This window comes from Copadichromis virginalis, linkage group LG1 (genome assembly GCF_057382275.1).
Source record: "Copadichromis virginalis isolate Kocher_CV1m ecotype Utaka linkage group LG1, C_Virginalis_male_GT1.1, whole genome shotgun sequence".
NCBI classification, from domain to species: Eukaryota; Metazoa; Chordata; class Actinopteri; order Cichliformes; family Cichlidae; genus Copadichromis; species Copadichromis virginalis.
The window spans coordinates 29,410,691-29,647,716 of record NC_140618.1 but is presented as its reverse complement, the minus strand read 5'-3'; the positions used below and the strand labels follow the sequence as shown (position 1 = coordinate 29,647,716).

The following is a 237,026-nucleotide window of genomic DNA, read 5'->3' as shown; positions in this document are numbered from 1 at the left end:
CGGAGGCAAAACACACACAGCTTGTTGAGGGTACGACGCAACACTGACTCAGAGAAACACAGGGACTAAATACACTGGGAAGTAACGAGGAGAATGAGACACAGAAGGAGAGCACAGCTGGGGGAAATTAGAACTGACGAGACAAGCAAAGCAGGACACATTCACATAAGACACGGACCTACAAAGTAAAACAGGAAGGATCACACAGAGACGCGAACTTGACACAGTGGAGACAGCAACTAAGAAAAACAGAGACATAAACCATAAGGCAGAGGACTCTAAGAACCGAGAGACACAGAGGGGAACTCAAACATGCAGACACAGACTTACACAGAACAGAGGGGACATAGAGAAACATGAAGGGCAAGGGATCGAAACTAGAAACTCACACCAAGTACAATAATACAAAAATCACAATGAACTAAAACGCTGGGTCAGGAGACCCAGGACCCTGACAATGGCCTGTATTTGTATAGCGCTTTACTAGTCCCTAAGGACCCCAAAGCGCTTTACACATCCAGTCACCCACCCATTCACACACTGGTGATGGCAGCTATATTGTAGCCATAGCTGCCCTGGGGCGCACTGACAGAGGCGAGGCTACCGGACACTGGTGCCACCGGGCCCTCTGACCACCATCAGTAGGCAACGGGTGAAGTGTCTTGCCCAAGGACACAACGACCGAGACTGTCCAAGCCGGGGCTCAAACCGGCAACCTTCCGATTACAAGGCGAACTCCCAACTCTTGAGCCACAATCGAAAATGTATCTCAACTCCTAAACGAGATACATGGATACAGACAGAACAAAGTTTTCCACCCACCCCTGTATCCATTATTTACTATTCCGATGTCCTGGCTAAACTGGGAGCCCTGATGCGAGTACAACGCATGTGAAATTAGAAAATGTGAAGTAGGACATACATTTTGGACTTTTAAGTCTTACAGCTTGTCCTACTGATAAAGACCTCCCCCATGGCCATCCACAATACACCAAAGTAATTAAATTACACATTTCTGTAATTTTATACATTTACTTCATACAGTTTAAAAAAAGAAATTTACTACAGCAGCATTTCTTTATCATGTAGAGAAACTAAGACAAACAGTGGATGTTGCTCTTCTTTGTCTTTGTCCAGCTGACATAAGATCAAAGTGTGCTGCGATAGATTATCAGATCGTGTTGTTAACCTTTTTGATTAAACTGCTGTTAAAATAGTTACCATTCAATATTACACCAACAAAACTGATACTGACTCACAGTTCAGAGCAACTGACCGCTGAGCTCTAACAAGCTGCAAGTATTGAATAACTCACAGCGATATCAGAGATATTAGAAGAAAGAAACATGACACTTGAGCAAGATAGCAAGATCGCGGCAGTCCCAACCCTGGTGCCAAAAGAAAAAAATAACACCTTTACAATAATCGAGCTAGGAAGCCTGTGAGCCCAGTCATGCTGCTGCACTGGCACTGCACAGGTTAGTAGTTTTGATGATGAGCATTACTGCACTGGAGAGGTAGGTGAGAGTAGGTATCATTTTTCTTGGATTAATTGCATCCACTGTGTCATTAAGTGAATTTAGCACGGCATTTGTTTGGTGCTCTAGTGAAGTAAGCAAGAGCACTGATCATGTTGGCAACATGAATGGAGTAGCACTCTGCACACGAGCAAACTATAATAGACTGGAAAAAACAAATGCTTTTAGAGGTCCAGCATGAGGGCAGCATGGTGGCATGGGCGTTAGCACTGTTGCCCCACAGCAGGAAAGCCCTGGGTTTAAATCTGCCTATCTGTCTGGAGTTTATATGTTCTACCCATGTTTGTGTGGGTTTTTTCTATAGGTAATCTGGCTTCCACCCACTTAGGGACTTAGATCAATTGGTGGGAGTTTGAGCCTGAGTAGCTGTCTATTGCTCTGTGATAGGCTGGTACTGCGTGTCCCGCCTCTTGCCCAATGGATAAGCAGAAGAGGATAACTGGCTGGGTTTTGGAACAAAGTCAACAAATGTTTGAGCATCTTTTTAATCAGATTTCTCTGATGATTCTGCACCTGCATATTTTATGTCCTGATGACCGTGGATCTCGCTTTAGGGCTTTAAAATAAATGCCCAAATAAGTGCCTGAAGATGTTACCAACATAGCTGAAGAGTGGTGAGGCGAGCTTCTACTTCTGTTTAAAACATGTTTTTTTGTGACCCTTAATAAATGAAACATTACCTACATGAGACTCAAAGCTAAAAGGTAGACGGTGTTTGCAGTTAAGGAGCTCAAACTTATATGCATCCATTTGTCACTTATCTTGTTTGTAGCAAAAACAGAGAACGCCTTCCATTAATTACACATCCCTGATGTATTCATTAACATAATTATAACATGACAGTTCGTACAGGGATAATTATACAGTGAAGGGGTGGAGCTCAAGAGCCAGGGGCAGAATTAGCCCGTTTTCCTTCAGTTCACAGTGAGGTCAGCAGCCACCGCAGCCCCGAAGTCAAGGGCCAAAAGAAAAAAGAAAATACCATCCTCCGCTGCTCGCTGTGCATAGGATCCTTTCATTGTCTTCATGACTCTGAATCGGGACAAAGGAAAACAATTAGAACAGGAGGCTGTGCCTGGCTGTTTTCAGATGGGAAAACCAAAAAAGAGGTGGAAGAGAAACATGGTAGGTTTCTGGACTAGTCCTGCCAGCAGCAACTCTCCCACCCCAACCCCTGCACTGAATCCTTCCATTGTATCCAAACCACAAATCCCACACTTTGCCTGGAAAAGCAGAGAGGAGCCTTGACTGAAATATACATTGGAATTTTTTTTAGGAGGGGTGTATGGGAATGCCCAAAACTTTTACAAAGCCTTTATTCAGTTAAACAAATAAAAGTTTAAAACTAAGATACTGTTACTGTGTTTTTGTGCTAAGATATCTATTTCAAACTTCCAACACTGGAGAAGTTTTTAAGTGGTGCGGTGCTTCTTCTTCTTCTTTTTCCTCAGGAGTGTTGCAACTTTGTAATAAACCCCTCTTTACTTTTCAGGCTAAAGTTAATTACAGGTTTCAGCAAGCAGCCTGAAGAGGTTCAGGGTCAAAACAAAAATGCCTGACTGCCTGAGCCGAGCGATGTCCCGCTGCTGCTTCTGCTTCTTCGACCGAAACTCGGGAAAGGTTATCGTTTTTTAACACCCTTCTGACGTATACGTTACTTTTTCATCTCACTTCTCCAGCTCTTTGACCTTTTCTCAGATATGAGTTTCCATAAATAATTGTGTTGTTGGAAGTCTCAAACAGGATGCCGTTACGCTATAAACACAAAACTTTCGCCTACCAGAGTCGGTTGGGGCCTGAGTGCCCTGCTGTGGTTTGTTGTGTAATCTCTCAGTTATGCACTTTATTTTCTTACCACTGGCACTGTGACGCCTTTCACTGTTTTCCATTGCTGCTGGTGCTTTCAAAGCGAGAAGATAGCTGAAACTTGGATATGATTTACACAGTCTGAACGCATTTTTAAAGAACATGTTGCGTATGTGTAATGGGACTGTATGTACGCATGGAGACGCACGATCTGATATCCTCGTGTCGGTGTTGGAGACATAACAAAACAAGCATTTCAGTATGGTTACAATGAGCCGAGGTACATTGATCCACCAGCTTTTTAGATCATTTACCATCTCTTTAGCAAATGGAGTTGGTTCACATGTCTCTGTATGATCTACAGCAACTAGAGCCTAGAGTTACTTGAATAAAGGTTTGGTGGATTTTCCATACTACCAAAAAGCAACTGTATTTACATTGCTCTGCCAAAGTCTTGAGCCACTGCTCATTTCTTTACATTTTTAAAGGAAAATGGGCAATTTATTAAAACATTTGCCAACATAACTGGAAATACAGTGTATAAGTAACATTTATTCAGGAACAGTTCTCGTGTTTCTTGAAGGACATTCAAAGCTCTTCTTTGGATGTTTCTGCCTTTTGTTCTGTTCTCTGTCAAGATGATCCCACACTGCTTCAATAATCTTGAGGTCCAGCTCTGGGGAGGCCTGTCCATGACTCATAGTGTTCCTCTGTGTGTTTTTCTATCCAGGTTCACTTTTACTGCATTGGCGGTGCGTTTGGGGTCCCTTCATGATTCCATCAACTTTCAAATGAAATGACAGAGCCTCCACAGTGTTTTTCAGATGGCTGTAGACGCTCACTGTTGTACCTCTCTCCTGACCTCCTTTGTACATATTGGTGATGAAATGAACCAGTCATTTTAGATTTGTATTCATTTCTATGAGGTCCTGTGTCAAGTTTTTGCTGGATTTTTCCCTGGTTGGACACAACAGTTACTGTTCATCTGCTGTTTTTAGGCCACTTCTTCTTTTGTCCTACACTTGTCCAGTTTCTGTAAGTTTTTAAGGACACACTGCACACCATGCTAAGATAAGTCAAGTTTTCAAGACATTTATAATCTGGACAAAATATAATATCTGCTGACAAATGAATGGAGTTTTAAACCACGGCAGCTAAAAGATCAGACATACAGTACAAATCACCAATCATTGGAGTGGGTACGTATCTGTCTTGATGCATGCTCAATCATCCAGGTAAGGAAATCCCAAAAGTTGATCTGGATGTAACGCTTTCAGGGGGAGAAACGTTTCGTCACTCATCCAAGTGACTTCTTCAGTCTCAGCTGACTGCAGGTTTCCCCAATCCTATAAACAGTACATTTACAGAATGACTGAAACTAGCCCACTGGCGAACAACGTGCTGTGAGATCAGTTTCTTGATCATTAATATGCAAATTTTCATGACCATTGATCAGCAACACTGATCAAAGAATCAACTTTTTGGGAGTGTGAACTATCTGTTCTGCTCTGGTTAAAAACAAACAAAAAAACAGACGAAATATCTGCCACTGTAAAATCTAATTAGTTCCCAGAACTTAAAAAAAAAACTATGCAAAATCGTTGCCTCCAAAAAACGAAAACTTATATAAGGTTTATCTGGTATGCTTATACATTTATTAATAGTCCCCTTTTTCTTCTCAGCGGACTTCTCTATTGTGTTTGTGCATACTTACATTATTAGTATGATTACATTGTATGTGTTCAGCTTCCTCCATGAAAACAAGAAACTACAAACCTGGAATGTTTCTCCATTGTTAGCTTGCTGAGTTTTTAGCATCACTTGAAATGTATGCAGGAAGCAGACCTGTGGTTTTGAGGGCAAGACCTTTTGATGAGTTACTTACCATCGCGTGAAGACAGAAGCTGATGTGGAAGTCTCTTAAATGTCAATTGTTTCTAATATTCAACAGGGGGTGGAGGACTACCATGGCTCCGCAGAGAAGTCTGATGGTATTGAAGTCTATGGGATAATGACCTCATGCCAAAGCAGGGTGTGCATTAGGTTGGGCTACCTTGTAGTTAACAGTTCACATCGTATGAGTGTGGCGTGTCTTCAGTATGAAGGTCAGGTCCACAGCTCCTTCATCAGACCTCAATTCAAAACACCAAGATGGAAATGACAATGACTAACAAGCTCAGAGGCTTCAAGACAGAATTTTACTTACCAGTCGATGGTGTTTCAGTGGCTCTGTGCATCTTTTATGTAAAGTCGATTGCACTGAAGGAAGAGGCGTGCTTGTTTGGTTGTTGAGTTCAAACATTAACAACCTTTCTCAGGAATGAGTTACTCACCTTTAATGGATCCTATTAATGACAATGTTATAAACCTGCATGTGCATACAAGTCAAGCAAGCCAGCCAAAGCTCAGGTACAAGCACTCAAGAACATGACGGAAACATTCACTTCATACAAAGACTTTATTGACAATGTGTGTGTGGCATACTTTTCAATGGAATTGCTAAATCATGAGAGTTTCATATTTATGTTTGCGAAACGACGCTGAGAATCTGTAATGTATATATAGAGGCAAAAGTGCATATTCTTGTTCCTTTTTATTTTGTTCATGTACACATTACACTATACATAAATAATTGCATTGTAAAAATGACTCAAATATTTACAAGTATAATATATTTTATATAATATATAAATTTTATATTAAATCTAGGTAGATTACAATTAGGATACTGGACCAGGACGCTTCCTGTGAGTCTATGAGCGTGTGTGTGCGTGCTATCTGTGGTTATTGAGCAGCACCTCCAGCCAGCAGGGGCAGGAAGTGATGAACTGTCTGGAGTAGCAGGGCCCCCATCCTTTTGCAAAACTGATGCGAACACTGTGGGGGTCCCAGGGCCCCTCCTGGCTCTCGGGCTTTACGCTGTGCTCTGCCATCCAGCTGGAGCACTCATAATCGAACACCTTGAGAGAAAAGCCCGGCATCACCCTCTTCACGTTTAGCCTTCGAGCACTGGGCGGGTCCAGAGTGGGCGAGTGAACAAACACCGGGTGCTGGCTGCGATTGTACACCCAAACTCCGTCCGGCTCGCGACTCAGAACGATGCCGAAACCAATTTTACTGCGTATCTGCTGCACACTGCTGCTGCTGCTCCCTCCGTGCCTGTGATGTCCGTGATGACCTAACAAGCTGTGGCTCCCTGGGTCGTCACGCCGGCTATGGTAGGCGTTGGCTTGGAGTTGGCTAAGACAGAGGCCAGTGCCCTGAGGTAGGTCATAGAAGATGCTGAGTGAGGGCTCGTAGGCTGGATAAAGGCGACCCACGCGTGTGCGCTGCTCCCAGTAAGCAACACTACACCAGTGAGAGCGATGTCCGCCAGAGGTCACCGAGCCGATGGAGGTACCAGTGTCTGAAGAGGAAAGGAAAGGAAGTGAATGAGGTAATGGTCGTAGCAGTAAAGTGTATTTAATTTTTCTATCAGTGTGAGATGATATAAAAGACATTTTAGCTGCTGAGCACAAGTAAACAACATCAGAACATCATAAATGGATCTTTATATTGCTATCCCTGAAATCTGTTCTGACTCATCAATAAAAGGAATAATGGGAAGTAGCTATCAGTCGATCTACTTCACTTTTTAAGTTGATGGTCGTCAATTTGTGTGAACCTTGTGTGTTAAAATCTTGTTTAAGTACAACCTCTTCACTCAAAATATATCAGACTAACACAACTACAGCAGGTTTCACGCGGCCACAGAAAACATGCCTGTTTTGAAAGCAGGAAATCACTTTCTAGGAAGTGGAGAAAGGCTTTATTTTAGCACAGTTTGATGTGTGAAAATGCACCCACAGTTCATTAGACTGGACTTCTTCTGGAAATCTACATTGTAACTCACGATGCAACTTCCCGAGAAATGTTACCACACTTCGGGTCAATGCAGCCCGCAATTGCTGAATGGCGTGAATGGTTACAGCATACGGTTAAAAGCGGCTTACCTAAGTTACCACATCTCAGTACTATAGAACATTTATTTGCTTTGACTGAGCTCTAGAGGAAGGACCGTGATGATAGAGGGGACCATCTCAAATTCCTTGTGCTTCCTTGAATGCTGTTATTTTGTTTCTAGTTTGTCTTTCATGTAAAATTAGCATTCTCTGGATGTCCTAAATGCATCTCTTGGATTGTTTCCTCTTTTGTAACAATTAAAAAAAAGAACACATGGACATGAGTGTTGACCACGGTCTCCCTCCCCTGATAAATGATAAACAAAATGTCCCAATACTCGATGCTGTAAATGATTCACATCATTTTTATACCCATTCAGCTGCATGGATGCATGCTCTTCCCTTTAGTTAGTCGCCTGTTGCGGTATTTTGAAAAGGGGGTTAAAACTGTTAACTCCACTGACATCTCCTCACTGTCACCCTCTGCAAGCCTCTTTCAGGCCCGGAGTTAAAGAGGAGGTTTTAGAGCGGGGTGTCTGGGGTGGAAAGCATTCAGCTCTCTGTCAACCTAGCGCAAGCCCATGAACCCTTGACCCCCCAGCCCTCATGCTATCAGCTCACATTAACTCCCACACAGAGTGATGCCATTATTTTGCTCCAGAGACTCTATTGACACAGAAGATTTAAAGACCCATGTGCCTGTGGCCCCATTCCTTTCATATTCCAGCGAAAAAACCCTCGACTTCATTTACCAGGGGCCAAAATGGCGGCAGCCTTTCTCCCAATGGCGGGTTGCTTTAAAAGAAGAAAGTGAAACGAGGGCCGAGATCTTTTTTGTGTTTATGCCCCGGCCATTTTCATTTCAGGGGTTTCAGAGAAGAAGGGTTGGTAAATGTAGAAGAGATGTGAGTGGTTGCACACGAGCACAAACACACACAGAAAATGATGAGACAGGGCCTCACACATGCCCACGTACGCACACAAATTGAGCCCTCTGATCCAAACAGTATGACTGTAACACACACACACAAAATTGCACTTCTCATCTGAGGCCCACGTGTGTCATTAGTGAATTCCAGGCTGGCAACTCCTGCGGACTGCAGTTTTTACAGCTCTCCAATAAGAGAGCGGGCTGCACGGCTAGCTAGGATCTCTCTCTTTCTCCCACTCTATCTCTTCGTGGCTCGCTCACGCACACACAAACACACACTTTTACAAGCCATGCTCTTCCCTGTAATAAGGCAACGCAAACATGTCTGGGGAAACACAGGGAGACTTTATGAGCTCACGATCAACTTAATTCCCAAAGAAGACTTAAAACAAACTGGAACTTTTAAGGTTTTCTTTCAAAAGGCACGGCACACTTTAATTTCAATCATATGATGAATGATGGGGCAAATAATATGGTTTTAAAGGCTGGCTTTTTTACGTTTCAGACACCCTCAGTATTCATAGCTGGATAGTATATTGGAAATAGAAACATAAGAGGCAGCAGCTAGAAGACATGAGCACTCATAAGAATTTAGATCTCCTCCTGCTCTCTTTATTTATGGTCTCATGCACGCCTGAAGTGTGCTTGTGCAGACTTTATTAAATTTAAGAATGACTGACCTGCTGTAAAGTTCAAAACACTAGATCAAAATTTCCACCAGCATTTTGACAGCGAGGCATGTTTAATGTTTCTGGCAGAGTCCTCGGTGTCATCACGCTCGGCCTGGCTATCATCCAAGTAAAGGTGTAACCAGCTTGTGTGAGAACGATGAAGGAGGGAGGGAGGAGGAGGAGGGCAACTGACTTCTTCAATGGAATTTTTAAAGAGGGGTTGAAGCTGGAGGTTATCAGCATGTTTATATTCAACTGGAGGAAGTCAAAAAGCTGTGTGTGTGTGTGTCTGTGGGACTTTGTTGGTGTGCATGCATGCCCGCATCTGTACGTGGGCTGGCAGCAATTACAAAGTCCTGCAAGCATTTAAGCCAACCTCTATTTAACAGCCCTGTTTACCAATTAGATAAGTAGCTTTTGTTATTTCATTTCAAAATCGCTGTCTCTTAGTGCCAATCTCACCGAGACGCCCACTGAACTTTAGGGGTTGAACAAAGGTGGGAATATACACGACAACAAGCTGCAACTTTACTGCACAAACAAAGTAAAAGGCAGTGGCAATCAAAGTTCAGAGGTCAGACAGTCAGTTTCCTGCCGGATGCTCACAGATTGTTAAACCTGGACTTCAAACGAGGACGCCAGCACTCATCTTTTATCTCACATTTCCGCATCTCTCTGTTTTCCCTCCTGTAACAATGTTGGGAATATGATGTGACGCTCCCTCAGCAGACAAAATGATGCATAAAAGCTTAATTGGTTATGAACATATTTTGGGTCTTGCATATGTGAAGCAAACACGCTAATAAGCTGGCTGTTTACATGTCTATAGCTGTAAAGCTACTTTAACTTCCTCCAAACTTCCTGCTTTGTTTTCTCTTACTCCAGTCTGAACAGTGGAGGCTTCCTCCTCCAAACTGTAACCTGGAGAGAAGAGAGGAATAAAGCTGTGCAGGAAAAGACGGGAAGCAGAGGAGTAAAAAAGAGAGAGACAGAGGAAAAGGGAGACTGGGTAGACTGAAAGAGGGAGCGGGGGAACGAGAGGGAGCGAGAACCTGCCAAGCATAACCAGCATCCAAGGAAAAAATGAAGAGAGAGAAAGAGACTGTGAGAAAGAGAGGGAGGGAGGGAGACCCTCGTCTTTCATCCAGTGCCAAGGATTAGATTCCCCTCCAGTTATTAGACTCTTCCACTGTGCTGAAAGAAGTGGGTGGGTTGGGAAGGGGGCGGGCAGGGATGAGGAGGGAGTGTGAGGGGGACAGAGGGACGAGAAGGGAGGATAGAATTTATCTACTGACCATCGTCGGTTGCCTTTAAAATGCTTTGTTTTGATTCAACTTAATGCCAAAGATCCTAAAAGAGTAGAAATAAAATCAAATAAGGTGGGGGAAAAACAGAGAAAAAGTGAGAGGGAGAAAGAGAGAGAGACACCCCTCCCTGCCTACAAATGGTAGATTCTATGTTGTTTGAGACAACTATCATTACAGGGAAAAAACTTCAATCCAGCAAGCCACATTTAAGCTGGCGTCTCGACTATCTCTACCATCAGCGGGCTGCCTTATCGCCAGACGTGGCCTTTACAGTCGAACACAGTGGGGCTCTTGCTCACATACGCGCACAAACACGCATTCCTGCACACACACACTCATTCCTTCTCCCTCTTTTTTTTTCCATTGTGAAGTGGATCTGTGTGATGGAGCGGTGTGTGACTGGAGATGTCTCGTGTTTAACGGCACAAGAGACACAAACCTGGCCTCGCCAGCTGGAGACGTCCTTTGGACCGACCCGACTGAGCTGAAGTAAAGTTACAGTGTGTCCCTGTAAAATGCCTAGGGAGAAGTGCTCGGAGGCGGTTTAGAAAGGAAGAGCGAAAGTAACGAGCTTCCTGCATTTCTGCTGCTACTTCAAAGTGCCAAACAACTCGAGCCAAGGAATGTCTCAGGTTTTGCATACAACTCGCATCCTGGACAACTCCACTGTCGCGTTTATGCCATCACCTTGGCCATAAAAAAAAAAATTGTGAAAGTAAATGGCTTACACACAGTTGGCTTTGCAAGATGATCTCATCTGTGGTCAGTTTTTACCTTTTTATTCAACTGTGCGTGCACCTACAGAGCCACCAGAGATACATACGCAGGTGTCATCACCACTAAAGACTTAGAGTCTTAAATCTGGCTTGCTTAAGACAATGCATAGTTTAAAGTGCACAAATGACTCAAAGAAAGATGATTAACGTCTGAACGGAGGCACGAAAAGCAGACGCAGGGCTGCTTCAGAGCTCGGTAGTTGACAACTCTCCCCTCCCAACACATTCCTGGACAGGCCCTCTTCCTCAACACTTCCTCCCCCCCACCCACCCTCCCCTCAGCCAGTCACAGGGGTCAAGTTGACAAGTCTCTCATTGAGCCTCACGTGGTCCGACTATATGGCCTTCACTCCTCACAACATAATTACACGCGTTTATTGGTGGAATAGATCCATTTGTTCCACTATGAAGAATTAGTTATGGAATTCCACTAAAATGTAATTTGGGAGAATTATCAGAATGTGAAACTCCAGCTCAGACGTGCACGCGGGAGTGTGGACCGAAAGCGAGGTGACACGAGGGCCTGCAGTCGTTTAGCGGAGGGCGACGTGTGCAAGAGCACATTTACTATTTCTCGTCATTCGGTCATCAAAATCAAATGATGACAAATGCTGTCAAAAGTGATTTCCAAAGCGGGGTGAACAGGCGGCTACAAGTCCTGAAAATACCTACAAATATTAATTAACGTGCGTCTTAGCTCAGGGTTGCCTTTGGAGCTCACGGTGCTGCCGACAGTTTCTTACATTTCATAGAGTCAGAGTCTGTCGACATCTGCAAAGAATCTTTAGGTTCAGCAGCATGGCAGGATTCCATTAAAAGCCAAATTGCGAGTTGGCAAAAACTCTGAGGGAACAACGGAAAGCCACAGCCAGTCCTGTAATTTAAACCTTATTTTAAATTGTGATTGCCTGACAACATGGGCTGAAAGAGAGGAGAGCAAGACTACGAGAGCAAAAAGCAAGCAGAAGAACTGTGGAGAAGCAACAGCAGAGATGGATCTTCAGTAAGGGCAGGAAGGGAGCAAGAGCAGAAGAGATAATGAAAGCGAGGAGAAAAGGTTTTTGTGAACAATGAAACAACAACCTTTGCTTAATCACCAGGATGGCTACAAATATGTAACGTCTTCTTAGTGTATGAACTTGGAAGCCTGCTGATTCACTTTGCTTCATTTAGAAATGTCTGCGAGATGCATCTGCACACGGCGTTTAAACATATGCACACTACTGCCGCATCTATCATAATGAAAAAGAAAATCAAGAAAACACAACCCGCTCAAGCAATCTATTCTAGGCGCAGGGACCTCAGATGCTCACATACGCTATAATTCATGTTGGCTGCTTTTGGGGGGCATCTTCGCCCCAACAGGCGATGTGACGCACGTGACGTGTCAAAACTAGAGCTTCGGACACTCAGTGAGTACAGATTTTACAGCTTTTTGATTACATTTGAGACAGAGCCAGAAGAAATGAAATCTTTTTTAAAAGTTGGAAAGTATTAAACCCCTCTATTTTTTTTCTATAGGGAAATAAAATAAGGGAACCTGGAGGGTTTGGTAAGTGTGGCTGACATGTTCTGGGTCTGCTATCAGAAAGTCCATCTATACAAAGCATTAACCCTTTATAGCCCTTCATATATATATATATATATATATATATATATATATATATATATATATATATATATATATATATATATATATATATATATATATATATATACATACAAGAATTTCACTCGCATGTGCTGTACCAATGTACCTGCACATGTGATGTGACAATAAAAAGTGATTTGATTTGATTTGATTTGATTTGATATATATATTTTTTTTTTTCTGTTGCTTTTTAAGATTTGTTTGCTATCCTGAAAAATCTGAAATCTAACTTTACTCTTATTTGTTACTTTTCTTTCAGATGTTAACCTGGTCTGTGCTTTGGTTTAAGCCACAAAAGGGCAAAGTTATGGGAAGAGCACTGCAGAATTAAACTGCAAAATAAAAACCATGAAAAGTTTAATAATGGTGCTCTCCAACTGAGAGAAATGCCACATCCAGAACTTGTCAGCTCTTCCAGATATTCCCTTCACTGCTGTATTTTCTCTGGGAGCAGGGCTGTAATAACATGGCATTCAGTCCAAAATGTGTTAAAAAAAAAGGGAAAAAAAAGGTCACAAACACAATAAACTGAGCGAGTTGTGTGCTGCGTCCTCACCCATGCGGCTGCTTGTAGTGAAAAAGAGGCGCAGTGGAAAATATTTGAGGAAATGGCAAATGGTTAATGGGCCGGCACTTGATGTTGAATTCCATAGTCTAATGTGTCTCAGTCAGGCATAGGAGCAAGTGCTGTACGCGTGCCAGCAAACAGACTGGAGATTCAGGTCACCGGGAGGACCCATTCAGGCGGCGGCAGAGGGATTCTCACCGGACACGGCAGAATGCGGGTGTTTATTTTGTGTCTTTGAACAATTCATCAAGCATCTGAAAGTGATAACATTTTTTGTTTTGTTTAATCTAGGTATCTAATTTAATATTCTACTTCTGAGAGTAAAGCCTTTACTTGAGAGCAGCATCGCTTTGGTGGGCGAATTCCCCAAAACCTTCTGAGCTAAACGTAGCATGGGAGCACTGTCAAAACTCTTAAAACTGCCTGCTTCCAAACTTCCAAGAATGTCAGTTCCACTCCACGTTTCTTAAGTATTAACGGCGATATGTTCAAACATGTATCACATGTCACTCCCAAGAGTCAGACCCCCTCCTCCCCTTATCCCCCACCTACTCCTTTTACTCGGAGACCCCGCTCCCCCTCACCTTCCCAATTTCCCAACATTCCTAGGCCGTGCCACATCAGTCAAAGGGCCAATTCATGGGGTTAATGCTGCTGTGAGTGCAGACAGGGCTTTGAGACAGGATGTTTGGCTGATACCTCGCTCTGCTTAACCAAACAAGCCCCCAAAATATGATTACTGAGGGCAAAAAGGGACCAGTCCTCTTGTCTTACCTCATTTCATCCAGGCCATACTAATGTCCTCTAAGTATCATTGCCTTACTTGTTTCCACATGTTCAAAAGCCAAGGGGCTAATGACAAGAAGACGAGCAAATGTTTGACATGCACAAGAATGTCATATGGTGAAAGATGGCAAAGAAATCACAAACTCTTGGCACTGTTTAGCTACACTCTCAGTTGCGTCAAATGTACATGAATCTGCATATGGCACACTTGACAATGTGGTGAGTAACATACACAGTGCTCACTGAAATGCTAGTAAAACGAGCTTGTTATACTCATTACACACCAGGAGGACAAGAAAGCAGCTGAAACACAACATCTATGCCAAAAATATAACATTTATCCCAAGGCTGAATGTAAGTATTTACATTTTATGATACATTTTATGTTACGTGCTGAAAATGTGAGTAAGATGCATCTGCACGCAGTGTTTAAACATGCGCGTGAAGCAGCACGAAATAAACTAAAGAAAGAGTCGACAACAGTCAGCCTAAATAAAATTATGAGAATTGAGATAATCGCAAATTCAGTTAATTTCAATTCAATTGTATCTATATAGCACAAAATCACACCAACAGTCTCCTTAAGGTACGTCATATTGTAGGGTAAAGACTCTACAATAAGACAGAGAAAAACCCAACAATCAAACAGTCTCCTCTGACCAAGCACTTGGCGACAGTGGGGAGGAAAAATACATTTGTTTGTATTTTAACTTACTAATAAAGGTTTTCCAAATGAGCTACACCTATAAAATCCTTACTTTTTTTGGCTATGTGATGGTGTGATGACAGGGGACCGCTTATTAATAATATGAAACCTCATTCTGCAATTCTGCATGACTTTAGTGCATCAGAATTAGCTGCTAACACCAAATGCTAGAGTTTATGTGCTAGAGTCAACATGGTAACAGTTAGCATGTTGTTACGCTGCGAGTTTTAACATGATGGCCAGAAACTGTCTTGATGTCATCTGATTCGTGTTTGGATGGGAATGTCACTTAGCTCTGTTTTTATCCAGTAAATGGCACGTCCTGACTGCTGATTGACACCGGAGAAGCTACACTCAGCTCTCTATTTATTGCCTTTCTCAGTATTTAAAAAGCAGGTTTGCAAGTTGTTATTCGATGTATGGAAATCTGCAACTAGTGTTGGGATTATCATAGTTATACAATTATATTACACCATGAATTAAATTTAATCAGATGCATTTACCTTTGGCGAGAAAAATGAAACTCTTTGTACAGCGTTACTACATTAGAGTTTACAAAAGACTTACATACAGTGCAGGAGCACATTTTATTTTTGTTTTTAAACTAAAGCCAGACAACAAATGTGTTCCAACTAATTTGCAACACCATCAAGTGTAGGTCTTTGTTTCTAGATGTACTACATTAGTTTGGGAGTATACGTTTAACTGCTTCCCCCCTCAGATAGATTTATTGTTTTCCAGTTTTACAAGAAAAGGATGGATGCATTGTGAAATCAGCACTTTTAAACAAACCACAAACAGAACTCATTGCCCAGGGTTCTCACATACAACAGCGAAGATTACGACAATAATGTACAATCAGCCCTCTGTTATCGAGACCTTTCAAAAAAAATTGTTTTTTTAACTGCTACAGTAATTCAAATAAGTTATACGTTTAAATTTTGATAGCTGTTTTTGATTGGCCGCTCATCTTGCCTATGAAACCAATGAGCACTGCTCTAAGAAACCATGAATCTGTCCAGCCAACTATGCCAAAGCAGGTAACCATCAGGTACCAAGTCTATTATTGTTAGAAATCAAACAATATTTTTCCCTGAAATCAGAAAAGGCTCTAACATTTCTGTGCAGATGCTGTCAATACTAAATTCCTCCATATCAAACTTTAGAACACAGCTACAGCTTGTAGAAGCTAACCTGTACAGCTGACACAAATGTGCTAATGTAATCGGGTCATAAATTACATATTGTTATAATTACATAAAATGTGTTCGAAACCCCAAACTGTTCCTGGTATATCTGACTTTTAGGACTTCCAAGCCTGTAGTTATCTTCATTATTCTTATCCTTTTCTTCTTCTTTGGTGCAACCCTATAAATTTGGGGTACCCCTTTGGGCTTTTCCCCTTTTCTTCGATTCCCCTGTGGGAGAGGTCAGTTTCATTTCTTTTCCAACACTAATTATATTTTTATCCACCCTGATGTTTCTGATTGTGTGTTTTTGGTTCATTATTGTCATAATTACGCCTGTCTTTTTTAGATGCTGTGAATATGTGGTACGTGTGTGCGGCGTATGTGTATAGGCAATGCTAATGCTAGCATGAACAGATAAGCCTTGCTAGCTTGTTAGTTGGCGTGGGTTGAGCTAACTCTCGTCCTATTTATATTTGGTTATAGGAGCTGAAGTGGGCACGTTTTTTACTTGGAGGTCTTTCAGTGTCAGACACAATGCAGGAACAGACCGGTTACACTACCACCTTAACTTTTAATGTCAGCTCAGGCTAATAAGACCTCTTTGTTTTTTAGTTTGACCCATTGGCTATGCTAAGTGGAAGCCATTTATTAGTCTCATCCACATTAGGACCAAATTTCATTACGTTTCCAAACTGACAGCCACAACACTGTCCGTGCGTGAAAAAGCAAATTTCATTCCAAGCTACAAGAGAAAAACTTACAGTCAGAAGAATCAGAGAAAAGCCAGCACACACCTTCAAGTACAGTACTCAGCAGGCCTGTTCAGTTATACATCGATTTTAAAGGTACAAAGAGGAAAAATCCCCTCCAACAAATCGCGTGATTGGTGAAAGCGTGTGTGTGTGTTTGCCCTGATAGAACCCCTATGCAAGTATTTTGAGACGATCTTATCACCGAGTCAGACAGAAATTCCTCCCTGTCTCTCTCCCTGTCATACACACACAACACACACAAGCAGCTGAACGGCACATTTCGTTGGAGTCACAGGGGGACGATCCCAGCAGATATAAGTCTACTAAACCTCCAGCAGAAACACTCTTTTTCAAGGCAGATCTGTTTGTTGTGGTTTAAAGGGAACGTTAACTGATTGAATGATAAAAGAGGCCAGGGCAAAGGTATGTATGGACCACACCCTGCTGTTGCACTTTTTTTTAAAGCTGTGAGTACACAGCTGGTTTTTAAAGGAATGAAAAAAGATGCTAAAGTGCCAAAGCACATGTCCAATGCTTGTTTTTGTCCTAAAAAAAACACTGCAAGCTTTAGATGATATGCCAAAGGATTGCCTGCACAATAAAAGAGATTAATTTGCACTCTTGAAAGATCTTACCAACATCAAGGGGTTTTTTCGGGGGGAGGTTGTGACAGCTACGCTCATTCTGATACATGTTTAAGTAGGCTTCGCGTTCAGCTCACTTCCTGTTATTCACCCAGCTTGTAGCTCAAAACAGGAGTCCTCTAACCTGTCAGAGCTAACAACAAAAGCTACATGCAGATTTCTTGGCTGCCTCTGTTTACCCAAGTCTCACTCCTACTCATGCCTCTTGGCCTCCGCTCTGGTTCTCGGCTCCAGAGTGCTGGGGTGGGGGGCAGGGGATCAGAGACCACACACACACACACACACACACACACACACACACACAAGCTAACTTGTCTATACACTCGACACACCACATGTTGTAAGGAAGCTGATACACTTCCATTCATATAGACAGGCAAACAATAGATGGTTCCCCCTCACTCATTACTCAGAAAGTCAAAAACTTGACATTTGATGGACTTCTGACCGAGTGTGGATGATTTGGGACACAGTCTGCTAAAATAAGTACACTTTCACAAATCAGATAAATTGTTTGAACTCAGAAAGTGTGCAGTGACTGTTAGTCATTGATAAACAACTGTGGATGACTTCTCCAAAACTATCCAAAAAGCAATCTTACACATTCATGATGGTGTTCAACAGAAAACTGATTTGTAGGGTGAATGCAGGTGGACAGTTTATATTATTTGCAATTAAAGCATCTTCTTGCTCGCATTTCAGCTCAAACTCTTCTGAGAGGGGTGACGTGTGCTTTGGGAGGACTGCCGACCTCAGTATTGCTAAAAAAGCTGGCTAAGGCTCTGCCCCTGGAAAACGCGCATAACAACTCAATATACTGCTTCTGCTTCCAACATCAACTTTAACTAAAGGTCTCCAGTTAACTTCTGGGCACAACAACCCCCTCCTCCAAAAAGAAAATCCTCAGTGACTCCTCATAAAGGTCAACGATACCATGGCTACACTACGCAGACTTCATAGGTTGCCCATTCACCTTTCAACACCGTCCACAAGCGAGCTCGGGGAGGCTTGATCGAGTAGGTTTGTGGGTTTCTTCTAACACTGTGAGGACCTCTCCACCCGACCCCAGCACGTAAACAAATAAAGCTCCAGTTTCATCATCTAGAGGGGGCTGTTTCCTGTCCAAAGCAGCCCTGAGCCCCTTCTCCCCCTTTACCGCATACACACACGCGCGTCCGCACACACACACAGAGCTCTACATCGCCGCCTCATCAGAGCCGCTCGGCTCCCCCGCCCCCAAAGTGCCAGCCTCTTTCCACTGCTCAATTGCAGAGAGGAATGAAGGGATTTGAGGGAAGAAAGAGGGAAAGAGGGGGATGGGTGGTTAGAGAGGCAAAAGGGGATTGAGAGTATGCACAGGGATCTTATTGCAGCTTCGTCGCAGTGAAATATTTTGCTGTGCAGAAAGCATAGACGGGGGAAAGAGAGACAGAAAGCCTACACTGCTGTGGCATCTAGATAGCGAGACCCCAGACCCCCACCGAGCCCTCCGTGCCTCTCTGACAATAGAAGCTTTATGCAGCGGAGTTTTCTGTTGCCTTTGCGGCCTTTGAAAACAGGGGAAAAGCACAACATAACACCACCAGCAAATATAATTTGGTTTTTATGTAAACATTCAGACGGGATGCCTGTCTCAAAAACTTTTTCCCCATTTGTGCTTCCAAACTTCATTGTGAGAACTTTTCCTTTCTTCAGAATCAGCTTTCTTCACCATGCACTGCAGGAAAAGCAAAAAAGCCAGCAGTTATTATGCAAGTTACTCACCTGTGTAGTCTCTTGGCATATTGAGAGGCGGATTGGAGAAGAGGGGTGGCGCAGTTTCAGTGTAAGACAGAGATGAGTCTGGGAAATGTAAGAAAAAGCAAAGGCATACAGGAGAAGTGTGAGATCCAGGTTAATTTTTTTCCCCCAACTATGATTTTGGTAATCAAGCACTCCTTGAATCCTTTATCAAACAATAAAAATCTTCTCGTCATTAAAGCTCAAGCTTCGCTGATTGTTAGACTGTCGATAGGACACCTTGGACTTTCTTTGACAGTGCACAAAATGATTAATCAATCCGTTAATCTGAAAGCATAATTGTCAGATCAATGAAACAGGGGACTGTTTTATCATAACACAACACCATCATGTGTCTCTTTCAGCACAAGTGTCTTATATCAAATAAAGTCTGTATTTTCAGATGAAAGATATAATGAACTCCTTTCCTACTTTGTTTTGTGGTGGCCATTTTTTTCTTCCAAAACTCACCCAGTGGCTTGTGTTCATCTGAACGGGACAGAGAGTATGGAGGTGGAGGCGATTCTGTAAGAACAGCCAAAAAACATGAGGTTAAACTAAAGGTTCAATGAAGACTGCCACGCACAGTATGCACGGTTAGTTCATTACTGTTTTATTAATCATATCGTAAAGATGCATGAAGTCCACGAGGTTTTACGAGATGCACAATTATGCAAGGAGGCACACAAGAATGTAACATGTTGAACTCTGTCTGTCAGTTCAAAATTGAAGACATTTTGCTTAACACCCCCCCCCCCCCCCCCCCCTAAAAAGAAAAAAATCTAGAGCCTACACTCACATAAAAAGTATTTTCTCCTCAGGGAAGTCTTTAAACATACCTGTTGTTATATCAAATGGTAACACATGCAAGACCTGAATGCAGCACTGCAGATCAACTTTACACTGTGTTATTTTTCATGGGAAAATATGTTCACAAGGCTGTGTGTGTCTGTAATTTCACTTTGTATCGACATACCTTCTACCCTAGATCAAGGAAAAAACTTAAAGCGTGGGGAATATTTGCACAGCTCATATCTTGGAATTCCTTTGGAGCTTTTTAAATAAATATGCTTAATCAACACGAGTCACATTGCATCAGACCCCCAGTTAAGTATTTCACCCTAGACAATATATTTGCGTCTTTATCTGATGCACTTTTAAAAGCCTTTGCTTCGTTTTTACCCCCTGTTACTTCTTCATTATCTTTCCGTTCTTTCATACAAGCTCTCATTATGACTTTTGTGTTAAAGCGGCTTTGAAAGCTCCATAATTCTGCTGCTGCTGGAATAAATCCTTCACTCCAAAGTGGACACAAGTTTGTGGCTGCGGCCCCTTTAAGAGCAGAGCCAGTAATTGCCGGAGTCCTCAGTCAGTCAGATACCCAGCGAGTCAGTCTGGCGCCAGCACTATGCAAACTGTATATTATCGGCACTCCTTAACCTAAATAACAAGAGGAGGACCTCCTTGTCAGAGGAAAAAGAGCCTAAGTGCAACTTGAGTGCGACCTCCATTTGGATGATGTGAGAAGCGCCAGAGTTTTTGCGAAAATTGAAATAAGCGTGTAACGTAATTGGAATGTGCAGAAGGACCAAAGTAATGGTTGCCCAAAGTTAAAAAAAAAAAAAAAGAGTTATGAATAGACCATAAACCTGTAAGACAGACGATAAAACACTAGAAGAAAAAACAGACTCGCACTGTCAGCTGGAAGTGCAGCCAGTTAGACGCCTGCAAATGCATGATGAGTTCATCTGTAATAACTGCAGGAAAAGAAATGCTCGACACTTTAACAATACTGACTTTCTTCTTCAGCTGCAGGCCTCAGGCGAGCGATACATATTTGTTGGAATTCCCCATTATATTATGCTATTCGTTATACTGTAGTTATACAGGTCATCAATCTTTATATAGCATTAAATACACTTTTTTTTATTTGCATGAGACTAACTTTCTGCAAGGCCTATCAGCTTGGAGGGGATTCTGGGGGGAGACCAGGGGCCCTCGTGAAGGTGTGTGTGATGGTTTCAGATAACTCAATCTCGAGGTTGGAATATTGGTGGATATTTCGGTGTTTAAGGCATTTATAATGGTCTTTTCTAAGGGATGATGTCTGATTAATGAGTTTGATCGATGTTCTCTGATTCCACAACCCCTATCTTCCGGTGTCAGTGTCCTTACCTGGCCCGCATAAGCGGCTGTAGTGATGAGGATTGCAGCACACCTTTGCGCTGTCCACCGCACCGAAGCTCTGGCAGTGGCACAGCGATTTGAGTCGCGCTGAGAGCGGCAGGTCGCCCCAGCGGAACAGCTTACAAAGGAGATAGTATGGAGAGATGTGATGAGCACCGAGCCGCAGCTCAGTATTCGGCACCATAACGCACTCGCCGGGTATCCCTCCTTTGGTCTCCACAGCCTTCACCAAGGCGTCCAGAGACCTCTCCTTGAGTCTCTTCAAAAAAGCGTGAGCGGTGCTCGCAAGGTCCTCCTCCAGAACCCCACGCCTCGGTGCGCACTGACAGGGGCCAGCTCCGTCTTTTCTCGCGGCCCAGTAAGAGCTCCGAGGTCTGAAATCCCATTCCCCAAACAAACAACACGTCACCGTCCTGCTGTCGCTCTCCTGTCCTCGCCGGGAGCCTCTGTGCTCCGGGACGCACATGGCACCCCGGTCATCGTCGGGCTGTTCCTCGTCCTCTCTCTCCGCGCCCTCTGTCAGGTCTCCAGCCTCCCCCGTGAGTCCCGGAGCCGTGTCGGTGTGTGTCATCGACCGCTGCTCGTGTCTGTGGAGCTTACCCGAGTGTCTGCCCCACTCACCGTTCCGCTCTCCTTCACCTCGTCTGCTTCCATCCCGCCCGTCGCTCTCGGTGACCACACGGCTTCTCCAGAGTCGCCGTACAAGACCTGGGCGTCTCGACTTGAACATACGATAACCTAAACAGTTTCGGATGAGTCCCGTCGGTCCCGTCCGCTTCTCGGGAGATGCCACATCGATTTACACTCGACGCACAAGACCGTGAGTTTGTGCACGGTGCGCACAGCGTGCGCAGCCGGTGGTCACCGTTTCCAGGCTTCCTCGCAGCATTAGAAGGTAATGATCAATCACGCATCGCGTTAAACATCACCGAACATCTGATGAGGGAGAAGGCTACATGCAGTCACTGCTCAGTGACCTGCTGTCGCCAACTCAATTAAGCCACTTCTTTCGCCTGCCCTCTCACAAAGCCGTTAACTCCCCGACACTCTGAAGGTCCCACACACAATTCACAGAACATAGTCAGACCGCCCAAAGGGCCAGGATCAGCTTACATGAACAGAAAGACCATCACAATCAGAAACTCAGAACTTTTCCAGACTTTCCAGACTAGAGCCTCTTCGATCCCTTCGTGGTTCCTTGGCTTCGAAAAATAAATCCTTGCAACACTAAAATCTCGGTTTCTGTCGCTGTGTGGGATGCAGGAACTCCGCGTCAGTGTCCCGGGACAAAGCAGAGATGATCGGACACTCCGGTGCCAAACTCCAGGACGGAATCCGTGCTGAGAAGTTGTTTTAAAGAGAGCTGGAATTACTCCACTCTCCACTCCCCTGCAGGAACTTTTCGGACGCACACACACAAACACACGCGTTCACACGTGCACACACGCTCCCGCAAACACACATGGACACAAGCTTCAGTCAAGTCAAACGGAATAAAACCTGGATTATCCAATGGTAACTTTTCAAAATAAAACATACAGCAGTTAAAACGAGAAAGTTGGGGGGGGGGGGGGGGGGGGGGGGATCCAAAAGCGTTTATCCACACTGTAGAGTGAGAAAGGCCAAATCCACTGCCACGGATAAGGTTTAAAAAGCGTGTCGTAGGTAAACAGAATTTTCTGTAAAACTTCCTGAAAGTAACTTGGGAGTTTTTCTTTCTTTCTTGTTTTCATTAAAGAATGCCATTATACATTTAATAGTATTATTTTTGATTGTTTGCTCTTGTGTAGACACATTTCTGGACATATATGTGCACAAATATTTGTGTCCTTTTATATTTATATGTATATTTACATTTATATCTACACCTATATCTCTATACTTATCTTAATATTTATCTGTTAATATCTCTGTTTCTACACTTCCTTTTATATGAGTGTTTGACGTTTGTTGTATATATCTTCAACTCAATTTCCTACTGGGATTAAAAGTTTCTCTGATTCTGATTCTAAAAGATACAATTTTCCGGAACTTTTACGCTTTTATTTTGAAACCAAAGTCACAGCGCCTTGGTTTTCGTTTGGTGTTGACTCTCTCTCTTTCTCTCTCTCTCTCGGGGCCCCAGAGGAAAGCTCTGGAGCCATTGGTTGATTCCCGCCATCATGTGCCAGTCTAGACACTTTGGCGGCTGGGAGCCGCAATGATTGTTGCGCAAACACGGTTTCAAGTTTCTTAACTCTTAAAGACGCAACATCCTGCTCTCCTCTGCTCAGTCCTGAGCAGAGACCAAGAGAAATAGGGTTAACAAGAGTAAGTATTAGCTAATATTAATACATTATTAGTAACATATAGATGACTGTGTGTTTGTATTTATTTATTCATTTATTGTTTAGGTGTGGTACAACATAATTCTTCAGTTAATGCTGAATGTACTCTTTAATTGTTTTACAGGGGATACTGATACAGCAGGTTCTCCATTAATCACACAGTTCAGTTCCTAGCTCCTCTCCTTCACATGTTGAAATGTGAAGCCCACATTCCTTTTGATGGTCAGGATAAACACCTGGAGTGTAAGCAAGGGACTAGGGCATCCCCCAGTGGCATAGCACTAGTCCAGTGCTGGTCTCTGTGACTCCTAACTGGTATTTTAGCAACTCCTTACAATGTGGTGGGGGGAAGTCCACACCTCATAACAGAAGCATTAACCCTGTCTATTCATGGCTTGTCCAGTTATGTGTGCTAGTCCAAGATCAGTGCCTACTGTCTATATGAGAGGAAGTGAGAGTCAAGTTGCAATGGCAGCAGGAGAGAGTTGACAAAGAAGAGGATGCAGTGTCTGTGAGTGGCTACAGCGAGGTTTACTGGGCATCTGTTCAAAATGTGTCCCCCTGTGTAAGTCAATCACAAGCAAATATGCAAAAAGGGAAGAAGGAAGTGATTTGGAAGAGCTTTGTCCTGAGTTTAATGTTTTACAGGTCACTGGAGTCACAGCAGCCATGGAAAACAACAGCCATAAATTATTATTATTATTATCTAAATTTATCACAGACTCCAACAAACCAACAGAAAAATAGAAAAAAATTCAGACGAGCGTTGCTGCAGCCGCTGAGTTAAACACATGAATAAATGTAAAATGTATTCCTGCAAATGCTCAGAAGGGTTTAATAAAACATCAGAGGCAGCAGAAAAACTTTGGGGTCAGGTTTTTGGTATTTTGCATATTAGAAGACAAAAAGCTGTAATGGAAATCCCAAATGAACTCAAACAGTGCTGAACGATCCAAAGTATCGATAGCATCGATATTTGGATATATAATATAAAAAATGTGGATATATAATATATTTCTGATATTGGTTTCAGACTGACACTAGTGTAATAGGAGCAAGATTTTGTTTCTATTGTTTCTATCTTCTAAGTTCACTGTGTAGCTTACTGAATTCTTTAATAAATTATATATATATATATATATATATATATATATATATATATATATATATATATATATATATATACCTCAAACATGCCTGATTTTTAAACCTTGTTGTGTTGATGTATGTGTATATTTTATTTATAGCCTACAGCACATTTAAACAACAGAAGCTGACCCCAAAATAGTGCTCTTTTTGGAGTTATATTAATTTTGTCATGTTATCACAACAAAGCTCAATTACAATACCCGACTCAGTAAATGTGGTACTGTTGAACCTGCAAGGAAAAACAAATTAGAAGACAAAAGCTCACTGGAAGATGGCTTTTATAAGAATGATCTATTTTATTCAGTTAATGAAGATTATTAATTACATACAAATCTCTTTTTTCCTTTATTATTATGCATTTGATTTTTTTTATCAAACATTTTTCTTGTTTTATTATTATTGTTATTCTTACTGCTTTGTGCAAACTGATCCTCCAAAAGAATATGTGTCAGTAGCACCGTCATCATTTTTGGCAAAAGTGCACCGGTGTGTGTGTGTTGGCGGTGATTTGCGTTGAGAGCGTGGGAAGAGGAGGGTGGTGGTGTGTTAAGGTTGGTGGGAGAGCAGACAGGGTGTCCGGCACCAAACCACCTCCCAAAATAAACGCCGTCCCTGCGTCTCTGTGTCTGTCCAGCGGCAGACCCGCAGGCTCCCTCAGCTCCAGCGGCAGCAGAGTGGAGTCTGGGGCCAGGCGGCCTGTCACAGGAACAACATGTCATCAGCTTCATCGCTCCCCTAATGGCTCTACTCTAGACCAGAGATATGGCAGACAGTATGTTGCCCCACCAAGGCGGCAGTTTACTCTGCAAACACACACACACACACTGTGGCTGTCCACTCCCAGCCATTTACAGGCTAGCAGCGGAGAGACTAGGAGGCCCCCTTATAATAACAGTCAGGGGTGCTGGAGATAATGTCGAGCCAGACCTCTGGACTCAGGCCAGGCTGCCCTCTTAATCAGATGCCCATAGGAAACTCTGCATATGTAAACACTGCCAAGGGTTAGCAACACGGCCAGCGTTTACAGGGTTTACCTGCCAGGATCAGCGATCCTGACTTCAAGGAATATTTCAGCATTTAAAAGATGATTTGCTTTCGTGCAAAGATTTACATGAATACCACTCTGCTGCACACGCTGTTGGACATGATTTCACACCCACGTTATGTGGGAGGAAAAGCAGTGATGGGAATGAGGCCCACTTCATGTCATTTGATGACTCGAGTTGTCTGCCGTCGCTCTGCTGGCGCCGCTGTTTCTTACTCAATACCGGAGGCTAAAGTAGTCTTAATTGGCACCACCATGGATATGCAGTCAGCGCTGTTGTGTTTTTATTCCAGTCTGCTTGCAATACTGTTGTGATTTACAGTTGATTCGATGGGAAGACATAGACATCCATAAAAGCCTTGCATTTCACCATGTTAAATCTATGAAATTGATTGTGGTGCTATTGGGAACACAATTCCTTCTTTTGATCTTCTGCCTTCAAACATCTTGATTTTTGGCACCAGCAGTAAACCTATGCAGACTCAGAGTGGGGCCCTCTCAGTGGAGGATTAAGGTTTACTGTCCTGAGAACTGGCTGCCCTTATTTCCTAGACATTGTTGTCAAAAGTAGCATTACATCAAAAGTAAAAGTAGGAACCTGCACACTTTAGGCAGATTTCATTGAAATGCATACCTGTTATTTAGTTTTGCATTTTGTAATTAGGTTTTGTTTGTTTGTTTCGTTTTGACCTTTTGTTTTTACTTCAGTTTAGTTTCAGGTATTTTCCAGAGTGGGTGTGCGTGTTGACTCACAGTCTACAGTCGCCCTGTAGAGTCTCAATAAAAATACCCATCAAAGCTTCATCGAGGAAGCTGTAATAGCATTTAAAAAACTAACTAACTAACAAATACTGAAATTGAGATTTACTTTATTATTATCTTTTTGAATTTTTTGTAGTTTTCCAAGTTCATCAAATCAGCAAGTTTAACTTCTTTTTTTCAAAAGTCAAAAAACTAAAACATTTTAAAATTTTTTTTAAGTTTTACTTTTTATTTTAGTTTTAACTATAACAACCTTGGTGTTCGCCGTGTTGCAGGAAGATGTCACTTAACTGCTAGTACTTACTAGACTTATCTACACTGTACGTCCTAATAACAGCTTGCACAAAAAACTACTGATTTGACCTGTTAACTAACTTGAACAGAGGATTTTACACAAGACATCAACGGTTGTTTGCTTTTGGTTGTACATCTGTACTTTTAGTGCTCCAAGTGTTAGCACCAAAGATTTGCTAAACCTTTAACTTTTCCCGTCATAATTGTGACGAGAACCTTGCGTGAATGTTTGGAATCATCACCTCCTGATGTCGACGTACATTTTTTATCTTAAAAAATAAAAAGTACCATAAAAAGTAAAAAGTAAAATCAGCCTATTAAAAACTCACTAATGAACAATTTCATGTTTTCTGATCTGGCTAGGCTTAGCCAGATCAGAAAAAAAGGGGATTGTAGGGACCCTTTTATTTAGCAGTGTGACCATTTTTTTCTAACTGACTAACACTGAACATTTGAATATCCCAAACCCTGAAAACACAAAAATCATGTGTGTGTGTGCTTGTTATCACTATGTCAGTTAAATAAACAGAGCATTTCTCTACTCAGCTACTCAGCACACACTCATCCCCATGTGCTAGACTCCTGGCACCAGGGAGGATCATAATCAAGCCTCATCCTAAACTCACACAGTTCAGCTCAAACACTACAGCCATCCCTTTGAAACTAAACCGGGTTACCCCTTCCATGCATTTCCATGCACCTTTTTCTGCCTTTCTTTCTTCTTCCAGCAGCCACATATTTATTTTTCTTCCTCTGTCCTCGCTGGTCCGACTCTCAGGCTCCCCACTGGGGCTGGACGAGCTGCTGACTGCACTAGTTAGCTCATTAATCACTCGTCTCCACTCCCCCTCCATTCTGAGAAACAGAGTCCCTAATTAATGGAAAGCACTTTATGACAGAACACAGGAGTTTCCTGGAAATTAACCATTAATCTAGACTTCCATTATATGTCTAATAGCATGAGGTGGGCGGGGATGGATCGGTATGAAATGGTGGAAAAAGGCGATCAGCATCACAATGCTAGCCTCAAACCTCAAACAGCCAAACAAAACAAAACAAAAAACACAAAAATACTCCAGCACCAGCTGTGTGGTCAAAGAAACAATTCATAGGATTTGATCATTTTAACTTAATAAACCAGGATTACATGAAACATGAAGTCTTAAGAGTCTGAGCTCTCACCGAACATTGCAATGACACGCTAAGACCATCAGGATTTTTTAAATTTTATCTCTGGATCAATCTCAATGGAAACTGTTCAGCATAAATTACCCTTGATTTAATATCCTATTACACTTAAAGTGTACAATATCCTTCCTCATCATCCAGTTAAGTATGTATTTCCTCAGAACCCGTGTTGCATATCATGCTCTTCTTTGTTTCTTTCCTTGATGCGTATCTTTACTTTGATTTCTAATCCATGCAGAAAAAGCCAAACATTACATTGTAACCTTAAGAATGCATGAAAGCGCGTATGTTTTCCCAAACAGGGTTTGCGCTGACACAGACCTTTCCCTGCCATCTTGCTTCTTCTGAATCAGCAACCTCTCTTTAGTTGTGTAAACATATGCAAAATTAAAACCATCACAAACAAAATCGAGCATGACATTCTCCTTAACCTATGATGTAAGTACCAAAATGATGAGCCTGAATCTGGTCCTGGGGTTTAGTGAGGCCAAAGGTTGAAGAATATCACATTTGTACATTTGTTTACTTTCACAGTATTGTCGTTTGTTTAGACTTGCATTGGGGAGAATAGTATCTAAGAAAACGTGGAAGGAAACTGAATGAAAACAAAGGAAAAGGAAGGGAGCCCAGTGTGATGGAGACTGTCTCTTACTGATCCTGGTTCAGTGTGAGGCGTTCAGACAGTGGCGCCACTGCCACAGCTAATCCATGATTGCTCACAGAGGGTTGTGTATTTATTTATTTCTGAGAAACAACCAAACAAAATAATAAATGGGGCTCGGAGAACTGCTGTGTTGTTATCGCGACTTAAAATCAGCAAGTGATCCTCGCTGAGGTCATGTTGTTCAAGTACTTGAAAACATCTATTTACAAGGTCACATCACTGGATCAAAGGCTGCAGGGTGCCTTTTTATAAATTTATCAGAGAGAAGCAACAGAAAGATAAAAGAGGCAGGGAGCGATGGAGAGTAGATGCAACAGATATTAACATCCAGATTCTAATCATCATGGCTTTTGGCTGGTGCCTTAGAAAAAGTCCACCAGGCTGGCAGCAAATCAAACAAATCAAACAATTTAATAAATAATAATAAACATAGACTGTAAATTGAAGATGGGTATGAAATGTCACGCTCTAGGTTGTCTCAACGTTAACATCATGGCTGTCCCTGATCCCATAGCATTTAAAAAATCATTACCTCTGTTAAAATGACACAACATTATCTCATATTTCATGATTTTTCCTAAAATTAGCTTATTAATTAAATAGTGAATTGTGGTGTTTGTGCACGATAAAAAGGAAAAACAAATCAGAGATCGAGTCAGAGATTTGATGTTGCGAGCACAGGGGCAGAGATGGGAGGGTGTCACTGAATGCATGGAGAACTGTCTGACTGTTCTGAGCAGCAGAGGAACCGTAGCTGAACTTAGCAGGCAATCCAAAGTGTGGAGATTTCATCTGAGTAAATAAAGACTGAAATCCAAAGCAGAACAACCAAACTGGTCAGGTTTCAGGCCTGGGCAGAGCTGAGGAGGTGATGCTGCACACTGAGGCGGAGCAGTGTGAACCTGAAGCTGTGGCTGCAGGTCCGGTGATCTCAGGAAGATATGGACGAGATGAGAAACTTTGACTTACAGTGATGAATTGTAATTGTAATTACAGTAATTAATGTATTTAAAATATGTTTCCTACGTTTTTGTCACCAGTGAAGTCAATTTTAAAATATAGTTTTTATGCAGCTTTATTTTAGCTCAACTTTATTTTCACTTTCCATAAAGTTCTTTTTATGTAATAATTATGATTAATAAACAAGTAAAGGTTCAAGGTTCTTTATTAGTCACATGCATAGTTATACAAGTATAACACACAGTGAAATGTAGCCTGACACGCTCCTCGACATGTGCAAAAATTGGGGGGGGGGGGGGGGGGGGGTGTAGAGGAAGAACATTATATATATATATATATATATATATATATATATATATATATATGTATATATATATATATTAACGCCATAACCGCATTAACGCAGAAAATCTCCGTTAGCGAGTTAACACGGATTGCCCTGTGCGTGGGGCTGCATGGCGCTAATGCGTCGACGCGTTAATGTGGTTATGGTGTTAAGATCATTTTAACGAGATTGATGCTGACAGCACTAATAATAATAGCATGCCATATAATTCTTCATAATATTGTATTAAAATTCTTAAAAATGCACTGCATTAGCAATAGGTAAAACTCATACTTCCTGAGATGAAGCCTAGCGGTAAGCTAGTAGCTACAGCTACACGTCATGGCACCCACTAGCCATGCTACTAATAATGCAAACTATAGGGCTTAATATTTGAATTCTAAGAAGAAGAAGAAGAAACACTGTAGAATTTTTATAAAAGGGAAATTGTGGACAGTCTCTGTGGAGACCTGACACGAGCTCACAGTAGTTATGCCCGTCTTCTGCATACAGTCTATAGTTGCTGCTAATTTTGTTTTGTTTTGTTTGTTTTTAGCCACAGATGATTAGATGATCTGTCTGGGGACCTTTAATGCATCTAGCATTAATCTCCATCTGCCTCTTTTATCACTTTTCTGTTGTCTGCTTATATAGACATAGACAAGGCGCTTGGGCATTTTAATACAGGAGTCTCCCTTTTGGAGAGGACCTCAAGAAATTAAAATCTTTGGCACTTCTCCTTTGGCATCATTTTGTAGCCTGGGAGGTTACTGCTAGGTTGTAAATCTTTATAAACAAAGGTGTTCACAGTAAAGCAAACTGTGAATTAGCATATTTTTTCCAAAAAAGCTGAACAATGTAATGAAACTCACAAACAGACCAAGTTTGTGCTTCGAATTTCAGAGTTTTTTATGGTTACATTAATAGATTTTTACATATTACAGAACATTTTTTTTTCAAACTGCTTAAATTGCTTTTTATATTTGTGCTGTTTTATTATCAGCTTGTCAAGCCACGAGGACATTTGCTACAACACGCATCCAGGTAATACACGGTGTCACAAAACATAATTTGGCGAGCATTTTTTTTAACAGCGTGTACAAGTTTTGACAAACTCTGCGTGTAGTTTATTGTACGGTGAATTATTTATGATCAATTTAGCTCCAGAGGAGAACATTCATCACAATCTTGACGTTTCTGCTATTATGCTGATTTGTAGGCCTATCCTCTCATATCCTCCGATACATGTACGTACAAACGAAGTTTCATGGGGTTGCTAAGGCCAGCGAGTGCAAAATACAACCTGAATGCTCTAAAGCATTCATTGTGTGCAATGTGTGATAATTAAATTAGACTATAAACTGATGTTATTAAAAAGCGTGACACATTTAATTTATTAATTTTTTTTATTGTTTTTGACCTGCGTCCAAGTATCAGACCATCAAACAAAAATATTGCAAAGCAGGCTACTGTTTTATTGCACTCAATGAATTCCTTGTCAGAGTCTGGCACCTGCTTTGCCCACAGTACAGCTTAACTGCCAGTAATTTGGTTGGTTGATGGTAGCAGCAGGTGTAGCCCCGAGCTATTAGATGAGGTTCAAATTTCAGCCACGCCGTGTTTCAGAGCAATAGAAGGCTCGATAAAGAGGTTTCTTCATATCTAGTAAAAAATAAAACAAAACGAAAGCAAAATCGGGAATTTCCAGGACTTATAAAAAGAAATGTATTCGGTACGTCTGTGGGTTAGTCCAACGTCACATTTTGTGGCCTTATTTTGAAATGTGCGCTTTGAAATATGAGAAAACATCCACTGCGCGGCAGCTCCCTGGACAAAAATACCATGCTGATGTCAGAGGTGAGAGGGAAACAAGCATGAGTACTTCGAGATGATTGGAAGTTAACAGTAACTTAAATAACCACTTGTTACAACTAATGTACGCAGCAGACCATCTCTGACGCCCAACATGTCGAACCTCGAAGCAGATGGGCTACAGCAGCAGAAGACCACACCTGCTGCAACTCCCATTAGCCAAGAACAGGAAACTGAGGCTACAGTTCAGTCAGAATTTAGTGAAAGCAACATAAAAGCATAGATTCATCCTGCCTTGTATCCACAGTTCAGGCTACGTGTGTTGTAATGGTGTGGGGGATATGTTCTTAGCACACTCTGGGCCTCCTGGTACCAAATGAGCACCGTTTAAATTAGAGATGGCACGATACCACTTTTTTATGTCCGATACCGATACCGATATCATAAATTTGGATATCTGCCGATACCGATCTGAATCCGATATAGTGTTTTTTAATCAACAAAACTGTTTTTTAAAATATCTTGCTGCATTTTGCAAGTCTGCAAGTTCATACTCAAGTTTAAAACAACAACTACACTAAAGCTATTCTGTTATACCTGTATACAAAAAAAATATTTCATAGTTCAGCAATACTGATCAATCTAATAAACTTAGACCTACACCATCCTCCCTATTCTGGTATTTTAAAGAGTACTTAGCGTAAATATTAAGCAACCTAACTAATAGGGTTCCAACTCCCAGCAACAACAAAAATAAATAAATAAAAAATAGGGAACCACCCCTCACGCGCCACCTCATGATGCTTAATCGACGTAATCAACCTTAATTTGATGCAGTGTGAAAAAAAATGCACAGAAATATTAAATAGATTCAACATCTTTCTTCAACAAAATTGCAGACTGCACAGATGGTACCTTCCCAAAGGAAAAAGTACTATAGCTTACTAGGGTATATATATTAGACTTAATAGTCACTATATACAGTAATTGACTTCTATTCGTTTTACATCAAATTAAAACTTTGGGTGTCAGATAATTATTTATTAAAAGCTAGACATTTTAAATGAGAATAAGAAAGAAAAGTATGTCTTTGTGCCCCCTTTTCCCAGTTAATGCCCTATCGGCCCCCCTGGCTAAACTTTGCTAGATCCGCCCCTGCACAGTTACCAGCGTCAGCTACGTAGAAAAAGATCCTGGTGTAGAAAGTAATATTAAATAAATTCTAACAACAGCTTATCAAGCTTAAACGTGCTGCTGTTGTTCAGCCGCTGGTTTCCTCTTTCTGGTGCAAAGTGGGCCAAAAACAAACAAGAAAGACGGACTGCTACAGAAAAGCCGATCAGCTGATCATTTAAGCAGTTTCACGATTGAAGTAGCAGCCGGAGAGCGAGAGGCAGTCGCTCGTTAAGCTTAACGTGGGAATGCTTTACAAACATTCAGAGATGAACTTACACACTTGCTTTACTTCTCTCGGGGATAACTTTGTCGGAGATGAAATGCCAGGTTGCTAGCGAAGCTCCACATGCTATCCAGACCACCAGCCGCTCTATCACGTGATGCATACTGCTCCGACGTGCTAACGTTCTGAGGTGAGTTACGGCGTGTTGCAAGTTTTGTGAGGTGCTTTCGTGATATTTAATGGATCGGATTACATTTTTTATTTTTCTCCGATATCCGATCCAGTAATTTAGGTCAGTATCGGACCGATACCGATACGTAATATCGGATTGGTCCATCTCTAGTTTAAATACCACAGTCTATCTGAGCAGTGTTGTTGACCACGTCCATCCTTTTTGAGACCCATCTTCTGCTGGATAACGCTCCATGTCACAAAGCTCAGATCATCTCAAACTGGTTTCATGAACATCACAGTAAGTCAGCTGGACTCAATTGACCTCCAAGTCACCTGATCTCAATCCAACAGATGCCGTCACGTTTACATGAAATGTTTCCAGCAACTTGGGGGGTCATCTCTGATGGGACTCTAATGCTCAAGAACACAGAGTTATGTTTCTCTTTAGAAGACAAGGACACCTTTCTTAGCTGTAAATAAAACTTTTTGGCATAAACCAAAGCGAAGTCACTACCATGATACGTGTTTTTGTGTGTGTAACAGTGTCTGAGACAGATGTATGTCCCCGCAACATGAGCATTACAAGCACACAAACAAACCGACACACCCACGCAGAGTCAAATGCAGCAGGAATTCTCGACGGCCTTTTAAGGCCACGGCGGGAGACGTTAACGCTGCCTCGCCGGTGACATCTTTATGCTCGAAGATGATTCTTATTAGGAAAAGAAATCGCAGCGATCGTGGTCTAAGTGAAAAATTAGCGCCATAAACCTCGAGCCGTCCGTAGTGTGTGGCTCGGTTTAGTCAAAACAGGACTGGACTACACCCACGGCTCTGCCAAACACACTGAGAGCTCTGATTCTGTTTACACAGCGGAGGCTGAATGCTCAAGGAAACACACTCAACATCGCGTGTAATTGCTTTGTAAGTGATTCTCTCGCTTGACTTCAAAGACGAGAAGAGCCGCAGTTCAAGGGTCAGAGGCTCGACTGCTGCCCAAATGCTCCCAATTTCCTGTTTCGTCTAGTGGCGTGAGCCCAAAGGGAGCCACAATGTGATGGCCACCTTCTGCTCAAGGCGAGGAGTCAAGAAGCTCCATTTGTGTCTGCTCATCCTTCTGTTAATCTCATGATTGTTGAGCTCGTGCTTTTTTCCTTTCCTCTCCGAGTTTATGATGGGTTTAAGCCTTTTAAAGGTTATACCATACAAAGTTACACAAGAAGCCTATGGAATGCAGCTTTAACTCCCTTATTTCATCTTGTCAGGATAAACCCTGTTTTACTGCCACGGTAAACAACATCCTCGCTCTCCCACTCTTTCCCCCCCCCTTCCATCTTAAATCAGCAGCTGCGATAGGGATGTTCACATGCAGCACTGTGCTTTTTTCCATACTGTTGTACTTTACAGTAAAAAGCGAGACGACTTCATGTTATAGAGAAAAGGGGAAAGTTTGAGCCTGCAGAAAAAGACGTTTTCCTGTCTGTCTCAGGTTTCTCGCTGAACTCGCTGCACGGTTAGAACGAACATCAAATTTCGGTACATCTTATTATAGAAAGCACAACAGTCAGAAAACACAAAGTACACATGCAAGCCCCTTTGGGGGGGGTGGGGTTATGTGCGTGTGAGTGGCCCCGGCACTAAATTACACTGCAACATGCTCCCTCTCAAAGCCCACATCTGGGATTGGCCTTGACAACTGGATGCTGTGCTGCTCTAATTTTGGTTACTTTTGTTTATAACCCTATAATAGAGACAGTACAGGACCACAGGGCTGGGATGAAGGAGGACAGGACACAGGCAAAGTAAAAGCAGTTATTTTTAAAAAGCCTGTGGGGACACTGACTTTTTAGGAAAAGCATGAAGTTATATAAAATAAATAAAGCTGGTTAAATTCATTTTTGGGGGGTTTGTTTTGTTTGTAGATGCTTTTTCTCTTCTGTTTCCTTATAAAAGGATTCACACCATCACAGCAGTTCCCCGTCAAACCCGATGACTGCAGGTCGTAGCTTGTTGCGTTGGGTAAGCATGAACAGAACAACAATGCCAATCTGTAATTACACTGGAAGCAGATCAGGGCTTTGCCAGCCTACTTGCGCTCTTTGGAGTTTCAACATAATCACTAAATTCACTTTACTAGCAACGGTTAGATGGTGCAGAGCAGGCTTTTAAACCAACAGCATCTCATTTCTCAATTGCTGCTGACTCGGGTCACATTTTTTCAGTCTTCTGTCGTCCAGCTTTGGTGACAGTGTGGAAACTGTAAGCTCAGTTACCTGTTCTTAGGACAGTGTGATCTTCTGCTGCTGTAGCCTGTGTGCATCCAGGTTCAGTGTTCACTGTTCGGAGGTGCTCTTCTGCATACCTTGGTTTTAATGAGTGGCTATCTGAGTTCAGCTCAGCTCAAAGCCGTCTGGTCGTTCTCCTCTGACCTCCAACATCAAGGCATTTTCACCCAGAGAACTGCTGCTTACTGGATACTTTCTCTTTTTCCAAACATTCCCTATAAACTCCACAGATGGTTGTGTGGGAAAACTCTAGTAGATAAAATCATCCCTGTTGCCCGTTCTGATGTTTGATTTGAACTTCAGGAGGTCCTCTTGACCACATGTTGAGCTGTTGCCACGTGATTGGCTGATGAGATATATTCATTTACAAGCAGTTGAACCCAATTAACCTAATGAATTCGCTGGTGAGTGGATGTGAGTTGAGAACAAGCTTAAAAACTGTATCATAGTTAGTTTGAAATAAATGGATGTCATGTGGATAATAGTACTGTTAGTTGTTTTATATAAGAGTTTCTGTAAACCATTTTCCTCCTCTGGCATTTCACAAAATGAATTCGTGAATTTAATAATCCTTATTATAACCGACCATTACAATTACTCATGTTTCTCTTTGTCTAAACTAGGCCATGAATATTTGATTGCAAATGACCGTGTCCTATGTGGATCCTCTGGCTTCAGCTTTTGCCAAACATGACATTTTTCTTCTTCTTGGATTGATTTTAAAATCCGACATTTCTCTGAGAGTTACCTTTTAAACCCATGAAACACCTGTCAGGTTTATTTACACCAAAACCAAATTTTAGTCTCGTAAGGAAACTGATAATCATCTCTCAATCCTTTAGTCGCGTTTAAGCCAAACATTACGTCTGCAAATAAATAAAATTTTAAACTCGAGACACCGAAGGAAGATTTCTTTTGTTTATTGCAAAATTGTTTCAATTTTCTTATTAAAACTCACTGGCATTCAGTTGATTTGACGACAGCAATAACTCATAAACGTCTCTTGATTCTCCGATGAATGCTCACAGTTTTTGAAAAATAAAACAAACCGTGCACCACAATAAAAGCGGCACTGACAGATTCAAAGAAATTTGGACTCATCTTGCTGTGGAACTGAAATCTGACTCACTGTAACTCAAACCTGCATGGGACAGCGCAGCAGCATTGTGCAACAGCAAAACCCCTAATCTCTGCCTGGGGACAAATTACATTTGGGCTGTAATATTATCTAAATAAGGAATAATTTGTTTCATAACTTCGGGAGAAAACTCAATCACAGGAGAGCAGAAAGAAAGCAAACACGGAAAACGAGATTCCACAAGATCAGATCTGGATTGAGTTTAATTTAATAACTAAATTTCTTCCTGAATAACTTATGAATTCCTCGCCATCTTCTAGATTAGATTCTGCGTATAAAAAAAATACTGCTTCGCCTGCTCTGCAGCATCAGAATCGTCTCATCTGCCTGCGCTCTTGTCTTCTCTGCTTCTTCTCGTTCACCTCCTCCGGCGCCGACGGGCTTTCTGCCATAAACCAGGGGCCCAGGAAGTTTACCCACAGCAAGTAGAGGGCACGGGCCGGGGCCTGGCACACACACACAGGACAAACTTAAATTATGACGTGTGTGGAAAACAAAATGAAAAGAAGTCGGGACTACAAAAGCTCTTACCAGCAGCCAGAGATACCAGAAGTAAGAGGAGATGGTGCTGAGCACTTGCACTATGGCTGTGAGCAGGATCACGTCCTTCAGGTGTCTAAAACCAGAATTAATCATCACTGAAAAAAGAACATGTGACCACAGCAAAGGACACAGAGCTCTCATCAGGCCGCCTGGACCTTTGCACACGTGCCACGGTTCAGGTGGTTTCCAGCAAATGTTTCACCTCGGGCTCCTCGAGGCGTTACAGTAAAGCCACATTCACAGTCTCATCTTGGAGTCTCGACATGGAGTACAACCACATGAATGTCTTTTGGGGTTTTTTAAAGTACAAGCGTGTTACTGGCAACACTCCTGACCTCAGGCGCCACCTTCAGGCCTGCACACTGGACTCTTCCTATGTTTTCATCCGCAATGAGGTTCCTCCTCACAAAAAAGTCAGGTCGGGCAGACACAGAGGTTGATGATTTGTGATGGACAATTTAGAGGTCCATCACCACTAGAGATTCTCTATTGATGTCTGGAGAACACGGCGTTGTACGGGACAGCAGCCAAATCTAAATCTGGTGAAGCCTTTGCTTGAAATTGAACTACTTTTATAAAGCGCTCAAAAAGATGAAGGAGCACTTTTTAATCAGACTATAGCATCAAGTCAGTTAAAGTTGTGGGATATTGATCTGGTCAGGATGTTAATCGGTTTCAGCTGCTTTGGTCTTTATGAAATTATCAACAGGTGCACTAGAGGGGCGACGATGAGCCTCCTTTCATTTGTTGAGCAGTATATTAATTGTGTCATTTTTTTTTTTTCAAAGACAAAAAATGCTGTGAGAGCTCATGCATGTTGTTAAGTGGAAAAACACCAAAAACTCTGTTTAGTTTCCACAATGCACAAGTAGGACAGATATACCACCGCACTTCAACAAAAGCTGGAAATGCCTCACACACCTCACTGGACGGTGTGAGACATCTTGGAGGGACGACTTACTCTGCCATTCCCTGCTCCATGTTTAGGTCTATCCCTCCGTCCAGGAGACTTCCGTCGTCAGCAAACGCCGGCTTGGCCATGGCTGCCATGGAGCGGTAACTCCCGACGTACACCGCCAACGCGAACACGAGCAGCAACTGCCAGAGGAGTCGTAGAAGAGTTTTAAAGCCAGAAACATTCAATCCTATTTGCGGACATTCACAGTTTAAATTATGGTCTTTAAATAAACTCACCCATGTCCAAAATGTGGACGAACTGTAGAAAACCAAGAAATTTACAGCGGCGTATATCGCCTGCAGAGGAGCACAAGAGACCTGCGATCACTATTTCAAACAAATTATGAATTACATTTTTTAAAATAAAAAATGCACCTAAATCAATATATAAACACCCAAATCCTACAGTCAGGACTTAAACTGATATTAGATCTGAGTGTCCCAAATAGTCAAAGCCTCAGAAAATGAAGTGTGAACACACTTTGATCCCCTACGAATCAATTTCTCACCCTGGAGACCCTGTAAAGGCCTGAAAACATGACTGAAAACATCCAAAAACAACACAGGGCCTCTTACATTCGCTCCGAGGATGACTCTCGTGTAGAACTTCAGAGTGGCTTCATTCTCCTCGTAGATCTGCTTCTTTCCCTTCGTGCCAACTTTACCTTTGGGCTGATGGGCAAAACACAGAGGGCAATGACAGAGTTACCATACGTATCCAAGCATTTTAATTAAGGCAGGCGCAAAAGCTTTCAGATACTTCTTTCTTACTGTATGGTGTTTGGCTGGATCTATCAGCTTCTACCATAAATATCTGAAATAGAAGAACTCAACTCATCTAAAGCACCAATGTGTGTACGTCTTCAGAGTTATTAGATCTACAACTAGGTAGGGAACAATGTCTTAAAATGAGCAGGTAATCTTAGCGAAGATGTCACCTCTGGACTCGAGCTTCTCTCCAGTGATGATAAAGCACCACAAGACAGTAACACAGTGGTTGTTCCACTGGCCCCACTTACATTTGGACATAAAGCATGTGGACTAGGGCTGTGCGATATGACCAAAATCTCATATCCCAATATAAAACATCTATCGTCCCAATAACGAAAAAATGTAATATTTTCTGTAAATTCTGTGACTCTCGGGTAGGTGAATTGTCTCCAGCTAGGCGTCGCTTACCTGGAGTAGAGTGTTTTAACCGATGCATGAAACTACACATTTTTAGACATTTTAGACACTTTTAGACAGGTTGTAACGTTCGCCGTTTTCTTTGTATTTATTACACGGCGTGCTGCACGGAAAAGCCTGTTCTAACGTTTGAGTCTAAGGTTTATTTTTTAGCACCTGACGACTCTTTTTTTGCTTCTCATCCGTCAATACTCTGCATACTTTTTCACGTGATTCCGTTTATTTTGAAAGGTCTCAACAGGATCTTGAGCTTTATTGTGAAAGGTTTATGTGGAAATAAACAAGCGGACATGCGATGGTTTTACCGTCGTTGTTGCTAACAACAACGCATAAAAACAGGCGCTTGTCCATCCCTAGTGTTGCTATATAAAATATCAGAGAAAGAGAAAACTTTAAGAAATTAATATAGCCACTACAGTGACCATCAAAATAATGAAAAGATATTGCCGTAAACAGTTATTTTGCGACACCACGAAATAAACGATAGCGTAAAATGAAACGATAGACGTTTTTATATCGTCATCCGATATATATCGTTATATGAACAGTCCAAATTTTGGACTACACTTCATTTCCCCCAAAATTAATGTAAACACTTTAAAGCACATTTTTCACGCTTTTCCAACCAGCCAGAGGCCAGCCAAGTATTGTGAGTTTTCGAACACCTCTGGTTAAGAAATAGCATTAAAAAAAACGCCGTTTAATTATTCAAAAAGGGCGCCTTTATTCCTCGCAAAGGGGCGATAGAAAACCGTTCAGTGCCTTTGCAATCCCCAAAATGCGCTGTTATGATGTCGGGGCAGCATGGGTATGTGCAACTTGTTTTTTTGCGGATGCCATGATGCTGACCCTACCACAACTCCCCATGTCGCCCATATCTAAGACCGCTACTGGTTGTACGATTTACAAATGCATGAGCATACACTCAGAACGTTAATTCACTTCTTCAGTCCATTAAATACGACGTTACTATGATATAAAAACAAAAACAAAATTAGGTTAAAAAAGTGCGTCCTACAGAAGGAACACAGATTAAAGCTTCCACTCACATGAAACCTTTTCATTATGTTTTCAACTGATGATATCTGACATGATGCACAATAACTAAATATCAGTGTAGGGGTACAGTATCAGTAATGAATGAAGTGTGAAGGTTTTAGCAGATAAATGTAAACGTCTTTGTCAAGATCAATTTTGTCTTCAATGTAAAATATGATTTTAATGCACATTTTTATGTGATTACATTAAAAGTTTGCCTTTGCTCTGTTTATTGTTCCCTCTGCAAAAATACAGGCCCGAATCAAAAGATGTTTAAATACCTTCTTCTTCTTCATCTGCCTCCATCTCACCCTATCCCTAGCATCCCCCTTTATCACACCAACACTCTGTGCGTCCTCCTTCACTACATCCATGAACCTTCTCTGTGCTCCTGCTCTTTTCCTCCTGCCCGGCAGCTCCATCTTCAGCATCCTTTATTAAATATATCCTCTATACATGTCCGAACCATCTCAGCCTTGCTTCTCTAACTTTGTCTCCGAACTGCTCGACCTGTGCTGTAACTCTGATGTACTCATTTCTAATCTTGCCCATCCTGGTCACTCCCAATGAAACTCTTAGCATCTCCATCTCAGACACCTCTACCTCCTGCTATTCTTCAGCCACAGATCATCCCTGACACTCATCTCCACCTGCTCTACTCTCTTCTTCACCTCTCTCCGTTGTCTTGTATGACTGACTCCAGGTATTTAAACTCATCTACCTTCAGTATCTGTCTGATGCAGGGCAGTGCGTCAGCAAGAAGGTCCTGCGTTCAAACCTTTTGGCTGGCTGGTGCCTGTCTGTATGAAACGCTTCTCCCATACTGCCGATACCAATTCTTTTAACCTGTACAGGCAGCTTATGTAGGGGAGAGCGGTGTGTCATGATTTATGACATGAATCATCATCAATTTGCATATTCTGAACACATTTTAATGACCACCAAATCACTGTGATTTTTACTTAGTAAAATGAGTTAACACAACAAAACACACCTTTCAGCTTTTCATGTATTTTGGGGACCTGGAGTGTAAATGTGCCTGTCTTTAAAGCACTTTGGGCTTCAGGGACAGGGCAGCTTCTGTGGTATCAATGTGGCCATAAGGTGTAAATAAAATAAAACAGACATGGGACTCAAAACGAAAAGGTTCAGACATTTTTTCATAGTGTATATTTGAGGTATTTCTCTTTAATTTCCCCCCATAATTATGATAATAATTTAACACAGCTGAACTGAATCGGATAGAAACAAAGTATCCGCGCTAGTGTCCAATACCAGCGTCGGTATCGACACTCCCGATACATGGATCGATCCCTTCCACCAGTACTGCATAGCAGCACGCGTGAACGAAGCCGGGGTGGGAGAGATCAAACGTGAGAAAGTGACAGAAATTAGATTCTTGTGTTGAGTTTGTTTTCACGCCATCGCAGAACAAACCGCAGGCTTCTGATGCTCTCTGCAGCTGAGTCGGTGCATCAGCTGCGGTACAGCATTGAGGAAATGTGGAAGTGAACTACTCAGCTCTGCCGCATGTGTGTGTGCCTCACCGCCATTCGCTCTCCGGACCGGTGCTGCTGCTGCTCTCCTCCGCTGCCGTCTTCTTGGACATCGACCTCCGAGCCGCCGCTGCCGCTCTGCTCGTTACTGCATTAAACCCGTCCAGACTCTTGAAACACATCAGCACTCACGGCTTGTGTGGGGAATAGCAACACATCCGGCGCACGATTATGGAATCATCAGCTCCATTTCCGTCTCCCGCGTCTTTGCGTAATCGTTGTGTAGTTTTTTTCTGTTTGTGTTTTTTCAGGAGTGCGCAGCAGCTGCTCCAGTAAACTACTGCCATCTTTACCTCAGCTTAACAGTTAGTTCAGATTTTGGGCCCAGACAATGGCTGGCGACAACGAGGACACCGCCCTGAAAGAAGCCAGGAGACGCGAGCGTCAGGTAACTTTGGAGAATACTGACTCGGACATCGGGTTTTGCGGCTGGCTGCTGGTCGGCCTCTCCCTCCTCCTCGTGCTGCTCACCCTGCCCTTATCTATCTGGATGTGCATCAAGATCGTGAAGGAGTACGAGAGGGCCATTATCTTCCGCCTGGGGCGCATTTTGCGTGGTGGAGCCAAAGGACCGGGTTTGTTCTTCATCGTGCCGTGCACCGACAGCTTCATTAACGTGGACATGCGCACCATCACCTTCGACATCCCACCTCAAGAGGTTCTGACCAAAGACTCGGTGACAGTGAGCGTTGATGGCGTGGTCTACTATCGCGTCCAGAATGCCACCCTGGCTGTGGCCAACATCACTAACGCGGATGCAGCCACGCGCCTGCTGGCCCAGACCACCCTGAGGAACGTGCTGGGCACCAAGAACCTGGCCGAGATCCTGTCCGACCGCGAGGAAATCGCGCACAGCATGCAGTCGTCACTGGATGACGCCACGGATGACTGGGGAATCAAGGTGGAGAGGGTGGAGATCAAAGATGTGAAGCTGCCCCTCCAGCTCCAGAGAGCCATGGCGGCTGAGGCAGAGGCGAGTCGCGAGGCCAGAGCCAAGGTGATCGCCGCCGAGGGGGAGATGAACGCGTCGCGGGCGCTCAAGGAGGCCTCCCTGGTGATCGCAGAGTCTCCGTCCGCCCTGCAGCTGCGCTACCTGCAGACCCTCAACACCATCGCTGCCGAGAAGAACTCCACCATCATTTTCCCGCTGCCGCTGGAGATGATGCAGGGCCTCATCAAACACTGAGGAGGCTAAAATCCACACACTAACACAGCACGGATCACCTGACATATTACACAGTCCCTCCCTCTGTTAGGCATTCCTCTGTAACCATCAGGTAACCGAGTGGGCTTATTTTCAAGGTTTCCTATTAATAAGCCACGAATTAGTAATTATTGGTGTGGCACAGCTGATAGAAAGTTATTATATATAACACTGCTGGGGTGGGTTTTATTGTGAATTTCCACTTGTGGTGTTTTGCAGTGAACCATGGCAAACACACCTACAGCAGCCCGATTTACTGCTGTAGAAGCCTTGAGGCAAAGCCTAAGCCAAACCCCTGTTTTACATAGCAGGGATTGAAACCCATAATTGATTATATTAGGGCATTTTACAAGATATGTCATAGATTAAAAAATAAATAAACTGGGATGAACACAAATAGAGTCATTATATTAAAAAAAAGCAGTCATAAATGACTCCAGTCTGTCATTTACATAGCTCTGTGGCTGTGGAATTAAACCACTAGTGCTAAGATGATGCTTGGTGAGTTGCTCCCTGTGGTTTATAATACACTGCATTGAGACGGTGGCATTTTTATTTCCTTCTTTCATCTGAACCTAGCCTGCTGTGTTTAACCAGCAGCAGCACTCACACATAGATCAGGAAATAATAACTATATTTTCTTTTAGCAAAGCAAGTTTGCTCACTTCACTTTGCTGTTTAGCTGACCAGCCTCAGCTCTCCATCAGCTCTTGTCCATTCAGCATGCTCGCTCAGTCAGTCCAGAGCCGGAGGTGCCAGACGCCCAGCAAAATCTCCAGCGGCTGGCTCGGCGTGCCTGCCAATAGCTGACCGCTGACTGAATTCGGAAATTGTGTATGAGCCTTAAACCAAATCAGCGAGAGTGCAGTTTAACTCTTATCTTGTTACATTTTGGTTACAAATGTATAAATTGTGAGTTTAAGTGCCTGATAGATATGTGGTCTACAGCTGCACACACACACACACACACACACCCTGGTCTATATATTTCTCAGCACTGGTACAGCTGCCAGCATCTCAGTGCTGCAGTTATTTAAAGTGTTTTCATTATATAAGTATTCTGACTGTACTGTCTGTTACTATTGCCAAAACCTTACTGAATGTGTTTTAGACTAATTTTAAGTGTAAAACTCAGACTAACCTTAGACCTGACATCATCGTTGTTACCTTTACCTTTAGTCTCTCCCGCTCGTTGGATGTGATTGTGAGGATGAAGGACAAAAAGCTGACATGTTTGTGTGAAATGTTGAATTTGGGCTTCAAACCTTGAATGCCGTGAATATTGTTAATGTAATGTATTCCACTTCGCTCCACTGACCATGAAGAAGCAGGGAGTCGTGTTTGAATAAGCTGGTCAGAAAGCGAGGATCAGTCAGAGTTACCAAGTAATTATACAGAAACATACACACACACCTTTTCTCTAGTTGCCACTATACTACTACATTATAAGCTGAAACAAGTCGATGGTTGCTGAACTTGTGTGTTTACTCTAAACTCTCTAATGATCCACAGCATGTAACGGGTGGACAAGCGGTTCAAACACCCACAGATTCATCTGACACAGTCAGAAGATGGGCCTGAGCAGCCACACCTCAGTACATGGCTGTCAGTTGTTTCTTTTATCTTGTTCATCCCGTCAACCTGTGTGGCTTCATTGTCTGCTTAGGTGAAGCAGAGACTGTAAATCTTACAACCAAAGGCCTTAATGTACTGACATGTATTCATTTTACAGTCCAGTATCACTCTATGCACTTCTATACAAAGTTATCTAAAGAAGTTACTTTACCTATTTTATTTTTTTTAAATGATATTTTATCACTTGCGCTCAAAAGCCAAATACTAGCCTTTGTATTAATCTGTATTAATCTGTAGTATATCTGCAGTTTGCATGTGTTTCCCTCTTTTTAGCATTTCAAGAACAGAGTTTCTAAATGTAGCTCGCATTGTTTAGTCTGTCTGTGATCAAGCAGTGTTTTATATATAGAGCCCTGTGAAGTTTATTATAGTTTTGCTGTTGCCTCACGAAGGGCTCGGTTTTGTGGGACAAACGGGTTTAAGTTACCTGTCGCTGCAGGATACAAAGGCTGTGACATTATATTACAGTAACTTTTATCTCTTTTTTTGCTGTTACAGTGAAAGAGGAGTATCAGATGCTGTGGAGCTTATGTTAAGTCAAAACATGTGTGTTGAAGTTGGATTCAGGATTATTGTTGGTTTTTGCTTTGCTGACAAACGTATATGATTTTGTCTTGAGATATGTATATGACAGATAAAGGTGACAAATAAAGATCTGACTGAAAAGCAAGTCTCATCAGCTGTCTTCAAACACAGGGTACTAAACTGGATAACTTATGAACAACTGTATAAATTAGTTTTAATTTAAATGATCATCGGGACAAAAACTTTTTTTGATTGTTTTTTTTTTTTTATTAAAAAAACATCACATTCTCTCAACAGCCACTTTATTACATACATTTCAGCAGCACTGGGTTGGACCCTCTTACTTTCAGAGCCTCTTTAATTCTTCATGGCACAGATTCAACAAGGTGCTGATTTCTCTGGGATTTTGGTTCATGTTGATGTGATGGTGTCACACAGATTGGTTCATCCATTGCAGCAGAAATAGACTCCTGAGATCAGGCTCGTTTCCACTCTCCTGTTGTTCAGTTAGTGAGTCCATATGAATTACAGCCTTGGTTTCCTGTGGCACTCTGTGCGGTCTTCTGCTGCTGTAGCACATCTGCTTCAAGGTTCGACATGTTGTGTGTCCACAGATGCTCTTCTGCATACCTTGGCTATAACTAGTGGCTGCATTTTTGTCCGGAGAACTGCTGCTCATTGGATATTTTCTCTTTTTCAGGCCATTCTTTGTCAATCCCATTAGATCAGCAGTTTCTGAAATACTCTGACCAGCACCAATAGTCATGCCAGGTTCACTCTTTTTTCATCATACTGATACGCAGTTTGAATTTCAGCAAGTTGTTTTTACCGAGTTGCTGCCCTATGTTTTGGTGATTAGATATTACATTAATGAGCAGTTGAACAGATATTATACCAATAAAGTGGCAAGTGAGTGTCAAATTAACTAAAAAAAAACAAAAAAAAACAACAACCACAAAACAAAAAACACAACTAGTTGGATGAACTTTCCCCAAAATGTTTTATTTTTCTCTTTGGAAGTTATTCTTCCACCAGCCTAGCTGTTCCTGAATTCTCCAACTAATTTGGATTCTTAGAGTGCCAAACCTCCTTCCTGTAGTTGAAAGTGAGTTGCGAACCATGGACACGGGGTTCCATCTGCTGGCCATTTCTAGAAGTCGCACTAAATAAATAAATAAATGAATAAATACATTTAAAGCAGAAACGATGTTTAGAATAGTTTTGCTATTCAAGTATTGTATTTGTTTTTTATGGGGTAAGGATATAATTTCTTTTATAGGGTAATATGATTTTTTTTCCTCTAGAATTTAATGTCATGGTTTAAAATGCCACAGTGCTGTCAGGGTCTCCTGCATGGGGTGGGAGATGTTGTCCAACAGAAATGACAGCTTAGCCACCATTCTCCTGTCACTCAGCACCTCCACTCTGTCCAGAGAGCATCCTAGAACAGAGCTGGCCCTCCGGATCACCCTGTTCAGTCTCTTCCTGTCCCCAACAGAGATGCTGCTGCCTCAGCGGACCACACTGTAAAAGATGGCTGAGGCCACCACAGAGTCATAAAAGGTCTTCAGGAGTGGGCCCTTCACTCCAAAAGACCTGAGCCTCCACAGCAGGTACAGCCTGCATCTGAATTATGAGTCCGGCCAGTTTATTGTTCAACAACAAGGTACCTGTAGCTATCCACAGCCTCAATGTCCATACCTTGGATGTTCAGTGGTTGCAGTGGAGGATGTTTGTGCCTGCAGAAGTCTACCACCAGCTCCTTGGTTTTTCTAGTGTTGATCTGGAGGTAGTTCTGCTGGCACCAGTCCACAGAGTCTTGGGTCAGTTCTTTGTACTCCCTGTCATCCCCATCAGTGATGAGGCCGAATACTGCAGAGTCATCAGAGAACTTCTGAAGGAAGCACTGGGAGTTGTGGGAGAAGTCTGCAGTGTAGATGGTGAAGAGTAACGGAGCCAAAAACATTCCCTGTGGGGCCCCTGTACTGGAGACAACCCTGTGTGACACACAGCTCTGAGTTCTCATGTACTGTGGTCGGTCGGTGAGGTAGACCCAGTATCCATGACGTGAGGTGATGGTCCACTGTGTACTCCAGCTCTCCTTCAGAACTGTGGGAAGAATGGTGTTGAAGGCGCTGGAGAAATCAAAGAACATGATTCTCACAATGCTCCCAGCAGTCTCCAGCTGAGAGACGGAACGATGTGGAAGGTGAGTGACAGCATCATCCACTCCAATGCCAGGTTGGTAGGCAAACTGAAGTGGGTCCAGTGATGAGCTCACCAGAGGCCGAAGCTGAGCTAGGACCAGCCGCTCCAGGGTCTGCATCAGGTGGGATGTCAGAGCCTTCGGACGTAGAGTCTTTGGCACTGGTACAACACAGAAGGGTTTTCCAGAGCTGTGGAACTCTCCCCAGCCTCAGGTTTAGGTTGAAGATATGCTCCATCACCCCACACAGTTGGTCTGTTTCTCCCTAACGTTTAGCAGTTAGCACCACAACCACAGTTTAAAATTTTAACAAGAAATAGCTTTGATCTATTAAAAGTAATAGAAAAAAAATTCAACCACAGTGATTATACGATATTTAAAGTGGGATTTTGTATATATAGTTTTCCGCATAGGTTTTATTATTAAGCAGGACTTGGATTTATTATTATTATTATTATTATTATTATTATTATTATTATTATTATTATTATTATTATTATTATAACTACAACAACAATAATAATGTTGTTGTTGTTGTTGTTAGTGGTAGCAGTAGAGGTTGAGATTGTGGTAGCAGCATTAAAATCATTATTAGAGAAGCATTGTTACTATAAAACAGTAAAGAGTAAAAATTCGCTTTTTTCCTCATTTGTTTTTAGCCACGCCACTTTTGTCCCTTCACGGTCCTCGTAGCCTGCTCTTGTCTAAATAACAACCCTGCGGCAGCGGCGGCTCGTCTGTCAGATTCTTTAGTTGGAACTTGCTGGAGTCGTCGTCTTGCGCCGATGTTAACCTAATATTTGTACCTCAGTCCTGAACTGACACTACACGATGGAGTATCTGTTCCAGGTGAAAATCGGCGCTCTGATCGGGTTGTTGCTCCTAACTCTTCTTTTTGGATTTATCCCCGCTCGGATCAAATGGTTCAGAGAGACAAATGGGACAGGTTGGTACACACTAATATGAAAAAGGAATGGCATAAGCAGCTGCTAATAGCAGCAGTATCTGTATTTGAGAGGATAAAATATGTGACTGCTATAATCTGATTTTCAAATACCGAGATCTCACCAATCTCAGCTCAAAAGGCGGAAAGGGGGAACAAATTATTAATATTACTTGTTCTCTGTTAGTTGTGTCTCGATGTCACCAATGCCGAGCTAAACGGGAGAAGTTGCTCATTCCTGTAAGGTATTCCTGCCTCTTTTGGGATTTGCTGCCATTTACAGATAAAGGCGGAAACCTTAATTTGCAAGAAATGTAAACGAAGTTTAGTGTAGCTTCAGAAAAGCCCAGTTACAGGAGCTCAATGGTTTCACCGTTGTAGCTTCCAGTGGATCACATGATCACATATCACCTCGCTGAAATGTTTTAAGTGCTGCAGTTGATTTTTTTTATCCCGGTCCTGGAAACTGAACATGCGCAGCACAAGTGTTGAAAAACAGGGTGGGTCTCACACGTGGAGGGCAAGATAATGCTGTAGATATTTTAATGTCTACATTTTGACGGTTTATTATTTCTAATATCACAGCAGTCATTTATGTCAGTCTAAAGGGTTAATCTGTCCAATCAAGTGAACCATCCTCTGACCTCTGGCTTCAGTCACCTGATAGCTGTGAAGGTTAAAACTCTGATGTCACATTTCTAGAACACAAAAGTGAAAATATGAATTTGAAAAAAATGTGTTATAGAGGTGAGTTAAGTTCGGCTTTCTTACAAGGAAGTGAAAGCATCAATTCTGGCTTATTGCTGCTGGAGTCCTCTTTTGAGTCATCATTGCTCATGAGCGTGTCACATGATGTTCCAACAATTCAAAGGGTGGAGGGAAATCCCGTGATTTATAGTTGGACATGTACCATTAATCTTTCAGATTTAGGTTTAGGTTCTACTGAACGATCAGATGAAGCTGAAGGCTAGTAGTGATTTAACAAGAGCCCGGCCCCTCCTGTGTTCAAAAATGATGACATCATTGTCAGTGTTCTTTATTTGTAAACAGTATGTTTTAGTGACAGGTCATAGTTTATTAGATTCCCAGCAATACATTTTGCATACTAGTCAGTAGCATGGGCTTTTTATCTGTTATGTTCTAATAAAAGAAATCAACATATAAGCTAGTACAGCTAGGGGAGTAATACAGACTGCCATCTGGCCAGGCCTCTGTTGTGAAAGAAATTTGATCTCCATTGGGTTTCCTGGTTATAGAAGGCTAAATAAACCAATAAAAAAGCCATTATATAGGACAAGGTTTTACTGCTGTGTTTAAGTTTGTGCTGAAACATAAAGCATGTTTTGTCTTCCTCTTTGCAGATATTCATCGCATGGTTCTCAGTTTGATCAGCTGCTTTGCTGGTGGGGTTTTCCTGGCAGCATGTCTGCTCGACATCATTCCGGATTATCTGTCAGACATTGGCACAGTGCTGGATGCTCGGGAGGTGGAGGTATCTCGGAATAATGATTTAGACGAACTCATAAAGGAAACAATATAATATAAGATAATATATCATATATTTACAATGCATTGATCTGTATTCCCAATTAATGTTATTTTTTTGCATGAACAACCTCAGATTTTCAGATTGTCACCTGTTCAAAGTATTTGTGGTCCAAAATTCAAACATATTTGCTCCACAGTCATGTGAAACCGCAAGATTGAAAGGCTGTTTGTTATAGCTCAAAATACTATTACTCCTATTAATGCTGATATTTTCTATTTCATCTATTTTCATCTTCTACAGTAGATATCCTGTCTACTATTTCCTTCCTGTGTTAAACATCTATTCACTAATTCTTGATTTTACCACATTGACCCCGCTAACTGTTGAATCTCTGTATCTGGTCTTAAAAAGACCCCCTTTCCCCTTCCAGAGTTCATCATAGCTGCCGGCTTCTTCATGGTCCTCATACTGGAGAAGATTGTCCAGAGCTTCCGGGAGATGAGAGGGGCTCGTGAGGAGAGTGCTCCCCTTTTGCATGACCATGGGCACGGCCACGGGCTAGCCACAGCCCGTGATCTGGAGAGCAGCGGCCACCACGTTCATGTAGACTTACAGGCTCACTCCTCCTTTCGTTCCTTCATGCTCTTCCTGTCTCTCTCACTCCATTCAGTTTTTGAGGGTCTTGCTATTGGCCTGCAAAGCACTGACTCGAAGGTAAGACAGACCAAATCACCTGACGGTAACTGTGATCGCGCGCTCTTTTTTTTTTTTTTCTTCTTAATCCACACAAACTTTTAAAGGCTCGTAATCGCACCTCTCTCTTGCTACGTGTCAAACCCGTGTCAGCATTTATTTGGGAAATTAATGCTCAGGTGAAGTTGAAGTCATGTTTGCAGAGCAAGTTTCAGTTCAGAGCTTCAGAAAACTTTGGCAGCAAAATGAGTCGGATTTATTTCTACTGATCGAATGACAGCACAAGCAGCTTTAGCAGAATTTCAGTCAGCATCTTTCATTCACATGAAAATTTGATGTGTGTGTTCAGCTGTACTTTACAACTGAGAACAATATATACAATACATAAAATGTAACTGTACTGTACAAAAGTCTTGAGTAAACCCCAGTTTCCTTATATGTTGCTCTGGTCTAGAGCAATAGCTCTCCAAGCTTTCTAACACTTTTTCTGTTTCTTTGGACATTGGCTGCTTTTTCACCCATTTTCGGTCCACTCCCTGTACCTGACCATTTTCAGTACAATGTTTATTTTTTGTTAAGCCACTTAACACTGACATATGAATAGGGATGAGTATCGTTTAGGTTTTATCCGATACCGGTGCCAAATCGTTACTTTTGAAACGGTGCCGGTGCTCAAACCGGTGCTTAAAGAATGGAGAACACAAAATTGGTCCAAAAACCTCTCATGTTCAGCTGTTTTTTGTAAAAAGATAACAATGTTAGCCTTTTCTGCAGCTATGGGGCATATATGGTATCACTCTTGGCTGGAAGCAGTGCTTAAACAATGGAAAAAACACAAACTTTGTCCAAAAACCTCTCATGTTTAACTGTTTTCCACTTTTTCTTTGGTCATTTTAGCCTTTTTGGCCAGGGTGAAGGGAGTATCTGCCATCAAACAAGAAGACAGCCGCATGTAGCTATGATCATGTTTGCTAGTTCACCTTACATGCATTAATGTAATAACGTGGTTAGCCTACTCAACGTAAATTACACACGAACAACATTAAGCTACTCACGCAGAGAAGAACGGCTGCTGCTGCCATCATCATCCGTCATCATTTCTGCTACACTGGCAGAGCTAGGGGCCAGGACTCTACTCTTTGGGTTTTTGGGGGATGATGCATAACAGGCAACCCACCCGCAGTAGATGTGCTCGGTGTGAGGTCTCGCAGCAAGCTATCATACGGCGCATTTCTTGGCTTTTTAAAAAAAACGCTATGCGTCGCCAGGTGTTTCATCGGATTTGAGGTGTTACCTCCTTTGACAGTATCACAGTATCACCTTAAAGCACTTGTTGCAGGCTGCTGAGTTTGCATATTCTGCTGTGAAGTACAGCCAGACTTTTGACCGCTTCGCCTTGGACATTTTTAATCTGTAGCTCTGCTCTAAAAGAACGTACGTACCTGGACCCGCCTACTATCCTCGGAAACGTAAAATGATTGGCTAGAAGTGTATCACAGCTCAGGAAAAAAAAGCACCGAAATAAAGCACCGAAATGTGCGCTGCTTTTCGGTCTGGTTACTACCGTTTATGTCAGAACCGGTGCCAGGACACCGGTACCCATCCCTACATATGAATCATTCAAGCATAAACTTATCAAAGAACCTATTTTAATTGTATCTTTAGGCACTTTGTTACCAGCAGTCTGTTGTATAAACGTGTGATTTGTTGCCAAAGATAACACAGTTTGACATTATATTGTTTTTTTCACCACCAAGGTGATTTCCAAAGAGCATTTCTCAGCAGGCTGTCTCCTTTATGCTTAAAAAAACCAACAACAAAACACACAACCAAAAGAGTAACGTTGGTTATACCACATATTGATGTTCTAGCTCCTTACAATTATATAAATACGTTGTATTTGTATGTATGTTTGGACGTTTCAGTAAGTCCCCAGGATGGCTTAAGACTTTTGCACACTACTCTACAAATATTGCTAGGGATGGGAATTGATTAGAATATATCGATTCGGTTCCTCATTGATTCTCGCTGGGTTGTTATTGGCTCCATTTTCAGAGTCACCGCCATTGCTAAGCTGCAAAAAGCAAATTACATTCACACAAATTTATTGCATGCTGTGGGTCAAATGTTTGTGCATGTTTGTTGAGGTATTCCCCCTCTTTCCTGTGATCAGTGTTGGAGTCGTGACTCACAGTCATTATTACACATACTACACAGAACACTTTTATTAAAAGTAATGGACTGCATTACTCAATTACTCCCAGGAAAAAATAATTTGTTGTACCACTCACTAAATGAATTCCATATTAAAATAGCTGAAACACTTATCGGAGCCCATTGCAGTAGCTGTCATAAATTTGTGTTTTATAAAACGGCTTCTTCTCTGGCAGCTGGTGAATTTGTTAGAACTAAACACATAATAATTAAAACATGTCACAGAATAGATTCCTTTTAATAATGACGGAATTCCTGCTACCATTAAACTTCTATAATTTAGCCCCAGCCTTAGTACAGCTAGTCATCTACATGCTGTTGTTTGTTTCATTGTAATTACAGCTTTATAACACAAAGTAAATCTAAATATACGCAAAATGTCTTTATTTTTTCCAGGTACTGGAGATCTGCATCGCTATTCTTGTTCATAAGAGCATCATCGTGTTCAGCCTGTCTGTGAAGCTGATCCAGAGCACAGTTCACCCACTGTGGGTTGCCGCTTACATCGTAGTGTTTGCCTTGATGTCTCCTTTAGGCATCGCCATCGGCATCGGTGTGATGGAGGCTCAGCTGACAGCCGGACCTCTGATCCAGGCCGTGCTGGAGGGGCTCGCTGCAGGCACGTTTGTTTACATCACTTTCCTGGAGATTCTCCCGCATGAGCTGAATTCCCCCGGGAATCAGCTCCTTAAGGTGATGTTCATCCTGTTCGGCTTCACCATCATGGCAGGTTTGACATTTTTGGGTTGAAACTGACATTTCGTTACTTTCGGCTGACATTTCCGTCAGGATATCCCTTGCATCTGTTGTACAGCTCCCACAGATTCACTTCACTTTGGTACACAGAGACAAACTTGAAGGAAGACATAGCTTTGCTGCCACAGGGTCACACCTACTCCTGGAGTCGTTCATATCAAAGGAGCGTGACAACATTTGGCATTTTATTGATTTACGTTTTAACTTTTACAGTATTGCATATTGAAATACAGAGGACCAAGACATGAAGAATCAATGTCAACAAATGCTATAAAATACATCAAATAGTATTAAAAATAATTGTAGGCTAACTTGTTTCTAAAATGTGACACATCCTAATATTTCCGTTCTAATTTGCATCTGTATTTAACTTTGTGGTAATTCACCAATTTTTTTTATTTTAATGTACTTTTTCAAGAGTGCTTCCATATGGTTTTATATTTGTGTTTTATTTAACCCACCGCCCAACTAAATCATGTGTTGCCATTTATTTATTACATATTTTTAAGTGTTTTATGCATTTGTGCTTAAACATGGATTTTCAAGGGAGAATTGGTACTGGGGGTTGTTGTGTAAGAGGGAAAATAAAACATAACAATAAATAAATATGAATATTTAAAAAATGAATGATTAGTTTATAATAAAACGGAAATATCACTGGTAAAAATTAAATTTAAAAAAAGATTATTAATACAAAGGTAAATAAATACAGATGCAAATTAAATTAAACCAGTCAAAAGTTTGTCCAAACCTGTGACTGGATTGTGTTTCTGTCGCATTTTATAAATGATATAAATTTGTTTATATATCATTTATTTGTATATTGGTTTTTGATTTGGGCACTTTTGGCCCTCCATAAAGATGAACTACTGACTGCAGTGCTGCATTTGTTGAATTCATCGCTGATGTTATTTTGAAATGCATGCTGAACGTTGCCTCTGAACTTTCAGGATATGCACATCACCACTGCAACAAAGGGGCAGTCTATAAGTATGACCTCTTTTAATTCATTCAATCACTATGCCTGGTGCCTCCAGAGCTTTAATATTTATAAATCGCAAGGTCAGCGGAGAAGTTTGACAGTTACTTCTTTCCGAAATGCACTGATTGTTTCTTTACTTTTGTTTCACGCATGTTGTTCTTTACAGTTGGCTCAGTTGGGTATTTGGGGTTTGTAAACTGGTTTTTCACTGACCCGGTCTTGTTTACTAAATGTTGTTTTTCCAGTGATTTTAGTAAGTTCTTACATATTGTTCTTAATACTCTTATTTTACTTCTTATTACTGAAAAGATGATGCATCACTACTATTTTAAAAAGGGTTGCAGGTCTAGTATAAAGTATCATATTTCAGCCTGCTTACACTCCAAGTACTGACTGTTATATTTAAGCAGTGAAGTATCTCTTGTGTAATCTTCTGACTCCACATACGTGCCAAAAGCAGGAAGTATAAATTTGATTGGCATGAAAAGGACACTGTCATCAAAAAAAGTGTTATAATGACATGACATGTCACATGCCTCGCCTTTTTTATTTTTATTTTTTAATGTCACCTTTGGTTAGCCAAAGAAATAAAAGCCACTCCTTTTCTTTAGCACAACATCACCCAGTTTGCACTCTAACATATAAAAATCATTTGAAAACCTTGACTGTCTTTTTATAAGCAAACTACATGTATATTTTGCGCCTTATGGTCATTCTTCTCATGAGAAACACGACTGCTTTTTGTTAACCTTTTCAAAGTAAAAAGGAACTTTAAAAAATGAGTGCAAGTTCTGGTTCTTTCTTTGTTGTTGTTGTTGTTGTTGTTTACAACAGAGCTTTCTCGTTGTCTCATCATCTCATCGTCTACTTTCACTCACACATGATCTCATGCATGAACCCCAAATGTCATCATTCCCTGACTTCAAACCAAAAACTGCAAAATAAATAAGATATTTAAAGTAATGGAACTAACACACATACAGAGATTCCTTCATTTTTGAGTGGGATGTGAAAAGAGGAAGAATTTTTAAAAGAGGAAGATCACAGAGAGGGTTCATGATTGCAGGGGTGTGGTATGGCTACGGGCAAATGATGTCCTGTGGTGACCTCTAAAGGGAGCAGGTGAAAGAAAAACAAGTCCAATGTGAATATTTAACTTAACAAATTGGGTTTTTAAAATTTTGCGTGGTGTGTTTGGGGGTTTGATTACATTTGGCAGCAGATTACTGGAGCCACATGGTGGGAGTGTTGATCCTCTGTCTTATAGCCTCATCCAAAATGGACAGCATACCAAACAGACAGAAATAAGAGACTTAAATCTAAGTTTTTAGGAATACCATTTAGTGATTACGTGTAGGCACATGAAGGCGACATTTCAAGGTGGTATTTTAACATTTGCAAACACGCTGGTCATCTCACTTAATTTTCTTTTTAAGTAGTAATTTAGTGTGGAACAACCAGGGTCTAAATCGGGGTGGGGAACTCCAGGCCGTGAGGGCCGGTGTCCTGCTCGTTTCAGATCTCACCCTGAGTCAACACACCTGAATCAAATGCTTAGTTCATTACCAGGCCTCTGGAGAACTACAAAACGTGTTGTGGAGATCATTTAGCCATTTGAATCAGCTGTGTTGGATCAAGGGCACGGTCTAAATAATAAAAACAGTGATATCGAAGTTGTATGCTGGCTGACTGAAGATCTTGAATAAATAATTTTACTTTTAGCATTTAATTTGTAGTACATCATCTTCATTCCCTGAAATCTTTAATACACTGTAGATTTTGCCCTAATAATTCCCATACACTGAATACATTTTACTTCTGTTGTCCACAATGTTAAAAGCATCCCCTTAGTATAGTGTAAGTCCCCTTTGTGCCCCCAAATGTTGGCAGTGCCCATATGGAAAGAAATAGTAAAAACTTATATGTGATTTGCTCATGAAAGTGGCCACTTTCTCATTACTTTCATACATTGTTTTAGTAAGTATCCAAAACATACAAGTTTCATTATATAATTTTTCAAGGGATCTTATATCTGTTTTCACTCTTATATGCTTTTCATACAAGTTTCACACAAGACAGATACAAACTTTATAAGATTTATATATATCTTTTCCATATGGGTGCCTCTACTACTTGCAGTGTCGTGTGGTGCACTGTCAGGGAGTGGCAGCTATGTTTTGAGGGTCTACAAAGTAAAATCCACATGAATGCCAGGAGAACCCTGCACTGTAAAAGGATGCACAGTATACTTCGCACTTCAGAGGTGATCAGAGTGCACTGAAACAGTAAAACAGCTCGAAATTCTTCTTTATTAGATTTGTGGTCACAGAGTCCTGCTTGTTGGCTTGCAGGGTGACATAACTGACAGGAATTCCTTCGCATCTTTGAGCTTTACTCTAACCCAGAGACAAGAACAAAAAAAAAAAACATAGCCACATCCGATGTGATACATGGAGGAGTGGTTAACCCCTGACTGCCTCTGTAAGGCAATAAGAGCTTATTCAAAAAAAGCAGAAAGAAAATCACTAATGAGAGCCTCTGATAGACGAACAATGACACAGTAAGCCTGCCAGTTCTAGATCACAGAGGCCTCAGTGTGTGGAGGAAGGAGACCCGGCAGAGCATCAAGCTTTAGTGTGGGGTGGACGGTTTACCCATACCTCATTAACCTCCTTACAGTAATGCCATTGAATACTCCCATTTTGTCTCGCCGACATGCAGATTACATCCTAAGTACCTAAAATGCTCTCCTTTTTCATGCTGCGATGGCACAACTTGGTCTTAGGAAGCACAATGTCACAAACCACATAAAAAAACATGATTTGTTTTTTTATAATTGCACAGAAAAGGTTTTTTTGAATGCACACCACATTTCAAAGATTGTTGCCATTTAAAAAAAAGGAAAAAGATTTAGGTGACAAATGTCATATGACTCATCCAGCCATTAAAGATACAGTCGATCATTGCTTCAACCTTATGTGATTAAAAAAAATGAATGTTTTACTAAAAAATATAGATCGATTTGTGTGTATTTACGTCTTCCAACGAACTGATGCGTTCACATAAACTTGGTAATAATCCATCAAAAATGCATAAGAGCAGGCCAGTTATTGGAAACCGCTATGTTGCCGCCATCTGGACATCTTGGTTCTGACTAATTACATTTTATGTATGTGAGCAGAAACTAGCATGTTTCTGCTCACATACATAAAAAGCATGTCAAATTGATATTGTCTCAATTTTGTTATTGTCAACAGCATAGAAGAGCGACCGTCTCCACTCTGAAAAGCTGACAACAAGCCAGCTGAAAAAAACCCAACAAGCACAGGTTATAAGCTAACATTACGCCATCTATGTTTGCCTTTGATTTGTCATAAGAACCTTTGACTCTGATACTGAACGAGCAGGGAGAGCTCAGAAAGCTCACTTTTAAGGAAACTGGTCTTGATCTTCAACAAAATTCAACGGAGTTGAATTCAAGTAGTTCGCTCCTTGTCCGTACTCAGCCTCTCGTTACATTCTGTTCCGTAGATTTTATGTCATCTGTCTTAAAGACAAAACAAGGGAAGAGAAAAAGAATGGGGAATAGAAACTAATGGCCGGCAGTATTAAAAAGCTTAAACTAAAGAAAAACAAACTTAAAACAGACACACATCTACGTTAATACACATAAACACGCATACATATACGTGTAAAGTTTGCATTCTCTCCTGCTTACACTTATGATCAATTAACAAATCACCTAGTTAGACTAATTACATTTTTAACCAATTCAACATCTATTTTAATGAGTTACTGCACTGGCATTTCATAAGTACACAAAAAACTGACACGAACCTCCAGCATGTTTTGACCAGACAATGGCAGTTAGATGATAAAATATTAGGGGGTGCTCATGAACTCACAAATCATAATAAAGGGAACATAACAAATTTCATATCAAACATATGTCACAGCAACTACAAATGCTTAGTGGTATTAAGGTCACTCACGGTCAGCTAGACTGAACAACCAATAAAAGAAACTCTAAAAGAAATAAAGCAAAACATGGATTCTCACTTCCTGCAATTAGTGAGAGGAACTAAAAGAGAGGCCAGTTTGTCTGATATTGTGCAGTCATGGATAAGTAATCCATAATGTGGGACCCAAAACAAGTGATCCCCTCTGAGGAGGATTTCAAAGAATGTGCATAAAGGAATAGCTAATGGTCCTCTCGCTCATATGACATTTCCTCCTTTCATGTCACATGTGCTGGGTTAACAGCACATGTGACATGAAAGGTGGGATTTCTCCTACATCAGTGATAGTGAAATGCATATTTCATGAGAATGTGGAAATAAGTGCTAATAAGAACTGTTGTGGAAGGTTTGGTCCAGGGTACGGTGGTCCTAAGGTGCAAAACAAAAAACACACCACTTTGTTTAATTCATGTGTTTTCTCAATGAAAGGGTTTCTTTTATTCTGATTTTGAGGGCAGCACAGTGGTCACCTCACAGCAAGAAGTTCCTAAGCTTGATTCCTAAAGCCAGACCAGGCTCCAGCCCCCCCACAGTGCTGATTTAGATCAGCAGAAGAAAACGGATGGATGGCTCTTTTGTATATTTCTATGTACATCAAGAGCAAAAAAAGAAAAGAAGCCGAGTCATATACCTGTTCAATAAATCTTTTTTCATACAATTAAAATAAAAAATAAAAAATAAAATTTCACTTTTTAATTTCATTTAAAACAAATTCTATTCTTTGTCTTGCATGTTTCATTTTGGCACCATGGGACTCCATCCCAGCTCACGCTTTGCATCGCAGTTTGCATCATCTAGATTAGCCACCTGTCGTAATCCACTGTGTCATTTTAATCCTACTTTGAGTGTTTTTTCTTCCAGTAACTCCTCCCCTCGTGGTCCTCTCTGTCCCTGCTGTCTCCTCTGCCACTCGCTGTAGGTCTCTGATCCTGTCTGCTCGAGGTAAGGCTGCTCAGCTCTAAATCATTCGATAGACAGATAAACACAGACAAATAACATATGAGCACTTTGAGGATATATGTATCATATTTTGTGTAGTAACTAAAAATCACATTAAAAACAAAATATTTTTGCTTTGATGTCAATTGACAGAAACCTTGTTTTTTACTTTGATTAATACGTCTTTCATAGTTTAAATGAAGGATTTATGCATTTGTGCTAAGTTTCTTCTATTGTTTGCTGCACTGCAATCAGGTTTGAATTTTGCTCTCTAAAGAGCCTAAAACACTCACTGAAGAGAAACTTCAGCACCTGTGTCATGATTCTTGGTTAAAGAGCTTTAACTCAATTATAACAATTATTTGGCTTTATACAGAATTGAAACTATATTTAAGCAAATTGTTTATATATATATATATATATATATATATATATAAACTTTTCAATTAAAAAAATGCTTTCAGTCAAGCTGCTTAATGAGCAATACAATGTATTAAAGACCCACCTCTTCATTTTGAATGCTATTGCGTCCTCCTGGTGATGTTGTATTTGTGTAGTTCTCAGATTATGTCATACATCATTAATTGAAAGAGCGTCTGCATTGTTTCTTTTTGGTGTAATGTGGTCACCTTCTGTTTGTGCCAAATCTTCTTCCTCCACAGTTTTAGCGTCGCTGCTGTGAGACGCTGCAACCATGGCTACTGTAAGTTCAATTTCTCTGCAACAGTCCAGAGTGCTCCAGTGTCACTTTATCTCTGTTTACGGCAGTTGGGTCAGTTTCTGGCCTCAGTTCAGTGGTTCAGTGTGGGCTAAAAGCATTAGAGGGCTTTGAGGTCTAACTGTCAGCACATGATGCTGCTTAGTATTGTTATTGTGCCAGTAAATCGATCATGTGAAGCAGATTAACCAGACGTTCGCTGGCATGCATCGTATGGAGTCCGGAGGTCCTTGGACCCATTTTTTGCACAATTAATGCATACTTTTATTTTTATTTGAAAACTACTGAAGCCTGAAACGATGAGGTAAAACACAAACAATAAAGGAGGATTTTAACGTGGATTTTTTGTCATGCAGACTGGTACTTTTCGCATGGTGTCAGAGGAGGAGCAAGCAATGAGGTCAAAGCTGGAGCATTTGACAGTGAAGGATCATGGGCCTGTGTTTGGGCTGTGCCACAAACTGCCTGGACACACTGTGCAAAAGGTAAAGTAAGCATAGTTTCTAATGGCAGCAAATACACGAGTCATATATATGGTCCTTGGATGGCTCAGGGTTCGTGCTGATGTTACCCTTCCAGGCGAAGGATGAGCTGAATGAGACAGATGAGAGACGGGCATCATCACTGAAGGACCTGCGGGCCTTGATGAAAGAGAGGGCAGCCGATGGAGACGGCCTGGCCAAGCTGATCCTGGAGCGCTTTGGGGACAAACCCGACTCTTTGTTCCTGCGCTTCCTCAGAGCTCGCAAGTTTGATGTCGACAGGGCCCACGAGCTCATGAAAGGTGATTTCCAACCTACTAAATACAACTTTATGAGAAGCACTTTATTTCATTGAGTAGAGAGACAAAAAAGAGTTTTTTCCTTGCATCATTTTGGCACCCAAGCGCTTCAGTAATTGATGGTGAGGCCTCTTTTGTGCTCCTCGTATGCATGAATCCCAGGCCATCGCTGAGGCAGGGGGGCATGTGTTCATTAATTGGGAGCTTTGAGATTCTTCTGAGTGAGCTGACAAAGCTGTTCTTTGTGTGTCCAAATGGGACGGCAGGTTTGCTTCACTTGTGAGTCCGCCGCGTTCTGCTGGGAACTTCTGCTGCTCTGGGAGCGGGTTAAGATTAAAAAGAGCAATTCGACAATAGTGAGGACACCTTATGACTTGCCCTGCACACACAAAAACCTCTTAATCTTTTTTTCAATCCTCCGAATGATCAGAATGCTGTTTCCTAACCAGATTGGGTCAAAATGATGCCCATTTATTATTCCAATAATATAATAATGTAATATTCCATTAAACCTTGAGCTGATCTTAAACCTAGTAACCTTAACTCAAGCATCGGCATAATTCTGGAACCAGAATTTCTGAATCTTGGTGCTGCTGTTGTTGGAATACTCCATCCCCACAAAAACAAAAATAAACACCTGCACATTCATCAATATAGAAAAGTTGTTCCGTGTGAGACTGGAATCCATGCACATCCAGATGGACTGTCTTTCCCTCTCTGTCTCTCTCTCTCATAAACACATTTACTGTGGGTTAATTGGTGCCTTGCTTAGATGGACTGGAGCCCCACTGACACAGGACTATCATTGTGTGGGTGCATCAGAAATATGCAGTGCTGTGTACACTGTGGGGTTGTGAGTTATTAGTATCCAGTGAGAGAATTCAATTCAATTCAGTTTTATTTACATAGCACCAAATCACAACAACAGTCACCTCAAGGCACTTTATATTGTAAGGTAAAGACCCTACAAACCCAACAATCCAATAATCCCCTTTGAGCAAGCACTTGGTGACAGTGGGAAAGAAAAACTTCCTTTTAACAGGATAAAACCTCCGCCAGAACCAGGCACAGGGACGAGCAGCCATCTACCACGACCGACTGGTGGTGATGGGAGTAAAACGGGAAAGACGCGCCGTGAAAGAGAGATGGGGATTAATAATAACTAATGAGAATGCAGCTGATCTGTTGGTTGTGGTTCTCCAGGTTACGTACGCTTCAGGAAGGAGTATCCTGAGCTTTTTGAGAACCTGACCCCCGAGGCAGTCCGCAGCACAGTCGAAGCGGGATACCCAGTGGTTCTGCCCAGCAGAGACAAGTATGGCCGCGTGGTCCTGCTCTTTAACATCGACAACTGGGACCTGGAGGAGATCACCTTCGATGAGGTACCCGAAAAGCAGCCCTGCACAGCTGCAGCTCAGTCATCCAAGTGTACTCTGTGAAATATATGTCCTTTTGCGTGTAATAGGTGTTGAGGGCATACTGCGTGATCCTAGAGAAGCTGCTCGAGAATGACGAGACCCAGATCAATGGATTTGTGCTGATTGAGAACTTCAAAGGCTTCACAATGCAGCATGCCTCAGGAATCAAGCCAGCTGAGCTCAAGAAGATGGTGGACATGCTGCAGGTTAGGGCTGAGCGAAATGGCCTAAAATCCAAATCACAGTATAACATCACTGCCTCTTGGTGTTCTTTTACGTTCTTTTAATGTAGCTTTTCATTGTTACGCTGATGACCTGCAGCTTTATGTTCCTCTAACAATTGGAAATTGTGCTGAAGTCTCTAAACTAGAATCTTGTGTATCTGCAATTAGGGGCTCGTTATCGGATAATTTCTTGCTCCTAAATACTGATAAGACAGAGTTTACATGAGACTCGAAGGAGAGCACCATGTTGAACCACATGCCCAAGTTTTTTACAGCAGAGGTTCTTGTCCATGCATTTGTGTCTTCACGTATTGATTATTGTAACGGGCTTCCAAAGAAAAGTTTCAGAGGTCTACAGATGGTGCAAAATGTAGCTGCTCGTATTTTAACAAGAACTGGGAAATTTGAGCACATTACCCCTGTACTGAGAGCTCTTCACTGGCTACCTTGTCAGGTTCGAGCAGATTTTAAGATCCTGCTGCCCACCTACAAGGCTTTAAATGGATTGGCACCTTCATACCTCTCCGACCTTTTACACCTTGATGTTCGATCCCGTGCTCTACGATCTCAGGCCTTCTAAAGGTTCCTAGAGACAGAAAAAAGACAGTTGGAGAGTGTGCTTTTTCTTTTCGTGCCCCATTCTTGTGGAACAACCTCCCTCAAGATATTAGCCAGGCACGCTCTGTGGAGGTTTTTAAAACTAAGTTGAAGACACATTTGTTCACCCTATCTTACATGTCTTAATTCTATGTCTTTTAGTTTTTAAATTCTTACTATTTTTAACTTGTATTGTGTTTTTACTTATACTGCTATTTATTGCTTTTATTTATTCATCTTTTTAGTTTCAAATAGCTGTACAGCACTTTGTTTGAAAGCGCTTTATAAATAAAGTTATTATTATTATTATTAATTTGAAGCATGTGCCGTAACGATATATATCGCGATATATTCTCTTCTTCTGTATACCGTATTTTCCGCACTATAAGACACATTTAAAATCCTTTCATTTTCTCAAAAATCGACAGTGTGCCTTATAATCCGGAATAATCCCCAGAATAATCTGGGTCCAAAACACCATCTGTTTCAGGTCCCAAAGTCAAAGGAACACAGCGGCATCACTGAGTTAAAAACTGTCTAAATTCTTTCATCTTTAATAAAATGATCAGTGTTGCTGCTTTACCAGGTGTAACAATTAAGTTTAACATCCAGGCATCCATGAAAACAGAATTTATTAAATTTAACAGAGTTAGACGTTAGCAGGAAGTCAGCTCGCTAGTTTCCACCTAAACATGATATTTTGACTGAGAGATTTCTAAAAGACTTAAAACGTACAGCTCTGCTATCACTTCCAACATAAATGAAGACAGAAAACGAAACAGCAGTGACTTTTTTAGGGTTGCTGAAGTTGGACTAGCTGGTATATAATGATGTGTTATGTGATCGCTAGCAACACAGCTATGTTAGCATAAACACAGTGAAGCTGGAGGATGAATGCTATCTTTTTTCCACTCAATAAAAGTTAACGCGAGGGTTCCCGATGACTAGGGACAAATGCAATCGCATGACAGGATGCTGTAAACGGACCAAACTTCAGTCAGGAGAACAACTGAAATAATCAGATGGGAATAGAGCAGCTGCAAGAGAATTCAGCATTAATAAATCAATGGTATGGAAGTGGAGGAAGCGTAGCTTTTGGCTTATTACTGTCGCCTGGCATAATTTGCAGATGATATTGCTTGCAGCCGCTGCAATGCTTTCAACCAAAACAGGCGCAGCTTGATGACTCCGTCAACATGCGCTATCATGGTAGAGCGCCTAGTCAAAATCTCTAACATTGACCAAATTCATATAATTTCTACTGTATACCGTTTATATCGCCCACCCCAACTGCAGGCCCAAACAGACTCAGAATGAAAGCTGATGTGGAGCCTCAAACTAGTTTTTGGCTCTTTTGTGTTTTTCTGCAGGACTCGTTCCCAGCCCGTTTCAAGGCAGTTCACGTTATTCACCAGCCTTGGTACTTCACCACTACCTACAACGTGGTTAAACCCTTCATGAAGAGCAAGCTGCTGGAGAGGGTAAAGATAAGGGACACAACTGACAGCAGCTATATTTTTTTGGTTTTAAATCTAAGCTACATCTTTAAATGCTGATTCTAACTTCCCTCAGGTCTTTGTTCATGGTGATGAATTGGACAACTACCTCAAAGAATTCGATGCAGACATCCTGCCTTCAGACTTCGGTGGAAAAGCACCGGTGGCCGACTACCAGCCCATCGCCACAAAGCTTTTTGGCTCTGAAGACACCGCTCTCTGAAGAAACAATCCTCCCATTTCAAACCCAAGAGTAGAGCCTTTTACCTGAAGTGCTTTTTGTGTGATCAGATCAGATATGTGGTCTGTATTAAGGCTAGATTTTTACTTTTTTTAAAAAAAAAAAAAAATTCAGGCAGTACATAGACGTATGTAGGGTTAGAAGCAGGGGATGTTTTGTGTTATATAAATGGAAAAGGTAAAGGATGTTGTTTAGATATATGAAGGAGAGAATAACTGATAGTAATCACTTGTTACTTTACATTGACATGTACTGACATTCCTCTCATGTATGACATGTATGAGTGGAGGAAGAATGACAGAGCTGGTCAAGACCAGACTGATTTGTGTTTGGTGTGCTTTGCCTCATAGATCAATCTGCTGTACACAGAACAACCTTTTGCTTACGACCCCGTGATACAGATTTCAACATAGCAAAGTCTCGAGGGGTGAATTTGAGATTGATATCCAGAGGGAAAACTAATAAGGCATGTTTTAGAATAAAGGGCCTCCTGATGCAGTGCCTTAAATAGGAACAGTTGCTTGCCTCAGTGGCCTTGTTTCAACATATCATGTGAGGCGTGATGTACCAAGAAGATGCATTCTGGAGGTTGCACTGGATTGAAAAATGTCAAATAAAATCTTTTTTGTGCATCTTTTTTTTTTAAATTAATGACCATTTTTATCATTTGTTCTATATTTTAACCAGCTAAACCCACTCTAGGGTTAAATGGTTATACCAGGGTTAATTAATGAGTATATTTAAAATAATGGAGTTTTAAATTAGAGACTGAATGATGTGCGATTTTTTTTAAGGCCGATATCCAGTCCTTATATTTGGTGATTTTAAAATCTGTTATTCTGATGTAGTGGCTGATATATTTTTTTCTTTCAGACACATGAACCATAAACAGATTTCCCACACGTTTGTTGTATTGTTTTTTGTTTGTTTAATGCTCTGCCCAGGGCTGGACTGGGACAAAAAATCGGCCCGGGCCCCGACTAGAGACCGGCCCACCAGGAATTATAGGAAAAGCCATAAAGCCTTTGAATGAAAACAAATGCTGTTGTGATGGTGACGTACACTGTTATGTTGGTATATATGTATGATTACATTTTACATCAGATGACCACTTTGGTTGTAAGATTCAGATAATTATTTATCAAAAGCTAGACATTTTAAATGAGAATAAGAAAGAAAAGTATTTCTTTGTTTGTGCCCCCTTTCCCTGTTAATGCCCTACCTGGCCCCCTGGCAAAACTTTGCTAGACCCGCCCCTGCACAGATGTCAGCTATGTAAAAAATTATCCTGGTGTTATTTGTCTCTCAGAAACAGTTCATAACTTCTCTTTAACTCATTCATGTCACCTAAAAGGTAAATCTGTTTCTCCATCACCTGTTCAGCTCTGATGTTTCAGTAAGGACATCTCCTGGTTACATCTTCATGTTTCCCTCTCACCAGACATCCAAACCGATATCATTATGAGCAGCTTGTATATCTGTGGCTCCAGCAAACATCACCTGATACTAGAAAGTGATATTAAATAAATTCTAACAACAGCTTAAACATGCAGTTTTCCTCTTTCTGGTGCAAAGTGGGCGATAAACAAACAAGAGAGACGGGACTTGCGACAGAAAAGTCATTGATCAGTTTCGTGATTGAAGTAGCAGCAAGAGAGGGAGGGGGAGAGAGTGAGAGAAGAAGAGGCAGCTGTGCAGCGTAGCTGGATGGCCAGTCCAGCTATCAAGTCAAGTCAAGTTTATTTATATAGCGCATTTAAAAGACATCAAGTGTCGGCCAAAGTGCTGAACAGAGAGATAATAAAATCAAATAAAAAAGAATTAAAATAGATAAGAAACATTGTAAAAACACTGTCAGACATCCGTATATATAGACACACAAAGCAGACTCTTATATACACCTGTTTGTAGAAATATAGATGTACATGCACATATGCAGATACATATACGAAAGTGTACACATTCACACACAAGCACACATACGTGTACATAAAATAGGTGTATACATATATACATGCATACATCATCCAATGAGATAAAAGACCAGAATAACTAAAGCAGAATAAAAGTGGTGTCAAAGAGATGCGAAAGCCTTTGGAAATCGGTAGGTCTTCAAATTTGATTTGATGACTTCCAAAGAGGAAGAGGAGTTTATGAAAGAGGGAAGACTGTTCCAGAGTCTTGAAGTGGCAATGGAGAAAGCCCTGTCACCTCTAGATTATAACTGGGAGCGTGGAACCAATAAAAGCATCTGACTGGAGGAACGCAGAGTTTGAGTGGGTAGGTGCAGGCTAAGGAGATTGTATCTGGAGCCAAGCCATGGAGGGCTTTAAAAACAAATAATAAATCCATGAGTCAACTCCATATTTAACTCGCAGCCAATGTAAAGATGCGAGTATCGGAGTAATACTCTCTTTCTGGTACTGATGCATTTTGGTTGCAGGCGGAACAGGCTTGAGTGACAGATGTGTAAATCGAGAGAGTTACAGTAGTCAAGACGTGATGATATGAAGGCATGGATAACGATTTCCAGACCTTCAGATGAAAGATATTTTTGAGTTTGGAAATGCTCCCGAGTTGGAAAAAACTGCCACGAACAACTGAATTTATTTGTTTGTCCAGCTTAAGGGTAGAATTGAAAATGAAACCAAGCTTTTTTACATGGGGGTGTACATTAGGTGATAGTGGGCCCAAGTCATTTCTTATGAGACTAACAGAGTCTTGCGTACCGAAAATTATAATCTCAGTTTTGTCGTAGTTTATTGTCATAAGAAACTCTGACTGTTATGACCTTTCAAACTACAGACCGAGCTCTAAGCTTTCATTCGTGTCCAAGATCCCGGAGAGACTCTCCCAGCTCCAGGCGTACTTGGACACGAACAATATTGCTGAGAAATTTCAATCTGCTTTTAAGCCATTGCTGGATAGCTCGCTCAAACTCAATAAGCAAGTGTCTGCTGTAGTGAGATCTAGCTTCCACCAACTGCGCCTTATCTCTAAGGCTAGGCATTATGTTCCACATGAGGACCTGGAGAAGCTTATTCACGCTTTTGTGACCTCCAGGTTGGATTTTTGTAATTAATTGTACTACGGTCTAAGCAGCTAGATCATCAGTGGGTAGCCACGTTTCAGTCATAAAAAGAAAGTCCAAGCCATGAGAGACAAACAGGTCATCATGGTATATGAAGGTCTTAGCTGTGGCTCTGCCCAGGCCTCTGTTGCCAATAAGGAAGTTAAAGACCACCCTCTGATGGACAAACTATGCAAGCTCAATACTCATGGTAGATGTTTCTCACTTATATTTTCTATGCATTGGTTATTATAAACGCTAGTATCAATACATCTGCAAGTAGCTAATATCAGCAAGCTGTAGCTTAAATGAATCAGTGACCAATGTTACCTCATACAGATTTCTAGGTCAAGCTGCTTTTTTAGGCCTGGCAAAACTCCAGAGTTGTCCTATCTTTCTGAGTTTTGAATTTTGTCAGAACCTTTCACACGACTTGATCATAATGTGTACCTAAAATCTGGACTGCAAGCTATTAAATTGCACTGCATTTAAAATACAGATGCCCTTACAGCATGCAGCATTCCCACCAACTGTTCTGTCCTTAAACACACCACATATTTGCTAATTGACAGCATAGATGGTGAAAAAACAAAACAAGGTTTGATTTAATTGTGTTTTGATTACTTTTCCTGTGGTGTAGTACACATGATAACTGGGGAGGTAGAAAAGCTATAAAGATAAAAGGAGTCAATACATGAAGGCTCAATTCAGCACAATCTGTGATATACAAATTATTGTTAAATATTAAAGCGTGTTCTACAATATATTTACAAAGCTCTAATTGGAGGAGAAAAAAGAAACCATTTTTCTTTTGAGAAAATAATTTATTTTGGAACACAATAAGCACGTCTCCTCACATAATTAGTTCACACGCACACCACTGGTATTTCTTCAACAAACACACCCAGGGTTCAGTATCAGAGTACATTATGTTGTGTGACTGCATCCCCCCCTCTAGTTGTCCCAACACACCCTTTAGCCTTCATTCAGCAAAACTGTAAACACAAAATTAAAGCTGTATAATGATAATTGTAGGTTAACATACAGTGGGCTCCCATCCACTTGCCTGGTACTGACAGTTATGGATTCTACATTTAAAAAAAATCTTTCTAGAAAAAAACAAAACAATAATATTAAGCAAATTTTACTCCAATCCAAGTTTTTCTTCCCAAATTTTTTGGACATTTTAAATTTACTCAAGATATCTGAGTCATTTAGTTTCCAAGCAATTAAATATGAGCCCATAAACTTGATGTTTGAAGCAGTGAGTTTAGGATAAATACAGAGGAACACAATTTTTTTATCAGTACAGTAAAATAACATTTCAGATCCCAGATCCATGAGAAATTATTACAATGAGTATGACATGTTTTGGTCTAATATACTTTGACACCATTTATTGTCACATTAGTGTTTAAATAATAAGAGAATCCCTTCTGTTTGGTTATTGCCTTTATTTTTCCATCCCTGGTCCCTCAAATCTAATATACACCATCTTTACATAGATGTTTTATTTTTGTTGTTAAAGTGAACAATATTGGATTTTTGGGGATCAGAAGTGGTGATATGACACAGTATACACCTGCTGTATGTTTACCTATCAACACTCACACTCTACTGCATTTACACAAGCAGATAACACAAGAAGTCATAAGAACAATACAAAAATAAAATTAAAAAATACCCCCAAAATAATTAACTAGAAAAAAAAAATCCAAATAATACATCCAAACTTGCATTTTTGTGCAAAGTTGTGGAGAGGCAAAAACATTTTTCTAAAAAAAACAAAAAACAACAACAACAAAAACAACAACAACAGCAACAACCCAAAACACATGGCTCGTACTGCAGAAACTGGGTTTTTGCTGGTGTCATCGAAATCGAGCCCGAATAAACCCAAACGTGTAATTTTAAATGAGAGCTGTGGACTACAGATGAACCATTTACTATAATCTGACTGTGGGTGGATGAGAGGATGTTTGCCACGAAGACTGGCAGTTGTAGTTCGGTTTCCCTGACAACAGATGGCAACAGTGATTTGTTGTTTGAGCAAATGCTGGTTGACGACCGCTAGACGTGAAAAGAAAGAGGGTGTTGGCAGGCCGACTGAAACACCAAACACAATTATGTCACCAATCACATCAAGTGCAGCCTCATTTCCAATACTGTTATAAAACTGAGGGTTTCCACTCAGAAGACAGGCTGATGACCACCTGCCACAGCGTGTCTCATTTCATCTTACAGTACATTAAAAACGACTCCAATGAGACGAAAAACAAAGAAAAAAGGGTTCACTGGTGTCAGACTGGTGCTTGGTGTTGACAGATGCCCTGAGTTAAAGGAGATGAAGTTGGATAAGAGTTCCCTTTTATCCCCACATTAGCCAAGCCAGCATTGGTGAGATTAATACCTGGATGTCATAGTATTTGCTCAGAAAGGTTTAAGGCAGTTATACCTCAGAAAATAACTGATAATAAAATTTCCAAAGAGCAAAAAGAGCAACAGATCAGATTCACAATTACAGCACTTTAAATACTACTACTGGTAACCAAGCAACTATTTCTAAAGCTAAGAACAAACTTTGGAACGCCATATATAAGCTTTAATATTCAATTCTTATTATCTGATATTTATTATTACTTTACAAGCTTCGATTGATTGACATTCAGTGCTGTTATATCCTGATATGGCAAACCTTCCAGTACTCAAACACTTCTACTTATCAAATACTATCAACCAGGTATTACAACACACAAACCACGGCCTAGGAAGCCTCATAAAATGCCCTGCTGTCAGTCAATCATTTCAAACCACCCTTAGCGTCTCATCACAGTGTTCAGAAGCAGGTTTTAGATCACACATTTCTTGGCTTTATATTGCCTTGGAAGAAGCTTCCTTAGAGCCCTTACAACAAGGTTTGAATTTAAATCGGGTTTTGAAAAGTCCAAAGGTCCCAGTCTTGCAGTATGATTTCAACAAGAGATGTTTGCGATCTTTTTTTCAGCAGTTCGTGCAGCAACACCCTTTATTCTCAGTGCAGTCAACAAAACAAGAACTGAGATTTTCGGCAAAGTCTTTGAAATAAAAAAATATTCCCTACGGTTAAAATCCATCTTCTTTCTTGCATGCAGCATTCTCCATCTAAACTACAGTTAAACAAACACCAGAATCATACGAACAAGCCACTAAAATAAATAGCGGTTGAGCTTTGGTATCTTCAGCCCTCCTACTCGTCAAACCTCACAGCTCAGATTATTACAAATGAAAAATTTGCTTCACATCTGCTGAACTTTCCCTTTTGTAGCACCACGCTCGCCAATCAGAAGGCTAAATTTTCAACATTTCAAAGAACCACATGATCATCTGCTGGAAAATGGAAAAGCTGTACTAAGATGTTCGCACCAAACCAGGTGGGTTGAATGTTAGCCTCAGCGCAGTGGCAGTAGGACTGTTGTGTGTGCAGTAAGAGACAAATATCAGAGACTTGGCTGGACCTGCAGCTGATCAAAGGCAACAGAAAGAGTAAGGAGGGCTCAAAGACACTGACAGACAGACAACGCGGGGAACATTTGATTCATTTAACGTTTCGTTATCATCCTCGCCCCTCCGTTAATAGTTTCCATATCTGCACTTTGACAAATAAAATGAGGAAAGGGGGAAAATATTGTGGTGTACAGTATGTAAAGTGCTGGAATCAAAGTGACAGAATGCAACTGTGGGAATGTACATGGATCCCATCTGAGGGTGGGGCTCGATCCCTGGTCACGTCTGGTAAGCACCAAAAACTTTGAGTGCCAAAACTATGTGCAGGATGATGTTACGAGCTGGAAACAATGTGTACAATCCTACCTTAATACTTAATAATCTACAGTACATTTACTACAAACAGCAACGCACCCAGAGGAGCAGACATAATGGCCAAGGGCTAAGAACAGAGAATTTAAATCAGACCAACCTCACAAAGACCACCATCCTGGGTCTTTCCCTCTTGGCCTACACAGTCTCACACAGACATACTCACGCACGCACGCACGCACGCACACACACACACACAAAACGGTAACGTTTGTTAAGACAGCAGACTAGGCTATATGGCCTTGGCGGTGATAAGCAGTGAGCTTCTTACAGTTCTTCTTCGATGTAATACGAGGCTTCTTGTGTGCTCTTGTTTCTCACTCGACTACTCTAAAGTGGTGCTCTTGCTTTCCTTTAAAATGACAGCTTGACTTCATCGTCTGCCACTTTCGGCCAAAAAGAATCACTTAGCCGGGCGTCATTACTGTGTAGATGTAAAGAACCAAAATGTCCCTGCTCCGAGTCCTCGACATGGAAAAGAGCACGAAGGCAGTTAGTTCATTTTTTCACAAACTGTAAGGTGATTGTGATTACAAAGGAGGACCGGGAAAGGTGGGTTGGTACTGGTGAGTCGCACAGGAGGAGAAGGCAGAGAAGAGATATCAGTTTAGAGTGTCTCCTCAGTGCAGTGTGGGGATAGTGGTGTTGGAGAAAGTGAAAGGTTAATGAACAAATGAGAGAGACAGAGGTTTATGCTTTCTCCTTTAAGCAGGAGCCCTCACTCAGGTGGTCACTTTGGCATGGTGGCTTCTGTTTCTCCCACTGACAAATGGCATTGGCGTAACCCACGATCACTTTGTCCATCCAGGTGAGAGGCTGGGGGAAGAGGACTGCACCCTCAAAGAAGCCCAGGTGGCCTCCATGAAGTGTCAGGGCAAAGATCACATTCGGCTTCTTTGCTGGAAGAGGACAAATCACACGGTAATTAGCCCTCTGTACTCTGCACAGTTTGTAATCGTCAGCATCGGAAGAACAATGTTCAACACATGCCCAGAAATGGGCTTGCGAGGGATTGTTAAGGGTGTGTTTGCACAGTCGAGCAGATAACAGTGCGATTACGTTTCTGGCCATTAGACACGATCAATATGTTACTCAGTTTGTTTGTCTGACAGCTGGCAGAAAAAAAAAACAACAACTTTGCTCCTTCAACCTGGAGGCAATTTTTTAATGACTTTAACAGTTGAAACAGGTTTGCCTCGACTGACAGGTCTCACAGATTGTTACACCGTCTTTTCATTGCTTGTTGTCTAATTGCTTAAATGGTCATCCAGAATGGAAAAATCTATTTTCATAGTATAAGACTCATCATTTTCCATACCTCTCTCTTAATAAAGACTGCCATGTTGACAATCTTCCAAGATCCTTACGATTACATTTGTGTCCACATACTTATGGTAAAATAATGCAACCATTAATAATTGACGAGATAGGACTCCAGGCCAAACTTTAACATTTTCCCTTAGGAGATGTGACGACCTGTTTTCTATACTCTGTCCATACAGAAAACAGTAGTTTTCACACTGACTTTACGTCATTCACAATACACGCAATATACGAACCCTGAATATCTCTGCATCTGTGCTGCCTAATTAATAAATAAAAAAAAAAAATATATATATATATATATATATATATATATATATATATATATATATATATATATATATATATATATATATATTTATTTATTTATTTATTTTTAAATGTGTAATTAAAATAATGATAATAATAACAATAATGATGATAAATAAAGTCTGAAATGTAAACTAGGTCATCTCCACACACTCACTCTGCTTGCAGCATAGTGCTGCTGCAGTGAACAACTATGGTGGGGTTTCATGAAAAGGACTGGCCTGGATCTCTTTGGTCTCCTGGACTTAACTGGGTTAGTGGGGAAGCCTGCTGTAGCAGACTAGTGACTAAGATCCCACTGGGCTTTGAACACTGTGCACTATTCATGACAGCTGCTGAGTTGCCCTTGGACAACTGCGTGCTCACCCAGGACCGAGAACTGCCGCCTCACTACGAGCTGAGCGACAGGGGCCCGGAGACAAGCTTGTGGTTTAAAGATTTTTCTTAGTCCCTAAATGCATCATTTACCAAGTAATTACTGAAACACAGTTGCATCAGTTTCATGATCTTATTTTGATTAATTATATTATTCAAATATCATTGCAATAAAGAAGCACCAACTATTCTTTGTTTTCTTTAATTCACCTGTAACATTTTTGCTTGAACAGGAACAGTCTTACTTAACAGTCTGCTGAAAGCTCTTATCAAACACTTCTAGTCCGAGCTAATTCCAGCACCAGCACAGCAAGTGTATTTCTGTCAGTCTTTTGATGGCAGTCAAGCGTCTGAGCAACTGTCTCACATTTTAGGTCATAGGGACAGCTATGACCTAAAATTTCTGTAAGTGTTGCTCTCTGGAGACATATAGGATACAGTACCATTTGCTTCCAGTAAGGACTCCTCCTACTCTCCCTCTTACACGCACGCACACACAAGCAATATTCCTTATCCAGTAGAGTTAAAAGTGGTCAGTGAGTAAAAATAGCACAAAGTGAGAAGAATGGATGCTTGATAGACATTAAGTCATGTGTAGCCAGATTTGCCTGCTTATGTTTATTTATTATCAATCACCCTGCACCATATACGGGAGGACAGAAGGTTTTTTGGGGGGGCAGGAGACCAGTGAACCACTTTATCCAACTGGAGGAACACTGTGTTATATTTATGCGTTACAGCCGTTGCCACACAGCAGAAAACATTAGTCACAAACTGTGTGCCCCACCCTGTCCCGGTTGGGGTTGGATGCCAGCTCATCATAGGCCTGCTTAAGGCTGCAGACATGTTTTTGTTTGTTTGTTTTTTTTAAAACTACTGAGATTCAACTGAGGCCAGTCTTTAAGACATTAACAGCTTTTTGTATCAACCTGAAGGAGAATTGTTTTCCAGCATTTTTAGAACTGTGGAAAATATAGGTGTTACTAATAATCTACAGTGAGTTATTTAAAGTTACATAATACTACAGTGGAAGCAATATTCAAAGAAATTGAACCCACCCTTTTCTTTATTTTTTAATTTCTTTTTATTTTGAGCAGGAAGGTCCAGGTGGGGTTTTTTTGTTTGTTTTTTATTCAACACGTAATTTTACAGCAGGATTCTTATTTAAGGTCAGGAGCTTGATTTTTTTGATGCTACTGCAGCCACGCTATGACAGCAAGTTGATCCTGATCTGCACGGACCATTTAACTGCAACTCTGCCATCTAGTTGATAAGGTGATAAAAAAAATATTTTAGTGCAGCTGCTGTTGCTATGCAACATGTTGGCAATTACCTGCTAGCGTGCGAGGGATGGTGAGCAATGAGTCATGAACCAGAGGATCATCCGCAGAGTTCACTAACAGCAGTGGCACATTGACCTGGAAATTTAAGAACAAAATGCCATCCATCAAAAAAAATACACAAACAGACCAAAAAAGAGAAAGATGGCATTTGTGAGTCGTATGCAAAAGCAGTTCTTACATTGTGAATATAATGTACACAACTCTCTTTCTCATAGTACTCTTTGAGAGACCGGTGGCCGTGGAATTTTCTGTTGAAACCCAAAAAGATCAGGTATTATTATTCAGTCCCTAACCCTTAGAGGGGTTTGATAGAAATGACAAGAATATCTGATATTTTTCAGATTCTAAGCACTGACAAAAAGTATCACCAGGAGCATCAAGAACATGGAAGAGCTGCAGTTTACTAGAACACACCTCATGATGTTGTCGTCAATCTGCATGAGAGATGTTGCTGTGTACAACCGACTTAGATCAGCATCAATCATTTTGAGCGAATGTCCTCCAAACAGACTGTGCCTGTAACATACAAACATTAACATGAACACAAGTAATTTTAAAAATCAATTAGTTCACAGTCATAACTGTCAGCTATGTACCAACTATTCCCTCTATTACACAGAGTGACAACGAAGACCAAGAATGGTAAGAACTATTCATTTATTTGCAGATTAGCATTTAGAAAGTTACTTTAGATGTTCTTTTTAGTAGGCTAGTGGCTCATTTAGTGGCTTTTTTAATTTTATTTTACATTTTTACTTAGTTTTGAGTAGTTTATAGTTGGCTTTATTTATTTTATGGGCACCTTAGCATGTTATAGGTAGGTAGGGCAAGAGCAAGAGAGGCAAGAGGAAGGTACCATTTCAGGCAGTTCAACCTACTCAGATCTGTGAAAATGATCATTGCTCAAATGAACCCACCATGGCTGTGGGTAATCTACAATTTCATTTATAGGGAAATTAGGAGGTTAGATTACTGACTGGGTTGTCTGATGAAATCACTGTCTTTGGCAAACACCATAAAATTTTCTCCCCAAACACTAAACATGTCAATTAAACTTTTCAGTGATTGGAAACAGAAGGCACACAATGTACTAAAATTTATAGCTGGGCAACAGTGGTACCTGTGTGAGAGAATGATTTTCTTCATGTTGTCGGCCATGAGAAAGTTATAAAAGCGCCTGAACTGATCCCACTGCAGGAATGTTTCCTGGGCCCTGAGAGAGAGAGGGGAAGGCAAACACACAGGAAGTTAGCTTTGTACAGACTGTCTGCAATCTAAACAATACATTGAATGTCCTGTGTCTACTAATCCACTAACACAAAGAGTCACACTGGTTGAGAGTAGCAATGGTGTCAGGCATCAATATGCAGCTCACTGACAGTGACAAGGTGACTCAAAACAAGAGCTCAAGAAAAACAGGTTCAGCAGCTAACTGCTGATTACAAAAAACAAAAACGAAAAAGGTTTCTTTTTTTGTGGCTTTTTCATACAATAAGGCCATAATATTAAATGTGTGTTATTGTAAGAAGAACATACATCGATCAGCCGCAACATTAAACCAGTAGGCAATAGTGAAAAACATTGATCACTCATTCCACTGCAAGCCTTGGGTCCTGGTATTCATGCGGTTGACACTACAATATGTACTGTGCCACCCACCTAAACATTGTTGTAGCCCAAGCACAACCCACTCGAGGCTACGATACTCTTCGATGGTAGTGGCCTCCCCAGCAGGTTAATGCACCCCGCCATATCGCAAAAACTTCCCAGGAATTGCTCGAGGAACCCCGAAAAAACAGAGCCAGCCTCCAAATTCTCAATCCGATTGAGCATCAGTCTGATGCTAACAAACGAGCCCGATCCACAAAGGCCTACCCCGAACCCGCAAAGCCCAAAGGATCCAATGCCGGGTGCCAGACACCACAGGACACGCCAAGGGGTCCCATGTCCATGCCCCGACAGGTCAGAGCTGTTGGGCGGCACAAAGGGAACCTACAGAATATTAGGCAGGTGTTTTTAATGTTGTGGCTGATTACTGTACAGCTTCAGCTCTCGAGGTACACTGACAGGAGGGCCAGCTTAAATTTTGGAAACAGATTTTAAATTAAAATTTTTATTTTTTTTTTTTAAAAAGAAAAAAGAAAAACTGCAAAGCCAATTTGACAGACGGCCAGTCTCGACACACACCCATTCCCTGCTGTCCACACTGAAACTTTAATAGACCCGGCCTGTCAAGTCTGCCAAGAGATGCTGTCTGCATTTAAAAACACAGAATCTGACAAGAACACAGAGTGCAGACACCCGCATGCACTAAATAGACATATACATCATAATCTATTTGCAAATATTGTACTTTCAATACATTTATCTGGTTACTAGTTACTTTAAAAAGTAAGGTTTTATTGTTTTTTTAAACCAAACTATTAACTGATTGAAAGACAAATGACTAATTGACACTAGTCATTAGCTGGTAGGACTTCTACTCCTGTACTTCAGCAAAGAGCCATTGATAATGCCCAACATTATCAATGGTCCTGTAGACATTCAGAGTAAACTGTGGTAGGTGAATGAAGGGATCAGACAGGTCCTCAAACAGGTTTTTAAATGTGTCTCATTTCTTACATTTTGGGAGAAAAAAAATTTTTTTTTTAAGTGGCAACTTTACCAAATTGGTGCAATCCATCAATAATTATGGTAAAAGGAAGAGCAGAAAGGGTAACCAGCTGACTGGAGCCGCTTTGCAGACTCATGGATAAACATGTGATTATATTATGCAAGCGCTATTCATTTTGTAGAATTATTCTGAGCTTCATTTATATTTAGAAATGTGAGCACATCAGTGTTAGTATTACAAAGCCGGTTTGACAAAACAATGCATGTAATTAAGAAATGAGACCACAGCAACCCACCTCAGCGCGCTGTACCCCTGACAAACGCTGACGCAGCACAGCACTCGCTCCTGGTTAGCCTTGTTCTCCCCCAGGAACTTACAAACGATGTTTCCACCCAGACTGAAGCCCACAACAATGAGCTGAGTGTTAGGGTATGCCCGCTTAATGTAGCCAACCATGGATGCAAATTCCCATGTGCATCCTGTAAAATGAAACAGTATAGTGCTATAATCAAAACACAGAAACATACTTTATTCTACTCGGCACTTCTGGCTGAAGATTTCTTTAATTCAGGGTATCAGATTTGAGTGTCTAAGATCTTTTAAACAGCACAGGTCTCATCATGCCCATAAAAAAGCCTTACATTCTTCTTTTTCCATAATTTACCGTTTACCCTGAAATAATGCTGTACAAGCAGGGCAAAAAAAAAAAAAAAAAGGATAAGCTGTTCGTAAGTGCACACTTTCACCAGAAATGCTTTAAACTAATACCTTCACTGTGCTCACCCCTTTTAATGGATTTTGGAGAGGATAGGTTAAGCCTAAACCACAACAGACAATTGGATGAGAGCAGCAGGCTGAGCCAAAAGCGATGACACAGCATTACTGACAGGACTGAATTCTTTTTATCATTGCAAATAATGGTTTTCATTCTTAGATAGACCTCTGATGAAAAACTGACTGGTGTTTAACAGGGGTTCAGAAATTATTAGGGGTGGGGGGATGAGTCATCACTAGACTAGCTCTGCATGATTCACAGTCCTCTACTACGGCCTTTAGGCAGCCCATTTCATTTTTTCAAGCCCCTTTCCTCACTTTCTTCTCATTAGCTGCCCCTCACTGTCATCCACAAACAGATGCAGGCCTTATGAGCCTTGTTTGCTTACACCATATGTAATCAGTGCCAAACTGATACCACCTAAGCAGCATACAAGTAGAAAACTTTTGGTCCACAGACATAAATTGTATATAACATTTGAAACTGAACATTTACAATATAAACATTCAACAATGACAAAAATTATATGAAACACATTTTTTCAAAAGCCAAATAGGTACTATTTTGAGTTGGCTCACTGGTCTTACCATAAGTGAACATGCGTGGAGAGGTAAGCTCGATGTTGGGAAGAGCTCCGAGGTGATTCAGCACAGCACAACGATAACCATCCTTCTGTGCATAATCCACAAAGGTCCGGATGTAGTGCTTCTCACTATGGTTACCGATACCGGGGCATATCACCATGGTGATGTCATCTGGTTGAACAGGCAGATGGAGCAGGGCAATATTTGCAAGTGAGAAAAATGTAAGCAAAGATAAAGAAAGGAGAGTGTTACTCTCCTAAACAGCAGCTCATCATAACAAAAGGAGCAAGGCAAAGCCCGGCAGCCAATCCAAGATAAAGGATAAGGCTGTCAATTATAGCTTTTCCAAACACAGTGGAAATAGCAACACTACTTTTGTCGGGAGTAAAATGTCATGTGAGGCTCAAGCTTTTTGAGAGGACTAATAGATCCAAGTTAATTTGATTGGATAAGCTCAAGCCTTCAGAGAAACATATGCATCTTTTAAAGGGTCCCCCCACAACTGAATTACACACATCTTATGCGTGATTTAAAAGAACAATAATGCAGCAAAGTCTCTTTAGTAGCTGACTTGCAAGGCCTGGCACAAATAACCAAAGTTGGACATGACACCACTGACAACGAATTTCTTTATTCTCCAAACATCAAACTTGTTTTATTTAGCCATATGTTCTATATAAAAACTCCCAGGGGCCAAAGTTTCTTGTGATACCCTCTAACTATTCTTGACCCTCGAATCGAATAATGAAGAAATTTATCAGGAACAACAAAATGGGAGAAACCTCAAGAAGATCAGCAGAGAAGGGATCCCTCGTCCAGGACTGACAAACACTCATTAGGTGTGGCATGAACGGACTAGACAGAAGTAGCAGTAGTAGAATTACAATGTAAAGCAACAGAATTACAGTATGAAACTAAGAACTACAATATATTAGATTTTAATGTTTGTCATGACAGTAAAGATCCAACTACGCAATGTACAGGGGCAAGAAAAAGTGTTCACCCTTGTAAAGCATCACGTAAAAATTCACACAGTAGAGCTGGACAAAATATCAGAACCCAAGGTCGATTACTTCAACAAAACTTGCATTCAACAAATGAAACCTCACTGAAGATTTGAGTTAGCCCACACCTCCAATGCTGTGAAATGATCTTAGGAGAGCTGTCCACCCCTGGCATCCCAAGAATGGCTGAGCTCAGGCAGTGCTGTATATTGTGCTCATCCATAGCTGTGATGAATGTGCTTTCTCTTGCCCCTGTTCTATACAACTGCATAAAAATGTTGGTTAATAAGAAGTAGGGCTGCCACGATTTGTCGACTAGTCACGATTACGTCGACTATCAAAATCGTCGACGACTGATTTAATAGTCGACGTGTCGTTTGAAGCTTTGTAAGATCGCAAAAGACGCAGGAATAATAGCAGGATTTAAGAGTGTAATAACGGACTGAAACAGAAGATGGCAGCACAGCATGTACAAGGATGCCAGCTGCCGTTAAACCCCGAAGAAGAAGAAGAAGCAGCTGTGTCCCAGAATTCATAGCGCGGCCCAGCTTAGTTTCCAACAATGGCGGTAGCTAGTTAGTTTTAATATTACTCTTATTATTCTTTCTGGGTCACAAAATAAACGTTTAACATATTTTCAGGCGAGAATGTAGCTGTGTAAACCTCAAATATCGGCTCAGTTTATCAGGACACCACATATTTTCAAAAGCGCTCCGACGTTTTCGGAGACGTCTGTTACCCACTAGCTCGATAGCTAGCCGGGGGCTAGGTCACTAGCGCCGTGAGAACACCGGACTCCCAAATTGTTTTCAAACCCACCGCCGTCTTTCGCGACTCAGGTTAAATATATATGAGTCACTTAGATAAATTAAAAATGTTGTTGTTTGGCTTTTTTTTTTTTTTTTTGTATTTTATTTGTTCCTGAGTAAATCGGTTTGGCTGAGATTAAAGTTATAGTTTTTACACAGCTGAATAAACGTCAAGCAGACAGCTGATTATCAGAAGTGTGAGATGCTGGAGAATATACTCCGGTGTCCTGTTATATTTTAGATAGCAAGGAGTTTATTAAACTTTACCGAAACAATCTGCAAATTTCATTAAAATTGAATAAACTATCATCTTGTCTTTATTTTTAGTTAGCACCTTAAAAGCTTAAAGCTGTAAGCTAATGATAGTTATATAAGAGCAGATGCTGCTGGTGCAATAAGCTGTAGTTTTACGTCCAGTGGATGATGATCTTATTAGTCGACTAATCGCATAAATAATCGGTGACTAGTCGACTATCAAAATAATCGTTTGTGGCAGCCCTAATAAGAAGCAGATCCTGATCAAATGCATCACCTCCTGTCCGATGATCCCCCAGCGGCTCGAAGAGGTCGAAGGTCGCAGTCGCCCCATCCTGCATGGGCAAATATTTTCTGATTCCACTAGGGTGAGGCGAGCTCACCCGACCAAGTTTACCATACAGTGCCGTCTGGAGGTGACCACTCTTACCCCACAGTAATGGAGGAATGTACCTGGAAAACACAAAATTGCATTCCTTTGTTAAATTTGGTCTCGAAATATGAGCCCTCAGCCTAATGGACAGTACAAGGGCAGGGCAAATGCTCAGACACAAGATCAACACAGTGTTATCTGAAGCACATGCCTTTTGCATTTCTGGTTTATGACAGAGTTTCAAGCACAGAGTTTGCACACAAAGTCACATCTCTTTTCAAGACATTTAAAGATTGCTACGTGGACCCAACAGACCGCAACGTTTCACTAGTGTGTAGCTATGTTTTGTAAAGTTATTCGCAGAACCAGCGCTTGTATTCCAGTGACACTTCTGTAGGAGTTAACTGTAGGAGTTGAGTCTTTAGCTTATGTAACATTCCTTTGAGACACCGGGCATTATCATGAATCACTATCACATTTCCACACCGAGAGCAAAATAGTGTGAACTAACACAGAGAAACGTCTTCAACTTGCCACTGCAACTATTTCATCACATATTATAGGTAAAATATTAGGTTTAAAATCACGACAGTGGCGACAGGAACAGATAAAACACCGTGCTTTTCATATAATGCTTCAGCCGTTTAAATGGGATTGGCTGACATAAAAGTATTATTCAATATGGAAGATTTTGAAGTGACTCAGGAAGATATTTAGGAACATTTGAGTTAAAGACAGGCTAGATCTCCAAACGCAGCGTTTCGACAGTGATAACTATATTGGTTGAGTGCTTGTTAATAACACTTTAGTGAGCATTCAAGGCACTCTCTCACTTCTTCAGCTATATAAAAGGCTGTGTGGAATAGTTTCGTGACAAAACTCGGTAGCGAGCTATATCGGATAAACAAGACCAGCATAACTCTGAAGCACAGCTGCAGTGTGGACACTAGCTGTGTGTACAGCACAGCCCAAAACACGACGACAGTCAGCGACTGCCGAGAGTCGAGGCTTCAGTTACATCAACAGTTGCACAAGCTCTTTAACCTTATGTTTCCTCAACTCTTACAGTGGCTCTAACAATTACTTAATTAACAAATACAGTCTTACATAAGAGAATTATCTACCACAAAACCGACTATTGCCATTTAGTGATAATGTGATCGCCTCCAGGGTGCACTGTAGTTAAAGTTTTACCACATGGTTCTAGAAGGTACTCTGCTGGCTTAATCCATGGCTACAGGAAGAGGATGACCTCACTGTTATAATGTGGACAGGAAGCGCGACACCAGAGTAGCTGAGTTCATCAAGACAATAAAAAATAAAAATAATGCTGTTATCAGTTTTCCTTTGCTTTTAACTGATAAAGTTTGAGAAATCCTTTTTAATAATTCTATATCAAATGTAACAGGCTCCAATCTCTCTTTGAATTGGGATAACTAGTGTAACCTTCTTGGGGTATGTACAGTGACTGTGCTATTGTCCTTTGTAGCTATTAGATAACAGAAAAAAGGAACTGGATGTGTCTGTGTGGCTTGATAAAACAAAGACCCGAAGTCCTGGTCAAAGTCCAAAATGACTCATGTCATTTATGGTAATTGTATTAATCTGCATGCTATCAGTCTTTACGTTCATTGGGCTTTTTTTTCTTTTCTATACACCACATACTGTCAGATGCTAGCGACACACACACATTCACACACACGTATAATACTGGCCAATAGGAAAACAAGCTCTACAATGTTTTGCAATATCCTGGACAATCACCTGAAGCAAATCAGACTGCGACTTCTGCCAAATAATGAAATAATAAATAGCACGCTCTGTCATTTTGCATGTTATCCTAAACCCTATTCAACTGTCTCCAAACACAGCCAAACAAAAAGGCTGTTCACCTCACATTCACCCCTCTTATACTTTCCACTGTGCGATCGATTTATTATGCAACAACACAGGATGTCACGAGTTACAAACGTGACTTCACAAAAATGAAGATAAAAACATCTCTGCTAAACTACACACTGGGACAGACATCTTCCTATTCTAAGCATAGAGCATACGGCTGTTCAGGAGGGAATAATAACAAACTAGACACAGATGTAAGCATCAGTGCGGCCTTATGATTCAATGACCCTGCAGCTGAAAGGCAAAGGGCTCAGTAACCATCCGTTATGTAAGCTGACACTCGAGGGTGCTTCGAGAGATTCGCCCTACAAAGCTGAAAGTTCCTGTCGAGTGTCAAAGCAAGAGGTGGAGAGATGCTCACTAAGGAAACACAACTGAGTATACAATTCCCACTCAAGGGAGTGTGTTTCCAGCAAAATTACAGGAAGTTTGAGGCATAACCTGGTTTAAAGCTCACAGCAAAGCCTTGTTCTGTTATGGTCCAAGAACGACTGCTTTGCGTCAGTTATTATGAGCTCAGATGAAACATTCAAATTATAGCGGTCATCATAGTTACCCTGAATGTGAGACCAGCATCATCATGAATGCAAATCCTCTTGCCCTGCAGTGAATGAGCCTTTATTTATAATGCAAGTGCAACAAACTCCGTGCACCTTTGAGATAACCCCAAAAATACAGACTCATGTTTAATTCATGCAAGAGCCAACAGGAAGGCTGTGGTACAGACGTGTGGCACACTTAGGAGCACTGACGATAGCTGGGACCGCCGCCAGACAAACCGCTACCTTCACTGCTGCTGCACCGTTGCCGTGGCAACCTCCAAAGAGACATGCACAGAGAGAAAGGAAAGCAACTCACTCTTTGGTCAACTGAGAGCAGGACTTGAGGAGGAAGCGGTTGACAGCAGTGTCCTGGTAGATGAGGTCCGGGGGTGCTGTGGGGCTCTTGAGGTTCAAGCAGCGGACAATGATGTAAAGCACCGTGGCCACCGCCGCCAGCTTCATGCCATCAAACATTGCTGGCATCTCGGGAGAGATGGTGTGCACGTCGGATTCGTGGGCGCTCATGATTATTCTAGAAAACAAAAGCAGCCAATAAATGCAGAACTCCATTTTTAAACTGAATTTTAATATAAAAAGACATCGCTTGTACAAGTCAATGTTTTTTTTCCCCAGTTCTAGGGATTAACAATGGACTTTAAAGAAATAAATTAATTAAATATTCCCGAGGTGTCCTGCAGCAACACATCTGTGGGAATATAAACTCAAAGGAACTCAGATAAAGCAGAGTCAGATAAGACAAACCTGGTTATTTAATACACTCCCTGTAATTACATTACAGCTTAAACTGTGCCAATAGGAAGCCTTGCTGCATAGAAGATAGAGGTGCTGACAATGCTTTAAATAAATCATTACATATAGCAGACACGGTGAATCCTGACTAGCATTTCTCCCAATGTAATGTGCCAGCACAAATTTACATTTTAGCAGATTTATTAAATGTATTAATGTTCACAGCTAATAAAGTCTCCACAGGTGTGAAATTATAGGTAAACAAACAGAAACTATAAAGGGCACAGAAGAGGCTCAATGCCTTCTATTGCAAAGAAAAAAGGAAGTTCTGATCACTGATGTGCAACGCAAATGTTTGTGTGATGTTACCAGGCAGCCACATCAAACTGACATAAACAGAAACAGTCATAACTGAAAGCTAAAATAAACTAATATACTTACATTTTATGTTCAAGTTTGCCTCCAATGAAAATTCGTTTCAAAAGGTCCAAAGAAATGTGAAGTCACAGTGATGTGGTCCTGAAAAGCACATAAAGCAAAACACACACAAAGACCTTCACTGTACAGTATCAGAAAGTTATCTTTTTTCCTTAAACAGAAGTTTCATCTAAAATTAAGTAAGAATAATGACACCACTTAATTTGCATGGTAAGTAACTGCTGAACGATTACACATCCTCTTTTTTTAAGTTTCATGAATCTAAATATTTTAGTTTTGACTGGTGTCCTAAGCTCTTTCAGACACCTGTCGGCTGTACTTATTTTCTAGCATGTTCCTGTTGCCATAACCAAGACTGTCAATATCAGACAGGAAGTTATAACGCTGCCTCCAGAAAACCTAAATGTAACACTTACGAAAAGTCGGCCTCAGACTTATTAGACCTTATTAAAAAGTAAGGCAATTAAACAGCCATCACGTGTAAACAAACTTAACACCAAAAGGCGTGTAAAAATAGCTTCAAAAATAACCCCACTAATACCCGTGTCTTTCACTGGAAACCAATCCAAAGAGTATATCTGACACATTAATACAACTAATGCCAAGAGACGGGGTGTAAACAGCTTTAATTTTACTCTCTGGTCTTTGTCACGACTCACAACAATCCTGAGACGCACCTTAACAGCCACAAGGGCACACAGATTCCATCAAGTAGCTAACCCAGTGAGAAACGTGGGCTTTTCTGGACGATAAAAGCTTTCTAAGAGCAGGCCAACGGTCCTCCTCCCATACTCTCGATCCTGAAAATGAAAACCGTGTCGCCTTTTGGACGAATTAGCTACCCACCCACCAGAATTTGCCGCAGTAGCTCCACATTAAGACCCCGCTTCGCCTTGCCCCTTCCCTAGCCGTAGTTTGATATCGTTTTAGTCCTTAAAAAAAGCAGCGGAGCATACATGTTTTTAACGGCCTTCATTTCTACCGCTAATAATCGATTTAATGTTGCAGCATCACTTGAGGACCAAACCGGACATAGCAACAGTCGCATCTCCAGCGTACTTACCTCAGCAGGAAAACTGTGGGTCAGTTGCTTGCTTCTTAAAAGCGGCAGGCCTTATTTATGTTCGCAGGTTTTCTTTTGTTTAACGTGTCTATAAAAGCATGACAGCCTGATGTCCAGCTCGCCCTCACAGAGCCGAAGATAGCTGAAGTAGCGACTGCAGCGATGGGATCCCACTTCCTAGAAGAATCTGTCATTTGCATAAAGAAGCCCCCATTGGATAAAATTGCGATGACGTTTTAAGGCCAATAACTTTCCACGCCCCTTCAGCGGTGTAATTTTCCACATTACACTACTGGTGGTTTATATATGTCCTACATATTAGCCTAAATACGCGTTCGGACATCTCTATCAATATTTGACCTCTTTATATGATTTTCTGAGGAGATACATCTCTGCTAAGAGTATCTGACACACAGCCAATACCGTCCCTCCCGAACGTGATAAAAACGTGAACTGAAACCGTTATATAAAGTTTCTTCTGCGCATGTCTCGGTCTATTAGCAACATTAGCATTTAGCTGTTGTTGACAGCTAAATGATGTCAGCGGATAGCGGATAACTTTGGGTTACTCGTTCTCTAGTTCTACCAGTATTAGCAACGTGAATATTTATTTTCAGGAAATTTGTTATTCTATAATTTAACTACTTAATTCCCATTTATTCTGTGATGGTTATTACAGCATCCCCTCAGCTGTCACGCCCACCTTTGCACCTTTTTGTATCGTGAAGCTTTAAGCATTCGACAAGCTGTAGCCTATATAACGTAAGCGTAAAATTCACAACAACACATTAGGCTGAAATACAACTATACACATTACATTTAATTGTATTTCAGGTAAACACGGGGGATGATAGACCTAAATGACCAGGCTTCTATTTACAGGTCAAGCCCTCGTCATAGATACGCTGAAGGTCAGTGTGACAGGACAACATAACATTCCCTGTCAAAGAGCCTATGAAAAAGATAATTATCAGGAGGACATGTTAGGTGATTGGAAGATCTAGAATGGTCATTTTTTGCTTGCCAATTAAACACAGCCAGTCTACAACTTTTAATAGCTTTAATTTATCACTTTGAATCACTACAACTCCCATGCCTTCGCTTTAAATTACACCTGTACTGCGCTATATATATAACATAATGTGTCGTACTTTAACACAATTTCTTCTAAAATTCACTATAAAGCATAGATTGTCTGCATTTACAAGATGCTATTTATATTTGCTTATGCAAAGTTATATATTTGTGTTATTGATCGGATCTTTGGGATTACGAGTCTAAATGAGTCCAGATAATTTCATAATATTAATAAGATTAATGTCCCCACTGCAATTGCAGCTTGATATCCACTAGATGGAGACAGAGTTTAATCTCCTTGTGGCGTCTATTAATTTGGCAGGCAACCGAAAGAGGCACTGGCTTTAATGTAGTTTGTCACTTTAGTTTTAAGTACCCTTAGTATTAAGTACTACTTAAAAATAAATAATGGCTATTATATATTTGGTAATAATCAGATCTGGATCAGTTTGATTTCTGCAGTGTGACTGCTCTGCCACCAAACAGTCGAGTTTTCCCACGAGGATTTAATTTAGACTTGTTAAATCCCTTGTTAAATCCCTCCGTTTCTTTTATGTTGGGGGAAACAAAAGATCCTGTCAGCAAAATGTTCCAACTGCATGTTTACATGTAATTTTACAGTACTGTGCAAAAGTCTTGGGCCCTCCCTAATTTCTTCACATTTTTCTGGGAAAATTAGAAATATCTTCCAACTGGTTTATTGAAACATTTTCAAAGATACATGGAAATACAGTATACAAGGCAAAAACTGGAATATGTACAATTCTAACCAGCTTGAAAGTTTATATATGTTATGATCATCTTTGTTCTTCAACACAGCCTGAACACTCTCCAGAAATACGTCACCAGGCTTCTTTAAGGACATTCAAAGCTCTTCTTTGGATTGTTTGCTACATTTTGTAATTTATAGCTTTTCAGTAATTGCTGATTTGGTACAAAAATGCTGTCAAATTGTGCTATCTTTGGTTAGATTCAGCTAAAGAAATAGGAAGCAGGCTGCTAGTAACATAAAGATACGATTAAAATTGCTTATTTACTAAGTTGTATGTCGTGTGTAGACACAACACTGGCTCATCTCTTGAGTTAGGGAGTTTTAAATACTTGAATGATTTATAGGCCAGTGTTAAAGAAGAATTTAAATAAAGTCTGGCTCCTTAGAAGGGAAATAAAAAGTGAGGTGTGGCTCAAGACTTTTGCACAGTACCCTATGCTACAGGTGTTTTCGTTTCCAGTATATAATCCCTGGGGCTAATTCAAATCTCAGCCTAACCTGTCAATCTGGCCAAGGGGAGGGGGTAGTGGTGCATTCACATGCTCACAATAAAACAAGTTATTCAACGCACAAATATTTTAGGGTGCACTATGAAGTTGAATAACAGGTAATTAAGCTGACTGATGCCTTTCAACGACTTTCAGTTAATTTTAGATAAAAGTTAACTCACGATGAAGAGACAAAATTAAAGTGGAAAATGCCTTTAATGGTAAGGCATATTAGAATGCATAAAGTCAATTTAAAAAATTGACCAGCACCATAGCACATAAATACATTTGTTTTCGTTCTTTGTTGTTTTGTTTAAATGTAGGAGTAAGTAAGTTTGAAGTCAACAAGAAGTAAAAAATAATGAAAGAAGTGGCGAACAGACTGCCATGAATGAATATCAGAGGACTTCCTCCTCACTTCTCTCCGCCCACCAGAAAACGTCACACGTCGTTAACTCGGGTATTAGCGAAAATCTCAGCTCTCCCATTTATCACCCGGCTCTTCATCTGCGTTTTAGTCGGAATTGCGATATTTCCGACTGCATTTCAAAGCCGCATTGGTATTCAAATTTTAAAGGTAGCGCGTCTTTCCGGACAAACAACCCCCCGGGACAAAGTAAGGCTAAAACAAATATGAAACGTCCTGGAAATGTAACCCCAGCGTATGTAGGAACATTTGCTCTGCTGCTTTGCCTGCATTCAGTTACAGGTAAGTTTCCTTTTGAATAAACGACACGAATCAAAGCGGAATATTGCGTTAACGCAGAACTTAAAAGTTTACTTTGTTGACAGGTCTCTGCCTCTAACACTAGACTCCATTTCTCCTTAAGGGGACTCTGGTGCTGTTTGTTGTATTTTCCATGGCATTTGCTTCCCTTTTCCCCATTATATTGTCAATTCACTGTGAAGTGACCTACTTTGATTGCTTTTTGTTTTTCCTTTTCACATAAATCAACGTAATGCAGGGCGAAAAGAAAACAGCAGATGTACAACAGTAGCCTAAATATCTCAAGTATTTTTACTATTCTTACTTAAGCATTTAGGATTCAGTTTTGTGCACTTTTTTGCCCCCTGAAAGCAGTCAATGTAGACGTATGCCTATGATAATGTGAGCTCATTATTGTCCTGGTAGACTAGGTGATTAAATGTGAGACCGGTCTGTTATTACACATGATACTCTGTTATTACTAAGCTCTATTCTGAGCAGTGATCATTGTACAAGAAGCGATACTTGCAGTAGTGAACAGTTCTCGTGGTTGTTTTCCCCTTTCTCAGTGGACAGTGTTTCTAGAAATGTCATTATTCTCACAGGCACACTTACAGGTGTCCCTTTAGTTGTCTCTGTGGACATCTACCTGGACTCACAAGGATTTGATGCAGATGGAAAGGAAATTAATGCCATCTGTGCTCCTGTCTGGGGCCATCATGAAGCAGCTGTCCACACATCTAAATTTAGTTCAACATGCAAATGTGATTTTGTTCTCATGGTGGTTGTGTACATTCAGAGTCCCACCTGTCTGTCAGGTGTGGTGCATATCCTGTCCCACCCCTGAGCTGCTGTATTGTCATGCTGTGTACCTAGTCTGTTATTCAAAGATCCGCATGCTTCTGGAAAACTCAGCTAATCCTGGACATAAACACATTCTGCTGTCAGAGGTTGGCTCATAAAGACAGTGGCTACATCATAGGACCAGCTGTTTTCCAGCTCACACAGCCTTAGACACTTTCCAGCATTTATTCGGGATACACTTTTTGAGAATTTAACCACATAAAACTTTATATTGAGTCACATTTCCACTGTATTTTGGGCTATTTATTTATGTGTTTATTCTTCTGATCCGTTTTCATGGCGAATAGTTTCGTAAACATAGATTGTGCTGTATTCAAGAATAATTCATGTAGGGTTTTGGCCTCACTGCCAAACAAAATGCCAGTAAATTGCAGTTTGTTGTACCTGGAGCTGCTCACAGTTTGAATGGTGACTGCTGCTGTTGAGTCAATAGACTGGAAAAAGAAAACAAACATAATGAGGTAAAGGTTTTGTAACTTTGAGAGATCTCGTATGACTCATAAGCTTTTGTCCTGCCGCTCCCACTGAGGTCTGAGCCATCATTTCACACAATCCAGGCATGATGTGTGACTCAGTGCCTCCCAGCAAAAGCTGCAGGAGCACTGATCAGGGCAGAAACTCCAGCAACACCAGGGAAAGATCTCTGTGTTACTCTTTAGATACACCTGATGGCTGTACCCAACCATTTACCATACATTATCTGCAATAGAACTGAACTTTGGGAAATGCAGTGCTATATTGAGTTGGTAGTGCTGAGCGATACCATCTGTTAGACCTGGGGCATCAAACATAATGCCCGGGAACTAGAATTATCTGCCAAAGACACCAATTTGGCCCACTCTGCAGGTTTGAATAATGTAAAGGAGGGCATATATTTTGGAGGTTTGGAGCTTCTCCTGCTGATTAAGACATCTCCCGGGCCATTCATACTACAACAAGTAATTAATTAATAGATAAACAATTAAATTACAAGTTTTTTTGTTTTGTTGTTTGTTGTTGTTTTTTCACTATCTACTATAGAAATGTGTGCTTTTTGCAGTGGATGCATGCATGTGCAGCCGCGGTGTGAATAGTAAATACTAATAATCGTTGCACTGCCTTTCCTTTATCTCTTTCACTCAGCTGACTACTGTAAGGTAAATCACTGCTACAATGGAGCAACATGCGTGACTGGAGTAGGAGAGGAACCCTTCATCTGCATCTGTGCCGATGGCTTTGGTGGAGACAGCTGTAACCTGACAGAGACAGGTAGAGCTGAAAAGGAAAATTCTGGTGGGAAAGCACCGAAGCACGTACCGAAATTAACACCTTTCTTTTTCCATCTTCAGGACCTTGCAGTCCCAACCCCTGCAAGAACGATGGGTCCTGCGAGGTCATCGCTCCGACCAGACGAGGAGATGTTTTCAATGAGTACATCTGCAAGTGCCAGCCCGGCTTTAAGGGAGTGCACTGCCAGATCAGTAAGTTACTTCTGGCTATGAGTCAAAAGCCTGAACTGAACCCTTTTTGCATCTATAAGACTACTTGCTGTACTCCAGAGGACATTTAACTCCTTATTCAATGAATTTTAAAACAATTTCTGGCCACTTAATGTTGACATAAAAGATTTATCGTTTAGGAATGGGTTGCATTCTAATTTCTTTCAAAGTAGTATTTTTTAGAGAACAGCTTACCCAAAAATGTGAAAAACACAGTAGCAAGCTCCACTTGCAGCAGATTTCTCTAGAAGTTTTAACACAAGGAGTTTTTTCTTCCGGTCACAACTTCGGCAATGAAAGGGATGTGTAGTCCGCTCAGCAGCTTCATGAAAGGAGCCCATTCAGTGGCTTCTGTGGTTATTCTCTTTGGCTAATTAGTAAAAGACCACTCCAAGTCTCTTAGCATGCAGATGCTTCTCACACAGGGTCAACATTGCATCTATTTTATCCCAGTCAAATGAATAGTGAATTCAGTCATATCCTCATAGCAGAATCCAATACAAGTTTGCTTGTAAAATTAGCATTAAAACATGAGGATTATTAGTGGAGCAAATGCATGAGAAAATAACAAAAAGGAAGCCAAACTTAGGATGGGTTTTGTTTGTTTGTGTGTGTGTGTGTGTGTGTGTGTGTGTGTGTGTGTGTGTGTGTGTGTGTGTGTGTGTGTGTGTGTGAATATTATTCCTAGACACCTCTGAGCAGTGGCTGACATCCTGAACTGTGAGTTTGGTAGCAAAAATGATGAAAAAGATTTAATGTATAAACCTTCTGATTCAAAATCTTGCATAACTTTGTGAAGAGGCTTTTTTTCCCCTCTTTTCCTCTTTTTGTGGAGGAACAGCTCACCCTCCCAAAGCCCATGCTCTGACCACCAATTGTAGTGTTGGTGCAGTCTGGTCGTCTACTCCCATATTTTCTAATTTTGAACCAGGCAGACAATATACGCCGCACTATATAATATGTCCAGTAAATGCACGGAAATAACACTCCACAAAAAACAAGTGATGTGATAGTAGGTAAAGAGCCTTTGAGAAGTCACTGAGGTGAAGCCAGAGCGTGTGAAAATGAATTCCACTTGACAAAAATAAAATGTTCAGTACAAGCCAGATCTTCAGGCTTCAGATTTAAGTAGCAAAAAAAAGCAAAGGCTATTTCACAGTCTGCCTCTTGGTAAGATCATTTGTTTCTCAGTGTTATTAGCTGTGCTGTGCCCGTGCTGTTGTGACCAATCCTCTTAGCATTAACTGGAACAGGAATTAAACAGACCCATGTGGCATTACGTCAGCCCTGCATTCATTCTGAAGTTTCTTGGCGTTACTAAAACGGGTGAAATAAGGCATGTGTGATGCTTAGGTGTCAGTTACACAGCTTTCATCAAGTCTGAACTTAATAACGTAACAACGTTTTTGGACTTTACCTTTAAAAAAAAATCGTATTAGATTTTATCACTGTCACTATAAAAGTTTGCACGTAAACTCCTCCTACACAGTTAGAGTTAAGCAAACAAAATTGACACATAGGTACATTAGGACCCTAAAGTTTCTTATCTATATACAATATTATGCCATCACATTGCCTAGCAACCACCTACCATCTGGCTAAAATGACGCATTTGTAGCATTTATGCACCTATAACACCTTATAAAAGCACTGTATCATTGCAATTTTACAACAGTTAATTTATATTCAGATTATAAACTATATATTATGTTGTATCATCATATGTCATATCCCTGTATTAGCCAGTGCGCATACTATTTCTCACACAGAGATGAAAAAGCAGAAGACAGTGTATTCTGCTGTGTAGATCATATAATTCATTGATGCGGCTGAGATTTTCTGCTTGTGGATTTTTCATGGAGCAGGGAGTGGGGCTGACCTCCTCTGGCTGCGGGTTTGGGAAAACATCATAAACATGGTACACACTGGTTTTCAATACAAACCAAACACAAAGACTTAACATAACCTACTATTATTACAAAGCAATCTATATACTGGTCATTTAGTAAAACAGCACCTTTTGTCTTCTTAGCTGCTTACTTTCAGTCACATTTTGCCTTTTTAAAAACTGAAGGAATATTGTTTGGTGTGCAATCTCACTGCTTGGTTTAAAAATGAATAGGTTCTTTTTCAAACAGTAGAGAAGAAAAATGTGTAATCATCCCAACTGTCTGTAGTCTTCATGTTGTATGAGTGTGCCACCTTGTGGAGATTACCAAGCATTACCTAGACAGTGGACCTTCAATCAAAACTGGACCTTCAATCAAAGGAGAAACATTAATGATACTTAATGACAAATTTCACTATTATTTGAAATACCTTCTTTTTTTTTCTTTTTTTTTAAAGAGCTCAGTTTGTGTATACTGCTGTTGAGCAGATGTTCTAGCTTGTTGCCAGAATAGTTGGTGTGTAAGTGTGTCAGGTGACACGACATGGATATAACTTCAAAGTTTCCGCTGTTCCCACCTGTTCAATGACGCCATGCCTCAGGGCCACTTCTGTCAACGCAATAAGATTGAAGAGTAATTATTTGTCACCAGCTGAATGCTGGAGACACAGTGAAATTATTATGGTCATTCACCTGCTTCAGTCCTCCACCAGTTTTCCCTCAGATGTTTGTGCTTGTTTGACAAGTGTGAACCGCATCTGAAGCACTCTTTGTTTGTTTTTGTTTTTGTTGTTGTTGTTTTATTTATTTGTTTTGTAATTTCTGAATTTGATTTTCAGATGTAAATGACTGTGAAAAACAGCCTTGTAAGAATGGAGGGCAATGCCGAGATCTGGATGGAGACTACTCCTGCCAGTGCCCCTCACCGTATGTTGGAAAGCAGTGCCAGCTACGTATGTGCACCACCATTAGACACACACATTTCAAACAGCCTGACAGCCTGTTGTTACTCGCTTTGCCTCAACATTTTTTAAAGAACTTAAAAACTGATGAGATATCCTTGTAAGCGTGGCTCACTCAAGCATGAGAAAAAGATCTAAAGCGTGGCAAGAGTAACAAAAAATCCCTCCATCTCATACCCCAGGGTGTGTTTCTCTGCTGGGGATGGAGGGAGGAGCAATCGTGGAGTCCCAGATTTCTGCTTCCTCTGTGCACTATGGCATTCTGGGTCTTCAGCGCTGGGGCCCAGAGTTGGCTCGACTGAACAACCAAGGCATCGTCAACGCCTGGACGTCAGCCACACACGACAAGAACCCCTGGATCGAGGTGAGAGAAGTGAATGCTTTTGACGAGACTGAGCAGTGCATGACCTGTCCAGATGCTCACTGACCCATGGCGTTTTGGTTACAACAGATTAATATGCAGAAGATTATGCGTCTGACGGGCATCATCACTCAGGGTGCCAGTCGCCTGGGCACAGCTGAGTACATCAAAGCCTTCAAGGTGGCAAGCAGCCTTGATGGAAACTCCTACATCACTTACAAAGTGGATGGCCAGCAGAGGGATAAGGTAGACACAACTTTGTACTACATATGTTATTTTCTATTGTGTTTAAAGTGGACCTGTTAAGCTTTTTCTCATTTTCTAACACATAGATACTCTTACAGTGGTGGATGTCGATATTAAGGTGTTAAACAATCTAGAACAATGAGATGAGGTGTAGAAGTAATCCCAATGAGCCAGACTTTTTTTTTCAACTCATGCCTCTCCCTGATGTTTATTTAGAGCTGTGTTCCTGAGATGACAGATGATATCTGCTCTCACTGACAAGCTCCACCCACCTCTTGTTTGAACCCTCTGTTTGTAAGAGGCAGCCAATCAAAAAAAAGCTGAAGGGTAGGCAGCCCAGACCGCCCTGTTTCACCAAAGTCCAGTGCAGGACAAATAAGGATTATTCTCTTTGTCTTCAAACTTCACAACTATATACTACCCTTGGGGGACCTGGGTATCTAGGGTAGCTAAGCATTTGACCTTGACCTTCAAAATCAACAAGATCATAGTTGATCTTGAAAAGAATTTAAAGAAACCATATTGAGTAATCTATCATATGAAAGGGCATAGAGAGAGCTATAAAACACACCGTGACGCCATTACAGGCTGACATCATCATGTTGTAATAAAAACATCATAAAACAGTTTTAGTATAGCCCTTGCCCTTTGGTGGGAGTTAGTTGTGCTCTCTGAGTGTTCTTGTTGACTTTGTTTATTCAGTTTGCTCACCTGTGTTTGTTTGCTGCAGGTTTTTGTGGGCAACATAGATAACGACCGCACAAAGACAAACCTTTTTGACGTTCCTATCGTGGCCCAGTACATCCGCATCATCCCCGTGGTTTGTCGCAGGGCCTGCACGCTGCGCATGGAGCTGCTGGGCTGTGAACTTCACGGTAAACACAATAAACTTCCAGCACAGCCGTAACACTTACAGCAAGGTCAGCGAGCAAAAGCAGTTAGATAAAAAAGATAGGACAATAATGAAAAAGGACAGGTGGTGTACGCTAAGTCGAAGTCAGGTCACAGCCTCTGTGAACCCTTAACCTAAACTGCATAACTCCTCGCAGCATCGTTAGTGTGTCTTGTGCTACTGTGTTGATGTCTTCTTACTGTGGTCTTGCTGACAGGTGAAATGACAGACTTTTGAAATTTAATTGCACCACATCTAGCCTAGTTTGACCACATAGAAGTTATCCACTATAGCTCTGTGGGTACAGTCCTTATTATGAAACAACAAAAGAAGCCATTTCAAGCACTCAAGAATAAAAACACTGCCGGCTGTGTTTTTGTCCATCTTCAGCTTTTGTCTTATTTGATCTTAATGCTAAAAGGTTTAAAGAAAAACAGCTCTGTGTGCTATGTTGCATGCTTTCTTCTGCATTGTGTGGCTCTTCTGTTTTTTTCCTTTCACTCGGTCACTGGTGGGTATTTGTGATTGTAATCAGTCACTCGCTTTGTGAATGTTCGTCATTCTTAAAATGTTGGGTGAAGTTGATTCTTCTTTTCTGTCGGGTGATTTCAATTTTTCCCCTCTTTTCTCTTTCTGTTGCTTTGGCTTCCCCCTCCCTCCGTCTGTCCGTCTGCCTTTTGATTCACAGTTTATTCAAACACGGCAGGTTGCTCAGAGCCTCTTGGTATGAAGTCTCGGTTCATCTCAGACGGGCAGCTTTCAGCCTCCAGCTCTTACCGCACGTGGGGCATTGATACTTTCACGTGGCACCCTCAGTTTGCCCGGCTGGATAAGGTGGGGAAGACTAATGCATGGTCTCCTGCTTACAACAACCGCTCAGAGTGGATCCAGGTGAGGGAAACCGCAGCAGTCACCTTTTTTAAAAATCTTGTTTTCTTTGAAGTTACTAGTTGGTAATGCCATTTTTTTCCTGCTCCTTCCCCGGAGAGATTTCGCAGGTCTTTCCTCCCCACTGCTGTCAGACTCCATAATAAAGACTTTAACTGATCAAGCACACACATCCATACATATGCAATAATACTAAGTGCAATAATCCTTTCTGTCATCGTTGTATTTTTACTCAGTTGTATATAGTATTTGTATTTGTATTCTATTTTTATCTTATTGTATATTTATTTTATTTTATTCTACTGTATATAGTATTTTATTTTATTCTATTCTGTACAGTTGTGTACTGTATTTATTCTTATTGTATTCTAATTTTTGCCTCATAACTTTTGCACTGTCCACTTCCTGCTGTGACAAAACAAATTTCCCACGTGTGGGACTAATAAAGGTTATCTTATCTTATCTTATCTTATCTTAGGTTGATCTAGAGAAGACAAAGCGCCTCACGGGCATCATCACACAGGGTGCAAAGGACTTTGGAGTAGTGCAGTTTGTATCAGTGTTTAAAGTTGCTTACAGCAATGATGGGGAGTCCTGGAGTACAGTGAAGGAGAACACTGGAAATGATAAGGTCAGACGTATGTGAATACCTGAAATGCCATTTCCTCTTTTTTTTTCCCATATATGTCAAAGCTACGTTAAAAATAAGGTAAGATATACTTTATTATCTCAAAAGTTGAGAAATTGCTGTGTTGCAGCATCCAAAACATTAAACAAAACGTAATAAAATACAATATGACAAAACAATATTTTGATTCAGTAAGGTAGAAAAACAGGAGCAGTATTAAAAAACCTACACAAAATCATAGAAAATTCCACTTCACCTCCACTTCAGAAAAAAATTGTAATCTAACAAACAAAACACACACTCACCCACCCACGCATGCACAAAAACAGTCACTGACACGTGTAAATGGGAGTAAGGTGTGTTCAAAACAATGTGTTTTCATTTAACAGTAACCTTAACATGTTTTTGCAGCTCTTCCAGGGAAACACTGACAACAACACCCATAAGAAGAATGTTTTTGAGCCTCCGGTCTATGCTCGATACGTCCGAGTCATCCCCTGGGAATGGCACGAGCGCATCACTCTGCGCATGGAGCTGTTGGGCTGCGATGATTAGAAACTAGTCAATAACCATTTATCAGCACTCCATCCTCATCCTCAGATGCTCCGTCTGCTCGCACCACAGCGGAGGACGGATCGCAAACAGAATCATTTGCTTTGTTTTTTACTCCATGGGAATCATATTTGCTGAATAGCTTGGACTTTAACACTTGTAGCACTTTGACTGTAGCAACCCCCCCTAATGTTTACATTGCTAAAAGTTTGTTTGATGCTGCAACATTGAACTGCTCACAGATCCCTCACAGATTGATAATTTGTCCTTTAGGAGCTTTTTTTTGCACAGATCTTCTCTTAGTCTGTCTAAGAATGCAAGCCCTGAGATTTTCCCGATGTAATACAGAGTGTATTTATGGCATTTTCAACCACACAGGACAGGAACGCTTGTCCAGAGCAGGAAAATGATAACTTTCACATTTTGACTCCACGGATGAGTAGGGTTTTCTGTTTGTTTGTTTTGGGGGGGGGTTAAACACATTTTGACACCTTTTTGCTTTGTTCCTAAATTTAATTTCATGACCAACTAATTCTTTTTACAAAAAATGTGAAATATGTAGAAAACAGCAACGTTTTGCATTGCTTTTTTAATTCACTGTTGGTTAACATTATTAAATGTTTTAAAAAAAAAACTCTTTCTACACTTTGTGTATCTTTTCAGCTGAGACACAAAAATCCATTTTTGAGCTGTTAGAGTGCCCATGTTAGAGTAGATGCTCACAGCTGATTTAAGCATGAGCTGACTTGTTAGCAGAGTCATGTACACAGGGTACAAAATGAAGGCGTAGATAAAGAAGACAAAAGTGAGCATTCTTTTGTACAACTCAGCATTTAAAAGGAGATAAAACTTAAAAGAAGGTGCAGTTTTTGAGCAGCCTGGCGTTGGCTGCGTTCCTCTTTGTTTCGCAAAAAACAAACTGTTCTAACCACACAAAACATGATGTGAGTCTTCATGCTCAGCCTGGTGATGGTGAAATTGAAGCTAAGGAATTCAGGAAATCATTTCTTAAACACTGATATACAAAAACTCATCCTTTAACTTACTATTATGTTTACAATTTTATGTCCTTTTTATAAGGTTTCAATGTGATTCCACTTTTATAGCAGTTTTATTTTACTCTCACATCCAATGGGAATCTCTACCAAACAGTGGAAACGTGGACGTCAAATTTGAGTGAGTGACACGCAGTACAAAAGTACAGGAATCACTCTTAAACTGTTTTCTAACATCCAAATTAGGTCAAACAGCCTGTTTATGTAATAAATGAATACATGATACAGCAATAAGAAAGAGACGTGGCAAAAATGGCATCCATGGGAGAGTTCAAAGAGAAAACCACTGCTGACTCTAGAGAACACAATGGCTCGTCTTACATGTGCCAAAAACATCTTGATGACTTTGGGGAAACTATTCTGTGAACTGACAAGACCAAAGCTGAACGTTTAGGAAGTTTTGAGTCTGTTACATTTGCGTAAAACTAACAGCATTTCATAAAAAGAACTTCATAGCAACAGTGAAACATGGTGGTGGTAGTGTGATGGTCTGCGGATGTTTTGGTGCTTTCCTGAAGTGCTAGCACACTTGGATATTCCAAAACACACCAGCAAGTTCATCTCTGAATGGTTCAAAAAATAAAAAATTGAAAGTGGCATAATTAAAATCTGGACTTTGATCTGATACTTAACACACCACTCATGCTTGAAAACCCTCCAGTATGTCTGAATAAAACAATTCTGTAATAAAGAGTGTGCCAAACTCCTCCACAGCAAGAGAGACTCGTTGCCAGTTATCGCAAACGCTTGAATGCAGTTCTTGCAGAAGACTTCAGCTTGCTCTTTACACCAGTAATTACACCTTGTTAGCCCATAAGCTCACAATCCTGGCATGTTTGGCCTCTGGCAACATCTTTCATCTCTGTAAAATAAAAGCAGTGGAGGTCAAAGCATCTCTAACACATGATACTTCTTCACTGTTTGTGTCTGCTGTATGTGACTGTGTAGGTCATGTTTTCCACACCATAAAAGGAGCTCTTTTTAAAGATTACGGTGTTTCTAGTGTTTCTAGTAAATGCTGCTGCCCTCCATAACAAGTATCTGCTTTCAAAGAGTTTTCCTCCACAAACAGCCGCTCAGCGATCCCATGTGCCGTTCCTGTTGAAGTGTATTACTGTGGTGACCTTAATATTTTTTATAGAGCCTCCACAAAGACTTTACCCAATAGTAGAATAATATGCGTAACATAAAAGGCTAAATTTCCATCAAAATCACGATGATCTTTAACTTTCCTTTAAAGCTATAAACCACTGTAACTGCGCTTACTTTGCGGGGGTGGGGGTAATTTCTGTAGGTCTTCTTGAACCGCAGATGCCCTACCTACCACAGCTTGCACAAAGAGACACACACGGGGATGTTTCCAGCAGCTTGATGACTGTGCTTAAGAATCAGAGCAGCGGTACGACCCGACACTCCTCGGGGAGAAGGTCAGGACATTCTTCATCATTATTAACTGGCCCATAGCTGCACCTGTTTTTTATCATCGACAGAGACCGAGGGGAAGCTAAATGCGGTATTAATATCCTGGGAATATTTTTAATCACTTTGCCTCCAGCTCTCCAACATCAGACCTTTCACACGAGGTGGAAAAACCACGCAGACAATTTCGCGGTAAGTGAGAAAGCCATCTAATAATAATTATTATTATTATAACAACTGTACGTCAGATATAATTTGTTAGCTTTAACCTCCTGCATTTTTAATTTCTCTTTGATATTTGGGCTGATTGGGACCTGATGAATGTAAAAACAAAGAATTACCAGATTTTTTTTTAACGAGAAAACTACTGTGACGAACATTAATGGCTATTGTTACATCTAAACACTGAAGTCACTTTAAGTGACAGTCCCGCAGTGTGAAAACGCATTTTCCCTGTATAAACACAGCAAACTATATACAGTGAGGTCATTACATTTGGCACACCTGCTAAAATTGTATCGTGCTTTCCTTTACTGCTGCTGCTTTATTATAACATCCAGTGTTCACAATACAGCAAGCAGAGTCTTCATTTTTTTTAAAAACCCTCGAGAACAAATACTTTTTTGTCCTCCTCCCTGTCATCTCCATATTCAACATCTTTTGTCGACTATATCCACTATCCCGACTCTGCACATGCCCTAACCACCTCAGCCTTGCCTCTCCTTGTCTCCAAGCTGCTCAGTCTGAGCCGCTCCTCTGCTGAACTCATTTCTGATCTTGTCCATCCTGCTTCATGACCTTTAATGATTAATTAGCTAATATTTTTTCTCTTCGCAGGTTTGAGGATTGTGCAGACACTGATGATGATGATTTGGTGCTTCCAGACTGTATTGTTGTTCATAGCTCACCTGGTTCTCTCAGACTGGGCCCCGGCTGCCCCCCCAACCCAAAACAGCTTCTTCTACGGTGACTACCTCAATGAAAGCGGCAACAACGAACGTATGCACATTATTGCTCAGACCCTAACCTTTTAATATAAAATTAGTATGATAAGTTAAATCTGTATTTATTCTGCAGTTCATTTTATTGGTATGAAACTCTACGTGGACTCTGCTGAGCAATCAGTGCTTTCGGTCAGAGGGGGTAATGCGACCCTACAATGCAGATTTTGGTATGAGCCTGTGCCGAGCTCACCAAGGGAGGTCTGGGTCAAGTGGTCCTGGCTGCCCGCCGCTGGGGGACAGGAGACTGATGTGATCGTGGCTTTCGGGACTCGATTCCGAAGTTTTGGAGATTTCAGGTTAAAGATATGATCAACTGAATACGATAACCTGATCGCTGACTGTTTGACCATGTTTTTCTTTAAACTATTAACATGCACTGTCTGTCGGGCAGGGGTCGTGTGCAGCTCCGACAGGATTTCCCAGGAGATGCTGCACTTGTGTTGAATAAACTCTGGCTGAATGATACAGGTCGCTATCGATGTACTGTGGTGGATGGACTGGAGGACCAAAGCGCAGTGGTTCACCTAGAGCTACAAGGTACTGCATTTACACCTTCAGCTATCCTGTTTGCTTCCGTGAATGAAAGCTGCGACATGTAGAGTCTAGATCAGCGGTCCCCAAACTTTTTTGCACCACGGACCAGTTTAAGTCCGACAATATTTTCACGGACTGGTCATTAAGGTGTCGCGGAGAAATTCAACAAAATAAAACCGGTACCGGTACCAAAAAGAAGATGATTTATTCATAACACAAGGGAAAATTCCCAGAGAAACAGAGTTAACGATAAAAACGTCGGAAAAAAACCCTCTGACAAGCTAAAAACCGATAAAAATGGGGCGATCGTGGCTCAAGAGTTAGGAGTTCGCCTTGTAATCGGAAGGTTACCGGTTCGAGCCCCGGCTCAGACAGTCTCGGTCGTTGTGTCCTTGGGCAAGACACTTCACCCGTTGCCTACTGGTGGTGGTCAGAGGGCCCGGTGGCGCCAGTGTCCGGCAGCCTCGCCTCTGTCAGTGCGCCCCAGGGTGGCTGTGGCTACAATGTAGCTGCCATCACCAGTATGTGAATGTGTGTGTGAATGGGTGGATGACTGGATATGTAAAGCGCTTTGGGGTCCTTAGGGACTAGAAAAGCGCTATATAAATACAGGCCATAAAAACCCTGAAAACCAGAAATTTCGCATCCGAGCCTCATCTTTTACGGCCGTTACCAAACGACTTACGGACCGGTAGCGGTCTGTGGCCCGGGGGTTGGGGACCGCTGGTGTGGATATCCATTATAAAAGCAGACTGCTTACATTTGCAAATAAATAATCAATTTAAAAAAAAAAGAAAAAAAAAAAAGACAAAAAAGAAAAGAAAAAAAAAACCCTGCAAACAACTGACAAACATTTTACTTTCCAAATTGAGTTGTCATAGAAAACCACACAATTAACTTTAACCACTCATCTGTTTGGTTCAGCTGACCCAGTAGCCTGTGATTTCCCACTGTTGCAGATCAAAGTGTTCTGTTTTGTAGTTTGTAGTAAGAGCAGATGATTGCAAACCTACTTACTGGAATTTAAAAAAAACAAAAAAACAAAACAACAACAACAACAACAACCCCACAAGCCAGTGGTAGTATCACCTGGTAAGCAAAGTAGTAACAATAGCTGAAATAACAATAGCAGTGAAAGCTTGACACACTTTGAAGTCCACATAGATATTCTGATGTCTGATTGAATCTTCCACCCAGGTGTGGTGTTTCCCTACCAACACCCTCATGGTCGTTACCATCTGAGCTTCCTGGGAGCCCAGCAAGCCTGTAAGGAGCAGGACTCGACAGTGGCCACCATCACACAGCTCTTCCAGTGTTGGAAAGAGGGAATGAACTGGTGCAATGCCGGTTGGCTAGCTGATGGGACAGTCCAGTATCCGATCACGCAGTCCAGGGAGCCCTGCGGGGGAGCCCGCCTCGCCCCGGGTGTCCGCCGCTACGATAGACTTCACCTCTACCCTAATCACTACGATGTCTTCTGTTTCTCCTCTTTGCTCCAAGGTGAGGCGAAGCAGAAGGTGATGCGAGGTCAACAAGGCCACAGAGAAGCTAAAGTGATATTGAGTGGCCATTTCCTGATGTGTAATTGTGTTTTCCTTACTGTGACATGTCAAGATGCCCACACTGACAAAGATTAGCAGATCCATTACTTAGCAGTTTCACACCCTCATTTCTGAAGAGCACAGTGGCACAGATTCCCATTATCCCTCTCTTTAAAGGTGCTAAGACTCATTACTTGAGCCTCCATTTATTTATACATATAGTGTATGAATAAATGACCTAACTGAATGTTCTAATTCATCATAATTAATTTTACAGAAACTCAAGTACAAATACACATTAGCATTTATGGGTGATAAATCGCAGCTATATAGCAGTCTGAAACACGTCTGTGCAGCTAACTGTCAAAATAAATGTGTTTTATTCTAAGGGAGAGTCTACTACCTTCAGTCCTCTCACAAGATGAACCTGACTGAAGCTCAGCATGCGTGTCAGGAGGACGGAGCAGAGATTGCCAAAGTTGGACAGCTGTATTCTGCGTGGAAGTTCACGGGGCTTGACCGCTGTGATGCCGGCTGGCTGGCCGATGGAAGCGTTCGCTATCCCATCACCAGACCTCGAAGTAACTGTGGTCCGTCTGAGCCAGGGGTACGCAGCTTTGGTTTCCCACCTCCGCAGCACAAGCATGGAGTCTACTGCTACAAGTTAGATACTGAAAGAGTGTAGATCTCCACCCATCCTTGGTGGGCCATAACATTTAAATATTTTTTAAAATTGTTATTATAGCCAACAGGATGCTTAACACTGTAGACGAGTGCACTTCTGCAGTCTGCAAAACATCTACAGGTTCACAAGATGATGAACAGAAGAAACTTTAATGCTACAACATTTAAAAAAAAAGAAAGAATCTAAACTCATATACATTTCTTTCCATGTGAGCTACTACAGATTTTACTTATAATTACCACTGAAATTATTCAAGTAGAATAAAACTACTTTCAGCTGTTTCTTCATTAACAAGGGCTCACCACATCAGCTAGCACTGCACATTTGATTTAGCAGTTTTTGTAGAGCTTTTTCACTTCTTGGATCCATATGTAAACCACTACGCTATGGAGCTTTAAATACTCCAACAGAATAGTAAAAAGAAAATCCCTCGTTATATTTGACACGAGGATTCAGAGCTCAAATACTAGCATTCCTGTACTTTTTAAACATTTTTTTTCCTTTCACTTTTACTATAGCTGAGAGACAGCAGGAATATAAAACGAAAACCTGGGGAGAAGGAAAATAACATTCAACAAAGTTGCTGTCTGATTTCCTCTTTCATATATGAACGTAAAGCATTTACTGTGATGTCTCACCAAGTTGTACTTACATCGTATCTGAAGCACATGACAATCAACTCAAAATCTAGCAAAGGAGCCGTCTAGTTGATTTTTTTTAATGGAAATATATATCCTATTTATTACAAATAAAGACCCTCATAAAGAACATCTGGTTTTGTCTCTCTGCTGCTGCTCAGTGTTTGAATGTATAACTCAAGCATGCCACCTGTCCTCAACAAATAAGTCTGTTAATTGTTAAACTAAAAAAAAAAGTGTTTGAATTCAACTATCCTGCTAATTCGCACACATTTATATTAAATACTGAAATGTTTGAAATAATTGTCATGTTGTAAGTTTGCATTTGAGATGCAGTAGCCTGGCACAAAGACACAAAACACTCCAGGCTTTGTCCACAGTGAAAAAGAAAACATATCACTTCCACTTCTTTAAGTAATTCATGTGCAATCAAAATAAATAAATCTGTGTGTGTGTGTTTATATATATATATATATATATATATATATATATATATATATATATATATATATAAATAAAAGACGGTATGCTCTTCTCTATGCAAATTGAGCTTCGAGAAGAAGATGCTCGATTTTCATCCTGACCCCTGCCTTTTTCTGAGGAGCCAACTTCTTAAACACTTTCGTGAGGGTCATAAAGTAATACTCATCGCAGTCTTGTGGTTTTGGAGTGTCTGTCTGTACTCCTTTGTGACATTTAGAGGAGTCCATCTCTGTACTCCTCTTCATTTTCCTCCCAGTGTCACATTTGCCTGATCTGGTGAAACTGTGAGACACAGAATGGCCGCCGCTGGCTCTGTGGCTGTTTTGGCCCTCTGAATCTTGGCCCTCTGAATCTGAGACGATAGTTATGCCGTTACCGTTCACATCCCTCTCCTGTAAAGATAAAACATTTTTTAAACCAATTAAAATCTCTTGGATGACTTTCCTTTTTGTTGGTTTGATGCTCAATTGGTAGAACTGGTTCCACATCAACAACGTTGAAAGAACACACTGAAACATTTGGAGCTATTAAGCAAATAGCTTAAATATGTGCAGGGTTCACATCTCGCCATAAGGATTGTGGTAATCAGTGGGACCTTCAACCGATGTTAGCATATTTAAATTTAGCAATGAAACAGAAGCAGCTGGTTGAAGGTAATGGGTATTAGGTGACTGCTGCTTGTCTGATATATGGCTGGCAGTGCATGATTTTATTAATATAAATAGAAAGGTACTCTACTACAATTAAAGGTCTGTAAAAATCTTAAAATGAAACCCATTCTCTCAACCCCCTCAGCCCCAGTTATCATGAATGTTGAATATCAGAGACATCCACTCATTCTGGGCCATCTCTTTTTCCTTCAGAGAAGGGGAGCTGTGCCCCATCTATAAATTTCTTGGATGTCCCCCTGATGTTTTTAATAAATGCTGGTTTGCTTTGTTTGGACAAGCTGACCAATTGGAAGTGACTGAGTCTCTTTCTAAAGTGGCTACAGCTTTTCCACTAGACCACACACAAAGTATTTAATAAAACTATAGACATGCACACTAAATATTTAGGAACATTGTTAAGAGATAATGCATATCTGCTTTAACGTAGAGCATGTGCAGCACTACACCATCACACCCTCACCATGTCATATGAAGGGCTCCCTCTGTCATTTTGGAATCTTTGTGTCAATTCAGCCTGTAGTTTGGATAATTTCCGGACCCTCCTCTGTTGTTGCTCACTGCAAAATGACAGATGACTGTGGAAAGTTTTCCTTCTTATCACTGTGGCTTTGCAGTACAAACAGTGGTAATGCGCCTGACTTCTGCACTGGAGTCTACACCTGTGGAAGGTGTATTCTGAAACAGAAAAGATGTAAACATCATGATTAGGAATGAGTTGGTTTAACTTAAACTTAAAGTTCTGAAACATACTTCCAGTTTCAAAGGCTTCCCTTTGATGGCTGTCCAAGTGGATCCTAAGACTGGGGCGGTTTGTGGGTTTGAAAATTTCAGGTGAACAAAACGGACAATGAAATTTTCCTGGAGAACAGCAAGTGTTGCATTTTTGCAGAGCAGGAATAGAAGATCCCTTCCGGATAGACACGTGAAACTGGAACAGATAATAAAGTCATTAATCCGAAAATATCAGATGCACGAAGAAGGGCAGCCAATAACAAGTCCTGATTTCTGCTGGAGGTACGACAGCAAGGAAGCTTAGTAGAAATGCAATTACTTGGAAACAGAAATGTGGAATTATAAAGTTTTAATTTGTGTTATTTAATGTGTCCAATGCAAGGGAAAAAAATGTGTAATTCTGATTGCAGTTGAATCACTTTTAATGACTCTTAGACTATGTTTGTCAGCAACTGCTAGCCTTTTTCAGAGTTAAACTTACTCCTTTGCATCTCTTTGTTTAAGAGATGCAAACTGTTTGTTTGCATTTTTCTTTTTTGACCTTGTTTAGGTCAAAAAAGAAAAATGCAAACAAACAGTTCCTGTGACTAATGACTAGCTTCATTGTTAGCCACCTGCTAGATAAGCTGAATGACACTTAGTTAGTTGCCAAATAGAAAACAGTCAACCTGCTATGAAGGCAAAAGACTTATAATCAATGCTGCCTAGAATAAAAATACTTACATTTAACTGCTTGGGACTGTCCATCTTTCTCACAGAGCTACCTGAGGCCTGCTCTTCTTCTTTGGGGAGCTCACTGCAGTTTTTCACCCTTTATATTGCTTTGCTGCCTCCCTCTGGTTTTGAAGTGTCTGTCTGTACACATTAACATTTTTGTACTCATTTTCGTCATCCTCACGTTCACCTGACCAGGGGAAGCGTCGGTGCTCTGAAATGATAGTTATTTTGTTACAGTCAAAACCTTTGATGTAACTCGCCTCTTAGTGTGATGCTCAGTTTGTAGTAACATGCAGGTAACATTATTCAGCATGCCCACATCTTTCTAAAGGCTTATAAACCAGCTTTGTCACCGACTGCTAACCATTTTTAGGGTTAAAGTTACTCTTTTGCTTCTCTTATGTTAAATACAAATATAAGCAAACAATTTCCAGTGTTATGATAGCATACATATCAGCCTATCTGATATGTTGCCTGTAAGCCAATTAGCTACCAGACAGAAGAGTTAACCTCCTATGAATATAAAAGGCTCATAATAACTGTTAGTTGCTAGCTAAAACAATATTTGCATTGAACTGTTGGTCACTGTCCGTCTTGCTCACAGAACTACCTGAAGCCTTTTCCAGTCTTTTCTATGAATATAACAGCAATTGGTTATCCTTTAAATTGCTTTACTGCCTCCTTCTGGTTCCTGTCAACAATAATTTGAGTCTTTTAATTGAATTTTACAAAACCTTTAACATTAATCCCCCCCCCCCCCCCCCCCTTTACTAAGTCCACAGCCTAAAGTACATGTGCAAACTTGATCGTAACTTGCACCAGTTCTGATGTAAAACTGTAACCACTGCTATCTATAAACAGTAAGTACAGTTATCAGTAAAGAAGTATGCACAAATCTTGAGTCACCGCTCTTGTCTTTATATTTTGCTAGAAAACTGCTAAATAAATGCAGCGATTTTTTGAGTTTGTACAGTTCTAATGAACATGACAGTCAATATTTATTATGACCATCTTTATCCTTTGACACACCCTGAACTTTCTTAGACAGCTTCCTTCTTTAAATAGTCTTCAGGAATAGTTCTTCAGGCTTCTTGAAGGACATTCAAAGCTCTTCTTTGAATGTTTTGCCTTTTGTTGTGTTCTCTGTCAAATTTCTCCCACACTAAGGTTGAGGTCCAGGCTCTGTGGAGGCCAATCCATGACTGATAGTTTTCCACTATGTGTTTTTCTATCTAGGTGAGCTTCCAATGCATTGAGAATGTGTTTGGGATTATTGTGATGCTAAAACAAATGCGGTTCCCAGAAACTTTCCAAATGGTATTTCATGCTGGATTAAAATTTCACAGCACTTTTCTGTGCAGAACAGCAGTTGCTGAAATGAAGCCACAAACCCTCGTGTTTTACAGAGGCTGTAGGCACTCACCTCACTCCTGACCTCCTCTATACTTGCTGATGATGATTTTGAAGCAAAAACCTTACATTTGGATTCATCACTCCATAAGACTTCTTGTCACTGATTTTTAGAACAGTTTTTATGTAACTTGGCATGCCTGTGCCTTTTCTCCCTGTTTCCTTCCTTGAGAATGGTTTCTCGACTACCACCCTTCCACTGTGAATATTTCTGATGATGCTTCAGTGAACAGTGTAGATGGAGCAGGTCCTGTCAGGTCTTTGGTGGATTTTGTTCCCCTGTTTTTTAATAACATGACTCTCGGATACTTTTCATCTGCTGTAGATAGTTTTACGTTTAAAGATATACCTGGAAAAAAAGATAATAGGGGAAAAGCTGGGAGCCGAGGATCAAGATGATACTGACAACCTTAAAGCTGCTTAAAAGGGAAAAACAATATTTTACATGATGTTTCTTTACTGTTAATGCTGCTGTTTACTCTATCTGTACCAGACTTTAGACAGGACATAGTTTTTATTAGGTGAAGTTTTTGTTATTGAACTTCCCAACATGATCCCAACCATACTCGAGATGCTGACTCACAGTCAAACCAAATATTGCACTGTCTCAAACACAAATGCCTCATACACCTGAAAGATACTGAGGGGTGTGTGAATGTACACTGACGTTTCTGCTTTCTTCTCACTGTTCACACATAATATTTCATTTCAGATTTTCAGAGGTCAAAGCTTTGCCACCCAGAACTCCTCACGCTCAATTAAGTTGCCTTTGAAAATAATTTTCTGCATGATATTCACGCTGAGTTCAGGAAATCAAGGAAATCTATTATCTTGCCTGGCTGTGTGATGCAGATGGGGGATCATGTGAAATTAAGGCATGAATGTCATGTTGATAAGAATTTAAAATGCTTTGTTTTAAATAAGTAGATGCTACATATATCCTTGAGCTCCACATTACAACCAAAACATATGACTGTCATCTGGTGGATTTAAAGGTTGTGGTTCTCATTGCTTACCGAAAAGCCTCCATTTCAACCAAAGAATTGTCCGTTTATATATAACAGAAACAAAAATATGATGTTTTCAGAGTTTCGCTTTAATATAATAATATAAAACTGTCATTCAACTATAAAACTTTATGGGTGATTCAGTCCCTATACAACCACAGTGAGAGCTAAAGCAAATAATTCCTTGAAGTACATCCTAAGAAAGGCACAATCCCACCACTTGGAAAAGATGGTGAGCAAAGAGGAGCTAATCCCACTCCTCGTCCTCCTGCCGCCCCTTGATTCCAGATAAGACACTTTGATCCTCAGGTGTCCCAACAGGTGTTGATTGTATCTCCGGTGTTTGATCCTTTGAGGAATTTCCTCTGCTTTGCCACACGGTGGAGTCAGTGTAATACAACCCAAGGACTTTTGCAGACAAAATAAGCAACCCCAGTCATCTCATAAACTGCTCACATAGGAATTGAAAAGGAGAAAAGAAAAAAAAGGAGGAAATGATCGTTTTAGATCCCAGACAATCAGTGAATCAACAATCAGATATAAGTCATTAAATGCTAGACAGAAAACGACCTTCAGAGAGTGCCACCTTCTTACTGCTTTTCTTTGTGAAACTACTTTCTCTGTACACAAACATCCTTTTTATGAATCTCTCGTTAAATGGAAACAGGGCATCCTATTGTGAGTCATTTTATACAAATTGGTTTGTTTGTATAAAATGATCTAAAACCTGTTTTTCTGTTGAGTAACTGGTTCCCGAAACTGACCCGAAAGCAGAGCACTGTGTGTTTGGCAAGCTATGGCATCTGTGTTTTATTGGAAAGGAAAGACACAAAGAGTGCAGTTTTACAGCCATGTGTAAAAATGCCTCGAAATAGAAACAAAACAAAGGCGGTGGATAAAATTTGACCAAATATGAGGCTGCCAAGTACACAAATGTTTGGTTTGTTGGCTTTACAATGTGGACTTTTAATAATCTACCTTGCATAACAAGTAATTCTTCACAAAAACATGCATTAGGTGGATTCATTCATTTTGTTCTCACATTAGAGCCAACAGCAGAATATGCAATATAGTTCCACTTCATGGTCCTTTGTAATGGCTTTATAGCAATTTTGTTTTAGGGAAAAAATATCCTGTTTCCAATACAGGTGCTAATTGCCTTGCAGGTCAGGTTACGGTAAATTGTAATTAGCCAACATTATACAGCAATCTGCCAATACAGCAATGTGTGAGAGATTTTACAGGACTCTGAAAACCTAAATATACACCATGCCTCAGTAGCTTGTAGAACCAGCTTCAACAGCAACAACTTGAAGTAATGGTTTTCTGTATAACTTTATCAGCCTTTCACATCACTGTGGAGGAATTATGGCCCACTCTTCTCTCCAACACTGCTCCACTTCATTGAAGTTTATTACCATTAGTTATGCATGCCTAAGTCTTGCCACAGTATTTCAGTCGAGCTGAAGTCTGGACTTATCATTTTCAGCCATTCTGTTGTAGATTTACTGCTGTGCTTGAGCTCAAGTCCTGTTGAACGACCCCGTTCTTTCCAACCTTTAGTTGTCACACAGATGCCCACATGGCCTACAGTTGAGTTTGTGGTCAGCTCAATGACACCACCACCATGTTTAGTTGGTATGAGGTGTTTGTGCTGATATGGCGTCTTGTTTTGTTTTTTGTTTTTTGTTTTTTTTTTCAAATATGCTACCGTGCATTACAGCCAAAGATCTGTAATCTGGTCTCATATGTCAAAAAGACATTGTTCCAGAAATCTTGTGGGTCATTGTCATGCAACTTTACCAGCTCTAGTGTCGTGTTCTTTTTAGAGAGAAGCGGCTTTTTCCTGGCAACCCATCCAAACAAACCAAACAAGTATTTTTAGTGAATTTAGATATTGAACTTGAACATTTAACATACAAACCAAGGGCCTGTATAGTGTGAGATGTAGAATTTGCCAGAATTTGTGTTTCTGTAAAGGCGCTCACACTTTCTTATCAGCTAATCAGTTAATTAAGTGCATTTAATTATCAGCACCTGGCTGCTACTTGTCCACCTAATTCCTGTGGAAGCACCAAAGACGTACTTAGTGTCTTTTTCATGTAGAGCTGTTTTTCAGAGCACAATAATGATACAAAACTAACAAATATATTTAGGGTTCTAAACTTATGCATAATTTAACAATTATTATTTTACCTAATTTTTAGGTTAAAGGAGCATTTTTATATTGTGCTACATTTGCCTAGCAACATGAACTTTTGTTTCACTACAGGCTGCTTTTGTATACATGAGAGGACTGTAACACAGAAGTCACACAGCTAGAAGTGACTTCTTCAGTATTCTAGTTATCTATATTTTGTCAAGTAATACTGTGTAATACTCAGAGAAATTTTTTTATGACTTTTGGTGCAGATGTAGTCTCAGTATCAGAGGTGTTGATTATTTGACTGTTGACCTTGAAGAACACAATTACACCATAAAATGAAGGCTTTGTTGCTGATTCTTCTTCTTCAAGAAATTCATGAAACTCTCAGACTACAAGCTGCCAGAATATAGCTCTGTCAAACTATAAATATAAGTCTTACAAGCCTAACTGAATTCCACACTTGGCCACTTGCTCTTCATAGTTGAGGTTGTAAGGCCTAACACAGGCAATATTTTGGTGCAACCTCAGGAAACAGTGTCATGGAGTTGGTTGGGAAGTTTCAAAACAAAACAGAAAAAGGTCAGCAGCAGACTGGCCAAAGTAACACCACAGCAATGTGAGTGTGTAAAGACACACTCACATTGCACATTACACACACACACACACACACACACACACACACACACATACATACATATATATATACATATATGCCACAAGGTTATGAAAGAAAATCTGTAAAAGAAAGCGGGAAATGGGAAATAATTGGAGAGTTCATCTTCCACCAGTTGCCCTAAAGTCACGCGTCTGTCAGCCCCGGTTACTCAAAGAGCCTCTGTCTTCTCTGATTAGATAAGTGAAATGCTACCAATGAGGCACTTTCTGTAAAGTGCTTTCTGTCTTTATGGTGATTTTACACCTTCTATAACTCAGTGAAGTGGCATAGTGTGCACTATAGGACTCTGTCTATCATATCTTAAAGGTGATGATATTGATTATGCCATGGTGCTCATGATAAAAATCAGGAATTCAGTGGAAAGCGTTCATATGACTTGTAGCTGATATTATATTACAGTAGGGGAGAGCGGGGTAAGTTGTCACACGGGTAAGTTGTCACACTGTTCATAACTCCAACACTAGAGGCTCTATCTCAAAAATGAAATAGCCACTTTGTGTGACTTCTTCTTCTATAGTCAACCTCCTGTTCACATGTGGTCAAGACTGCTCTAATCTGAGGTGAGCACATCTTTTTTATTTTTTTGACCTAAAAGGAAAAATAAATCACTTTAAATTTTCTTCAGTACAACTTTGTTAGGTATAGATGTTACAGATTATTATTTTACACAAAATAGAGGAGACATTAACGTGTCTTTTGATACTTCAGCTGATGTGCTATGTTGAGCTAACCCTGACATTTAGCCAAAATTAGCATAAATGTCAGTTTGGGGCAAGTCGTCACATGTGACAACTTGCCCCAGTACAAATAAATGCTCCAAAAAATTGTGATATTGTAATTCATTTGTATTTGTAATAAGGTTTTTGAAGAAAGGAAGGAGAGGCAGGAATTAAGGAAGGAAGGAAGAAAGTAAGATGGTTCGAAATTATCAACGAAAGACAGAGCGTGGCAGAACACCACCTGACATTATGTTAAAGGCAGTCAGGCAGGTAAAGATGCAGAACAAATCAATCACAAGTACAGCAAAGGATTTTGACATAAATTACCGCACTGCAATTACTGACAGCGGACTACCAACTCCAGAGGACATCCAGCCATATCCAAAAGCTGGCCGCCGAAAACCATCCAGCAAAGGAAGAAAACGACGCAAATCAGCAATTCTAACCGACACGCCAGTGAAGCAGCAACTAGAAAAAGAAAAGAATAAGGCTGAATCTAGCAAAAAGCTGTTTCAAAAGAGAGGGACGCGAGGGGGGAAAACATCTGGACCTATGAAGAACAACGCAGCTAAAAGAAGAAAAATAATTCAAGAGTCATCATCAGATGATGAAGAGTGCTTCTGCCTTGTCTGTGTGGAGCCATTTTCAAACAGTCGTCCAAAAGAGACCTGGGTAAAATGCGTAAAATGCAACAAATGGGCCCATGATGCTTGCACCTCAGGCCAGGCAATTTATGTGTGCCAGAATTGTGACTATGAAGTTGAGTCTGATTAATCAGAAATAAGGCATCTGTTTTGTTCAGAGTATAAACATGTTAAGTAAAGCAAGTTATTTGCAGCATTCCATTCAGTTATGATGGATTTATGTGCAAGCCAGAGAACATTTGAGTTTAAAGTTCAAACTAAAGTTTTCTTTCTACTTAATGTTTTGATTAAAATGTGTATTGGATTGAAATAATTGTTTTTTTCCAAATTCTCTTGGCATAATTGTTCAAATTTCCAGTTTTGGTTTGAATTTAACAATTAAAATCAATAATCATAATTAAGTATTTGTGTTCATATTTTAAGATAATCTAGTGTGACAACTTACCTGCCGATGGGGCAAATTGTCACAAGTGCACATTCTCCTTTCAACAGTCTACAACTCCGTAATGAGATAAGATATGAAAATGTAATCAATACATCATATGTGCCCGAGACTTCCGTCTTTCATTTGGTGAAACATTTATTACGTTGTGATGTATGGTGCTCAGTAAAAGTTAGTCAGTGTGAAGAGTGTGACAACTTACCCCGCTCTCCCCTACTGTGCAGAAGTTCATCTAAGTTAAAACTCTTTACAACTAGTGCACATGTGATGCATCAAAAGGTTATGCTGGATAAAAAAAATGTATCACTTCTGTTACCTCATTGTTACCATGACCACTTATTTTAAAATAGTTTTTTGTTATTTTAATTTTTGGTTTTATTGTCATTTCATTGTGCATATGTTTTTAAATTGCTGTACTAATGTAAACTGCTTTTGGGCTTTGAAATGGACCTAGAAATAAAACGTATTATTTTTTTATTATCTTTATGTAAAAAAAAATGTAAAAGGGGCAGTAACATTAAAAAGGTATGCTTTCCTGGGTCCTGTAATAACTCTGTAACTAACTAGACTTTCCTGGTTTGAGATGTTTCTTCTCGTGATTAAAATTAAATGGCACTTGCCTTGTAAAGTTCAAAACACTAAAAGAATACATTCGAAAAACCTAGCGGCAGTGTCTATTTCCATAAAATAGGGATTTGAGAGAAAAAAAATCCTTCACCAAGCTTCACCGAGCAGTTTCATGTAGGAACCTTTTCCATCGAAGTTGACAATATTAGCGGCTCGCATTCATGATGGCTGTGACGTCATGTAAACATTAATATAGCTGGTTAAATTAAGATGAAATAGTATAGTTTAATCGTATACTGCAGACCAGAAACAGTTAAATTAAGATTAAAATAAAGAAGTTGACGCTACCTCTATTCCGCTTCTGATTGGCTGAGAATAGAAGCACTTACGCCTCCGGCCAACTCGAAGTGTTTAAATAGCCAATCGCGTGGCTCCCTCCGGTATGTGTAGAAGCGACAGAGAACCAAGGTCCTCTTTGGTGGAAGACCGTGTGCGCGTGACAGCCCGTCTCCTCCGCTCTTACCTTACTCACTCAACTCAAGTACCATGGAGGAATCAAGTAGTTGACGTTTCCTGCTGCAACCTTCTCTTTTTAAGCTTCTTCTCGTCTGATCACTGTGCTCCTGACCCGGTTTTATTGACGTTTTGACCTCTCGGCTACTTACGGAAACATGAAGTACATCATCGGTATTGGCGGGTGAGTACTAGACGATGAATGGCTAAGCTAAGCTAAGCTAAGCAACCTTGTAGGCCTTGTAAGGCCGTCACACGTGGGGACGGTCATTACATCCGGTATGGCTTTTTGTTCGAACCGTAACGTTATAACATTTCGATTGCCACTCATTGGGTTCTGTAAATATTAAACTAACCATGTGGTAATTTATGAATAATAGCTAACGTTGTAAGCATGTAATATAGCCGAGTACACCATGCACCCGGCAGCCCTGACATTACACGTTAAAATGCATTAGATGAGTAATTAACGAGGAAATATGGCTGCCTACTACCTTAAAATGACACATGCCCTATTTTACATCAACCACACTTCATTCATTTTAATTCCTTTTCTTCCCCTGTAGTGTAACCAACGGAGGGAAAACCACCCTCACCAACAGACTGATCAAGAACCTGCCCAACTGTTGCGTGGTACATCAGGATGACTTCTTCAAGGTGAGCCACATGCATATCTCCATATCTTTACATTTTGGATTTAGTTCACCAAAGAGACTGCTCTGGGTAGCAGTTTGACACAGTGTGTGTATTGTTAAAAAAAACAAACAAACAAAAATCTAGCGCCTTCCATATAGCAGAGTGTAGCATTAGTGGAATGTACCTGGGTACATCTCATCAATGTATGTTTCAGCCCCAAGATCAGATTGAAGTTGGTGAAGATGGCTTTAAGCAGTACGATGGTAAGCCTGGGTTTTTATGAAGGGCTTTGTGTGTGGGTGTCTGTGTGTGTTTGTGTTTTGCGTGTATGACTCAACCTTAATGTTGTGTTTCATTCCTAACGTGCATGCAATGTAAACGAAATCTGGGAGTTTGAACATGTGTTTCTCACTTGTTTTCTTTTTTGCAACTTTCTGCACACTTCTGTTTTTTTTTTTTTCTTCCTTCTCCCCCTCTGCCATCTCTTCAGTCATCACTGCTCTGGACATGGAGGCTATGATGAGTACCATCTATGCGTGGCTGGAGAACCCGGTGAAGTTTGAGAAGTCTCATGGCGTTAATAACACCCTGGATTCTGAGATCGTGCCAAAGTCTGACCGCAAGGAGGATGAGGAGACTCACATCCTTATTGTGGAAGGCTTCTTGCTTTACACCTACGAGTAAGAATCTGTGCTTAGCTACATGTGAGTTAAGTGCTTGTTCTCGAAGTCAAATGACACCAATTCATCTGTACCTGTTGCAGACCTTTGATCGACGTGCTGAACCAACGCTACTTTATTTCCATCCCATATGAAGAATGCAAAAAGAGGAGGTGGTAAGTGCTCTAGTGTTGTTCTTCACATGTGTTTGCCATCCATGCAGCTGTAGCTTAATCTTTTTTTTTTTAACTGGTCTTGTGTCATTCTGCAGCTCAAGAAACTACCTGGTACCAGACCCACCTGGCCTTTTTGACGGCCACGTCTGGCCCATGTACCTGAAACATAAGAACATCATGGAGGCATCAGCTGTTGATGTTGGTAAGTTGATTCCGTTTTTTATTATTGTAAATGTTGTAACCATGTGTGGTGCTTTGTCACATAAAGGCTGACCACACTGATTAAATGTGTGTGTATCCTCTTACAGTGCAGCTGGACGGAACCAAGTCAAAGGAGGCGCTGTTCAACTTTGTCTATGGCAACATCCTGAATAACATCCAGAAGTCTCTCTAACAAAAGTATTAAAATCCTGTAATTATATAGCAAAAAAAACCTGTTTTATATGTAAACTTCTGTTACTGATTTTGTGTACTTTCTGTATTGCAGATCATCTGATTGGCTAAAAGGATCATATAATCAATCTGCAAGCTGAAGACCGCCTTGCCTTAAGTTTCCACCTGGCAGCTCATTTATCAGAGTGCTATGTTTTTTTTGTTTTTTTGTTATTTTGTAAATGTTTACCTTTCAGCATATGATGCTGGCATGATTTTATATCGATCGTATTTATTGCTTTGATACAGAGTACACTCCAAAGAGAATTGATGGATTTGTTAACAGGATGGTTGCACTCAAGTTGCGTATGTCAATAAATGATCCTCCTGCCAATTACAACGTGTACTGATTATTTTTAGAACATGACACTCCCACTTCAGCTGTTGCAAAATGGAACTTTGTGAATTCTGAAGTGTTTAACTTTAAATTGGTTATTTAAAATATACACCAGGAACATTGAGTAGCTGCTTAGATGGGCACATTTAGCTTTCTCTATCTTGCTCCCAGGCAACAGTTGGTGCAAACGATAAGAGGGACTCTCCTCGTGAGTACAGCTTATCCAAATTCACACACATTTGGACTCTTCTTTCATACAGATTAAACTCAATTACATAACTTTGAAGTTTTACTGATTAAATGGGTTCGTGTAACAAATCGCATGAATAAACGGCTGAAAACAGTCTCATTTAGGAAAAAACATGCAGTGTCAGATTGGACAATGGTGTAAGGCACACAGATCATGTTTTTGAGTATATGCTATAGTTTGTTTCTTAAGCACATTAGTGAGCGGAGGTTGTTTTAAAAGTGTTTTTGATTATTAAAAAAAAAATGCACTATATAAAAAGCACTATGCATTTTTTTTTTTTTTTACTTATGTCCTAAAATCTTAAACATCTACGGTGCTTAACAAATGTATTAACCACCTGTCATAAAAAGAAACATCTTAGGAATTAAATATTTTAGAAATGTAAATACCAGTAATGTTATTTATTAGGAAAGCAAACTGAATGTATCTTGTGTCCAAATTTGAGGCGACACATTGGACGCCTCATAGAAAAACTGGTAATTGCCAGTACTGTTAATTTAGATCCTGTATAAACCTTACACTTAGTGATCAGTAATTGGGCCCATTCACTCATTTTTAACGTTTTTATACCTTATCCTATAAACAAACTTCAGTTTTCCCCCATGTTTAGCAAATGTAGGAAATTTGATGTTATTTTCCAGCTTTTATAGACGTGTCAAAATTATATTAAAAATCCAACAAAGAATAAAAACCCATGACTGAGTTTAAACAAGTAGTGCTAATTACACATTTACAGAAACATCGACCTTCATATAAAGACCCCTACAGACTGTTAGCTAACACAGACCGTTAGCCACGTTTAAAGATTTCAAATGATACTTATTTAATGTGCACTTTGAATAATAAAAATAGGAATAATAGAAATTGTGTAGCCACATATGGACTAAACCCACATCTTTCTATGTAATTTTTTTGAAGCAAAAAAAGATGTTCCCTAAAAGTCTCAGAAAGTTTTCCTTTTGCTTTTGAAAATTGAAAAGGAAAAACTCGAGAGAAATGATATGAATCATTTCCCTAATGTTTTATAAACAGGCCTATATAATGTGCACGAGTCAATACAGAGTGTTGTACTTCTATTACAGCTGATGAAATCTAATTCAGCAGAAGAACTATCTGAGCTGGGTGTGTCCTCTGGGCCTCTCTGAGTCACTCCACACGTTATGTAATGTGGCTGAAGGAATGTATGGAGGCATTATGTAGGTCAGAGAAATGTGAGAAGTGCTTTTTTCCCTCTTTGTCAGTGTCGAGTCGTCGTCTCATCGTTTGCAGTTATTGTGCAGAAAGCTCCTTTTCAATATCCTTTGGATTGGTTAAAAAATATGACTCATTGTACAAGAGGAGCCGTTTACCCTGATGTTAAACTAACCAGCCTTTTGAAACAAACTGAATTATATTTTTAGATCTGTCGTCATAAATCTTTTCCCTTTAGTAGTCACTGTTTCCCCAGTGTCCAGTGTGTTATTGTGGAATGAAACAGACATGTTGATATTATACTACAAGCATGCATGAAGGCCTGAGCGCATGGTACAAAGCAGCTTTTATGGTTTTTTGAGGTTAAAAAGCAGCTGCACTGAACAACCCCAGAGGAGGTGAATTAGGCTCTTACAAGCTGTGTGTTAGATTTTATTATAGATTTCATGTTTTATTGTTGTATTTATCGACATCGATGGCCTCCATACACTCTTCAGTCTGCTTAAACTTCCCCTCATTTTGGTTTTGATTGTTGTGATTTTTTTTCAGCGAAAAGCTTCATACATTCATTTAGAATATTTGATTTATGCTTGGCCTCGGGAGTAATTTTGTATCCTGGATAAAAGTATTGTACTGTGACCCTGTAGCGGCCATTCGGACCAACAATAGTCTGTCCCCCTTTTTTCAGCTTCAGCGTGGCACACGACAGGGGTGCCCTTTGTCACCTCTCCTTTTTGCCATCGCAATTGAACCGCTAGCTATTGCTCTAAGACACTGTGTTGAGGTTGAGGGAATACGTCGTGGGGATATCGAGCATAAAGTCTCTCTTTATGCCGACAACATGCTCTTGTTTATTTCCAACCCTTCAAATAGCCTCCCTAAACTTTTAGATGTACTTAAGGAATTCGGGACAATTTCCGGATATAAGGTGAATTTCGGGAAAAGTGAGGCAATACCTTTAGGTACAATAACCGGGGAACTTTCGTCTATTTTAGCACCTTTCAAGCTCAGCTATAACAAGTTCAAATACTTGGGCATTTGGATTACGCAGAACCATAAAAACTTGTATAAAACCAATTATCTTCCTTTATTGTCTAAACTAAAGGAGGATTTTGGAAAGTGGGAGTCCTTGCCTCTTTCGCTGGGTGGTAGATTAAATATCATTTCCTAAATTTCTATATCTTTTTCAGTGTCTTCCAATTTTTTTAACCAAGTCTTTTTTAAATAATCTAAATAGTCAAATCTCCTCCTTCATTTGGAACAAAAAACCACCTAGGCTGAAACAGAGTGTATTACAAAGACCGCGGAGCACAGGAGGCTTAGCACTCCCAAATTTTCTGTTTTATTACTGGGCAGCTAATATAAGAGCATTATTGTACTGGATAAAAGACCATGATAATTTATCATCATCATGGGTAACACTGGAGCGGCTGTCGGTGAGTCAATCCTCCCTGGTGTCTTTGCTGTGTGCCAGATTACCTCTGGCGGGACCGATCTCCAGCTTCACCACGAATCCTCTTGTTGTCCACTCACTGAAGTTATGGTATCAGCTCAGACGGCACTTTAAACAGACTGAACTCTCTCTTAATGCACCACCGCATAGACATTGCATGTTCTCCCCATCCTTGACGGACGAGGCATTTAACATATGGACAAAGCTTGGAATAACGTCAATGACTGCTCTTTTCACGGACAATATCCTTTCCTCATTTGAACAGCTGGTGAACAAGTTCAAGATTCCTCAGTCACACTTTTTCAAGTATCTACAACTCAGGAATTTTGTTGCTTCTAATACTGACTGCTTTCTGTCCTGTCCACCTCCATCCCTTTTGGATGATATTTTTGATTTTAAACCAAATGCTAAGCGGGTTATAAGTGATGTTTATGAGCTGTTAAGTAATTTTAGGCTGTCCACATTGCAATCACTTAGGGAACGATGGGGAAGTGATCTTGGCCAACGGATTACAGATGAGACTTGGCATAAGATAATCAATAGAGTTTCTTCGTCATCTATTTGCCTTAAACATGTGGTGATTCAGTTCAAAGTGGTTCACCGTCTCCATTGGTCTAAAACTAGACTGAGCAAAATCAAGGATGGGTTTGACCCCCACATGTGACCGGTGCAAACGAGAGCCTGCTTCCCTATTTCACATGTTCTGGGCGTGTCCAAAACTGGGTAGCTTTTGGAAAAGCATATTTGAAACCATGTCCAACATATTTGGTGTTCCAATTGCACCCTGCCCGTTTATAGCTATTTTTGGGGTGACGCCTTGTGATGCCAGTCTTTCCAAATCACACTCTGATCTTCTGGCCTTCTGCACTCTTTTGGCCCGTAGAATGATATTATTGAAATGGAAAGAGCCACTTCCACCTGTATATGGGCAATGGGTTAAGGATGTCATGTACTATACTCAGCTGGAAAAGATCCGCTACACTGTAAAAGGTTCGGTTCGGAGGTTTTATGACACATGGCGACCTTTTCTTACTTACTTTGAAAGATTAAGTCCGGATACTATTGCTTAATGTGCGTGTGAGTGGGGTGTTTTTTTGTTGTTGTTTTTTTTTTCCTCTTGCTGTTGTTCATTTATTTTATTATTTACTTTGTATCTGTAATTTTATTTTATTTTATGTTATTTTATCTCTTCTTTCCTCTCTGGCTGGGTTTTAGTTACACTGTTCTGGATGGGTGGGGGGGGGGGGGGGGGGGGGCACAGCTGTTTGTTAATTTTGCCATAATTGTTGTTGGAAGCAATTCTTTGTTCAATAAAAAGACCTTGATCAAAAAAAAAGAATATTTGATTTATGCCATTTAAACTTCAAAAATAATCTCTGCTTCAATTCTTCCTCCTACTAGAAGATCAGTGCATTCAAACCAGTATGTTCAAATGTTCATTCATGGGCATTGAGGGGTCAGAGAGAGAGAGCAGGAGAGATAGTGAGTGGGAGATCTTATTACAATCCTACACTTCTTGGGAATTTCCTGGTTTCATGCAGGGCAAAACCCATAATAATTCATCCCATCCATTTACAATGCAATTCCTTAGCTTGGACCAGACTTTCTGAGGCAGGAAGTCTGACATTGTGTGCAAAGTCACAGGCAGAGATATCAGTATTTGAAAATTCTCTGTGTGAGAGTCTCGCTGTGAGTGTACTCTGTGTACTAATGTCCTCAAATGGGTCAGCCTGGCACGAAATGATGCCAAGAATCATTTCATAGATGGTGTCAATTTCCTCAAGAAGTAGCAAACCTGTTTTAGAATGGGTGTAAGTGAGTCAGTCTAGACCTGGCTGTGGGAGATAAGCAGTTACATAACTCTTGATTGTTGCGGGCAGGGCCTGCCTGGGAAAAAATGAGACGTTTTCTCAAATCTGAACTGAGGCATGGTGGCATTTACATTTCCATGGCTTTCCTTACTTTACAAAACAAAGTGGCTGGCAAGTCAAGGACAACCAAAAACTAACAAGCTCTACTGGTGCAGAGTTGGGCCCCCCTTTGCCTTCAGAAGTGAAGTTTGTAGTGAGCTGATTTACTGTTATACTTCTTTTTACTTTAAGTGCAAAATCTCAGGTCTAAATTTGGACTGTTTATGGGTGACAAAAATTTTAAATAAAAATTAAATGCGGAGAAAAAATTGTGTCTGAAATTTTGACACACAAAATCAGTTGGAGGACTTTTGTGCTTATCTTGGTCCAGGACACTCTCACAAAAGAGATTCTTACTCTCAGGAAATACATTTCCCAGTTTATGTTATACATTGTTGCAATAATGTGAAGTACAAATACACTCACTGGCCATTTCATTAGGTACACCTTACTAGTACTGGGTTTAACCCGCTTTTACCTTCAGAACTGCCTTAATTCTTCATGGAGCATATTCTAGAAGGAGATGGAAACATTCCTCAGAGATTTTGGCCCATAATGGCATGACAGCATCACACAATTGCTTCCGATTTGATGTGCATTCACAGATGACCTTGTGCTTGGCTCTAACAAGTAGCCATTCTCCTCTGACATCAAAAATGCATTTTCACCCATAGACCTGGCCCTCACTGGATATTTTCTCCTTTGCTTACCATTCTCTGTAAACTTTAGAGATGATCATGTGGGGAAATCCCAGCAGATCAGCAGGATATAAATCACTCAGGCCAGCCCATCTGACAACAACAGTTCGTCTTGACCATGTCTACATGCCTAAATCCACTGAGTTGCTGCTGTGTGATTGGCTGAACAGGTGTTGCAAAGTGAAGTGGCCAGTGAATCTATAACTTACAGCTGCAGTGAACTCCTCGTATTCAGATACAGCGCTAATAGAAAGGCTGTGTGGGGAGAGAGGACATCATCTTCTGACACTCCTACTGCCGTTGGACTGCAACACACCCTGGAGTTTTCCAAACCACACAAGCCACCGCACAAAAGGTTAGGAGGGTTGCAGTACTGGTTCTTGCTGGATTTTGTTTGTGCGTGTGAGTGTGAAAGTTTTTGTATGCCTGCTTTTCTGTCTGGGTGTGTGTGCGTCTTCTGTACCCGTCACTTGCTCTGTCTCCTTACGCACCTCTCCAACGTGCATCCTAAAAGCAGAGGAAGCAGCAGACGTCTCTGGTCGACTCAAATAGAGCATATAAAAAACCCTATAAATTCCCTCCAGACCTCTAACTTCAGGTTTGTATTATCACATCTCCACCTCACACAGGTCAGACAGGACACAGCCGTCCAACCGCTAACCACCCTGCCAGAAGAGGTGACTGTAGCTCTGCGGCTGCCTGTCTCAAAACTCTCTCTTTGTCTCTCTCGCAGCGTTGTTGCTCTATTCCCAACCAAAGAAAACAACAAGAACAGGGCACATTCATTTAATCAAATCACCCTTTCCCTTCACCACAGCTTCACTGTTTAAAGCCTTATTTTCAGCCTACCAGTTGTTTCTATATTTACCTCTTTTACTGCAGTCTCCGAGGAGCCCGTGAAACCAGCCATTTGTGCCATAAACCCTTTTAGTGGCATTTGGGATTGTTGCAAGCATTTGTTTTGAAAATGTGACCAGCGTGGCAGCGAGCTGTTGCTGCAAGGTTCAAGTTGCACCTGAAGGCTTGAAGTGAAAACATCTACTGTGGTTCAACAACTATGTCTGTGTTTACACTGAGCAGAACTAACCTTGGAAGAAATTATACCACAGTGCAGACACAACAAGCCACCCGTTAACCCCAGCGTTACATTAGGTACTCAAACTGTAGACGCTGTACTGCTGTTTCTACAGCAGATAGGTGCTAGAAGTAGCATTTACTAAAAGCAATAATAATCTACTAACAAAATGTAAAAACATTGTATAAATGCAGGAAATTTTGTACAGTGACGCTCACGTCTTAGTAAATACAACTAAAAACTGGATGTGTAGGCTACAGTACAGTCATTTTCCTTTAGCAAGTAGAAAATGTGAAAGTCCAAATCATTAGAGTTATTATAATGGCTAGTTCTGCTCTGTAGTGTTTAGACTTTGATGGTTGAAACTCCCATGGTGATTAATCAGGACCAGCCTGGGTCCAGCTTCAGGGTGTTGGTGGGAATGTCAAATATTATGGCAGCATTACCATAACTGTGCTGCAACTTCAAAGGGAAATTTATTACAGTATAGAGGTTCAGTGAGTTTGTTTTTGATTTTTTACTGTAATGAAGGTACAGGCAAAATGCCCAGCTTAAAAGCATTTGCACTGGCTGTCATTTTTGGATTTTTACAACTAAAAAAAAAAAAAAAAACCCCAACAAAAAACAAAGTTAGATTTTTCCAACAGCTCCATCAGCTGATTTTACTTATTTGGCACATGAGGTAATAACGTATAATATTATAGGTATGCTTAAAGGTAGGTCCTACCATATATATTGCTTTTGCATGTTAATGTCTGTTTTGGTAAATATTAATAAAATCTACAGACATGTGGCAAAAAAGCTTTCACAGTTCTGTGAAAAACAAAGCACCAAGTAATGGTGTCCTGTATGACTTCACCAGTCTCTCACATCTCTTACAAAGTTGCTTCAATTAATTGAGGCCTGTTATCATTAGTTATGCACACTAATCTTAGTGACTTATCTTTTTTAGCCATTCTGTTGTAGATTTGCTGTCGATATCATAGCTCTGCTGCATAACCCGGTTTGATCCAAATGTCAGTTGTCACACAGGCGGTCTAACATTTGACTTTAGAGTTCTTTGTTATTAACTCAGTGATTGCAAGGTGCCCCTTGGAGTTAAAACAAGCTTTACCACCCCTTGCATTTCTGTGTTTGACAGCCGGTATGAGGTGTTTGTGCTGATGTGCTGTGTGTGGTTTTTGCTAAATGTGGTGCTGTACATTATGGCTAAACATCTCTTCTTTGGTCTCATCTGTCTAAAGGACGTCTTGTGGTTTGTTTACATGCAAACCTAAGATGTGCTGTCATTCTCTTTTTAGAGAGAAGAGGCTTCCTCTTTTCTAATTTTATTGTCATGAACTTTAACATTTAACATACTAACAGAGGCCCGTAGAATCTGAAATGCAGCTCTTGAGCTTTTTCACAATGCAAAGTTGAGGTGAATTTTCTGAGATTGTGTTAACACACACCTAAAGCTCCAGACCAGTAAACATCAAAAACATCTGCACTTATAGAGGTGCTCACACTTGCTGGTGATCAGTTAATCAAGTGCATATAATTAGCAGCACATAACTGACATTTACCCCCTTATTCCTGTGGAGGTAGAAAGGGCATATTAGTTTTTCACAGGATTACACAGAATCTCATGAAAGCTTCCTTTTTCACATGTAAGTGAAGCTTTTCATGTTTCATATCCCTAAACACAGCAAGCCTCTCACTGGTAAAATCCCAGCAGTGAAACTTTCACAAAGAGGAACAGCCGACAATCGACACTTTCATTACGTAACGCTCCAGTAGGTTGTCTGTTTATTTTATCAGCTCATCGCATATAAAATCGTTACTGGCAAGCCAGCGGTCAGCCAAGACAGTCATATAAAGTTTGTGGACTAAGATGAAGGACATCTTGCTCTGGCTGAGTTGAGTAAGCCATAGCATAGAAACAAAACACTTTATAAAATTATCACTGAGTTATGACATTTTCTTCCTTCCCATCAAAGCATAAAGTTGAAATATGTTTGAAAATTACTGTTTTGGAAAGATGCGGTGGTTACATAGTAAACTGTTGTGCTTAAAATCTGCACTGTACCATCTGTTGAGTCACAGAAACCTAATTACTAATCTTCTCCGTGCCCACTTATCCAGACTTGCGTATGTAGAGTTATATAAGACACAGATGAGAAGGGAAAGTAACCTCACTCACTGTCACTTTGGTCAAAAACACCACAGTGAGATATATTTTCCAGAAACATGGGTCCAGCTTCTCACATGGTAGTCAGCGTGCATGAATATTACCAGGCGAACCAAATGGTAAAAGCTGGAGAAGACAATATTATGAAGCAACCATGGCCAGTGTGGGCCCACGGACCATATCCTGTTGTGGTGGAGCTGGGAGAGGCTTGGTGCTGCCAGGCTGGAGCAAACCACAGCCTCCCACTCCTCATCCGTCTGAATCACTGTTTACTTAGACAGGAAGGCTGCACGCTACAGCATCATCTGCTGTTGCTCCAGTCTGTGACTCGCTTGCGTCTTTGTGAAGGAGGGGGGGTGTTATGTTTTTCCTGACGGCCAAGTTTCTAAAAGCAGAGACAAGTTTAAACCAAATGCCTGCAGGGAACAGAGCTCAGCCCCAGAAACCACTGCTCCTCTATAGCTGTCTACCTCTGGATCCTTCTCCTTTTGGGAGACCAGAGCCTCATTCAATCAAAGTATTAACTACTCAAGAGCAGATCCGGATACAGGTTCACTTTGTCAAATTTTATGAGTCCAAAAAAGGAAAATAAAACCACTCAATAGGTTGGGATAAATGTCACTTTTAAGTGGATAAAAAATTATTTGATTATAAATCAAACAAAAACCTCTTTACACAAAGGAGGTTTTTTTTTTTCTTTTATAATAAATCACAATCCCAAACATAACCTCTCTCCTTTTTTTGGGTCTTTGCATGACCCATTTTCAGAAAAATGCAGAAAAACACCAGCAATTAGTGTTGCAAAAACGCATCCATATACTGAGCCACTGTATTTACAAAAAAAAGTCAAATAAAATCAAAGTCAAGGTACTGAAAGTGATATTCAAACTGTGGTTTCCACTGTACTTCAGTTCATCGGTGTGGAACCGGAGTGCCCCTCTCTCCTAAGTCTGGACCCCACGATGCTTGCCACGCTGTGGTTCACCCCCGGCCGAGAAGGACAGGGCGGGTGTGAACAGAGTGATGTTGTTTTTGACTCAGTTTCCTGCTGTAGTAGTGAGTATAAAATTAGAGTTTTATGCGAAGTGGAAGGAGGTGGGAGAGACTCATGGTCGTGTTGGGAGAGAGAGGAATGTAACCTACTTTGCTGTCAACAAACTCCTGTTGTGTGTGTGCCTCGTACGTGACAACAGTATATAAAATTAACGTGAACAGAGACAATGTTTGTCTGTCTCGTGTTTGTTTACCAGTTCAGCGACAATTTAAGGTTTATGTGGGGACTGTTGAGGCCGTCTTAGAAACCAGCGAGGACCAGAGTCAGTAAACAAAAATCAGTCCTGCTGTTCGCCTCTATAAGAAAGTTACTTGCAGTCAGAAATTATGGAGGACCACAAGAGCCACGCGCATGGAAAACCAGCACCTGGACTTCATGCAGGAGAGAATTTCAACAATGTATTGTAAAAAATGGAACTTTATATGACAAATGTGGTGTGGTGCTTGTGGAATTTTTAACAAGGACCCTACAAAACTTTACAGTACTCATGCTGCCAAACTTCTGGTGGCTAGGTGTGCAGTTCCTGCTTTAAATGCATTCACTTTTAAGACTAAGAAATCTAAGTGATAAGAGGCCAGAAAATGTTTGAACTCGCTTATGAACCTAAATCACTGAGGCCGTCTCTCCTGCATGAAGGTTTTCCAGTGTGTGCGTCTGATGGCCCAAAGCTGCCTCAGAGCCATAACACCATCAATGGCTGCAGTATGGAACAGATGTGGGTGTGTCCTCATCTCCCAGAGGAATCCAAATCATCATCAAACAGCCCTACAGACACAAAAACGTGAAAATATAAACAACCAGACTATCAGCAGTGATTTAACTACGTTAAGACCTCTGTGAAAATCATTTACAGTATCACAGAATTTAAGGCCTTTATAATCACAGAGCATACAGAGAAAAGTACTGAACTGAATCAATTTCAGCTTTCGTTTTTCATGATGTATATTGTATTAATAATTACATTTCATTATCTGTGTCTTTACCACACAGGTGTAGATACTGTAGGTTCAGTGAATGCTTAAATTGCATTGATTAGAATATACTGGACATTCAAAGCTAAGATTCAGCGCACTGTGTTAGAGGCTGGGATTTGATGAATTCATCATATATACAACCTTTGATCATCGTTTATGTCCAGTTGAGAATGAATCTGTGCACTCACATATTAAATGAACTGAAATCAGTAGTGTGATCTCCAGTCTTGATATAAGGAATGAGAGAACTGACAGCTGTTATTTTAATCAACCTGTCTCAGTTGTTTTAACTCTAAGCATCATAAAGTAATGTGGTAACATCTGGACTGACGAGTTTACTGTCAGCATTTTAATCGCTAGTTTAAAGGCTGTAGGTTGCAGCCATTGCTCTAACACTGTATAAATGTAACAGGCCTCAGTGCCGGTTCTAATAGTCTGAGCTGATTCCAGCTTTATTTGTGAAGAGCACAGCAGCTTACAAAATCACGTAGCTAGCTCGTACAGCTGCCACGTAAAATTTTCATAAGCTAAGATGACCTTAAAATAACGGGGCTACGTGAGGTGATGCTAGCGTTAGCCATGTTAGCACGTTACCTTCAACAGGTGGTCAGACTGCGAAAACAGGCACTCAGTCAGAGGTTGAGCTCTCCGTTTCGCTGCAGGGTCCCTTCATTCTTCACATATCCATGTCGAGCCGAGTGTAAATCCAAAGGCTGCACGGCCTTTGTACAAGCACACACGCTTCGTAGCAGGGCGAAGCTATGAGCTAGAAAAATCCAAGCAGACAGCCTGTGTCTGTCCAACCAATCAGAGAGCTCCTTACATCCCACTGTGTGGCTAATTTGAATAGCCGCAAGGAAATTAATCCAAGAGCTAATCCGGAGCGAACAGGAAAGGGAAATGGATTTTGAAATGCAGTTTATTAAAGTGCAAATGCAAAAATGATTTTGAAATGCAGTTTATTAAAGTGCAAGTGGGAAAAGGATTTTGAAATGCAGTTTATTAAAGAGAAAATGGAAAAAGGATTTTGAAATGCAGTTTATTAAAGAGCAATTGGGAAAAGGATTTTTTTTTATTTTATTTAACCTTTATTTAACCAGGAATGTCCCATTGAGATGCAGTTTATTAAATTGGAATTCAAAAATGAATTTACAAATGCAGAATTTATTCTACAATTCATTATTTAAGCACAGAATTCTTTATTTCAATGCGCGTGGCTCTTGTGGTCCTCCATAAGAAATTGTCACCTGCCAGCACGATAAAACCCAGCACAGGATGAGGTTTTTAAAATATACATTAACAGATTAAAATTTTCAGTTGTGAGTTTTCATTTAAACCACAGAATATGCAGACATCCAAAAAAAGGAGAGAAGCATTCATGGATCAGTCACTTTGCAGGGGTGTGTCCCACATGTGCCCCATCGTCACAGAGCCAGATCCGGGTAAATTAACTGTCACTCTGCTGACACCTGGTGGACTTAGATGCTTAGTACAACTCATATAAGGTCACTAATTGTTCTTTTGTCAGTGAAATGTCCCAAATATAGAAATGTGTGAGAAGAAAAATAAATGTTGTCTTCTATTTATGGATATAAGAAGCTGGGAAAATTGCACAACACACTTACCAGACACTTTGTCAGGTACACATGAACAACCACTCATTAGTGCAAATATTTAATCAGCCAATCAGATAGCAACTCATCTTAACGATATCTGTGCAGATATCGTTAAGATGACAAAGTTGATGAAGTTCAAAGTGAGCATCAGAATTTGGAAGAAAAGTGATTTAAGTGACTTTGAATGTGGCGTGGTTGTGGGTGCCGTACAGGGTGATCTGTATTTCAGAAACTGGTGATATTCTGGGATTTTCCCAAACGAGCATCTCTAGGGTTTACAGGGAACGCTTCGAAAAGTATTCAGTGAGCGGCAGTTCTCTTGGCAAAAATGTCTTGATTGCAGAGTGGAGAGGATAATAGCCAGACTGCTTTGAGCTAATAGGAAGGCAAAAGAAATTCATTACAACAAAGTATGGAGAAGAGCATGTCTGAATGGACAGACTAAAGCAGATGGGTAGCAGCAGCAGAAGATCACACCAGGCAAACACCAGGAAAACATTGCCTGGTCCATTGAGATTGCCTTTCTGCTGCAACCATCGGTAAGGTCAGAGACGATGTAAACAACATGAAAGCACGGATCTATCCTGCTTTGTCCCCGGATGATTGAGCATCCTGCTGTGTATTAACTGCCTACCGGTCTTCGCATGACTGCCTCCAGCAGGATAACGCACCATGTCACATAACTCAGATCATCTCAGACTGCTTTGTCAAACATGACGATGAGTTCACTCTACTCAGATGGCCTCCACAGTCACCAGATCTCAGTCCAATAGAGCACCTTTGGGATGTAGTGGAATGTGAGATTGACATCATGGATGTGTACCTGACAAATATTTGTTTTGCTATCATATTCTGACCAAAACCTCTGAGGAACGTTTCCCGCACCTTCTTGAATCTGTGCCATGAAGAATTAAACGGCAAAAGGGTGTATCTAATAAAGTGGCCGGTGAGTGTATCTGTGCAGCCCAAAATGTAACCTGCCCAGATATTTACCAGACAGAAAACATTCTTAAGATTAAAAATCTATAAGCAGAAGATTCCTACTTTGCTCAAATCCAAGAAGCTTGCGGCATAAGCGCACTTTTTAAACTTCAGTAGAGTTTCAAACCATCTCGCAGCATCAGGAGCATGACCCACAGTGCCCCACACAAACACTGTCTTTGCACTTTTAGTTTGCTTCGACCTGTTCACCCTAAATTTTTCCACACATAGACAGCTGAGAAGTAAAGAATACAAAAGAACACAGCAATAAGACCGTATACTATAAACCAGTCTGTTTTTTTATTAATAGTACAAATACTGAGGTTTCAGGAACAACTAGTGCATAGAAGCCTCTCAAAAGGTCAACTAAACAAATTTACAGACACTGATCATTGTGATGGCAAAGTTTGATACATTTTTATTCATCCACCATCATAAATTAGCTATACATCATCTGAACGGCAGAAATGCAGTCAGGCAAATTTAGTGCAGACCTATGTGGCTTTAAACAGCATGTCTTGTTTTATAACATTCAACACTAAGAGGGTCCAGGAACAACATATTAATACTTCAACAAATGACACCAAGCGCAGTGATTATCCCAGGCTGTGGTCTGATGGCTACGTGAGTAATTTTCAACAATTCTGTTTGAAGAAGTGCACAAATTGGTGTGCCATCAGACACTGATAGTGGGAAGTACCAGCATTTGATGATTTAGTTAATGTCTTTGGTTTGTGGTCTTCTTGGCAATGTAATCTGGGGTCAATCAAACCAGAGGTTTTGCAAGTTTTAGTCCATGTACTAAGAATTACTTAAGAAGAGAAACATTTTCCAAAGCATCTTTCGGTTTCAAGACGGTTAAACAGATTTTTTTCTTTACGTTTTTTTTCCCACTTCTTTCAATTCATATTAGTCACATAGAAAAATTACATCTTGTTCCAAATTTGTTTCCTTATGAAATGGATCTAAAGATGGTGGGTGCTGCCATAGAAATGAAGAAACAAGTCCCAGAGAGTCGCAACTCCAAAACTCAAGCAAGTTCCAGTTATTCTAGTCAGTTTACAGCCATTCCCGTTACTCCTAGAAACCAAAAACGTCTTTGAAGCCATTCTCAGCGTATAACGACTGCAGAAACAGCCATTAAGATAACAGGTGGTAAACTCTGTCTGTGCCACACAAACCTGCCTGCAACAGGAACAACGTACGTTTAAAACAATCATGCTTCAAACGCAGTTAATATTTCAAAGAAAATTTATATCAGTGAGCTCTGCATTAACATTTAACAATAATTTAAAGTAGAATTTGATATTAACTGTCATGGATTACATGTATCAAGCACGTTTCAAGTTGATGTTCATATAATATTTCCCCATTTCATTTGATCTTATAATTTTAAAGTTGTGCACTTTGGAAAATGGCTAGCAGTAACGTGCTTTATAATGAATAAGAAATGTAATAAATAGACTAAAACATGCAAACCTCCGCCCCCTTGCCCCATATTGTCTTTTAATACAGCAGACGCACTTGGGGATCCTACATTCTTTTAGCAGGTTTGGCGTTGAGCTGCCTTTCTCTCTCCAGTTCCTTCTCCCGCTGCTGCTCCTTCTCCAGCGCCTCCTTCTGCTTTTGTTGCTGCAGCTTCAAAGCTCTTTTCTGAGAGGACACAACATGCAGGACTTTGATTAATTTGCCTCCATTCAGTATTTTGCCCTCCTCTTAAGAGCACGGCCTCCAGTGCCGTCTAAGATAATAGTACCTTTAGTTTAGTTGTCTTTTCATGGAGCATAATCATCTCTTTCCTTATGTTCACCAGTTTATTGTGGTACACCTTCGCCTCTGTAAACTAAGGAAAAGGGCCTTGCTTACAAATCACTCCTGTAGGCTGATGTAGAGTGCACAAACAACAACAACAACAACAACAAATTAGATTAGAATTCAGTTCACACATACCAGGGAATTGAGGTCCAATAAGGCATTACATTCTCTGAACTTTGTGACTTCTTGGTCCAGTGTGTCCAACAGCACAAGCTGATTTTGTCTGAAAAACAAGAAAATAAAGTGATTATATAGATGAAAAACATCCCTTTTAAAAGTGTCCACAAGCTTGTGTTTGTTTTTCATGACACATGATCTCACTGGCAGCATCAGAGGAACTGGTCAAACCAACTGTAGTGTGTTTACTGTAGTTAGCGCCTGTGTGTTTTAGGGAGTTGTCTGTGCAAAAGGCAACTCGAAATTACAAAAACCAGATTCTCTAAACAGCTTTTTAGTCTCTACTCCAGGTTCATGGGTGCTTCTTATTAATGCAAATAGTTCAGTGATTACTGACAAGCAAAAAACTCTTGGGCCTTATTCAGATCCACCAATGTGTGCATTTACCTGACTGGACTTAGAACAATTGCAACAGCAGGAGTAATCTCATCCTTGATTGCAGCCTTTGGCACAGACTTGCCCTGACATGTTATTTGATTACCAGATCCTGATCTGGAATGCTCTTGTGTATTTACAGTTCCCCCACTGAAGCAGGCTGGACAAGAACATGCCGAAAACTGGAGAAACTGCAGTAAACTGAGCGAAATGGAGGGAACCTGCTGCTGACTGAAGCTACTTTCTGCTTCTCTCTTATTCACAAGGGGTTGCCAAAGCAAGTACCTCCGAATGCTTGATTTGGTAATTGATTATGATTTTTTAGGCAAATGTGTGAACCCTAACATGATGTCAAGCCCAAGAGTGCGTCCTGAAACAATGACACACGTCAATACTCACGTGAGCTCCTGGAGGGCTCTCTTAGAGTTCTGCAGATCTGGTAGGTAGTGAGTGAGGAATCCCTCTGTGAGTTTGTCCACTGCTTTCTTATCCACATACACGTTTTCCACCGGGGCTGAGCCATCCAGATGCAATGATTCTTGCTGGACCGACTGTAGATCTGTGAAATATTTATGAATATTTATGAAAGAAAAAGAATATCCTTTAAATGTAACGGGCTACCTTTTACTTCATTTATTCTAATTACTGAGATGTTGGCTTTCTTTGTTGTGAGTGTGATCTGGATTAGCTGATGTTTCAATGTCATAAATACAAGCTGAAAGCTTTACTGTTCTCATTCTATAAACATGTGCATTTCAGCTAATTGTTGGACCATCCACAGAATGACAGTTTAATTTAATTATCAAAATTGTATGCATGTTCTTTACTCTTTGAACCTCAAGACCAGAAGTGCCCAGTTGATTTCCCCAAGGTGCCACACGAGAAACCGTGAATGCTGTGGACGGCTGTACCAACAAGCTTCTAAAGACATAAAGTTACCATTAAGCAGAATGGAGTTCAGCCTTTTGGTGTGGCCTTAATAAAAGCTAAATGAAATTCACCTGAAAATCACATCATCCATACTTTATTTTGATTTTATGGATAATATGAATAACAGCTTTTCACAACTGTCCAGTTAAAGCCTCCATTATTCTATTTTTGTTTTAATAAAATAGTTTTTATTCTCATTGTGAATGTTAAAATGGCACTACGCTGTGTAAATGTGTGTCTCTCTGGAGGAGCTTTCTAAAGTATGATAAAGATGTTGTCATTGGGATTATCCTAACATCAGGTTAGAGAAAACATCAGAAAGGTTTCTGAACTACAACTGTTTGTATAGTTGCAGAGCTGGTTGTGTAGGGGTTACATTAAAATGGAAAATTTACTGTGAAGAACAACACACTTTGGCTAATGTGAGAAAAAAGCGTTAGCCTGCTTTTAGGCACCTCTGTGTTTTCAGTTAAGGGGAATATATTACACATTAATTTTTAATACAAATATTACGCTCATATATATATATATATACACACACACAAAGTCTGTCAACCCTTTGAAACCATAATTCCACATTGTGCTCTTGGTGCAATATGTGTATGAAAGTTCCCAAAGTTCCCACTTGTAGACAGTTTCTGTTTTGGTGGAGTGGCTTTGTGAAACTTCTCACATTTCTATAACACTGCTGAGGTCGTGTGAATGTATTTGTCATGCTGTGTGGATCTATAGTTGGGACCTATATAAACCTTGACTACGTTATGCGTAAAAAAATGCAGAAATACTGGTAACTCCACAAACAGTTCTTTCAGCTGTAGATTAAAAACCTTTTACAACTACTTGAGGATGCCTGAGCTGCCATGTCAGGGCTTGCAGTTAAAGCCAACCGCAAATTCAAGTGTAGGCAGCAGAGGTTTAAACACACACACACTGACACACACCTTCACTGTGAGGAAGTTCACTTTGGGACGAAGATCCTTCATCTTCCATTCCTTCTACCTCCATATGTGACGATTCTACTGACCCAGTGCTTTTCTACCCTACAAAGAGGCACAGAAAAGGCAGACAGTCGGCTTTTACTGTTTTATCTAGAGGCAAATATCAGCTGATCGAGCATCAGGTATGTAAAGGTTGTGAAGAACTAGCTAGCTTGCTCAGCTGCTCCATAATGAGCACAGCGTGATCCACGAGAGGCAGAGCAACGGCTCGGCAGTCTGTAAACAGCAGTCAGCACCTTACCTGGTTTAATCGGCATGTATCAGTAACTGTAGCCGTGATTAGTACGGCTATGTTAGCAACAAAAAAAGAAGAAAACAGAGCGGAAATATTTTGGATTTGTCACTGCGTCTTAAAAGGGAAAAAAAAGACCCGTCATGTGATCTGTGTAATCACGTGACTGTGCCTGTGAAACCAAACTTGCTGCTGGGAATGTGTCAACAGCAGTACAGAGGTAGTTCTTTTCCTCGACTCTGACGGTTCAACCACATTTGACATGACCGTTTTTAACGTGGGAACGAAATACGTTTGAACAGTCTGAGGGAACAGTTAGTGGTAAGTCCCGCTCATGTTTCCTCACAGTCTTCCGCGCTTTGGTGACTGTGTGAGAGTCACAAGCCAACACCACAGGGTAGCTAACGTTTACTAGCTAGCTTGCTACTGTTTAGCCAATACTGTTTTTAGGGGGACTGTTGAACTCAAAGTTCATCGGCTCACGTGGAAAAGTGAGCGACTTGAGGTCTTATATTTGAAACGTAAGTTCAGCGTTTTGTCAGTCGTGTAAATGGCTCTTTGAGACCCCGCTGTAGAAATCGGTGAGCTGTGCGAACGTGAAGGGATGCTTTCTGTGTGTTTTTGATATCACTTATTTTTTTTTGTCCTGCAGTTGCTGAGATGGAGTAGACGTACAATCCCACCGTCGAGCACCCGCTAGAAAAGCGTGAATGATTACCCCAGAGAACAGCAGCCTACAGACAGAGCTCACCCTTATCGGTATCAAAGATGTCAGGTGGGAGCCTGTTCGGCAAGGTGCGGTCCGCCTTCAGGAGGGAGCGAAGCGACTGGGACCTGAGCGACACGGCACCTTTCGATTTTTCGGACGAGCTGGCGGACGATGAGGCGCCCAGATTCAACAAGCTGAAGGTCGTGGTGTCTGGAGAGATGTCGGACTATTCCGCCGGAGCTTCGTCCAACGGTGTGGCCGTGAACACGCTGGTGGCAGATGATGATGACTCCCTGCTGGACTCGTCTTCCAGCCTGGGCAGCCCGGGGCTAAACATGGATCCTTGTGACAGCTGCACTAGAAAGCGGGAGGCCATCAAACACAGGAGGGTGATGAAGAGGCTTGGCATTGCAGCTTTGCTGTATTTGCTCTTTATGACGGGTGAAATTATAGGTAAGAGATGGACCTTTGTCGCTGTGTGGTTGCTCACAAGAGGAAACTTAATAACAGATCTATGAATGATAAGAGGCGAATGAGATGTCAGTAGCAATAAAAGGCTTCCATGTAAGGCCAGCTTTCTTAAAACAAAAACACCATAAAGCATGAAGATTAGGTAAGTGTGAGCCAGTAGATTTCATTCACATGTCTCAAAGTTTGAGAGTCAGAAAGTGGCAGCATTTTCTTCATTGGTGTTCTGCGTAAGCTGCATGTCAGGATTGCAGGCAGCCTGCAGATCCTATGACTGATTATACACGTCAAACATTAATTTCAGGCATGGGTTAAAACCTCTCCTGTTTATTTCTTGACGCCAGCCATCTCATAGATTAGTGAGTTTACTTAGCCCCGGTTAAAAAATGATTATTCCAGAAAGAAAAAAAGATGGTAGAAAAACACAAACTACAAGTCATGTTTAATCAAGGTTTTATCTGCCGTTCTTGTTTTGAACCCACATGAACTGGACTGCTCGTCTTCTTTATGTCTCAGTTGTCTCTAGTAAAACAGTACTTTTTAATAGTGTATTAGTTACACACAAGTTGTTTGAATATATTTTGTGATTATTATTATGTTTTGCTTTCAGGTGGTTATGTGTCCAACAGTTTAGCCATCATGACCGATGCGTTGCACATCTTAGCCGATGTTGTGGGTATTCTGTTTTCTATGCTGGCCCTCTTTCTTACGACTAAACCACCAACCAAGAGATTCACTTTTGGACTCCATCGTCTAGGTATGTTCTCATTTTTGTTATAATTCCAGGTCTGCCTGGCCGACTAACTCCCAGAACTTTTTCTGTTTTAAAGGTTTATTTCTTACAGTTTAAACCCAAAGAGACGTGCTGAGAAATTGCACCTTTTATTTCTTTTATTAAGATATCTCAGGGATTAGATGTGTAGTTAAACTTCTTTACACTGATGGAAAGGGGACTTTAACTGGTCCGGCCCACTTAAGATAAACTTGGGCAGTATGTGCCCCATGGTGTAAAATCAGTTTGACATCTCTGCCTTACAGCATTAGAGATGCATAATTGTAAAAGTTCTGCCAGAAACTGATAAATGTCATGTTGACTCTATGAATGTTATCTGCTATGAATGTTTTTCCTTTGGTTATAAACCACTGTTTCTATTTTATGGCGGTAGAGTTAAAGTAAATATATAAATGTCTTCATGTGTCTCTGGATTTATTACAAAACTCTTGTTGAAGTGCAATCATTCATGTAGATGGCAACTACTTGAACTACAGGACGCATTGTTTTCTAAGTTTTGGAGTCCTTATACAGCAGTTAGTGTGGTCACTCTGTTTGGATCTAAAGGCCCCCGAATCCTAGATTATTTGTTTGTGTTGACTGCCCTTTTCTTCTTCTCTAGCTGAAACTGTGTTAGACCTTTGAAGTAGAATATCAGCTATGGGAGGGAATGTGTCTGAAAATAGTTTGATATTAGAGTGTTTTAGTTTACATTCAGCTAATGCTTTGTGACCTCAGCTAATATTATTCCAGCAGAAGTGTTGTAAAGTTGCAGTCCGTCATAATTTTTATTATCAGTTTATCTTAGAGTTTGTTTAGTTTACTAGGAAAGGCCTAGTTAACACATTCAATTTGCGCTGTTTTGTTTGACCAAAAGTCAGAAACGCCAAAAGTTCATCCTAGCTGGTTCCATTTGTGAAATGTGGAAATCTGTGGTTATTGGAAGACATCTCTGAGGAATCTCTGGGATAATAAAAGACCCAGCAGGGAACCTGACTTACAGTTTTCTTTCTTTTTGTATTTAAATGTAATGTAAACCAGGATAGTTCTGTTTTTTCTTTTGTTTTTTTCTTTTTGCTTTCTTTAATACATTAATTAATTAATACGCACCTCTTTGACACGTGGTTGCTTTGGTCTGCTACATTTTATCAGTTCAACACTTATAAATATGACAGAGCAGATTTTTAACACTACAAATTTCTTCATTCTCCCAAGATTTATGTCTTCTTAAACAGCATACTCATTGGCTCAGATAAGACATGGTGAAATAATACAAAGCAAAACATGAGCTTAAGGTGGACTAGAAATAAACTAAAACAGGGAAAAAACTAACACAGGGTATTGGGGAGGAACAATTTGTCAGTAGACAAATAGAAGGGTTTTTCCTACATAGAAGAAAAAGTCTCTCTGAGCTGGGAAAACCCCACATGGTGGTGTCCACTTAAATTAAAATTAAGGTTCACACTAGACTTGTGTTTGAGCCATAAATAGAAATTATATTTGATCAGGAACAGCATATAACTTGGAAAACAAATGTTAGATCAGGGGGTGAAGGTGCAGTAAACTCTGTTTAACTTTCAGTAAAAATTAAACCTGACAGGAAGAAAATGGTCCACAGTGGGCAGAGCGAATGAACTGAGTTATAGTAACTGAGTAAGAATAAGATCATTTCTGCTTTTTGGGGGGTAGTGTCATAGAAGCGTTATATCATGATAGTGTCTTATTCTAAGTTGCCTGATAATACTTAGTAACATTGAATAGAAATGCGAGATTAGATTGGATGGTCTAAAAAAAAAAAAAAAACCCTTAATTTCCTAGACTGGTAGATAAAGATAAACTGGTTGTTTCTTCCTTTCTAGAGGTGGTAGCAGCAGTCCTCAGTGTGCTGCTCATCTATATACTGACTGGCATACTGCTCTATGAGGCAGTTCAGAGGACAATAAAACAGGACTTCAGCATAGACGGCGATGTCATGCTCATCACTGCAGCTGTGGGGGTGGCTGTTAACATTATGTAAGTAACATTACACACATCTTCAGTGTGTAATGTTTAACCACAGCTTGTGACTGCAAGTCTTTAAACCCCTGGTGGTAGCAGGGAAAAAAATATACAAAATGACTCAATTACTTCTTGTTTGCTTCCCTGGCTATGATAGAATGGGCTTCTTGTTAAACCAAGATGGTCACCTGCACTCACATAGCCACGGCCACGGCCACAGCCACGGTCAGTCTCCCGCCCCTGCTGGTGCTTCAAGTTCACAGTCGGCTCAGCAGCAGAGGCCACATGGCAGCCTCGCCGTAAGAGCTGCATTCATCCATGCTTTGGGAGATCTCCTCCAGAGTGTCGGAGTGCTCATAGCTGCTTACATTGTCCGGTTCAAGGTATGTGTTTGTTTGCTTTTTTTTTTTTTAACAGCTTATATTTATTTTTAATACTGCAGGTGTATTTGCTTTGCATAAATTTCATTTGAGACACACTTAACTGATTGAAAATGATCTTGAATGTTATTCCACAGCATAAAGTGAAAAAGTTTTGTTTTATTATCTTCCTCAGTGACAAGTTAAAAAGAAGTGTTGATGTCCCTTTGTCCTTATCAAACCTGCATTTAGAACCAATTAAACTAACTAAAATGGAAATGTCACTGAAGTTGCTAAACATGGGAATTTTGCCTTTTGGAAGTAGTAGTTATGGAGCTTTACAACAGTGTAGGTCTGATGTATGATAAATTGTATTTAATAAAATATAAAAAGAAGATTAATTGAGAAGATTCAGGAGGTTTGATGTAGCTTTGTGATTTCACAGCCAGAGTTAAAGTTGGCAGACCCCATCTGCACGTACATCTTCTCCATTCTGGTTCTTTTTACCACATTACGCATCTTACGAGACACAGGAGTCATCGTTTTGGAGGGTAAGTCCCATCTCCTGTTGCAGAATCCCATCAGGGCATTCTGTTTACTTTAAACAGTATAGAGCGGGATGGGCACACTAATTTATTTGCTGACGTTTTCTCTTGCTGTGTCAGGTGTTCCCAGGCACCTGGACACTCAGCGAATCAGAGAGGACCTCCTTAAGCTGGAGGATGTCCAATCAGTCGATGAGCTGAACGTCTGGGCGCTGACGGCAGACAAGACTGCAGCACTGGTGCATCTCCAGCTGAGTGAGTAGCTGCAATAAGAAATGTGTAATGTGATTGAAAATAAAAACCACAATTTCACGACAGTGCAGAGCAGGTGATTTTTCATCTGGCTAAAGCTTTTGGGGGGATTTCTGTATGCAGGAAAAACCCTGTTCAATTTGGGATTGACGAAACATCTTCTTGAATGTTACCTAGAAACTACTGAAACACTGAAAAACAGAACTTCTTTTCACACAAAAAACAGTTGTCATTGTTTGCACACAGATGATGAACACTTTTTCTTTAGTCGTGTACTTTACAATGGATGTAATACACTCACTGGCCACTTCATTAGGTATACTTTGCCAGTACCAAATTGGATTAAATTTTTCCTTCAGGACGAGCAGAACAATTATCAATAACAAGAATTATTCAGTGAGCTTATACAATGATAACCATGTAGTCAGAATTGACAAAAAAAGTAAAATTTACATTAAGAATTCCTTTAAGTCTAGTTTAAATATATTTTAAAAATCTGTTGGCAGTGACTTCTTTTGTGCAAGATAGAGTTAGTGACGTCATGAACTTTCTGCTGAGGAAGCACATCTGGGCTGTGGTTTAGCAAGCTTCTCTTATTTGTGCCATTTCTTGTACTGATTTGTCTGTGCTTTAAATGTCAGAAGCGAAGGGTCTGTGTAGAGTCTTTGTCCATCTGTATCACAGCCTTCTCTGGAATTTCTTTGTTTTCAGACTTGTTTGTTTTCATAATTCTGGCCCCATCGGACTTGACAGCAGGGAAGATTTGCAGGAAAAGTGCTCATACTGGTTGCTGCGAAATGTAGCGTGCTAGAGTATGTTTGAAAAGTTTGGGCCACACAAATGTTTTTTCCACCATTTTAAAAGTAAAGTGCCAGTTCTTCATTTATTTATTTATCATTGTTAGACAACTATAGACTTTTCTTAATTCAAGCTTTTGCTTTAAAATTAGAAATAAGTGTTTATAAAGCCAATGCAACAAAGTAGTGTATAAAACTGGCTTTCACTGTTTAACTCTGACCCACTTAACTGTATTGAAATGTGGCACACAGAACAGTCCACTCATGCGCTAAGCTGTAGATTGTACACAAGAGGGAGCTGTTCAGTCATTGTTGGAGTTGGAGCGTGAATTTTCACTGCCTACAGAAAAGTCAGTTCAACAATAGTTGCAGATATCAGCCTAAAATTAAATATGATAAAAATATGATTTCTTGATTTCTTTAGCAATGACCAGAATGCCAAACTCACAATGGCCACGTCCACCTTAAGATAGTATAAACTTTATGTATTCCGAAGCTTGGACATGCCTGTGTTAAAGCAGCCAAAAATGTAATTATAACAAACATACAACAACTATCTTTAATGGTTATGCAACTCAATACAATAGTATAAAGAGCGACTTTCATCTGCTCCGTTTGACCTTTAGGAAAGGGTCACAATAGTGGGTAGCTCTGCATGTTTGATTTGGCAGAGGTTTTACACCATCCTGACACAACCCCAGAGGGATTCGTGTCCCCTCCTGGGGTCTTTGGCTTCTTATGCAAATATGTAAAGCATTACAATAGAGTTCCACTTCACTTCAATAGAATACAATGTGTAAAATTGTCCGATTTAACGAAGTAAAAACAGAATACAGTTCAGTGCAGTAAAGCAGTTTAGTGTCTGTGTGTGTTATGTGTTGTAGTGTTGTAACGGTGCAGGTTGGAAATCTTTTTACTTGACTAGGTCAGATTCGAAAGACAGACACCCTCTCTACTTTTAAGACTAGGCTTGAAACTTTCTTTTCTTTCTTTCCTTTTTTCTTTTTTTTTAAATTTAATATAAAGTTCATAGTTGGGGCTGGATCAGGTGACCATGAACCCTCCATTAACTAATAAAGTGTTAAGAGTCACGGTGCTTCAATAGCTGTAGGCTTCTGGGGGTATTTCTTCTTCACTCACCTCTTTTCACTCTGTGTGTTTATACACCACTCCGCATTCATTCATTATTATTAACCTCTCACTCTCCTCCACAGTGTGTCGGCTAACACTTCCTAGATGGCTGCCCCTCCCTGAGCCTGGTTCTGTTAGAGGTTTCTTCCTGTTAAAAGGGAGTTTTTCCTCCCCACTTTCTTTAAGTGGTTGCTCATAGGGAGTTGTTTGATTTTGGGGGATTTCTCTGTATTGTTGTAGGTTCTGAATTAAACTGAATTAAATTACCATAGCACATAACATGGTCAGGAGCAGATTGTGTTCAGAGTTTCAGGTTAAAATCACCTGGAAGTAAACTGAAACTGGAAGTGCCACATTTTCACTGATTCTTTTATTCACGGTATCCTCTTCAGAATGGATTCTCTGCTGCAGGAGTACATATAGATGCATCTTGTAGAGGTCAACACAGCCAAAATGTGACCCAGCTGTGGCAACACAAACAGAGCATCACATTGTCACTTTAATTTACATTAACTTCGATGATGGCTCTTTTATTTTTTTCCCTCTGCTGTTGGAATTGCAGCTACTGCAGCACACATTAGAAAACTGATCTGTTACAGTTTTAGGTTATTCATCATCAAAAATTAATTTCACTTTGATATGGTGACACAACAAATCGAGTTCTCTTCTTTATTAGGCTATGGGATAGTGTCAGAGCTGAATGCGCCGAGTAACCATTAATGTTTAAGTGCATGCAGGTTAAAAAGAACACATTAGTGTAAATATACTATTACATTTATTCTTCTGCATGTGTTTGTGATCAGATGAATTTAATGTGATGTAAGCATGCCCAGAGCCAGAAGCAGAAAGCCTGGAGTAACAAAGAAAGCTGCTAACTGCTGTTGTCACACCCCTCACCTCTGACTGAGGTTTTTAAGTTTGTCGATCAAAAGCCTGGTCATGTTGGTATACTGCTCAGACAGATGTGTTGCAATGTCTAGACTTACTGCGAGATTTCCTGCATCTGTCCTCACGGCAGCACAGCTGAATGAATCTGAGAGGAGAAAACGCCTCCTGTCCAGTAAGTGGTACAGACGGTGGACAGGATTATCCGTGATGCATAATTTCTCCACCAAAGTTTAAACGGTGTCCAGTGTGCAGCCAATCACAGAGCCAGTCTGTTGGCGTCACCAGCCCTAATTATCATAAGCTGTTTGTTTGTTAGTTGCAAGTTGTTGTTGTTGTTGTTTGTATGTGTGTGTATGTATATATATATATATATATATATATATATATATATATATATATATATAAATAAAAAAATATATTTAAAGGTCTCTTTGTGTGCACAGCGCCCTCCAGTGCTAACAACTGGGAGGAGGTCCAGGCAAAGGCGCGTCACATGCTGCTTCACACCTACGGCCTCACCAGGTGCACAGTGCAGATCCAGACACACAGGCAGAGGGTGGCACGCAGTTGCACAAACTGCCAGGAGGCTAGCGCCTAAAGAGGGAGGTCAGCAGTTCATCACACAGTGACGGATGGCAGAGAACGCAATATATAGAGAGCCCTGAATGTAACAGCGCTGCTGCAGCTCAATGCCACAGCAGGATCCACAGCACACTGATGTAACTGGAAAAAGAGGGGTGCCAAAGGACAGGCAGAGGAATAACAACAGATCTAAGAGAGATCTACAGCCTCTGGGGGCCTCACGTCTTCACGCTTGCAAAGCTTTTGAAGTGGGAGTTGAATGTTTTACCTGAGTCAAATGACAAAAACTTGCCCTTAATTCACCATCAAGGCCTCTTCTAAACCATGTAACCTTTTATTTTTTGTTTTATAGATTGATTTGTCACCACTGATGCTTTGTTATAAGATGTAAATCTTACCGTTTGTTAGAACTGCACATTATGATTTTTATTACCGTACAAAGCATGTCAGCTGACATACCTCATGTCTAACAAGATATTTGGTCAGAGTGAGGCACTGTACTCTTTACAAGTGGAATAAGTGAGCAAAACCTGCACCACTGCATCCCTTCAGGAGACAGTATAGCTCATTATGTGCTTTGGAGCTTTCATGTTATTTAGCTGATGTCTGTAAAAAGGCAGACTTTAAGAGAATAAATAACCTTAGAAATTCTTAAATTACTAAAATTACCATCACTTAAAGTTAATTGGCTTTTTTTGATACTGACATTTTCTCAATTGTGATGAGAAGGCCACTGACAATCAAATCATGACTTTAACTAAGGGGACGTGCTAAAACGGATAGCTTCAGCATGGTATCATCCATCCTATATACTCCACTTTCTTTTCCATATCATCAACTGACAGTATTTTAACACAGACAGGTGTATGCCCAGTATTTCAGAGTTGTGTTGTTTTGATGGAGGAGGTTGCGATTTGCCAGTCATGATCTTTAAAATGTTCTTTCTTTCACTTGTTAAGAGGCTGTGGGGGGGTTGTGCGTAAACCTTTCCATGTCTCTGATATTAATCACCAAGGAAATTCAGGAACGGTATCACTGTTTTTGTTTGTAATAAAATGTTTTAATTTTTTTGTGTTTCTGCCATGATTTTCTTGACAAACCGAGCTCACAAGGCAGCATAATAATAGTTAGAACTGCAGTGAGCAGAGGCAAATGTTAACTTTTCTTTATCTCTTTTCTGTTGCTAATTGTGAAATTGTAATATTTTATTCTGAATGATATTACTCATACAAAAAAGAGAGAGAACTGGAAATTTAAGAAGCCTGAATATAGAAGTTGCAAATCTTTGTTAGAAACATTGTAGCTCAATACAGACCTCATTTAGGTGTACACTGACTTCATTAAGTACATCTATTCAACTGCTGGTTGCTAATACTAGCTAATTGGCCAATCACATGTCAGCAACTCTGGGCATGTAGCCATAGTCAAGACTGTGGGTGTCAAACATAAGGCCCAGGGGTAAGAATTGGCCCACTGTACAGCTTTGTAAAATTTGACTGAGAGGATTGATTTTGGACTTTTAACTGTATTTTAAAAACTTTTAAAAAGTTTTCCTATTCATTAAGATCTAACCTGTTGCCATTCATACTACACGAAAGTAACTAACTTATAAAGAATAACATTTAAAATATGAAAAAGTGACTTTTTTCACAACTCAATCTTTAGATTTAGTTTAGATTTAGCCATTTAGAGTAGGTACAATATAATACAATACAATTTTATTTATATAGCACGTTTATGACCAGGGGGGTACACCAAAGTGCTTCACAGTAAAAAATGTTACATTTGAATGCATTTGTACAGCACAGTTCATCAAAACTTCATCAGTCTCACATCCATGACCACTTTAGAGTCACCAGTTAACAGGGAACACCTGCTGGCACGAGGATAACATACAAATTCCATACAGGCTCACCAAAACTGGACAACAGAAAATCGTAAAAAAATGTCTGGTCTGATGAGATTTCTGCTGATACAACTGGATGCCAGGGTCAGAATTAGGATAAATTACATATAACAATGGATTCATCCTGCCTTGGATTAATCGTTTAGGCTACTGGTGGTGTGGGAGATATTTCTTTGGTACACTTTGGACCATTTAAGCACCACAGCTTACCTCAATCTTTTTGTTATCAAGCCGTTTATGACCACAGTGTGCCCATCTTCTGTTGGCTGCTTCCACCATGCTCAAGTCATCTCCAGTTGGTTTCTTGATCATAGCAATGGCTTCACAAGCACCAGATCTCAAGCCAATAGAGTGCCTTTGAGATGTGGTGGAACAGGTAGGTTCTTATCATGGAAGTGTGAAGCAACTGTGTGGTGCTGTCATGCTACTATGTACCAAACTCGTTGAGGAATAATTTGGGCACCTTGTTAAAACTATGCCATGAAGAATTAAGGCTGCTCTGAAGGTTCATCCTGGATGTTGTTCCAAAAAAGGGATTTGAGAATTGAAACTGTAATAAATGACTATGAATAAATGGCCTAAAATCTGTGAAAAAAACAATATGCTAAACATAACTCTCATGATAATATTAAGTCATGTTGAACCGAAACGAACGAAAGAATATGTTTCCTTGTGGTGAACAGCCCTGTGATGGACTAGAAACCCGTCCGCATTGTGCCACACCTCTTTCACAGTGACATCTGGGATAGGCTCCAGCCCACCCCCACACCCCCCTCCCACAACCCTTAATTGGATGGATGAGCAGATAGGTGGATGGGTGGACGGTGAATCTATTGTTTATACAGCAAAACTGCCTTTACCAGCATGACAGTGCAGAGTGGTGTTGAATGAATGCCTTGTTGTTACACGGAGCCATTATTGTCTTCACAGAATGAAACTGAAAAACTAGAATATAAATAAGTATTATTGAATGGACCCTATAATATGTCAACACACAGTGTGTGCTTGTGAATATCTAGCTTTAAATAGACAAACATACTCCAGATTACTCATAATTATGCAATGGAGCATCAAAAGAGTCATTGTTAGAGGCTTTTATACACAGAGCAAAGTTAATGTTTAAAATGTAGACATATCAGAGGTTAAGTACTGACAATATCAAAAAAATCTAGGAGTGCCCCAGTTTCCAGGCAACAGCTTCTTTATCAAAAACCCCTGAAGCAGTGAACCAAAGGCAGTCTGGCAAAGGAAGAACTGTTTACAGCATGTACCTGTCTGCCTTACCTTACTTTAGGGGGCCATAAAACGCTGCTGTTGTCTCTCTCCTGTTACAACCAACTACTACAGTCGCAGCATATCACACTCAAGCTCACACACATGCATTTTAAAAAAATACTAATTCAGAGACAACAAGTGGCAGAAGGTAACTTTTTAAGTCTTAAAGTTGTACCCCTGTTAGCTGAGGAGGAAATTCCATCTCTTATTTTTTTTAACGTGCCCTGCAAACAATACCTGCTTTGCTTGGACGTCACATGATTTGTGGTGTCGTGATGTGTTTCATAGTCACGTACACAAATTCCAACACCACGTACGAGCGCGCACACAAACACACAGAGACACAAAATATCCTTCCTCTTCTGTCATTGTTCCCCTAAATAGGCTTTCAGCTGCGCTCCCCTTACCTGATAAAAGAAGCATGTTGTGACTGTTGTGTGTGACCTCTGCCCCTGTAGTAGCCTATATTTGACATGAGAGCACTTGTAGCCGGCAGCCTCAGTGCAAGTTGGCGCTTGTCCACAGTATGTGTAGTATATATATATATATATACACCTCTCACGGCACATGTAGCATCAGAGAAACAGAGGAAGGAAATGTTTTTTAAGATGTGCGACATGTGCGTTAATAATTCAACATGTAACTGAAACCAAGCAGAAAATGAACTTCCTGAAAAATAAGCGCAGCCCAGACAGACCAGGAAACAAAACCCACTACTCATCTGCTTACTTTCTCTTTGTTTAGTGGTTAATAAGTCATAAGACTCATCCTTAAGGACCATCACTGTTTCAGCAGGCTGTGGAAGGGCACGTGGTGCCTTGAAAGGACGGACACTTTCTGGTGTTATCGCTCTTTTATGAGATGCAGTATGGGTGTTAAGAGGATTGTCTGTTATGCTGAAACACAATGGGAGCACTGAATGCCCACTCGGCCATAAAAGGAGCAGATGAGTGGAGATTAGATGGTGAAAAAAACAAAATGGAATCCTAAAAGTTCATCCTAAACAATTCTAAACAGCCGTCTAATGCTGAACTTTAAGTCTGAGCGTCTTGTGCAGCAGATTGTTTACTCAGTTGCTGTGGATTAAAATTGCTCAGATGACAAATGCTTAAAAACCCAAACACACACCTATACAATTGCATGCAAGCTTTGGCAAAGCTTGGCAAACAGTTTAGTTATGAAATCATGTAATATGATCAAAACCTAGACAGTGGCTGCTTGAGGAAATTGAGGGAATCTTCCGTGTCACTGCTGCAAAACGACAGGTGGGTCTAATAACGCCCATAATGGCACCACGCCATGTCCCAAAAAGCTGCTATTGTACCAAGCTGGCATGTTTTTCAGTTATGCTTGAATACAGAGCCACTGACTGTTACTAGTTACACCTGTTCCTTTCATATCCAACTATTTGTGAGGGAGTATTTTTTTTATGACATATTCTTAAGGCTATCCTTTCAGGAAGGATTCACTCATCCAAACAGAGGAAGGGGCTCATGTAGCTGTGTGATAATAAGAAGACCTGTACATTGCTCTTAGTCAGCATCACAGCATTATTTTCACCATACAGAGAAAAAAAACCCCAAATCAACAATTCTTAGTCAAAATATTCCAGCACGTAAATGTTTTTTTTTTTTTTTAAACAGAGTATTATTTCACGCCTGCACACTTTGAAGCTTCGGCTATCATATCTTTAGCTTAGCTTAAAATAAATACAGACATGTCTTCCTGCCCCGTGCTCACAAAGCACTACCATAGGGGCTTGTTTGTTTGACCAACAGCTGCTAAAAGAATGGTACCATGATGCTGGTCACCTCTACATGCTCCATCAGCATGCACCTGGCTCTGTGCTTGTTGGAATTTGGCAAAACTTTTGAAATAAGATGAAATTACCCACATTCAAATTATCTTAAAAGCAACAAGATATAATATATAATATTATATAATATTATATTTATTTTTTATAATATTATACTGTAATATATATATATATATATATATATATATATATATATATATATATATATATATCATTGTTTATTTGTTATTTGTTATTATTTTCATAGATATTGAGATTATTAGCCTCTATCTCTATTTACTTTTCTGCTTGAGCATTGTTGGATTTTGTGTATAATGGTCATGTGACACCTGGGAAGCATTGGAATGGAGCTGCAAGGTTAACGGTGGGGATGGAATGGGAAGGGGGGAGGATGGAAAATTGCATACATCACCATTGGGACTCTGTTGCCATCCTTTTTTTCTGTTCTTAATTCATTACACACAGGCCTAAGAGGAGCTTTAAACCCCCCAAATGAATGTTCCTTATATAACCAGTGTGCTGGAAAAAGATAACCAGCTTATGTGAAAGAGGCTGTGTGCAACAGCGATTCGTAGTATCTTAGTAAAGCTTTTAAAAATTCAACAGTGGATTTTGTGGTCCAGCCTGGCTGTCCGGCTAATTTCTTGCTGCCTGTGCAGATCTGCTCCCGTGACCCATTTGCTTGCATCTCTAATTTTATAAATTAGCTAATAGGTTTATTTTTAGCAGTGTGTTTATTTTGGAAAATGTCCCTCATCAGTTAAGAGGGAACTTCCTTTATTTTGATTGCCCTAAATTTCCTATGTTCACTTGAAAAAGTGTAAAGGTGAGTTTTGAACTGTTTTTGGTGTTCTGCCTTTTTAATGAGATATTTTACAGGACGTGTCACAGATAGCATGTGGACATCAGGTGCAAACACATTAGAATAATGAGACTGAATTCCATTCAGCTGCCTTTTAGCCCCGGGGTTCTCGTATTGCTAGTTAAGCTTATTAGTAACACCTGCACCCTTCCTGTTTTGATGAGTTGGCATGTTTGGTGTGAAAAACAGCAGCGTTGATGTCATGAAGCTGCTGTTATAAGAAAAATGCACAAGAGCTTAAAACTAACCATGTGTGGCATCTCTTTTGGCTACATTTAACTTCATAATGGATTTCTAGGTCAAACATACTCTCAGAATTAAATGATGCTTATAGTTTTATAGCAGACAGCACATTTAAATACGTTAGTTTGAATAAAGCACAAAAGCAGCACTGGGACAGAATATTTTTAAAATAATTTATTATCACTGTACAGTACATTACAAAATAAATCAACATTCTGTGTCTTTTCCATTAAAACACTATCGTACATTCACATCTACAGCAAGAACACGTGGACCACCAACCTTGGTAAAATAAATTCAATGATATATACTTCTGTAATAATATATACTGACAGAGACCCAGAGAAAGATAACATTATCATCCTCGGACTCAAAGGCTGCACGGTCGTCAGTTACCATATTTGCCTATTGTGGTGTGATGTGATGGATGTCCTTGAGAAAGGTCAGTACAGAGCAGGGTGAACCCCACCAGTTGAGCAGAAGCATTTCCGCACACTGAGTGTCAAAGCGTCCTAGTTTGTGCAGAAACGATTCTGTTAGACTAATGGGGGGGGAGGGAGCGGAGGCGTGTCGTCAGACTCTCGGGAGAAACCCGGGCTCTTTCACTTTGTGAGGCTCTTCACGATCTCCAGCTCCTCCACGGGCTTCCACTGCTGATTGATGGTGATGAGCTGCAATGAAATGCCAGAAATTTAAAAGAAAAAAAACATGACGAGGCTTCGTCTGACCTATTTATAAGTGTTACACTGAACAGACTTAATGATGTGGCCGCACCGGGGCTGTGCCATTACTTGTGGTAATTTATTTTCTCTCGATGACATTAATGACCGGCGTTAATGATAAAATTCTTTCCTCAATGACTCAGCAGATTGAAGCTGCAGGAGGAGAGTCTGCTTATATTTTGGTGCTGATAAGAACCGGAAGGCTTATTAGCCAGAATATAAACATTATTAAGTGCTCTGCAATGTTATTACATTACCTTCTGGGGCTTTGACGGGTCCAGCCTCTCCCATGGCTCTGGGTTGCTGGTCTTATTCAAACTATAAACAGTAAATTTAAATGCATTCTTAAGTATTTGTACACAACAGAGTTTAAGCAGCTGTGAAAGTAAGATAGAAGTGCAAATGAATCTAAAAAAAACATAAGACAAATGCATTATTTTAATAAAGGAGAAAGAGCTTTGTAACACTCACATAACGTCAGGTTTAGTGAGCAGAAAGTAGATCGATGCAGAGGTGGCTCCTGTTGCAGCAAAAGCCATAAACCCTATCAGAGGGATGAGCTACAGCACAAAAAACAATCCAACAAATTAAAACACACAATGCCCCCCACACAGGATATAACTCAACGCAACAGAGTAATAATAATAATGATGATGATGATCTAACCTCCTTCCTTTTTCTCAACATTTGGAAAAATCCAGACATCTTTCTGATTGGTTTTAAGCACTCAAAGAGGAGTTAAGTGTATTTCCACTCAACTGTGGTTATTCTAAGGCTTCAAGCATCCACTTGCAAAACTGAAGAGGAGCAGTCTCACACGCAGCTATGTTGTGACAGTTTACCTGCTGCTGGGAACTCCTTTTAAGTGCGACACGGTGTGAGCTCATGAGATGGAGGCGGGACAAGAGGTTGTACGAGGTGATAAGCACGTACACAGAGAGAGTTTCCTGTACTGAAATGCACCACTGGAGGTTAACCCATCTATAGATGATGATCAATATATTTTCTAAGTCTGCAGCACCCTCCCATGGCCATGTTGTAAAAGTGAAGGTCAGTAACTGGTGGTTGGGTTTCGAGCCGATCTCAAAAAGGATGTTATTTGAAATGACTAAAAGAGAGAGAGTGTGTCAAATTTTAGAATTTTTTATTTTATTTTAAAACAATATTTGAGTAATGATACAATTTTAAGATCAGTCAAACATTATGTGTGTCATCGGGGAGGAGTTTCATATTTGTGGATCTGCTGTGCAGTCAGAGAGGAGCTCATTTTGCTGAGGGATCGCAGGAAATGCGTGTGTTTGATGTCTGAGGCTTCCATGTTCCCGTCCAGCAATGCCAAAAGAGCAGCCTGAGGAAAAAAACAAAAGCAAAACAAACAGATATTTTCAGTTATTTCAAATCTATCCGCCAAGAAAGGATTTTACATTTTACAAGTCTAAAAATTCATTTCATAAGTTTATGTCACCTCTTTGCAAAGATTTTCCAGGTCAGCTCCAGAGAAAAGCTCGGTCTTTGCTGCGAGATCCTCCAGCCGCACATCGGCACCCACAGGCATACGCTTTGTGCACACCTTCAGGACAGCAAGTCGAGCCTAAATATTAGAAAGTGAGGGTCATTAAACACAGATACGCTGACAGGAGAGGCGCGGTTACTTTATTTTAAATGACCTCTTCATGTTGTAAGTCTTTCTTACAACATTGCTGGTATATGTAATATATTTTGTCCTGTTTTGAGAAGTCCTTTACCTCATGGTCTGGTGGTGGGACATAAATGATGTGATCAAGTCTGCCGGGCCTGAGGAGGGCGCTGTCTAAACAGTCAGGTCTGTTTGTGGCGGCTACAACCATTACATCTTTGTTGCACACTTCCTGGCAGTCCAACTGTCAAACAGTTAAAGCACATAAAGTGTTGATTAAATTATGAACAGATGGATGGATGGTGTGTCACAATGAACTGCAGGATGGTATTATGTCCTCTTTCATAAAGGATGCTCCAGTGTGTCCTCCGCTAAAAGCTGTAATAAAGGAGCGTTTAGCGCATCTTTGTTACTTCCTTTAGTATCTGAATTCAAAAAGCTCTTATTATGACCGCCACACATCTACCTCACTCATTAAGAAACCGACTGATAGTGTTGACTGATCTTCAGGGCAGTTACTTTGGAAAGCTGTAACAGCAAAAACCATTTATACAGAATCAGCTTTACGAGTTTGCCTCAAAATAGGGTTAAAAAAAAATAAATAAACTTTTAAAAATTCAGCTGTTACAAGCAAATGTGGAAATTTTGGGGGCGATAGGAAAAGGGTAAAGCCAAAGATCAATAGATGTCAACCCCAAACATCTGAAGTCTACCCCTGAAAAAATCTGTGCTATTTTTACATTCACCTGTGTGCCACGAAAGCAAAATGAAACAAAACAAATTGGAAATTCAAGAGAAGAACCAGAAGCTGACCTGCTCAGGTGTGAGACTCTCCTCGACTCCCTCTGCCTGGAGGATCTTCTCCGTCCCTCTCCTCTCATGAGTCTTCAGGCCGATCCCATCCATCTCGTTGAGGAGCACAGAGAGAAGACGAGTCTGTACGCTGTTTGGTGTTTGACTGTGTGACCGCGAGCCAATCAGTGAGTCAATCTCATCGAGGAACAGGATGCTTGGAGCGCAGGCCCGGGCCTGATGAAACAGCTGCATGGGGACAGACAGACGCAGGGCTTAGTGGACGAAACACAAGGGAGGACACAATCATTAATGCTCATCTGTTCGAGATTATAAAAAGGAAGAACCTGAGCTAAAGCCTTCTCTGAATCTCCGACGTAGGGAGAGTAGAGGTCAGCGCCACTGACAGACAGGAAGGCACAGTTGGAGGAAGTAGCGGCAGCTTTGACAAGCGTCGTCTTTGCGCATCCCGGAGGCCCGTACAGCAGCACACCTCGAGGTTGACACAGACCTAGACGAACAAAGGCTTCAGGGTGCGCCATCGGCCACTCGATGCTCTTTGACGTGGAGACAATGAGGGAAAACAAACCTCCAGTAATAAGGTTTTTTCTCCGAATACATAAATGTGCATTTTTGAGCAAAGCCACTCAATTAGCTACCTGTCTTAGTTTGAGTTTGACGTCATCCAGGCCTCCAATTTGCTCCCAGGTCACCGGAGAGAGCTCCGTCCTGCCCATGCTGCTCCTAAGGCAAGAGGGACGCACCGACTTCAAAGCCTCATGAAAGTGCTTCATACTCACCAGCTGCTCCCCTGAACACTGCAGACAGTGACAGAAACAGCAACAGGTTTTTACAGCTGTCATCCACTCAGTCTCCCTATTATTTCCTATGTAATCTTTCACACATCTAAAGAACACATTCACTGTGAGCCTTTTGAGATGAATTTCTAAATGTGATTCTTATTCAGGCTTCAACTTTGACTTTACAATTACAACACAGCTGCACAATTTGCAATAAAGTGAGTCGTTCCTGTAGCAAAAAAGCAAAAACTAGTGTTTTGTTTCGCTGTGACAGGTCGCTGTGGTTACTTTGGAGTCTTCCCGTATAGCGTGCATGGCGGCCTCCCGGCACAGGGCACTGAGGTCTGCTCCCACGTAGCCTGTAGTTGTTTGTGCAAGCGCTGTCAGGTTCACACTGGGACACACAGGCATCCTCTCACACAGGACAGACAAGATGGCCTTTCTCTGCTGCAAGGTTGGAGCTCCGATTATAATCTGTGGGAAAGGCGAACACTCAGAGACTAACGACTCACGTACACATATCTGCACCAACTCACCGACCTGGACATTTATTTTATATAAAAGTAAAAAAGGTACATCTTGCCTTATAATCAGAAAAAACAAACAAAAAAAACCCAGCTGAAACCAATTGAAGAATTACAAACGTCATCAAATGTCATCTTTCTCAAGAAAAATTAAAAACACTGGATCCGTGACAGTGAGCGGACACGCACCTCTCTGTCAAATCTTCCTGGCCGGCGCAGTGCTGGGTCTAAGCTGTCGGGCCGGTTGGTGGCTCCGACGATGAGGAAGCGGTCAGACTGATTCATCCCGTCCATGAGTGTGAGAAGCTGAGCAACCAGCCGGTTCTCCGGTGCCGACGAGCTGGTTCTCCTCGGACACAGAGAGTCCAGCTCGTCTAAGAACAGCACACAGGGACCCTCATCTGCTGCCGATCGAGCACGCTCGAACACGGCCCGCAGCGTCTCCTCGCTCTCACCCGGCCGAGCCCCCACCACCTGAAATTATTGTTCAGAATTACTGGTAATGCATTTACATGCAAAATGCTTCGTGTATTACGAGGAACATTAGACGGCATCAACATTATGATGAGGTGTGATTAGTATCGTCTTTTTTACCTCTGGCCCTCTGACCACCACCAAGCTGGCTCCCACCTCACCCACCACTTGGCGGACCAGCAAGGTTTTGCCTACACCTGGAGGCCCCACCAGAAGCACCCCTCTGGGACAGGATACACCGAGAGAGCTCAGTGTGCTTGGATAGAGAAGTGGCAGCTTCAGCATCTCTCTAAGTGATGCAGACACCTAAAATGTTGTAAAAAAACAAACAAACAAACAAACCAAACAAACAATCAAAAAGCCCACACACATTAGGTGCTGTACAGTGGGAAAGAAAATGCTGTAAGGTGTCATTTAAATTGATTCACCTCCTCCAGCCCCCCCAGCTGCACCGTGTGCCGCTCCTGCAGCTGACTCCTGTAATGTCGGAGTGTCTGGACGCCAGCAATCTCAACAGCAGTCTTCGAGGTGATGAATCCAGCACTATCCGACTCTGGACTTATGCTTTCAATAACAACATATTTGATCTCTGTGTCGAAATCCTCCAGGTTTATTAAAAACCCATCATGGACACAAACACCTTTCAGCGTGTCTTTTACGAGCTCATGAACAAGGCGATGCGGTGTGCGTTTCCTGAAATCGACACTCTGGACTATCACGGTTATCCTGACGCCTTTCAGTTTGGAGCAGACCACAGGTGTGAGCTGAGCGGGGTCCAGGCTCAGGTGCGAGGGGAGCTCAGAGAGAAGACTGGGGGAGAAACATTTCAGGTCCATCTGCAGGAAGCCCTCTGCCAAGTCAGCCCGGGGCCAGGCAGTGCACAGGCAGCTTCCTCCGGAGACAGACACCAGCAGAGGGGAGCCCAGGTGCACACCCAGCGCCGACATCATGCCCGGACCAAGCCTGCATCTCTGAGAGCCCCGGTCTGATGGATCCACGGAAAGCAGCCTCAGAGGCTCCATACTCCACCTGATGGGGAAATAGAGACAGACACGCACGTAACGTTAGTGAAGCAGAGAGACGAAGCAGAAACTCGGAGGCAGCATAAAACTTCACCGAGGCTACATGCTACATGCTAGCCGTTAGAGCTTCTTTTAGCGGCGCTAAATGGACAAAACTCTGATTAAGATGGGTCTAAGCCAAATAGGTTTAAGTACCGGAAACGGCTGAAACCAGCCGACAGCAGCCAAACAATCAGAAATAAAATGGGTGATAATACCAACTATATACTACACAGAACATATCAACTCCTACTTTACTGTTTACAAAATCCATGTGGCATTAAAATAACAGGGCCAACCAAAACAGCCTCCTGCGTGAGGTGACGCTAATCTTCCGCGTCTATACTTTACTATGTAAAAGTCTTCTGCTAGGAAATACAGTATATAAGACAAAGACAGTTTTTACAATTTTCGTGAACATAAAAGTCAATATTTGGAATGTTTAGGAATCTTTATTCTTCAACACAGTCTGAACTATCTTAGTCAGGTTTTCTTGTGATTTCTTTACGTAGTCTTCAGGAATAGTTCCCCAGGCTTCTAGACAGACATTCAAAGCTCTTCTTTGGATGTTGGCTGCCTTTTGTTCTGCACACTGCTTCAATAATTTAGAGGTCCAAGCAACTGAATGGTCACATGAAACTCTCACGTCCTGTGTGAGGCCTTTGCTGTTTCCCCCCGTTTCTTAAGGACATTATTTTTTAGATATAATTTGTCTGCTGCATTTGTTTTTTTGTTCTTTTTAGGCCTGTCACTTCTTCTGTTGTTCTCCACTTGTCGATCTAATTTTATGCCTGTCAAACTTGTTATCTTTGGCTTTAATTCATAAATTCAACCGAACAAATGAGAACAAATGATGTGTTTTGTGACAGGCTGCTGGTCTAAACTCTCCAAAGAAAAGATTTGAAATCGGTTCTTTGCTAAATTGTCTGTAATGTGTAGGCACAACGCTGGTTCATCTCTTGAGTAAGGTGCCTTTTTATGCTTTTTCTTTTCTTTTTTTGCCTTTTTATGTTTGAATGATTCATAAGTCAGAGTTAGGTTAGCTTAACAAAAAACACTTCTCTGAAAATGGTCAGGTTTAAGGATTGGAATGAAAATAAGTGAAAAAGAATTTGCCATAAACAACAATCATTAGAAAACTATGGATAAGATACTTTAAAAACCCTACCTGCTAAAAATGACCTATTATTGTGTGAATAAATGTTTGGCTACATGTTTTGTACTGAGGTTATTCCTCAAATATCAAGTAAACATTAAAAAAGAATAATATAATATAATATAATATAATATAATAATGATTTTATTCCCGTAATTACCATTATTATTAATTGTTCCTATCTATCTATCTATCTATCTATCTATAATGCAATTATGGGATTTTATGTAAATATAAATGTAAATATTAATTTATAAACCGATAAGATTGCATTATCACGTGACAGGGACTAACAAAGAGAGGGAGCAGTAATAGTTTTTGCCGTCCAACCATTTACAGGTGGGACAGCGTTCTCTGACTCTCTGGCGTCACCTTGTGTGCAGAAACGAAAATGCTCACTGGCCTAATTAACAACACCGACACCAGGTAGTCCCCAATTACTTGTGCCCAAGATAGACTGAAAGTGTTTGTTCTTACTGATACTGTTTTAACAGCTACTTTATTGCACAGTAAGGACCATAGCCGGTCGGTTCATCCGCTCTAAAATAAAATGACCAGCCAGTGTCTTCCTTCCCGGGCGTCTTAATCCAGCCCTTAATTCTGTGGGAGTGTGGCAGTGTATCAGCCTGCGCAGGGCCTGAAGGAGTTTAGCTGCTTCAGAGGTGGTGATGACTGAAGTCACGTGGGCTTACTATTTATACTCAAATAGTCCGGCAGTGATAAGGAAACTGTGGAAGGTCGTCTGTCTCTCCTTGCAAGCAGACGGGAAGGATTTTGGGGGTATAGGAACCTCGCAGGTGACACTGCTGTGAAACCCGCTCTTTCTGGAAACCTGAAAGGCAAGTGTGAGAACAAGCAAGTCCATCAGCCGGTCTTTGAGTGTGTGACTAGATTACTGGAGAATGAGGAGCAGTGATTTGAGTGTGATTCAGTAAAATGAATGAATGAATGAATGAATGAATGGGAGGGAAGGTAAACAGCAAAACGTTGTTGTGACTCAGAAATCAAAACATCAACCAAAGTATGACAAGTTTCCACAGTCATGTGTTTTGTTTTGTCTTTCTGGTTGTGGCATTATTTGTCTTTATATAAGACAGACCAACATTTGTAAACACCACATTTTTTCCAGTCTTGACTGTATCTGAGCTGCCCCCCCTCCAGCCCCCCCTTTGTTATCTGCACACTGGTTGCTCTTCTCCGGCTCACAACAACCAGGCCACACTTGGCACACTTTCCCCCCTGTGCCGTCATAATTCCAGTTCTCGCGAAGAGAAGCCTGGAGTGTGTAATCAACCCTGTGCTCTGCATGTGTGTGTGCGGCTGAAATGTCACTCTGCTGTTTGTAGGCCTCGCAGCACGCATAGTCTGAGTGTGTGACTTGGGGAAAGGGGGGCCCGGGACTTGCTTTGAGGGTATTTTTAAAAAATTATGTTCTTTTTTATTTGACTGTAGATGTAGTGTCGCCTTATCGCCAACCTCTACTTCTCCTTGTTTGTGTTCGTAATCAAGAGCTTAGTAGGAGCCTCAGGGCGGACGCTCAGCAGCCATGTCGACCCTTCTCCGCTGCATCTGTAGCTCCTCTGTCATTCTGTCCCAGCGAGGGGTCCATCTGAAGTTCCCTGGAAGGAGGCATTTCAGGACTTTCCCTGTGTTATGGGACCAAAAGGCCTCCAGAGGTAGGAAATTTACAAATCTCTCTGCTTCACAGAGGACAGGCTGGGCTTGCGTGCTTTCTCGTGTCTGACTTGAGGAATGAGAGCGTAACGGTTCACTCAAGGACAAGCTCCGGCCGGCCAAAGGAGTGGAAAACTTCCACTGCAGATCACAAACTGTTTGCAGCAGGTTGCTAGAGATGTTCTCAAAATAGGGAAAGCTGCTATAAAGCAGACGGCGGCTTTGCTCGTGAGAGCTGCTAACATGTGAGAGCGGACGAGAGGTCAGTTAAAGGTGACCTGTAAAAACTTGACAGCAATGCGGCTGATTCTGATGACAGCCTTTTGTGTATGGAGCCTGTGCTGTGTGCGAGGCACACGGCACAGAGTGCTCGTCAAAGTTTTGAGTTGCTGAAATCTTTTGAGTTTGACTTTGGAGTGTGTCTGCATAGGACTGCAGGGCCTCTGTGTGTGTGCTGGCCTGGTGCCAATCACCTGCTAATAATGTCTCCATGGTGGCGAGGTCACTACACCATGTAGGGAGAGAAATGTGTAACCTGACACTGTTTCCAGCAACGCAAATCTCAGCTGTACGCGCATGCCTGCTGCGTTGTTGCGTAAAAGAAGATAAACTTATGTCTTGTGCATATTTTTTTTGTGTGTGACAAGTTCCAAGTTCTTCACTCTCGGCTGCATTGTTTTATTTCCCCCTTTTTCTTTTTGTTTTGTTTTTTTGACCTCAGGTGTGCTCTACAAGGACCTGGTGGTTGGAGTTCCTAAGGAGACGTTACAGAATGAGCGTCGCGTGGCGCTGTCTCCGGCTGGGGTGCAGGCGCTGGTCAAACAGGGCTTCAGGGTGCAGGTGGAAAGCGGCGCCGGGGACGAATCAAAATTCTCCGATCAGCAGTACAGAGATGCTGGAGCCACCATTACTGATGTTAAGGGAGCCCTCGGCTCAGACTTGGTCCTTAAGGTTCGTACCCGGCATGCTTTGGGCCGCAGATCAGACTCTTCTTTGCAGCTTCACAGCTCAGAAACCGTAATCACCAACAATCTTCTTAAGGCCTCATACTATAGACTCATCTCAGTGCAGCATCTGACACCAATGATCACTTTGAGCTTCCTGATATGTTCCAGTCAAAGTAACCACTCTCCTCTGGTTTGAGTAATCTGTATACTTTGTGAAAATGAGCACTGATGTTTTGATTTGCTGCTACATAAGCAAACTAGATCCACATATCTGTCAGTTATATTTAATTGTGAGTGGAAAATAGATTTTTTTTTTTCTTTTTAGGTTCGAGCCCCCAGTTTGAGTGAGGTAGATCTCCTGAAACCCAAATCCACCCTGGTGAGCTTCATCTATCCAGCACAGAACCAGGAGCTGATGAATAAGCTGTCACAGAGGCAGAGCACTGTGCTGGCCATGGATCAGGTGCCCAGAGTTACCATTGCACAAGGCTACGATGCACTCAGTTCCATGGCTAACATTGCTGGGTAAACAAAAATGTATTTTTAAGTCCAGATTTCATCTGTTTGTTTAGTTAATGTAAATGTGACTTGAGTTTTTGTTATGTAGGTACAAGGCTGTGGTTCTGGCTGCCAACCACTTTGGCAGGTTCTTTACTGGTCAGATTACAGCTGCAGGAAAAGTGCCTCCAGCTAAGGTAATAGTCTATGTTTTACTCAACCAAGCATGATCTATTTCGACAGTCAGTACAGCGTTTTCTTTCCTTTCAGTATACTTAAAATAAAAAATGAAGTGTGAAGTGAAATCTTGGTACATTTGGATGTTTCTGTTGTAAACAGGTCCTGGTTATTGGAGGTGGAGTGGCTGGTTTGGCAGCAGCCGGGGCAGCTAAGTCAATGGGAGCCATAGTCAGAGGGTTTGATACCAGGTATAAGGTTGGCAACGCCTCAAACTGCAGGCTTATTAATGATGGACAGAATTTTGCTGATAGGCTGGCTGCTTCTTGACTTTCAGGCCAGCTGCTCTGGAGCAGTTCAAGTCGTTTGGGGCTGAGCCTTTAGAAGTAGACCTCAAAGAGTCTGGCGAGGGTGTTGGCGGTTATGCCAAGGAGATGTCAAAGGAGTTCATCGAGGCTGAGATGGCTCTTTTTGCCAAGCAGTGTAAAGAGGTCGACATTATTGTCAGCACTGCCCTGATTCCCGGTGAGTCACATCGGTACTTTAAGCCACTTTTGCCTTTATCGTTTGGCATCAAAAGTTTCATCACTATTTGCTTTTATTTCATCTTTTCCACAGCAACACTGAACGTCAATTAGAGATAAACATATGAAATATTGCTCTGCAAGTGTGCTGAGAATTTCACTCGCTGTTGGCTTATTTTATTTAATCTAGCAGCTAAGGACTCAGTAGGCTTCGTGGGAGTTGGTCCTAAACATAAGCAACGTATAATTTTATCTGTTGACACTTGAGTAAATTGTCTGCTAGTCTGCCCCTCACTCATCACTTTCAAAAGAGGTGGCGATGGCGAAAAGCCTCCGCTTTGGACTTTGCAACTAGATCTAACTAACCAACGTATGATGGCACAGTGGCCTCGTCCAATTTTTCTATACTGTCTATGGCTTAAGCCCCATCAACCCCATAATGTCGCTTTCATGAGGGTCACTACATCTTTAATACGGATTGACTATCCTCTTTGTTAGACAGCATGATGCTGTTTGATGCATCTCATTCCTTTCTACCTGTGGTCCTATGCTCACTCAGGGAAGCGTGCACCCATACTGATCAAAAAGGAGTTTGTAGAGTCTATGAAGGATGGCTCTGTAGTGGTGGATCTAGCTGCAGAGGCAGGGGGCAACATCGAGACCACAAAGCCCGGACAGCTGCATGTTTACAGGGTACGTTTTGGCCTAGCTTGCACATTTGGATAAACTGGATAATTTTAAGGAATGCAAAATATGTATTTCTGATTTGGGATATATATGATTTATTTATGTATGAATAATGTACTTTTTTGTTAACTAGGGAGTAACACACATCGGCTACTCAGACCTGCCCAGCCGCATGGCCACCCAAGCCAGCAGTCTATATTCAAACAACATACTGAAGCTTCTGAAGGCCATTAGTCCAGACAAGGAATACTTCCACTATGAGCCCAAAGAAGAATTTGATTATGGAACAATTGACCACGTCATCCGTGGGACTCTTGTTATGAAGGTGGAGTTTTTTTTTTTTTCGTGTGACTGTCTCCTGTCAGCTTCCATCCCCACTGGCATCCCTCCTTCCCTCTCATGCGCTGTCAGATCCTGTCATGCTTGGCTAGAGCGCCAATTGAGTACCAAAACAGAGTCCCAGCTGGGAATAGCTCAAGTTGGATCCCAGCAAGAATGTTATGAACGTTTCAAAATACACTTTTCCAGGAATTTAGCTTTGACACATTGTTTATGGCAGAATAAGCACGCAACCTCAATAGGACATATCAGCTTACCTCTTGTTACACTAAGCATTATTCAGCCCCTTAAAAGAGAATTTATCTTTCAAAACCACTGCTAACTGGTTTGTGATTGCTTTTTTGTTTAGCGTAATCCCCTGTGCCGTCCACGAGTTCGTGTTCGAGAGCTCACCCACTGTGTGAAAGTCTTGATGTCTGTTTCTCACGCAAATCTTTTGTGGACTCCTCTCTCCTCACTCTGGTCTTCTTGTGTGTTTTCTGGTGCATTCAGGAAGGCAAGAACATGTTCCCATCACCCCTTCCAAAAACAGTCCCGCCATCGCCGGTGAAACAGAAAACGGTTGCAGAGTTGGAGGCCGAGAAAGTGGCGTCCGTTTCGCCCTTCAACCGCACCATGACCTCTGCTGGTGTCTACACTGCAGGTTAAACACAAACACAGACGTATTCAGACTTCTGGGACATTTAGCACTGCTTTATTTGGCTTCACTGAGAGGATTTGTTCTGTGTAAAACATTAATTTGTACTGAAATTAAAGCATGCAAATAATCCAATTAAAGTAAAATATCAATTTTCACTATCTTTTGGTTTAAATCAGGGGTGTCCAACTCCAGTCCTCGAGAGCTACCGTCCTGCAGCTTTTAAGCGCATCCTTGTTCCAACACACCTGAATCAAATACTGGCTTGTTATCAGACCTTTGCCAAAATGGATGGCATGCTGAAAAGAGGTAATCCAACAATCTGATTCAGCTGTGTTAGAGTAGGGACGCATCTAAAACAGGGGTAGACAACTCCAGGCCTCGAGTGCCAGTGTCCTGCAGGTTTTAGATATCACCCTGGGTCAGCACATCTGAATCAAATGATTAGTTCATTCCCAGACCTCTGGAGAACATGGGCTGTATCCCAATTCAGGGTCTGCAGCCTTAAAGTACGCAGCCTCAACGATCCTCAAGGGCCGCGTACTTAAAGACCGCTAAGGCCGGAAGTGCGAGGCTTGTGAAATGGGACGGTCTAGCCTCCGTTGCGCTGCCCAGGTTGCCTAGCAACCATGATACTAAATCATACAGCTTTGTTTGACAGAAATGAAGGAGAAAATCTTTTGTTCATTTCTTTGTTTGTTTCTACATGAGCTTTGATCATTCTCTGTAAGATTAAGGTCAGCTATTGAACGGCGTATATTTTAAAGTAAAGGCTTTAAAACCAAGTTAGTACAAACGTCACTAATGTCACATAACTTTGCCGACATGTGGCCAGCAGTAATGTTTTAATGTTCTTCGTTATTAAACATTTGCACATAAATAAGTGACATGATATTCAGTACTTGAAGTTTACTCTTCGGGCAGCCCTCATCCGCCGTTTGTTAGGAGGAAATTTAGCCATTTGAATCAGCTGCGTTGGATCAAGGACACATCTAAAACCTGCAGGACACTGGCACTCGAGGCCTGAAGTTGCCTACCCCTGATCTAAAAGCAGCAGGACAGTAGCTCTCGAGGACTCAAGTTGGACATCCCTAGTTTAAATGGCTTGTGTTAGTGTGACATTAATATTAGACAAAGATAACTTAAGTAAATGCAGAAGTTTTTAAATGATTATTTCATTTATTAAGGAAAAAAAGCTACCCAAACCTACCTGGCCTTTCAGGTAAAAGTTAAAACAATCTTTGGAAGATCTGAGTCCAGTTACATCTGGCATACACAGCCTTTAATGAAAAGAACATCATACCAGCAATCAAACATGGTGGTGGTAATGTAATGGTCAGGGGTTGCTTTGCTGTTTCAAGACCTGTACAACTCGCCATAACTGATGGAACAATGAATTCTGGTCTCTACCAGAAAATCCTGAAGGAGAATGTCTGGCCATGAGTTTATAGCCCAAAGCTCAAGCACACTTGGGTTATGCAGAAGGACAGTGATCTGAAAACACACCAGAAAGTCCATCTGTTGATGTCTTAAAAAAACAAAATGAAGGTTTTGGAGTTGTCTAATCAAATTGTGGACTTGAATCAGATTTAGATGCTTGACCTTAACCTCCTAGGACCTGGCATCCACATATGTGGACATCACATTTTGGGTTGTCTAGACCAAAATACTAAACTTTGCTCTACAAGGGCCTGATATCCACTTACGAGGACATCATGCTGCCACTGTTCAATCGAAATTTAATGTGAATGTCCTCATATGTGGCTCTCATTTTTCTCAGAAACAAAAATCAGTTAAAAAAAATAAATTGCGTAACTCTTTGTTGTTACATTCATCAGCTCCCAATCAGCCCAAATGGCAAAGCGAAATTACAAATGCATACCATGAAGTTTGGGTCTTAGGAGGTTAAACAGGTTATTCGTGCTCAAATCCTCCAATGTGGCTGAATTACAATTCTGCAAAGAAGAGTGGGCCAAAATTCCTCCACAGTCACGAGAGACCCATTTCCAGTTTTTGCACATGCTTGATTGCAGTTCTTGCTGCCAAGGGTGGCTCAACCAGTTATTACATTTAGGGGGGAGGTGGTTTTTCACATAGAAGTTTCAGGTAGGTTGGGGTGGCTTTTTCCCCCTTAAAAACCTGTTTACTCAGGTTATCCAATATTAAAATCTGTTTGATCTGAAACATTTGGGTATGGCAAGTATGCCAAAAACTAAGAAATGTAAAGTGGGACTGCTTTTCTACATAATGGATATGTGCTGGAAACCTTTGTATGTGGACAAGAAAAGCAATTTGCAATTTAAGCATGTCTCTTTGGGATTTCATTGTAAGATTCATGAGGGGAAAAATCCTTTACTTTCCAGTCTGACTTTGTAATTTTTCCATTTTTAAAACAAGTCATTGTAACAGATCTTACTGTGACCTTTGGAAGCCCCCCTGTAACTGAGCACAGCGATGAATATATTTTTCAGTAAATTCAAACATTTCGCTTCACTTCTTTCAGAGAAACTATGAATCATAATAGCTGGTAATAAAACGACATGTTTATTTGTCTTATTCAGTTATTCCATTCCTTCAATGGTTAAGAAGGGACTGGAAACCAAACTTGAAACTACAGCAGCAGGGAAAGCACAAACATGGCAACAGCAACACTGCCTTGCTCTGTCTCTCTCTAGGCCTGTCTACCTGTCTGGCTCTAGGCATCATCTCGCCCAATGCTGCTTTCACTCAGATGGTCACCACCTTTGGTTTGGGTGGGATAGTGGGATACCACACTGTGTGGGGTGTGACCCCCGCTCTGCACTCACCTCTCATGTCCGTCACCAATGCCATCTCAGGTCAGAACTCATTAAAGTCATGAAAATCTGTATAGATGTGGTGATATTTGAGTGATTCCTTTTTATTTGTTAACAAATTCTTTTCTGTCAGGTCTGACTGCGGTGGGAGGCCTGGTGCTGATGGGTGGAGGTCTCACACCTTCTTCCCTGCCCGAGAGTCTTGCTCTGGCTGCTGCCTTCGTTTCCTCCATCAACATTGCTGGTGTGACATTCAACACTGGACACAAAAATGGCTTCAGTGAACATAAATAATTTCCCACCCAAACAAATGAAAACGGCTAATTCATTCATTTATTTCTGCACCTGTGCAGGTGGTTTTCTGATCACCCAGAGGATGCTGGACATGTTTAAACGGCCCACCGACCCTCCTGAGTACAATTACCTGTATTTGCTGCCTGGGGCTACATTTGTTGGAGGATATGGAGCCTCTGTGGCTGCTGGGTACAGCATCGAGCAGGTGAGACGATGCACATCATGTCATCTCACTCAGATTTGTTTCCACTGACAATCCCCTACTTAATGTAATGTGCATTAAGTAGCGTGACAGTGAAATTAATTGTTTGTAGAGCAGCGGTCCCCAACCTTTTTTGTGCCACAGACCAGTTTATGTCTGACAATATTTTCACCGACCGGCCTTTAAGATGTCTTGGATTTGTTGTACTAATCAACAAAATAAAACCTGTACTGGTAGCAAAAAAGTTTTATTCATAAGACACTGGAAAAGACTGAGGGAAACCGAGTTAATGATAAAAACCCTGAAAACCATAAATTTCACACCCGAGCCATAACTCTCGCGGACCTGTACCCAACGACTCATAGACCGGTACCAGTCCGAGGCCCGGGGATTGGGGACCGCTGTTGTAGAGTAGATGGTACTCTGTCTGGTACTTTAGTGTGGTGACCTCTGCTTGCTAGAAAGTGCATCTAATTTCATGTATAAATTTGTATCTTACAAAATGAAGATACCATGAAATAAATGCATAATTTAATTTTTATATTTATTAGACTGAAACTGAAATATTATGTTAACTTTAAATATGGCTTACCATATATGAACATAAATGCAGTTATGTCAGTTTAATAGAAAAGTTAAGCGCGATCAAAAAAGGATTTCAAATACAGAAATGTCCAACTTCTGAAGAGTGTGTTTGTTCTTGCTCTCAGTACTGGATTGTTGCATGAATTACTGCATCAGGTTGCCATGGAGGCAATCCGCTTGTGGATCTGTTGAGTTGTTTCTGAAGCCCATGCTACTTTGATAGCTTGTCTGTATTGGATCAGGTGTTTCTCATCAGGTCAAGTTGTCTGGCCCGTCTTGCACAGTAATAACATGGTCAGCAGGCCATTTGGTACTAGTTTTGGCACGGTGTGAAAGTGACGTGTCCTGCTGGGAAAAGAAAATCAACATCTTCATAAAGCTTGTCAGCAGATGGAAACTTGAAGCTCTCTAAAGCCTCCTTGCAGACAGCTGCACTGACTCTGGAGTTGATAAAACACAGTGGGCCAAACATCAGCAACACTGGCAGATGATGTGGCATCTCAAACCATCAGACTGCAGGAAATTCACTCTGGATTTCAAACACCTCGGCTTGTGTGCCTCTTTGCGCTCCCTCCAGACTCTTGGACCTTGATTTAGAAATAAAAAGTGAAATGTACTTTCATCTGCAAAGAAAGGCTTCGGACCACTGCACAATAGTCCAGTCATTTTTTAGATTGACCCAGGTAAGATGCTTTTGACTTTGTCTCTGATCTTTGTTTGATCTTAGGAAGATCAAACCCCAGCCTCAGTCCACTCGTTCTCCAAAGCTCTTGAATCAACTTCTTTTTTAACAAACCTCTCAAGGCTGCAGGCGTCCCTATTACCTGTGGACACTTTTCTTGTTACTACCACACTTTTCCATTTCAGTCAACTTTCCATTAACGTGTTTTGATGTGCTATATTAATGACCTTCTATGAAAAGAGTCAATGATCCTGCTTGAGAAGAGACTCAGTGATAATCATCTATACAAGTGTCCAGTCAGCAGTCTTCTCCATGATTGTGGTTGTGTGTATTAAGTAGGCTGAATCATTTACAGGTATTTATACTGTTCTTCTAATGACATATTTTTTTGAGTCTACAATATATAAAATTTTCACTTGTTGTAACTAACTGATGGGAAATACTGAACTTCTTTTAAATATTTGAATTTTCTGAGATGCATCTGGTTAGAGACCTCCAAGGTGAAGTGTTTGGGCATGCTGTACTGGGAGGATCTCTCAGCTGGTTTTGGAACGATGCGCCCTAGAGAACCTATTAAGCTTTTTATATATATTTTTTTCTCTCACATAGATTCTGTTACTGCAGTAGTGGATGCGTTTTAAACATGTTTTTTTCCCTTTCTACTCTTGGGTCTGCATGAGTCAGTGAGATGGGGAAACTCTCATTATGGTCATGTCAGGTACACAGTTCTGGCTTGAGCACAGAAACCAACCCACCTGCTATTCAAATCTTTTCTTTGAGGGAGTTCACTGTGGGGCTGTATCAAGGCCTGGTAGAGGCTATATAGGGATTTTCTTTAAGTGTGAGCCATACAAAGATGATAAGTAGAATGTAAGACTATTTAAAAAACAAAAACAAAACAAAAAAAAAAAAACCCTGTAGATTAACAGACTGGGTCCACTTTGATGTCAGGTCTAGATCAGAAGCTTTCATTTAATTGGGATTACCTCTCATCTTTAAACTAATTTTCATCCTGCTTCTCGATTCTTTGATGACTTATTGATCCATTCTCAACATGTAGCTATGATAAAATGCTGATTCTCACTTTTTCTCCTCAGATGATGTACTTAGGCTCAGGTTTGTGCTGTGTCGGGGCGCTGGCCGGCCTGTCTGCCCAGAGCAGCAGTCGCTTGGGGAACGCCCTCGGCATGATGGGAGTGGCAGGGGGCCTTGCTGCCACCCTCGGTGCCCTCAAACCCTCACCGGAGCTGCTGTCTCAGATGTCTCTGGCTATGGCCGGTGGGGGAACCCTGGGTAGGTGGCTCCATGCATTCAACTAAAATGGATATGATATTGTGTTCACTGATATTTCTTTACTTAAACTGCCCCCCAAAAAAACCTCTTGTGCTGCAAAATGCCCACTGTAGCGTCACAGCGCTTCTAATTTCATCTTATAACAACTCAAGCGGTATGCCCTGCTGTTTCATTGGGTCATGTGAAGGAGACTTGCAAATAACGTAGCACCTCAAGGTTTCAGTTTTCAATAAAAAACAAATTGATCAAGTTTCGGCATGACTCCTCTGAAGTCTAGCGGTTTGTTTCGTTATTAGCTCCTCCTAGCTAATTCATAACATGCATCAATCACTCTGTTGTACATGTTAATCGTAATTTAAGAAGCAGGAAGATGAATGGCAGTGTAATCATCCTAAGAATGAGCGCATACACACAGCATTAAGAGCCGCTTAGTTTTCAAGAAAACGCAATTAAATCCTCAACTTTGAACTCCTGGGATTACCTTTTGAAGAACAGGCCCCATAACTAGAAGCAGGTGTCTGCCTTTTAACCATTTTTTCCCCTTTTTTCTTTCTTCTTTTTTTAATTTCATGTTTTTTTTTCAATGCCCTAAATGTTTCTAGCAGTCAGACTCTGCCAATGTGCATGCGAAGTGTAGTTCTGGTGTTTAACTTTTTTTTGGCTGCTTTTTTAAATTTTTTTTTTTTTTTTAAACTTTCTTCATATCTCAACTACAGGTCTGACCATTGCCAAGCGTATTGAAATCTCAGACTTGCCCCAGCTTGTGGCAGCTTTCCACAGCCTTGTGGGCCTGGCGGCTGTTCTCACATGCATTGCCGAGTATATGATTGAGTACCCTCACCTGGATACTCACCCAGCTGCAGGTGTGCTCAAGACTGTGGCTTACCTGGGCACTTACATCGGAGGCGTCACATTCAGTGGATCACTGGTGGCCTATGGCAAGCTTCAAGGTAATCGATCTGACACTAATCTCTCATTTGCACATTGTCAGTCCATATCTGACGAGGTCAGTCCCTGTCAGATCTGACCATAGCTCTTCTTATTACACACAAATCTCTATGAAAACACATCAGGTTGTCTGGCCGGCTGCTGATTGTTCCTTTCATCTACTGAAAGCCAAAGATCCCCTCTTAAATCCAGGAGTTTCTGTGTAAGTGTCAGCACTCTCTAATTTGCGCTTTAGGCCGACCAATCAAGAGGAACACATGAGAAGCTCTCTGGTAATTTGCCATGGGAAGGGCAGGCCAGTGACTGGATGGCTGTGGTTGGTAGAGGGTTGCTGGCTGATTTGTGGATGAGACAGACGCTCAGACAGCTGATTAGAGGCTTTCGCAGATAAGTCTGAGGGTTCAAAGACACCTGACACTGGTTAAAGAAAAGCACGCTCACTTGTTTTGTCTTGTTCCTTTTAAACCCTACAAAAGTGTGAGAACAGTTTCTCTTCCCTCTCTGAAAAATGTGTTTTTTGGTTGTAGGTCTTTTGAGCTCTGCCCCCCTGCTGCTACCTGGACGGCACATGCTGAATGCCAGTCTGATGGCAGCATCTGTTGGAGGCATGGTGCCCTTTATGCTTAGTTCCAGTTATGGTACTGGCATGGGGTGCCTGCTGGGAGTGTCTGGGCTTTCCACTGTCATGGTGAGTTTGTGACCATTATTAAAGCTGCCAACAGGCAGGGGGTGGGGGGGATTGGCAACATCTCTTTCAGTGAATTTACATTTCAGCAGTTGATTTTTAATGTAAGAATTGTTTTAGCTAACTTGGAATATGTTAAAATACTTGTTTGTTTTTCTGATTCAACCTGTCATAGGGTGTAACGCTAACAGCAGCCATCGGAGGTGCTGACATGCCCGTGGTCATTACTGTGCTGAACAGCTACTCAGGATGGGCACTATGTGCCGAAGGCTTCTTGCTTGACAACAATCTCATGACAATTGTTGGAGCGCTGATTGGCTCCTCTGGTGCAATCCTCTCCTACATCATGTGTGTGGTGAGTAGATGCACATTTCCAGCATTATGCATGAAGTAAAAGGATACAAACGTGTCACTGGGCTGCTTCTTCCTCAAGGCTATGAACCGCTCCCTGCCAAACGTGATCCTGGGCGGGTACGGCACCACCTCAACATTGGGTGGTAAGCCCATGGAGATTGTTGGCACTCACACCGAGGTCAATGTGGACCAAACCATTGACATAATCAAAGAAGCCAACAACATCATCATTACTCCAGGTACACACTGTTTTACAGATGTCTCGAAGCACTGTTGAGGAATGTAATTTTCAGCTTTGTCATTGGTAACTTTTTCTAACCAACCAATCTGTGAAACTGATCTTTTATCAGTTTGTTTCGTTTAATGTAGGTACCTATATTACCACAATAGTACCCCACTTGTAAGTGACTGTATTTAGTTATTAGGTTGCACTATCTAGTTTGATTAGCAGTGTATCCGACCATCCAAAAGCAATGGACAGTGCACAAGAGAGGTGAAGAAAAGGGTTCAGGCAGGGTGGAGCAGGTGGAGATTTAGGATAGTGGAAAGACTGAGATGATTTTTGACAGAAAGATAGCAGCAGGAGTGAAAGGAAAGGTTTACAAGATGGTAGAGGGACCTGCTGTAATGTATGGTTTGGAGACTAGGAAATAGGAAGCGTAAATGGAGTTGGCAGAGCTGAAGATGCTAAGATTTTCATTTGGGTACATCAGAGGAACAGAGCAGGCTGATCAGCTTGGAAACAAAGTTGGAGACGCAAAGCTGATATAGTTCAGAGATGGGCAAAAGAGGAATGGTGGATATATTGGACAAAGGATGTTGAAGATGGAGCTACCGGGCAAGAGGAAAAGAGAAAGACCACAGAGAAGATTCATGGATGTAGTGAAGGACATGCAGAGGGTGGGTGTGACAGACGAGGATGCTGGGGAGGGGTGAGATAGAGGCAGATGAATTGCTGTGGCGACCACTAAAGGGAGACGCCGAAAGGAGAAGAGAGAGGGAGAGCGAGAGAAGAAGAATCCTGTGTCGTCATGTTGGATCAAGTGAATGAAGACCCTATTCATAAAAGCCTAGAGGTTAGACAGTGACTTTCTGGCATCTACAGGCTGATAGGGAAAATGTGCTGTTTTATTTTTGTTTGTTTCCCCCCAACCTGCTGGTGATAACCTTGCGCTGCTCTTATATTTAATGGTGGCAAAATATGGTTGACCACAGCAATCTAGTGACCAAAGCTATTCTAAGGAGGTTTTTGGTGTAACACCCTGTTTGATTGGGGAGGGATTCCAGGTTGCAGCGAATGAAGATACATCATTTCTTTTAATTTTTTTTTAAAATGACGAGTCATTGGGCCATGTCCAATATGGAGAACAACTTGAGCATAATGCACTAAGAAAATGCATAATAAACGTCTACTGTGTATACTATGTAACATGCAGGTAAAATAATGCAATCTTACTCACTGAACTGGATCTTGGATTTTATTTAATTTTTTTTAATTGGCTGTCTCAGAGCGTGCCATATTATTTATCAGATAAGCATTACAAATGCAGGGCTAAAGGAAGGATGTCAAACTCATTTTACATTGTGCCACGTACAGCCTACTTTGACCTTAAGTGGGCTGGACTGGTCGAAATCCCCTTTGTTTATTTAAGAGACTGATAATGTCCTTTTAAAAAAAGATTGTAAAGCATAAAAACGGGAAGTTTCTGTGATCTGCTTATCTATTAATTTACTTTGGTATAATCGATGTGGAAGGTCTTTATTAGTAGGAAAAGCTGTAAGTCTTTTCCATAGCTGATTCGGTGGGCTAGCTTGGATTCTTTGGCTGGCCAGTTCTGGCTCCCTGGGTCTCACGTTTGAAGGGTTTCCAGCAAAATGAATTAGCTGAGGTGAAGGCCAGCAGACAGATATATAGCCACCTGTAATGGCATCTATGTGTTAATGAAGCCATGTCTTTAAGCTCAAAGATTGAATTTAAAAAGATGAGTTAAAATGGAGACAAAGTGTTTTGGTATGTCTATTTCTTTGTGTTAGCTTCAAATGGCCATTTAAGAAACTGTTTTTGGCACTCCAACATTGGTTTCAGGTGTGTTGTGTTATCAGTTGTTAATTAAGTCTTAAGCAGACATGAAGAGCAGGTAGCAAGTTAGATAACACTGTGCTTCATCCAAAGTTTCCTCATTTTTGAAGTCCTTAGCTATAAGTTGTTTCATCTGGGGAATTTTTTTTTTTTTTTTAGTGCTGCACAAAAAATTATGTAAACTGATATAAACTGTTAGAATTTGGGCTAAAGCCAGCTTGCAATCAGTGCATTGGAAGAATGCTCCACCATGATTTATATTTTTCTTCAAAGGTCAGCTACTTTTGTCATTTGCCACTTTGTCTGTAAGCAAATTTTGGTGGAAGCTTTAAATCTTCTACATAAGTAGAAAAACTTTTTTCCCCCAGTTGAGGGTGGAGACGGTGCTGGAAACAGATGGAGCCCTTTAGAGACGGGTGTAGACAGGTGTAGAAAGAAACTTGGACTAACATAAGAGATTTATATTGGTGCTCCTGTCAGTAGATGGCGTGGAGTCCAAATGTCATTTTTCAGATCATTAGTTTAGATCAGTACCATCATCTATCTCCCACATAACTGCTTTCACCTGACCAAAAAAACCAAGCAAAAAAAGTTGCTCTGTGAGATCAAAAACAGCTCTGGGAAAGCCCAAATGTTTTGCAGAGTACTTGGAAATGGTCAGGCATCTGATGGTAGTGTTTTCATTAAACTCAGAATGCTGAACTGTAGTGACCACAAGAGGGAGTAGTTTGTTCACAAACTGTCCACGGGGCCTAAATAATGGTGGTTTGGATTTCAGAGTGTGAGATAATGCCCACATCATGATTTATTAAGCAGAAAAGCCAGACTTGTCTGACAAATGAGTAGCTGTTGAACGGCCTGTGCGAGAGGAACCACTCCGTGTAGCTTGGATACCAGGATTGCTGTTTTTTTTCCAATGGCTCCGAATTGGTGCAGAGACAGCTGTGTGGTCGAACATGCTGGTTTGATTAGAGAAACAGTGAAAAATCATAAGGGCTACTCGGTCCAGACTCTCCATGTGCTGTCAACAACAAAGCACGGCAGTGAGGAAACAGAAGGCTCCGGCTGTTTGGGGAATTATAGAAGATACAGGATACAAGTCACTGGCTTGGAAAAACTCGATTAGGGGTAATGCTGAACTCTAGAAGGTACCTGACCACCAGGGTTAAGCAGGGGTTATGCAGACAGAGGGTAACTAGCTCTTTGCACGCAGGGGACCCCAATGCACACCACACATGCAAAAGTTTTCCTTAGAAAAATGTCTCTCAGACTTTTGGCTGCTATGATTTAACACAGAGAGGAGTCTTGTGGTGGTGGAGGACAAAAGAAGGAATGAAGGGTGATGAATATGTGGCTTTACTGTTGTCCTGCAGGACTGCTGTGCCTGTCATTTAGAAATGAACAATAGCTGTGAAATGCTTATCTATGACCAGGCACCCATCCAATAAAAGAAAAGCTGTTTGACAGGAGACTCAAGCAACCTAAAGGGATTATGGAGTATGTAGATAAGATATAACCATTATATTCCTACTAAGGCCAATTTGCTCAGCTATTGCAAGTTTCTATATTTATGTTGTTAGGTTGGGGTCTGTGTGCGGCCAAAGCCCAGTATCCTATTGCAGATATGGTGAAGATGCTGAAGGAACAAGGCAAGACTGTGAGGTTAGTTTGTACACACGTGTGTGTATATACACACACAAGGCAGGACATTCTTTTATCTGTGTGTGTGTGTGTGTGTGTGTGTGTGTGTGTGTGTGTGACAAGTTTTCAGTGAAAAATCAGTGATGTGCTGTAACATCTCCAACAGGTTTGGCATCCACCCAGTGGCCGGTCGTATGCCCGGCCAGCTGAACGTACTCTTGGCCGAGGCTGGCGTTCCCTATGACGTGGTCCTGGAGATGGATGAGATCAATGACGACTTCCCAGGCAAGCTCCGTTTTTAAAAATAAATTCTAGAAAGATCTGTTATATTTACCGTTACACGTCACTTTGGCAGGGAGGTGTTGGATTAAATTACTCGATTGGTGATTTGTAATAAACGCATCCGTTCCTTTTCATCTGCGCTTGAAGTGGCCACATGTTATGTCTGGATACTTGGATGTGCCAAGTTATTAGGACAACACTCATTGTTTTCTTAGCAACCAGGCACGCAGGCTGACACACATGGTTCTGTTTATGGTGGAGGGAGATTAGTGCAGCGCCGGAGTTTGAGTTCATCCGCCTTGTGCGTAAACGTGTAAATGTTTATGACCCACAGAGACAGACTTGGCGCTGGTCATCGGTGCCAATGACACGGTGAATTCGGCGGCGCAAGAAGATCCCAACTCTATAATTGCTGGCATGCCGGTCCTGGAGGTGTGGAAGTCCAAACAGGTTGGTCTGCCTTTATTAGATGAAATGTGTTTGAGGATATAGTACCAAAATAAGAAAAATCTAATCATATACCACCTTCTTTTCTTACTATTACCACCAGGTGATAGTGATGAAGCGTACTTTGGGTGTGGGCTACGCTGCAGTAGATAACCCCATTTTCTACAAGCCCAACACATCTATGTTGCTGGGAGATGCCAAGAAAACTTGTGACAGTCTGCAAGCAAAGATCCGAGAGACCTTCTACTAATTACAACTCATTACTGCCGTGTACAATTGTTAAGAACTTAAAAGTTATTACAATTTTTGGCATGTGAGATACCTATTTTACAAAAACAAGTTTATTGGGTCTGCAACAAATGTGATTACAGCAGAACACAAACATCATTGTGCACTAATTTGTAAATTAAAATGTTTAAATGTATCAGAAATTCCTTTCTTTGTACTACTACGGTCACACTGTCCATTCATGCATAAGAAAATGTCATTCAAGTTCAAAAACTAAAAATTATTTTTCTGCATAATCAGAATCTATTAACATAAAACGCTTCAGCTACAGTGTTTGATGTCTTTTAGTCTGTCCTCTTCAGCATTTTCCAGCAGAGGTTTTGGCTTTGTTAACAACTGAGTGCAGGTAGGAGTAGAAGAAGAGAAGGTTGTCGTATTCTCCGCTGTACTCCTCGTCGAGGCAATGCTCGTGGAAGTCCATGAGAAAATAATATATGGCTTCGATAGTAGCTAGATAAGTGTCCGGCTTGCCCTTTTGATGACGCCAGAAACACGTTTTTCTCATCTTCAACTCTACCTGGAGCAAATCTGGGGGAGAAACACGTCAGTCACAACATCGTGAGATCATGGTAAATTCAATTGTGAGTGAATAATCACCAGCAGTCTCGAGTTCTTTGGAAACCCACTCAAATGCAATCTTTCATGATTACCTTGCAGTCTCTCGTCTGTGCTGATCTTATTGGTCTGGTTCCATGTGCTGTCAATGAAGACCACCCTGTGTAGGGGATCCACCTTTGACACTGAGCTTTTTGCTTCATCTGGCGTCCCCGACTCTGAGCTCTCAGACGTGCGTGTGGAACCTTGAACTTGCTCAGTTTTTAACCTCTTTCTGCACGGTTCATCAGCGGAGTCGTGTGACCTGTCATGTAAACACTTCATCATGTCTTGAACTGAGACGGCCCTCGGACCAGGGAATACCAACACCACCTGGAGCGAGCGAAGACGGAGAGGAACGCCATCATGCAAACTGTGCTGGGGCATAAAATGTGTCTCGAACACGTGTTTTTACAGTGGGGTGATTTATAAAAGGCTAAATTTAGGAAGCAGAGAACAGGATGTAAACTGTTTGACAGGTGAGGGATAAAGTTGAAGAAGTGAAAACACTAAATCAATTGATTTAAATAAATGAGAAGACAAGAAAAACAATACAAATGTATGGCTTGTGGACTAAACTCATTCAGCTGAAATAACAATCTGATTGCATAAGTGCTGTGAGCTTTGAACTGAAGAATGGAGCTGCAGCAAATAAATCTAAATCTTTTAGAAATGTTTCACTGGTTGTTTGCAGACTGGGTAAAAATCTAAGATTTTTATGCTGAAAATAAACAACGGTACAAAATGCAAAAGATAAGCATTTACAATTTGACTTTAGTGGAGAGCAACAGTTTCAGAACATACGCTTAAATTAGATTTCTGCACTAAAATAGAAATGAATACAGTTAATTCAACATAGTATCGAGAATTATTGTAAGCAACAATATAAAGAAAAAGACTAATAGATGCCAAAGAAAATGCTAAGTCAGTGATATCAGACATTGGTTCAAAACTAGCAAAAGCCGCTGCATAATAAATACTCAACTACTTCCATTGGTTTTAGTGTAAAGTAAATTCTGAAAGGGAACCATCAGTTTACAAAAGGGGAGTGGCTTAACAAACCAAAAAAACAAAACAAACATTCCTCTTAATAAAATGGTCAGGTATAAAGACTGGACTAAAAACAATGAGTGAAAAAGCAGCCAAAATCCAAAGACAAACTTTGATAGACCTTCAGAAAGCCTGAAGAACTATTGCTCAATAACAAAAAAATTGCTTTCGTCTTGGAAGAAAAAATGGTGAGTGACTCAAGACTGTTGTATAGTGAGCTCAGTGAAACACACGGGCGCAGCTCCTTTGCGCAATCACCTTTCCTCAGTTTGCTATGGTGTGCTTGTGTAATGTTTTTGTCACTGAGAAAGTTTTTAAACTTACAATGATTCCGACCACTGGATCGGATGAAAATAACAGTTCGCACGATCCCTTTTAGTTCTCGAAGCTTTTAAGTCTTTTTGGTACTAAATACACAGAAAAGTCCAAAAACTACATATGCCGCCCCGCTCTTTATATTATACACTCCAACAAGCCATCCAGCAGGCCTGATGGGATCTTTTGAAGCGCTGTTCTGGCCTGTAAGCCATATGTTTGACACACATGGATTAGTAGATGAGAGAAAATCACTTTTGATGATCAATTTAACCTCTGTTTCCAAACAAAACATGCCACATGCTTTTCTGTGTTGTGTCATAGAAAACTGAATATGCTATTTGACTGAGTAGTGAAAACAAGACAAGTGAAGATACAAAAAAGTTTTCTGGGAAGTAATTTCCAGATGAATCAATCATAAACGTAATTGTTAGCTGAAGCCACATAAGGTACAAGGCAGACAGCATGTTTTACAGTTAAATAAACTCCATTCTTTCTTTTAGGATAAAAAACACAACTACAAGGATAAAAAAGAACTAACCTTGTCTTTTTGGTATTCAGGTATGCAGGGGTAAGTATATATTGTGATGTCACTGGGTGCGAGAATCTTGGCGTGGATGGCAGTGCTCTTGCCATCTGTCTCGTTGGGATGCTTGATGATGTCTATCTTCACAGGAAGCTGAGTGTAACACACAGTGTGTAAAGTCAGGTCGAGGGGAGAGTTGGATTTCAGCAACATCATGCCAAAATATTTAACGTTAAATAATTAAAAAAAAAGGCATTTTGCAACCAATTAAGACAATGGTGAAGGCCTCTGTTAAAAGACAAAGCAGGTGAGTCCTAACCTCCTACAAACCTTCACTGTGGGGACATCTTGCAGGCTCATGCCCACTAAGGAGCAGCATGTGTAGCAGAAGAACATCCTCGAGCCTCCACATTTAGAGCACTTTAACCTGCCCCTTTGCTGTGCTTCCTCTAGCACTGCATGTGATGCCAATTTGAGCCCCTGGAGCTGCTGACTGGGAAGCTCACGGGAGTCGGATGAATCAGAGGCCAGTGTTTTTTCCCGGCAACTGGGATGATGACGCTGGTCCTGATCCAGGCCGCTCATTTTTGCTCTGTTGACAGACTTGTCTTGGAGCACAAGTACACTCATAGCTGATGAAGAATAACAGAGCAAATAATGCCAATATTAGCAGACATAAATAATCTAACATTTACAAAGACTTAAACTCAAAGGACACAATAACATGGAAAAAGCTAGTTATAGAGCTAAGAGTTCATTAAAATTGTGCGTGACTGGTAATGATTAGATTGGAAAATTTGTTGCTGTGATAGTACGGTGCAGCTTGAATGCTTTTCATCTAAAAAATTTCATAAAACAGAGCATTGTAACTCTTGGAATGAGTAAATCTTTTAAAAATAATGTTTCATTTAACTATTTTATTGTAGCGTCTTATGATTTTACATTGGCCAGATTAGAAGCTAGTATAAATTAATACGAGTGGCAAGATCATCATGTTAGTTCTGGTAACTGAATAAGATCACATTATATGACATTACCCATTTCTGGTTCAAATATGAACACGTCAAAGTCCCAAACATCACATTGTGAGCACAGTCACTGAGATAGAAGTTCTTAGAAAACAGAAAACCATAAATCTTGTTAATGGAAATATCTAATTAGTCAATCACATAGCAGTAACATAATCCATTTAGGATAGTAGACATGGTTCCAGAGGACATGAAGAGAAGATGAGATGAAGTTCAAAGCAAGCATCAGAAAGAAGGAGAAACCCATGGCTGTTGATGCCAGATGGGCTAATCTGAGCTACTGGGGTTTAAAGACAATAGGAAGAAAAGTGTCAGTTCTGTAGGTGAAAATGTCTGCCAGAGGTGAGAGGAGAATGGCCAGATTGCATCAATCTGATCGCAAGGCAAGAGTAATTCATTAACCACTCGTTACAACCAAGGAATGCAGAGAGCATCTCTGAAGAAACATGTTGATGACTACAGTAGCAAAGGACCACATCAGGTGCTGCTCCTGTCTGCTAAGAACAGGAGACTGAGGCAACAACTGGTAAAATTGAAGACTGGAAAAATGTTGCATGGTCTGAGTCTCAATTTTCAAATGGTAAGATCACAATTTGGCAAAAACAGCATGAGAGCATGGATCCATCATGGATTGTATTAACAGTACTGGTATTGGTGTAATGGTGTGGGGAAGATATTCTTGGCAAACTGGCCAATCTGTAGCGACTGTGAATCAAAAGTTTACATCACCTTGATGAATCGATGACACGTAGAATTAACGCACCTCTGAAGATTAAACTAGCAGGGTGTGCCTAATCAAGGGGCCAGTGATTGTATGTACATACTGTTGAATTTCTGATAAACATGGGGGATCGTAAGCATCAGCTAATGGGGAAACGCTGGTGTCCGAGTGTAGCGCGTTTGCTAAATACAGATTAGTAATTAGCACATGGATAAACAACATGAAACGTTGCTCTCTTTAACCTCTCTCTAGCGCAGTGAGATGTGATAGAGCAGAAACCGTACACCTGCAGCTTGCAGTTACTTTTCTTTGAAACCACAGACAGTATAAAAGAGTCAGTATTTTACACTGCCCATGCTTCAACATAGTGGAGCTAGCTTCTGTTAGCAAGCGTCACGTTTCCTCAGCCCCCGCTGCTAGCGTTAACAGACACAAGTCAAAAAGTCTAGTTAAGAGGAGCGAAGATCAAATGAAGACGGATGCACTGTTGTGCACTGTTAGCTCAACTGGGTTCACTAGCTTAGCTACAAAAAGAAGTCCCATTATAAAAGTGCCTACCAATGAAGTGCACAACGGTATGAGCGTCTTCTTCTACGCCGGAAGCACAGCTCCGTGTGAAGGAAATGCTGGGTAGTTACCTGTCGCTAAGCAACGAATGTGCTACTCGGTGCCCTTTGGGGGTGTTATGGCAGGCGATTTATAAATATATATTTATAGATGGTTAATTTTCAAAATGTATCAAAGTAAAGTGAATAAATGAGTGTGCTTTAATCCAGTAAAATAAAATTACGAAGTTAGATTTAAGTTACTCATACTAGCAGCCAATGAACGTCAACTCTCGCTCTTATGTATTTCGGTAAACGTTAGAAAGAAAAAAAATTTTTTTCTTAAAATAAAACACAGTTTATGATCATGTAAACCTCTAGATTTTAAATGTACAAGTTAAATTACAAGTTTAATATTAGACACACAGTGTATTGTGATGCTTTTTGTTGCATTTAAAAATACAACATTTTAGGCAATTTAAAAAGAGTTGTGCATAGTTCTCAAAAATATTTAAAATAATATATTAAAAATAACCTTAAAGAAAAATCCTTAGAGACTCTGCTTATTCATATGAATCTGGTCCGTGGCAATAATTACAAATTCCAGAAAGCACACATTTTGCTTGGAGCAAAAAATAATTTGCTACCAGGAAATATTCAAAGTATGTTTTCTGTAGAGAACATAGCTGTAATTTAAGGGGTTTTTAGCAACTTCAAAACTATATTAATGTGTGTACTACCAGAAAATGTTTTAGTGTTTACGAGTCAAAATCTGGAACAGGTTGAGTGTGGAAGCAATTCAAAAACAGAAATAAAGGTAGAGATTTTCCTGATATAGAAAAAGATATTTGGCTTTTAGTATATATCTGTATATCTCTATTTGTAAACACACAATAATATGGTAATATTTTGGTAAATGGATTGGATCTTTGTAGCACTTTTCAGCTCTATCTGAGCACTCAAAGGACTTTATCCAGCTTGCCTCATTCACCCTTTCATACAAGTACTATTTGTATACATATGCGGTTTCTATCTAATATTTACACATGCTCATACTGAGATTATTTCATCAGAGATGAACTTGGAGTTAGTATCACACCCAAGGGTATTTGGCATGCAAACTGGAGAAGGCAGGAATTGAACCACCAACCTTCTGATAATTAGATGACCTGCCTGACATCCTGAACTACAACTACAGCCGCCTGACCCTTGCATAGTGTACATATTCTGTGTAACAAAAATAGTAACAACAATAATTTATTATAGTTGTTGATGTTAACACAGAAGCTTAATAAATAACTGATGAATTATGATATAAGGAATTGCACAAGTTTTGCCCCTGTACACCACCCTTTAAAACCAAATAATCAAGCTGTGATTGTGCAGGCTGCCAGCTTCAGTTCAAGGGGTTTGACTAAAACCTTTGTATTAACTGTAAAAATTACAGACTTTTTATACACCACCTACTCTCCATTTTCACAGTCTCAAAAGTTTGGACAGCAGAATGATAAGCTGTTTAGAAGCCGCATCCCTCCTCCTTTCATGGCAGTTTACACAGACTGCCCAAACTGCCCTTTCATGGCAGTTTGGGATTGAAGTTGCTTTTAGTAGTTTTTAACTGGAACTCTCAATATGACGTCAAATTAATGTTTATGAAAGCGATGGTGGCTAAATATCTAAAAAAGCAAAGTTTAGGAGTGGCCAAATCAACAATCTGGTGCATTCTTAAAAAGAAGAAACGCACCAAAGAATGCAGAATTCTTTCCTTGGTTAAGAAAAACTCTGTCACAACATCTAACTGAATGAAGATTACTTGGGGAGCTAGGTGTTTCTAGGTGTATAGGCCTACAGATAAGACAGGTTTTCATTAATGTAAATACAGATGATTTACAACTAGGTGCAAACCACTAATTAACCTCAAGGACATGAAGGCCAGATTAGATTTTGCAAGAAGACTGTCATGGTCCTGAGTCTTTGACCCAGGTTTTTGAGTTTGTTTAGGCTTGCTGTTCTTTCTTTGGGAATATTGAGATTTTAATATTCAGTTTTGATAGTCTCTGAGTTTTGTTACTTGTGTGTCTAGTTTTTGCTTCTTGTTTAATTTCATTCTCTTTCGTGTCTGTCTTAGTCTCACCTCTGTGTGTCCTTCCCAGTGTCCCCAGTGTGTAGTCGATGAAGTCTGTTTATGAATGTCAAGTTCGATCTCAGTCCTTCGCTCTCTCTTTGTCTTTCGCTCTGTCTCGCTCCCTCTACCATGACCGCAACATCTAAAAGAGCCGGCGCAGTTCTGGGAAAAATCTTTGGACAGATGAAACCAAGATGAACTTTTATTAGTTATCGTCATGATGGGATGAAAAAAGAATGGAGAGGGAGGGAAATAGCTCATGATCCAAAGCATACCACATCATCTGTCTTTCCTAGATAGATCGACTGAAAGATTGATAGACAGAATTACCTTCATGCTTATGATGAGTGGATGTAAACTTAGGACTGCACATTTATTTAGGGGATTAATTAGAAATATTTCCCAGCACAGTGATGATTTTTGCATTTTAGTAGTTTGTTTTGTTTGGTGGTGTTGTTGTAGGGCACAATAGTTTGAAAACCAGTGGCGCTTTTTACTTCAGTTACATGGTACTAACCCAGTGAATTACTCCTTGGTATGTCAAATACTAATTTATATTGTAATCACTGTGTGGTCTCATTTGGCACCGATTTAATTTACTTCTCAGTAAAAGTGTGATGCTGCAGCGAGTTGCTGGAGGTCCTGATCTTGTTTCATAATAATCTGGTGGTCTGGGGATTCCGTGCAAAGAGCTGCAAATACAGAATTCCCCAGGTTGCATAACAACAGATTTCCTCCAGGGAAACAAAGTTTTACAGCCCTGAGATGTATCAAGTTCAACTGAGTGTTCCCTCTCCCCCTCCTTCAGGGCCTCCCCTTTCTCCCGCAGCCCCAAGTCCCAACTGCTGCACTTTGTACGAGACTCTCTAATGTCTCTCCCTGTTACTCTTCACTCAAATTAGTAACTTTCCCCCTATTCTTCTTTTCCCTATTGCACTGTTCAAAGCGAGTGTCAGACACTGCAATTGTCTGCATATGGTGCTTGTAATGTGGTGCACATGTTGCTTTCTGTGCATTCACTTTCACAATGATGCTGCTGACTTGAACAACAGTAATTACAGCTAGTTAGTTACCCGTTCTCTGTTTCAGAACTACTGTTATTATCTGGTAATATAGAACTTTGATTTCAGATTTAAGTTTTTAATTTGACTGTAAATTATCACGACTGGGGATGATTGAACAATATTGATGGACAACATATTCGGCTGAATGTCAATTTATTTGCACACATGATATTTATATTTGTATTAATAGTGATGGTAATAATATTACAGGGCACTGTTTTTTTTTAATGGGAAGTGACTTTGTCCTTATGTTCCTTACTTGCAAGAGTTTTGCAAGTAAGGATTTCAGTGATTTTTGATTTCAGAAATAAAGAGTCTTGGAACACTGTGTAAGCTGTAAGAATTTATGTCCGATGTGCCTGTGTTGCATCTTTTTTCTTGGACGTCTGCAGCTTCACGTCTGTGACAATCTTCTCTCTTTCTCGTTGGCTTTGGCTTCTCCTCATCCTGCTGGGAATACGCAGCCTTGAGTCTGAAATGTGTTTACATTTTGAGTATGTTACAAATTATCTGCTAAGACTAACTTTGCGTGACTTGGCAGAAGCCTTCACCTTGCTCAGATGTTGTTTGGGTCAAACGTTTTTTTACAGGGTTGCACTCTCATTTTGACTGTCTTTATCTGACAAGGGTTTTCCAAGCCAGATGTGAACCCAGGAAAAAGTTAAAACTCACTATGCTGATGTCTGTCTGTGGGCCTGCACACATGTGCTCATATGAGTGTATGCATGAACGTGTGGTGTAGGCACCTTGCCAACATGTCCGCAATATTTTTCTCAACTGGGAAGAATTCACCTTTTCATAATACAGCAGAAAACCAGAGGCAATTGCCTAAACAATCTGACAACATTAATGTATTTTTAAAAAATCTGCTATTGTATATTAATAGTTCTGTTATATCTTAACCTCCCTTATCAGGTTAACTGATGTTATATTGTGTATCAAGGATTGTCCAAGGACATTCAAAATGTTCCCTTGCAGTGTGTTTGTCTTTAATCTACTTAAAGATATCAACATATTTTATTATGCTACTTAATATCCCCAGGGTACTATAGAAATATTAGAGTCTGAAACTGAGTGCTTCTTGTGCAATGTGTCCTTTCAGGATTGTGCTGTTTTCAGTAAGAACAGACTAGAACAATCCCCAAAGACATTTAAGCTCAAACTCACAGCAAAATGCATTTTCTACAGTTTTATCAGTAATTAAAACAAGGCCTGAGTAACACATATTTAAGAGTTGTGCCTGAAAGCATATATATGTGCTTTCTGACTCAGTCCTCATTTCTTTCTTTTAAGTCACTTAATGTTTCCCTGAGAATCATTCAAGCTTAAAAATGCATGTAATACTTGTAACCCAAAGGTAAAACCAGTATTATGTCAACATTTATTAGAAAACTTAGTAAAGAACCTGTTTTAATCTTTATCTTTTATATCTTTAGGTTCTTTGTTATGAGCAGTCTGTCATACATGAAACATAATTTTTTGTAGTAACAATGTGGTTCCCAAAGAGCTATTAGTTGAGAACATGCCGTATCTTGGTATGGTGTGCCTTAGATGGTTAATTTTCAAAATGTATCACAGTAAAGTGAATAAAAGAGTGTGGGTTAGTCCAGTAAAATAAAATGGCAAAGTTAGGGTTAACTCAAATAAATTTAAGAAAAAAGGTGTTGGACAAAATAGAAGCAAGGGAAACAGGGAGAAAAGGCTGAGTTTTGCCAAATTACACAAGAACTGGACACAAAATCAGTGGCATCAGGTCTGATAGAGTGATCATTAATATGTCTACAGCCATCTGTAAAACACAGTGGAGGCTCTGTCATGGTGTTGGGGGTCTTGTCACAACTAATGAAACTACAAATGCAGAAAAATGCTGTCAAATTTTGACCCACCATGTAAAACCACCTGGACAGTGCTTGATTGTCATTATTTTTCATCATGACAGTGATCAATAACACATTGCCCTTGCAGTAAAAGCACCTGGATAGAAAAAGACACAATGGAGCACTATCAGTCATGAATTGACCTCCCCAGAGCCCGAACCTCAACATTATTGAAGCAATGTGGGATCATCTTGACAGAGAACAGAACAAAAGGCAGCCAACATCAAAGAAGAGCTTCCTATTCCTAACTAACTATTACTGAAGACTACTTAAAGAAAGGACAGAAAAGTAGGCCCAAGAGAGTTCAGGGTGTGTTTGAAGAATACAGGTGGTCATACCAAATATTGACATTCATGCTCCGTAGAATTGTACAAACCTTTTTCATCTTATATACTGTATTTATATATATGTTTGCATGCGCTTCGAAAAATACCTGAACCTGTTTCCAATTTTCCTAGCAGGATATAAAGAAATGAGGGTGGGTCGGGACTTTTGCACAGGAGTATAAATAGATAGATATGACATGTAATGAAGGTGTGCTGACAAAAGACAGAATATTAGGCAAGATAACTTTCTGTAAAGTATCTCTGTTTCTATTCTGAATATGTAAGTAGGTCATTGCTTTTTTTCTCTCTCCAAAGTTTACTTCCTGAATTTATTTGACCATTTATACCCCCTGGTGGACAAAAACAAAACAAAACAAACAAAACCTGAATACAGTGTGCAATACTTTATTTCCACTGTTGCACAGTAAAAGATCCAAGTGGGTTACATTGAAAGAAAACGGGACACCTTAACATACAACATATATTTTACGTAAATAAAACAAATAACTTACACCCATAAATAACAAGGTACTGTAGTGATATAGTTAGTACTGAGATATTGCAGTGATATCATGAAGAGAGAGCTGGCCTAGAAGTTAAAAGTTACAACTATTTGACGAGTGTGGTGAAAATAAATACATCTCCTGGTGTATTTCTGTCTTTTTCATGCTTAGTAAAATGGGAATGATCCGTAACCCAAAGATAACATCTGTAAAAATAAATATCATAATCTTTTAGTGTACAGGATTGTTCACTCTGATAGAAAAAGATTACATAACACATGCATTTATTATGGTGTTCACTTTGTGTTTTCATCTGGGTATCTTTTAGCAGCATCAGCAGCAGAATATTTGAGCATTTCAAAGTCACACCCTAAGGCAGAGGGAGTTGGCGAGCATCTACAGTGCATATGGTTGGAACCTGCCAGTCAGTAGCAGCCTTTTTGTGTGGACTTTGCATGTGTTGGATTGGTTTTCGTCTGACATTCCCAAGAAAAAAACAAAAAAACGAACCAAACAGGAACAAGTGTAAGGTTAATAGGTGACTCTAAATTGGCTTTAGGTGTGAGTATGAATATGTATGCCTCCAGCTCGCTTTACAGGATGGTTGATAAATGGATGCCCTGTGTGGTCTGAGCACCATGAGGGGAAAAGAAAGAAAGAAAGAAAGAAAGAAAGAAAGAAAGAAAGAAAGAAAGAAAGAAAGAAAGAAAGAAAGAAAGAAAGAAAGAAAGAAAGAAAGAAAAACAAGTCCTGCTTGCTTCAGCACATCATGGTCAAGCTTATTGTGGACTATTCTGGTGATCATACGATTGTCCTCACCTGGCTGAATGTAGCTCATCGCTGAACAAGATACAACACAGGACTGTACTGCATCGTATAATTTATATTTGTATTGTATTGTATAGTTTTACTGTATTATATAGAAACACTTTTATAAAGAAGTATTGTTATTCAATTCAAAACACCAATAATATAGAATAGCTTTCATGATATTTCCAGAATTCCTGTTTCAACTTAGTAAAACTGTAAAAAAAACTGTTTTGGTGCTCAAATTGAACTTTCTGTTTTCTGTTTTAAAAATGAGAACATTTTGTAAAACAGGTCCTGGCTCATCTGCAACTGGAGTGAAAGTGGAGTGTATTCAAGTGTCTGTTAGCACGTATAGCATGACTGAATCCACAGATATTTTGCAGATAAGTTCTTTGATTTTTCAGTCTACTCTCCTCTCCTCTGCCTTGCATTTCATAGGGATGAAATGAGATGCAGTGTGCTCCCTCCTGGTCTTCTTCCCTCTCATGGGCTTTCCCTTTTGTGACAGGGCTATGAACATTTCTTTTTTTGTCCACTTGGCCGAGGAGTAAGCATTGAAGTAGTTTTCTAGGAAAACCTCCTTAAAGTTGCAGTTGTCGTTGTAGATCCTCTGTAATGGAAACACATCAAGCCATTAATATGATTAAGTAAACGCTCTGAACTGTTTGTTTTATTTCTGCATGATTTAAATTAGCTGACAACAGCATATGACTTTCCTCCCTGTGGAAAAATATTACCTTTCCTTGCAGCTGTCCAGCTTTGTTCATAGAAATATAATACTGGCTTTTTACGCCTTTTATAGCCAGTATGCCTCCCTCGGACACTGTCCTGATTTCTAGGATACCTGCCGGACAGTCAGAAAAAGGAGGCATGTTACAGGAGAGATAAGGCGCTGTCATCATCCAGCTTTTACTCTGGCTCCAGCTCCACATACATCTTCATTAGCAAACGAGGTGGAGGTTCCTGTGATTAATCAGTCTGTGGTCTCTCTGACTTTATCCAAGCTTTGTTAAGTGGCCTGGGTGGCTTTTACACAAACCACAACCTATGCCATAGCACATATGGGAAACAGATTAGGGCTCTCTTCCCCAGGGACTGAGAAAACTACCTTCTTGCGTGTGCTTTAGACCTGGCATTTAAAGCCTGCTTTTCAAATCTGTGGGAGGGTAAACACATTTATTCTTCCCAATGTGCCATGTTGAAATGATGGAATTTTTAAAGTATTTAAACACAGAAAATCAAATGATGTAAACAGCAAATTTCTTTGCGCAGAGTTCCAAAACAGGAGATCTTTCGTGAATATTTGAAATGATTACATTATTGGGTAAAGTGAAGTAGATGTTTAGTTATCTTGTAGGACTTTAGCCGAAAATGTAACTTAAAAAAAAAAAAAAATCATGTCATGTCAACAGGCTGCACCAATTATCAGTTCATAAATCAAATATCCATAACATTGACCTTTGGTAAAAACATTGCCATCATATATATGAAAAATCCTTTGCATGCTGTAAACATATGATGTTTCTGTTTAAAAATAGCGAATGGTGAGATGTGGCAGTGGCAGCAAAATTAAAATAAATAGAGAAATGTGCTTTTTACAGACTGGCAATCTGGTTCAGAGCTCGTGTTTTTAGGCAATTCAAAACCTTGTTGATTTTTTACATACTCTAGAAATTCTTTCATTTGATAGGCAGAGGGGAAAGTAGGGGGAAGAGGTCTATTAAAGCTCTTTAGGCTGACACTGAGCATGCCACATTTGAGTGTTTGCTAGATCACAAACAGATGGGATCTCCCAATCTTGGAATGTTGTTTGTGCTTTTCTTGCTCTTGATATCTGACTTAATACTACTGACCTTTAACTGTTTACTCATATTTATTTAACCCCGCTTTTAGGTCCCCCCCGGCTTCTACTTATTTCAGAGGCAATCTCGAAAGTTCAGTTTAACACTATAAAAGCTACAACCTCATTTGTAAACCTGTTTACAGACTCAGAGTCACAAGCTGTCCTCAGTTGAAACAGATTTGCCATCACTCGCTGCCACTGGCTAAGTAAACTACTTTGTGGATAATCCCTAAGTCTACTTTCTGAGCACTGTTGGACCTCAGTGTTTACATTCATTGCGAAATGTGCTCCAGACATAACTTTCACGGAATATTGTTAAATGTGGAGTTAGCTTCAGACTAAACACCTTGTAGTTTCACAGAGGTGCAAGTTTAGCAAATTGATTCCATTTAGCTTTCATTTTTGCTGCAAAATACTGCAGGATTTAATCAGGTAATATGTATTTTACTTCGACATTCATCAAATTCGATTTAGAAATGCTTTATTTATCCCCAAAATTGAGCCTTTTCTTCTCGTGAGTTTACTGACCTAAGGTATTTGTCATGTTTTGGCTGCGGTAACACAGTGATTTTCCATCTTTTGGGAAGAAAGCATTTCTAATTCTAATTCTAAATTGCAATGAATTTAGTTGGGTGGCCGTAGAGTATGGTGCAGCCAGTCTACTATGCTACGATTGCTCTGACTCAGCAGAGAACTGTGCCAAAACATATGTCTTTACTTTTATTAGGTTATTTTCCTAGAAGTCCCTGTTTTCCACCTGCTGTTTAGAAATTATTTATTTCCAGCTTGTTGTTTGTCTGACTTTCTGTGAGGGTTAACATACCTTTTATCAGTATGGCCTCATTTTGCTTGAACCACAAAAAAAAATATGATTTTTATCTTTTACTGAAAACAAAAAACAAAACACTACAATGTAATATAATAAATCATAAAAACAAAGATGAATTTACTAAAAGTGACCTGATATTTGTGTTAGAGGTACAAAGCAAACGTTTCTCATTTTGGTCTCCTATTTTTCTTTTCTGTCTTTGTAATAAAAGACTTTTTGCAATCAGCTTTTAAGGATTTCTTGTTCGCTGCAATCAAAAACATAAATCACGGATTTATTCCATGTACATCTGCACCATGCTGCTTTCATCAAAGAACTTTGTGTGCTTTTAGCGTGCGACTGTCAGCCGCATATGGGCGTATCAGTTTTTCAGTCTTTCATTGCCAGTTGTTGCACAAGCATCTTTTCCATGAGGCATCTCTCTTTCAAGCCAACATTCCAGCCACGGAGGCACTGTCAGATAGGAGGAAATGATAACTACTTAAAACATCCTCACCATGACACAGAGACTCCTCGTACTATCTCACAACCTTTGAGAAAATGTTGGCCCCTGAGCAACAATTCAAACAAGTAGGTGTGTCAAAAAGCACTTATCACGGTTAGCAAATAAAATGTGTCATTAAGTAGTTAGATGGTAATCATTATTTTAAAATATTTGGCTTCTAATTTTAGAAAAGAATAAGTTTGGGCTGGACACAGTGTGGTTGCTGTCTCTGTGTTTGATCTCAGCAGCCAACCACAGATCCATTACAAAATTTGATTTTTCCATTGCTAATATTCTCTCCCACTCTTTTCCCTGATAACTCATTCTGGCGCTCTGAGTACTGAGAGTAAATCAGGCAGAACAAATGTGAATCTGTGTGAGTCTCAGGTCATAAGTCTCCAAGACCCTTCAGTTTACTTCATTACAGCCTGTGCTGTAATTTAACCCATCAAATCTCCCACCTGCTCCATTTTACCTGTCACTTTGGCTGCTCTAACAGAGACACATGACTTATTAACAGAGTAATAGCAGTCAGATTCACATACATTTTGGCAAATGCCTATAGATATATAGTGGGACCTATAATAAACGTTTGGTCTACACAAAAAGAGCGATGCTTACTGTAGCAGTTGGTAGAGTCTTGAGTACCATTGATATTGCCGGAGTCATCAATAGTTAGGAACCACTGCGTGCCACTGAACAGTTGTCGTATGCGCACATCTCCTCCCTCCATATAGTCATAATTCCTGGTGTGGCGCTCATGTTTGGAGCAGTTCATGATGGCGGCAAGTTGTTCTGGGGTGCAGTCACTGTAGACTACACACACACTGCCAAACAGAAAGATTGCATGCAGGTACAGTCCCGGGAACAGATTTTGAAGGTTCCATGTCAGCATCCATTTGCGCATTATAATACAATGCAGTGGGGATCAGTGAACAACATACTGAAATACAAGATAGAGATCTGTGCGTCGTTCCTCAGCTCAGGGATCTTCTGACCCCTCACTTGTGACCTGCTGGTTTTCGTTACTGCAGCACTGCTTCCTGGCGGGGAGGTGAGACAGAGTGGCTGTAGAGGAAGCAGGTTGGCAGAAGTTGGCTGATTGTATCACGAGATTATGCCCCTCTTTTAAACTTCAGTGACGGCGCACATCTACTGCTCCATCTTCTTGTCCCTCAAGGGGCATTGTAGTCCAGTTCAGGAAATATTATGCAGAATATCACTGTAATAAAGAAACAATGCATTTTAATACTTACATACAAGATTACATTTTCAATCAACTTTCAAAATAGCTTCTGGTTTTCTGTGTTTACACAAGTATGTTTTGTACATTCCCAAGCAGTAAATCAAAATTTGGGTGATGCAGATATACATCTCCCTCTCATGGATCCAGAGCATGAAATATTGCATCACTGGTGCTGTCTATAATTCCTGTACATACATACATAATTTGAAACAAGCAAAATATATAGCTTTAATTGTAACAAACAAATCTGTATTGTAATGACTTACATGTGCTCTGAGTGGTGACAGGAGTTGGCAGAGGTGCGCTCCCTTTCAGCAAGAGTTTTAATTTGAAGGCTCTTTAGATCTACAGCTGCAGTCTCAGTGGTAAACCAGACCCAGTGATGCAGAAAAGTTAAGCACGAACTGGGAGCTTCTGTGAATTCCCATGGATGTTTCTCGGATTCTGGCAGACTGACTCTGTGCATCGTCCACTGTCGTTGTGCACTCTGCTTAGATAAATGCCTCCTGCTGACCTCACTTGAGAGCAATTAAATCCCAACCAGTCAGCTGTCCCTGGCTGATATGCAATGAAGAAACACCCTCTGCCTGCCTCTCACTGTCACTCAACCACCAGACATGAGAGGGAGCTATAAACTCTTGGAAGACTGAAATCACAAGTACTTTAAGAACATTTGCATGCTCACTCACTCTTGCAGACTCACTCTTGTTACAACCCTTCTGTCTTGTCCAAGAAACATCTTGTGCTTAAATAGACTTGCATTGTGCGTGCCACAGATCTCAGACTGACTCACATTTATTTTATTGACGGTTACAATATTCGCTGTAATGACAAACCTCAAAAGAATTTCTTTCCTATTCAATTTAAATGTCATAATTAATTTGCGGTTTTACTCGGCTGCATTGGATCACTGGTAAGGGGTTTACTGATTGAAGTTAAAAAAATAAAAACTTCAAAGAAGTCCTTTAGTTTTCTTTCTTTTTGAGTGGCTAAGGTTATGACTGGCAGGTATCCGTCCAAGCAAGAAAAACAGAAGACGTAACAACTCAGAAGCAGTCGTCTCAGTGTCAAGGGTCATACACTCTTTCACTTTTTAAGTTTGTATTTAAAGCCATAAACTATTGCCTTGCATGCCTGGTGTTTTCCAGGACGCACAACTTCAAAAGTTTATATGGGCCCTAATGATGCGCTCCCCTGGGGAGCTCAGGCCTGCAGCTTGAGAGAGTGGGACCTCTGGTCGCAGCAGGTTTCCTTCTTATCTCTAAACTGGCAGTTGTAAAGACCTCATTCTTTCCTGTTCATCTGTCCCCTCTATCACCTCAGAGACAATTTGAGTTGTGTTTTTTTTTTTCAGTACACGAGCCAAGAAAATATTACTTAATCTGTTACAAACACCAGAAAAACAGACATTAAAATAAATGCTAAATGCCCAATCTATATAAATCAACATGAACAGACATATAATTCCACAACATTCTATATATTTTTTCAGGTCATCTGAAGACTGTGAAGTTTACAGGATCCGTGTCTATAAAATCCCAAGGTTCTCATGGTGGGTGGATCTGTGTTGTCTGGGCAGGTAGCACCTGGTACGTCCCCCTGAGGCAGAGTGTGTCCGTGAGAGGAACCAGACAAGGTGTTCCCAAGACTCCTATGAAAAAAATCCCTTCAAAAGAGAGAAATGACCTTACCTGGAATTTTTAACACGAAGTTTAGAAATGTAGTTGGTGAGCCACAAAATACCAAAAAGATCAATTGTACAGTTAATTCTGCCCCAAGTGAAGATATTGCCATGCTCTTTCTTTAGGCCCTGTTCATATCAGGCTGACTGAGCTCTCGACTTACTGGTGTACAGTCTCACCCTACTTACCTACACGTATTCATCAGCTTCAGCTGAAATGCAAGCAGATCACAATGATGCATTAATATCATGGACCTGACTTACCCAAAGGAGCTCAGATTTTAGTTGTTTTGCTTTCATTTCCAAAAGGAGCCAGTTGAAGCGAGTGAGCCATCAGATTAGTATGTCTCCCTGCGGAGGCATTATTGGTGTGTCCAATTTAGCACAGACCCTGTTTCATATCCAGAACATCCTTCAAGGATAACTTATCCAGTCAGACTTGGAAAGACATGATAATCTCTTAAGAAGAGCTTCGCATGGCTCAAGAAACGGAGATTTAACATCTAATATGGAATTGCATGCACTGGAAAATGGAAGGAATAATAGAACCCTCTGCTACCAAGTATTCATACATTTTGCTATTTCAGTAGGTAACCTTTTGGACAATGATTTATTCCACTATCCTTCAACCACAGTTTTACCATTTCATAATTTTTGTATTAAGGTAGGAAGAACAGGAAGATGTTGTAAGAATAGACACTATTTCTAGATTATCATTTGCTTAATCAGTGAAGCCTTTTCTCACTTTTGGCGGTATGAGTGGTGTCACAGAGGTGATGCCTCTGGGACTACAAATGTAAAAGTTTGTGTAAATCTTCCAATGCTCCTGGAATGCCTCATTTACAGTTCATAGCACCATTTAAATGTACTCCACTGTAGAGTTTTTCAAAAGTCCAAATTCACAGGTCAACTGCAGCGTCGCTGACCTTATGTGATGTGTTAAGGGGGAGATGGGGAAGTTAATGTCTTGGCACACAGTAACATGTTGTTTTTTTATGCACTTTATTTTTCAGCACTTATGTGGGGGGTTTCCATTTAATCTTTGTCATAAATATATATTAGTTTTTAGAAACTGTTTTTCTGAATTATCACTGCCCAAGTGCTGTAATTATTTCAGTGACTTCAATGACTTAAGTGCTCTGTTCTCCCTGTTGTTGCCTAAAGACTCACTATTATTTAAAGCATATTTGGAGACATCGTTCTCTTTTTAAAAGTGGTAGTAGTTTATTCAAAGTTTATTTAGTAGCATGAGTAAGCTATTAATTTGTGTAACAATCAAATAAAAGTTGGAGCTCTAACCATATAAGTAGTGGGAGTATAACTACTGTTATGGATGTTAATGTAAAAATGCTTTAATAGGTTATTATGGGTTGTTATGGTGATACTGCAAGCTATGTTTTAGTTGACATGATATATTCTACTGTAATCATAAAGGACATGTACTTAAATCTTGTGTCAATGTGTGCAGACATCTGTGCACTTGGATACAGTGTGTGTTTGCAGGTAGTTTGGCTTTATAGACTGAATTGCTGCCTCAAGGATCAAAGGCACTGTTTGAGGTTTACAGTAGCATATGAAGTACAGTATCTGTAAAGCAGACAAACAAGCAGCCTTCATTCCCGTATGTCTGCCTCAATACTTTATTTCACTCTTTTTCTGAGTTACACGCTGTTGTGACGAATAGAGGTCTGTGTTTAGGAATCTTACTAGTCCTTTTAATTGATTCCCATTGCTATGTTAAATGCTATTGAAACCAGCAGGGACTCTGGAAGGATTTAGATGATTGCAGCATAACACGCAATCATGCAAGCTCACCATGACCCCAAATCCCATTCCAAATCCAGACCAACCAGCAGCTCCAGTTTCAAGACCCCAATGTGTGTCATGCTAGACACTCCAGCATGAACTCACAGTGACACTATTGTCAGTTGGTCTCATTGCTTTTAGAGAAATGAGACCAACTTTATACTTTCACCTACACCTTTGCACCATTTATCTCGCAGATGCAAAGATAATTAAAGAAAATACTCTTGCTTTGGCAGATTTGTCTTGTTTAGCTTTAAAAAAATATCCGTCCTAAGGTACAGTGCATTATTTATTTATGCATTATTTTGAGCCAACTCTAGGAAGTATTGATCAAAATTTTACCAGATAAAACGACTTAGTGGCTCCAATGAGTTTTTTTCCACTCCCTCGGACAGGAATATTACTCTCTAATTTATCCCTGTTTGGTTCTTAAGAACCTCTTGGAGTGTTAGCACATGAAGTTAGGTTCATAATTTATGATAGTTTCCACTATTATTGCAGAGACATCTGCCTTCACACACGATCTGCTCTCAACACTCTAAAAGCATTCCTCAAGACAGAAGAGCCTATCTCTGTCGCTCTCTCTGTGCTCTTTCCCCTGTCTTCCAATGATATAACTACATTTATGTTGGAAGATTGGATGATCTCTAAGGTCACTCTATTCTTAGCGCTGTTTTGGACTGTTTGGTTTAGCTTTTGCTTTCTAAATTCCATGGTAATTGGGGGATCTCTTGGGATGGAGCCTCACAACATTAGCTCTGACTATAAATAACTGTAACTTAGAAACACACAGTGTACACTTGTACACGGACACAATTTTACCCAAATAAGAGATGTTTTACAGTAGATATATTGGTAATAGTATATTTATTTCAAGAAAATCAAATGTGTGCAATTTTGCTAACAATTTAAGGTGTGAGAAAAGTAAGCTCAGCATGCATATACAGTGTCACACATTGCACTGTTGCTATTGTGCACATTTGATTATGTTATTAATCTGAAAGAGTATCGATTTAATAACAGTACATAATGGCTGTATGCTGAGGTGGTAAAGATGTGGTAAAATACAAAAAGTGCATATTTGTTTTTCATATAAAAATACTTTGGTTTGGAGGCAGTTACAATGCATTAGTGGTGGTGTAATCAGCCTTGTTGCAGAATGTGAACTGGCGTTGTGCTTCGCTGTCGGGGGAATACTCTGATCCCAGCTAATGCAGGAACAGCTGTTAGGGATCACAGTCTTAACTACTCACCATATCTGCTCATGTATCAGAAAAAGCAGAGCTTTGCTTATAAAAACATGCCCTATCTTAGTAGCTTTGTAGGAGAAAGAGGTTTAAAACGAGCAGGTTTTAGTTCCTGAGTCAAAACAGTGGACAGTTTACATGACCTCTAATTAAGTTCACATTTATAATTTGAAGCATGAATGCATGAAGAAAAGATACCAGCTGTTTTTAGTGTTATAAATATGTCAGTTTTGGACCTTGTAATTTTTTTCAGTAGCTGTTTACTAATTTCCATGTATTTTACGAGAACATGAGCCCTGTTATCTCTCATGCAATGTCATACTCTCATCTCCTGCTTTGCTACTTGTGGCAAAGAGCACTCTCAAGCCACATTTTCCAATATTTAAGCTGAGATTTGCAAAAAACAATAGTAGATGATTCATATAATTTCATTACTGTTCAGTGACCTCTTGTTCCCTAAAGATGGTGACATCGCCATTTTCCTTTAATGTACAGGGTGGGCCATTTATATGGATACACCATAATAACATGGGAATGGTTGGTGATATTAAAGTCCTGTTTGTGGCACATTAGTATATGTGAGGGGGCAAACTCCTCAAGATGGGTGATGACCATGGTGGCCATTTAGAAGTCGGCCATCTTGGATACAACTTTTGTTTTTTATATAGGAAGAGGGCCATGTGACACATCAAACTTATTGGTAACGTCACAAGAAAAACAATGGTGTACTTGGTTTCAACGTAACTTTATTCTTTCATGAGTTATTTACAAGTTTCTCTTGGTTCATAGCCATTGACATGTCGAAGAGGTTAACACGTGAGGAGCGGATCGAAATTGTGTTGATATCTGGTGAACGCAGTAACCGGGTCATTGCAGCAGATTTCAATGCAAGACACCCTACGAGACCACCCATCTCCCATGCTCCAACTGCTTGCTAAGTTTCGTGAAACTGGTTCAGTGTTGGATTTGCCAAAATGTGGACGCAAGAAAACTGTCATTAATGAAGAAACATTAGTGGCTGTCCTAGCTTCATTCAGCAAGAGCCCACAGCGTAGTACTCGCCGCATGTCACTGGAGAGTGGCATTAGTCGAACATCCCTTCGGCAGATATTAGCTACTAACAAATGGTACCCTTACAAACTCCAGCTACTGCAGCATCTCAGCGAGGATGACCCAGATCAGTGCACAGAATTTGCAGAATGGACAAAACAAAAATTGGAACAGGATCCTCAGTTCACCCAGAAGATTTTGTTCAGTGATGAGGCAAACTTTTATGTGAATGGTGAAGTTAACAAACAAAACCAGCGCTATTGGTCTGACACTAACCCACATTGGATGGATCCCTCCAAGACTGTTGGAAGAACAAAAGTGATGGTTTGGTGTGGTATATGGGGTACAACGATAGTGGGTCCATTCTTCATCAATGGAAACCTCAAGGCCACTGGATATTTGAAATTGCTACATGATGATGTGTTTCCCTCTTTATGGAAGAAAGAAAAAAAAAGAAAAGAAAAACAAACAAAACACCTGGATCACCTGTATGGAGAAAAAAAACAGAAGAGAAAGCAAACAACAAAGAGCAACATAATAAAAAAAACAGCACCATCACAATAAACTAGCTAGCAGTAGATATCAGTAGATACTAAATAATAAACGATATTGTGCAGCACGCAAGATAGACAGCGCACAATGTGCTTTGAGGCAGCAGCCAAGAAAGGTGTAGTCCGCGTCTGTGAACACCCGTGTGAACACCCGTGTGTACACCTGTGTGCACACCTGTGTGCATACCTGTGTGGATCAGCATGCTTGTATTCCAAAGGTTTCTCCATGTAACGATCTGCTAGGGAGTGTGGGGAGCCATAGCCCCGTCCACCAGGGTATGAAGCAGGTATGGAGGAGATCCAGGCCCCAGATATCCAGAGGCCCCAGAGTACAAGGACCCGAGGAGGACCACCAAAGGGGGGGGGGGGGGGGGGGGGGGGAAACTGTGCCACCCTCCTGGGAAGAGCTGAGTAGAGCCCCAAAGGAGAGGTCACCCCGCAGCTACGGAGCAGAGGCCAGAGGGGGTTGCAGTGGCGTGCCGGCGGGCTCTGCCGGCAGCCAGCTGTGCCAGAGAGGACCGAGCTTCAGGCCCAGAGGCCAGAGGTCTGAGGGCATCCCACCCCCCGGAAGGAGCCCAGCCGGGCCACAGGCACCCAGCCCCGCCAATAGGCCACCAGGAGTGAGCCGGTACATACATGAGTGCCCAGCCCCAGACGACAAGGACCACCAACACACCAACGTCTGAGGGCATCAGCCACCGGCAGGGAGTGTGGTGAGGGGAGATAGGCCTCCGTACTTTAGAGGGCCTGAGATGTACCCAGAGAGGTTGAGTCTAAGACCCAACCTGACATATAGACACAGACGAACAGGCACACGCGGACACAGACGTGCATTCCCACCCCATATGCACAACCAAATACTCGGCACTCACCCAACGTGTAGACAGACACAAATAGACACTGCACAGACAGTCGCACTCCCCAAACATACCCATATCCCAGGTCCAGGTACCCCCGCCCTTAGAGGGGCAAGCCGCACCTAGACCCAGGAGATGTAACCCTTCTCTCTGGGGTGGAGGCAAGCGGACCACCTCCTTATCTGCAGTAGCAGGGAGGCCCCGCATCCCAGACCCCAGTCTGACGGCCAGCACCTCCTCCCAGCCCCCCAGCCCTGACGGCTAACAGAATCAGGGTGAGTGAAGACCTCAAACGTCCCTACGCCTGCTCATATGTAGTGTTGCTGTGTGCTGTTCTAAAGTGCATTTAAAACTCAGGAGAGCATGGTACTAGCTTCCTCTCAGGGAGCAGCACGGCTCCTCCCGAAAACCCTTAGTGTCTAAATGCATTTAAAATTGAGGGTAGGGCACCAGCGCCAGAGGTGGGTTGGACTACACCGACCATCCTCTGGATGCTGTAAAACGTGCGCACCCCCAAGGCCCTATATGTGTTATGTGAGAGTGTGAGTAATGTGGATGTCTAGGTTGCAGAATAAAATTGAGGCACAGGTGGCCAGAAGGGGACAGAGGGGGAGTCCCTCCCCTGCACCCTGGTGACATACCTGCACCCCAAGCCCTGCGTGTGTCGGTGGGTGTGGTAGAGCAGGAATAGGGAGGCAGCTGAGGATGGGGAGGGAAGAAAGGGAGGGGCAAGCGGCCCCTCCCTGGGACCAGCTCCCCTGCTGACCCCAGTAGGCACCCCCACACTCTGGAACCCACCAGGGCAAGGGGGCCCAGGCCCATCTGGACCGGGACCCGCAGCAGCAGCACCGCCCAGCCCCACAGAGTCCGGGGCAGCCCACCCGACTCCACCCCAGAGAAAACTGCACCCACCCCATCATCCAATCATCTTCCAAACTACACAAGACAATAGACACCCAGGTTGAGTTCATTCTCCACCTCTCCCATATCTCTCCCCCCACCTGCAGAGTGAGCTCCTGTGGTGAGGAGACCACCTGCAAAGATATAACAACCTCCCCACCAGTTAGAGAGCCCCCTAGTAGGGCCGATGCACCAGAGGTCCCCTGCACTTTTTCCAGTTAATGAGGACCATTTTCTTGGCAATGCATAGGGCCGTAAAAACAACGTGGGCTGTTTTTATTTCTGCAGTGACCTCATCCAAGTTGCCCAGCAAGCATACTAAAGGGGAGGCTGGAATGTTACATTTCAGACACTTTGATAAGTCTTCACATATCTCACGCCAAAATTTCTGAACTGGTGGACAGAACCAAAGCGCGTGGATGTAATTGTCCGGTGTATTTGCTGTGCAGTGTGAGCAGTTGTTGGAAGGCGTATAGCCCATCTTGAACATCCTATGACCAGTATAGTGCACTCTGTGTATTATTTTGTATTGTATTAATTGCAAACTGGGATTTCTGATCCATTGAAAGGTTTTTAAGCATATCTGAGACCAAAGGATTGGGTCTAAGTTGATTGATAAATCTGCTTCCCATTTTGTAATAGGAAGGGATATTGATTCATCTATTTTAGAAAGTGTTCTGTATATTTTAGACAATAATTTGGGGGGTTTTAGACTAAAAAATTGTACCACACTTGGTGGTATTTGGAATTCAGCTTCACTGGGATTAAATTTCTTTTTTACTATGGATTTAATTTGTTGATATTCCAAAAATCGTTTCTTGTTGATCCCATATTGTGTAACTAGTCTGTCAAACGAAATAAAGTCTGTTCCTTCCCACATATGTTCCAAGTATTTAATTCCTTTGCAACTCCAATCTGGAAAATTTATCATATTATTGTTTTGTAATATGTCCGGATTGTTCCAGATAGGTGTACGTTTGCATGGGATTAATGAAGACTGTCATTTTTAGAAACTCCCACCATGCTGTCAGAGAAGAGCTAATATTGATGCTTTTAAAGCATTCATGTCGTTTGATGTTTGAGCTGATAAATGGTAGGTCTGAAATTTCTAGGTTATTACATAGTGCCTGTTCTACATCTATCCAAGGTTCATCTAAGAGGGTGTGTTTAAACCATCTAGAGATGAACTGAAGCCTGTTGGCTAAAAAATAGTGATTAAAGTTAGGCAGATCTAATCCTCCTTTATCCTTGGCCCTTTGTAGTGTTTTTAAGCTGATACGTGGGGGTTTATCTTTCCAAAGGAATTTAGAAATATACGAGTCTAGAGATCTGAACCAATCTTGTGATGGCTTATTTGGGATCATTGAAAATAAATAGTTTATTTTTGGCAAGACCATCATTTTTATAGCGCCGACCCTTCCCATGAGTGATATGTCTGAGCATTCCTAGATGAACAGTTTCCTGGAAAGTGGATTGGTCATCGTGGGCCAGTTGAATGGCCCCCAAGGTCTCCCGATCTGACCCCCTTAGACTTTTATCTTTGGGGTCATCTGAAGGCAATTGTCTATGGTGTGAAGATACGAGATGTGCAGCACCTGAAACTACGGATACTGGATGCCTGTGCTGGCATTTCTCCTGCGGTGTTGCTATCAGTGTGTGAAGAGTTGGAGAAGAAGGTTGCATTGACAATCCAACACAATGGGCAGCACATTGAACACATTTTATAAGTGGTCAGAAACTTGTAAATAACTCATGAAAGAATAAAGTTACGTTGAAACCAAGCACACCATTGTTTTTCTTGTGACATTACCAATAAGTTTGATGTGTCACATGGCCCTCTTCCTATATAAAAAACAAAAGTTGTATCCAAGATGGCTGACTTCTAAATGGCCACCATGGTCATCACCCATCTTGAGGAGTTTGCCCCCTCACATATACTAATGTGCCACAAACAGGACTTTAATATCACCAACCATTCCCATGTTATTACGGTGTATCCATATAAATGGCCCACCCTTTAGACTTTTTTTTAAAATTATAGGATAAAACTTGCAGTCTCTGATGGGACAAGTGCACCAAAATGTCTCTCAAAGCATAACAAAGTAACTGTTATTGTATCATATTGATGAAACGTTTCACAGTATACACAGTAGGTTTCTCTGACAACACAATGGGTGGTTAAAGGTAATTTTTTTAACAATACTTTGATCATGTGTTTTTTTCTTTTTGATGCTTTTTTTCTCACCACAGCCAATTCGTGGTAGGTAAAATAGCTGTGTGGTCATGAAGTAACATTGCTTGTAACATTCACGGTACAGTTGTTGCTTAAGTAAATTGTTTATGGGGGAAAAATGCTGAGAAAAAACAACAAACTCTAAAATGCTCAATGGTAAATTCCATGCCATTTTCAAAGAACAAGTCAAAGTCTGACCACTAGATTGTTTTCAGCTTTCAATATCCCTCTCTTGTGACTTGCTTTGATTCCTTTTCTTTTGATTCCTTTTCTTTTTTCCCTTATTGATATATATTTTTAAAAAAAATTTATGACTAGGAATGAACTTAGAAAATCTACCTGCATTATGTTGTTCTCTCTTTGGCCACCTAGGCCAAGGTAATGTCATGCGGGTAATGTTGGTCATTTTTGTCTCACAGTGTGACAAACTTGAAACTGACCATGCTAACTTAATCTTGGTTAACTAACCTGACCCAAAAAGTGGACGTTTTGGGAGTCTGCTCATCTGGAGCATTCGGTTATGATTATAAAATCCCATAATCATTCCAGGAGTGGACATTCCACAAAATTCACAGCAAGCTCAAGGACCGTGCAGTGCAAGAGCTGCACATCAGAGTTTACAGGCCTAAATTCGCGTTGTAAAATTTTAAAGTTCATTAAATTAGAAAAAGACACAGGACCTGAGCACCTTGTAGTCACCGAGTCAACCATATATACCAGAATACAAGTATTCTAGAATTGAGCAGATAAAGCTTGGCCTAAACTGAGTCTGCACAACAGGACAATGAAGGGAGCAGCAAATCTAAAACAGAATAACTGAAAAAGAAAAGAATCAAGGTGTTACGATGACCCAGTCAAAGTGCACATATCAGCCTAATTAAAATGTTGTGTTGGGGCCTTGAGAGAGCTTTGCATGAATAAATGTGCGCAAACCTCAATGAGCTAAAGCAACATTATACTGAAGCGTGCACCAAAATTCCTCCACAAGGATGTTGGAGACTAATTTAGGCATACAGAATACTATTACTTTAAGTTATTGCTGTTAAAAGTGGTTCAGCTAAAAGCTAAAACACATTAAATCATGGGGTGTACTCGTTTTTTCACAGGACTGTATAGTAAACTTAACTAGAAAATGTAAACCTTTATATAAAGAGATTTAATTTTTTAAACAGTTTTTAATGAGAAAAATTGACTAACAATCACTGTTAGTAAAACTGTTTTATTTAAACACTTCTTTTACAACTTCATGCTCTTGAGATGTGATTATATATTTAATTTATATGACTTTAACACAATATAAGAACCATATAAGCCATTGCTGTGTCTTAGTTTGTAGATTTATTTCAGAGATATCATGACTTGATGGAAACTGTAGCATTAGAATGAGACTGTCCAAATAAATTATGATGATAATTACTACCAGCAGTCATGTGTTATCAGTGGAGCACCCTAATTAAATAATTATCTGAATTAAGATGTCAGATAACTGTGTGTACTCTAGAAAATTGCTGTCACGACCATTTTAAGAACTACAGTTGCTTTCCTCTTTGACACAAAATGCTTCCACATGATGTTTCATTATTAATCAGAACCTCTGCTTTACTCTAGCTGTCCTCTTTTCCTCACCTCATGGCCATTACCATGGTTCTTTACCATGTATCTGGATGGTTGTGTAGGTTGCTTTACAATAATAATAAAGTGCTAACACCCTTACACAGCCTGTTTTTAAAACAGGATAAATGTGATAATAAAATGCCACGGCTGATTTAGGTAAAGTGCTTTATATGTTAGCCTCATTATAAAATGTATGTGAGGGGTTTCAAACAGCAGGGTGCAGTGATAATAACACTCGAGGTTCAAATACACCACACATATTAACTTTATGAAAACAATCACATGCTTAGAGCTTCCCTTAAACAGTGCACGTAATAGACCTGGCAAGAATCAGGGTTGGTGTACTGGTGCCTTGGTGGGATAGACCTCTTACAGTGTTCTTTTTATAGGGCTCGTTCACCAGGGTTTGCCCGACTCTTATCTGTAACCTATACAGTGTTGTGTGTTTCCCCTCTTGGTTGACTGGAATTAGGTGGACTGATAACTGTTTTTAACATTTAACTTGCAATACAGGGCAAAGTTATTTGGATAGTGTGTTCCTGAGACTTGGCCCATAGACAGTGTCATACAATCACGCAATACTGGTCTTGTCATTAATCTCTACCTGTATATTAATCAGTATTTTTACTGGACAGTTATACAAAGGACTTGAGCCAACCCTCATTTCCTTACATTTTGCTGTAAAATGGGAAACATGTGCAAGGGATTTTTTTGAAACATGTATAAACACGTATAGAAATATAGCATAAAAAGGCAAAAACCGAGCTTGTGAAATTCATACCCACAATCCTGAGAGACAAGTTGGAGTACACAGGTGTTGGCAATCACCTCACCACATGGATCCTAGACTATCTTACCAACTGCCCCCAGTATATGAGGATCCAGAGCTGTGTGTCTGACCGGGTCATCTGCAGTACAGGCCCCACATAGGGAACAGACTGGGCTCCATTTCTATTCACCATAAACACCACAGATTTCTCCTGTAAATCTGCTAACTGCTTCCAAAGTTCTCTGACAACTCAGCAATTGTTGGCCTCATCGCCAATGGGGATGCCAGGGTTAGGGTTAGTCAGAGAACTGACTGAGGACTTCGTCAGGTGGTGCCTGCAGAATCACCTCCAGATCAACAGTGGGAAAACCAAGGAGCTGGTGGTGGACTTTGAAACATCCTCCACCTATACCGGTGAACATCCAGGGAATGGACATTGAGATAGTGGACTCATTTAAGTACCTGGGTGTTCACCTGATCAATAAACTGGACTGGACTAACAATACGAAACAGTATCTGCACTGGGGACAGGAAGAAGCTGAATAGGCTGATCAAGAAGGCCAGCTCTGTTCTGGGACGCCCTCTTAACATAGTGGAGTTAGTCAGTGACAGGAAAATGATGGATAAGCTGTCATCACTGTTAGATAACACCTTTCACCTCATGCAGGTCACCCTGCAGCACTGTGCAGCTCCTTCAGTGACAGGCTGCTGCACCCAAAATGTGAGAAGGAGCGATTTCAGCTGCTGTCAGACTCAACAATGTACAACAGCAGTAATGTACACATGTGAAAACACACCACATGTGTGCACACTGGGGTCTGTACATAGTTTAGGTTGCAATATTTAATACCTGCTGCTCTTAACATCCAACCACTGCACTGTGAAATATTCCATTCTGCTGGTACTAACATTCTGTACTATTGTATCATATATACACACACATGCTTACACATATATGTAGATATAATTATATCTAAATTATCTAGATGATATTTCTTCTAGTTTGTATAGTGTATACTATTTTTTGCATATTATTGTTTTTCTTAGGTATGCTGAATCTATTTCTTTATTCCTTATTTCTTCTTTATTCCTGCCCAGTCTACTTTGCTTTATCTTATCTTATCTTATCTTATCTTATCTTATTCTAATGAGCTTGAAAGGACTTGGATCAACTCTCAGGTCCTCTGTCAGATGTTGGCATGATTTTTGGCCAAATTTCTGGGGTTCATCTTCTTTAAATGTATTTTAAAGTGCACTGTAATTTTATTGCTTAAGTAAATTCTTCATTGAAAAAAAAAACAACTAAAACAAGCAAACAAACAAACTCTAAAATGTTCAAGGGCAAATTCCATGACATATTCAAAGACCAAGTCATAGCCTGACCATGGGGCTTTTTTAATTTGTTTAATAACCCTCTCTCATGCCTTGCTGTGATATCTTTTCTTTCACCCCTACTTACTGAGCATAATAAAAATATTTCTGTTTATGACTAGGGGTGAAATAAAAAAAAATACTTACGTTATGTTGTTCTCACACCATGCTGAGACATGCCAGGTTTTTGGCTAACAGTTCTTTGGACTGGACTGAAAAGGAGTGAAAAACAGCCAAAGAAGAGAGACCTATAGAGAGCATGGATGGCAAGTAGTAATAGTAAATAGTTTAGGACAGGACAGAGATGACAGATGGTTTGAAAGAGAAGTGAAAGAAGCCATCTATCTCCACTGTGAATGGCCATCTTTGATGGCAGACAGTCATAAGCCATCTATAATCAAGTTTTGAAACCCCTCGCAAACGCCTTAATGCCCACTCACATCCTGGGCCATTTGACCTCAGTAAATCACATGATAGGTGGGGCTAGGTTTCACAATAGCTTCACCTGAAACCTTGGCTGACTGTGACCTACACCCATTTTCACACCTTGGCTCGTGTGATTAGGTAGAGGATCAATAGGGGGCCCATGACCCTCTTGGGGACACTCCCATAGGGACTCTCCACCAGTAGCTCTTAAAACTGAAGAAGCTTCGCGGATGAGAGGTGAAATGTCTTAAAGAAGTCCAGACGGTTTTCTTTCCAAGCTCCTTAGACCACAATGACCTGGATGACTGAAAACCTTCACAGACAATAGTAAATGTTGTTTCAAGACCTTGAAAAGAATGGACTTCTTTAAGTGTTTGAAGATGTTTTAATTCTCATCAAAGAAGCTTCTTCAGTTCTAGCAGAAGTTCTAGGAGAAGAAATGAAAGACGTACTTTGACCTGGATGAGTGAGAACCTACACAGACAGTAGTTGTAGTTGTGAAAATGATACTGTTGTATGTAATGGATTATATGCCAAACAAAACTACAGAATGACCGTTGTTAGCTCATTACCACAAGTAGGGTATAAATATTTGATTGTAGCTACAGTATCATTAAAACCCATCTTTACTGCAGATTTGCTTTACTGCAGAACATTAACTATACTCTACAGTAAATTAAATATATTTACTGCAGAGTTGTTACTGTAAAATGTGACATAAATTGGTTCATCTTCTGCCAATGCAGTGTTCACTGTTTTTTAATTAAAATACTAAATGTAAGTGTGTGCAATCATTAAAAAAAGAGAAAAGTCAAATCCTCTAAATAAAAAAATAAGAATAGTAAGTGAATCACATGTGTTGAGCACATGAGTTATAGTTTGATTTGGAGACAGCTGGAGAGGCCAGCAAGGCAGGCAGTAAAATGAGGACACCTTCAGCTGCCCACAAGACTCACAGGCAACAATCAAGACTCACAGGCAACAATCAAGACTCACAGGCAACAATCAAGACTCACAGGCACCAATCAAGGCTCACGGGCCCTAATCAACTCTCTGTCACTTTTGTATTAGCCTTGGTAATTAGTGAAAATAATAAGCAGACAAAAAGGGCTTATGATCAGAATTAGTCTCCCTTGAGTGAAAGGCCAAATCAAATTCCTTCTGTAGCAGAGCTTGTTTTGGATCCATCTGAAGTCCTCCTTAATCTTCTCATAGCTACCGGCTTTAGTGGGGCCATAACCAAAACACTGAGTCACTCAACTGTTCATTGGCTTCTGAGAGGAATGTCTGTGTCATGTGTTATGACAGAAGTTAATGAGAGTCAGTATTTTGTGTTTTATTTTCATAACCCTCATTACAAAAGGCTCACAAGTTCATGGATCCACGAATGCTTGCACACATGCGCACTCACAAACACACAACTAGGAGTTTACATGCAAGAATTTCTCAAAACATGGAGGGAAACAAATATATTTTTATCGAGTTTACATCTATTGCTTTCAGCACTAAACACAACCTCTGTGGTATCGACACGTTTGTTTGCAAGCTAGTCATCCCTCGTGGATATTTGTCTAACCAGACCATCTGTTCAGAGTGATGCAAGTGAACCTGTGTGTGCATGTCTGTGCGTGTGAGGCTTGTCTATTTTCATGTGACGTATCCATGTGGTTTCATTTTTGACAAGTAAAGCACTGCTGTCTGTGGGTTTATGATAACAGTGCCTCTTCCATTCCCTCTTTGTCTGAGGATGGATGTCTTTTTAATGTTGGAGGTGTGAGAAGCACAGCAGAGCTGGAGAACAGGAGCTGATATTGGATGTAGAACAAACACATTGCCCTATGAATTCCTGATGGAGTGAACTTGCCAGGAAGTTTCTCTGTCTGCCTCAAGCCTGACGTGCCTTGGGTTTGCTACGTGTTTAGGTGATAAACCATTTTATGGCACTGAACTGGCTTTTCCTGTTATTTATATTCACATCTACTTCTTTTTATTTTTTGATTTTGACCTTGCAATGAATGCTAATGGTTATTGCCTGAACTTTTTCTAGCAAGGTTAGAGGTCAGTGTTTCTTAGTGTTTCATTTAAGTCCACCATCACCTGAGAAGTTGAGACTTGCCATGAGGGGAGGAGCGCTGGATCAACATGAGTTATTCGTGTGGAAAGCAGGTGTTGCCTAGGAGAAGAAAGCCTGGTGCGTGTTGTGTTTGTAGATGTGTGTTTGTGTACCCTACAAAGACCCATGTGAGGTTGCACGCATGCAAAAGGCCAGGCAATCGGCCAGAGGAAATAACTTTTGTGAACAGTTATGTTCTGAAGTGGCCTGGTGTATAACCAAAGGTGTGTTGCTGTTGTCTGTGTGAACAAAACAAAACTGAGAAACCTACAAGGGTGACATATGTTTCTGTTTACTTGTGACATCTGTTGTAGGAAATCAGTCGTAAAAAACGCAGTTGAAACATTTTCTAAGCCGCCATTCTGCTTAGTAACAAAGCATCCATACTGAAAACAATTAATGTTTTTTAGCAAAACTTTAAAAAAAAAATAAAGCAAATGAACTTTTCAGATGCTGCTTTCTTCCAATTTTTCATACAAACTGCACCTAATACTCAGATAAAGTCAAGTTTTTTAAAGTACTTATTTATGCAAGTTTCAAATTTTTTTACACATTCACTAACAGCGGGACAGAGGAACACAGACAATAAAGACAACAAAAAGAAAGTCAAAACCAAAAAGCAGGAAAAAACCAAACAAACAAACATCTTGATGCATTCTCAATCATCCAGGAAAGTAAATCTCCAAAAGTTGGTTCTGTTCATCTGTAGCGTTTTGTGGGAGAAACGTTTCGTCACTAAGTGACTTCTTCAGTCTCAGCTGACTGCAGTTTTCCCCAATCTTATAAACAGTACATTTGCATAATGACTGAAACCAGCCCACTGAAGGAACAATGGGCTGGGAGGTCAGTTCCTTAATCTTAATTATGCAAATTCTTATGACCATTGATCAACAACCACTGACCAAAACCCACTGATCAAAGACCACTGATCAATGGCCATGAGTACCATTCACAGAGAGTTGGGGAATGGCTGCAATCACAACATTGTAAGATGGCGAAAGATGTTAGGCCCCCTCCTCGATTCAGAGATGGACTTTCCCTTTTCACGTAAATGGCCTCCTTGACTCCGCGCTCAAACCAGCGTTCCTCCCTGTCCAGGATGTGTACATACTCATCCTTGAAAGAGTGTCCACTGGCCTGTAGGTGTAAATCGTAAATAATGAATAACATAGTGAACTCTGATTAGTGTTTTATATTGTTTTCACTACTGTTTTAATCTATTTATGAACCTGTCTTCTTAAGTGTATTTATTAAACTAGATCTCTTTCAAATAAATGTTTTTCTTAACATATTTCTACAGCATTCACTCTTCATGAACTAAACATAAAGCAATTCACATTTTCTCTTATTGTGCAAAATATATATCTTGTGGCTTTAACCCAAAAATACCTGCACCGCGCTCACAGAGTTTTGGTACAGTCTAATACTTGGATTGGTACAGGCTAACAACTGGACCAACTTGGAAATTAGCTCTCTAGCTTAACATTCGGCACAAACAAGACATTTATCATTAATCGCCACTGCTGTCTGTCACGTTTAGAACCTCTGTTTTATATTATCAACCACCCAGCTTACCTGTAAAAACATAAAAATATAACAATCAGTTCTCTTCGTAGGCTGCCTCTGTAGGCGCAGGCCGTAGGCTGCCTCTTCACACTACTTCTACAAGTGTAGCGTCAGCTACCGATGCGTACGAGACTGAGCGCCCTCTGTAAACTGACATTGCAGTGGCCTTACTAAAAGAAAGTGTCTCTGAGTATAAAATAAAATGGGGGACTACTATTTTCATGTCTCTGTCTTTAACATAGTGCCACACTCTCCCCCACAAAATTAAATGTCTCCTGACATTTCTGTGTGCATCATCCATTCAACCATAGCTTTAACACACTCCCACAGCCCATGGTCTCCAGAAGCTATTACAGTCAATAACTTGAGCAGTAGTCACTGTACAGTTTCTCTGAACCAAAGTTGGCTGACCTAAAGTGTCATAGCTCAGTACAGTTGGTTGCTGTCTTTGTCTTTGAGGTCGTTGCCTCACAGAGTCAGTCTCACCACCAGTTGCAGCTAGAATGTCAGTCATAGCATCACCACTCAATGGCCTGTCAATGTCAGGGTCAGGGCCTTGGATCTGCCCAGGCACAGTCTCTTCACTTTGTAGTGGCAAATCCTCTTCGCTCTGTAGTGGCACATCCTATTCTTGACAGTGGAGTCTCAGATGAGGCTGGAAGGACTCTGCCAAAGGGTTAAGCGGAGTCTGCCTCTGTCGTCTCCCTGGAACCGGCCTAAGGTACCACTGGTAGGTGCCACTGTCGTCATCATCTGATGTGTTGCCATTCCCTGGCTGCAGCTGTCTACACGAAGGTCTGAACTTTTTCCTTGTCACAGTTGGAGAGCCTTTTATGGGCTGAACAGTCTGTGTTGATGGCTTCTCAAGTGGTAGGAAGTCACAGGGCAGTAGGAGATTTCTGTGCACCATTTTATCTCTGCCTTGGCCATTTTCAGGGTGGATCAGATGCACTGGACTGTCATCTGCTTTCCTCTCCTTCACTTTGTAGACTTGGTTCTCCCAAAAGGACTGGATCTTTGTGGGTCCACCTCGAGGAGTGAGATTTCGGAGGAGCACTCTATCCCCAGGCTGAAGATCTCTCCCTTTAACTTTCTTGTTGTACTATGCTTTGCCTCGAGCAGCTTCCTTGGTAGCAGTTTGAGAAGCCACTGTGTACGCCTCCTGCATTCTCTTTTTCCAGCAGCTAACATATTCATCATAGTCCACATGAGCTTCATCCCTTTTCAGGTCGAAGAGCAAGTCGTGGGGCACGTCTGAAGATGAGGTAATATGGGGCGTAGCCTCATTCTTCGTACAGTTGTACACGTGGACGACTTTAGCTAGTGACTCTTTCCAATTATCCTTCTCCTTGTCCTCCAGGGTCCGCAACATGGAGAGCAGGGTGCGGTTGAATCTCTTCACCTGTCCGTTACCCTGCGGGTGGTAGGGTGTCGTGTGGGAGCCTTGGATACCAGAGAGTTCTTTCAATCTTGCCATGAGTTTGTTTTCAAACTCCTTGCCCATGTTGTGGTGTAGTCTGGTCGGGAAGCCTGAACTTGCGTGCAAAGTCATTGAAGCGCTTGCCAGCGACTGTTTTAGCTGCTTTGTTCTTCGTTGCATATGCTTGGGCAAACCTCGTGAAGTGATCCATGACAACAAGTTTATACTCGTAGCCCTGCTTACACTTTTCCAGGTGAAGGAAGTCTATGGACACCAGCTGGAATGGATAAGTGGACTGGATCGGGGACAGAGGTGCACGGGTCTGCTTACTCGGTTTCTTCTTCTTAAGACACTCACATTCTTCTGTAACAAAGTGTTCAGCCTCCTTTGCCATCTGCAGCCAGTAGAACCTGTCTCGAACTAGGTCGAGCGTCCTTTCCACCCCTAAGTGGCCCATGTCTTGGTGGAGTTCTTTAAAAACCAGGGGACGATAGGCTTTAGGGACCAGTAGCTGCTCTCGGCGTGATGTTTGGCGACGCAAGACACCATTTTGGTCGACGTGAAGCTTCAACCACTGCTTGAGTAGTGCAGCTACTGCAGGATGCTCTGACTTCACCTCAGTTCTACTCAGTCTTCTACCCAGCGACTTATACCAGAGCACTCTTGCCAGAACTTCATCTGCTTCCTGGGCTCTGCGAATCTGGTCTGGTGTAAAAGACCGAGTAGTGTCAGAATCTTTGATTAACTTCAGAGCACTCACCTGGATAACTCCAATGCCTTGGCAAGGGTCTCTCTCCTCGACCGTTACAGACTCCATTGATGCGCTTATGGCTTCCTGTCCAACTTCATGTAGCTGTCAATGTCCAGCGGCATTCACAACAGCCCATCAGCATCTGCGTTGGTCTTGCCTGGATGTTAGCGGATGGTGAAGTTGTAGCTGGCCAGCTCCGCGACCCATCTGTGACCTGTGGCGTTAAGCTTTGCAGTAGTGAGCACATATGTTAGTGGGTTATTATCAGTGTACACCACGAATGATGGGGCATGGTACAGATAATCCCGGACGTTCACAAATCGCCCACTTCATAGCCAAAAGCTCTAATTTGCCAGAGTGCAGGTGATACTTTTTCTCTGCTGGACTCAGGGTGCGGGAGCCATATGTTATGACTCTCATCTTGCCTTGCTGCCGCTGATACAAAACAGCACCTAGCCCAACCTGTGATGCATCACAATGTAACACAAAAGGCTCTGTGAAGTCGGGGTACCCGAGAATGGGGGGTCTTGTAAGTGCATCTACAAGCTGGTTCAATGTCTCTTGGTGAGAGGTTGTCCACTCAATGGGTGCCCGTGATGGTATGTGCCCTTTACTTTACTTCACCTCCTTTTTGGACTTGTCGGCTGAGACTAGAGCAGAATTCTCAGAAGATGGAGGGCTACACGGGAGAAGTTGGGGATGAACGGCCTGTAATAAGAGAGGAAACCAAGCATTTCACGTACCTCTCTGACGGTTGCAGGTGTCTTTTCCTTTAAAGCCATCTCTGCCGGGTTCATTGTGTAGCCTTCACCTGTTACCAGCTTTCCCAGAAACTTGACACTTCGCCTGAATAGTTCACATTTCTTTAACACCAGCTTAACACCATGCTCTCTGTAACGCTGGAGGACAAGGCGGATATGTTCCAAGTGTTCATCAAAGCTGCTGCTGTGTACAGGGTTGTCGTCCAGGTGTGGGAGGCAGATAGTATCTCTGAGGCCTGCCATGCAGTGTTCCATGCTCCTCTGGAACTCAGCGGGTGCGGAGCTCAGACCAAAGGGAATGCGTACCCACTGATAGAGCCCCCAGGGTGTGATGAAGGTGGTTAAGGGACGGCTTTCTTCATACAAGAAATCCTGGTGGTACGCCTTACCCTGGTCTAACACGGAAAACCAGGAGCTCCCGCCCAGCGCATCCAACATGTCTTGGATCCTTGGTATTGGATGGTGGTCTGGGACTGACTTGCAATAGAGCTCCCTAAAGTCACAACAAAGGCGGAGGGTGCCGTCTTTCTTGCGGACACACACCACAGGTGATGAGTAGGGGGACCGTGATGGTGTGATCCAGCCTTTGTTAAGCAGGTCTTGCAAATACTCTTTCACTTCATTGTGCAGGGGTTTTGGGATGGACATGTAAGTCTTTTTCACAGGATTTGTGTCATGGAGGCTTATATGCATCCTTAGGGATGGTAAGCAGCCAACATCGTCACTGTCATATGCAAATGCCTCACATTCCTCTCGCAACATCTTCCTCGCAGCCGCTCGCTGATTTTCATCCAGATGCTGGAGATCCACTGGTGGGTCCCATGACTTTGGTCTCTGTTGGTTCTGACGACTGTGTCGGCGAGGTAGTTTTGCCGCCAGTTTTCATTTACTATGCTGGACTGTGCCCCTGAATCCCATAACACCTTGGCTGGGTGATTGTCCATAAAACAGTTCACAGTACATCTGTTTCCCACCAGGCTTACTAACCGTGACTTTTGTTGAGGAGGTAGATAGTGAACCTCAGTTACCACTGATGGGACACTAGCTGCAGTTTCTTTGGAGGATGTTGGTGGGCTTTGCTGGTCATTATGGGACCATGGGCTTTGGGCTACTGCTGGTCCCGTCTCAGTAGTCCCTCCCCGTTTCCCGATGACAGTCTCAGTGCTCGGCATCCACGGGAGTAGTGGCCCTCTCGCCCACATTTGAAGCACTTGCAGGCAGTTCTCTCCTTTCCCCTCTTCTTTGCACTTTTTACAGCCTTTTTCTCGTTGCTTTGGTGCCATGACTGGTTTCCATAGGAGCCATAAACATTTGTTTCATCTCTTTACGTAGTTCTTCTATAATCTGCTGCGTGTCTGCCTTAGTCTCTTTATTTTTCACTGTTGTCATGGGCACTGTAGTGGGGGATTCTCTGGTTTTTGAGGGGCTCTGAGCAGATGTCAGGGCTGTTTGGTATCCTGTTTGGAGTTCTTGGACCTTGGGAACCTTGGCTGCAGTGGACCTTTTCTGTTTCTCAAATGTTTCATTCTCTAGCTTTGAAGCTTCATTGACTTTCTCAATCAGTTCTTCATCTGTTATGGTTATGTTGTTTAGGTGGGACAGTAGCTGATACTTGATAGAGTGACTGAGCAGCCCAGTTGCAATGGAGCGGAGAAATTTGCGCTGAATGGTGGCTCTGCTATACAGTTCATCTGTCTCCTCATTTGCCGCTTTCCATAACAACTTCTCTTTAAGTTCAATGGCACGAAATACAAAGTTTAAGGCAGTTTCTTTGGGCTCTTGGGAGATACTGAGGAGCTGATGGTAAAGCTCAGTGGGGCTGTCTACCCTATAGTGTCCCTTTAATATGGTGAGCAGTTTGCTAAGTGTTAACCTACGTTTAATCTCCAACATGTCTCTTAGGGGCGTTCCTGGACTAATGGCCCTAATTACTGCTTCCACTATTTCAGTCTCCGAGTGCCCTTTTTCACTTCCATTCTCAATCTGGCGAATCAAGCTGAGATAGGATAGCTTATCCTTCTGCCCATGCTCTCCAATCTGCCCACAGATTTTAAACTCCCTCTTCAGTGTTACCTCTTGAAGAGTTCGCATCGCCTCTGGTCGGGCTCTGGGTGAGTAATCTGCAATATGTGTTGGAGTAGCACATGTGGTGTCCTCAAGATCTTTCTTTTGCATAGACTCTATGCCTTGGGGTTCCCTTTCTGACTGTCTCTCCCCTTTGCTTAGTCTCTGGATGTATACAACAATGTCTTTATAAAACTGTTTTACTTGATCTTCTTCCTCACTTTTCTCCACATCATCAAACATGCCCTCTGCCAACCTGATTAGTGCCCTCTTGGTCTTGCTGTGAGACTCTGCGCTGTCCAGGCCAGAACATTTCAGTCGCCTGCAGACATCCACAAGATGCTCTCTTGGACTTGGATTGAATGTTTTCTTAGTGTAAGAATTGATTACGAGAGAAGATTTTTCAGAGTACTGTAGTTTAGCTTTGCTCCCCTTCACTGAATCCCCCACCCACCCCCCCACAATGATTTCAACCTTGCACCCCTATTAGAAAAGCTTGAATTTCCCTTCTTGCTGGCATGCTTTTTCCATTAGCCAAAGAGGAGATTGTGTCCCAATTTGAGAACATGACTGGCTGAAAGGATGAAAAAAACTGAATAAACAGTCTTGGCCAAATGGAGGGATAGCATGAGTTTACAGATTACTCCTTCCCACAGGGTGGAGGGGAGCCTGTTTCACAATGTGCTTTTACTCAGCCCATATCTTGAGTTGCGTGAGAGATTTCCATATCTCACACACTCTTGTAAATCACAATTGAACAGTAGTAACTCAGAGAATGAACTCCAAACATGTCTGCTTTCAATTTGGACCCAGGGGTCCTGCCAAGGCTGGGGCAGCCTTAGAGACCACCCCTCAGTGGAGATTTACTGGCCTCATCACCTCCTAAGATTGCAAGAGCGCCTGCCCTGCTCTCATCACTATAACACACATCTCACACCTATGTAGCTGGGGTAAGCTGAGGTGCAGGGTGGCGTTTGTGTGGTCGGGAAGTGAGCTTGGGGCGATGTGGTGTGTGTGGGGGGGGGGGGGGGGGGATCACACGAGAAACTATGAGTGGTCACACCACTCATCTGTACCACAGAGTAGTGTAGCTCAAGGGCCGCAGCAGAGAAGATTACAGGGATGTTTCAACAATCTGCAAAGGTTTAGGAAAGCTGGCTGTTGAGTCCAGTTCACTGTAGTGGTTTGCGTGTGCTTGAAACAGACAGTGTGGCTTGCCATATCCCTGTATGTGGTTGTGCAGTTGTGATCTGCATAAACAGTGCAAACAGTGCTCTGAAAGGGCCTCTTTAAAAAGGGCAGAGTGAAGCTTGAAGAGCAAAATAATGCACGTAGTATAGTATGCTGGTGTACGTTGACGGGATGTGTAAAATCACCTTGACAGGTGGAAAATAACTGAGACTCTTTATTGTGTCAGCAACAAACATTTACCACCAAATCCTCACACTGAACAAAGTGTATTAAATTAATGGTGCCATATTATCATTATCTTTTAGCATTAGCGCTCCACTCTCTGGTACACTGGCCCTAAGAGGCCAAACAGACTGCAACTTAAGAAAACACCAGCAATAAGAAAAACCCTGTAAAAGCACACAAAACACAACGGAAATAGGAAAAAAGAAATAGAAAAAAAAGCACAAGTGTAGGGTTTCTGTGGAGACAATAACCTGACGGACCAGTTGCAGGAACCAAAATATGCTAAGACTTGTGCTTGGAGACACTTAAAAGAAGTGGAGGATCTATTGCTTTTTTGAGAAAAGAGTTGAGTTTGTTAGCCTAACTGTTAGGCTAAAAATCCATCCATCCATTTAATCATGAGATTAAAACACACTTACCTAGAATATCTTGATTTGGCCTTTCAGGGCCACCGTGCTCTGGTGACTACAAGTGCCACTGTCAGCTCAGTCATGATGTATGGTGTGTTAATAATTTCCTCCCACAGTCCCAAGACGTATGTATCTCATTTTGCTCCTTTTTAATAAAAGGTCGTTTTTGCGACCAGGTCTGTGACCACTCACAGTCAGTTCCCTGTTGTGTGAAGAAAGCGATAAAATGGCAATAAGACGGAGGAAGTCTGATATCAATCTACGATTCAGCAGGGTCAAGTTGGCAATTACATGCAATGTGTTTGTGAGAATCAGCAAGGCTGAATCAGATTGGTAACAACTTGTTGACAACAACAGTCTGGTTGCATTCATAAATGGGTTGACCAGAAGTTGAGAGTGTTGCTTTCTCAACCACTGGGCAACCAGTTAGTCTCTGCAGTCAGTTTACAACAGCAAAAAACATAAAAAATTACCAAAAGAAAAAAATGCAATCGCCACCCACTGATTGTTTTTTAATATCATATCGGCCGTAATTCCATAAAAGTTTCATATCACACATTAAACACAGTATAAATTCATAGAAAATAATCCGTCTACTGTCTGCCCACCAGGACCTCACAGAAACGATGTGTCATTGATCTTATTAAGTCATTGCCAGTTTACATAGAAAATTCCAAAGCAATGAAAGATACGAGCCCGACACTATAATATTTAATTTCACTTTTGTAGTTGTCCAGTAGTAACACTGTGGCGAAACTGTGGATTGCTAAAGAAGTGTTGGGCAGATCAAAAAACCACAACAATTGTAAGACTAGAACAAGGGAGGCCGGTAAAGTAAACATAGCTGTGTGGTCAGGAGGAACCACACACCAAGGCCATGTGGGAAGCTAGGAGGGCTTGTTTAATGTGTGTGAGACTGTGGAGAGCATTGCGTGTACTGACTCACAGACAACCTGCAGCAGCTCATCGTACATATCTGGCTCATACTGTACATGTTGAGGTTTCACAAGCATGTTTGTTTTTCGAGCCATGACCCTTTGCAGGAATCTAATTCGCTGTGCCTTGATATCTGATTGCATTACATAAAGGTGGACAGTAAAAAACAAAAAAACAAACTCACGCTCTGTCTGTGCAGTCACTGAGGGATGTGAGACTCACATGGAAAAGCATGACAGAACCTGAATAATCAGCTTACATTGGAGCTAAGTAGGAACAGAGGGTGGTGGACTTGTGTTTGCTTTCCATTTTCAGCTCTGGCACTAATTCAGGCCACCTTGAAGAATCTGAAAACCATTATCCAGGACAGTTGGTCAAAAGTGCAGACTGTATAGGATATCACAGAGCTGTGCCTCGCTGAGAAACCGAGTGCTGAGGCTGGAGGTGGGAGAGAGGAAAATTAAGGGAGGTATCATGGATGAGCTATCGTGCGAGAAGGGGAGAAATTGAGACTAATAGATGATCGGCACGCCTCCCTGCAAAGACATCTCAAGTACAGGCACCTTGCCATGTCATTCACGAGGATGTGTTTGGTTTCACAGAAACAAAGGCATCCTCCCCAAGTGATGTAATTCAGAGCGGCTGTTTGTCCATCTGAAGTTACCTTCGTGGTTGTCTTATACACCGCCTTTTGCGTGCAACAGGAGATTAGGTATAGACAAAGATGCAGACAGACCTTTCACCCCCATTGTCTCTTCCACACGCATCCACTGAACATGCATAAGGAAAACTTGGGCACATAAAGGCAGCATCAATCGCTCTGTCATATAGCTCTGAGCAAGCTGCTGACTGATGCCCTTTAAAAGGTGCTATTCATAAATATAGGTCTGGTTTGCTCCTTTTATGTGCATTATAAATGGTGTGTGAGGCAAACAGATCAGTGTCACTGAAACTTTGTCAGTCAGCTCAATCACTTTGCTTTTTATAATTTAATATAACATGAAAATGATCACAGTTGTTACAAATGATAATTATGAATTATAGAGATCCATTCTGAGAAAGTATCACTCCTCTGTTCCAGTCATTTTACCTAAAGTGTGATCATGATAAAAAACATGTTGTCACAGATATAATCTATTTTCCTAGAGAAGTACATTTTCTGTGTGGATTAGCAAGGCTAGTTCTGGCCTGCTGTTGGGCTGGGTGGTTAGATCAGGTGATTATTAGTTTATTACTGTTTGAGGAAAAAATATAATAAATAAAAACCTGAGCAAACTGAGATTCATTTATTTGGCAGCAATGTAGTAGCTATAGGATGGTTTCTACAGGCTGAACACAAGACTGAAGTGCTATGTGTTTATTCGTTTTAAGAGTTACACAGCACACAGTTAATACACTGGCAGAGACATAGGCTCTCTCTAAATACTCCAATTTGTGCAGTGCCATCACAGTAGCTGCACTAAAAGGTAGATGGAATCAATCATCGAGTATAAGAGTGATTTCTATAATAAATGTGACACTAGAAGCGTTTTTCAGAAGTGCTGATGTTGTAGGTTTTTCAGTCACTTTTGCCCTTCAATAAAAGTACATGGGAAAAATTAAAAAGGCAACACCTAACTCACATCTGGAGGGAAAGTTTATACATTATTTTTAACAAAAACAAATGTTTTTCTTTGGGCAAGCAATAGGGCCATTTAGGTGGGCTGCACTCAGCCCCGCTTGTAACACTAGTATCTGTCCATTCAAATATAAACTCTCCTGAAAGATAGGACTGAAACTGAGCTCTTCCAAACATATATATATATATATATATATATATATATATATATATATATATATATATATATATATATATATATATATATATATACATACATACATATTAGGGGTGCAACGATACACAAAATTTCGATACAAAAAAAATGTTCATGCCTTTTTAATTTGCCATTTATTAAAATTATAAATATATATTTTAACTCAAAAGTACAGTTTTTAAATTTAACCCTAACCCTTGTGCGTGCTTTTTTATTTTGACAGCGAATGCGCACCTGCGGACCACTTATGTGCAGCCCCGGTTATATAGCTCATCATATTGCAGCCACAGAAATTCTTTTGTCCATGAAACCATAAAGCTGCACTTTCTTTTTGCCTTATAGTCTGATTTGTCATAACTTTTCCGTTTTGTGGTAAGCTTTTCTTTGGCTGTCACTTCTTCACCCTGACCTGTCTTATTTGGCTCAGCAGAACTAAAATATGTATCCTGCTGCTTTTACACACACACTCACATAAGCTCAGCGATTCTCTGCGCGATCAACCTCTCACATATTTAAGCTTGCTGCGGGAGATTTCACTTGTCATGTTTGCATATTAAGCTAACGATTAATAAGACGATGTCAGAGGAATTGGTGCACAAATTATCATCACTCACCAATCAGTACTGTCGCTCTCTATACACAGTTCGCGCGATTGCAAAGTGAAAGCAAAAAACAAGCGCAAATTCAAACGCGATTTCAATATGTCACATATTGACAGTGGCTCACCGATGCCAATGACATAATTACCCAGCTACATTTCCGAAAGAATGCAAAAGCATTGACATATATTTTCCTACAATAGCCCGACGGGTAGGGCAGAGATAGATTTTGGTAGCCCGACTGGAAAAATCGCTAGCCCCGGGACGTCGGGCTAGCGATATTGCAAGCCCTGTATCTGATTGAGGAATCACTCATCTTTGGAAAAGAGAGTTTATTACAGAGAAATGGCTCTTTCCAAAATAAAAGCTATACTATACGCTTCTTCTGGGCTATATTCTCAGCAGCATATTAAACATATCAGGTCCCCATAAGGAGAATCATGTGCTGTCTAAATGACTCGGGTAAAGTTTGTAGCATGCGTGCTTGTTGTTTTTGTCTGCTTCCACTTGTCTTTGCACTAGGATGATGTCGGCGTAAATGTGCAGTCATATTCGTTGTGTTCCCACTAGTGCTTTCAGGTTAATCTCGTTGAAATGACCTTAACGCCACAACACGGCAAATCTCCGTTAACGAGCTACCGCCGATCGCCCCGTGCATGGGGCTAGACGGCCAACATTTTAACGAGCTAACTTCGCTAACACACTAGTTCCCACCCATGTAATTGAGCATTGCGTGGCACATCCAACATACTGTTTTACTTTAGTCCATGACTCGCTTACCTTCAGGGTCATACGTCACATGAAAACCAAAATAATTCCAAACGCCAGATCTGAATGAAGGTGGGGGAGGTCCATGTTGCAAGGAGAGCTTAACTTCTGTCTCGCTAGCTTGCCCTGCGCTCTTCCTTCTGACGATGCTGTCTGTGTGGAGCGCTCAGTGGATCTGCGCTCGACAGTGCAGCCTAGGCGGAGTAGTCGAACGCAGATTCACTGAGCGCTCCACACAGACAGCATCGTCAGAAGGAAAGTTGATAAAATAAATTACAAATTTTGTATTGTTCGATACATATGCGTACCGAACCAAAAGCACTGTATCGAACGGTTCAATATCGATACGAATATCGTTGCACCCCTAATATATATATATATATATATATATATATGTATTCTTCATATGAAGTGACAGCACTAAAGCACCATTGTGACATCCTGCACCCTTGACTGGCCAAATGTATTAGCCAAAGAAATTGATCATATTAGCACAGCTTTTAGCTCTGATAATATTTCTTTTTATATCTAAGACATGGAAAAGACAGTAAAGCAGAATATTTTTGGACAAGGCTGTTATTATAACACAAGACTGTAATCAAAAAGGAAATCTTAGAGTTCAACATAATCACTGCAAATTTCATGTTGTCGCTTTGTTTTAGCCCTGATAATAGATTATTTCACAATGTTTCCAGTTTCAGTTGGTAAAATTCTCTGATCTTCTCTGAAAAACATTTTGATAATATTCGCGCATACTCAGGGGAAAAAGAAATGAGACCAGGTTGATTTTTAGAAGAAACAATCTCCTCATAATAACGAGAGTAGGGCGATATCTTTTAAAATATTAGATCATTAAATGAGATCATCTTAAAGTAATCATGACAGATCCTTAGCAGTCTACCTCTGACTCTCACGCTAACATACTGATGTCATTTAAAGCCTCATCTTCACAGAGGCTTGTTGTTTTATAAAGTCACTATTATATTTTTTATCACATTATCCTGCAAAGAGCAAACAGGTATAAAAATAAACAAAATATACTGTGCTATATTGTTTTGGCCATATATATTAAAAAAAAAAACTTTGACAAGTGATAAAAGCAAAAAGCAAGTGCAGAGAATATGTTTTCATTTTTTTCTTCATAGCCTGACCACCTGCAACTTGCATGTGTCATGCTAGTGCCAGTTCAGACATAAACTAAATGAAAGCCAGACCTATGCTTTGGGGTTGTAAGGGGGACGTGTAATGGGAAAGCAGCACACTCCCTCTGCACTATACACAATAGTCATTAGGCAACCCATCTGCTCAGCGCTTGCATGCTAAGCTGTAATTTTCAAGCTTTGGTGTATGCGTCTGTGTTTCTGTGTGTGTGCGTAAGTGTGCGTGAGAGGCCAGTGGTGGCAAGTTCGAAGCAGACGAGATGCTTGTTCTTGTGCATCTGTTGTGTGTGTGTGTGTATGTGTGTGTTTCTGCTATTATCTGGATGTCATCAAAACCACAGAAATCAGGGCCTGATAGCATCTTCCCCACCCCCTGCTTCTATCCCCAGCCAGAGTCACAAGAGCTGAGGGTCTCCTTTGACCACACACACACACACGCACCCCCACTTGTGCGCACGCACACTCACACTCTGAAACTGACACATAAGCACTGCATCATGCTTCCACATTTTGCAAGTAAACATCTCCAGATTGGTGAAGTGGGATGGAATTCCCGCCTGTGCAGGAAATGTGCCCAGAACCATTTGTAAACCCTCTTCTCCGCCGCCTCCTAACTCTTTACAGATTGTAAAACTCTGGATTTCTAAATTAGGCTACACACGGAGGTTCTTGACCCTTCTTTCAGTGGGTCACTTAACTTAACAGTGAAAAAGAAAAGAAAAGAAAACACAGTCAAAGAAATGAAACATATTTATCTTTCTCGGGCTGAAACCTCACAGGTTCAGTCACATGTATTCATTTCCATAATAGTTTGAAAGCAATAGCTTTGCTATAGCCTGTTGCTTCTGTGTAAATATGTGGTTAGCAGACCTCAGCCTAACATAGACAGTTTACATGTAGACAACTATGTGAATGATATCGATTTACTGTATTGCGCTATATACTATGCACAAGTAAACCTGTTTACTCTTGGGGTAAGGTTAAGCACCGGAGTCTACAATCAGGGGAAACACTGACCAGCCTTTGCTCCAGTCATGGCTAAAGCTGAGCCATATGCCCAATTTAAATCAATAAAACAGCGTGATATGTACAATGACATTTGTTTTATTGTACTTAGCACGAATCTTGCTCTCATAAATATGAAACATTTTGGCAACTGAGTCTAAGTTCATAAAAATGTCTGCACGCAAAATATCCTCTGATGCAGCACTGGCCATAACATCCTAAAAAGTACCTCCAGCCTAACGCCCACCCCCTAACACTCAGTACAGCTCCAGCCTTGCGCAAACTTTCGGCTTTTTCTCTGCTTTTCAGGGTCAGCAGGGCTTGTATCACACCAAGAAAAGGGCTCCATGCTGAACTACTATTTGTCTTTATCATTTCCCACCTTATTGGATTGCCTAGCTGTTGTTAACCACACCGTCATCTGTGGTAGCTTATATGCACACTGCCTTCACAGAAGCATAAGAGAAAAACAAATGAGAGTTTGATGTGGCTTTGCTTGCTGTTAAATGTCTCCATTAACAGTAGTCTGTGATGACTGGTATTATTTCTGAGTTAACATTTGCTTGATTCACTGCAGCAGCTCCAGTGTTGACAGCCATGTGTGTCACCTCTGCTGCTGGTTCTTATCTTATGTAAGCAGTGATCTCATCAAGTCTGGGAAATGGAAGATCATAGTGGATCATCCATCTCTGGGGAGGTTGTGCAACACGGCTGACACTATTTACATCAAAACAACAATGTACTAACTAGCAAGTAGGCACTAACAGGCAGTAGCTGTACACAAACATAAATATGAACTGTCCAAACATAAATACCGTTAGAACCTATGAATGGTCATCAATCCACTCTGTTATCAAGGCTGTTTGCTCTTCCATAAATGTCTTCCCCAGAACTGTAATTTGTTGCCATTTAATCCTGAGGACATTCAGACATAGATAAGACCAGGACCCTTTTCCATGCAATGGAAACTTACTGTTTGAAACTGATTGTGGAAAATCTCACTGCCTCCTCAGTAGTAGACCACCAGTCTCAACTCACAATTTGGGCGACTCAGCGGAGAGGTAAACAAAGTTGATCCTAATGGGTGGATGCATGGGCTTTTATCTAATCCAGGAGATGCTCACAGTCTTTCATGGCAGACATAAGAGCCTGCTGGAGTGACAACAGGGCAGACAGATGAAGCCACAGCGAGCTCTGCACCATGCATACAGTGTTTATCAGACCAATATATATCTCCGTTATACTAAACAGAAGTAATTTGTGGCTATTTTTCAACAAAATGTGTGTGAATTTAGTTCTTTGTACATGACCGAGCAGCGAAAGAAACTCAGGCACAGGTTAAAGTCCAAAAAAAGTTGTTGTTTTTTTATTTAACCCCAAAACACAGTTGGTTAAATCTTACAAAAAGTCAAAATCTTGGGCCCATAAAAGAGGTCAAAATAACAGAATTCTACTCAAAGTTAACAAACAATACTGATAACCCAAACAAACTGACCTACCCAACAAGACAAAGGGGGAACTTAAATAGTGGCTGATCAGCCCACAAAAACACCAACAGGGGTAAAACACACAAAACTTAACTGAAACTAACATAATGAAATCCAATCCCCCACCCATGGTCCCGAGTTATGGAATGAGCCAATTTGCAGTTTTCCATCAAGGCTTGCTCCGCCCCTTTTCCACCTATTGGCTCCTCAATCAGGGGACTGGAGCTGCTATAACTAAGGTAACTCAGAAAACAAAGATTAAATCATAACAGTGTAAACTAAAATGTGCGCACTTATTTTAGAATACAGTGTCATGTGAATATGTGAATTAATTCTAAACCAAACCAGTTATTTACTAGAAAAATTTGCATTTCCTGCGAAAATGCAGTGTGGATGCCTTAACGGCTGAAGATATCTGCTGAAAAAAGCTGAAAAAGTTGAAACAAAAAAAAAAAAAAGATGCCCTGAGCAGGATTCGAACCTGGCCCTCCTGGTCAAAGGGCAGCTATTTAGCTCACTGAGCAAAACACTTTCTCACCAAGAAAAGGTGGAGAGCTTGACAATTGTGCTGAAATGAGCAGAAGCTACTGAGAATTGTGCTGATAACAGGTGGAAAGGCGGAAAATTTTTCAGAAGAGGTGAATAAGCAGAATTTGGGCAAAAATAAAGGGGTGAAAATTCTGCTGAAAAGAGTTCAATCAGCAGAATTTCTGCTGAAAAGAGGTGAATGAGCAGAATTCTGCTGAAAAGAGTTTTTTTCTGAAAACAGCAGAAAAAACTGAAAATTTTGCTGAAAAGAGTTGAATGAGCAGAATTCTGCTGAAAAGAGGTTTTTGCTGAAAAAGAGCTGAAAAAGTTTGGATTTGTGCTGAAAAGGGGTTAAAAAAACTGAAAATTTTGCTGAAAAGGGGTGAAAAAGATGAAATTTGTGTTGAAAAGAGTTTAAAAAAAGTTTAACTGTTAAGTGAAAGAAATGTTGCCATAAGCTGGATTTGAACCCAGGCCTCCCAGTCTGAGAACGGATGCTTATCTCACTGAGCTAAAACACAGCTCAGCCCATCATGCAAAATCAGTGACCACATTGATAATGTGTTCCATTCATTTCAATGGTCAAAAGTCATAACACACATCAGCAGAAATAGCAGAATTTTTTAAAGTTTAAACATAGTATTTCTGCTAAAACTTAGTATTTATACTAAATAATATTTTTTTCCTGCCAAATCATAGCATTTGTGCTGGAACACAGAAAGTTCTGCCAAATCATACAATTTGTACTAAAACATTATTTATGATTAAGCAGAAACACTGGGACTTGGTAGAAATACTATGATTTACATGAAATACTTTGACTTAGCAGAAGTACTACAATCTAGGAAAAAAGTACTACAGCATAGCAGAAATTCTATCATTGAGCAGAATTACTAGGATTTAGAAGAAATACTAAGATTTGGCACAAACACTGATGTGGCTCAAGAACCTTTATTGTGCAGTTATACTATGATTTGGAAGAAATACTATACTTTGGCACAAATGCTATGATTTGGAAGAAATACTATGTTTTAGCACAAATACTATGATTTGGCTCAAATACTATAACTATCCTCGGTCAGAAGGAGAGGCTGACATCCAGGGATTAGATTACCACAGGTGGAGTTTATTGCGGTCAGATGGATGGTACAGGGAGGTATGGCATACAATAGGAGGATGTGGAGAGGTGATATGGTGTGGTTTCTATGATTAAGAACAGGGTATGCATTACAACATGCATACAGATTAAAGATTAAGAAAACTGGCAACAAATTCCTCCACTACAAATCAGTCTGATGCCACTTTTTACAGGGTTCCCGTTTACTAAGGCACTACCCAAAAGGCGCCACAAGAGGGCACTCCAACATAAGAGATGACCTATTTACACTGATGCACTTAGTAAACAGCCCCTACTTAGCCACTACATAATACAGTGATATTACAGTATACAAATTCACACAAATACTATGATTTGGCAGAAATACTATGACTTAGTAGTAATACTATAACATAACAGATTTCCTAAAAAAAACTATGAAATTGCAGTAATTCTATGACTTGGCAGAGATACTACGTTTTAGCACAAATACTATAACAACGCAGAAATACTATGACTTAGTAGTAATACTATAACATAACAGTTCAATGTTCTTGCACAAATACTATGTTTTAGCACAAATACTGTGATTTGGTATAAATACTATGATTTGGCACACATACTATATTCCGCAGATACACTATAACATAACAGATATTCTACAACTTAGTAGTAATACTATAACATAACAGAATTATTATTTGGGCACAAATACCACGATTTGGCAAAAATACTATGATTGGGTACAAATACTATGATTTGGCAATAATACTGCATTTTAACACAACTACTGAGATTTGATTGAAATACTATGATTTAGAAGAAATACTATTACTCCATACAAATACGATACTTTGGGACAAATACTATGTTTTGGTTCCAATACTATGATGTGCAACAAATACTATGATTTGGCACAAGTACTATGATTTAGTACAAATACTATGATTTGGCAGAAATACTATGACTTAGTAGTAATACTATAACATAAGAGATATACTATGGTTTTGCAGACATACTATGTTTTTGCACAAATACCATGATTTGGCACAAATGCTATGATTTAGCAGAAATACTATGATTGGGTATAAATACTATGATTGGGCAGAAGTACCATGTTTCAGTACAAATACTATGATTTGGCAGGAATACTCTGGTTTAGCAGAAATACTCTGATTTAGCAGAAGTACTATCTTTTGGTAGAAATTCCTGCTAAAAGGTACTATTTCTGCGTTTTAGCAGAAATACTGTAATTTGGCATAAATACTATAATTTGGGATAAATACTATGATTTGGCACATATAATATATTCAGCACATATATTATAAAATAACAGAAATATTTGGCCCCAAAACCATGATTTTGCACAAATACCATGATTTTGCAAAAATACTATGAATTGGCAGAAATACTATGATTTAGCAGAAATATATGATTTGGCAAAAGTACTTAGATGTAGTAGAAGTACTTTGCTTTAGCAGAAATACTATGATTGAGGAGTAATACCTAAACATAGGAGAAATATTGATACACAGACACACATACACAGACAGTAAAGGGAACAGGAGCTGTGGAGAGTCTGGGCTTGGTATATGTAGGTCAGTTAAATTAGCTGCACCTGCTGTAGTCAGCCCTTACACACACAGACACAGAGAGAGGTGTGAGTTTTCTTCAGTGTATTTCTGACATTCAGGATTCCCCTCGAACAAATGGCCATAATTTCCTAACCGTAGAGGCTAGAACGGTCATTCAGGCATCGTTTTATTCAGAAGAGATGGGGGAATCTTCAGGTCTTCATAATTCAGAGATAAAACATAAATTCTTAAAGATATATGACTTGTAATACACTGTAACTGAGTAGAGGCGAAGCAAAAACTGCCTTGACTTGCGCTCAAACAACCTTTGGTAACTCTAAATCTATATGGAGCATCAAAATCATTCTTTCACCGTAAGAAACAGCAGGCTTTGGTGAACAGTCATGGAAATTTTCAGGGCTCTGTGGAAATCCATCAAAAAGATATGACGAGAGAAAAAAGTGGTTCATTTCCAGAGATTGAAATCTGATGAAATCTGAGCGAGGGACAAATTTCCTACCCTCAAACAAGTCCAACTCATTTCAGAACGGTAATAGGTGAGAAAGAAATTCTTGAATTGTGAGCGTCAGGAGTGTCTGAACATATACGGGGACAAGCCTCATGTCTTAACTTCGCTTCGTTAAGGAGATATGACAATTTGAAAATGCCTCTCATTAGAGAAATCCAGCGGTGATTTTGAACAAACTCTCCATTGAGTTTATATGGAGAGTTTTCTGACTTTGTGTTACTCTGAGGAGATTTGCAAAATATCTATGAGTCCCACAACAATGATAGTGACATTTTCTGAAAGCCAGCAAAAATACCTACGTTTTGGTGTATAATTTGTGGGGCTTGAGTGGAAATTGAGCGAGTAGCAAGAAGTTGTTTGGACATGAAGAGAAAATTCAAACAGTTTCACTGTCCCCTCTGAGTTAATTGCATAGCAACCATAGCAACGCATGTATTTTCTGAAAAATCACAATTTTGCAACTGAAAACTCAAAGAGGGATAAGATTAAAACGGTAGAAGATCTGAAAAAGCTGAATCATACAGGAATAGCCAAATCATTTGAGAACATTTTAAAGTTTGAATGAAGTTTCTAGGTGAAAGTATGAGGCAGTAGTTAAGTTTCAAAGACAAGAAAGTTTTAGCAGAATTGTGGAAGTTTCCCATTCATTTCAATGGGACAAATTAAAGGAAAAAAGTGTAATATTTTAAAAAGTATAATAGTAATAAACACCAAAAGTCATAGCCGGCATTAGCAGAAAGAGCAGAACAGTTTAGAGTTTGAACGGTGAAAATAGCACAAAAATTGTGGAAGTAGATCCACGGCAAAAAGTGTACGGAAACACCCGGAATAATAATAAAGAAGAAAGAGAAACAGGATCTCAATAGTGTGGATGCCTATTAAGGCATCCACACAATTATCCTGTAAATAAATTCCTATATTTAAAGAAACACAAATGTGAATGCAGTGTTGTGTTTAAGTCTCTACACTGATATTACCACTGTGTGGCTGTAACTGCAGCCATCGCAGTACATTAAAATTAAAACATTTTTATCTCAGAAACCTTGTAGTACAAAGATTTGTGTAAGAAATTACTCAAGAAGCAAAATGATGCAATACTAGTATCGATGTAGTATAGACTTAAACCTAAGTCTATTAGTTCCAGTTGTATGTGAACTATTTGGTAGTTCAAACACAACCAATTAAATGCAAATTGAAACATATTTCACACATTACAGATATTCAACAGCTGAGAGACACTCGTTATAATCAACTTACTTATACAATTGGTGTCCCTTTGTCTTATTTAAAGCATTCATCCTGAAATGGAAAAGACTGCAGAATTACAAACAGGTGAGCACAATCAGAACTGCACTGAAACTGATGTCAGAAAGCGCATCATTCACAGCCTAAGTCCACAAGGAAAGAGTCATTGCTAGATTCTTTAGTACAGACAACATTATAAACCTTGTAAGATAGTTTTTTAATTAAAAAAATAACAGAAAGAACAGAATTGAAGAAAGACTTGTACCTACTTTTGTTTGATTTAGTGTATTTGCACTTTCTACAGTAATAGAAAAAACCCATAAGAACATAGTAATGCACAAAAAGTAGACATGAAAGCTTTCAGAAATCTTTATGCTTAAGTGTGTGGAAGCTCAAAACACATGCAAGACTTTTAAGGACAGGAGTTATATCCAAGCGAATGTTTTATCACTCAACTTTTGACACTTTTTATGAAATTTTCAACAGCTGCGGCTCTTCTGTGCTTGGCTAAAAGCTAAATACATAAATCTCAATACTCTGGCAGGTCAGCTCCATGATGTCAGAAGGTAAGTTTATTGTTGTGGACTCACTCTGTAAAAACTCTGTCACGCCTCTTTGACCGAATGTGGTCATGTATCTTTGCATGAATATAAGGTTGGAAACCACCAATACCCATAACCTCTATAACCTCAGACTGACATCTGAGATACGTAGAAACATACAGTCTTCTAATTAGATTTTCTAGCTTTCTACAGAAATGTGCGTGCCAAAAGGGAGGGAGAAGACATGAAGTAACACGTAAAGAGAGACAGAAAAGGACAGAGGGATGATGGATATTTCACAGAGTCCCATCCTACATTCTGCATCCTGGATTTGACCTAAAAGCTGGACTGGCTTTTGAGTCACATCTGTTTTTTGTTTTCTCTTACAAAGCAGAATAATAAAAATAGGGCTGGGTATCGTCACTGATTTCTAGAATCGATTCAATTCCGATTCACAAGGTCCCGAATCGATTCGATCCACGATTCGATTTAATTCGATTCGATTCGATTTAAATCTGGGAAATTTTGACAGTCAGAGATATAATTCAGATCAGGACATTTACATATTTTTGTATCTATAAAAAGGAAGCTGACACTCTCAAGACTTTATCCAAGGTGTAAGCATCACAGCAGATGCCTTTGTGTCAAAGTAGCTGAAGATAAAACACAGAAAAACATGTAGGTGATTTTCCTGGCCTGGGATTTTATAAAAATATTCTGCAGTACATCAAAAACGAAAGAAAACCATTAATTAATCAACATTACCTCTGACGTTACAGTGGTTTTATTAGAGACATGGCTAAGCATTTTGCATTTTGGATAATTTTAAAAAGTTTCAATTTGTTCAGTATTGAACAGCAGAAATGAGGTTTTCTTTTCGGAAGAATGTAAAAGGGGAAAAAACAGCGGCCGACAGCCTGTAAGCAACGGTAGACTGGTGCGTAACAAGCAAGCGAATAATGAAGAAAGGGAAACTGTTCGACAGAGAGGGGGGGGGAGAGAGGGGGAGGGAGAGAGGGAGAGAGAGAGAGCTGCGCATCGCAATGGAAGCAAAACAGTAAAAGAGTGAATTCATGACAATGTTTATGTGAAGCGTTTGGATCTTCTTTTGCTGCTGATTCGGTCAATATTGTTTGGAGAGAGATCAAACTAACAGCTTTAGAATCAGCGCATAAAGGGCGTGAACACAAAGCGCCGACCCGGATCAGCGAGCTGTCGGCTTTCAGCCCCGACTGTGAGAAAGGCGACATCTAACTGATTCTGATCCGCGGGTCACGCCCTGTGTTTAAGTCTATGTGCAGAATCCCTGTACCTGCTCTCATTTACTGTTTGGTGGTTCTTGAAATTTTGTGAGATGTCACCAGAGATTCTGGCATTTCGGACAAAATAAATTTATATTAAAAAATCGATTCAGGATTTTAATGAATCGATTTTACGTTATCCAAGCCAGAATCGATTTTAATCGATGAATCGATTATAAAAACCCACCCCTAAATAAAAACAGGGCAACTAAGAGCTGTTTCCCTGCCATCCCATTGTCAGGGAGAAGTCACATCAGTAAAGATGGGTGGGATATTCCCATGCTCTGTGCTGTAAGGAAATCTTTAGCTAGATGTTCTGACATATTTACATTTATGAAAATCAAATAGTAAACTCTTTGTCAATTCAGAACTTCAGAATTTTCATTTTCGTGGCACAATTTTGCCTCTTAGGCATCTGTGTCATCAGAATAGTGAATTTTATTCTCAGAATTCTTTGTTCTCAGAACTCCAGGTTTACCCAAGATATATCACTTTGTTCCTCATAATCATTACTTTAGTCTCAGAATTTTGACTCATGGAATTCTCACTTTAATCTGGGAATTCTGATTTTCATCTCACCGTGTTCTCAGAATTCTGGTTTGTACCTCAGATTTTTTACTTTCCTGCCAGAAACTTGCCTGTTAGAGTTCACTCTGTCTCATCAGAATAATGTATTCTCAATTTGTGCTCAGAATTCCAGCTTTTACCAAAGAATTCTCAAAACCTATGAAATTCTCACTTTTATCTCAGATTCTAATGTTCATTTGAGAATTGCCACATGGTTCTCACAATTCTATTCTGTCAATTCTATGTGTCAACATTCCAAGAACAATCTGACGGTTCTGAGAGTAAAGATAGAATTCTTACTGTCTCATCAGAATACTGATTTTTGCCTCTGAATTGTAAGAGGCAAAATTCCGACAGGTAAGTGAAAATTATGGGGTAAAGTCCATAATTCAAGGACCTGGCAAAGAATCTATCTCTCTGCCCGAAATGCTTTCCACTCATGGAATTTAGAATTTAGATGCTGAAATAGAGCCACGTTTCAAACCGTTCATTTCCAAAGGTTTAGTTTCTGTGACGTGGGAGAAGAAGGATAAGGTGCCTGTTATGTTGGACATAACAGGCACTGCCGTTGTCAGATAAAACTGCTTGTGATTCAAATGTGTTGATATGGGGGATTAAGATGAGCATTCTTCGGGTGCCACTACATAAGGTGCATTTGCATTCGCCCGTAACAACGGGGCATGTTAAAGCTCCCAGTTACAGATTAAAGGGGTTTCATTTATTCTGTGAAATGATTTGGCTGGTGGGAAAGTTTTCCCCGCGCCTGAAGTGATCGAAATGCCTGTTACCTCTGTCACTAGTGCTGCCACCCCTATAGCAGGTGTGTTCCGTGTTTGTACCATTACTCGTGTGCAATCGCGCAAATTTGATGATGTTACTGATGTCGCTGACACATTCATGGCTACGTTAGACGGGAAGAAGTTTCCCACCACTAAGAGTGGTAGAATAAAAAGTGGCAATGATGTGACAATACTGATGGCAAGAGCTAAGCTTAAAGTTAAACAGGGATGCATTAATAACTGCTCAGCAAAATGACCCGTCACTGACTCCCTGTTTCAAATCTGCCGTCACTACCAACCCCCCGGGACACCTCGGGGTGAACAAAATTTATCACCAGGTGTTGCACAATTTCTTTTGGCCTTTGCTGAAGGCTGATGTGGTGGCATATTGACATTCACTCACTACATGTCAGCTGGTGGGGAAACCTACTAAACAAATCCCACATGCTCCGCTACATCTTATTTCAGGGGAACCATTTAAAAAAGTAATATTGGATTCCATGGGTCCACTGTGTCTACTAAATCCAGACACCAATACATACTCAGAGTGATGTGTTCAGCGACAAGATTCTCAGAAGCAATTCTATTATGTACATTAACAGCCAAAATGTTGAGAAAAGCACTAAGTAATTTTTTCTCTACATTTTGGCTCCCAAAGATTGTTCAAATTGACCAGACTGTGTGTAGTGTGAATGGAGGACCCAAACAAAGATACAATGAACATGGAACGTAAATGCACACAGGAGGTGATCAGGGGAAGTGGAAACACATGGGGAAACAGCTGATATGAATCTACATAATGACGCCACAGGGGAAGTGAAACTAGACCCACTGAACATGGAAATAGACTCTTCACAATAAAACAGGAAACATAATGAGACGCAGACATGAAACATGACTGATTGAAACAAGCAGACTTAACATGACAAACTGACAAAGGAGACTTAAACACAGGGGGTGATAACACAAAGGGAGTCTAAGAAACAATGAGCTCTAACGGCAACCTAGGCATAATAGAAATGAGCTTAGATAACCTAACGAGCTTAAACATAAAACATTAACATAAAAATATATTAAAACTTAAAACGCTGGGTCAAATGACCCAGGATCATGACAGAGGTAAAGTCCATACTACAAACCGGGTAAGAATTCTATGATGGAATTCAGGGTTTTGAGGTAAAAATGAGAATTCTATGTGGCAACATTCCAAGAACAATGTGAGAATTCTGAGAACAAAGATGGAATGCTTACTGTCTCACTAGAATACTGATTTTTGCCTCAGAATTCCAAGAGGCAAAATTCAGAGAAAAAACTAAAAATTTTGAGGCCAATTGTTCTCACAATTGTACTCTGAGTTTTACCTCATAAGTTTTCTGACTTTTCATTTCATTCTATATTTAACTTAGTTCAAGTCCCAGAAGTTTCCGTTAAACCTCAGAATTCTCATTTGTATCTCTGAATTCTCACCTCATTCTCATAATCCTATTCTGGGTTTAACCTCAAAATTTTCACTTTCTTGTTTGATTTTGCCTTTTAGAATTCTGACTTTTTCATCAGAATGCTTAGTCTTGTCAGAATTCTATTTCTGTTCTCAGAATTCTAACGTTATTCGAATGTAGAATGTCTCCCTTTTACCTCAGAATTCTTATTTTACTTATGCTCATTTCAGAATTCTATCTTTGTTCTCAGAATTCAAGCTTTTAGTTCTGAATTCTCACACTTTCCGTTCAAGGAACAGGGGCTCTCATCGGCTGAAAAAGAATTCTGTACCTGAGACTAAATAGCTCATTCTGCTGGAATCCTATGCCCACCTCCCAACACCCATTCTCACCACCTTCTACAGAGGACTATCGAGAGTGTCTTGAGCAGCTGCATCACTGTCTGATATGGTAAGTGCACTGTATCGGATCGCAAGACCCTAGAGCGGCTAGTGAGAGCAGCTGAAAAGATCATTGGAGCCTTTGTTCCCTCCATCACAGACAATTATTGCACCCGCTGCATCCGCAAAGCCACCAGAATTGTGGACCCCACACACCCCTCACACACACTCTTCACCCTGCTGCCTTCTGGCAAGAGGTATCGGAGCATTCAGGCCCCGACTGCCAGACTGCAAAACAGTTTCTTCCCCCAAGCCATCAGACTCAGCACTCAGTGACTGGACTGACACATGCACACTTTCACACATCAAGTTACTTTTTGCACAATGCTCAGTCTTTTTGCACAACCCACTGTCATTGTTGCACTTTTCTATTGCACTGTGTCTGCACTGCCTTGTGTCTGTATCATTCTGTTCTGTCTAGTGTTGCACTGTTTTTGCACACTTGAACTTTATGTAGTCCTGTGTTGATTGTCTGTAATATGTAGCACCATGGTCTTGGAAGAACGCCATCTAGCTTCACTGTGTAATGACAATAAATTCACTTGACTTGACTTGTTCATGGGGTTTCTGAGTTTCAGAAGCTCTCTGTTTGGTCAACGTCCTGCAATCCCACTTCGTTGATGCTGCCCGATCCTCTGGAAGCTCATGCGAGGCAGAGTGTGGTGTGGTTTGGGGCCAGGCTGCAGGAGAGGTGTGGAGCAGCAGGTTCAGGGGACAGTGTCAGCGCAGAAACAGCTGATGCTGGTCAGACTGATTACTTTGCTCTCCTCATTTTAGTAGCTGCTGGTGCCTGGAGGAGACAGTCTGTTTGAGGCTGAGAGAGTGTCAGGCGGACTGGAGCCGAACGGAGTGGACAGCTCCGACTTATATGTGGACGTTTGTGCATATAAACATATAAATAAAAAGTGAGACAGAGACCGGAAAGCTCTTTCCCGTTGTGTGTGGGTGTGTGTTTTGGGTGTCGTGTCGGGGACGGTGGCAGAGTGCTACACAGACGTATCAGGGTTCTTTTCATTCTGTAAATCTGCAAATTTTGGTAAAGATTTAGACATTTCTGTATCTAAGTGGGCAAAGGAGAGGTCCAAGTTTTCTGTGGGGGAAGTTGTGTTTATTCTGCTTTTGTGTCAACTGGTAACCAGTCTGAGTTTTCTGTCGCTGTGTGTTCTGTTGCTCAACCAGGGTATCGGGAAAAATATTCTGCTAGGAATTATAGATGTGCTTTGTTTCTGTGTCAGCAACGTCTGTGCCCATGCATTCACCTCCAGGGCCTGAGAACAATAATACTGAGTTGGTTTCTGAGTAACTCAACAATGATGTGGTGTCTCCTGAGCCTATGGAATGTTATGTATGTTATGGAGTCTGAGTGTTTTGATTCATTTTCTGTTTCTGAGCTGGTCAATGCTGAACAAATTTTTTGTGTTCATAAAACTGTCCACTTGGAGACTGTTTGTTGCGGTAGTCAGCCAGCTAAATCTGAGACTGTTTATTGTGCAAGGACACTAACCTCCGCAGAGACTGATTATGCTCCTGAGCCAACACCTCCGTAAACTGTTTGCTGTGTTCCAGAGCAGCCGCTTTTGGAGAATGTTTATGCACCACACCCTGAACTCCTAAAGATTCTTGCTGCGCCTGAAGCCACCCCATCCGTCCCTGCTCCTAGGGTGAGGTCAGGATGGCCCAGCCTGTCCCTGCACTTGCATCAGTTCCTCGGGTAGGGGTGGCTAGTTCCAGCCAGTCAGTATATATTTCAGTCAGTTCCTGCACCCATCCTGGTTCCTAGGGTGAGGACAGCCAGGACCCGGCCTACCTCTGCACCTAAGCCAGAGGGACACCCATCACCTGAGGCGGAACCTGAGCTCAAGTATCGTGGGCACCCAGAGCCTGTACCAGAACCAGAGGCTGAGGGTCCAGGGCTCCGTCATAGTCCTGGGTCAGTTGACCCAGTGTTATAAGTTTGTTGTGGATTTTCTAGAGTTCCTACAGTTGGCTAATGTTTATAATGTTTCATGTACTCTTCCTTGTCCTGTCACTGTGTCCCCCTTTCTCCTGTGTTAATTCCCTTGTATTTATCTTGTCAGTTGGTGTTTCTCAGTCTCTGTCTCTGTGTTTATGCTTCCTGCTGTATTTTGATGGTCTCTCATCTTCTGTGGGTTATGTTTAATTTGCTTCCCTCTGTCTCATTTCCCTGAAGCAGTTCATTTTGGTCTCCTGGTGTATTCTATCTCCAGGTGGTAAAAGTACAGACATTCTTTACTTAAGTAGAAGTACAGAAAATAGTGTTAAAAAATTCTACTTAAGTACAATAATGAAGTATTTGTACTTCCTGCAAAAAGTCACATGAGTGTTGCCTGCAGAAAGGATCTCCAAATAAGGAGATGCCCAGAAAGCTGCAGAAGAAGAAACATGAGCTGCTATCAGACCTGAGGCCACCCTCACCTCTTTCAACCGATGTT

At 40.8% G+C, this 237,026-nt stretch overlaps 17 protein-coding genes across 28 annotated transcripts; 8 read left to right on the top strand and 9 right to left on the bottom strand.

Moving 5' to 3' along the window:
• Positions 1-5,772: 5,772 nt before the first annotated feature.
• LOC146719000 (SMAD family member 6-like) lies at positions 5,773-22,656 on the bottom strand. Its single transcript, XM_085458550.1, has 4 exons — positions 21,222-22,656; positions 19,518-19,571; positions 19,032-19,109; positions 5,773-6,750 (listed from the first exon to the last, which is right to left on the bottom strand). The coding sequence occupies exons 1-4, from the start codon at positions 21,961-21,963 to the stop codon at positions 6,119-6,121; spliced, it is 1,506 nt and encodes a 501-aa protein (XP_085314676.1). The 5' UTR covers positions 21,964-22,656; the 3' UTR covers positions 5,773-6,118.
• A 13,865-nt stretch (positions 22,657-36,521) lies between these two features.
• tmem208 (transmembrane protein 208) lies at positions 36,522-42,192 on the bottom strand. Its single transcript, XM_085458548.1, has 6 exons — positions 42,029-42,192; positions 38,832-38,927; positions 38,493-38,552; positions 38,260-38,396; positions 37,287-37,371; positions 36,522-37,201 (listed from the first exon to the last, which is right to left on the bottom strand). The coding sequence occupies exons 1-6, from the start codon at positions 42,032-42,034 to the stop codon at positions 37,064-37,066; spliced, it is 522 nt and encodes a 173-aa protein (XP_085314674.1). The 5' UTR covers positions 42,035-42,192; the 3' UTR covers positions 36,522-37,063.
• Positions 42,193-42,256: 64 nt separating this feature from the next.
• Positions 42,257-45,542, top strand: LOC146718998 (stomatin-like). Its single transcript, XM_085458537.1, has one exon. The coding sequence runs from the start codon at positions 42,369-42,371 to the stop codon at positions 43,221-43,223; it is 855 nt and encodes a 284-aa protein (XP_085314663.1). The 5' UTR covers positions 42,257-42,368; the 3' UTR covers positions 43,224-45,542.
• A 2,765-nt stretch (positions 45,543-48,307) lies between these two features.
• Positions 48,308-55,466, top strand: slc39a1 (solute carrier family 39 member 1). Its single transcript, XM_085458525.1, has 4 exons — positions 48,308-48,553; positions 49,912-50,042; positions 50,451-50,753; positions 53,343-55,466. Exons 1-4 carry the CDS (start codon positions 48,439-48,441, stop codon positions 53,694-53,696), a joined length of 903 nt encoding a protein of 300 aa, XP_085314651.1. The 5' UTR covers positions 48,308-48,438; the 3' UTR covers positions 53,697-55,466.
• A 4,120-nt stretch (positions 55,467-59,586) lies between these two features.
• On the top strand, positions 59,587-66,019 carry LOC146718996 (retinaldehyde-binding protein 1-like). Its single transcript, XM_085458514.1, has 8 exons — positions 59,587-59,645; positions 60,305-60,345; positions 60,717-60,845; positions 60,940-61,144; positions 62,345-62,523; positions 62,607-62,765; positions 64,751-64,861; positions 64,953-66,019. Exons 2-8 carry the CDS (start codon positions 60,337-60,339, stop codon positions 65,097-65,099), a joined length of 939 nt encoding a protein of 312 aa, XP_085314640.1. The 5' UTR covers positions 59,587-59,645; positions 60,305-60,336; the 3' UTR covers positions 65,100-66,019.
• A 3,602-nt stretch (positions 66,020-69,621) lies between these two features.
• On the bottom strand, positions 69,622-86,801 carry LOC146718995 (monoacylglycerol lipase ABHD2). 3 transcript variants are annotated; one of them, XM_085458479.1, is made up of 11 exons: positions 86,502-86,801; positions 85,442-85,519; positions 84,567-84,782; positions 81,711-81,886; positions 79,369-79,536; positions 78,302-78,485; positions 76,513-76,605; positions 75,807-75,908; positions 75,571-75,640; positions 75,383-75,467; positions 69,622-72,941 (listed from the first exon to the last, which is right to left on the bottom strand). In XM_085458479.1, exons 3-11 carry the CDS (start codon positions 84,773-84,775, stop codon positions 72,733-72,735), a joined length of 1,296 nt encoding a protein of 431 aa, XP_085314605.1. In that variant the 5' UTR covers positions 84,776-84,782; positions 85,442-85,519; positions 86,502-86,801; the 3' UTR covers positions 69,622-72,732. The 3 variants fall into 3 exon arrangements, with proteins under 3 accessions (XP_085314605.1, XP_085314619.1, XP_085314614.1); XM_085458493.1 differs by lacking the exon at positions 86,502-86,801 and adding an exon at positions 86,289-86,443; XM_085458488.1 differs by lacking the exon at positions 86,502-86,801 and adding an exon at positions 86,116-86,282.
• Positions 86,802-86,976: 175 nt separating this feature from the next.
• LOC146718994 (lactadherin-like) lies at positions 86,977-98,930 on the top strand. Of its 3 annotated transcripts, XM_085458470.1 has the most exons (11): positions 86,977-87,263; positions 87,336-87,412; positions 91,531-91,656; positions 91,737-91,868; positions 94,614-94,727; positions 94,919-95,100; positions 95,188-95,343; positions 96,074-96,218; positions 96,924-97,126; positions 97,602-97,754; positions 98,163-98,930. In XM_085458470.1, exons 2-11 carry the CDS (start codon positions 87,349-87,351, stop codon positions 98,304-98,306), a joined length of 1,419 nt encoding a protein of 472 aa, XP_085314596.1. In that variant the 5' UTR covers positions 86,977-87,263; positions 87,336-87,348; the 3' UTR covers positions 98,307-98,930. The 3 variants fall into 3 exon arrangements, with proteins under 3 accessions (XP_085314596.1, XP_085314589.1, XP_085314581.1); XM_085458463.1 differs by lacking the exons at positions 86,977-87,263; positions 87,336-87,412 and adding an exon at positions 88,818-89,547 and having other exon boundaries at positions 96,942-97,126; XM_085458455.1 differs by lacking the exons at positions 86,977-87,263; positions 87,336-87,412 and adding an exon at positions 88,830-89,547.
• Positions 98,931-100,699: 1,769 nt separating this feature from the next.
• Positions 100,700-105,311, top strand: LOC146718993 (hyaluronan and proteoglycan link protein 3-like). Its single transcript, XM_085458501.1, has 6 exons — positions 100,700-100,969; positions 101,615-101,776; positions 101,855-102,077; positions 102,173-102,318; positions 103,513-103,815; positions 104,246-105,311. The coding sequence occupies exons 2-6, from the start codon at positions 101,638-101,640 to the stop codon at positions 104,539-104,541; spliced, it is 1,107 nt and encodes a 368-aa protein (XP_085314627.1). The 5' UTR covers positions 100,700-100,969; positions 101,615-101,637; the 3' UTR covers positions 104,542-105,311.
• Positions 105,312-105,696: 385 nt separating this feature from the next.
• Positions 105,697-107,971, bottom strand: LOC146718992 (uncharacterized). Its single transcript, XM_085452906.1, has 4 exons — positions 107,789-107,971; positions 107,084-107,261; positions 106,794-107,008; positions 105,697-106,054 (listed from the first exon to the last, which is right to left on the bottom strand). Exons 1-4 carry the CDS (start codon positions 107,810-107,812, stop codon positions 105,716-105,718), a joined length of 756 nt encoding a protein of 251 aa, XP_085309032.1. The 5' UTR covers positions 107,813-107,971; the 3' UTR covers positions 105,697-105,715.
• Positions 107,972-115,826: 7,855 nt separating this feature from the next.
• Positions 115,827-118,149, top strand: mibp2 (muscle-specific beta 1 integrin binding protein 2). The gene is made up of 8 exons (XM_085458441.1): positions 115,827-116,090; positions 116,473-116,563; positions 116,757-116,805; positions 117,033-117,222; positions 117,306-117,377; positions 117,473-117,579; positions 117,686-117,776; positions 117,865-118,149. Exons 1-7 carry the CDS (start codon positions 116,065-116,067, stop codon positions 117,769-117,771), a joined length of 621 nt encoding a protein of 206 aa, XP_085314567.1. The 5' UTR covers positions 115,827-116,064; the 3' UTR covers positions 117,772-117,776; positions 117,865-118,149.
• Positions 118,150-131,796: 13,647 nt separating this feature from the next.
• bloc1s6 (biogenesis of lysosomal organelles complex-1, subunit 6, pallidin) lies at positions 131,797-136,871 on the bottom strand. Of its 2 annotated transcripts, none has more exons than XM_085458433.1 (6): positions 136,797-136,871; positions 135,757-135,855; positions 134,285-134,444; positions 133,469-133,556; positions 133,275-133,361; positions 131,797-133,171 (listed from the first exon to the last, which is right to left on the bottom strand). In XM_085458433.1, the coding sequence occupies exons 2-6, from the start codon at positions 135,818-135,820 to the stop codon at positions 133,052-133,054; spliced, it is 519 nt and encodes a 172-aa protein (XP_085314559.1). In that variant the 5' UTR covers positions 135,821-135,855; positions 136,797-136,871; the 3' UTR covers positions 131,797-133,051. The 2 variants fall into 2 exon arrangements, with proteins under 2 accessions (XP_085314559.1, XP_085314551.1); XM_085458425.1 differs by lacking the exon at positions 136,797-136,871 and adding an exon at positions 136,055-136,171.
• Positions 135,820-145,614, top strand: slc30a4 (solute carrier family 30 member 4). Of its 4 annotated transcripts, none has more exons than XM_085458410.1 (8): positions 135,820-135,935; positions 136,698-137,207; positions 137,833-137,979; positions 139,854-140,007; positions 140,150-140,375; positions 140,797-140,902; positions 141,017-141,151; positions 144,408-145,614. In XM_085458410.1, exons 2-8 carry the CDS (start codon positions 136,814-136,816, stop codon positions 144,560-144,562), a joined length of 1,317 nt encoding a protein of 438 aa, XP_085314536.1. In that variant the 5' UTR covers positions 135,820-135,935; positions 136,698-136,813; the 3' UTR covers positions 144,563-145,614. The 4 variants fall into 4 exon arrangements, with proteins under 4 accessions (XP_085314536.1, XP_085314519.1, XP_085314526.1 ...); XM_085458393.1 differs by lacking the exon at positions 135,820-135,935 and adding an exon at positions 136,233-136,366; XM_085458400.1 differs by lacking the exon at positions 135,820-135,935 and adding an exon at positions 136,382-136,566.
• A 5,193-nt stretch (positions 145,615-150,807) lies between these two features.
• coxfa4l3 (cytochrome c oxidase associated subunit FA4L3) lies at positions 150,808-152,224 on the bottom strand. The gene is made up of 4 exons (XM_085458380.1): positions 152,037-152,224; positions 151,842-151,930; positions 151,628-151,688; positions 150,808-151,319 (listed from the first exon to the last, which is right to left on the bottom strand). Exons 1-4 carry the CDS (start codon positions 152,073-152,075, stop codon positions 151,251-151,253), a joined length of 258 nt encoding a protein of 85 aa, XP_085314506.1. The 5' UTR covers positions 152,076-152,224; the 3' UTR covers positions 150,808-151,250.
• Positions 152,225-152,503: 279 nt separating this feature from the next.
• On the bottom strand, positions 152,504-157,095 carry afg2b (AAA ATPase AFG2B). 2 transcript variants are annotated; one of them, XM_085458360.1, is made up of 11 exons: positions 156,814-157,095; positions 156,025-156,625; positions 155,717-155,902; positions 155,312-155,596; positions 154,887-155,072; positions 154,458-154,616; positions 154,146-154,355; positions 153,820-154,047; positions 153,116-153,250; positions 152,836-152,961; positions 152,504-152,718 (listed from the first exon to the last, which is right to left on the bottom strand). In XM_085458360.1, exons 2-11 carry the CDS (start codon positions 156,616-156,618, stop codon positions 152,581-152,583), a joined length of 2,247 nt encoding a protein of 748 aa, XP_085314486.1. In that variant the 5' UTR covers positions 156,619-156,625; positions 156,814-157,095; the 3' UTR covers positions 152,504-152,580. The 2 variants fall into 2 exon arrangements, with proteins under 2 accessions (XP_085314486.1, XP_085314494.1); XM_085458368.1 differs by lacking the exon at positions 156,814-157,095 and having other exon boundaries at positions 156,025-156,767.
• Positions 157,096-158,528: 1,433 nt separating this feature from the next.
• nnt2 (nicotinamide nucleotide transhydrogenase 2) lies at positions 158,529-176,008 on the top strand. Of its 2 annotated transcripts, none has more exons than XM_085458332.1 (22): positions 158,529-158,652; positions 159,323-159,489; positions 160,209-160,438; positions 160,760-160,959; positions 161,042-161,129; positions 161,272-161,360; positions 161,447-161,634; positions 162,193-162,326; positions 162,454-162,645; positions 163,152-163,302; positions 165,972-166,133; positions 166,225-166,335; positions 166,445-166,590; positions 168,952-169,147; positions 169,864-170,097; positions 170,623-170,783; positions 170,956-171,135; positions 171,214-171,373; positions 174,795-174,876; positions 175,022-175,140; positions 175,472-175,587; positions 175,688-176,008. In XM_085458332.1, the coding sequence occupies exons 2-22, from the start codon at positions 159,360-159,362 to the stop codon at positions 175,832-175,834; spliced, it is 3,216 nt and encodes a 1,071-aa protein (XP_085314458.1). In that variant the 5' UTR covers positions 158,529-158,652; positions 159,323-159,359; the 3' UTR covers positions 175,835-176,008. The 2 variants fall into 2 exon arrangements, with proteins under 2 accessions (XP_085314458.1, XP_085314452.1); XM_085458326.1 differs by lacking the exon at positions 158,529-158,652 and adding an exon at positions 159,104-159,225.
• dtwd1 (DTW motif tRNA-uridine aminocarboxypropyltransferase 1) lies at positions 175,906-180,843 on the bottom strand. Of its 2 annotated transcripts, none has more exons than XM_085458343.1 (5): positions 180,665-180,843; positions 178,688-178,989; positions 178,373-178,510; positions 176,523-176,799; positions 175,906-176,400 (listed from the first exon to the last, which is right to left on the bottom strand). In XM_085458343.1, the coding sequence occupies exons 2-5, from the start codon at positions 178,985-178,987 to the stop codon at positions 176,171-176,173; spliced, it is 945 nt and encodes a 314-aa protein (XP_085314469.1). In that variant the 5' UTR covers positions 178,988-178,989; positions 180,665-180,843; the 3' UTR covers positions 175,906-176,170. The 2 variants fall into 2 exon arrangements, with proteins under 2 accessions (XP_085314469.1, XP_085314476.1); XM_085458350.1 differs by lacking the exon at positions 180,665-180,843 and adding an exon at positions 180,115-180,531.
• Positions 180,844-186,432: 5,589 nt separating this feature from the next.
• Positions 186,433-192,384, bottom strand: fgf7 (fibroblast growth factor 7). The gene is made up of 4 exons (XM_085458313.1): positions 192,025-192,384; positions 191,134-191,734; positions 188,094-188,200; positions 186,433-187,966 (listed from the first exon to the last, which is right to left on the bottom strand). The coding sequence occupies exons 2-4, from the start codon at positions 191,417-191,419 to the stop codon at positions 187,757-187,759; spliced, it is 603 nt and encodes a 200-aa protein (XP_085314439.1). The 5' UTR covers positions 191,420-191,734; positions 192,025-192,384; the 3' UTR covers positions 186,433-187,756.
• Between the last annotated feature and the right edge of the window lie 44,642 nt (positions 192,385-237,026).

Bases quoted from the DNA above. Each gene is read 5' to 3' on its own strand.
- afg2b (XM_085458360.1), bottom strand. From the start codon at position 156,618: ATGGAGCCTCTGAGGCTGCTTTCCGTGGATCCATCAGACCGGGGCTCT. The intron at 155,073-155,311 runs GTGCGTGTCCGC...CCTTTCCCACAG, and splicing joins CAGGAAGATTTGACAGAGAG to ATTATAATCGGAGCTCCAAC. The intron at 154,048-154,145 runs GTTCTTCCTTTT...GTCCCCATGCAG, and splicing joins CAGAGAAGGCTTTAGCTCAG to CTGTTTCATCAGGCCCGGGC.
- dtwd1 (XM_085458343.1), bottom strand. From the start codon at position 178,987: ATGAGTGTACTTGTGCTCCAAGACAAGTCTGTCAACAGAGCAAAAATG. The intron at 176,800-178,372 runs GTTAGTTCTTTT...CGCTCGCTCCAG, and splicing joins CTGAATACCAAAAAGACAAG to GTGGTGTTGGTATTCCCTGG. The intron at 176,401-176,522 runs GTAATCATGAAA...TTTCTCCCCCAG, and splicing joins CACAGACGAGAGACTGCAAG to ATTTGCTCCAGGTAGAGTTG.
- fgf7 (XM_085458313.1), bottom strand. From the start codon at position 191,419: ATGCGCAAATGGATGCTGACATGGAACCTTCAAAATCTGTTCCCGGGA. The intron at 188,201-191,133 runs GTAAGCATCGCT...ACTGTCCGGCAG, and splicing joins AGACTCTACCAACTGCTACA to GTATCCTAGAAATCAGGACA. The intron at 187,967-188,093 runs GTAATATTTTTC...TTTCCATTACAG, and splicing joins CTGGACAGCTGCAAGGAAAG to AGGATCTACAACGACAACTG.
- LOC146718998 (XM_085458537.1), top strand. From the start codon at position 42,369: ATGGCTGGCGACAACGAGGACACCGCCCTGAAAGAAGCCAGGAGACGC.
- mibp2 (XM_085458441.1), top strand. From the start codon at position 116,065: ATGAAGTACATCATCGGTATTGGCGG. The intron at 116,091-116,472 runs GTGAGTACTAGA...CTTCCCCTGTAG, and splicing joins TACATCATCGGTATTGGCGG to TGTAACCAACGGAGGGAAAA. The intron at 116,564-116,756 runs GTGAGCCACATG...TGTATGTTTCAG, and splicing joins ATCAGGATGACTTCTTCAAG to CCCCAAGATCAGATTGAAGT.
- coxfa4l3 (XM_085458380.1), bottom strand. From the start codon at position 152,075: ATGTCTGGATTTTTCCAAATGTTGAGAAAAAGGAAGGAG. The intron at 151,931-152,036 runs GTTAGATCATCA...TTTGTGCTGTAG, and splicing joins TGTTGAGAAAAAGGAAGGAG to CTCATCCCTCTGATAGGGTT. The intron at 151,689-151,841 runs GTGAGTGTTACA...TACTGTTTATAG, and splicing joins CTCACTAAACCTGACGTTAT to TTTGAATAAGACCAGCAACC.
- tmem208 (XM_085458548.1), bottom strand. The intron at 38,397-38,492 runs GTGAGTTTATTT...CTCCTCTGGCAG, and splicing joins CGTCCACATTTTGGACATGG to TTGCTGCTCGTGTTCGCGTT. The intron at 37,372-38,259 runs GTAAGTCGTCCC...TTCTGGTTTTAG, and splicing joins ATGGAGCAGGGAATGGCAGA to ACACCTGAAGGACGTGATCC.
- LOC146718993 (XM_085458501.1), top strand. From the start codon at position 101,638: ATGATGATGATTTGGTGCTTCCAGACTGTATTGTTGTTCATAGCTCAC. The intron at 101,777-101,854 runs GTATGCACATTA...TTTATTCTGCAG, and splicing joins TGAAAGCGGCAACAACGAAC to TTCATTTTATTGGTATGAAA. The intron at 102,078-102,172 runs GTTAAAGATATG...TCTGTCGGGCAG, and splicing joins CGAAGTTTTGGAGATTTCAG to GGGTCGTGTGCAGCTCCGAC.
- slc39a1 (XM_085458525.1), top strand. From the start codon at position 48,439: ATGGAGTATCTGTTCCAGGTGAAAATCGGCGCTCTGATCGGGTTGTTG. The intron at 48,554-49,911 runs GTTGGTACACAC...TCCTCTTTGCAG, and splicing joins CAGAGAGACAAATGGGACAG to ATATTCATCGCATGGTTCTC. The intron at 50,043-50,450 runs GTATCTCGGAAT...GGTCTTAAAAAG, and splicing joins TGGATGCTCGGGAGGTGGAG to ACCCCCTTTCCCCTTCCAGA.
- LOC146718994 (XM_085458455.1), top strand. From the start codon at position 89,226: ATGAATGAATATCAGAGGACTTCCTCCTCACTTCTCTCCGCCCACCAG. The intron at 91,869-94,613 runs GTAAGTTACTTC...TTTGATTTTCAG, and splicing joins GGGAGTGCACTGCCAGATCA to ATGTAAATGACTGTGAAAAA. The intron at 95,344-96,073 runs GTAGACACAACT...TGTTTGCTGCAG, and splicing joins ATGGCCAGCAGAGGGATAAG to GTTTTTGTGGGCAACATAGA.
- LOC146718992 (XM_085452906.1), bottom strand. From the start codon at position 107,812: ATGGACAGTCCCAAGCAGTTAAAT. The intron at 107,262-107,788 runs GTAAGTATTTTT...TATCTGTTCCAG, and splicing joins ACAGTCCCAAGCAGTTAAAT to TTTCACGTGTCTATCCGGAA. The intron at 107,009-107,083 runs GTATGTTTCAGA...TTTCTGTTTCAG, and splicing joins GGAAGCCTTTGAAACTGGAA to AATACACCTTCCACAGGTGT.
- LOC146718996 (XM_085458514.1), top strand. The intron at 61,145-62,344 runs GTGATTTCCAAC...GTGGTTCTCCAG, and splicing joins GGCCCACGAGCTCATGAAAG to GTTACGTACGCTTCAGGAAG. The intron at 62,766-64,750 runs GTTAGGGCTGAG...GTTTTTCTGCAG, and splicing joins AGATGGTGGACATGCTGCAG to GACTCGTTCCCAGCCCGTTT.
- LOC146718995 (XM_085458479.1), bottom strand. From the start codon at position 84,775: ATGAGCGCCCACGAATCCGACGTGCACACCATCTCTCCCGAGATGCCA. The intron at 75,909-76,512 runs GTACCACTGTTG...TGTATGTTACAG, and splicing joins AAAATCATTCTCTCACACAG to GCACAGTCTGTTTGGAGGAC. The intron at 72,942-75,382 runs GTAATTGCCAAC...GTCCTCTTCCAG, and splicing joins CATCCCTCGCACGCTAGCAG to CAAAGAAGCCGAATGTGATC.
- nnt2 (XM_085458332.1), top strand. From the start codon at position 159,360: ATGTCGACCCTTCTCCGCTGCATCTGTAGCTCCTCTGTCATTCTGTCC. The intron at 166,591-168,951 runs GTGAGACGATGC...TTTTCTCCTCAG, and splicing joins CTGGGTACAGCATCGAGCAG to ATGATGTACTTAGGCTCAGG. The intron at 169,148-169,863 runs GTAGGTGGCTCC...TCTCAACTACAG, and splicing joins GGCCGGTGGGGGAACCCTGG to GTCTGACCATTGCCAAGCGT.
- slc30a4 (XM_085458410.1), top strand. From the start codon at position 136,814: ATGTCAGGTGGGAGCCTGTTCGGCAAGGTGCGGTCCGCCTTCAGGAGG. The intron at 140,008-140,149 runs GTAAGTAACATT...TGGCTATGATAG, and splicing joins GGGGTGGCTGTTAACATTAT to AATGGGCTTCTTGTTAAACC. The intron at 141,152-144,407 runs GTGAGTAGCTGC...TTGTGTGCACAG, and splicing joins ACTGGTGCATCTCCAGCTGA to CGCCCTCCAGTGCTAACAAC.
- bloc1s6 (XM_085458433.1), bottom strand. From the start codon at position 135,820: ATGGAGGTAGAAGGAATGGAAGATGAAGGATCTTCGTCCCAAAGTGAA. The intron at 133,557-134,284 runs GTGAGTATTGAC...CTTGTTTTTCAG, and splicing joins AGAGCCCTCCAGGAGCTCAC to ACAAAATCAGCTTGTGCTGT. The intron at 133,172-133,274 runs GTACTATTATCT...GTGTCCTCTCAG, and splicing joins AAAAGACAACTAAACTAAAG to AAAAGAGCTTTGAAGCTGCA.
- LOC146719000 (XM_085458550.1), bottom strand. From the start codon at position 21,963: ATGTTCAAGTCGAGACGCCCAGGTCTTGTACGGCGACTCTGGAGAAGC. The intron at 19,572-21,221 runs GTAAGGACACTG...CTGTTCTTACAG, and splicing joins CAGCCGCTTATGCGGGCCAG to AATCGCCTCCACCTCCATAC. The intron at 6,751-19,031 runs GTGAGTAACTTG...TTTCCTCTTCAG, and splicing joins TATGCCAAGAGACTACACAG to ACACTGGTACCTCCATCGGC.